The 288,358-nt window shown below is 38.2% G+C and overlaps 12 protein-coding genes and 1 pseudogene across 21 annotated transcripts; 4 read left to right on the top strand and 9 right to left on the bottom strand.

Moving 5' to 3' along the window:
* Nucleotides 1–5,425: 5,425 nt before the first annotated feature.
* LOC119793368 (UDP-glucuronosyltransferase 2C1-like) lies at nucleotides 5,426–14,902 on the bottom strand. Its single transcript, XM_038300526.1, has 7 exons — nucleotides 14,846–14,902; nucleotides 13,389–14,178; nucleotides 13,123–13,271; nucleotides 8,840–8,971; nucleotides 8,661–8,748; nucleotides 6,748–6,967; nucleotides 5,426–5,992 (listed from the first exon to the last, which is right to left on the bottom strand). The coding sequence occupies exons 1-7, from the start codon at nucleotides 14,900–14,902 to the stop codon at nucleotides 5,710–5,712; spliced, it is 1,719 nt and encodes a 572-aa protein (XP_038156454.1). The 3' UTR covers nucleotides 5,426–5,709.
* A 3,115-nt stretch (nucleotides 14,903–18,017) lies between these two features.
* Nucleotides 18,018–26,079, bottom strand: LOC119793012 (annotated as a pseudogene).
* Nucleotides 26,080–29,525: 3,446 nt separating this feature from the next.
* On the bottom strand, nucleotides 29,526–44,498 carry LOC119792911 (UDP-glucuronosyltransferase 2A2-like). Of its 4 annotated transcripts, none has more exons than XM_038299761.1 (7): nucleotides 44,312–44,498; nucleotides 43,394–44,086; nucleotides 43,123–43,271; nucleotides 42,766–42,897; nucleotides 42,057–42,144; nucleotides 41,361–41,580; nucleotides 36,191–36,701 (listed from the first exon to the last, which is right to left on the bottom strand). In XM_038299761.1, exons 1-7 carry the CDS (start codon nucleotides 44,442–44,444, stop codon nucleotides 36,419–36,421), a joined length of 1,698 nt encoding a protein of 565 aa, XP_038155689.1. In that variant the 5' UTR covers nucleotides 44,445–44,498; the 3' UTR covers nucleotides 36,191–36,418. The 4 variants fall into 4 exon arrangements, with proteins under 4 accessions (XP_038155710.1, XP_038155689.1, XP_038155696.1 ...); XM_038299768.1 differs by having other exon boundaries at nucleotides 43,394–44,126; nucleotides 44,312–44,454; XM_038299782.1 differs by lacking the exons at nucleotides 36,191–36,701; nucleotides 41,361–41,580; nucleotides 42,057–42,144; ... (2 more) ...; nucleotides 43,394–44,086; nucleotides 44,312–44,498 and adding exons at nucleotides 29,526–29,850; nucleotides 29,996–30,215; nucleotides 31,684–31,771; ... (1 more) ...; nucleotides 32,954–33,102; nucleotides 33,218–33,973.
* Nucleotides 44,499–53,494: 8,996 nt separating this feature from the next.
* LOC119793000 (UDP-glucuronosyltransferase 2A2-like) lies at nucleotides 53,495–56,536 on the bottom strand. Its single transcript, XM_038299907.1, has 6 exons — nucleotides 55,735–56,536; nucleotides 55,493–55,641; nucleotides 55,229–55,360; nucleotides 54,445–54,532; nucleotides 53,964–54,183; nucleotides 53,495–53,771 (listed from the first exon to the last, which is right to left on the bottom strand). Exons 1-6 carry the CDS (start codon nucleotides 56,444–56,446, stop codon nucleotides 53,495–53,497), a joined length of 1,578 nt encoding a protein of 525 aa, XP_038155835.1. The 5' UTR covers nucleotides 56,447–56,536.
* Nucleotides 56,537–65,299: 8,763 nt separating this feature from the next.
* tal2 (T-cell acute lymphocytic leukemia 2) lies at nucleotides 65,300–66,831 on the bottom strand. The gene is made up of 2 exons (XM_038300017.1): nucleotides 66,659–66,831; nucleotides 65,300–65,790 (listed from the first exon to the last, which is right to left on the bottom strand). The coding sequence occupies exon 2, from the start codon at nucleotides 65,784–65,786 to the stop codon at nucleotides 65,448–65,450; it is 339 nt and encodes a 112-aa protein (XP_038155945.1). The 5' UTR covers nucleotides 65,787–65,790; nucleotides 66,659–66,831; the 3' UTR covers nucleotides 65,300–65,447.
* Nucleotides 66,832–71,455: 4,624 nt separating this feature from the next.
* LOC119792825 (protein shortage in chiasmata 1 ortholog) lies at nucleotides 71,456–94,825 on the bottom strand. Its single transcript, XM_038299642.1, has 26 exons — nucleotides 94,700–94,825; nucleotides 91,377–91,467; nucleotides 91,148–91,305; nucleotides 90,895–91,057; nucleotides 90,311–90,422; nucleotides 89,085–89,226; nucleotides 88,898–89,002; nucleotides 88,681–88,810; nucleotides 88,288–88,382; nucleotides 87,056–87,319; nucleotides 86,503–86,910; nucleotides 84,858–85,073; nucleotides 84,440–84,634; nucleotides 84,250–84,342; nucleotides 83,774–83,952; nucleotides 82,805–82,877; nucleotides 82,622–82,691; nucleotides 78,740–78,915; nucleotides 78,542–78,647; nucleotides 76,047–76,158; nucleotides 75,042–75,163; nucleotides 74,249–74,336; nucleotides 73,951–74,082; nucleotides 73,468–73,617; nucleotides 72,295–73,018; nucleotides 71,456–72,215 (listed from the first exon to the last, which is right to left on the bottom strand). The coding sequence occupies exons 1-26, from the start codon at nucleotides 94,815–94,817 to the stop codon at nucleotides 72,130–72,132; spliced, it is 4,308 nt and encodes a 1,435-aa protein (XP_038155570.1). The 5' UTR covers nucleotides 94,818–94,825; the 3' UTR covers nucleotides 71,456–72,129.
* A 7,512-nt stretch (nucleotides 94,826–102,337) lies between these two features.
* krt1-c5 (keratin, type 1, gene c5) lies at nucleotides 102,338–118,460 on the top strand. Its single transcript, XM_038300062.1, has 9 exons — nucleotides 102,338–102,484; nucleotides 105,744–106,144; nucleotides 106,247–106,329; nucleotides 109,728–109,884; nucleotides 112,380–112,544; nucleotides 112,636–112,761; nucleotides 116,054–116,271; nucleotides 117,435–117,460; nucleotides 117,832–118,460. Exons 2-9 carry the CDS (start codon nucleotides 105,752–105,754, stop codon nucleotides 117,945–117,947), a joined length of 1,284 nt encoding a protein of 427 aa, XP_038155990.1. The 5' UTR covers nucleotides 102,338–102,484; nucleotides 105,744–105,751; the 3' UTR covers nucleotides 117,948–118,460.
* Nucleotides 118,461–129,916: 11,456 nt separating this feature from the next.
* Nucleotides 129,917–141,938, bottom strand: si:ch211-236k19.2 (LIM/homeobox protein Lhx6). Of its 3 annotated transcripts, none has more exons than XM_038300082.1 (9): nucleotides 141,642–141,938; nucleotides 140,953–141,085; nucleotides 139,671–139,802; nucleotides 139,356–139,477; nucleotides 137,739–137,956; nucleotides 136,575–136,675; nucleotides 136,107–136,206; nucleotides 134,463–134,634; nucleotides 129,917–130,475 (listed from the first exon to the last, which is right to left on the bottom strand). In XM_038300082.1, exons 2-9 carry the CDS (start codon nucleotides 140,953–140,955, stop codon nucleotides 130,223–130,225), a joined length of 1,101 nt encoding a protein of 366 aa, XP_038156010.1. In that variant the 5' UTR covers nucleotides 140,956–141,085; nucleotides 141,642–141,938; the 3' UTR covers nucleotides 129,917–130,222. The 3 variants fall into 3 exon arrangements, with proteins under 3 accessions (XP_038156010.1, XP_038156002.1, XP_038156016.1); XM_038300074.1 differs by having other exon boundaries at nucleotides 137,739–137,959; XM_038300088.1 differs by having other exon boundaries at nucleotides 130,258–130,475; nucleotides 136,111–136,206; nucleotides 137,739–137,959; nucleotides 141,642–141,936.
* Nucleotides 141,939–154,421: 12,483 nt separating this feature from the next.
* Nucleotides 154,422–174,772, top strand: ptgs1 (prostaglandin-endoperoxide synthase 1). 3 transcript variants are annotated; one of them, XM_038300113.1, is made up of 11 exons: nucleotides 154,422–154,648; nucleotides 158,694–158,771; nucleotides 164,112–164,228; nucleotides 164,330–164,470; nucleotides 167,053–167,196; nucleotides 167,267–167,445; nucleotides 167,558–167,641; nucleotides 169,546–169,792; nucleotides 170,623–170,909; nucleotides 173,102–173,249; nucleotides 174,264–174,772. In XM_038300113.1, the coding sequence occupies exons 2-11, from the start codon at nucleotides 158,723–158,725 to the stop codon at nucleotides 174,611–174,613; spliced, it is 1,746 nt and encodes a 581-aa protein (XP_038156041.1). In that variant the 5' UTR covers nucleotides 154,422–154,648; nucleotides 158,694–158,722; the 3' UTR covers nucleotides 174,614–174,772. The 3 variants fall into 3 exon arrangements, with proteins under 3 accessions (XP_038156041.1, XP_038156027.1, XP_038156031.1); XM_038300099.1 differs by lacking the exon at nucleotides 154,422–154,648 and adding an exon at nucleotides 155,759–156,130 and having other exon boundaries at nucleotides 158,688–158,771; XM_038300103.1 differs by lacking the exon at nucleotides 154,422–154,648 and adding an exon at nucleotides 157,912–158,568.
* A 2,298-nt stretch (nucleotides 174,773–177,070) lies between these two features.
* LOC119793375 lies at nucleotides 177,071–195,915 on the bottom strand. The gene is made up of 18 exons (XM_038300538.1): nucleotides 195,311–195,915; nucleotides 193,943–194,094; nucleotides 193,379–193,532; nucleotides 193,053–193,245; nucleotides 191,597–191,691; nucleotides 191,289–191,475; nucleotides 191,083–191,180; nucleotides 190,843–190,996; nucleotides 187,841–187,959; nucleotides 186,416–186,577; nucleotides 186,215–186,328; nucleotides 185,564–185,610; nucleotides 185,184–185,295; nucleotides 183,277–184,177; nucleotides 182,727–182,881; nucleotides 181,589–181,652; nucleotides 181,296–181,497; nucleotides 177,071–179,557 (listed from the first exon to the last, which is right to left on the bottom strand). Exons 1-18 carry the CDS (start codon nucleotides 195,453–195,455, stop codon nucleotides 179,057–179,059), a joined length of 3,555 nt encoding a protein of 1,184 aa, XP_038156466.1. The 5' UTR covers nucleotides 195,456–195,915; the 3' UTR covers nucleotides 177,071–179,056.
* Nucleotides 195,916–203,177: 7,262 nt separating this feature from the next.
* Nucleotides 203,178–205,732, top strand: LOC119793128 (tripartite motif-containing protein 16-like). Its single transcript, XM_038300128.1, has one exon. It carries the CDS (start codon nucleotides 203,248–203,250, stop codon nucleotides 204,910–204,912), a length of 1,665 nt encoding a protein of 554 aa, XP_038156056.1. The 5' UTR covers nucleotides 203,178–203,247; the 3' UTR covers nucleotides 204,913–205,732.
* Nucleotides 205,733–207,687: 1,955 nt separating this feature from the next.
* On the top strand, nucleotides 207,688–214,633 carry pmpca (peptidase, mitochondrial processing subunit alpha). Its single transcript, XM_038300165.1, has 13 exons — nucleotides 207,688–207,734; nucleotides 210,221–210,423; nucleotides 210,528–210,607; nucleotides 210,697–210,779; nucleotides 210,851–210,945; nucleotides 211,016–211,116; nucleotides 211,806–212,069; nucleotides 212,145–212,237; nucleotides 212,307–212,425; nucleotides 212,505–212,595; nucleotides 213,087–213,149; nucleotides 213,232–213,376; nucleotides 213,460–214,633. Exons 1-13 carry the CDS (start codon nucleotides 207,688–207,690, stop codon nucleotides 213,627–213,629), a joined length of 1,554 nt encoding a protein of 517 aa, XP_038156093.1. The 3' UTR covers nucleotides 213,630–214,633.
* A 609-nt stretch (nucleotides 214,634–215,242) lies between these two features.
* inpp5e (inositol polyphosphate-5-phosphatase E) lies at nucleotides 215,243–227,633 on the bottom strand. Of its 3 annotated transcripts, none has more exons than XM_038300147.1 (11): nucleotides 227,524–227,633; nucleotides 223,943–224,760; nucleotides 222,698–222,821; nucleotides 222,519–222,616; nucleotides 222,313–222,437; nucleotides 221,271–221,390; nucleotides 218,828–218,935; nucleotides 218,581–218,742; nucleotides 218,389–218,504; nucleotides 218,181–218,317; nucleotides 215,243–216,233 (listed from the first exon to the last, which is right to left on the bottom strand). In XM_038300147.1, the coding sequence occupies exons 2-11, from the start codon at nucleotides 224,692–224,694 to the stop codon at nucleotides 216,098–216,100; spliced, it is 1,878 nt and encodes a 625-aa protein (XP_038156075.1). In that variant the 5' UTR covers nucleotides 224,695–224,760; nucleotides 227,524–227,633; the 3' UTR covers nucleotides 215,243–216,097. The 3 variants fall into 3 exon arrangements, with proteins under 3 accessions (XP_038156075.1, XP_038156068.1, XP_038156081.1); XM_038300140.1 differs by having other exon boundaries at nucleotides 227,235–227,617; XM_038300153.1 differs by lacking the exon at nucleotides 227,524–227,633 and adding an exon at nucleotides 224,859–225,024.
* Nucleotides 227,634–288,358: the final 60,725 nt, after the last annotated feature.

The raw sequence follows: 288,358 nt of genomic DNA on the forward strand, positions 1-288,358 counted from the left end.
TAGCAAAGCTGACCTAGCACACTCGCTAACCGACCTCAAGACAGCCCTGTTGGACGAGATGAGAAAGGCATTTGATCAAGTGAATAACAAATTGGACGGGCTCCAACAAACTGTTAACAGCCATGGCGAACGTTTGGATTCCCTTGAACACGATGCGGAGTCGCTTAACCAACGTCTGTCCATGGTTGAGGATCTTTGCACATCTCTTCAGGATGATAACACCAAGCTAAGGGCTAAGCTAACAGATTTGGAAGGGAGAAATAAGAGGGGGAATGTCCGTTTAATCGGCATAGCAGAAAACAGTGAAGGTCCACAGCCATGCAAGTTCTTTTCGCAATTACTGCAGGATGTTTTTGGACGGGACATTTTCCCTTCTCCTCCAGAACTGGACCGCGCGCACCGCAGTCTGGCTCCCAAACCAGGCTCTGGTGGCAGGCCTCGGCCGGTCACCATTTGCTTCCATCGGTACCAAAACAAGGAGCTAGTGATCCGGGAGGCCAGGAAAAGGGGAACTTTAATGTACCAAAACAATCCTTTCAGAATCTACGAGGACTACAGCCCCGAGGTGGTCAGTCAAAGGAAGAAATACGCAGCGGTTATGTCAGTTCTGTACGGGTTGGGACTGAAACCTTCGCTACTGTATCCTGCCCGGCTTCGGATTGTCAACACAGACGGTACACGCGTCGCACTCGGCTCTGTGGCAGAGGCTGAGAAGTTTGCTCAAGACTTTAAGAAACCGTGAATGATACTTCTTAGCACTGCATATTAGTTCAGTAATTGCTTCAGTTTTACGGCGTGAGTAATGTCACAATTCATTGGTGGTTTGTTACTGGTGTTCATTTGAATTTGTACTTTATAGTTATGTGGGTCTTACAATCTAACTTACTATTAGGGTGGGCTTATTTTATAATCTACCTAAGCGGGATGGAGGAGCTTTTTTTTTACGTTCTAAGCTAGTTTAGTTACGGGAGTAATTCAGTTTGTTAGTGTAGGTGTGCTGCTCGTTCTAGCAGCTAGTGTCACCTGGGGGTTCGGGGGTAGGTCTTTTCTCCACTGTCGTTGTTTGACCAAAGTGCTGCATTTCACTGATTTTGTTATTTATTTTTGTTTTCTACCAGGATACTTTTGCGCTTTTTATGTTGTTAAACAGACAAGGAATGTGTAGTTTTCTGGTTAATAGCCTTATTTATCATTATAAATGGCTAACTCATTAAACATAATTACTTGGAATGTTAAAGGGCTGAATCATCCTGTTAAGAGGAAGAAGGTTCTCACACACCTCAAAAACTTGGGTGCTGGAATAGCATTCACCCAGGAAACACATCTGAAAAATTCTGACAATGCTCGACTTAAATGTGGATGGGTGGGGCAGCTGTTCCATTCAACTTTTCAGGCCAAGGCTAGAGGTGTTGCTATCCTGATTAATAAAAATATCACTTTTATTCCATCCACAACCATAGCTGACCCAAATGGGAGATATGTTATAGTGACTGGTAAGCTTTATAATATTAACGTTATTTTAGCCAATGTTTATGCTCCAAACTGTGATGACCCCCATTTTTTCTCCCGCGTAGTCAGTTTGCTTCCTTGCCTGAATTCGCACTTGCTTATCATGGGCGGTGATTTTAATTTCTGTCTGGACCCGGGGATGGATCGGTCATCTGTAAGGCTGGGTTATGTAACACCTAAATCTATCTCTTATATGCAGTCATTTCTTTCAACCTATGGCATCTCTGGTATTTGGCGTTTCCTCCATCCAACTGATAGGCAGTATTCTTTTTTCTCATATGCCCATCAAACATACAGTAGAATTGATTATTTCTTTACTGACAATAAGTTGATATCTGATGTTCAATCTTGTGAATACCAACCTATTGTAGTATCGGACCATGCCCCCCTCTTACTTAAACTGAATATACCAGATGCTAGGATGCACAGACGAATGTGGAGATTTAACCCTCTTCTGCTATCCGATGAGAGTTTCTCAAACTTTATTACTGAACAAATTTCTTTATTTCTAGACATTAATGTTACACCAGACATTTCTATATCAACTGTTTGGGAAGCCCTTAAGGCATATCTGAGAGGTCAGGTTATATCTTTTATGGCTAAAAAAAAGAGAGACTCAAAATTAAGACAAACGAAGCTGGAAGAACAGATAGCTGAAATAGATAGTAGAAATGCACAAACCCCTTCCTCGGCTTTCTACAAAGAGCGTTTGAAACTCGCCTCAGAATATGACTTACTAACCTCACACCATATTGAACGACTGTTGTTAAAGAACCGCAGCAATTTTTATGAACATGGAGATAAGACTGGTGAGATTCTGGCAAGACAATTGAAAGGAGCCAGAGCTAAACAAACGATTAATGGGGTGACTCTTCAGACAGGTCAGACGGTCACTGATCAGTGCGACATAAATAAAGCATTTCAGTGTTATTATCAGGATTTGTATTGTTCCAATAACCCCAGCAACTCTGCCCTATTGTCGGACTTTTTTGGAGGTTTACCATTCCCTACTTTGTCTCCAGAGCAGGTGGCGGCCCTGGACGCACCAATACAGCAGCAAGAGATCGTGGCAGCGATTAACTCACTGCAATCTCATAAATCTGATGGTCTGCCGAGTGAGTTTTACGCTGCCTTTTCTCAACATTTAACTCCAATTTTTGCAGCAGTCTGTGCAGATTCTTTGAGCAAGGGGTCTCTTCCTGCCACTCTAAATCAAGCTTGTATTACATTACTTCCGAAAAAAGATAAAAATCTTTTGGAATGTGTGTCTTATAGACCAATATCATTATTGAACAGTGATTACAAAATTCTAGCTAAAGTATTGGCCCTGCGTTTGGAAAAAGTTTTGCCTTTTGTAATATCTCCGGATCAGACAGGTTTTGTGAAAGATAGACATGCTCATTCCAATATTCGTCGTTTACTTAATATTGTATACACTTCAAACCAGATGGACTCCGAGTGCCTTCTCTCCATGGATGCAGAGAAGGCATTCGACAGAGTAGAATGGGACTATTTGTTTGAGACACTCCATAGATTTGGGTTTGGTGCTGCATTTATATCATGGGTTAAATTACTGTATGCTTGCCCTTCCGCGATGGTTCTGACGAATAACCACTACTCTGAAATGTTCAGGCTACATCGCGGTACTCGGCAGGGCTGTCCCCTTAGTCCTTTGCTTTTTGTCTTGGCTATTGAACCGCTAGCCATAGCTATAAGGAATAATCATTCAATTCAGGGCATTATAAGATGCGGCACTGAACATAAATTAGCTCTCTATGCTGACGATCTGTTGCTTTTTGTGTCTAGGGCCGAGACAACTATTCCCATTATTCTGGAGCTTCTCGAAGGGTTTGGGAAAATTTCGGGGTACAAATTAAACTTACATAAAAGCGAACTATTGCCGTTGAATTTGTGTACCTCGGCCCTGGATAATATTACTATACCTTTTAAGGTTGCTACAGATAGTCTTGTTTATCTTGGGGTTACCGTGACAAGAAAGTTTGGTGATCTTTTTAAAAATAACTTTGACAAATTACATGTAAAGGTCCAACAGGATATGTCTAAATGGTCACTTCTTCCTCTTTCTTTAATTGGTAGAGTAAATGTTGTTAAGATGTCGGTGTTACCCAAATATTTGTACTTATTCCAAAGCCTTCCAGTATTTCTCTCTAACTCTTTTTTCAAAAAACTCGACTCGGTTATCTCCTCATTTATTTGGAATAGCAAAAAACCACGCTTGCGTAAAGAACATCTACAGAAATCTAAACAGGATGGCGGCTTAGCTCTCCCCAATTTTCGATATTATTACTGGGCAGCCAATCTTCATAGTTTGTCTTTCTGGGTGTATAGGCATCCTGATAATAATGGTCCATCATGGGTGGAGGTGGAGAGACTTACATCCGGTTTACTGTCTCTACCAGCTATAGTTGGTGCATCAACTTCACATCTTAAAGAGTTATCTATTGATAATCCTGTTGTACGCGAGTCAGTTAAAATTTATTCCCAATTTCGAAAACATTTTGGCCTCCATGATTTGAGTTTGTTTAGCCCAGTAGCATCTAATAATTTTTTTCCTCCCTCAATGCTTGACGCCACGTTTAAAAAGTGGTCTGGAGTGGGGTTGAAGACTTTCAACGACCTTTTTATTGATAATAAATTTGCATCTTACCAACAGCTTTCCGTTAAATATAACTTCCATTCATCCAATTTTTTTAGATATTTGCAAGTAAGACACTTTATTTCAGGCTCAATCTCCCGGTTTCCAGATAAACCTCCCTTAAATCTAGTCGATGAACTAATGCTTTTTAATCCAACCAAAAAGAAAGCAATTTCCTCAATATTGCACCTTATATGCCACCTGGAGACTTTGTCATCGTTATCTATTAAAGGGGCTTGGGAGCAGGATCTCCAGGTGAATTTCAGTGAAGCAGAGTGGGCTGATGTTTTAAGGAAAATTCACACATCCTCAATGTGCGCAAGACACTCTCTCATTCAGTTTAAAATAGTACATCGTACACATCTCCATAAATATAAACTGGCTAAGATGTATCCTCACATTGACCCGACATGTGATCGATGTAAATCAGCAGAGGCCACTTTAATCCATATGATCTGGTTCTGTCCCAAGATACAGCAATATTGGGAAGGTATTAGGGAGGCACTTTCTAGTGTACTTGGAGTCAGTATAGCCATGAATCCACTTATGCTGCTTTTTGGGGTTACGACTGAAGGGTTTGGTTTGCCTGCTGGTGGTCGGGAACTCATCGCCTTCTCCACCTTGCTAGCACGCCGTTTGATCCTTCTCAAGTGGAAGGATGCTGCCCCACCCACAGTATCGCATTGGATCAAAGATGTGCTGTTCCACCTTAAGTTGGAGAAAATTCGCTTCGTTTTGAGGGGCTCTGAAAAGAAATTTTATCAAGTCTGGAGACCTTTCTTAACCTTTTTCAGCCAACCATCTACAGTATTACAAGATTGAATCTGTATGGTATTCTGGTTATTATTTTTCAATTATCTGTCTACTACCTCCTTTTTGACGGTCTATGCTGTGTGTTGTTATGTTTTTGTTGATTTTGTAAACGACAGTGGGGGGGGGGTGGGAGGGATTGTTTATATTTTTACTACCTGTTTTTTTTTTTATTCCTTTCTGTAATTCCTTTCATATTCTTATACTATGTGAATTGAATAAATATATTAAACACTAAAAAATGGTTTACAGTAAAGTTCTGAATAAACTGAGCTTCAGCAGCATGCCACTTTATCGGGTCACTACCATGCCTTGCTGCTGTCATTTAAAGTTAGATATTAATTTGTTGCAGCTATCACCCAGCTGCATTGATGCAAAAATATAATTTTTAATCAGGGTGACTGTGAAAACATTTACAGTTACCAGGAATATTCTGTTCAGTTTTTTTTAGCATGTGTAAAATCCATGTTTTGTGGTGTTTCCACAGAAAATACAGATATCTTCTTGGAGCTCTAACTCTGAACTCTTATCTACCAGCATCTGTTGTGCAGTACGTTTTGTGCGACTCAGCATTGAAAACAGTGGTGAAATATTTTCAAGTAAACCATAAAAACACAGTTACTTTCAGGGGTAATTTCTTCAGAGGCCAATTGCTCATTGACAGACAACTTTAAGGAGGCAATACATAGCGGCGCCAGGTTACATTTTGACAAACAAAATCTCACTTCATCTTTTTATTCAGCTTTTGTCTTTGTCGTTTTTCTGCCGGAGCATCTCTTAAAACAGAGGCTGCATATCTTGATGAGGATGACAATGAAGAGCAAGGCTACAGTTAGGAGGAAGCTTAGGACGTCCAGGCTGTGGTACTGGTACCAGGTGAGCTCGTGGGCCTGGACCCGCAGATGCTTGGCTCCTTTGTTTCTCATGGTGTATTCGATCCAGAAAACGGCTTCATCCCGAGGACTCATGGGTCTGTCATGATGAATCCTGGATAGGTGCATTGCATTTTCCTTGTAGCTGATATAGAATGGAAAGAAAACACCACTTTTTAGTACTTCACTTAAGCTAGGCACAGCACTGTGTGAACAATCACCTTTTTCTATGTGCTGCTTTTGATTATTGTGCATGTTTCTGGCCAAAAAGCAACATTTCTGTACTGAATATAGTTTAGTATAGTAGTTAGTTTTGGGTGCTCTGAAGAAACTCGGTGTGTTTTTGATACAAGTTGTTTTTATCTCATAAAATGCATGAGATTATGGAGAATCCTCTTCATCAGACACTTTTTGTAGTTTGGGCTTCTAATGATACATTATTATACCTCTACAGGAGATCATTTCTGGCTACAGACATCAGAATCTTCAACAGCTCATTGAAGAAACCCCCCAAAAAGAGTTAATAGATCAGGGTTAAGAAAAAAAAAGATTTTTTTTGGATTGGATTAATCGTCTGCAAAACTATGTTTCAGATTTTCATTATTTGGAATTTTTATCCAGCCATCACAGTTTCTCAAGGCGCTTCAAGATGTCCGAATAAGAAGAAACAAGGCTTCTCAAGACATTTGTGCACATCAAGACGTCTTAGGACATTTTGAGACAAAAATATGAAGACATGCATTATTAGTAATCCTCAAAACCAAAAGGAAATTGGGGGCTACTTTTTCTTTTGGCGTTCAGAAATTGTTCATTTTTACTTTTTTCACCATAAAAAAAACTTTCCAAACTATATTGTCACTAAAACTTTAAACTAAGTTGGTACTCTGTAAAATAACTTACGATTTGTCATTGATGACGGTGTTGATAGCATCTCTGAGGGCCTCAGTTGTCATGAAGTTGAAGTCCACATTAACTGCAGCTCCTTTAGCCGCCATGTGCACCATGTTGTCTGGCTGATCAGCAAACGTTGGGATGCCCACCATGGGAATACCATGGTAGATGGCCTCAAAAACTCCATTTGCACCACCGTGAGTGATGAAAGCTCTTGTTTTTGGATGACCTGATAGGAACAATCAGGTGTGTTGTTTACTTTATCAAAACATGGAGCGAGGTCCAGGGTTTTGTTGTCACAGGTGTATTATAAATACTACACAGCAACTTCTACGGTTATTGAAACTCCAGATAAAATGTTTTAAGGTGATGCGGTGACACCACATAAATCATATATTGTTGAAGTTTTCTGAAAGTTTAAATTCAAGTATAAGGGATTTTTCCAACTGTTCCTGACACAAGAAAGTACTTTTGGCAAGAAGTTGATTTCTGTTCTCTTTGGCCTATTTCCCATTTTGAAGAGTAAATAAGAGCAACGTCAAACCCTATTTATGCCCCAGTAAATCAATTAAACATGGATAGCTATTTAAATATCTATAAAACTCTGTCCACTGTCAATAAAGTCTTATATATACTTAAAACATGCTTTACGTACACTTGTTCCATAGGAATTGTGTTAAACGAATTTCACCTTCTATTTATTTATCCCTTGATATAAGAACATTTTCCAAACTCTTTAAAACTAGACTAAAAGTTGGGTTATATTTGTTCAGTGATTAAGCTACTTCAATAAAAGATAACTTAAACTAAATGCTTTCTCGCAAATATTTAATAGGGGTTACAATAATTGTGCGGTGTACTATAAATAAAATAAAATAAATAAAGTAGTCTTTTAAATGGAGAGAATGCACAGTACTTACATGATGAATGAAAAATTAGTGAAGTAGCTGCAAAGGGTTGTGGTCAGAAAAGTCAATATCCTATTAATTCCCTTTTACAAATTGATGTATGAGTGCTGATTTACTTGCTTATAAAAGCATTATTTCAGGCCTCAGAGCTGCAAGGCTACAAGGTGTCTAAAAGGCACTTTGGAGTAGTTTATCCAATTGGAGAGAGTTGGGGATAAAAATAATCCTCCTCATAACAAGCTAAACTTTTTTTCAGGGTTTCTTTATTACATTACATTTTACTTGTAATTGTTTTGTATTAATTGTGTTCTCACAACTTCCACAGGGTTTAAATTAGTGAGATGGACTTTTGTCTAACCATAACAGGGCAGGACATTGAGCTAATAGGGCTGCTATGATTGTCTTGTTCTATCTTTGCAAAGAAAGATAATAACATGCAGAGTGATATAATAACAATCTATCTCCTTCTGGAATGCAGATGAATATTTTTACCACAACAGGGTCCAGATTAAAGAAATAATTTGTTGAAAAGGCACATTTTTGAAAAAAATTTGCACATGCTTTTGGGTAACCAAGTTACTTTTATTCTATACAGGAAAAAAAATTTGTTTGGGCCAAAGTGCAGGAAAAGCTACAGCTACAGTAAGCAACACGTAAAAATGTATCTGTTATGGTATGATCATTGAGAACACCAACATGGCAATACAAAGAAGTAATTTGATGCTATATTTGTAGAGAGAGCAACATTTCAGGCACCATCCATCCAAATCTTGCTGGATAGAATTATAACTTTGACAGGTTAGAATCAAGTGTCAGTGTTTGTTAACCCGACCCCTGTTACTAGCTCCTAATGTTAGTGAGAGAAATCTTTAAAAATCCTATTTCATTTCTTCAAGAGCCAAGTTTTTATGGAGGGAAAATGTAACAAGATCTGATATCACTCTAATAATGGAGTTGCTTTTTTTTAACCTTTGCTTCAAGCCATTGTGAAATTTGGTGTTGTACTTTGCTTACCAAGCAGGTCGTTTTGGGGTATCCAATCATAAAGTTTAGTGTTAGAGCCCAGAGTGTCAGGTTTTTTTCCACTATATCTCCAAAGCACCTGCAGACAGAGTAAGTAAGCAAAACTAAACATGTTATTGCGTAAACTGTATGGGAGCTGTGATCTGCTGACATTTGGAGATCTTTCCTACCTTTTGTGGAATTTGTGAGAGAGCTGAGGCTATCGTGTTGGCTTTCTCTGTGGTGAGGTTCCTGACCATAGATCCCAAAGAAAAGACCACGATCCCAGCATCTCCAGAGCTTTGGACAAATCTTTTAATTTTCTGTAAAACAGTAGTATTTTCATTTTAATTTGACCCTTTAACTTTCATTAAGGGACTATGCTAATTGAGTCAGACTATTAGATTAGGGTTCATGTGATTCATGGTTTCAATTCTAGAATTGCACTGCTTAAGGTCGCTGCACATTGGAGTAGTTCTGCTAACTTGACTCTGATATACTTTTTCAAGAGAACTTGAATCCTTCAATTTTTGGATAAGAGTTTCTTTTTCTGATTATTTGCGCCTCTGTTGATCAATGCTGTGAAACTGGAAGGATTTTATTTATATGTTTGTCCTTTTTGGACACTTTATATAATACATATAAATACAACCTAGAAAGTAGATTTATTTTTATTTTTTTTGGAGGCAGCTTTTTAACATCTCTAAAGCTGAAATAATACTTCAACTACTTATGCAAGTACCAGCCGAACTGAAAAGGGTCACCAGGGCTGCAGGAGCAAGGAGACGAGTGAGGAAGAATACATTTAAACCTTTCACCAATCATCATGGGCAATGTGAGGTCTTTAGGTAACAATTTAAAAGAACTCCAAGCCCTAGCAAGGAGCCAGACAGAATACCGGCAATGCAGCATTATGTGTTTTACTGAAATGTGGCTGCAGGATCACATCTCTGATTTAAGCCTCTCTCTGCCAGGTATTCTGACCATACGAGCAGTTAAAAAGAACTGTTAGAAGATGGTGACAGGAAGCTTTAGTAGCCCTGCAAGGTTATTTTGAGCCTACAGATTGTGATGCACTGTGTCAGCCACATGGAGAGGACATCAATGCAATGACTGTGTGACTGACTACATAAACTTCTGTGCAGATAACCCCAACCCTACCAGAACAGTGAAATACTTCTCAAATAATAAACCACGAATCACAAGTGACTGAAACAAACTCAACAAGATGGTGCTGTTCCCACCACCTTTCACCTGTCTATTTCTAGAAGTCAAATAAAGAGGCAACTAGAGAGACTGAATCATAATAAGTCACCAAGTCCTGATGGTGTCAGCCCCAGAGTCCTGAAAGCCTGTTCAGAGCAGCTCTGTGGGATTCTACAGCCCATTTTCACCCTTAGTTTGACCCAGGAGACATTTCCAGGGATGTGGAACACCTCCTGCCTTGTCCCAGTACCAAAGAAGTCTCAGCCAACAGTCCTCTGTGACTATAGACCCGTCGCCCTGAAATCCCCCATCATGAAGGTCCTAGAGAGACTTCTGTTAGTTCACCTCAGCAAGCGAACAACCAGCTATCAGGACCCCCTGCAGTTTGCTTATCACCTCTGTGTTGGAGTTGATGATGCCATCATACACCTGCTTCAACAAACCCACTGTTATTTAGACAAGGCAGATTACACTGTGAGGTATGTCTCATTGTATACTACATTTGTAATATACATTTACATACTACATTTGTTCTACATCATGTAAACCACAAATGCAGAAAATTTCAGACCTCTAGCTGGAAAACTTCCAGAGCTGTGGGGCTTTGAACCTTTGGTGTCACCAGTGTCTCCAAACCTCTCCAAATGTGCCAGATTCTGCCAAATGCTTTTACTCAACTATTTGACCCATGTTATAATACTGAAGCATTTTTATGGTCACAAAACATTTATAAAAACAAGTTTTTTCTACTTTTTTTCAGTGCATATAACAAAATGTAACATCTATATGAACCTAAAAAATAAAAAATATCTATAAAAAAATATTGAAACTACTGCTTTTCAAGCTAAAATAAGCCCTAGTGCCTTTTTGAGTTTTTTTTGTTTTTTCTTTTGGCCTTGTAATAAAACAAAATCACTGTCCAAACTTCAAAAATATCGGAGCGTTGTTAGTAACCAGCTTCGAACTGTGCACACTGATCCAGTCACAGCAATGTATTTCACTCTTACGCAAGCCGGTAACACGTCTCTGCTTTATGCAACCCAGCCATGTCTACGCTGGTTTGAAATAGTGTTGCACCAATACCGATACCAGTATCGGGCGGGGCCCTGATCCAGCACTAAAATGGTGGTATAGGTATCGGGACGGACCAACAAAAAGGACACCGATACCATTTTGAGAGCCAAAAGTTATATTTGGGTAACAATTGTCACCCATTCCAGGGAGCCAATAAAAAGCTCTGGATTCACTTTGTATTAGTATTTTTTCTGCTTCACAAAGGTAGGCAGCAGCCTGACAAAGCCATGATGGCAATTATTTTACATCCAAGTAGTATGCAGTTCTTCATGTACACACACACACACACACATCAATTTCAAACAGATGGAATCAGTATCAGCAAATACTGCACAGTCAGGTATCGGGTATCAGTATCGGGGCCAAAAAATGGCATTGGCGCAACACTAGTCTGAAACCTTATTTCATTGGCCACAAAGTCAAACAGCCCACATTGTCTTAACCAATAACAGCAGGACTCTATGATGGGTTATATCGCTCTACTCTGGGCGTCATTGGCTGACAGGCAAGGAGAGCTTGAGAGACTTCATTGGCTATCCCTGACTTAAATTGAGTCATATAAAGATGCAGACAGTTTTGTCTTGTAGGTAAGAGGACGATGTAAAGAAACATGCCAAACATTACAGACAAATGTTTGAGGAAGGAAGTCTTGCTAGAAATATGCTAAGCATTAGTTATGACCGGCTAACTTTTCTGATGTCAAAAAACAGACATTATGTGGCAATTTTCTCATAATGAAATATTTTATTATGAATATTCTGGATTACTTTTATTCTTTAGACCCTTATGGACAAATTGAGTACAAACAATTGAAGACTGGGTTTAGAAAACACCTTCTGGGCGCATTTAAAGGTATGTTGTTGTGGCATCTTTGTAATGCTTACATTTTGACATGCTGCTGTACCTGTGTTTATTGTGGTTTGGTGCTCGCTGTTAACCTGACAACAGCCAGATGCATGTCTAGCTCCACCTAGCTCCACTCACATACATCTGGGACACCGCCATAGGAATTGCCTTTACTGAAGGCTGGGCCTTATCAAAACTCCTTGCATATGATTGGATAAGCCACTTGTCTGTCATCTTTATCGACGTGCTATTTCAACCACTCACACCGAAGCTAACCCGTGACGCTGTGAGAAGAGCCTTCAAAGCCGTTCTCTGATGTTCTTTTAATGAAACAATATTATAATATATAAACAAGATTGGACAACACAGAAGAAATAGCAGCATCAATGCTAACGCTTGCTTCCTCGATGCGAGCCGCCATTGTTGTTGGATTCTCACGCTCGCTTCTCCACTACGTCACATCCAGGAAACACCCGCCCTGCGTCCTGATTGGCCAGAGCATAAATTTGGTTGGGGAAATCACTTTCAATGAGCGGTGTCCCAGATGTAAGTGAGTGGAGCTAGGCGGAGCTAGACATGCATCTGGCTGTTGTCAGGTTAGCTCGCTGTGTCCATAAAATGAACTTGGCGGTTAAATTGTGGAGAATCTAAGTTTTCCAATGATGTCTAACATATCTAGATTGGTAAAAATGTACCATTGTAATTTTCATGCATTCTGAGTTATTAGTTGTAAACGCTATAAAAACGGTCGCCGGTGCCGGGTGGGTTTTGAGAGGATAAATACTGTAGCTTAGTACTCACTTGGACAACTAACTAAACTTGATACATAAATGTGTAGTCATCTACAAGAAGGGAGAGAGGAGATTGTACTTCCTAAGGAAGCTTAGGTCCTTTGGTGTTTGCAACAAGATGTTACATATCTTCTATTAGTCTGTTGTAGAGAGTGTGATCTCTTCTTCCATGCTTTGCTGGGGTAAAAGTATTAAAGCTAATGACTTGTTTTAAAAAGGCCAGCTCTCTTCTAGAAACTCCTCTAGAACCTCTAGAGATTATATCACAAAGAAGAATTCTTCAAAAACTGAAGCAAATTATGGACAACAGTGAGCATCCTCTTCAGAAGATATTTAAAGAACAACAGTGTCTTCAGTAAGAGGCTTCTCCAGATCCGGTGCAACACAGACCACTACAGAAGATCCTTCCTGTCTACAGCTATAAACATCTACAACACCTGTTTAAGAAATAATGTGTGAGTTATTGAAACATGTAATGTCCGTTTGGGATTAGTAAAGTATTTTTGAAGTTAATTTAATTGAATTATTAGGGGTGAAAGTGTAAATTATAATACTACCTCTGGTAAAGGTTTAGCCGGTCTGCAGTGGATCCCTCCAACAAATTTGAAGTTGGGAAGGAATGGGCGAGGAAAATCAAAATCCCAGTAGGTTCTTAGCAACCAAATATCTGCATTACCCATCATCTTACAGGCGCTGGTGGGTGTTCCTGTTGATTGAAGCAGCACAGGAGTACAAAACAAACATTATAAAACATATTTTCATGTATGTTTTAATCTGCATGTCTTTCTAGTCTCTGTTTTCTTTTTTTTTGTAGCTTTCTCACCTCTGATATCAGAGTAATATTTGTCAACCTCTTTCCACATAACTTGTTCCAGCACAAAGTCATTGAAAGCATAGAAAAGGGCGTTCCACAGTCTCTCTGAGAAGTCCATCTTGTCTGTGAGTTTGCTCATAGCACCAGGGACAAAGGAAGGTGGAGCAGGTAGCTGACCACACATCCTTTCCCAGTTATTGACCATTGAGAATCGCAATGAGTAGACGATGGGGATGCCCAACATGTCTGCTGTCAGGTCACTGCCGGCATAGATTGGATCAGCAAACAGCAGGTTGTACTTTGCTTCCCTCAGCTTCTTCATGATGCGTTCTGATTTCACTACCCCATCCAAAAACTTCAAAGTTGTCTGCATGTTTTGCTTCATTAAATCTATAAATTTCATGTAAATCTGAACAGGGTTTATGAAGTCCATTTCATACATGTTGAAATGTAGGAACTCCTCAACAAACCTTTCTAAAAAATCCTGTGTGACTGAAACATTAAAAGGCTCATACTGGAAGCGAGAGGGTTCACTGCTGTTCATGAATAATGATGTGCTCGGGATCAAAACGGTCACCTGGTGTCCTCTGTCGACCAGGGTCTCCAGTACAGGCTTCATGTTTAGCCAGTGGCTGGCCTCTGTGTACCACACCAAAATCTTTCCTCCATTTGAGCTCCTTGTTCCACAAAGTAGTAGCAGAATGCAGACAGAGAGACGCAGCTCCATGGTGGCTGTGGATCTGCAGGAAAACAAGCTGTGGTCTTTTAAACAGGTGCTCTGCACACAGATACTTATTAACTAAATGAACTCTGACATGTTCCTCTTTGTACTGAATGACACGATAACAGGCTTACCCCAGGAAAACTGTGAGAGAGGTAAAGGGTTATGGCTGAAAAAGTGCAAAAAGATAAGTGATTTAAAAATCAGAATTGCAACTGGTGGAGGCAAGGGCATGATTACCTTGGTAATTGGAAACAGCTGTTACGTATGTTTCAGTTTTTACAGTAATCTTTTAGCCACCTTTCTTTCTTTTTTTTTACATCAAGACTTTGAAGGTTAACAATCACTCCTCAGCTTTCTACTGTTAAAATAAACACATTTTACAATTGTTCATTTTTATGATTATTTTCAATTATATTTTACTAATTTGCTCTTGATTTATTTGGTAAAAAAGTATGAATGTTTTTTTTTTTTTTTTTTACATATCCATTAAATCAAATCAAATTCAACCAAATTAAATCAAAATCAAATTATCTGGGGTTTTTCCATGCTATTTCCTTAGATAATCACAATTGTTTCGCTGTACAAAGAATAATTATAAGTATCCCATGGATAAAATGGACTCTCTGAGGACAGTAGACATGTCTGATGATTTCAGATCATAGGTTTCAGATAATAGCTGGGTCAGAGGGGTCTGGTTTGTGAATTTGCAGAGAAAAGACATGCATGAGCAGACATTACTTACAGGAACTTCAAAGAAGACTTTTAAAGGCCATGGTGCAGCCCACAGGAAGTTGGCCATTTTGAATCAAAGCCACCATTTTGTCCTGTTTACTCGTGTCCTATCTGAGGAAACTCCTCCGACAGCTTGTGAATTACAGACTTTTAAATAATTCAGCATATACTTAAGGAATTGGGGATCAAAGTTTTTGAAAGGATTTTTCCTTCATCAAAGCATGTAGGTGTGATCAAGGGTCAAAATTCGCTTCCTGTCATAGAAATCATTGTGTTATAACTAGAGGTGTAAATCACACCCATCATGGCGATTCGATTCAGTATCGATTTCCTGACCCAATGATTCAATTAATTGATACTTTTTTTTTTTTTTTTTTACCTTACAGGCTACACAAAGTTTCAAATTTGAAATAAATCAATGGAAGCTGTAATCTGGTCTGTCAGGTCTAAAAGAACCAATCAGCAAACATTCCTCTTTGAATTGAAGTTATATTGTGTTTAATAAATAAAATAAAAAAATCTGAAATGGTTATATATGTTTTAGAATCCCAAACTCTAAAACCCCTCAACAAAATTCAGTGCCGCTAGTTACCTTTGGAAGTGACAGAATTGATATATTGTCAGTGGGTGTATATCTTTGTGTAAACCCAGCTGCTCTGTGAATACCACCTAAAAAGGTGGGGGGTTTCAGTGGTGACATACCAGACAAAGAGCAGAAAAGTCTTAGGGATAACTACAAAAACAAGGCCAGTGACATTGGATGGTACAGGGGAGCCAGGTGTCATGACCTGGTCTGTTTGCTCCTCCTTAATTGATAATCTTTCACCTGCCGTTTTCCCTCCCTGCCTCAATTATAATGTATTCCTCTCACCTTTTTCCTCTGAGTTATATTCAGTTAAGCCTGAGCATTCAGTGCCAGATCATTACTTGTCTTTCTGTTAGTCTGTCTGTTCAGTTTTTTTTTTACCTTGGTTCATGTCCTGGATCCTGGCAGCCAGTTTGTGTTTATCTTGTCTCCTGATCGTCCACTGTTCCTCCCCGCGGAGTCCTCTAGGTTCGGCTTCCAGCATGACCTCTGGGACTGCAGCACTTGGGGACATTCTTGGACTGAGACTGTTAAACCAGGTAAGTGGCCAACTCAGATAATCATCTTCTGTCAGATGATCGTGGTCACTTACCTGTGTTTCTCCTGCAGAATGGCTGAGATTGGGCGGTGCCCGCCCCCCTCCTGCAGTGTCCGCGAGCCATATTGTAGCTCCACTTTAGTTTTTGTTTTGTTAATAAATATTTTGAACTTACCTACTGACTGTCTTTCATTGAATACTGGGTCCATCTGTCCGTGATTCATGACAGAATGATCTGGCCAAAAAAGGACCCATCAGGGGACAGTCAGTAGGATAAGGTGTTTTTTTCTTTATGAGTTTAATTTTCGGCCCGGTTCTGACATGCGGGAGGTTCTACTTGTTCGTCTGTGTTTTGGGTCTGTGCCTCCCAATGTCAGAAGCCCGTGTTCTGTTTGAGTTTTTTTCTTTTTGATCTGTGTCCGGTGTTGAGCCCCCCACCCTCCCTGCTTGGTTTACTTTTTTCGTAGTGTTTGGTTCTGGTTTGGGCGTCTGGAATCCACCCTTGAAGGGGGGGGCTCTGTCATGATCTGGCCTGTTTGCTCCTCCTTAATTGATAATCTTTCACCTGCCGTTTTCCCTCCCTGCCTCAATTATAATTTATTCATCTCACCTGTTTCCTCTGGGTTATATTAAGTTCAGCCTGAGCATTCAGTGCCAGATCATTACTTGTCTTTCTGTTAGTCTGTCTGTTCAGTTTTTTTTTACCTTGGTTCATGTCCTGGATCCTGGCAGCCAGTGGAAAGAGGGTTTTTGTGTCTGTCTCGTCTCCTGATCGTCCACTGTTCCTCCCCCATGGATTCCTCTGGGTTTTTGGCTCTATATGTGGGGAGGTTCAGCTTTTATCTCAGTAAGCCTGGCTCCAGGGAGGAGACCAGTTTAAAGTCCTTGCATCAAGTTCTGGTTCCACGCCCTGTCTCAGCAACCCTCTTCCACTGAGCCTGCTCATCTGCACCTGATCCTGTCTGCTCCTGTGCGTGACCACCTGGTCACGCTTTCGGACCCTGTCAGACTCTGAACCCTCCTGGAAGCCTGTGGATGCCTGGAAGTCTGGATCCTGCCACCTGTTTCTGTTCGTGCCTGATCTGGATCCCTGACCAGGATCGGCTTCCAGCATGACCTCTGGGACTGCAGCACTTGGGGACATTCTTGGACTGAGACTGTTAAACCAGGTAAGTGGCCAACTCAGATAATCATCTTCTGTCAGATGATTGTGGTCACTTAAGAGTTTGAGGTGAAGATTCTCATCCAGATCATAGTCATTCCAAAAAAGGAAAAACATGTTAAAAAAGAAACCACTGGACTTTGTTTTCCAAGTGTAAAGACGTTTTGCTTTCTATCCAGGAAGCTTTCTCTCCTCTTCTCAAAATGTCTAGATTACCACTGAGTTGCAGGCTTTTATAGATTAGCCTAAGAAAGCCTTGTTATGGCTTATAAAACAAATTGAACTGAAAATACAGGTCCAACCCCTAGTAATGGGGAGTTATTGAGGTTATTGTTGGCCTGAAATACCCAATACTGGCCGATGTCTCTGAAAAAGATGTTGTTAGGGTCATTGTTGGCCTGGCTGACCAGTTGAGATGTTTTGGTAACCAAAACAATAAGCCATAACAAGGCTTTGTTCACCACTCTATAAAACTCACGCTAATCCAGACATTTTCCATTGAGAAAGTTTCCTTAATGGAAAGCGAAACGTCTTCAAACTTGGAAAACAAAGTTCAGTGGTTTAATTTTTAAGTTTTTTAACTTTCTGGGAATTCAAAGTTTGAGATACTGTAAAGTTGACCAAAGTTTCTTTACTACTCTGTGGTTAATCATGAACAACCAAGAAAAAGTATACATGTGGTATCATCCATCCATCCAGTTTATGTCACGCTTATCCCAAGCGGGGTCGCTAGGGGTGCTGGCGGGGTACACCCTGGACAACTATCCAGTTCATCACAGGGCAACACAGAGACAAACAACACTCACACCTAAGGAGAATTTAGAGAAGCCAATTAACCTAACAGTCATGTTTTTAGACTGTGGGAGGAAGCCGGAGTACCCGGAGAGAAACCACACATGCACAGGGGAACATGCAAACTCCATGCAGAAAGACCCCAGGCCTTGAATCGAACTGGAACCTTCTTGCTTCAAGTCAGCAATGCTACCCACTGCCGCACATAGCAGCCCACATGTGGTACCATGAAATAAATTATAACTGAGATCTGCTGACATTTGGAGATCTGTCTGACCTTTTGTGGAATGAGGGGATCACGTTCATAGGTGGATTAATGACCGGGCCTACCGGGCCCAGGCCCAGGGGGCCAGAGGCCCCAAGGGGCCAGGCCAACTTGGCCCCGCGGCCGCGACCCAAGCAAAACTACTTTTGCAAAAATAATAATCTTAGGCCCCAAGGGGCCAGGCCAACTTGGCCCCGCGGCCACGATCCATAGAGGGTAAGAGGCCCCAAGGGGCCATGATCCATAGAGGGTAAGAGGCCCCAAGGGGCCAGGTCAACTCGGCCCCGCGGCCACGACCCACAGAGGGCCTGAGGTCCTAAGGGGTCAGGCCAACTTGGCCCCGCGGCCATGATCCATAGAGGGTAAGAGGCCCCAAGGGGTCAGGCCAACATGGCCCCGCGGCCATGATCCATAGACGGTCAGAGGCCCCAAGGGGCCAGGTCAACTTGGCCCCGCGGCCACGACCCACAGAGGGCCTGAGGTCCTAAGGGTTCAGGCCAACTTGGCCCCGCAGCCATGATCCATAGAGGGTAAGAGGCCCCAAGGGGTCAGGCCAACATGGCCCCGCGGCCATGATCCATAGACGGTCAGAGGCCCCAAGGGGCCAGGCCAACTTGGCCCCGCGGCCACGATCCATAGACGGTCAGAGGCCCCAAGGGGCCAAGCCAACTTGGCCCCACGGCCACGATCCATAGAGGGTCAGAGGCCCCAGGGGGCCAGGTCAACTTGGCCCCGCGGCCACGACCCACAGAAGGCCAGAGGCCCCAAAGGGCCAGGCCAACTTGGCCCCGCGGCCGCAAGCCACAGAAGGCCAGAGGCCCCAATGGGCCAGGTCAACTTGGCCCCGCGGCCACGACCCACAGAGGGCCTGAGGTCCTAAGGGGTCAGGCCAACTTGGCCCCGTGGCCATGATCCATAGAGTGTAAGAGGCCCCAAGGGGTCAGGCCAACATGGCCCCGCGGCCATGATCCATAGACGGTCAGAGGCCCCAAGGGGCCAGGCCAACTTGGCCCCGCGGCCACGATCCATAGAGGGTCAGAGGCCCAAGGGGGCCAGGTCAACTTGGCCCCGCGGCCACGACCCACAGAAGGCCAGAGGCCCCAAAGGGCCAGGCCAACTTGGCCCCGCGGCCACGATCCATAGAGGGTAAGAGGCCCCAAGGGGCAAAGTCAACTTGGCCCCGCGGCCGTGACCCACAGAGGCCCCAAGGGGCCAGGCAAAATTGGCCCCGCGGCCATGATCCACAGAGGGCCAGAGGCTCTCAATCATTATTATCAAAGCTAATTCTCAAATTGGATGGATCACACAACCTCACTCACATATTCTTTATCAATTATTAAAGGTTGTTTCTGAATTTTGATCACAGAACTTAATGCAAATATTCTTGATTGATTGACAAAGCTCATTCTCAAATTTTGATTACACAACCTTACTCTGACAAATTATCATTATCAAAAAGCTCTATCTCGAATTTGGATCACAGAATCTCACTCAAGTATTCTTAGCTGTGCCCCTCCCCCATCGAGTCTTTCATAAACCGGTCTGTTCTTTTAGAATCTCCTCATTTGGTATTTTGAACTCGTGAGACTGCTCAAAATTTGGTTTCCTTTCCCTCAGTTCAGACTCAGAGATAATTTGAAATCATTCAACAAGAAGTTTAACGCGCGCACACACACACACACATGCACTTGAGTTGAGCATTACTTGGAAATTCTTATATTTTCCATTTTGCTGTTACTATCAGAATCTTCCCATTTTGTCCTTTTCTTTCGAAAAAGTTTACAGTCTGACATTTGTCACTGCTGTCAGTTAATAACTTTTTGGTCTTTGACCCATTTTGTAATTTTCTCGATTCGATCGTCACTGACCACTCTCTCCTGTCTGGCAGACATCGTTGCTGCCATCATAGCTAGCAAGCTGCCTGCAGATAGCAACATTTTGGTGCACAAAGTTGTACAATTATTATCTTTTCAAAATATTTGTTTCACTGTCAGTGTGATTGACCGACTTTGCCGCTAGATTTCGTGTCTTTTGGCCATACCTGGCTAGCGACTAAAAACATCATTTAGCGACTTTTTGGTTGTGAAGATAAGTGGTAAAAGCAGATCTGCCTGTTGGTCTTCCCACATTTTGCCATTTGGTACTTTGCACTCTTGTTGGTCACTCCAAGGCATTTGTCCCTGCCTTCAGCTAGTCACTTGGCTCTTTTGGAATATATTTCACTGTAATTGGCTCTCTCTCTCTTTCTCGTCAGTACAAATCAGTCTGTTCCCTTGCCATTTAGACATTTTCTTGATTCGATCATCACTGACCACTCTGCTCTCCTGCTGTCTATCAGACGAATCAGTTGATTCTCTGCTCTCAATTGTCTATGCTAGTAAGCTGTTATTCTCTGCTTTGGAGTGTTGATGCTGGGTTGCTAGTTTTCTAAATCACCTCACACACTTGAAGGAAGCAGCACCGATCATAAACACACAAACAAACTCACACACACACACACACACACACACACACACATAGTTGGTTTATCTGTTGTGATAGGCAAAGAGCCAATGTGCAAAGAAAGAAGGGAAATATGGATCATAAACGTTTAAGTGGAGGAGCTAGAAAAAAAATTCAGCAAGAAAAGAAAAAAAAGGAATCAGTTTTACTTGAGAGTGTTCCAAATATCTCCAGCTTCTTCAGTACAAAGACATCTGCTGAAAGCAATTCTATAAATGCTACTGCAAATTCAGCTAAGGTTAGCAATGCACCTGAGCTAGCATGTAGCTCCCAAGATCCTGAGACCACTACAAGTGTAGACACTGAACCAAATGCTTCTGATGCTTATGATTCAACCAATTCAGCAGTAGCCAGTTGCTCGGATGAATGTGAGGTCACTGCACCTCTGGACAGCATAGAAAATGAGCTGAATCTTTCTTCAACACCATCTACAGTGACAACTCTACCTAGTGATCCCGCTAAATGGGCTGAGACCCTCACTGAGTCAATGAAGGAAGTTCTTATTCAAAGAGGTGCAAAATCATTTCACAACCGTCACAGCCATTATCCAGCTTCTGTGAGGAACAGTGGGCTAGGAGGCAAAACCCGATGCCAAAACAATGAACATTTTACTTCACACTTGCCCAATGGACAACGAGTACAAAGAGAGTGGCTGATGTACTCTCCCTCTACTGGTAATGTTTACTGCTTTGCGTGCAAACTGTTTTCCCCAAAAACGCATTCTTTTGTGACAGGCTATTGTGATTGGAAACACTCAGAAAGATTTGGTGAACATGAGCGAAGTGCTGAGCACATAACCTGCATGCAAGCAGTCTTGAACCGCGCCAAAGGTGCCACAGTTGATGCAGACCTGTTCAAACAGTTTCAGGCAGAGAGCAGCTATTGGAGGCAGGTGTTACAAAGAGTTGTTGCAGTCATTAAATTCCTTGCAGAAAGGGGCCTTGCATTTAGGGGTAAAAATGAATCGTTAGGGTCTCCTCTCAATGGGAACTACCTTGGTATTCTGGAGGTCCTGGCTGAATTTGATCCCTTTCTAAAGGATCACATCAGAAAGTTTGGGCAGATGGGTCGAGGTAATACCTCATATCTGTCCTCCACCATTTGTGAGGAATTAATTGAATTGATGGGTGCAAAAACCAAACAGGCTATAGCAGATGAACTGCAAGCATGCAAATACTACTCTATCATTGTGGATTCAACCCCAGATTTATCTCATGTGGACCAATTGACATTCATATTCCGTTTTGTTAGCAAAGAGGGCAGTGTTGTTGAACGCTTTGTGGGTTTTGAGCCCATTACTAGCCATACAGGTGAAAGTTTGGCTAACTGTGTCATGTCTGTGTTGGAAAATCTAGGGTTAGAGCTGTCAAATTGCAGGGGGCAGGCTTATGATAATGCCAGCAACATGTCAGGGAGGTATAATGGGTTGCAGGCTCACTTAAAGAAAAGCAACCCATTAATACACTATATTCCATGTGCAGCTCACTCTTTGAATTTGGTGGGAGTCAACAGCATTGACAGATGTGGAAATGAAGTCTCTAAGTATTTTGACTTGATTCAGTCTATTTACAACTTCACAACTGCATCCACACACCGATGGGACAGGGTATTTGGCAATTCCAACATAGATCTCACACTTAAAGCTTTATCCAACACGCGTTGGACTTGCCGTGCAGAATCTACCAAAGCACTGTGGCAGAACTACAGTAAAATAAAAGCAGCACTACAGGTTATTTCCACTGATGACACAGAGAAACGAGACACACGAACTGAAGCTGACAGTCTAGTGCGGAAGCTGGATTCACTTGAGATGGCCTTCATGGCAGGCTTTTGGGACACTGTTCTGTCCAGATTTCAGGCCACAAGTCTGCAACTTCAAAAAGCAGACATGGACCTTGGTACAGCAGTTAGATTGCTGGAATCTCTGCGCACCTTTGTTCTCTCCCAAAGAGATCTATTTGATCATTTTGAGCAGAAAGCCTTAAACATGTTGGGTGGCACCCCATCTTACAGGGCTGAACGGACGAGGAAACGTAAAAAGTTTGCTGATGAATCAGCATCCCCAGATGTTGTGCTTGAGGGAAGGCAACTGTTTCAAATAGAGACATTTGTTGCCTCTATTGATCAACTGAGTTCAAGCCTTAATCACCGTCTGGAGGCCTACAAACATCTGAACAATTTGTTCAGTGTCCTTTTCTCTTTGGATACAGAGTCCAATGCTTCAGTCCTTCACAAGGCCAAGATTGTCACTGAATCATACCCATCTGACCTCAATGAAAGTCTTGGACAGGAGCTTATACAGTTCAAATCTTTTATACAGCTCAACAACACTGATGAGGAGAGGACCCCTTCAGGACTGCTCAAAACAATAATACATTTTGGACTACAGCCTACGTTTCCTAATACATACATTGCGCTACAGATTTTTCTCACTCTACCGGTCAGTAACTGTGAGGGAGAACGCTCATTCTCTCTTTTGTCAAGAGTAAAAAATGAGCTGCGCACAAGAATGACTCAGAAAAGATTAAATGCGTTATCTCTAATGGCAATTGAGAGTGAGCTGACAAGAGAGTTGGACTTCAATGATGTGGTGGATGATTTTGCAAAATTGAAAGCACGAAAGAAACCCCTTGCTTAAAGGTGCACTGTGTAAGATTTTTAGGTTATTTCCAGAATTCACCCATTCACTAATGTTAGGCTACCTGTTTTCATGAATACTTACCACCACCATAAAATTCTAAGTATCCATTATGACTTGGAGAATTGCACTTTCGCCATTTCTGGGAAGTGTCACCTGGATTGTGAAGATAGGATTGACTTTAGGCAGAAGCTTGGTGCTTTCTCTGGCAAACTTAACCTCAAGCTTCATTCTCTGCAGCTTTGCATTCTTGTGCAGACTTTCATCCACAAGGAACTTTTCAACTTCCCCACTATCGTGAAGGGGCCATCAAAAGATTTCAGTGTGCCCAGCATGTCTAGTCTCTTACTCTCCTTTCTTTGAGCCATCTCTTGTTTCTCATCTGCCCTACTCTTGAATTTTGCCTTCATGAATTTACTCCAGTTGAGTTCAACCTCCCTTTTTGCTTGTGCTGCTGCCTTGAAACCTCTGAAGCTCCAGGCACTTCTGTAAAATTATTGACCTATTGACTGCGTTCAGTGTGCCAACCTTCTTCAGTTTGTAGTCCACCTTGCCACATTGTCTCTCCATCCCAATGTTGTGCACAGGGGTGCCATCAATGTTACTAGCCTGTTCACTGACAGGGTCCATTGGGAAGGTCTCCTCATCCATCCTCTGCCTGGCCAGGACAGTCTTCAGATGGGGCAGCATGAGATCTGTCAGCTGCTTCACTTCATCCAAGTATTCGGCAGCCACGTCTGACACTGAGTTCAGGACATGTCCAGTGCCTGTCCAGCCACTATAGCATTCTTGGAAATGGGCTATTATGACCTGCATGCAGCCCTTGTACCATGAACTGGCCTACACCTTTCTTTGTGGTGCTCTCCGATGCATGTTATCATTTTACCTTTCTCCTTCTCCTCAAGCTTAACCACAAATAGATACAGACTTTGAGCCTCAATTTGCTGCACAGCTGCCGTTATGCCAAAGTGTTTTCCTAAGATATTATTTTATTTTTAATTATAGAAGGGAGGAAAAGGGGGCAAAAATCATGTCCGATTTAGTTTTTTGGGTGGGGTGGGGGGTTTATTTCATGATAGCTACCAACTTCCAATACCTAATATCTCTCAAATGACCCAATGCACCATCACTGAAGTGGGCATAATCATTTTCCAAAATGTTTATTTTTAGGACATTTATCCCCTCCCCCTGTGTCTGTGTGAACCCTGTGCTTGTCAGTGTCTGTGTGGTATACCTAATAGTGTGTGTGCAGTATGTGCACTCTTCTGTACAGGACAGTGTGCATGTCTGTTCACAGTATACAGTATTTCTTGCATAGTGCGTGCTTGTGTGTGCGCCCGCACGCGCGGGGGGTTGAGGGGCCAAGACCATGTCAGGCCCAGGGGGCCAAAATTTCTTAATCCGCCCCTGATCACGTTAGCTTTTTCTGTGGTGAGGTTCCTGAGTACAGATCCCAAAGAGAAGACCATGATCCCAGCATTTCCAGAAATTTGGACAAATCTTTCAATTTTCTGTAAAATAACAATATTTTCACTTTCATTAGACAACTGTTAGTGAAACTGTGTTGGTAGAATCCATTGTTTAAATAAGAGTATATGTGGTTTGGTAGGAATGTTTAAAGATGTGAATTATAAACCCTACCTCTGGTAAAGGTGTAGCCGGTCTGCAGTGGATCTATCCAACAAATTTAAACTTGGGAAGGAATGGGCAAGAAAAATTAAAATCCCAGTAGGTTCTTAGCAACCAAATATTCGCATTACCCATCATCTTACAGGCACTGGTGGGTGTTCCTGTTAGATTTGAGCAGCACAGGGGTACAAAACAAACAATATAAAACATATTTTCATGTATATTATCATCTGCATGTCTTTGTGGTCTCTGATATCAGAGGTGAGAAACGTACAAAAAAAATCAGATTAATATTTGTCAACCTCTTTCCACATAACTTCTTCCAGCACAAAGTCATTCAAAGAAGAGGATGTTCCACAGTCTCTCTGAGAAGTCCATCTTGTCTGTGCGTTTGCTCATAGAACCAGGGACAAAGGAAGGTGGAGCAGGTAGCTGACCACACATCCTTTCCCTGTTATTGAGAATAACAATGAATAGACGATGGGGATACCCAACATGTCTGCAGTCAGGTCACTGCCGGCATAGATTGGATCAGCAAACAGCACGTCATACTTTGCTTCCATTAGCTCTTTCATGATGCGTTCAGGTTTTTACCACCCTATCCGAAAACTTTAAAGATATCTGCATGTCAGACGTCATTAGATTAATTAATATAATGTAAATCTGAACAGTATTCATGGAATCCATTTCATACATATTAAAATATAGGATCTTCACAACGAACTTTTCATAAGCATCTTTTAAGAGGGACACGTTAAAAGGTTCATAATGGAAGCGAGAGGGTTCGCTGCTGTTCAGGAATAATGATGTGCTCGGGATCAAAATGGTCATCTGGTGTCCTCTGTCGACCAGGGTCTCCAGTACAGGCTTCATGTTTAGCCAGTGGCTGGCCTCTGTGTACCACACCAAAATCTTTCCTCTGTTTGAGCTCCTTCTTCCACCAAGTAGTAGCAGAATGCATACAGAGAGACTCAGCTCCATGTTGGCTGTGGGTCTACAGAAAAACAAGCTGTGGTCTTTTAAACAGGTGCTCTGCACAGATACTTATTAACTAAATGAACTCTGACATGTTCCTCTTTGTACTGAATGACACGATAACAGGCTTACCCCAGGAATACTGTGAAAGGTAAAGGGTTATGGCTGCAAAGGCTGATTTTCATTTCTGATAAAATTGCTGATTCATAATTTGTTGCTTAGGAATGAACAATAAAAAACATGTCTTAAAAACATGTAATATTTTGAAGACCGAAGTAAATTTTTATTTATCTCATTCTGTTATCTCTTGATAAAAGCCAGTGCTGCTAGTTGCCTTTAGAAGACACATAATTGTTTTTCCTAGAAGAAACCCAGATATTCTGTGAAGGCCTCAGAGGTCTCAATGGAATAACATTTCTAACATACGTAGACAATGATGACTGTATCATTCTATAAATATCCCTCTTTAATGAGGGAGTTTGGACAGTATTGAAGGGAAGATGAAGCCTATTACTTATAGGAAAATGTTAAGAGAAAAACATACGAAAGGCTGGTCAATACCTCACCCCAAAGGTTAGCTTTCCAACAGGAAGAAAACCCTTAATGCACTGTTAATATGAAGTTGTTTAGATCACATCTATGAGTAATAACTGTCATGATCTGACCTGTTAACTGGCCTTAATTGTCATTTACTTGCTTTATTCTGCCCAGCTCCTAATTGTCACTCATTTCATCCACCTGCTGGTTCTGCTTTATATTTGTCCAGCTACCGGGGCCAGATCATTGTTTGAATTCTGTTTGCGTCCTGTCCGTTTGTCAGTTTCGTTCGTTAGATTTATTTCCAAGGTTCATATCCCTGCTCCAGTAAGGAGATTATTCTCAAGCCTTTGTCTCCAGGCGAGTTTATTCCCTACCTGGGGGTGAGAGCTTTTCAGCGTTTCCTAGTGTTTCTGATTTCCTGATTCTGTTCCCTCTTAACCACTGGTTCTGTCTGCCCTCGTCCGATCTGTTTGCCTGAAACTCCTTTGGACTGCTGGATTCTGTCTTCATCTGTGCATTTCTGTCTGAGCTGGTTGCTCAACGCACGGGACTCTAAACCTCCTCCTGGAACCTGGTCTGTCCGCTCCTTTGCGGGTCAGAACCACTGACCGGGCTGAGGACTCGTGGATTCCAGAACTGTTCCTGTCTAATCTGAATCCCTGACCTTGATTGGATCCCTGCCTGCTGACTGGGGTTGCTGTATCGGGGACACTTTGGACGGCTCAGAGCCGCATCCCGTTGGCAATGCATCCATTGCTGATCCTGATCCTGCCTATGATTGAGAGGATGGACTGAACTGTTAAACCAGGTAAGTGACTCACTTGGATAATCATATTCGGTCAGATACATTAATTGTGGTCATGTACCTCTGTTTCTCCCTCCAGAGTATCAGTGATTCGGCGGTGCCCCGCCCCCTTTCTGCAGCCATTGCGGTCCGCAGTCCCACAGCTCTGGGCTTCTGTTCTGTTTGAGTCTGTTTTGTTTTAATAAATATTTGAACGTTCCTATTGACTGTCTCACATTGAATGCTGGTTCCATCTGTCCCGTTTTATGACAATAATGGCCTGATCAGAGCAAAGAGCTGTCATGATGGGTTTAAAGTGCCTAACCCACATGCAGAGATCACTCAAAAGGCAGAGAAAAAGTTCAAAGATTTATTTACAATGAAGCACAATATATAATGAACTGGGCCTTGGTAGGTTGACTGGTCACGCAGGGGTTTACCACTGTTCTGAAGTTGAGCGGAGCGGCAGAGGGGGGTGACCTTGAGGGTCCAGAGGCTAGTCGGTAGGCAGAGGGCTGAGGGCGGAGGCTTACTGAGTGCAGGCAGACGGATTCCAGACTGAGTTCCAGGCAGATACAACCCTCCAGGGTTTCACTGAGAGCAGACAGGCGGACTCCAAAAAGAGTCTTCTCTTCAGGATTTCAGATTGTCAGGCAGGAATATCTGTGAGACAGAAAAAGACTGGATCAGACTGGTTCTCAAAATCTTGGGTACAGATAAGCTGGCTGGCTCAGGCTTGCTAACCATTACTGGCAAACACTCCATCTCCGCCTCCTTAAGAAGGAGCCTCCTGATGAGGAGATTGAAAACAGGTGTTGCAGTCACCTCATGCCCCCAGGAGATCTCGTGCACCCTCTGGTGGAGAAAGTGGACAAAACCTCCAGATCCCAACAAGAGCTTAATTTACCTGTCATTCAGTGACACGTCCTAAAAAAAAGTATGAGCACAGATGCTCTTTTTCAGACTTTAGATGTTGAAATATCTCTCCAAACTCCACACTTGAGGCTGAATTTTCAACATAGTGCTTTAAATGGGGCTTAAACATAGTTATCACTAGTGGGGGCTTGAATACAATTTTGCTCTTCTTCTAGGTGTTGCCACATGTTGTGCTGGTACGCAACATATAAAAGCTAAATCAATAGATAATTTATGGCTTCTTATAGAAAAAGATTTAGTAGTTTTTCAAGGAAAAGCAAATTTTTCAAGCAGCAGAAATAAATATTTTCACACAATGTATATTTCAGGTTATGGATTTTAATGCCCTCTACTCTTTAACAGATTAGCAGGGAAGAAAAAGCCACAAACACAACTGATTCAGTATAATTTTTTTACATTTTCAGTTCTTTTTAAAGTACAAATCACATCCATTTTTTTTAAATAATACAGACTGTATATAATGATTGCAAATCTAAATGTTGAGGACTGTTGTTACAGAGGTATACATAACTCATACATAACTTTGAGATTAAAATATATCCTTATGTTTAAAATTTTAAATAAAAAAGTTAGCAATGTAGTTAAAATGACCTTTAGAAATAATGCAAACTTCTTCATGCATAAGGTATCAAAAAAAAAATTCTGTTAGTCTTTAGTGTTTTTTTCATTTATTTTTCACATTTAAGAATAATTTTATGAATTTAGTACAAAATCGTTGACATAGATTTTAAACATTAATTTTGGAGCAGGAAGCAAGCAACACATTGTTTTCAGGTTTCTGTAATATTCATTTTGTGCCACACATGCAGTTTAGTCAGTTTAATTTATATATTTTTTTTATATTTAGTCTTTAAGATGTACCTGATGCTTGATGAGGGACCTAAAGCTGTCAGTAAACCAACATAAAGAACCCACTTGTCTGCCAATTCTTCGTGGGAGGGGTAATTTGCTAATACTTCATATTTGCGTGCAATGTAAATAAATGCAGCACAGATCACTTTCATTTTAGCACTTTTTATTGCTCATTTGGAACTGTTAATGCATTACAGTACAAAAGTGAAGAGTATAAACACACACAGAAATGAAATAACACCAACTGGACACTTAACACAGTGAACACATTACTCACACAGAAGCATGATGGTAGTGGTATCATGCTGATGTGAAATTCCTGAACTGAATTTAAAGAATGTCTGAGTCAGTGAAAACGTCTTATGAAGCTAAATATAAGAAAAATCTCCTGGTAACACATTAACCCTTTTTAAATCCTGTTTCTTCTTTTCTAAAAAAAATCAAGAATTTTATATTCAGTGCCACAAACACCACTGATGTGTTTTTATAAAATAAAATAACAATGAAATAAATGTAAAAAATCCCACTTGCATTTTTTAATCAGCTTTTGTTTTTATCTTTTTGCCACATGTCTTTTGACAAACGAAGCTGCAGATCTTAAAAAATACGAAAGTGACGAGCAGAGCTATAACTGTGACCAAAGCTAGGACGTCCAGACTGTGGTACTGGTACCAGCTGAGTTGATGGGCCTGAACCCGCAAGTGCTTTGCTCCCTTGTTTCTCATGGTGAATTCGATCCAGAAAACTGCCTCATCCCGGGCACTCATGTGTCTGTTATGTTGGATTCTTGACAGCCGCATTGCATTTTCCTTGTAGCTATGAAATTATGTAAAAAGAGTAGAAATCAGGATATCTGAAAATACTTTTAAACATTATGCTTTAGATCATTCTGAAGTCAGTTTCTATTTTTACAGGAACACTGAAAATAGTATGTAACAAATAAAATTATTTAAAAACTTACACTTTTTCATTAATTACAGTGTTGACCGCATCTCTAAGGCTCTCAGTTGTTAAAGAGTTAAAGTTAACAGCAACTGCTGCTCCTTTGGCCTCCATGTGCACCATGTTGTCTGCCTGGTCACCAAACATGGGGATTCCCACCATGGGAACACCGTGATAGATGGCCTCATAGATTCCGTTTGTCCCGCCATGAGTGATGAAAGCTCTTGCTTTAGGATGACCTGATAGAAATGAAAGTTATTTAACACATGCAGTATGGCTCACAGTAAATATGTCGACCAGTTCAATATTAAAATTTTAAAGCATGCAAATTATAATAAATAATAATCATAAATAAATGTTACAATTTCAGTGCAGTATTTTTCCTCATTTCAAATTCAGTGGGTAAAATAACTAAATCAATAACTATCAACATCGACTGATGTGAAAGGTCTATGTTGTAAAACATTTTTCCACCAAATTGCACAGTCCTGCACATACAACAATCAGAAGTGCTTCTAAAATAGAGGACATTTTAAGGGGCCTTTTTGACTTTAAAAGAGAGTTGTAATCAAGTTTGTTAAATTGAAATTAATAAAGGACTCAGCTCAGTAAAACCTTTACTGAATTCTGACCTCATTAGATTGCGTTAAGCACAACATTTCAAATAACATTTCAATTAAAAAGGTCAACTTTTCTAGTGTCCATGCAATGTTCCCAACACGTGACTCACTTAGCACATTTAAAAAGTAAGGTGTAATAATCTAATTATCTAAATTATCGAGGAACCAAGTGACTTTTCTGTTATTCAAACTTTAAAACAACTGTGATTTCAATAATACATATAAAAGGTTTAATATGAATCCATCGATTATCAAAATGTAGTAGATAAAGTTATAAAGTTATTTTAGTATACGTGTGTGGTGGGGCAAGTTAGCTGAGACACTTTTTCAAATGCCATTTATTTATCTACATATGATTATTATACATTGAATATTAATGATAAAAAAAACTAAAAAAAAAAAAGATGTCCATAGATTGTAAAATCTATGGACATTGTTGGAACAGATGCTACACTGAAAAATAGTGCTGTGCAAGTAATATATAAAATTGGAATCTGTCTTTTATTCCAGTTAGATTGGATTCACACCCTTTCAGACTACACTGTTGTTGACTACTTCCTGGAAACAATAACAGTATGCAATGCAAGTGATTTCAATCCAGCTCCCTTCCCATGACTACAAGCCTGTTGCTGTCCTGTCTACCCGTATCTCAGCACTCCAAATGTTCATTGTATAAAAAATAAAATGCAGATATTTTCTGCAGAAGGGAGTGTCTTCTTAAAAAGTAACTTTAATCAATTAACTTTAGAAAAGCATAACTTTATACCGTAATTACCATAATGGCTTTCTAAAAGTAAAAAAAAAAAAAAAGCATTTAACTTACTGAAATATAAAGCTGTCAATCTCTCATTCCCAACTTTGCAAATATATAATATAATAGATTGCTCTTTTTTTTTAATTAGCAGAAATCAAATCTGACATTAATTGCGGATCTGTGAAAACCAAGGTCGACTACTGCAATGTATTACAGTTTATAGAGCCCATAACCCCTGTTCTGGAAAATGCTTTAGTGTATTTTTTTTTAAACTCTTTAACATTAGCACCATCGTACTAATACCAACGTATGCCTTTAATTATAGGTACCCACCCAGCAGCTCATTTTGTGGAATCCAGTCATACAACTTTGTATTAGAACCCAGGGTTTGGGGCCTTTCACCACTGTATCTCCACAGCACCTACAAATATTAAAAAACGTAAAATAAACACAACAGTGTTTCAGATCAAACAGATTGTGTACAGTTGAGCTGCCAGACTAAACTCTACACATTGTATGATTTTGCAATCGTACTCAGCTACAGCTCAAACTGTGCAACGAAATCGCAGGAGGAAAAAGTTCACAGCTCATTATGTATTTTCTTACACCGTACGGCCCGACTCTGATGCGATTTAACTGCTCACACTGTACGTCCAGAAAACACACGTCGCACTCAGCGCCAAGAGATGGCACTGGTCAGACTCTTCAATCTGGAGGAAGAAGAACTCCCTTTTTTGCACACAAATTTCTGGTAAATCGGCTCGTAGCTCTACTTCAACAGCAAGATTTACCAACAAATACCTGACGAGGGCCAACTGAATTTAAAACATTTTCTCCCGACCTTAAGATTCCTAGTTGGGATGTGGATAATCGGCCCTTGTTACCCCCTGTACACTACACGACGCAGGACACAAGATCAGGCTGAAACTCGTCCCGATCGAAAATAATTCTCGCACGACTGGAGAATCGGCCCAAAAAGGGTAAAAAAAATCGTACAGTGTATACACCCCATGGTGTTAGGACTGAATTAATACACAGTTTTTCTTGTTGTAATGATGATTCGAAGAGCCTTATAGTAAAATCATGTTCATCCATATGAACTCACATTGGCTCCTTCCTGTAAAAATCTAAATCATTTTGGTAATAATATATTGAGTATGAGGGGGGAAAATTGTGTTATTCTTTACCATCTTATAAATTCTTTGACTCCAACTCTTTGGTTAGAGAAAAGGATGGTAAAATTGACTAAGATTTTCTACTATTCTCTGGCTTATTATGGCGAGAAAAGCAACAAAAGCAATACATGTGGTAGTGAGACATTTAATATTGCTGACATTTGGAGATCCTTCTGACCTTTTGTGGAATCTGAGCGAGGGCTGAGGCTATCATGTTTGCTTTTTCTATGCTCACATTCTTGACCATAGATCCCAAAGAAAAGACCACGATCCCGGCATCTCCAGAGCTTTGGACAAATGTTTCCATTTCCTGCAAAATAGTAATACTTGAGCCATTTGATAAAACTTGATTACAGCCCTTTACTAAGAATGTTAAAGGAATATTGTGGCAATTTAATTTACTTCAAAAGCATGGATTATTACCCTACCTCTGGTAAAGGTTTGGCTGGTCCACAGTGGATCCCGCCCACAAATTTAAAATTTGGAAGGAAAGGACGAGGAAATTCAAAATCCCAGTAAGTTCGCATCAACCAGATATCAGCATTGCCCATCAGCTCACAGGCACTGGTGGGTTTTCCTAATGCAGCGGAAACATAAAACGTAAAAGGTTATCTTAAACTACACTGAAGATTTTAAAACATTGTGTTCCATAAAGTTCATTTGTCTTCTCTAATTCTCTCAAATTAGCTTACCTCTGATTTCAGAGTAGTATATGTCAAGTTCATTCCACAGAAACTGTTCCATTACTTTGTCCTGCAGAGCATAGAAGAGGACGTTCCACAGTCTCTCCGAGAAGTCCATCTTGTCTGTGAGTTTGCTCATAGCACCAGGGACAAAGGAAGGTGGAGCAGGTAGCTGACCACACATCCTTTCCCAGTTATGGGCTAAGGAAAAACGCAGCGAGTAAACGAGGGGGATGCCCAACATGTCTGCAGTCAGGTCACTCCCAGGGTAGACGGGATCAGCAAGAAGCAAGTCATGTTTTCCATCTTTTAATTTTTTCATGATGGTTTCTGATTTTACAACTCCGTTCAGCATACTTAGAAAAGCCCTCATGTTTTCCTTTAATAATCCTATGAATTTAACATATATGTCAAAGTAACTCATGAACTGCATCTCGTATACGGAGAAGTGAAGAAAGTCCTGAAATAACCTTTCCATTTCATTCACAGAGAGAGTGATGTTAAAAGGTTCGTACTGGAAGCGAGAAGGTTCGCTGCTGTTCATGAACATCGATGCGCTTGGAATCAGGACGGTCACCTGATGTCCTCTGTCCACCAGGGTCTCCAGTAGAGGCTTCATGTTGATCCAATGGCTGGCCTCAGTGTACCACACCAAAATCTTTCCTCCATTTGAGAATTTTGAAGCACCAAGTAGCAACAGGACTAAAACAGTAAGGCGCAGCTTCATGATGACTGTGTGTCTGCAGTCAAAAAGAACTTTGGCGTATTTAACAGCTGCATCATAAAGATACTGATTAACTAAATGACCTCTGACTTGCTGCTCTTTGCACTGAATAATACAAGATAACAAAGTCACTACTCGAAAGTGTTAAGCAACAGAAAAAGAAATGACTGTAAACGTTGGTTAGTTACTTGGTTAATCACTTCTGTTTAAATGTTGTACAGTTATGCATTCAAAAGTTAATTAAATTACCTGAACAGTTTTCATGTACGTATGTATAAATCATACAATATTTACAACATATTAATAATATTATTAGTCCACAGTTTGTCAATTAGTTTGTCAACTGGTATGCTAGTCATGTAATATTTAGTCAAATTAATTCAAGACTGTTATGTGTTGTTCTGTGAACATGCTCACAGCTGGCGGTGCATTAGGACAATAGACATACGTGTGATTTGAGCTTAAATCATGGTGAAACTGTGAACTCTTTGTAACACTTACGATGAGTTTACAGTTGATAAAACATATAATAAGACCAGTGCTAGGTTCAGCTATGAAAGTATAGAAATGTGTAAGTTTATTAATGACCACAGACCAGAAAATATGATTTAACTGCCGGCTTATTGTTTGAAAAGAGCAATATTACAAACAATAGACATACAATGACACAAAATTCAATTCAAAATAGTTTCCCTATTTGTTTCAGAATAATCGGTTTGACCCCTGTTTAACATTAACACCTAATTTTGGATATTAAAGGATACTATTTATTTAAACCTAGGTTATAGTTCTATTTATAAGGGGCTTTAATTTCCTGTTTCAACTATTTCTTGTTTCTATTATAACCCAACAGACAATTTACATTCCACACACTTACAATGAATACTGAAAATGGTTCAGGAAGAAAATCAATAAAACACAGCAGAAACAATTCAGCAAAAGATTGGTTAACTTATGCTTCAATCAATGTCCTTTCTCTCTGTTGATCCTGAAGGGTTAACTCTGAATCCACTGCTTTTTTTAGCAGGAAAAAAATTGGCAAATCATACCAGTTTGGATTATTTGAAATGTCCGGCAGTGGGCGTATCTCATGCTAGACGGCAGTTACAGGGCTTCTGGGTTACGGCTCGCCATCCTGTTTCTCTCTAGTGGAATCCAACTCAGCAATCGACTTCCCCAGTCCAATCTCAGGCAGAAACTTAAAGGCCTGGTTTAATAACCAACAAAGCATAGCAAAAGTTCTTTTTAGCTTTGCTTTCTACTGAATTAAGTAATATATATGTCGATTTGGCTACTGAACACTGTGTGGGGGAAAAATGCTTCACCAACACCAGTCCATTTGTTATTTCCAAGGTTTTGTTTGTGTTTTTTTTTTTTTTACTATTTTGAGACCTATTTATTTCCTATTTATTTATTTCGTATTTTATAGCTATTTTTATAAAAAGGTTTATGTTTAGTGAGGGCTATGGTTACCTGGGTTACACCTGCTCACATATATGTACGGTACTAAATTCACAACTACCTCCATTCAACATACAGGAATGTATTAAAAGATAATTTAACTCCAGTATGTAGTACTGTAGTAGGCGGTTGCTGTAAAGTATGTGATTAAGGGAAGACGCTGCTTTATCCAATCTCTGGGGTTACCAGGTTCCAAGCTTCTCCTGTAAAACTAGGAATTAAAGGTCCAGATAGCCCATTGTTTGAAGCAGTTTTACTCAAGCTTTGAGTGTGAAGAATGTGTTACCAGCAGAGACGATCCCCACGTGGCCTACCCTACCTAATATGGACACATCTGGATCCAAGCACAAAGACGATGTTGGTGTGGGGGAACAGAAATGTATATTTAACTGATTTGCAGGGGGTCCAGGATGCCCTTCCTCTGGTAGCGGGCGGCAGACGCCTCAGTTTAGAGTACTGAAGAATCCTGGTCTGACAAATTAATCCATTTTGGATTCATTTTTTTGGTCCAAAGAGGGAAATGCAATTCCAACCCATTCTAAAATTCTAATAGGTGTGCATCAACTTGGCTTCATTTATGCAGCATTTATTAAGAACTCAATCTTGATGAAGCTTTGTTGTATAAATTAGTGACAAACAAAAAATCTTTAATAGCTGGAGCACCATTACAGAGAACCAAAAATGTAAAGAAGTAGATATGGTATTAAGAGCAAGTTGTAAAAACTCTCCTAATAAATCTGTTCTCTGTTGAAAGACTCTCTGGATTGGACACAATGATAGCACACTGAAGCACAAAGGAGGTAGTATCATACTTCATTGTTTTATTTATCCAGTTTATCAGAATTAAAATAATTATTAAAGCCTAACACAAAAAAGGTACCAAAAATAAACGGCAATGGTTATTATATTTGTGTCTGCTTTATTGTTTAATTACTGTAGTTAAAATGTGTGCAAACTTTTAAAACTGCAGTGTGCTTAATGCCAGAAAATAAAGAAAGTATGTTACCCAGCCTGCAGTCAATCTTTTATTCAGCTTTTCTTTTTGTAGTTTTTCTGCCACAACATCTCTTGAAACAGAAGCTGCAGGTTTTTAAGAGAATGATGAGGAGGAGCAAGTCTAAAATGATGAAAAAGGTTATGATGTCCAGGCTGTGGTACTGGTACCAGGTGAGGTCATGTGACTGAACCCTCAGATGCTTGGCTCCTTTGTTTCTCATGGTGAATTCGATCCAGAAAACCGCCTCATCCCGAGGACTCATGGGTCTGTCGTGATTTATTCTGGACAGTTGCATTACATTCTCTTTGTAGCTGTGGAAGGATAAGGTAAAAATCAAGAGTTTGCTATACTTATCTTAGTTTATTCAATGATCCAATGATCTATCCAGTTATGTATTTGACTGAGTAATGTTTACTTTTTAAGGCAAATACTTTGTGTTTTTCACTCAAATGTCTCAGGGAAAAAAATCAGGCCCTAAAACCACCCAAATAGTCCCAAATAAGTAATGTTAGGATGGTCAAATTAATTTCAAAAGTCACGAATGACCCATGGATGGGCATGAAATTGGCAAAAATATGCCCCTTTACTTATGAGATGATGGTTATATTCCTGGAACTATAGCTTTGGCTCTATCAATTATGTTATTGTTGTTATGATTGATGTTTTTTATCTTAATATTCAATCAATATATTAGAATTTTCTTGAAGATGAACATTCATGTATAATATGCACACAGTTAAAAATACATTTTTTATATTAATGTAATGTAAGGGTCAGTATTAGTTATATGGTTTATTAGATTTGCAGCTTGGTGTTAACTAAATGCATGAGACCATCAGTGGGATGAACTGGCTGTTTGTGTTTCTGTCATTTTCTATTCTAAATGGGAGTCATATCAGGTCAGACGCATTTTTCCATTATGTAGGTCTACTGTAGTTATAAAGGAGATAAAATTGGCCAATAACCTGAAAGCAGTTTAATGTGTATTCTGTAAAGTTCAAGAACTATTCTAAAGCCTTTTCTGAGTTGATCACCTATATTTTTGGTGCAACGGAGGTTTTGCTGGTAAACAACCTCTGTGGCAGGTAGATTATGAAGTCCACCTGCCACAGTGGCTGGTAGCCAAAAAAGTTTACTTCAGGCCCTGTGCACGGACCCCCATCTTAACACCAGGGTGCAGACCAGGAAGCAGAGTTGTAGTTTAACACACATCTCTGCAGCTTCTCTACTGTTACCCACTCTTTACTCCATCCAGACAGTGTCTTGCCCACGACCAAAATCTAATAAATTAGCAAATATTCCTAAAGGAGTAAATCATGATAATCTAATTAAAATAAAAATAACTCCAATTGGGGAAAAAGTTAAAACAATTAAATGCGGTCTGTTTAACATAAGATCTCTTTCCTCTAAAAGTCTGCTAGTTAATGACTTGATTTGTGATAATCACATTGACTTGTGTTGCCTTACAGAAACCTGGCTGCAGCAAGAGGATTATGTGAGCATAAATGAGGCAACTCCTTCAAGCTATTTAAATTTTCACATACCCAGAAGTTCTGGGCGAGGAGGAGGAGTAGCAGCAATCTTCCAGTCTGACTTACTGATTACTCCCAAAACAGTTAATACCTACAACTCTTTTGAACATTTAACCCTTAATTTCCCTGATCCAAATTTCAAGGCAAGAAAACCTCTTCTTTTTGTAACTTTGTATCGTCCACCAGGTCCTTACTCTGAATTTTTAGATGAGTTTTCAGAGTTCCTTTCTGATTTGGTATTAAAAACTGACAGGGTCATCATAGTGGGAGATTTTAACATCCATGCTGACATTGAAGGCGATAGCTTAAGAGCAGCCTTTAATGCTATCTTAGACACTATTGGCTTTGTTCAAAATGTGAATAGTCCCACACATTCTCATCTTCATACTTTGGATCTTGTGCTGACATACGGCATAGAATGTGAAGAAATAACAGTATTTCCTCACAACCCTGTCCTCTCTGACCACTTTCTAATAACCTTCAGGATTACTTTAACAGAGTTCTCCTCCCCCAAAAGAAGGTTACATTTTAGTAGATCTTTATCAGATAGTGCAGTTATAAATTTTAAAGAATCTGCTTCACTTTCTCTCTCCTCTTTGTCGCTGAGCAGTGCTGCAGAATGCAAAAGCATAGCTTATTCCCCTTCACAGGTTGATGATTTTGTTGATGGGGTTGCTAGTTCTCTGCGTGCTGCCTTAGACAATGCAGCTCCTTTGAAAATGAAAACCGTTAAAAATAGAAAGCTTGCTCCTTGGTTTAATGCAGAGCTGCGTACTTTGAAGCAAAATGCTAGGAAACTGGAGAGAAAATATCGCTCCACAGGCCTGCGGGAGTCCTTCCTAGTCTGGAAAAATGGTTTACTGCTGTATAAGAGGACCCTTTGTAAAGCAAGAGCAGCATACTTCTCCTCATTAATAGAGGAGAATAAGAATAATCCTAGATTTCTTTTTAATACAGTTGCCAAACTCACCCAGAGCCATAGCTCTGTTGAACCGTCCATTCCACCTGCTCTTAGCAGCAATGATTTTATGGGATTCTTTATAAATAAGATTGATCTTATTAAAAATAAGATCATAAGCACTCCTCTATCCGCGATTGTACCTGAGGTAGTCATGGAATCTGAACCGGGTTTAGACTGCTTTGATCCAGTTGAACTCTCTGAATTAGCAAAATTATTGTCTTCATCTAAGCCTTCAACTTGTATGTTAGATCCAGTTCCAACCAGGTTATTTAAGGAGGCATTCCCTTTGATCTCCTCCTCCATTTTAGATGTGATTAATTTATCTCTGTTTCAGGGATATGTACCTAAAGCTTTTAAGGTTGCTGTAATTAAACCTCTGCTTAAGAAACCGTCTCTTGACCCAGATGACTTGGTTAATTATAGACCTATATCCAATCTTCCTTTCTTATCCAAAATTCTTGAGAAAGTAGTTGCCAAGCAAGTTTGCGATCACTTACACCATAATGAACTTTTTGAAGAGTTTCAGTCTGGCTTTAGAGCTCATCATAGCACTGAAACAGCTCTGGTGAAAGTCACTAATGATATTCTCATGGCCTCAGATAATGGACTTGTATCTGTGCTCGTCCTGTTGGATCTTAGTGCTGCATTTGATACAGTTGACCATAATATTCTTTTAGAAAGACTTGAACATTTTGTTGGAATTAAAGGAAAAGCATTAGACTGGTTTAAATCTTATCTATCTGATCGATTTCAGTTTGTTCATGTTAATGATAGATCTTCAACATGCTCAAAGGTTACCTGTGGAGTACCACAGGGATCAGTGCTAGGACCAATTCTATTTACTTTATACATGCTCCCAATTGGTAGAATTATTAGACAGCATGGGATTAATTTTCACTGTTATGCTGATGATACCCAGCTATATCTGTCTATAAATCCAGATGAAGCTAACCCATTACATAGATTACAGGCATGTCTTGAAGACATAAAAACCTGGATGACTCTTAACTTTCTGCTTCTGAATGCAGACAAAACAGAAGTTATAGTCTTTGGACCAGAGTCTTTGAAAAATAAGCTGATTAGTCAGTCACTTCATTTGGATGGGATTAAACTGATTTCAGATAATAAAGTAAAAAATCTTGGTGTTGTTTTTGATCAGGACCTGTCATTTAAATCCCATATCAAAGAGGTTTCTAGAATTTCCTTCTTTCATCTGAGGAACATTGCAAAAATTAGAAATCTCCTGTCCAGGGGTGATGCTGAGAAACTAGTCCATGCATTTGTTACTTCAAGGCTGGACTATTGTAATTCTTTACTATCAGGAAGTCCACAAACTGTAGTTAAGAGTCTTCAGCTGATCCAAAATGCTGCAGCCAGAGTTCTGATGAAAATTAAAAAGAGAGATCACATCTCTCCTATCCTGGCTTCTCTTCATTGGCTTCCTGTTAAATCAAGAATAGAATTTAAAATCCTCCTTCTCACATATAAAGCCTTAAATGGCCAAGCTCCATCTTATATCAGAGATCTGATTGTTCCTTATGTTCCTAACAGAGCACTTCGCTCTCAATCTGCAGGTTTACTAGTGGTTCCTAGAATTTCTAAAAGTAGAATGGGAGGCAGATCTTTTAGTTATCAGGCTCCTCTCCTGTGGAACCAACTACCAGTTTTAGTCCGTGAGGCAGACACCCTGTCTACTTTTAAGGCTAGGCTTAAAACTTTCCTTTTTGATAAAGCTTATAGTTAGAGTGGCTCAGGTTATCCTGAGCTATCTCTATAGTTATGCTGCTATAGGCTTAGACTGCTGGAGGACATAGGGACCCCCATTTCATCATTCTGCTTCATTCTCTTTCTATTCTCCTATTCTGCAGAATCTGTTAGTTCAATCTCTAACCTTCTGCTCTATCTGCTTTTCCTCAGAGTAGCTTTGCCTTGTCTGTTCCTGTTTGGCTGTGACGTCATCCTGGAAAGAAACATCAGCTGTGCTGTGACTGGGTGGATGTGCTTTCTTCGTCCTCTGACATGGGAGCTGGCTCGGAGCTCGTCTGCCTGGCTGTGTGTTTCCTGGACGGGGCCGCCTATTACAGCTGCTTTTGTGTCTCTGCTTCCGTCTTCTTGAACCCAGTCGGCCTCGGCAGATGGCCGCTCACACTGAGCCTGGTTCTGCTGGAGGTTTCTTCCTGTTTAAAGGGAGTTTTTCCTCTCCACTGTCGCAACAAGCATGCTTAGTGTGAGGGATTGTATTGAGTCAATGAGTCGATGCAATCAACTGGTTTTCCTTAGATGGAGAACTTTGTATCAATTTGACTTTATGATCTGGTTGAACTGTGAAGTGCCTTGAGATGACATGTGTTGTGAATTTGGCGCTATATAAATAAACTGAATTGAATTGAATTGAACACCATGATTCCATGGCGGTTCTTGTACTCTTCAAAAATGAACAGGTGTTTTATTACTCCAAAAACTTGACAACTACTCACGATTTGTTATTAATGACTGTATTCACAGCATCCCTCAGTTCGTCAGCATTTAAAGAGTTGAGGTTCACAGTAACTGCTGCTCCTTTGGTCTCCACGTGCACCATGTTTTCCGGCTGGTCACCAAAAATGGGGATCCCCACCATGGGAACGCCGTGGTAGATGGCCTCATAGATCCCGTTTGTTCCACCATGAGTGACAAAAGCTCTAGTTTTAGGATGACCTGATAGAAGTCAAAGATATTCATTATTTGCATGGCAATGATGCTGGAAAAAAAAACAGGTATCATGTTGATCATTGTGATCAAGCACCAGCTGTATCATGTCAGGATGTGGCAGATTATCTGTTTCCATCCATACCTTTTTTTTTATCCATTAAATAGCTGTGAGTTATTAGAAGTTAATGGTTGTATTAGGGATTATACAATTAAAATTAATTGATATCATATCATATCAGACTTTGTGATATAATATTTATTAATATAAATGACACCTTATGCTGAAATGCAGAATTTTCTGTGTAAAAATGTAGTGGCCCCGACTCAAAACAGCAATTTTAAGTGTGACTATTTGAGAAACTTTATAGTTAAATATGTTAAAATGAGAATTGTTATATGCAGTTTGTATGCACCCTATTCAGCAAAATAGTTTTTTTCTTAAATCAGTTTTCCTAAAGTTTGATGGATACTCTTATACGCACCTAGCAGGTCATTTTGTGGGATCCAGTCATATAATCTGGTGTTAGGGCCAAGCGTTTGGGGTTTCTCTCCGCTGTATCGCCATAACACCTAAAAATAATCAAAAGTTTTAACAATGTGATCTGATTAATCTTCTTTTAAAAACAGAGCATGTGTCTGCAATAGTCTACACAGGTGAATAGTGGAATTATAAACTATACTTTAAACACTTCAAACATGCAGAACATCTTTTTAAACAATTAAAAATCCAGGCATTGATATTCATTGAGAGTAATCAAAAAAGAGACAATAACCATAAAATGTTATACTCTTATTAAGAATAGGGAGGGAGGTTTTTGATGTAAATGAAAAATCTTAAACGTGCAAACAAATCTAAAGCTGCTTCTGTGAATCTACTTTATTTAAGGTGTTAAGTTGCAAAAGGATTTAAATGTAGACTTAACACGAAGTTAATATATATCAAGAATTTGATGAGATATATGGTTTAGTGACTATTGCTATCACAGATTTTGGTTGTTTTTTTTTTCATCTGTAAATAAGTGAGGTGGCATTGAGAGCAGGAATATCTGTGCATATGTATTTGTGTATATCTATCACTGGGTATAGATGCCTACATGGTTAAATATGTTTGATACTTTTTAAGGGTTTTGCATATTTGAAATAAACAGCACCAAATCCAAAACAGTTGGATTCTTTTTCAGATTTTCTGACCTTTTGCGGAATCTGAGCTAAAGCTGAGGCGATCATGTTTGCTTTATCTGTGGTCAGGTTCTTGACCACAGTTCCTAAAGAGAAGACCACGATTCCAGCATCTCCAGAGCTTTGGACAAATTCTTCCATTTCCTGCAAAAAAGCAACATTTTCATGTATGAGTGAGTTATTTAGATTTCATTCTGATTTATGTTCATTTATGGCCAGGAAACAACTTTCAAAATAATGGATTAAAGCCCTACCATTTTTGGTAAGCCATCAAACAATTTTGTTGTTATTTTTTAGTCATGATTTTGAAATCTTGACTTTCTAATTGTTTACATCCACACTTTTAGCAGGGGAATAGTGTCGCTCTACCTTTGGCAAAGGTTTAGCTGGTTTGCAGTGGATCCCTCCAACGAATTTAATGTTTGGGAGTGAAGGACGAGGAAAATCAAAATCCCAGTAGGTTCGTAGCAACCAGAAATCAGCATTACCCATCATCTTACAGGCGCTGGTGGGTGTTCCTGTGACAGTGAACACATAATAATAACTAAACGTATTAAACTTTGCGGGTTTATTGAGAAACATATGATTAATCATAACTATTAATCAACTTGTTGCTATCCATCAGGATCAGGTGGCTTACCTCTAACTTCTGAGTAATATTTGTCAAACTCTTTCCACATGAACTGTTCCAACATGAAATCCTGCAGAGCGTAGAAGAGGACGTTCCCCAGTCTCTGAGAGAAGTCCATCTTGTCTGTGAGTGAGGACATAGCCGCAGGGACATAGGAAGGAGGGGCAGGCAGCTGAGCACAGTGTCTCTCAACATTATGAGCTATGGAGAAACGCAAAGAAAAGACCAGAGGGATGCCTAAAATATGTGCAGTCAGGTCACTGCCGGGGTAGATTGGATCAGCAAAAAGCAGGTCATAGTTTCCCTCCTTTAGCTTCTTCATCATGGTTTGTGATTTCACCACGCCGTCCAAGAGCTTGAAAGAAATATCCATGTTGTCTTTCATTAAAGCAAAAAATCTAAAGGGAATCATAACGGGATTTATGACATTTATCTCATGCATGGAGAAGTGAAGAACAGCTTCAAGGCTCTTTTCTAGGTCTTTCACTGTGATGGCCACGTCAAAAGGTTCGTACTGGAAGCGGGAAGGTTCGCTGCTGTTCATGAACATCGATGCGCTCGGAACCAGGACGGTCACCTGGTGTCCTCTGTCCACCAGGGTCTCCAGGACAGGCTTCATGTTGATCCAATGGCTGGCCTCAGTGTACCACACCAAAATCCTTCCTCCATTTGAGATTTTTGCAGCACAAAGTAGCAGCAGGACTAAAGCAGAAAGGCACAGCTTCATGATGACTCTTTTTGCCTGCGATTAAAAAAAGTGCTGGGCTTTTTAACAACTGCATTGTAAAGATACTGATTAACCAAATGAACTCTGACTCGCTGCTCTTTGCACTGAATAATACAAGATAACAGAATCATCCCATAAAACTCGTTGTTATAGGAGCAATTACAGCTGTAAAGGCAGCTCTATCAGAAACAAATACATACCTCTAATTTGTGTAAAGTAATCCTGATACAAGGGTTGATGTATGTACTGCAAAATAAATGTAAATGCTTTAATCCCTTTATAGGGCAAGTGGCCGTTTTTGGGAACTTGCGCAGCACTAACAAATTGAATCATTCTTTTCACGACACCGGTCGGATCGGGTAGTCACACCCGCCGCTCCTCTGTTAGTTCAAGAAACTCATGATTTATATCCAGCCAATCAACAAAGATCTTACTAGGTGGTCATTCTCATCATTTCGGCATTGGACCAATCAGATGAGACCTTGGATGGAGCAAACTTCCTCATTCTCGAGATGTGGAAAAAAGTTCCTTTTTGGCTTGGAAACCGTCCAAATTCACAGGGATAAATAAAAAGCTAACCATTGAAGTCACTTAAACTCACACATTTAACATTTGAATTGTTGTGTAAAGGGATGAAATGTATGTTACATACGGAGGAATTGAAGAAATTTGTGAAATTAGAGAATGAAAATTGCAGGTGCCATATTTGATCATACGCCCTCTAGTGGTAAACATTGGAGTTAATATGTTATGACTCTTTTTGGACAAATGCCCTATGCAAGTACTTAGTGCATCTTCATTAAAAATGAAGCAGTATTACTTAATATATTATAAGATTATGTTGCCAAGAGTGTCTATAATACATTAAATGATTCCGTTAGAAGTCCAGAATAGTAGGGATTTTTTGGGGGGTATTTATATTTTGTAATAGCTGTTGTTTTATCAGTTATTGTAAAGTTATGGATTTTGGTCAGTTTTATGATCTAATAACAGTTTTGAAAATATTTGTATGTGTTTTGCAGTGAAAAGTGGCATTTTTAAATCAGTTTAATCTCCTAAAAAAGACTACGTTAATGCAGTGAATATGGTTAACATTTGTCAGTTTTATGACCTAAAAACAGTTGTTTGACTTTCTTTGATAAACTCTTTTTTTTTTTTTGCCAGCTCTCTACTCAGCTGTTTTACAGCAAACCAGGAGCAACTGCCATTGTGCCAGCCCACCCTGCCATCGGTGATGATGGTGAGGAAGATGATGACGATGTGTCAGGCCCAGACTATGTCCAACCAACCCTTAACCTAGACATTCAAGGCCTAAATGAGATGGGCCCCTCTTCTAAGAGGCGATGGATGCAACCTGCAATGCCAACATGGGGGGCATTGCAGGTTGACATGTTGGTCCACCTTTACCATACCCCCATGAAGTCAGGAGGGGGTGCCTGCGATTGTTCGCATACACCATTGATCTTAGCCTCTCAAATGCCTGGATCGTCTACAAGCAGGACTGCAAGGCCCTTGGTGTGAATGCGATGTCTCTGAAAGACTTCAGAATCAACGTGTTCATGAGTGCCAGTGGCCTAAGGTCACCCATAACTAGATCCCAGAGAAGCTCATCATCTTCATCTGACCATCTAACCACCAATGACTATAGTCCCCCTCCAGTCCGAGGACACTGCAGCCACACCCCAAATAAGGATCTGTCCCTCTTCCATGTCCCTGTCCATGCCAAACACCAGACCTGCAAGTTTTGCAGCTAAAAGGCAATATTGTGAGGTCAAATTTGTCTGAGGGGTCTGCAAGGTCCACCTCTGTCTGAAAGCTGAGCGTAACTGCTTCAAAGACTACCATCAGTAATGTAATGTTCCCTGCTGTCGTGGGATGTTACCTGGTATGCATTAAGTTAAATTAAGTTAATAAGTTGTTAAGTTATTAAGTTAAAAAGGTAATAAGTTAAAAAGCTAGTACATTACAAAGTTAATAAGTTAAATAAAAACTCTAATAAGCAACTATAATAGGCCAAGTACAAATACTGAAAATACACAAATTTTAGTGCACATGTTAAAACTAATGTTCTGAGTTGTATATTGCTACAAAACATGTATTTATTTCACTCTGTAAGTGTTTTGCATAATTGTTCTGATAGAAACACAGTTTGGAATATCTTTTACCATACCTTTTACCAGGTCAAGTGATTGTTTTAGGTAATTTCATTAATCGCAATATTTGGCATGAAAATATTTTTTTTTTCAAATGCAACAGAAGTAATGATGTCTTGTTCTGTCCTCCTAGAACACAGTTGGCTTAATTTTTTTATTTATTTCAAAGTATTTCAATGAGAGCTCTATAAAGGTTTAAGCTCTGAAGTCTGAAAGCTTGGAAAGTTTTTAATCCACATTACTGTGTCACTGAAAGCTAAATGCCATATTTTACAACTCAACCTCTCCTAAACAAACAAAACAAAGGAATAAAAAAAGGGAAAGAAGGAAAACTATGGATCTGATCCATATCTAATGAACAAACGTCAGGTTTGGAAATCGCATGGATCTTTAAATCAAGAACCTTCCATTTGGCATCTGCAACAGATCACAACCATTTTTGCCTTAAATGATGACTTATTTATCTATCCATCTTCAGCTTCATGATACCATTAATTATGAACAATTTTTTGAGTAACTCCACCTCACTTGAGGCAGAGACTAGCCCCATAGATCAATTAACCCCACAAACACGGTCAGCAACAAGCAACAGCTCTGAGGGAACTGATCTGGAAACAACCACAATCTTTCTCGTATATCTGATATTTAATGACAATGTCAAGGCTCAGAACAGTGGATCTGCAATAACAGCAAGGACATCTTAGGCAAGAACCTTTGCAGGAGAGAAACACAGGTTAGTGACCATGTTAATCTGACGGAGGATGATTATAAACGTGTGAGTCAATAACCTGGTTTAATGGTCCAGTCCGTGCAGAGAACGAGGTAGGAGCCAGCTGGTGGGCTGCCAACAAGTTGCTCCGGGCACTGCCCAGAGAGTCCCAGAGGCTGCAGTCCCGGAGGACAGAGAACAAGCAGGAGAACAAATCCGGACAGACGAAGGAATGCAGGATAATCCAGAAGGCAAAGCCAAAGCCGGAGTTGAGGACGGGCTCAGGATTCAGAACCAGGAGAACAGAAGTTCAAAGAGGTTCCAAAAGGGAAATCCAGGACGGCAAACAGCTCCAAGTTCAGCAAACATGCAGAATCCAGCAAGAGTCCAAAACGTGGTCAGGCAATCAGATCAGATGGGAAAAAGGCAGGCTCAGTGGTTGAGAGGCAGAACAGGTCAGGATCAGGTAATCAGAAACACTAAGGTAACACTAGAACACTCTCACCACTGATGAATAGAAGCAAGCTGGTTAAATAGAAGCAGGAGCAGGTGGATCAGATGAACGTTAAAGAGAAACTGGGTGGAGTTGGGCAGGTGAATTAAATGAGTAGTCCAGCCAGTCATCAGCACGAAAATAATGATAGACTGTCAAGGAAATGTGAATGACTCAGTTCACCCTCACTACTAATTTGGCTTTACGCCATATTATGTTATGCCATCAGCACCAGACACAAGTCACCAATACATGGTGATCCTAGTGGTGGCCTTCAATATCCAACACATAAGACTGCAGGTTTGGTGATAGCATGAGTTAAATAGCAATATTTGGCTGAATGTCACATGATACTGACAATACTCAATGTTTACTCTCAGCCTAAACATGGTGTTCATTAGAGACAACCCGGTGCTAGCAGAGAAATCAAAAATAAAAGACAATTTTGATCAAACATTAGAAGGCTTTTCCTTCATAACACTCTTTTTTTTCTCCAAATAGGGGACTTAGAATAGTTTTTTTTTTATTGATGAGCATCTGGATTTAAGGACTGGCCACCAGACAAGCTTCAGAAATCCCAGCGGTTTGTCAGATGTTCAGTGAATACAATTGAATCCATAAAAATAACTTTCTTTGCACATTTGGTGGAGAAATAACAGCAGATATCAGATGACATCTGATACGATGATGTGGCTCAAAGGTGTCTGTGGTTTGTGAATATTCAGGAGGTGGGAGGTGCAAACACTTGTCTTTGGGAATCAATGTTAATGGGGAAATGTCACTTCAGATTGTTTCACAGTTAAAGCTTTTGAGAGCTTCTGCTGTGGACAGTTTGTCCCATTTATGCTAAATGCAGATTACTCTGCTGAATATAGCAAAGTCCAAAGAAACAATAAGACATTTGAATATTGGCTTAATCCCATTTGATGGAGTCTGTAGTGTTTCAGGGTACAATGAATGATGTTTTTATCCACTGACCCAAGTTCCAGCAAACACTGAGAGCTAAGGGAACACGGAAAGTTTAACCAGGAAAGAAAAGGGTTTCTGCAGAGGATTAACACAATGAACTAAACAAAACATGTATAAATTCAATTTTTTTTTTTTTTAAGATTAAATCTAGTTTGTTTTCATAGTATTCTCTATATTTAAAATGATAATGAACATAATCAGACAAGCGTTTTTTCATAAGATAAAATGTACAAACTAAAATAATTACATGCATCCATCTTTTCCCATTTAGTCCGTCAGAGTTGTGGTGGGGACGGTGCCTGCGGTCTATTGGTTAGAGGCAGGGTACACTCTGGACAGGTCACCAGTAAGTCACAGGGTAACACTGCAGGAAAACCACTAATGCACAGGGAGAAGATGCAAACTCTTTGCAGAAAGACTCTGACAATATTTATTTAATATCCATTAAAGAGATAGGTAAAAATATTGTTATTTGAAAGCAACATGTGTTTGTACCACAGAAATTAAAGTCATACATGTGTTGATGCATCTTGGTTTAATCAAAAATGAAACATATGGAGTCCATACATGGTTGTAGTGTAACAAAACATTTTTTTGAATGACTAAAAATGTTAACAAATGCAGCTCAGTTATGAATCCTAAAGACATAAGACATAAAAAAAATTATTTTGTGTTACGAACAATTGCTAGTAACTCCCAACACACAATAGATTATATAAAAAGGCTGGGTGACAAAACAAGGATCTTTTGAAAGATGTTATTCTATTGCAGCAAAGCAAAAGGAGAGGAAATGACAAAATCTGTTTTTTTTTTACATCACACTAATGATTGCTTTACGTGTATGAAAGTAATTGTGCGTAAGAGTACAAAAAATGTATTAACAAGTTGAATAACAGATTGGGCATTAACTCTAAGCGTGGTGGTGGCAGGATGCTCCTGTGGTGATGTTTTTGAACTGCAAAGTCTGGGAAGTTGATTAGAACTAAAGCAATGTTATTTAGATGCTAAATACAGACCATTTGCAGATGAACAGACATAGAAATGTTACAGGTGGTATAGTAGGCGCTTTTCAGGGGGTATAAAGGCGGAAGCTGTGAGCATTTCTGGGAAGGTGTCAGTTTCTGTGGGACGCCAGGACGCATCTTGGTTCCACACATGTTAGACATTTATCAAAAATGTGGGTGAGTGTTTTTAAAGAGGGCGGGTTATATGGACGTTTTATAAGGACAAATACACATTTTAATTATTTGTTTCTTTGTTAAGAGGCCCTGTGGGTTCTTTGGTCCAGGCTGTTTTAAGGTAATTAAAGCTAGACATTGATTGCATTTTTTATAATTTGGTGTTTTCTGTTAGTTTACAGAGATAGTTTTTCTTGCTCCTGCTGCCCTGAGGTTTATGTTTTTTTTTAGTTTTTTTTTTTAGTTAGTCCGACCCTGTTTCTGTTGGGATCTGGAGAAGTTCCACCTGTCTCCAGCAGAGTTCGCTGTGGATCCTCTTGAGCTGAGCCTTCGACACACCTGAGGCGCATCTCATCATCAGGAGGATCCTCCACCATATAAGCAGCCTTCAGACCTTGTCTCAACGCTGCAGTGTTTATCCAGTTTGGTTAGCACCTGAGCCTCACTACCTCTGTGAAATCTTTGTTGCTTTAAGTCTCCTAGTTGGATTCTAATTTCCTTTTGTCTCTGCTTACCAAGGGCGTAGGTTTGATTTGAACTTTGGTAGGGACACTATTGGTCGGGTGTCATTGGTGCTGCAATATGCATGCCCTTTTTTATGCTCGATGTGAGCATCCGTACTGATAAGACGAATTCATTGTTAAAAGAGAAAAGCATCATTTTGCTACATTAATAAAAATTTTATAAGCACTATACTCATTAGATGCTGTTTATCAATGTTTGAAGTATCACTGGCTCTGATGAATGTGGAATTAGGACTGTTTTCCACTTTGTAAATGGTTTCATTTGCATGACTAATAGAAAAGGTAAATACAGTATTTTCTTTTGAAGATATACAATTGTGCAGAGTTAAACCCCACTCTTATATTTTACCTACTATGCTCTCTCTGTATCCAGCAAAATAATACATTCAATAAAATATTAACTTCACTATAAAAGTTGAACATCTGGGCTGTAGTTACTCTGTATAGCCCATTTTATGTATTTTATCTAGGGCTGAAAAAATGAATCGTATTAATTGATTATTTCAATAATCGTCAACTAATTTAGTATGTGATTAATCATTAACTGGTAAATGGAGACTATAAAACATAATATAAATGTAAAATAAATGTCCCTTTCCCCTATAGAACAATCAACTTAGATCAGTAATTATACCAAAATTGTAAAAATACAATATATATATATATATATATATATATATATATATATATATATATATATATATATATATATATATATATATATATATATATATATATATATATATATATATATATATGTATATATATATATATAAGATTTTAAAAAAAATTTGTCTGTCAATATTCTCCATCCAGAACTCCTCATTTGGAGATATTTTAGTTTCACCTGGTTTATTTAGACATCACCTGAAGCACTGAAGGGCCAGCTGCTTCACCTACAAGCTGCCCTGCATCATTATTACTGGATATCTGTGTTTCCTATAATCATATAATGTATAAGTGCAATTTTAATAGTAAAGGATTAAATGTAACACAACCTTTTATCATTGTCCTATATTGCTTACTGTCTGACTGTTTAAATAGCTCCTTACTGTATGTCTATTTTCTTTTTTAGTGGAATCATCTACGAACACAACACTAAGAATGAGCCTAATTGTACCGTATTCAAATATAAAATAATTTTTAACAATTATAAAAGACAATATAACACTATCTTATCTGTAATTTAACATTATCCAAAATAAACAGCCAGATTCCAGCATTTTTACCAGACATTAATGTTTGTACTAATTTACTTATAGACTGTGTGGAAATCTATGTAAGATAAAATCAATGTTTATATTCTTCCTTTTTTTGTTCTTGTCTTTATCCTATTTCTAGAAGTATAAATAGTCAATAAAATAGAACTATTATTATGTGGAACCCTAATTATGCTTTTTAAATGAAAAACAGCAGATGTTTAGGCCCCATTTCTTGTTGTTGTACTCTATAAGAGAAATAACACCTGCTAATAATTATACCTGAACTTTCTCAAAGAGTCATAAAAAATGAAAACAGTAATAGCAACTAAATATTGGTAAAAAGGAAATCCTCACATTTTCTTTTTTAGTTGGCTGTGGATAAGAATCAGAAATGTTGATGGCTTACAGCCTTTATTTGCCCATTTTGTGTCTTCAGAACTCCTGGCTGACTCAGAATATTTCGCTTTATAAAAGAAAAAAAAAGGTTTTTGTTTTTTAGTGTACATGATATTCATTTTTTTTAATTGGGACTAGTTTTGTAGCCTAATATTTATTGTAGTAACCGCAGCATTCTAGTGTGAATAAATTTTCAATTTTGTGCTCCAAGCACGCCAGGACTAGAAAACAGCCAATCAGAGAGAGAGGAGGCGGAACCTAAGGCAGAACAACCAATGAGAGTGGAGTTAAACAGCGCAGCACAGTTCCATGCGCTGCTGCGTGAAAGGGACAGGAGAGACCAGGCAGAGGAGCAGCGAGAGGAAAAGAAGCCACTGCTGCAACAACTACTGCTGTAAATTATAAACATGTTGCTCACATCCAATTATTGGTAGGGACAATTAGGTCGGTTCAAAATTTTGGTAGGGACATGTCCCTATGGTCCCTATGCAAACCTACGCCCATGCTGCTTACAGGAAACCTGTTTTTGTCTTGTAAGCTCTGGATGAGCTTAACCTGCCGAGCCTGCCCTCTGAGCCAAACCTGAAGACCTTCCTCTGGATCCCCATGCTGCTCTGGATTAAGAGCTGGAAAACCAAGGTCTGTCCAAACGCTAGATGCAAGACGCTGAAGCTGACTTTGAACTCTGCTGAATCAAACAGTCTCCGGACCCAACAGTGCCTCTCTCAGAGCCAAACCCGGCTCCTCAAGGTAGATCTCTGAAGATTGCAATTCCACATTTATCAGCTACGTGGCTAACTGAACTGTCATCCCTACAGTCTCCTGTGAACCTGTCCTCCAGACGTGAACCAGTTTCCAGATCCATTTCCATGTGCTTATGTCAATAAACTCATTTAAACCTTTTCTCTGTTTCCCGTGGTGTTCTGCATATTGGGCCTCTCTGAACCAATCATGACAGTTTCGTGTCTTTGGTCCCATTGTTCACTTATGAGGGCAGAATAACTGTTAGATTTTTTTCTTCTTATCTTTTTTCCATTTTTTTTGCATGTTCTCCCTGAGCATGCGTGGGTTCTCTCTGGGTACTCCGGCTTCCTCCTACAGTCCAAAAACATGACTGTTAGGTTAATTGGCTTCTCTAAATTCTGCTTAGGTGTGAGTGTATACGTGAATGGTTGTTTGTCCTGTGTGTCTCGGTGTTGTCCTGTGATGGACTGGCAACCTGTCCAGGGTGTACCCCGCCTCTCACCCGTAGACAGCTGGAGATAGGCACCAGCACCCCTCACGATCCCACTTGGGAGTAAGGGTGATAGAAAATGGATGAATGGATGGATCTTTTTTCCATTTATTAGTTTGTTTTTTCCTTGGTCACTCTCCCAAGCATAATGTGAGCTGGTAGACTATATTATATCTGATCTGGTTGTTTGCAGTGTTCAATGGCGATTGTGTGCAGTGTTTGTTTTTCACCTGATTGCTGTGAAGCGTTATATAAGTGTGCAACTTTCTTGTTCTGGTTATGCGGGTTTGTTCGCCATCCACCAATGTCAGAGTGTAAATATAATTTTTTCTATCTTAGGTCATCAGCATTGTAGAAAGAGAAGAAAAGGATCTTTTGTTTAATAAAGAACATGTACTTTTTTCGACTGAGCTTGTCTCTTTACTCGGGTTGTTACAGAAGGAAATTTGTGTAATATTTCAAAAGACTGAAACGTTCTTTTTTAATCTGTAATGCACTAGAATGATTAATCTTTATTGAATTACTTTACTCAGCCTTTCTCTTTGTCTTTTTGCTGCACCCTTGAAAACACAAGCTGCAGGTCCTCATGAATATGAAGACGAGGAGCAAAACCACAGAGAGGAAGAAGGTTAGAACATCCAGGCTGTGATACTGGAACCAAGTGAGCTCATGGGCCTGGGCCCTCAGCTGCTTTGCTCCTTTGTTTCTCACTGTGTATTCGATCCAGAAAACCGCCTCGTCCAGAGGATTAATGGGTCTATCATGGTGGATTTTTGACAGTCGTCTCATGTTTTCTTTGAAGCTGTGGGCAGAATTGAAACAAATGAAGGAACACATTTGGTAGGGTAAGATTAGCTGTTATAGTTCTCACTATAAAGAGTTATTATAGAATAAGCTGGAATAGCTGGAAAAATCTATTGATGAAACAGAGCCATCTATTGGTGTTTAATCTTACTACTTACACTTTATATTAATACAGATCATGTAGACTTACGATACATCATTGATGACAGTACTGACAGCATCTCTCAGGCTCTCGGCTGTTATTTTGTTTAGTTTTACTGTAACTGCAGCTCCTTTAGCCTCCATGTGCACCATGTTGTCTGGCTGGTCACTAAACAATGGGATCCCCACCATGGGAACGGCGTGGTAGATGGCCTCATAGATCCCGATTGTTCCGCCATGAGTAATGAAAGCTTTTGTTTTAGGATGACCTGATAGGAACCAAAGTTAAGTAGCCAAGTCGTTATTAGAAATCACGACTATGTAGGTTTTCTAAACAGGTATCTCTGATGTTTTAATGTATGTACAAAGTGGCAATCCAGTGAACTATGAGGAAAAAAAACCCACAACAGCAGTACAGTAAATCAGTGTCTGCCTGAATTGAGAGCTTTTTGTTATATATTCTAGTTTGGTGTGATGTTTATTTCCCTTCATGCTTTCCTAAAAGGAGGCTGACACTTAATGTTCCTCACCTAGCAGGTCATTTTGTGGAATCCAGTCGTAAATTCTTGTGTTTGAACCCAGAGTTTTCGGTTTCTCTCCACTGTATCGCCACACCACCTACAACCATAAAACAGGAAAACTTTTTTACTAATGTGAGTTAGTACACTACACAAACTGGTTAAACAACCAATATAATGAACATTTATGTATATTGCACTATGAAATGACATGACTACAAAAAGCTGCCTGGGATGAGATCATAAAATAGGAATTAAAGGACACAAGTCATCAAGAGGGCAAATAAAATCAATAAAAAGGAATATGCATCAATAATTATATTAGCCAATGCCTGGCAATATAGATCTTTAAATGTTTCTACCTTTAAGGAAACAAACTAAATTACTTGATCTAATCTAATCTAATCTAATCAAATTGTGTATTTAGGAGCAGTAAGTAAGAAATAATATGTTATAAGATAATATGTCATAAGATTAGACAGATGCACTAATTCATGATCATTCACTGCTTTGAATATAGGCAAAGAACCTAATAAAGAATAACTATGTCATTAAATGGGAATCACAGAAGTCTAAATCCAAATGCAAGCATATTTTTTGTTTTTTCTTTTTGTTTTGTTTTTTTATAGCCAACCATGTGAGTTTAATTATAACTCTTAACTAAAAGAAGGATTTTACAAGGGAACCCAGAGTTAGATGGGGTGGATATGACATGTTGTTTCTGGAGATCATTGATAATCTAAAGGGAATATTTTAACTAAAGTTAATCTGAGATGATTCTTGGAGATTTTCTGACCTTTTGGGGAATGTGAGCGAGGGCCGACGCTATCATGGTCGTCGTCTCTGTGGTCAGGTTCTTGACCTTAGATCCTAGTGAAAAGACCACGATCCCAGCATCTCCAGAGCTTTGGACGAATCTTTCCATATCCTCCAAAACAGGATTTTTTTTTCATAGTCAGTGATTCATCAAACAGTTTTCTTTTTTTACCTCAGACTTGTGAAATCTTCATTTTCTGTTTATTTACATCAGGACTTATATCAGGGGAATCGTTTTTCCTACCTTTGGCAAAGGTTTAGCTGGTCTGCAGTGCATCCCTCCGACAAATTTAAAGTTGGGGAGAAATGGACGAGGAAAATCAAAATCCCAGTAGGTTCTCAGAAGCCAGATGTCTGTCTTACCCATAATCTTACAGGCACTGACAGGTGTACCTGATCCAAACATGCTCATAGATTATTTCTACAAACTTATTTAAAACTGATTATAGTGTGATAATTGTTATCTTGGATTCTGAACAAACTCACCTTTGATGCTGGAATAGTATTTATCCAGTTCTTTTAACATAAAGTTCTGTACAATGATATCCTGCAGAGTGTAGAAGAGAACGTTCCACAATCTCTCTGAAAAGTCCATCTTGTCTGTGAGTTTGCTCAGAGCTCCAGGGACAAAAGAAGGTGGAGCAGGTAGCTGACCACACATCCTTTCCCAGTTATGAGCTAAGGAAAACCGCAAAGAAAAAACAAGAGGGATCCCCAAAATATAAGCAATGAGGTCACTGCCAGGGTAGATTGGATCAGCAAAAAGGAGGTCGTACTTTCCCTTCCTCAGCTTCTCCATCATGTGCTCTGATTTTACCACTCCATCCAAGAATTTCAGGAAAAAACTCATGTTAGTCCTCATAAAACTGACAAATCTGTTGTAAATCTGATAGTAGCTCATGTGATCCACATCGTACATGGAGAACTGAAGGAACTCCTCATTAAGCTTCCGTTTCCATTCCATTGAGACAGAGATGTTAAAGTGTTCGTACTGGAATCCAGAGGGTTCGGTGCTCTTCATGATCGTAGATGCGTTTGGTGCTAAAACTGTCACCTGATGTCCTCTAGCGACCAGTGTCTCCAAAATCGGCTTCATATTAATCCAGTTACTTCCATCGGTATACCACACCAAAATATTCCCTCCATTTGTTCTGTTTGCTGCATAAAGAAGCAGCAGGACAAACAGATGCAGCTCCATTGTAGTATAAATGTTGATGTAAAAGAAGAAGTAGAATTTCAGCTGTAAGAGACCAACCTGAAGCCTTTGTCGTGGGTAAAATACTTTTAGCTGCAGGGATCACGGACAGCATCCCTGGGAAAGGATGACCTCAGATCTGTGGGTTTGTACATTAATGTGTCATAGAAGGAAGTTGGCTGTATATGTGTAACCATTCTGTTTAATGATTTCCATGGTGATTAGTTTTGAGTCATTCAACCAAGTAGTGGATTCGTTTTTTACCAGATTCCAGTTTTAATACAACTTCCTGTTCATCAGTTTAGTTATTCCTGTAAATATCACCTTTTGTCAATAATTCAACCAATTATATTTATGGATTCAGACCTCAACAACCACCAAGTGATCAGTGCATTGTGGCGAGAATATCTAAAAGAAATAGAATCAAACTCACAAAAAGAATAAAATAAAAGTGAAAGCATAACATTAAAAAGTATTAGGACATCAGAGTACTACTACTGTATGTAAGATAGTAACTTCTGAGTTCATACTCAGAATGAATGTGGTCTAAAACAGAAAATAAATACGTAACTTTGCCTTCCATGTTTGTGAGCAAGTTTCTCTGCTTCAGTTGACTGAATTTCTATAACTTCTATATTATCCTCAAAGTATTTAGGTAATATGTTTACAATTTCATCAGGCCCTAGCTTTACGTAATCCACTCCTAAATGTATATCACACTTGTTGTTGTCTCCTGCTTCATCTGGGACCATGTTGTGGGGGCATCAGTGCAAACTCCCAGACTTCCCTCTTTGCAGACACCTCCTCCTGCTGAGGGAAGCCTGAGGCGTTTCAAAGCCAGCAAAGAGACATAGTCTTTCCAGTGTGTCCTGGGTCGTCCCCTGGGCCTCCTTCTGGTAGGACGTTCCTGGTGGGATCACCCTCGAGGAGGCGACCTGGGCAAGGGCGTAGGTTTGATCTCAACTGTGTTAGGGACACTATTGGTCTTAAGTTTGTGGAGATAACAACATCCAAAACATGAAAAGTAACTTGAACCTAACTTGATTTCCACACGTTAAAGCTGGACTGTAAATGTCATGATCGCAGCGGTAGCTTATCTAATTACTCAGTTCATTCACCTGTGGTTGCCTCCCCGCTCTCTAATTATCATTGATCTTATTCACCTGCTTCCTCTGCTATATATATGGTTGAGCCAAGCTATCAGGGCCAGATTAATTATTCGTCTATTCTTTGTTTATTCGTGTTATGTTTTCGTGTCAGTTATTTATATTTGTTTCATGAGAGTTAAGTTCCTGGTTCATATTCTGAGTCTTGGAGGCCAGTGGATTGATAGGTTTTGTGTTTGTCTCCTGTCTCCTGGTCATATCACGGCTCTTGTCTGCTGAGTCCTCAGGGTTTTGGCTCGGCGTGCGGGGGGAGAACAGGTTCTGGTCCTTCTCCACGAATCCCTCAGGGTTTTGGCTCGGAATACGGGAAAGGTCAGTTTTAATCCCCGTAAGCCTGACTCCAAGGTGGAGCCCGGTTTAAAGTTCGGCATTTATCCTGTTACCAAGTCTTGTCTATGTTCCTCTCTAACACTGAGCCTGCCTGTCTCCATCTGAGCATGTCTGTCTGAGCTCGCTGCTGGACTCATAGAACTCTGAACCTGCTTGAACGCTCTAAGGATTCCTGGATTCCATCTGTTCCTGTTTGGATTGGAACCCCTGTTTGGGCTCCTGGATCGCGGAACTGTCCGGTTCTGAACTGTTTGTTTGACCTGGATCAGTCTCCTGCCTGCTCACTGGCGTTGCTGCATTGGGGACACTCTGGGCGGCTCTTGACTGTATCTCGTTTGGCTATCCATCGATTGGATCCTGCCTTCCTCGGAGAGGATGGACTGAACTGTTAAACTATTTCATGGTCACTTACCTGTGTTTCTCCCTCTAGAGTGTCAGTGATTGGGCGGTGCCCCGTCCCCCTTCTGCAGCCTCTCCGTTACGCTTATTCTAAGCAGCCCGAGTTCCGTTCTGTTTTATTATTTTTCTGTTGTTAAATGAGTTAAATGAGTTGAAACTTCCCCTTGTCCAACTTGCCTTAAATACTGGGTACATCTTTCCTGGTTTATGACAGTAAATACACTATTCACTGTATTCTATTTCATCTAAACATTGTTTTTATACTCTATAAAAGAAATGAAACCTGCTTTTATAGCTGAACTGCCTCAAAGGGTCATCAAAAAAAGAAAACTGTAATAGCAACGAAGTATTGATAAAAGGGACACCCTGGCACTTTCTTTTTTAGTTGGCTGTGTCTTAGATTTTTGATAGTTTACAGTCTTGCTTGTCCATTTTTATACAATCCTGCCTGCTCAGAATATTCAGTTTTATAAAAGAAGATGTTTTTCTTGATAAAATGTATTATACTTCAGAATTAAATATTACTTTAAGATGCTAACAATGGTTACTTACATTTCTCAAGTTAAATAAATTAAAAACTTTCTTCAATTTAAAGCTTTTGTCTGTTTTAGCATAGATAATATTTAGTTTTTAATTGCGACTAGTTTCGTAGCCCAATATTAATTGTAGTAACCGCGTTTTTGTAGACTTAGTGATAAAACAAGAGCGTTGCGTTTTCACTCATCTCTCTTCACCACAACAGACCTGTGAATCCTCTGCGTTATAGCAGCAGCCACACTGATCCTCGATCAATACTTAAACTCCTCCACTTGAGGCAGGAATTCTCCTTATCAATGTAAATGTATGTTTAAGTCTCAAATCTTCAGCAGCTTCTGATGGGTTATGTTTCAGGATTGACTCATACTTGGCTCTATCCATCTCCAATCAGCCAGTCAAAATGATCACCCTCAACCCTACAGTGTTGATTGGGTTGTAGCTCCAAGGAGTTAACAAAGCCCTTTCTGTCTGTATGCCAACTCATTGTTAATGTTGAGGATGCCTGGGTCTAAGGTGTTAAAGGCTGAGCTGAAGTCTACAAACAGGATCCTGGCATATATCAGATGGTTTTAGAGGAAGAGGGTGAGGTGTAATCCTAATTTGACTGCATAGTCCAGCAGGTGGCAAGTGATGTGCTTCAAATCCACTCACTCGTCACTGTTACAGGTCAGATAGCTCCACTATCAGCCATCTAACGGTGGCTGATAGTGGAGCATTTGAAGATGGAGGAAAGCTATCAGAGCTCCAGGGACTGGCTGATGATCTGAGTGAAGATGAGGGGCACTGGTCTGCACCTATAAATATAATAAACTTTTGTGTTTGAAACTGCAGCCACTTAGAAACTGTTGTTGTAGTCTCAACCTTTTTCCCCTCCAAAGCTACAGATATGTACCAGTAGGTATGAGAAGCTGATTTATAGAAATGTCTGAGGTGCGGAAGGGTCCATCTCTTAGATTATAAAGGTGGTTTGATTTTCGTAGAATCCATTTTCTTTGGAAAATGTCCCTCTCGGTTGTTTGAGCATTAGCCCAAAGTGCCCAGCATATGAAGCTTGGAACTTTGTCCCTCCTCATTAACATTTTAGATTTCCTTTTAACCCCGGATTCTGGAGCAGCTGGAAAAACTATCGGTATTTGAATACAGAATATACCGGTAATCAAAATTCAATTAAGTGAGTGAATCCGTTCAAATTATTTTTTACTCTGGACCCTTCTCCTGGTAGAAAGGAGGAGTAGAAATGTAAATGGAAAAATATCTGTAGTAAAATCTACATTTTTGTTTCCTTGTCATTCAATTTTATAGGAATTTACCATGCATTTACTTCCAACATTCCCTCTGCTTCCTATGCCTCCTTGGACTGTCTTCCACCACTTGCTGAGGGTTACAGAGTGTTGCCTTTTGAAGTAGACATTTGCATAATCAGATTAGGATACGGGATTGTCTATGTGCACCCCCTCCTTCTATCAGAGGGTGCTCCAGAAGAGAGAGGGTGCTGTCCAGCCCAACAATGGAGGACTCCCCTCCCCTCAGCAGCCATCCAGCTCTGCACCTGCATCTGCTTCCACATCGCAGGTCGATTACACCAGCAGTTTAGGCCTGGACCTCTGCAGCCGCTGAGGGGTGAAGGAGCACGAGGAGGAGAAGGAGGAGGCAGGGGGGCTCGAGTGCTGTGATGGGAGAGGAAGGGCAGGGGTTGAGCTGAGATATTTAAACATGCAAAGGGTGAATTGGCTTTAAGGGGATAAAGAGCTCAGGGCCTATCGGCTGGCACCCAACTCCAGAAATTCTCTTTTTATGGAGCGCCTCAGCCGGGAGAGAGAGGGGCTGCCTGCACTGATCTGCTCCATTGTGATAACGGATTCAGACAGCGTGCTAGACGCTGATAAGGAAATGTGCTCTCAATAGACGATTACCCACATGCTTGGGACGGAATAGTCAATCAGGAAAATGCACTCGGAGGAGGGAGTGAGAGGCATGCAGATTTGTTATTATTTTCTGTTTTTCTAACTGTGCAGAAAAAAAAGTGACATTCAGACATGATTTGTTGGCTTCGTTTAACGAAGAACATTTTCTACCATGACAGCATTTCTCTCTAGTTCAGATTTAATATTGGCTCCCAATGGATTCCACTTCTCAGGATTCCTCTTGGCTTACACAGAGGTGCAGTTGCTAACATTGTGAACAAAATTATAAGGAAAAGGACATATCAACTAGTTCTTCCAATATTTCTTTTTATTTTTATTTACTTAAAATGTATCAATGTGCAGTGAAATTACACAAAAAGCAAATACTCCTTAAACCCATTCTGTGGGCTGATCTGACAGCTCCTGTGCCGTATCCTCTGTATCCTCTACATTATTTTATTTTGAGCATCATTACAAAGAGTCACCTGTCATTTCCCACAGGCTTCCAGCTGCACTCGGCTTCGTTTACATCCCTTTAGTCAGAGTTTAACGCCCTCGTTTAAAGCTCCCTGAGTCAGATCACTGTTTACTCTTCAGCTCAGTGAGGAACAATCTTTAGCCCAAAGATGGGACACAGGGTCAATACAGACATTTAAGCATTTAAATGTCCGACAACGGCTTCAATAAACCTGAAAGAAGACAACTGTGAACACGTCTGATGTTAGCCGTAAAGTCTGCAAACAATGTTTCAGAAAGAGAGATTAGGTTCTCCCAATTACAAATGTTAGTTTTAGCAGTCCTTTGTTTGTTTTATTGCAAACATGTCTTGGCAATTCTGTAAAAGGCTCATGGAAAAGTCTAGGGCTTAATGAATGTGAAATATATAATTGGAATAAAAGCTTTTCACTTTTACTCATTATTTATGGATCATTTTAAGACATTCAAACTGAAGGGAATTAATCTTTGTCAAAGAGGATGGTGTTGATCATCCCATGAATTCCTTCATTCTGGGTCAGTATATATAATGTCAGCCCTGCCAAACCTTCCCTCTAACAATGTTGTCTTTACACTGATCAGCTGGACAGCGTTTGACTTCAGAGCAACCTCTGACCTCAGGGGTTGCAAGTTAAGCGGGCACATTGAGCCGCTCCTCTCCCAGGCCTCTGGTCAGCGGACAAAGAGCAGAGGTCAGCTTTGTGTCCACATGGTCATCTCCGCGGCTGCAAAGAAACATACCTCTCTTAGCTTTGTTGGTACAAAGAAGCAGCAGCTCTGCTTCTCTAATCACTCATCAATAGTGTGAAGTTAAAGTTTTTTCTTGTGGCTTGGGTCATTTTTATGAAATAAGATCCATTTTTTCCTTTTTGAATGTATCCCAAGCTCCCAAAAAACTCTAAAATAAACCCAATCCATTTTTAACACTTTGAGTGGCAATTAGAGATATGTATCAATGAATCTGACTGTTCTTTGGTGCTCTGACACCGGCAGAAGACATGGAATTTGCGAATGGGATGAGTTTAGATGATCATTATGAGATTAAGATTAGATATGTCTTCCCCCAGAATCCAGACACTGGTGATGGAGAAGAAGCCAGAAGGAGCTAGAGAGCATGATGGAGGAGATGGGTTGAAGCTCAGCTGAAGACCAGGGCAGTCTGTGAATGGACAGCTTTAAGCAGACCCTTACCGGACGGCTGGCTGAAGAGGAATGAGAGCTTGACAGTGATTGGCCGGAGCAGAGGCGCATGGTGAGCTGACTAAATGCAGGTGATGCTGGGACGAGTCTTCCAGTTTTAATTTGCATCTAAACTTTATAAAAATTCATGATCATCTGATTATGCCCATTTTCATTTTGTTCTTGATAAGAAATAAAGGCTGAATTATACTTTGAAACTAGGTCATCTGTGTAGGTGTGGCGGTGAACACAGAGACGTCCCCGTCCCCTCCGCAGATGCTCTGCTGTACCAAAATTGTAGGTGACTGCAGACAGCGCTGCAGACAGGAGGCCTCTGATTGGTCAAATCTACATCCACTCTACTCATGCATATTTCATGTTTGGTACCTTACCAGCTTGTGAAAACGACTTGTGAAGATGGACCAGCTAGAAGAACGAAGTGCGTGAGAATGCTGCGACCCGTTTTCCACCTGGATCCCCGCTCTTTTTCGCCCTCATGTCCTTCCGTTGTCGGACAAACTTGCCCCCACTTCCTCACCGCCTCAACCGTATCTAGACCCACAGCTAATTTGTGATTGTTCCTCTGCGTTGTGGCGTGGAATAACAGCGCACACCACACTTCAAAATTGAGCATAAATCATAAATGTCTGCGTCATACCTGCGACAAACTCACTGCAACACACTGCTGCGGGCGGTATAACCAGCCCATACGTAAAAAATAAATTCATTGTACATCTCCTGTTTAAAAAGAAGATTTTACTATTACAGGGTTCCTTTGCTGTTTTAAGGTTTTAGAATTGCTTTTACGATTTGTTTTACGACTGCCTCAATACGGGAAATAATTGAATAGGAAAATAAATTAGACTTTTTTAAATAAAATGGCACAGAAATATCTACAGAAACGATACAATGCAAGTAAATATCTACTGTCAACACATGCTCATCCAGGAGGGGCGCATCCAGCAAAGTTAATGACTCAGCAGTGTAATCAGCTGGTTTTCCTTAGATAGAACATTTTACCAGTATGACTATGATATGATTATCTGTGTAAAACACATTGGGATTATCACATGTTGTAAGTTCATACAAGGAAACGAAAATGAATAGTTAGTTTCTTCAGTTTTTGTTATTTTGACTTAGTGACAGTATAGACGCACAAAGCCATTTAGAGTTAGACAGATTTATTTTGTCATTTTGTGTACACGAATGTAAACAAAAAGACATTTCGGTAAGAACAGCTCTCCAGACAATTTAATTTTTTTAAAGTGCAGCCTTGAAAACATTAAAAAATACATAAAAACAGTAATATAAACATATCACTTTATATTTACAGTTCTAACATTTTAACTAAATTTTAACTAAGTTTCTACTGAATTTCTACTGAACTGTACAAATACTTGAAGTTAAACTTCATCTGCGATTCATAATGTGGTTAAATAACCAAAACCCGACTGACATTTTTGTCAAGCCTTACTAACGATTTCTAAGCAGAGGGGTGGAGAATCCGTTTTCACTTTAGTAGAGTCTTTTCCAGAACTGGTTGCAGAGGAATGACCTTAAACTATACTTTAAAGATCTGAATCCATTTTTTCACTACATTAAAATGGAATTGAGAAAGTCAATTTGGCAGCTCAGAAAAAAAATCTGAAAATGATCTGGAAAAGTGTTGAATTTTGTTAAGAAAACTACCAACATTATCTTAGATTGTTTCTGTGGTGGAAAAATTACATTTTCTTTTAATTCCCCTTACATATAGTGATTTATTAGTGCTGATTTTGCTTTTACTTACTTTATAAACATGTTCACTCAAGTCTTTACACCTGCAAGGGCACAATGTATGATTCAGAGCAGTCGTTTACTATTTGTTTGGGACAGAAAATAATTATTCCCATAACAAGTCAGACTCCTTAATTCAACATTTACTATTCTCCTCAATTGTCTATAACTTGTTTCGATTAACAGTTTGTTTTTCAGGCTTTAAGTCAGTGAGAGAAACCTTTTCTAGATCGGAAAAGGGCAGAATATCGAGCTGTGTGCTACGATTGTCTTGTTCTCATCTTTGCAATGATAAATAAAGTTCTGACTGGGTGAATGTCAGCAGGATCTATAGACTGATTTTCCTGGAAGCAGTTATGACAGAAGTGTCTGATGAACCTGGGATTAATCCTGTCCTCATCCCGAATGGAGCTCAAAGGGATTGACCTAATGTTTCCAGGGGTCAGCAGGATATTCCGAACTGAATTTATTTCTTTTTCTAGATGGTGAGAAGTCTTCAGTCGACATGCCTCAAATATTCAATTCAATATTCAATTCAACATTAATGTAGAGGTAACAATTTCTACTGGGGACAAAGGTAGATTTGGGTTTACAATTTGTGAACAAAAAGACCCTCTACAGGGAAGTAAGGGGGCTCCCATAAATACACAAAAAATTTAATTATTTACAAATTTTTTATTGAATAAATAGTAAAATAAATAAGACATTCACAAGAAGAACAAAATAAATTAGTAAAGAGGCATAAGATAGATAATTAACACACTTATCACAGCTGACAATCTGATCAGTATCTTTGGCCATATCACATGCATGTTTTACAGAAAACCAACAAAACAAAATGTATCTGCAAGGAATCACTGAAATTAGATTGTCAGTTTGACCCAAACATTAGAAATAAGCTTCTGAATTATGAAGAAAAAAAGAAAAATGGTTTCTCTGAAGCCAACCTTAATAAATGAGTCAAAAGATCAGGTTTAGTTGTTTTGAAAATCCATAATCCTCCATTCCTTCATTATCCTCATCAGGAAAAGATGGAATGCCGCTTCCTTCGTTTTTAAATCGGTTCCAAAAAAACAAGGAATGATATCATGGAGACATGAAGGGAATATGGTTTACTTTGATGCATAAAACAAACTCTTTTTCACCCTTCTCATCAGCCATGTTGGGGTCCACAACACAATCTGCTCTATCTTCTTGTTCTCCTGTCCAGATGTGGCTCTACCAGGGCTCAGAGCTTTCACAGCTGGAGCCCGGCGATGGAGCCTCGGTGTCACTCGTCGTGGTCCAGGGATGGGGAGGCGAGTGCAGCCGCTCCATGTTCCCTTTCAGGAAGGTGAGCAGGGCGGTGGAGGAGTGGCTGGCCGGCTGGCCACTCTGGCTCTCCAGCAGCTGCACTAGGAAGTTGATGTAGCGCATCGCCAGGCGCAGGATCTCGTTCTTGCTCAGTTTCTTCTCAGGAGGATGGGTGGGGATGAGCTTGCGGAGCTCTGCAAAGGCAGTGTTGACATTGTGTTGGCGCCAGCGCTCCCTCGTGTTGGTGAACACCTTCCTGGTCATAATGCTGAGAACAATAAAAGACAGGTAAATATAAGTGAGTTTATCAGCTGAAAAATTACAGGCCTCTAAAGTCTGTAAACTTTATGCAAACATTTTCTTCAAATTTAGAGGGTTTATTTTAAATTTATTTTTTTAAATTTTGCACTTCATTTAAAAAAAAAGACCTTTGACCCCATGACATTATAAACAGAATTAGACTTTTCTTTTGTTGTAGTGTTTATTTGTTCTTATGATTACATCAGCATAAATTACCTTATAAATTACCTTCTATCACAGAGAATGAATTATGTCCGTGTTTCATGTAAAGTGCATTTAGATCAAATTTATTTCAAAAATATCTGAATATATTCAATTGAATTAAAAATTCACTCATATAGTTTACAACAAATATCATCCTAAGAATAATGACACATTCAATTTGAACTATAACCCATTACATCTGATCTTAGTTATAAATAAACAGAATTAATCAAAGTCTGTATTAAATTTTATTTTTACGTTTTAAACAACACTTTCTTGTCTCGTTCAGCACCAGACAACTGTGTAAAGCTTTATAGGCATTATGTAATCCTGATTGTTTTGGTAATATGAGGCACACATGTTATACAAGAGTAATAAGGCTACAATATTCATTATGTATTCGTTATTTTTAATTCAGAATAATAAAGAAATAATTTTTTTGTTTTTTTTGCAAAGAAATGAATGAAAAAATAAAATTTATCTTAAGTGATTTTTTTCCCCCTTTCTATAAATGACTCCTATATAGAGGAGGAACATGCTTCTTCTATATTTTCTCCCCACTTGTTAATAAATTCCTCATTGACTTAACTGGCAGCATGAGGACTTCTTTAATAAAATAATAAATATCTGACCTGTTTGTGTAGAAATGTGCAGAAATCTCAGAAGCCAGAGTGCTCCTCCACAGGTCATGGGTGTCCGGGTCTCCTTTAGTTAAATCTCCTTATCCGCACCAGGATCCGGTGGAGTGAGAGGGAAGAAGACACGGACAGGGAGGGATGCAGGGAGCAGGGGTGAGCCTGCTGTCTGCTCGCATCCTGCATTTTATAGCAAGGCGAGCTCCAGTGTGTGACGTCGTGGAGCCCCTGTCTTCATTGTGATTGTTGCAGAGTAACCCCCCCCCCCTTCACTTTCTATTATTTTAAATAAATAGATGTGACTTATTGATGTTGCTCATCAGAGGTCACGACTCTTGAAGGGTTTTAATGTTCTCATGCTTTTGTGCTTCATTTTTAAAATTATTAAAATAAGGCCTTTTTATTATGTATTTATTATCTTTCCTTTTTTTGCAGCTTTCTGACCTAAAAAAACTTTTAGAAGATTGTTTGTGCTGCTTGTATGATTCACTGGTAAATTAATCCCTAAATGATCCCTCTGAAGTTAAGAAATGTCCTATTGATGTGAAACTGAGACGTTCTGACTGTTCCTTTACTGTTATGGACACTTATTCCTTTCTGTTCCTCTGACATTAGACATGGACAGCCCACCGTCCCCTGGACCAAGAGGAAAGACCTGCAGCTCTGCTTTTAAATTCACACTGATTGGGCCACAAAAGGTAAAAATACCACATGCAGATTGACAGTCGAACAATATGTGTTTTGTTATGACTATGGTAATCTTGTTGAGCGATTCCAAGGGGCCGCACATAAATTACAGAGGAAACATGGGGGCCACAGACTCCTATCTCAGCAGACACTTCTCACTCGCCCCCCCATACACACACACCCCTGGCTGCCACTTTCAACCTCCAATGACATAAAATAACAAGTCCAGTTTAACCAATTGTCACTGTCTTCTTTTTTTTTTTTACACCCTTCAAGTGTTGTTTCAGAGACGCAGCCTTCCAGAAAACTGTGTGTGTGGAGTAGGAATTTACATAATCCGATTAGGCTCCGGGATTAGCCCTGGGCCTGGAGAATGGACCCCAATGGGGGCCGTTTCTCTAAATCGGCCATTCATGGGCCCTGCTGCATGTCCAAGAGGCTGCACCTGCAAGTCGGGCCTCGCTGCTCTCTGCTGCTGTCCGCCTCCACTCTGGGTCTGGAGACGCACTCGGAGTTGGGTGGTTTAGAAAGAGCGGTGATGCTGTCCATGACCAAAATTGTTTTAAGGGAAGCCATTTTTATTTAAGCATTTTATCCATTACTATAATTAAAGTCCAGTTTAGCAGTTTATGAGATAGACTGGTGGATCAGTTTGAAGTGAAAGAAAAAAAAATTCCAAATTAAAATTAAAATCCCCAAAGTGGGCCAGCATTTGTATTCAGGTGAGTCAACACTTTGTAGATGCACCTTTAGCTGACATCACCACTGTATGCCTCCTCTCTACTAGCCTTGCATGTCCAGACTGAAGTTTTCATCCCTTTTATTGTGGATCTAGGTATGAACTCTGAGTCGACCATTCCAAGGCTTCTAGTAGCGTTGGCTTTAATTCCGTAGGAATTCAAGTATTAAGATGTTTGGAACCTCAAGGAGATTTTATACAGTTCTGCACCGTGGGATGGGGAAGGCCTCCTCAGAAAAACTTATTAATTTAGTCCATCACAACACCTTGAAAGTCTAACTTTGATCCTATCCAACCAGCGGACGTTCTTCCCACATTTCTTTTCTCTAAACCCTGTGAGGGACATTAAAGGGAGTTATAATGAATGTCAATCAATGGATTTCTTCTTGCCTCTCTCTCATAAATGCATTTTTGTTTTTGGCTGCAACATTACTAGCTGCCCTGTCCAGATCTCTACAGGTCCTTTCGTTACCATGGGAGTTTGGGCTTCATCACAGATTTACTTTCTCTTTGCCCGGCCAGCAGCTTAGTTGTGCAGCCGTGACTTTTGTCATTTTTATGAGTTACAGACTTAAGCTGGGGTAACCTCTCCGCTCATGAAAGCCTCTACTTGGATCTACAGAAGGAAAACTTTCTTACTTTGACTTCTTACCAGTTCTTTTATTTATTTGGCATTTAGTCAGCCGTACGTCAGTGTTAAGAGGCAAAATATTTCAACACTGTTCATATGAACAAAACACAGAGGAGAACATGGTTATTGTTGTTAAAGTGTCCATAACCAGTCACTTTCAGGCAAGCAAGAAACAATTCTCTGAGATAACATCTGACTTTGCAATGCCGAGGTCATTGAAATGCTGCAGCTTTTAAGTCTAGTCACAATTCCTGATTCCCAAGTCTTGAGTCAAGTTCAAGGGTTTACATTTGGAGTCATTAACCAGTCATAATGAGCCAACCCTAAAACCAAAACACTGAATCCGAGTTTTTGTCCGATCTGAGAGAAAAGGGTGTCAAACGAGGACATGGCATTTAGTGCTCATTGAAAGGCAATGGGGATGATCACATTCAACACGATTTTAAGCAAGCTGGCTTGCGTAGCTCCGCCTGAGATACCCCAAGTGTATTTTAAGTGGATCTGACAAGAAGAAAGACGAGGTTACAAAGTAAAACGCAGCTGCTTTGGGGGAAAATACACAATAAAATCTGTTAATTGCATGGGGAGTCACTTTTTGGAGTCACACAGAGCATACACAGCATGCGGGACAGACTTGTGCAAAAACTATCATTGAAACTTTTGAGTGTATAATACTTAACCCATAATAGGAGTTCAGGAGGGAAAAAAACGGATAAAGTAGTGATCCACTTTGAGCCGCACAAAAACAACGAGGAACAGAAACCACAATTTATCACTCTCCCCGAAAAGAAAAAATTCAAGAGAAGTATCTGTCCAAGTCAATTGTGAAAAATAGTTTTAATTTTTGTGTAGCACAGAGACAGAAGTGAAAAAAACCTGCACAGATCTGCCCAGCCTGTCTAGTCTTAGCCTCTCAATACGCAATCAGTGTGACATGGAAAAATATGGCATTAAAAAGAAGTACGCATCCTTTTTTTCTGTAAGTAGAACACGAAAGTTCTACTTACATTGCAGTGTCCATAAAATCTGTAATGCTCTGCATGAATTATAATAAAGCAATTTATATGCTTAAATCAAGCGGAACACTATGGTGATAGCCGTACTGTTCCACTTGTGAAAGTAAAATCTGTTGAGCTCTTTTTGGCATCAAGACAATTATTCTCATTGCCACATCGCCAGAGTGGACACTGTTAAAAAAAAAATATTTTATCATATTGACATGAATTGCACAAAGGCAGACTCTTTTTAGTAATGAATGATTTCATGAAGCAGTAACTTAAGACTGGGATTTGTTTATTTTTGGGATCTGAGAGTAAAGGGTAGATAAAAGATCTAAATGGCAGCTGTACAATGGGTTCAACCATGTATCACTTTTCTGCCAACTCTGGCTTAATTCCCTCACTGGTCATTTAATTCAGGTCTGCTGGAGAAGGGATCCATCTACAAAGACAGGCTATCTGGAGGACTTTCAAATCATTTACTTCAGCATCGTCACAAGAGGAAATAATATGTTCAGATTGAAGTTAGTCCCTCAGAAGAAATCTGAATATTCTAACATTAATTGAAGAAAACGACTTGTTACAGTACCACCAGAATAATGTATTTTAAAGACTAAGTTGACTTTATCCAGTAGCAACTTGGTGGATAAATAATTATCCAATCACTTCTTGATAAATTCCAGTTTGAAAAATAAAAATATTCTTTATATAAAAATCTATATTTGTATTGTCCAACATAATGCCATTTGTAATATTAATTAAATATCCATCTAAAATTATTTTCACCCTAAATGTCAGGGATTCATTTAAAGATGGTTGCTTTGGATGGTGTTTCAGCATTAAATGGGATTTTTATTTGTAGGTTTCTGCACAAGAACTGTTTATTTGTCCGATTTTTCTCTGATCTGTAAACCGAATTGGTGAGTCTTGATTCTGGAGAGTGAAAAACACACAGGTGATGGTTTAAATGCAGTCTGTGATGAGAGATAACAACAGTGTGACCTTTACAGCTGAAGCTGGAGTAGAGCTCAGTCTAAAAGATGCTTTGGTTTAAACAGCCTGTTAGTTCTCACATTATCTCTGCCGGCCCATTCAGTCCAGTGCTCAAATATGTTCAGGAACCATTACTGCACCATTAGGCGGCTGTTTACCTCGCCCTCAAATAGAGCCTCCGTTGACCACCCTACCAGCTCCTTTTGTTCCTGAGAAAAGTAATAAAAACAACCCATTCCTCTCTCTTTGTCTGACCGCTGCCGCTCAGGCCGGAGCGAGGCAGAAAAAAGACACCGTCGGGTTATTGATGTCGGCTCTTCGGCGGCTGGCCGGAATCAGGGAGGCTTGGAGTCCGTGTCCCCAGGGTTGTCTTTGTCTGGGGATCATTCCTGGGGGAACTGGCTTCAGTCTGCTGGCTCGTGAAGATAAGCACTCTCTTCACATGCTGAGAGAGCACGATAAGGGGATTGCTTCACTAAATTATATATAAAAAAGAAGCCCCACCAATGGAGCTGCTAAAACCAGAGACTTTATCAGCAGAGATGGGAAATGCCCTCAATCGCAGTCCTCCGCCCATAAATCACTTCTTTTCTACAACTGAGCAAGCAAAAAAAAAATAACTTGTAGCCATCTAAATATATTTTTGAAACTGATCAAAAAATTCGTATTATTTGGTTTTTAATATAACCTATGCATTATATGGCAATGCTCCGTTTCACAGTAGGATATTAAGTCCATTCATAATTTATCCCAGATTAAAAAAAGGATTTACAAGATAACTGAAGCAATTAAATAGACTGTCTCAGTTTATTAAATCCTTTAAAGAGAGCACAGTTCTGTAAAAGCCTTAACCTCACAATAACATATCAATCAGCTGCTTTATATCACAGCCAGATTAGTTCACTCAGTTTTAGACATTTTTTTTAAAGAAGGAAAACAGGAATAGATAAACTTTAATACATGGAACAGGATAAAGTAGGTTAAAATGTTAAAATTCTCTTGTTAAAAATTAGTGTCAACTGGTGGTGGATGTGGTTGTGGACCCAAACGCAGAGTAGAAGGAGGCAGAGATGAGTTTTTGCTGATTAATGAAGATCCAAGGCAACAGAAGCAAAGTCCAAAAACAAAATATAGAAAACCAAAAACCAGGAGACGTCAGTAAAACACACACGAGGAGCAAAGAAACGCTGAGAAACTGCACAGCAGGAGTATAAATTGGAGACAGAACAATGACTGGGCTAATCAGCAGACGAGGAGCAGGTGTGGATGGAAGCAACTAGAAGATAGGGGAAAGGAGACTGGCACAAGGGGGCAACAGAGAGCAACACAAAAACACAACACTGCCACAAAACATCTATGAAGACAAAAAAATTACAGTGAAACTTAAGAAAATACCTAGACAAAGAGCAGAACACTGAAATTAAAACAGTTTCAACCTCGTCTGTCCATCTTTTCTCCCAGGTACCCTCTCATAGCTCAGCCTTCCCTTCTTCAGTGGAGACAGCACTGCAAAGCAAAAATACGGTGTAAAAATCCCTATTTAAGTAACGAAAAACGAAAGAAATGCGATGTGAGCTTCCCTCACCTGGTCCAACCAGACCAGCTGCATCTCCACTCCTTTTCCTTTCCTCGCGTTTCCAGAACCTGTGCCCAAAGGAGGAATACGCTGCTGTCCCTCCATTCCCAGAGATAAGATCGTAGCTCTGATCCCACATGATGCTTGCAGGTGGGCTCTGACTGTAGTTGAAGGGCTGGCTCTGAGGATGCTGGAGGTTGGTGTAGATCAAGGGACGGGGGAGTGCCTGACCGCTGGCTGGCTGCAGCAGGAAGGGGCTGTAACCTAACGAAGGGCCCGGGATCACTTGGCTTTCAGCTGTGTCTATGTTATTTGGGGAGTCTCTTGACGTCCACATTTCATTCAATCTTTTGACCACTCTGCCTGCTGCTCCAGCTCTACTTCTCCACATAGGGAACTCATTTTCCTCCTTGCATGGATCTCTGCTGGTCCAGCTTTTCTGGAGGTCAAAACCTGGGCTCCCAAAGGAACCACTCAGGTCAAAATGAAAGTCCGAAGAGTCTGGCTTAAAGATGGGAAACAGGTCGTCTGTCTTCATTGGTTCACATAGGAAGCTGCTGTTTTGGTCGCAGCTGAACTGCTCTGGATGCAGACAGCTCATGAACTCAAACCCAGCATCAACCATTTCAAGACTTTGAACAGACGCGCTGCGTTGTTCTGACTTGTTAATGGTTGGCTGAGGGGCTGTAGGCTCTGCATTCCTTGAGTATAAGGAGGTGATGTCACTGAACAACTATAAACAAAAGAAACAGCCTCCAGTGATCTGAACCACTTATGAAGCACATTGTAGCATTCTTTATCTGAAGGCAGTATGCAGTTTTTTATCCCCGCGTAAATTAAGGAATTACAAGATTAATCGATTAATATATTAGCTAATTTGTAAATTTTACTTAATGACTTCATAAAGCATTTAAATTAGGCTATCTATGTAAAATCCAACAGCAGATTACAGTGTAACTACATTGTGCTATAGAAAATAATAGGTTTGCAACATTATGGGTAAATATTGTAATAAATCCACACTTTTAATAATACAGTATCTCAGAACTCGTCTGTCAGACAGGAGTTAATTTGGTGATTTCTATTTCAGACTGAAAAATATTATTTTACCACCACTACCTGGAATCTGTATTTATTCCAGTCTGAAAACCTGAGTTAACAAAAACATAATGCATAAATCACCTTAAGGACTTTATGAGGAATCTCAGGAAGTAACTTCTTCAGCTGATGCAGATCTGCCTCCAGGAGCCACTGGAGGGATGGAGCTCGGTTTAACATGAGCTGACTGACCAGGGGGTTTATGCACGGAAACTGAGACAGACACTCCTCCTCCTAAATGAAAGAGAAATATTTTATAGGAACATAAATCATGTTAAATCATACAATTTTGGTTTTGATGGTTTCTGTTTGTAATTTTTCCCTCACATTTGAACCCAAAGATGCACATATCAGTCACAGCTGCAAAGATACTTAATATTCAAAAACATTGCATGTGTGAAAAATATTACTGAATAATAACCACTGTGGGAATATGTACTGCTTCTACTACAATGATATATGTCTCTAATGAGGGAGAAACTGAGACTAAAGATAAACCTTTATAAAAACAAGTTTTTCCAGAGAAGGTGGAACAACAAACTACAGCAGATCGACGTTTAATGTCACCTGAGATGGGCTCACAGTCAGCCAGTTTCTGTCCAGGTATATCAGAGGATCCCCGTCTTTAGACATCAGCGTCTTGAAGCAGATCTGCTTAATAAATTGGGCCATTTCCAAAACTTCTGTTACAATCAGAACCTGAAAAGCAGAACAGACAACTAACAGGTAAGCGCTGTGTTATTACTGTGTAGGACGCGAGATTACAAACACAAACTGCTCCAGTTGGAGTACAAATAAGATATATTGTAGTGTCCCTTTCAATTTGTTTGTTTTACTAAAAAAACAGGAAACATTTGTGTTCTACCTTTACTTCCAGTTCCTCTGACTTCATGCCGAACAGAACCAGAGACGAATAAACCAACACCAAGTTGTTAAAGGCATTGCTTGAAAATCTGCAGTTCCACAAACACACCAACACACACACTTTAGGTGCAACATGTGTAAAAGAATGTATTGCTGTGCAACAATTTTACTCCACTTCTAATTTCTTTAGTTTTTATCTACAAATCCATATTTTCTTTGAGCTTTTCAGCTTTATTTCAGACCATAGTGGCACATTAAAAAATGTCTGCTTGGATCATAGAGAAGAGTACATGTGGAAATTCCTGGGCTGACCTACAGACCAGACACAGAGCCTGGGGTTCAAGATCTTTATGTAAGATTTAATTCTACTCTCTATGGGAACCACTTGTTTTTATTGAAAAAACTTATGTGTCAAACAGTTTTATATTCTGTGTTTTTGTCATAAATCAATTTAAACTGATGAAAAAAATGTATCTTTATGACCAGCTGCTAGTATCATGATCTAAAGCTTCTGTTTAAATGAATTATTTTATTAAGCAGTCTTAATAATGGTTAAACCTTTGGGTGAATGATTCATAGCTCAGTTAATGACTTAAGGGACATAAATAATTATCTGAAAATATGCAGTAATTGAAGCAACGAAAAGACGAAACACCTCCAGAGAGCCAGGAGAGTTAGTGACCAAAGCCACTTTACTACTGTAAACACCAAAAGATCTGTGTCAAGGAAAATATAAAAAACACCACCTTTGCGGTTTTGTTTATCAGCCTAATAAAGTCTGTGTTTTCTCTGACCCTCCACTCTGACTGTCAGGGCAGTGCAGGATTAGCCAACAGCAGCTGTATTGCAGAGAGAGAGCACTCAGCCTTATCACCAGTCCCTCACTGGCTCCATCATCACCCAGTTCATCCTGATCCTGCAGACACACAAAAACCCACTGAACTGCAGGCCACTGCATAGAACAGGTAGTAAATATAATATTTAGGCTGTGAGGACAGATTTGAACTAACTGGCCAGTCAATTCATTTAAATCTGTTATTTTTTTTTTTTTATTGGAACTTTATCCTCATAGCAGCAACTAGGAGAATACAATAGGGAGATTGCTTTATTGGTTAAAATCATAATTCACAACAGAGTTCTTCACCATTTTCACTAAACTCAGAAGGTTTAATAATGGTCTGTGGGTGAGAGTGTGACTATATAAATCCTGTGATATTGAATCATAGATCTCCAAAGTTCAGCTGTTTCAAAGTTCAGCTTTGAGTAAATACGGTCATATTTGTGGTACTTCCAAAAAAGAAAATTAAAAACAACCCACTGGACTTTGTGTCCAAGTCTGGCTTCTTTTGTGAGCCTGTGACTTCCCAAACCCATCTAAGTGTCTGAGAGGGGGCGTTGCTGTGCTACTGAATTATATCAGGCTAAATGTACCAGAGCAGGGGTGCCCAACCTTCTACTTTTGAAGTTGATGGCATGCCGAGATCTACCAAGCCAAACACAAGGGATGGGCAGTATTTGTTTTTTATTTGCACAGGTGGAGAATAAACAGTATGCATAAAAAAAGGTTCCCTGCATACTTTTTATTTTTCATTTTATTATTATGAAAATACACTTTGGCCTCTCGTGATCAATTATTCGATTAGTGTTTTTTAAAACTTTTTTTTTTTTTGTCATAGCCATAAATAAGTCTACATTGTAAAACTTCTTGCGACCGACTGAAACTCCGCCTGCGATCGACTGGTAGATCGTGATCGACCGGTTGGGCACCCCTGTATCAGAGGCTTGATGAGTCCTGATACCTGTATGATGATGGCGGTGCTTTCATCCACTGTGATCACAGCATAACTGTGGATCCCTCCGAGTTTTTGCAGTGTGGGACAGAGACTCCTTTCCAACACAGTTACACCAAAGCTGTAACGCAGATGGACACTTTATGAACACCACAGTATGCTCATCAGTGACACACCCTCTATGTTAAAGCCTTGGTTGTACTCTATAATCTATAAAAATTAAATTAACAATAAGACTGAAGCAAAACAATTTTAGCATAATCGTGAATATCACTTTCAGGCCTGCTCTTATTCCTGAATAAAATTTTATATTATTTTTTTTGCAGTTACATGATCCTAAGGATATTCCTTACACATTTATGTGCTTTCTCTTTGGATTTACTCATTTATATAATATTTCTATTTTTATGTGCTTCTGGCATAAATTTCTGGATCTTTTTCTTTTGCAGATATTTTTTAATCCAATGCATTTTTTACTATTTTTTTAACTCTGCAAACAATGCACTTTAAATTCTCTAAACACATTTATGATTCAAATTTAAGCCTACAAAGTCTTTGTATTTTGATTGAAATCCATCCATCAATCATTGATACCTACTGTCAGGGGGTTGGTACCTACAGTATATCCAGAAATTAGTGGGTGAGAGGTGGTGTACTCTCAACAGGTAACCAGTCCATCAAAGAACAAAGTAGGACATATAGGTATGCAGACAGACAGTCATAGCTAAGGTGAATTTAGAGGCCAAATACCATAGCATGTTTCCCTGGGTGCACAGGTAGAGCATGCAAACTGCATGCAGGAAGAGCCCTGGCCAGGTTTCCAAGATGGGACCTGAAAACAAGCAGCACTAACCAAAGCCATTTTTTTTTCAGTATTACATTTTTTTAATGGCTAAAAAGTGACAAATATAAAAGCCTGATAACATCAAGCTGCACAGAACTCTGCTTACATGATCATTGGTTAGAAAGCTTAGAAACCCAGCCCCCTTCGACTCTGCAATCCCAGCTGCATGATCCAAGAGCTCTCATGGCTCCAGCGGCTGACTTACATGGTTTTGCATGGATTTTATAGCTTTGATTTCCAAGACAGAAGGTTCTGAGAATAACTGTGCTGTTTCTACAGATTTCATTAAATTTTTTTCTAATTTTTTCTACATTAATTTAATTATTTATTTATTTATTTTTTTTTTTACAGATTTTGTTGTTTGCATGTTCTCCATGAGCATGTGTTGGTTCTCTCCAGGTACTCCGGCTTCCTCCCACAGTCCAAAATCATGAATGTTAGGTTAATTAGCTTCTCTAAATTCTCCTTAGGTGTGTGTGCATGAATGGCTGTTTGTTCTGTTTGTCTCTGTGTTGCCCTGCGATGGATTGGCAACCTGTCCAGGGTGTACCCTGCCTGTGGACAGCTGGAGATAGGCACCAGCACCCCTTGCAACCCCAGCAGGGATAAAGCGTGACAAAAAAATGGATGGAAATTTAAATTTTTCAGATTGAGTTTTACAAATATATTTTTTTCACATTGCTTTTTACAGATGCCATGCTTTTCACTTCAAGCCCAAATGTTTCATGATGACAACTCATGGACCATAATATAATGGAGGAAGTCTTTGCCCCTCACTAGAAGGGAAATCCCAACTCCCCCCCCCTGTAACATGCAATTTCCATCCATCCATTTTCTGACATGCATATCCCTGCAGGGGTCATGAGGGGTGCTGGTGCCTATCTCCAGCTGTCTACAGGCAAGATCCACGCTGGACAGGTCGCCAGTCCATCGCAGGGCAACACAGAGACACACAGGACAAACAACCGTTCTCACACACACACACACACACACACACACACACACTTAAGGAGAATTTATAGAAGCCAACTAACCTACAGAACCCACACATGCTCAAGGTACAGTATGTCATGCAAATTCCATGCAGAAAGACCCAGGTCAGGAATCAAACCCGGAATCTTCTTGCTGCAAGGCAGCTGTGCTACCCAATGCGCCACTGAGCAATCCTTAACATGCAATTTGAAGAGTACAATTCGTAAAACTCAATCTGAACAAAATATTGAAAGTATAAAATAGAAATGTAAAAACTAATTTTGAAAAATTTTAAAAAGATTTTTCAAAGTTTCATTTCTGGATTGCCTTTCTTTAAATTTTCAATTTACATAATGTGTTATTTGCTTGGAACAACAATGGAACAAAATTCACTCCATATGGTTTTTATCTGAAATTATGTGCACTATTAAAGGCATTTATTTTCACAATGAATCATGCAATATGATTGCATTCCCACTTCTGCATTTACTGTCAAAATGCTTATTGGATTACTCAGAACAACCTGAGACTCAGTGTCCTTCCAAAGAAATCTTTACTTGGCCATGACTTCCATATAAATTATTACAACATTTACAGCACTGTCATCAGCCAGGAAGGGTGTCGTTTAGAAATAGGAATTCAGCGATAAGCAGATGGTTTTTTTTTAGTATCTCTAAATGAAGCTCACCCTGACTCAAGTGTTTGCAGCAGCAGAGGAGATTTCAGAAGCCCCTCAGTCACTAACAACACAAACGGGACTTTTTCCTCCAGAGACCAAAATACTTTGTCAGAATCTATAAAGACAGAGACAGAAATTTAGAGGGGAAAGGAAAAATAGAATATCCATATGTGATGGTGAATAGGTTTTGTTGCAATGGCAGCAGACCGGCATTGGAGCAGCTAGTGATGAAGGAAAGGTGTCTGATGCTCCTCTCACTGCAGACGGTGAACCAGGGGGACTGGCCTGGATGGTCATATTCCACCAAGAGAGAGAAACAGCTCCAGGGGAAGTCAGGGCCGATATGTTGCTCAAACACCAGTACACAATCACTGTCACACACGCTGATTAAACAGGACACAAAGAGAAGCAAACAAAAACCATGCTTCAGCACACCGTATTTTAGTTCAAGTTTTCATAGTAAAAAAAGCTTCAACCGAGAGGAGCAGAATTAGCCTGTTTGAGGTTAGATTCAAGATCATCAAAGAACGTAAATACAAGGAACAGTGTACAGTTTTCTTAAGAACGTAAGAAAAAAGAAGTTTCAAAAATAATCCTTGTGTTGAACAGCAGGAGAAAGACCTTCTAGTATGTTTTTCAGATTAATGCGGCCTTGAAAGGTGGAATTACTGCCAGTTTTGTTTTCGTCAACGATGATGTTGGGATAATTATCATTGATGATGTGTGAGTTTATTACACCTTAATATTAGCTGATTGTTGTTTTCCCCAGTAGTTTGTCTAATTAGGCCAGTTCCTCGCTCCAGATATATACAGTTATAATCTTCATTCTATATGTGGCAAAGATTTGGGAATGGAATGAGAGTGGAGTCCTTCAGCTAAGAACAAAGTGTAATTTTTATTAAGGCTGCAGCCATGGATGTCTCCTCATCTGTAAACATGTAGGATGTAAAATGTTATGATGTGGCAGACTAGAGTTGTCGACAATGCTTCTTGGTTAATCATGGCCACAATGGTTAATCATGGCCCCTTCCTGAGAAGTACATGTAAGCCCAGTTTGTAAGTAGATGCCTTCTGTATCCCAAAGTAACCTCTCCCGATCTGAATAAGACACAAATTCTATCAAAATCTGTTGTCATGTCTCATGTTTATTTAATACAAGTTATGAAGTGTTATTCAAAAAGTTTGTCCCGAGTGATCTCTTTTCAGGAAAAAAAAACTGGAGAGAGAAAGCTTCAAGGTGTAGACACAGAGCTTTCCTTTAACAATGACAATAACAAAAACTGATTAGCTAAACATGGATCTTTGATGACTAAAACATGACTGGTCATAGGTGTGACTTTTCGTCAGTGAGACGAGAAAAAAAAAAAATTTGTGAGTGATTGGTCAGACATTTAAAATGCATCATTGTGCTGTAATCTGCCAAGCAGTATCAGCCGTGCTGCTGTGTCCTGTTTGGTTATGCTGCCCACCTGCCATGAAGCGCTGGACATTCTGCATGACCACAGATGGATCATGGCAGCAGCAGCAGGAGAGAAAATAACGGTCCAGTACTGCATGCTAAACTCTAAAAAGCGATGTGCTTCCAGATGTGCTTGTGCAGAAATGCGCTTTTGCACAAGCGTAGCTCAGAGTCTGTGCTTCACGCTCCACACTGACGGGTCGCTCTCAGCAGTATGTCTCTTCGTGCTCTTGCTACTTACCGTATTTTCGCGACTATAAGGCGCATATAAACGTGTTTTTTTTCCTCAAAATGTGCGGCGCCCCTTATAGTGCGGTGCGCCCTATGTGTGTTGTTACTGCGGACGTTTGTGGGGCGTGGATTGTGTATAAAAGAACAGGTATGTGCTTTATGCAGAACTCCTCATCTCCTCAATGAGGAGATGAGGAGTGGCTGAGGGAGGTGTATGTAAGGAGACCAGGTGGTTTTTTCCACTCATCACCATCGCTGTTAATCTGTGACTTCATGCGTGCCCATCTCACGGCCGATGTGAAAAACATGGTGAAACAAATGAACGCTGTGCTTGCTGATATTCCCGGTGGTCTTACTAAGGAACTTCAACCGCTCGACATCGGTGTGAACCGGCCGTTCAAAGTAATGCTGCTTTCACACCGGACACAGCAGGCGTGGCAGAAGCAGCGAGTTTACATACAAAGTCAATGGTTGAGGCGCATCAAGGCGCAGCAAAAGGTCCCGCAGTGCGTTTTGAGCAGCAGGCACAGCGCGTCTGAGCAGCTGAAGCAGCCGCATCAACCAATCAGAGAAGCTGATCTGGGAGCTGACAGCGAGACAGGCACATCGCTAATGACACAGAGCGCTGTGATCGCTCCTCTGAAACAGGTTATTAACGCCTAAATTAACTTAAAATGCTGAAACCTGCCGACAGAATATGTTCGCTTTTAGTATCCTGGTGCCTGCAGTTTAGATTATTTAGATAAAAAACACCTACCAGCTGCTGCGGTGAACCGCGAGGAGGCGACCCGGCCAGAGGCTGCTGTTGAATTAGGTTTTCAGGTGGATTTTCCCACTTAAAAACATATTAAAACTACGTTATTCCCACTGATCACAGCAAATATAGATGCAAGGCAAAGAAAGGATAGGATAGCGCCGCCCAACACGCGTCAGACACACTTTTGCACCGCGCAGCTGGAGCTGCAAAGCTGCTTCAGCCACGCGTCAGGACTAACTGGTACAATCTAAACTGCAGGCACCAGGATAATAAAAGCGAACATATTCTGCCGGCAGATTTCTGCATTTTAAGTTAATTTATGCGTCAATAAACAGTTTCAGAGGAGTGATCACAGCACTCTGTGTCATCAGCGATGTGTCTGTCTCACGGCCAGCTCCCAGGTTTGATTAATACTTTGTAATAAATACACGAATAAAGCACAATCATACTCAGTTTTTCTCCCGCTCTATTTTTAAATACGCAGTAGAGGTATTTAAACGTAGTAGAGGATATGTACCGGTATATACTGTATAACCCGTGCCCTATAGTCCGGTGCGCCTTATGTGTGTGTTAAATACAGAAATGGCACACATAACTGAGACTGCGCCTTTTAGTACGGTGCGCCTTATGGTCGTGAAAATACGGTAATAAACTATGGTGCTAATCACCCTCTGCTAAGAGTAAAAAATCCCTTTGTCTAACTATTAAGATTTTATTTCTTCCAGCTCACAAGAGGTGATGCTGAACCTTCTTTAATTTCTACCAAATGGAATCCCTAAATCATATCCAAAGTGCATATGCATACACACATACATTTTGAATATTTTTCTCTCATTGTTCTCATTTCTGTTTAAATATGCTGTAAATGTTTCTTTGTATAGTCAATAAAACATTTTCTGTTTCCTTTAATATATGTCAACATTTTAGCAAGCAGATTCATTAAATTTAGGTAAGGCAATTATGTAGGTTCTCTTTCCATTGTTTTTAATATCAAAATCCTGCAAATTTAAATCTAATTTGACCCCCGAGCAGCAATAATTCCTGGTGCAATTTCTAAGAAAAAAAGCCAAAATTGCCAAAGTAGCAAGAAGAAAGTTTTAGTTTTTTTTTTTTACTAATGAAGAGTTTATTGATCTGTGTGTAATGGATAATTAATAGTAGATCAGTAAGTATTTGCTTTTGAATGGAAACTTTGTATGTCTTAACCATTCCTTTATTCTACCTTTTGATAGCTTGTCTGTCTGCTATATTAGCCAATATGATGTGTTGAACTAGATCTGCTATTTTCACAGCTTTTGAGACATTTTTTTTTTTTTTTTATAAAGTAGGGCTTTAATTCATAAACCAGTTTATTTATATTCTATAAATCAAAGTTTTCTGCCCAACAGCAATGATTCCATCATTCCAAAACCTGTTATTGTAGTATCTAGGCAAGAGCTGTCAGTCTGGTAAAGAATCTGGTTGTTATTCAAAATTATGAAGGGTAACTTTTTTTTTGCAACATAAAACTGACTAAAACTAGACTAAAACCTTTTTTTAAGTTTTAGCCGACTAAAACTGACCAAAACTATGCAATATAGTAATGACTAAAATGCGAGATGGCTATCAAAAACAACAGCGATTGCTGCGAACAGATGCTTACAGGCTGACCACACTGGCACCGTTCAGTTTCTTCTGTGCCTCATCGGGACAAACCGATCTCACAGCAGCTCCTGCAGCAAAGAAAACACACTCAACTCAGAACTTTATCAGAACCGTTTGGTTTTAAGGCTGATTGCTGCAGAGAGCCTGTTAGTTATAGAAATAAAGGAAAAAAAGTTCTCACCACAAACTTTACTCAAGTTGCTGATTATCACAGATTTGGTTTCATGAGACTCCACAGAGAGAATGATGAGCATCTGAGAAACATGAAAACAGTTTATATCTGAGGATTCATTCATTATTACACCGTCTTGGAAAAGTAATTTAGCTCCTTAAAGGTTTTCACATTTTGTCACATAATTTTATTCAGATTTGATATGATAGAAAATCTGTTTAGTTTACATTTTAGAAGTCAAAATCAAAACTAAACCATTTTTGTTGAACATTACATTTGTAGTCAGGTAACTTCTTAGTGGCACCTTTCTCTACAGCTTCAGACCTATTCAATTAACTTTATAGCAGCTATGTTTAACTAGAGAGAGACATTTTTGCTCATTTTTCTTTGTGAAATAGCTCAATCAGACTGGATAAAGAGCATTCATGGTTAATTTTCATGTAGATAAAAGTCAGGACATAAACCTAACACAATATTCTCTTTAAGCTTATCTATTCTATCACAGCTCTGGTTGTATCTTTATGCCTATTGTCTTGCTGGAAGGTGAAATCCATCCATCTCTCAGGACTTTTGCAGCTCCTAACTTCACTTCCCAGACTTTCCTGTATTTCATTCTATGCTTCTTAACATTAGCTCTGAGCAGCTTTCCAATCCCTTCTAAAGAAAATCATCCCCACAGCATACTGCTTTTACCACTCTGTTTCCCTGTAAGGAGGTCCAATGATAGTTTTACCTCTACACATAATGCCCATAGGTCAGAAATGTTCCACGTGTTTGTGGTGCCCCCTAGATGACATTTGACAAACTGCAAACACCCTACTCTAATGCCATCCTGCTGCAAAGTCTAGACTTGTAGTGTTTTTTCTATTCTTATAGGATATGATCATGTTTGAGGCTCTAATGTGACCAAATGTAGCAAATTCCAAGAGTTAAAAGCGCTATTGTTAGAAAACTATGTGTGCAGTTGAGAAAACTGACTTTCTCTGCATTGTTGTTTCCTTTTCTGCCTCCAAGCCATTCAGCCAAAAGCTGCTGAAGTTCCAGCAGTTTGAAGTTGGATTCTTCCTTCTGGCTGAGGAAGAGGATGATCTGCAGCCTCCTCAGCAGCTTCATCAGGCTTTGATCCACGCACGCCTCAGCTGCTTTCGTCAGGTACTCTTGATCAGGAGAAGCATCATAGAAAACATCAGATGACATATACTGACTTTCACTTCATCATATGAGTAATTTGGAATTACAAAACCAGGAAAAGCTACAAAAAGAAAAATCTGTCATTTTCTTTGTAGTTTCTTTCTATCTTTATCCCTGTATCTGACTGTGGCTTAAATGTGTGGACGCTAGTAAAAGATCTCAGCAGGCTTTCAACATTTTTACATCTAATTAACTCAAACCAAAAACTACTGGAATAAAGTTGCTTTAAAGGGAAACAGCAGGAGACATCAGTTCCTACTTACCCACAGCTATGCTCAGGTCACACTTCAGCAGCAGCTCTTTGAATGTCACTAACACATGGATGAGGGCAACCAGGTTACAAAGCTGCTCCTGGTCTGGAGAAATAAGAACAGGAGTGTGAATTTGAAATAAACAGATCAGGAAACAGACCCCATAGAATTCAAATGAAAACTGTGACAGGTCACACAGTACCCCGGATGAGCTCTGTGCTCTCTGCTGGGGTCCTGCAGAGGGCCCTCTCCTGCTGCTTCAGCAGGAAATGAGTTTGGTCCGGGGCCAAGCAGCTGAAGTCTCCCCACGAGGGGAAGTTGAGCCCCAGCTGTCTGGCAGAACTCAAGCACGGCTGGGCAAAGGCCAGCAGCTCATTGTAGGCCTGCTGCTGACTTTCTGCAGGGAAGCATCAGCATTAAGGAAAAGGTTTCCTTTGTTTAGTTTGATCTTACGATCAATCAGCAAAAGAGAAAGTCATCTTTAAAGGATGATGTCTATGATATCAATGATTAGCAGGATGGAGTGCTGCAATAACTTTTTTAAAACAAAGACATTCCTTGGGATTAAATTACATCTAATGAAAGATTTTAGAAAAAGTTGAAGAATAATAAATATGCACCTGTAGGCTGAACCTGAATGACTCGGCTGTGATGTTTCTCCTCAGGGTTTGAGTCACAGACAGAGCGACCCTCGAGCTGAGCAGCAGGGTTCTGCTCTCTAAAAGCATCTCCTACCACAGCGATGCTCATGTATGCAGGCCTCCTGTCTGTGCTCCTTATCTGTTCTGGAGGTGGCTGCTGCTCCTTCTCTGGTGATGGATGATTCATCTCTGCTGCTGTCACAAAAAGCAGGGGGGAAATTTTACCTAAAGGTTTAGATTTACCAGAAAAGCTTGAAAAAAACTCAGTCTAGGTAACTGGACGTGAAGTTTTCTAGAAGATGTTTCCCCTTTCATCTTAGAGGCTTCTTCAGTTCTAACTAGTGGTGGGAAGCACCAAGATTAAGAGAGGCGAAAAGTCTTCTAGAAAAATTTACATCCAGTTGCCTAGACTGAACTTTTTCAAGCTTGACCATGACCCAGAGGACTGAGAATCTTCACAAATATTTGGCAGAAAACTGAGCATATTTACTGTTTTTAGTTTTTCCAATCTAAACAAGTCAGAACTGTACATAAAGGCCCAGAAATAAACAAACCCCACACTAACATGGAATCAGAGGTGCCATTTTAAAATGCACTTCCTTCATAGAGATTTACTGTATAAAATTGGTATTGTGTTAAAACTGGTTCCCTTTTTCAGACTTAGCTTTGAAATATGTTTTTAAAAGGGTTGAAGATGTTCAAAAAAAGTTCTGAGTTGTGATTTGGGTCATTCTCCCATTGGAAGGCCCATTGGCTAAGAGTCATGTGCCAAAATGATTACAGGCTATGAGGAGCTTAAAAAGTGACTAATAAATTAATTTGTAAGAATTTCTGGTAATACAGTCAATCATTATTTGTCACTACTTCCTGTTTCTACATTTAACCAGCTCTGTGATTGGATGCCCTCTGGAATCAGTGCAGGAGGTGGGGAACAAAATGATCCTAACTAAATTAACATCTCTGTTGGATAATGTCTCCTACTCCACACATGAAGCAGTTGCTTGACTGTACAGCTCGGTCAATGACAGACTGCTAAAGATTAAATGCACCAGGCAGCGTTATCTCAGATCCTTCCTCCCAGCAGCTGGAAGACTTTAAAACCATATTTTTTCCCAACAACCTCATAAGTTGTTACATTCCTGCTGATTTTAGCAGTTTCTGTTTTACTCAGTTAAATAACGTCATTTTTTTTTTTTTGCATAACTCTGGTGTCACTGCTATTTTCTACATACCATTACTGTAAAAATGTCCACAGCTGTTTATTGATTAGTCATTCTCAAGATATTATATTGTAAAAACACTGTACAGTACATTATTTATCATCTGTTATTCTTATACACATTTCTAAGGTTCACATGGTGTGACTACTTCTGCTATAACCTTTTGCTGCTGTAAACACAATTACCCCATTGTGGGACAATAAAGGGATTTTCTGTTCCATCTATTCTAGTTTGTCGCCAATGGATACAAAATAGTTTAGAAGTTTCCTTCTTATTCCCAATATGGGGAGATAATAAGAAGTTTCCTTCTTATTATGATCTTATTTCTTATCTATAGAAACTGAAAACCCGTGCATCTTTAATCATTATCTTAAGAAGAAAAAGAAGCAGAAAAATGTCTGTACCTGCAGAGATGCTTGAACTTGAAGACGTTGCACCAACTAAAAGTACCTGCTGAGACCTCAGCATCATAAAGGCAGACAGCGGGTCGAGGTTATTAAGCATCAAATTCCTCTGATTATCTCTGATAATTGATCCAGTGGACAAAGTCAGCTCAGAGCTGTTAGAGCTCTGCTGGGTCTTAAACTGCGTGTCGATGCTGCTGCTGTTTTTAAAAGCAGATGAACCAACAGCAGATTCTGAAGGTCTCTTATCTGAGTCCCTGTCTTCGACTCTGCTGGTGAAAATGGCAGAACTTTGTTCATGACTGCTTGTAGCAGCAATGTTTGCTGAGAACGAGCTCTGAGATGAATCAACATATGCTTCTTTTTGAAGATTGGTTTTGTTTGGAGAATCCACACTAGAAAAGTCAACTGAGAACACAAGAAATATATCAAATATAAACCTCCGCCTTGTACATTTCTGGATATTGGCTGAAAACATTATAAAAAATTGTGTTTATGACCAAAATACGTGTTTTATTTAACTGCAATTCTGAAGGAAAATGTCTAAAAATACCTCTAATCAGATTCTCTCCCTGCTCATCTTCAGGGAACATTCTTCTGAAGTCTTCCTTTTCCACCTGTTTGTTGGAAGGAACCTCAGACATAATCCTCTCGACGAATTCTAGATGTTTACCCAGAACTATCTCTGGTGTTCCTGGCTCCATATGTAAATCCAGTAGGTCATTGTCACAGCTGAAGCTTTGTTTTTGTAATTTAATAAATCCCAGCGCTTCAGGCACAGGCTGAAAACCAACAGATGGTTCATATACAGACAGCTCTGGGAAAGAAGTATAGGAGAGTTTGGGAAATCGTTAGTAGATTAAAGAAGATTCTGTCCAAAAGGTGACAGAAGGACAGGCAGTACTAAATGTTAGGATCTATTTGATAGAAATTATGTGGATGAATTAATCAGGTGATATAATCCATTAAAAGAAATCTGAGGGATGAAACATTTCCAAAGAACAATCGAATTTAGCTCAAGAAAATTTTTAGATTTTTTAATATATGTCGGCAGTAAAATCTATTTAGAATCAAGGCCTCAACTGAAAGAGAAAGTACAGAGTACTGTTTTGGTTTTTTTGTTACGATACCACCATTTTAAAGTCAATATCAATATCCAGGGAGAAAAAACAAACACTAAGATTAGCTAAATTTTAACTTGGAAAAAAATCCTTTTTCAATTTCGCAAACAAACATCCTTTCTAAAGGATTACAGATGCTAGTTAAATAAAAGTGCAAAATAAATAAACCAGAAACTTAAAATTAACAAAAGCCAAAACATGCAGACCACACTTGTCTTCAGTATCGACACCATTAGCATTGTATCAGGATACAATGTTTGTGTATCGATACTTTTGATAACCCTTCAAGAAATAAATGTTCCAGAAAGTTCCCCAGATTTCTGAATTCACTAAAACAAATCTGACACCTGCACTCATCTCATTTGATGCTAAACATACCACAAAGCAGCTACAAAATACATTGAAACACACTTTCAGTTCTCACTAACTAGAGCAGATAAAACCCAAACAGCTTTGGATGAATACAGTGAAGATATTTAGTAAAGCTGAGCAACTCATGCCCTCTGCTATTACAGGACTGTGGTTTAGCATAGATGTAAAGTCAACCATGAATCCTCTGTATGCTTCCTTACTTTGCATTTCATTTTTTTTCTCTAAGTGATGCTTTTCATTTCTGTGTCTATTCTGAAGCAGTATTTTAATGAATGATGCCGATGTTTATTACCTGACAACAGGAAACGCATAACAGAGGTCAGATGCTTCTCCGAGTTCCAAACAGTTTTATTCATTTTAGTCTGAGTTTCTGTCGGCAGCAAAGATCTACAAGAAAATCACAGATTTTTACTTTTTTTTTTTAAAAAACACAAACTCAGAAATACACCAAAACAAGGAGAGAAAAAAAAAACACACTACATGGTGTACTTTGTTTTCTGTTTGTTTACACCTGCCTGTATTCTTACAGAGGGCAACACTTCCTCATACAGCTTCTGCAGGAGGTGTTTTACCTCCTGCAGCAGCTGTATGATGAAGTGTTGCCTTATCTGGACAGCATTTACATTTACTGAGGGGTTTTTGTTTATCGTTTGGTGTTTAAACAAAAGCTGAAAAGTTTTCTCACATAGGACTAAACGGAGGCAACTCTTCTCTCTGGAGATGAGATGTGGACATATTGATGTAGGCTTGCTTCTGCTTAGGAATTGGACTGAGAATGAGGTCCAGTTCTGTTCCAGCTGGAGACACAATATCCTCTTAAAAACAATTAAAGAAAGAAATTTAGCCCCATCGCTGTTACATTCCAGACTGCAGGTTTTTTTGTGCGTATTTAGAACCTCTACCTGGGCTTTGTAACTCAGCAAGTTTTCCTCTTAACCTGTTTTCTTTTCTTTGTTCTTGTTTTGAATCAAACTGAGAAATATCCACTGAAACCTTGGAAAAAGACACTATAAAAAAGGAGAGAAACATTTCTTAATTTTTGTTTTCAATTTTTATATGATGAAAAAAAAATGTAAATCTCCTACATACTTCTGCGAAGCAGATCCAGGACAGAACACTGCATGTCCAGCGGTTCTGGAGAACTGTTAACAAAACCGCTGACACTGCAAAAAGCCATGTAGCTTTGAGGGTTAAGCTGGAAACGGTCGACTACAGGTGATAACAGCAGAGACTGCAGGGAAGAGATTTGGAGAAAAGACAGAACCAAACGATCTGAAACTTATAATCTTAATCACAGTCTATGCTTACTGGATGTTATGTTTTACTACAGTATAACAAAGACTGTATAGTCTAGAAGTGGACCGAAAAATGATGCAACAGGCAACTGTATTAAGCCCCTTTTACTTTACACTTGGAAAGTAAAAACTATCACATTACTGACTGCCTTGATAAGTCACCTAATAAGAGTCAAGGCCACATGTGTTGCTTTAGAGAACATTAAGGAAAAAAGGGAAAAACAATAAAACAAGAAACAGAGCAGACAGGTCAAGAATAAAGTTGAGGATCATTTAAGGCAGGAATTTGTAGTAAAAGAATGAAAATCCCCCAGAACACTTTAATGATTCTGCCCTTTCTGGTTCTGTTTAAGTTTTCATTTTGGGTTCTCAGTTATGCTTTATTTTATGTTATTCTGTGTTTGTCAAGATTTATATTTTTCCTTAATTCATAGTTTTTCTCTCCCTTGTTATTTCTTTCAGTTACCTCTTTTAGCATATTTGGTATTATTTATTTATGGGTCTAGTCTTAGTTGTAAGCTTTTTTTGTTGCTCCATTGTGTCTTTCTTTTTCTTTCCCCTTAGCGCATTTTTCGTTGCTCTTATCCACACCTGCTCCTTATCAGCTGATTAGTCCATTTATTGTTTCTTTCTCCCATATATATATACCCCTCTTCTGCAGTTCCTCTTTGCTGGATTATCTTCATTTTTAATGTATGTTTCTCCCAAGTGTCTCATACTATATATTTCTAAGTTCCCTGTCAGTTTAGTCTAGATTTATGCATCTGTTGACACCAACCTCATCATAAAACCTACAAGAACCTACTTCTGTCTCTGTGTTCGGGTCTTCTACAAATACCCACCAAACCTGATGAACACAGTTTAATCTATCATCCAGAAATGGAAAGTATATGGAATAACTATTAATCCTAAGTGGCTTATAATTTAACTTAGCCATGGATTAAGCCCTATAAACTTAACAATTTCTTATGTTTATATTAGAAAGTATAAGGATATGAATATTTATATTAAGTAATGTACCTCTGTCTCTAAGAGTGGTTGTTGAACAAACTCCTCCTGAACATCTCCATACGTGTTTTTGTTGATGTTGTCACCTGGAGGTTTCTGATAGGATGCGCATCGTCCGAAGCAGCTGTGATCAAACAGAATTCTGGTATCATTGATATTTAGAGACAGAAATCTGTATTCTAGAGCCGCTTTCAAGAAGTAGTTAATGGTATAGAGAAGGATATTCATGAATTTTTGAAAAGATCCACCCTCTCCACCTTAAAAAAATGCACATGCACATCCCTGTTACTGCTTCTGAGGGGGGGACGCCTAATAAACGTCTGTGAGAGCATGCATCAGCCCATTTCTCCTCTTCCACGCTGTTTAAAAGATGCTGTTCTTATTGCTCATACAAGCTTACTTTCCAAAAGAAGATTTGCAATTTTTCCACTCAGACTCACCACAGGTAAGTGAAAATGGGGACAAGCATATAGGACAGACTTACAGAAACATATCACCAGAATGATTGACAATTTGGAGGACCACTTATTTTGACGAACCACACGGAAAAAAGAATGTCCTCCACTATACCTTTAGGACTTTGATCAGAAATAAACCTGAACATAGAGTCCTCAGAGATGGCGATTCCTGCTGAGTTCAGCAGAGGGTCGGCGACGGGAAGCGTTTTAAGTCTGGACAGTGTGGCTTCCAGAGAGGGTACATGTCTTTTTAACTGCGACAGCAAATCTGGAGCTATGATCTCCTCAGAAAGAAAGAGATCTATGGATGTAAACAGGTTTGGAAGAGTAAAACAGATGAATATATGTTGCAAAAAGATAGAGAAGAGAAAAATGAAAAATGATTATTTACCTTTACTTTCTGGACCCTGTTGGTCAGTTGTACACTTAGAAAATATTTCCTGACATGTATCTTCAATCGGGTGTTTGAGAAGGAAAACATACTGATCCTGGTCCAGGGAGTCAGGATTAGAGCTGGAGACTGTCTCCATATCCTTTTCTACAGTAAATCTGGAAAAAAAAAATGTTTAATATCTTCAAAAATCACTGTGATGAAAATGTACCATTTAAATGGTTTAAACCTTTCCAGTGAGTTCCCTATTTCATTATTTCCACCAAGGTCATCTAGAACCGAACAACTGATAAAGAGTTGGCAGGAAGAAAACACCTCTCCTGTAAACACAAATGACAGAACAACACATTAGATTAGGAATGAAATAAACACAGTAATTCTTGCAATTTTTTTCTAAACCCTTGCAAGCATTTTACTAAAAATAAGCAAAGATGGAGATTTTTTGGCAGTAAAAGTAAAGAACAAATTTACTTTTGTTTCTTAGATGTTACTCTGATTTTAAACATCAAACTGTTTTTCCTCTCCACTGTCGCTACAAGCATGCTTAGTGTGAGGGATTGTATTTGAGTCAATGCAATCAACTGGTTTTCCTTAGATAGAAAACTTTGTATCAATTTGACTGTATGATCTGGTTGAACTGTAAAGTGCCTTGAGATGACATGTGTTGTGAATTTGGCACTATAGAAATAAACTGAATTGAATTGTTATTCTTTATTAATCTGTCCACTTGATTGGAAGACATTTTACTACTATGGATGTCTTCAGTATATATTAGTACCACTACCCTTAAAGCTACAGTGTGTAACTTTTAGCGACATCTAACGTCCAGACTGCAGACTGCAGCAACATGAACATCCCCCCCCCCCCCCCCCCCCCCCCCCCACCGCTTCTCCCCCCCAACAGTACGGCGAGCGTTACGGGACAAAATGTCTTCCACGACGTCCGCATCACCTACCTTCTCAAGTGATGAGGTTTGTTTACATAGATAATTTTACAGACAGTATTTCATTAGTCTGTGTAGGGTATAGATTTCATGTAGACTTAAGATAAGAAATATACCCGTTATTTTTTCTACATCGTTGTGACGTTTTGGCGATCTCGCAATCGCTAGTTTGTTGGCCGTAGCGCAAAGATGTCTGCCTCCATGGCTGCGAGACCCGCTCCTATGTAATTATAAATAACGAATTCTAAGGCAACGCAAATATTAAGGTTAAGAGGCTGAGCTCCTAGATGATGATAAAGAACATAGTTATGTATAATATATTACATTTCTGACTGTATATCCCTGTAATTATTACACACTGTAGCTTTAATACACTCCTTATCAATCTAGTATTCTTCTTTTACTCAAACAGCAATAAATCCCTCACGCTAAGCAAGCTTGTAGCGATAGTGGAGAGGAAAAACTCCCTTTTAACAGAAAGAAACCTCCAGCAGAACCAGGCTCAGTGTGAGCGGCCATCTGCTGAGGCCGACTGGGGTTTAGGGAGACAGAAGCAGAGATACAAAAAGAAGCAGAGATAAATAAGGCAACTGTAAAAGGCGGCCCCGTCCAAAAAACACACAGCCAGGCAGACGAGCTCCAAGCCAACTCCCATGTCAGAGAATGAAGAGAGCACATCCAGCCAGTCCCAGTTAGAGAAACAGGACTACACTGGAAAACAGGCAGATCTCCAACAGCTTTAAAAAAAGGCATACTTTCTAAACATTTGGAACAAAAGCAGCTTTGTGTTTCACCAGCGACCTATCCAGGCTGTATGCCGTCTTTCACCCATGTGACCCAGATGAACTGAATTATACTTATTTACTTATTTACATACAGTAAGTAAGTTTATATATAAAAATTCCTAAAAAACTGTAGAAGAAACTGGGAAGATATTCTAAACCCTTAGTATACTTGAATCTGAGAAATATAAGCTATGTAAAATAATTTTAAGTATTAATTCATATTTTACCTAAAACTCAGAGTTTACTGCACTTCAATCAGTAGGGAGTTCAGGTCTATACTGGGAATTCTCCTCTTTTGTCAAAAAGGTAAGATGTTCCATTCAAAATGCTTCCAGATTTATTTTTAACAAAATACCTGCAGTTGCAGCGGCAGACTGTTGTGGTTTTTCTCTTCTTCTCTGTGAGCATAACACTGGTGTAAATTTATGATAACAGTTTTATTATTTTCCCCCAAATTGCTAAAATAATACCACACACTTATAACATTTATAATTTAGAAATTATTTATTTATATAAATAAAAAGTTTCCACCACAGATACTAGATGCCCCATTGTTAACTGGGCTAAAGTTCCTCTCAAGAAGATAAAAAAAGATAAATATCAGACAAAAGTTCAATCACTACCTCAACTTTTAAAAATATTAAACATTTTGTGATGCATAAATATCTTTTGATTACAAATCCAGAACAGTGCAGTTTTAAAGATACATTATTTAAATAATATGCAAGACCAGTGAGCACTATTAACGACTTGTGAAACACAGTTAAGGCAGAAATTCATCGATAGAGAAATGGTATAGAAGTGTGCTATGAACCAAAAGAAAAAGCAAATTCTTATTTATTATAATAATATCAGAATTAATCAGTGCTAACATATAACTGGGATGTTCAAAGTTTTCCAGACCAAGGACCCCCAAACTGATGGCGAAATGGAGCGGGGACCGCTAATTATATATTGTGTTATATCAAACTGGTCCTATAGTCACTCTATTACACATGGAGTAATGTAACAGAAGTAATTTCTCTCTGGGATCATTAAAGTATTTCTGATTCTGATGGGACAGGTGTTGTGAATGAAACGTTGCCCAGCTTGAACAAGCTCCTGTGTGTCGCTAAATGTGTGCATTAATGACTGAAAGACATCTTCTGCCTCCATTCGTCTGTTTTCTACAGTCTGTTGAATTCATGTTAATGTCTATTTAAAGACATTTCAATTAGTGCAAGGGGGGGATATAAAAACAAAAAGTCTATCAACCAAGACTTTCGCAACCCCCATTCAGTACCTCCGTGGACCCCCTAGGGGTCGCGGACCCCTGTTGAAGACCTTTGACATATAACATTGTTAATTTGCTGATTAAAGTTAGTCTAACTTGGTTGCTTTACATAAGTTTAATTAGTCCTGTGTGTACAAAATCATATAAGTTTTCTTGTACGTGTTGCTGTTCATGTGTTTACTGTTCATTTGTTGATTTAAGACAATTTGTGAATAAATAATCAAGTTATTGTATTCATATGTTTTCTTTGTACCTGATAATATTTAAATGCATTTTAACTTACATTAACACCATATGAATTACAATAACTTGTATATTTATTCACAAATTGTCTTAAATCAACTAATGAACAGTAAACACATGAACAGCAACACATACACTGTGAGTTACAAAACGAGATCCAAAGTTTCCTAAATTCACAACATATACTAAGCAGTTCTTTCCCAATATTTTTATTGTACAAACAAATATTTAGAGGACAATACACTTCCAGTATGTTTTGCAGGCACACATATATCCATTCATAATTATCTAAATGTGTGTATCTTTACCTCGGATCCATGGTTTCCTGTAGGTGACATCAGGAAGCCTCCCACTGTGGGGATACAGATCACTGGTAACAGTTAGATAAGGTGGAGGCAGCTCCAGCACGTCCATGAAAGCCTTCATATTGGTGCTTGTCTAAAAAGGGGTTTACAAATATGAAACCTTAAATCTCACCTCCAAGGCAGAAAGTTCACTTTAAAAAGACAAGACTCACCTCGAACACATAGTCAAACGCTTTAAATCGGATAGCAGAGAAGAGTTTAGTTGGAAAACAGTTGCTCTTTTCACACCTTTAAAATGTAAAAACAAAGTTTTTTGATTAGAAAAATTAGTTCTTCATATCTAAAACAAAATATTTAACTGTATTTTTTACTTGAACTAATTTATACATTCTATCTATTCTATCTATCAGTACTTAATCTGGAGTAAAATATGCTAACAGGTTAGCAACCTTGTAGCTAGCATAGAAAAGTTAGTTTTACAAGTTTATCATACACTTTAAATATAAGAAATTCATTAGAAGTAAAATAAATGTATTTTCCTAATCATACTTCGATACAAAATATTAATCTTACATCTCTGAATATGGATTTTCTTAGTATCTGCATAGGAAGCGGAGACCGGTTCAGACCAGTTCAGCGACAAAGATTGTCTATTGGGTTTATCGAAAGATGCGCACTTTAACCATCTTTCTGTCAAGGGTTTCTTTTTTTTTTTTTTCTTTTTTTTTTTACATTTTTGTATTCATTTTCAGACTAGATGTATTACACTAGTTAACTACAAGAATTAATAATAAATACAAAATTATTTATTATCATAGTAAATGTAAAAATGTCTATAAGGAAATGTAGATTAAGCCTGAAATGAGGTGCCAAAGCAGCTAAAGGTGATGATGGTCTGTTTGATTAATGATAAGTCTGTGTGTGAAGGTAATGAAAGGCATTCGATATAAGTCTGTATGAATGGAGGGGGGGGTGTATATTCACAGCTTTGAAATATAAACTGTCTTTTATTTTTTATTTTTTTTTGTTTTGCATTGAACTCTTTAATTCATTAATTACTCTAACTTTGTGTTTCTTATTTTCATATGGTATACAATAGGGCGGGATAATTTTTTTATTTTACATGTCCATTATGATTAGAATATGTTTTGAAATTTTTAGAAATAAAAAACTTTATGCAGGCATCCCCAAACTCGGTCCTCAAGGCCCCCTGTCCTGCAGGTTTTAGAGGTTTCTCTGCTTCAGCACAGCTGGTTATAATGATTGCAGTAGACCAAAAGCCTGTTGATCAGCTTTCAATTAAAATCAGCTGTGCTGGAGCAAGGAAACCTCTAAAACCTGCAGGACAGGGGGCCTTGAGGACCGAGTTTGGGGATGCCTGCTATAATGTAAGTATATTTTCCAATATTTGAACACACATTTTGACCCTTAATTCAATAATATGTAATATTACATGCAGCTCATCTCATTGAGAGGTGGGGAGGACTTTCCATTTGTGTCATATTATTTTCTGTCAATGTAGGCATGGACATGCATTTAAAGTCAGAAGCACAATCAATAAGATATTTGAGAGACTATTTGAGATCTTTGCCAAGGAATGACCAGTATACACTTTGATTTCTTTCATTTTCTCTAAAGTCGGGGTAGCTGAACATTTGAGTTTTTCCTTATGTATATCTACCTTGATAATAGAGACCGGCTACACTTCATGGACATTGGGAATCAACATGAGTTGAAGACCGGCCACCACATCCTGCCCATTTTTCTAAGGTGTTCCCCTCAAGAGCAAAGACAAAGGACAGTAGCATCTCTTTACCTGTTTGGAACAGCCCATTGTGACATAGCAACACATTATTGACATGGTCTAATTTTTACAGCCTGTAGTAGAACCATAAGTCATATCAAAAGGGTCCCGGTTTGAGCAACATTATTTGATTGACCAGAAACAATAATTGAGACATGTCATTAACTCCATAATTTGTTTTGCATGTTTTGAAACTGGTTTTAGTAGATTCACTTTCTTTCCCTACCTGTTCCTAAAAGCAAATAGAGTGGGTAATTTTTTGATTTTGAGGATAAATTGAGTGGTTAGGGCATAGGGCTTGGAATCCTAAGGTTTTCAGTTCGAAACCCACTCTCACCAGACTGCCACTCTGTATCTCTGAGCAAGACCCTTAATTGCAGATTGCTCCCTGGGCGCTACACAGTGGCAGCCCTAAGAGGATTGGTGAAATGCAGACAGGTAATTTCTCCATTGTGTTAATCAATAAAGCTCAAGTTAAAAATTTTCAGTTTTACATCTATTGGTACTAGAGCGATGCCTGTTGGATAATAATGCATAACGTGTGTTTTATGCTGCAAACGTTCCTCCTTATAAATAAAGATTCTGCTTTTAAATTATTATTATGCCATGAATTTTCAAGCATCCAAAGAGATGTCTTATTCTCTATGAATAAAATACAATCAAAGAAACACAGTTCATAATAAAGGTGAAGGACACTGTGTTTTAATGATTTTCCTGATTTTTACACATTGCATTGCTCTCTGTAAGCAATACATTGTTTGGTGGGCTTTTTTCCCCCTGGTTGTAGTGGGGACTCTGGCAGCATCATTCTGCTCCTCTGCAAATTTTATTTTTTATGGAATAGCTATTGCAGATCAAGCTATGTAAAAGTGTAGCAATAATGTTCTTTCAAGCATGTATTCACACATGTGCAACTAAAATATAATGACACGGAATGCCTGTTCATTTAAAATAGTTGAAAATTTTTTTAGCTCATAGAATATTTATTAATAATTTATCAAAATGTATTATTATTATTATTGAGTGATAATTTAACTTTATTGATCTCACATTGGAGAAATTTACCTCTGCATTTAACCCATCCCCTTGGGGAGCAGTGGGCTGCCATCATGGTGCACGTGGGGACCCAGAGTGGCAGTCTGTGGGAGTGGGGCTCCAACTCAGAACCTCAAGGTTCCAAGCTCTATGCCCTAACCTCTAGGCCCCTACTCCCCAAAATTTTTATTTATTTATTTATTTATTTCATGCATTTTTTAAATTCAAATGTTACAATCCCTCCATACTAACGATCCTAACAAAATCACGGGATACAAGGATGCTTAAAAGTTGATTTATAACGTGGAGTAAGACAAATTAAACATCTTACATGTAGGGTTCCAACATCTTGCTGACATCTGCTGTCAATTATGAGGAACTGCAAGTTGATCAACTAGTTATTGTATCTTGTTTCATAGTACAAGTCAATCCATCCATCCGTTTTCTGTCATGCTTATCCCAAGTGGGGTCATGAGGGGTGCTGGTGCACCCACTATGGGCAAGAGGCAGGGTACACCCTGGGCAGGTCGCCAGTCCATCACAGAAACACAGGACAAACAACCATTCACCCACACACTCACACCTAAGGAGAATTTAGAAAAGCCAATTAACCTAAGAGTCATGTTTTTGTACTGTGGGAGGAAGCCAGAGTATCCGGAGAGAACCCAAGCATGCTCAGGGAGAACATGCAAAACCTGTGCAGAAAGACCCCTGGCTGGGAATTGAACCCAGAACCTTCTTGCTGCAAGGCAGCAGTGCTACATACTTTACCACTGAGCAGCCCATAGTACAAGTCAAAAGCATATAAAAAAAAAAAAATAAGAACATAAAGTATAACGGGATAGCAGATTTTTTCGCTGTCTAAAATAACACATACATCAAGTTAAACGTCATATATGTCATAGCAAACTTTAATGTTAAACTGAGTGGGATTTAGGCAAAAGCAGCATCGTGCAGAACCAATCATTTGAACCATGTCAACCAAACAAAGGAGATGACTGCAGATCTTAGAACGAAATAGGAAGAAGTGGATGTGGTTGAGAAGTATGAATACCCAAATGTTAAATACATCCAATTTATCAAATGAGAATACTTTATTAGTATTAAAGAGAACTTTAAAGATTATTGAAGATTATGAAAGAAGTTGCAAAAGATCTAAGAGTCTGATTCCTCATATTATAATCTCACTAATTGTTAAGTTGCATCTTAATTACTTTAAACCTAATTTGAAAGCTTAACATGTTTATTTGAAATAGAAATAATTTAATAAGAGATCAAAATTTATAAGAGGACATAAGAAAATATTTTATTTTGAAAGTTTTATGATGGGTTAGGGTAACTAACATGGTGTATTAGTAATGCCTTAATAAAATTAACAGGACACTTAACATTAATTAGCACTATTATTGTATATTCATATACATACATTTTGTTAAATATATGTAAAATGTGTGTATTTTGACAGCGCTGAAGAAATTAGATCTAATTATTAAATAATATGATTAAGAACAATTAACCAATTTTTATTTGAATAAAAATTAGTCACTGCAGAAATGCTTACTGCACAGAAATGTGAAAAATTTGACAAAATATAAAGCCTGTCAGGAGACAACTGAGAAAGATTTAAAGTTATTAAGAAAAATAATATAATAAATAAAGTATAAGGGTTAAGAAGCACTTAAAATGCAAGATATTCTTAATAGCGTTATGTCAAAAGATGAAATGTCAGTTGAACATATTTTCAGCACCACTCCTTACTCATAGCCCAAAATTTGGCCCATCTGAACTTTTCCCAGAGACATTTATTTTTATCATATCACTAGATGTCACTATTTACCACAAAATCAAACACACCTGGTATGTAAATTTGAAAGAAAAAAAAGTAGATGCCGAAATTATATTCATTTTGGTAACTTATTGCTTTATTTTTCTAGTTAATTTCAACTCTTCTCTGGGTGTAAAGAGCTTTTCTCTCTTTCCCCAAATATTCAAGGCCATGGCTCTAAAGTTGTAAAACCTTGTCTTCTCTAAGTTTGTTTTTTTCATGTCTTTCATCAAGGTGACAAAAACAGGCTGGGGGTTTCACACTGAGATGATGACCAGAAGATGAATTCACAGAAACTTCTGACTTCTCTCTTCTTCCGTCATCATCCCTTTTCATGACCAGAAGGTCCAGAAAATGATTAAATGTGTCCAGAATCTCACTGCAGACATTTAAAACTCCTCTAAAAACCTATATTAAGTAAAATGTATCTAAAAAAAACAAAAAAGCAGAGCACATCCAACAAAACGTTTTATTTATCAATTTTAGATCGATATATAAGATTGATTTAGAAAAAAAAGATATATTTATCTAAAAAAGCACAAAAAGAAAGTTTCTGACTTGTTCTGATACAGTATGAATAAAATCCCCAAGCTTTTTGTTTCCTATGTTCTCTATATTTACACGTTTTTGTCAGTCATATTAAATTATAGGGGTACATTAATAGAGTTGTTCCTTTATCGTTTTCCTTTTTTTATTGCATTTTTAATTTGACAGATTTTTTTTATCATAAATTTTCAAACAACATTTTAATTTCTTCTAAATTGAGACCATAGCTTATTTCTCCACAACAAAATGACAATTATATGATCAAATATTTACATTAGAAACAATGAAAATGCTCCTTTTCAAACCTTTAAGAGGCTTTGCAACATTTAAGTGTTTCTTTTTGCTTTGATCTCAAAATCTTATTAAAGTAGAAAAATATTAGAAAAGCAAATGTATTTTTTTATTGAAATAAAAATAAATAAATAAAATAAAATAAAAAAGAAAAGCAAATGTAGATATTTGATGAGTCTAAATTTTGATGATGCACCTTTTGTTTATTATAACACAAAATTATGTTTTACTTTACATACATTTTTAAAACATAATTTCTATACCACAATTTAGGGGCAAGTAATTTAAAATACTGTACACGAGAGGAAAAATATGAAGAAAAGTACCCTGCGTTGGCATGGAAGCAACACAAATAGATAAAGAGAATAAAAGTGATACAGTAGAAAAAGAGGAGTAGATAAAAAAAACAGATATAATAATCAGAAAAAAAATGTGAAAAGAAGAAAAACAGAAGTGTTGAAGTCTATTATCAGAGATATGGGGAGCCAGAATAACTGGAGTGATGTGCTTTACTTTCTTAGTTATTATGAGGATACAGGCAGCAGAATGTTGGATCAACTGCAACTGTCTGATAGCCTTATTAGGCAGAACTGTAATTCATTTACTAAGGTTAATACATGTTGTGTTTCAAGGTCCTGCTGAGAAATCAGTAAATTAATCCTGAAGATTTTGGTAGATTCCCCAAAATCAAAAGATGAAAACATATGATATATCATGAAGTTTTTTTTTTTTTTTTTTACATAATGAAGAAAAATGGCCAGACCTTTAACTTTGTGTACTCACCATGAATTTCTAGATGCTGTTACAAACAAACAAACAAAGGACAAATGACACCAAAGCTGGGGTAACTGATCCTTATTCTGTGCCTTCCAAATCCATGGTGTCAAATACTGAAACAATCAAAGCCCCGCCCCCTGAGAAAAGAAAATCACCTTTTTTCCTTGGAAAGGTCCCTCATTCCTGCCCTTATTATCTTGAACCAGAGCCAAAATGTCTCAATTTACTGCTTTAGAGCAGTAGTTATCAAACATGGTCATTGGGACCTTCTGTCCTGCATGTTTTAGAAGCATATCTGCTCTAGCAAAACTGCATCAAACCCCTGCTTTAGAGTTTTGGTAGAGCCGTAGAGGCAAAGCGAAATGTAGCGTTAATCGTAACCCTATGTTTGGACTTAGTTTTTACATAGAGTGGATCTGCACCAAAATGTTGCAGCTTAAATTACTTATTTTTTCATATGTTTTAAAAAAAAACATTTTTTATACACTTGCTCTATTGAACATGTGTTATTGGTAATTTGCTAAGTTTTGTTTTCTTTTACATTTTAAACCTGTGTAACACATTTGGCTTGTGTTGTGTTTTATAAACCAAGGACATCCTATCAGATCCAGGGCAAAAAAAACTGAAACTGGGTGGAGCTACACATAACAGGTAAAGCACTGGTCTAAACCAGGTCATTATCATGAAGTGATCTGATATTTCCTGGAGAATAATGCTCTTGGCATTCATGAATCATACATGTTTGAAATCCAGCAAGGAAAAATGAGATTACATATTGTTAAGGTTTGGAGATAACTGACCCGTATAACATTTGTGAAGTTTCTAATTTAACTAGTATACCTCCGCCCTACATTTCTCTGTGCTTTTCTCAGGGGTTTTCACTTTCTTTTCACTCCATCCTTGCATTGTTCTCCCATCCAATCCTCTGGGTTACACTTAGGTGAAGTCAGCTTCTCAGATCACAGTAAAGGCATTGTATCCACTGTCAGTACACTGCAGACACCAGGGTCTTCTGCATGCAAAGCACACTGGGCTTTCAGGAAGAACTTATCATTCATTGAAGATATGAGACCAAATATTGTACAGATAGGTAGATGTGTTTCCAAAGAAAGCACGAATGGGGTTGTTCTATTGAATATACCTCATATTTGTGATGAAATATCAGTTTTATAAAGCTGCATTTACCTGTTAACTATAATTTTCAGACCCCTGAACTGATACTTTCTCACCTTTTAAATAAGCTTAAAAGGTTATGTTGTTTTGATCTCGTGACTCCCCTCAGTTATTCAGCTGGGTGTCACGTTGCATAGCCCTTATTGTTTGCTGAGGGGGCTGGATTCCTGGATGGCTCCTCCCCATTAAATAGTGTTACAGCCCTGCAGGACTCACCTGTGGAAGCTTGAGCAGCAGCAGCAGTCACTTCCACCACCAAGAAGCAGACGTCAGCTGAGCAGAGCAAAGAAAGACCGACTGAAGATTTATAGCACATTTAAGTACCGCTTTAAATTTGGTAAGTTCTCTACCTAAAAGGTTTGATTTAACGGCATAATTTCAACTTTATCTTAAGAGAAAACCAACCTCCAACCCAGAAATTATGCATTTATATACAGCATTAACTGCATGTTTAATATTTTTTTTGCATGTTAACTATTTGTGTTTGAAATGTTAAAAATAATACAACATAAACATCATAAAAAACATTTTACTTAACATAAACTCAGGCCTAACACAATTATATCCATAAACATTCTAGTTATAAAGTTACCAAATCCAAATTACTAGAATAGAAAAGAATTCAACTTTATTGTCATTACTCTGTCACAACTACAGAGCAAGCAATTGTAGTATCTGTAACTTACAGTAAAGTGATAAAATGGACTGTTAATAAGAATTTTATGCAGTTGATTAAACATTATTTAAAATAGTCTAAAGGAGCGACCCTGAGATTTGACTTAGTTTTCAGAGATTATTACTTTACATTAAAGGTTCAGTTTCAATTCAAGCTTAAGCAACAGAGGCAGACATTTATTCATACATCCTTAGCAGAGATGCCAGGTTAAACTGAATGATGAATTTAAACTTTTTAATAGCATATTAAAAAAAATGTTTAAATTAGTTTTTCTTAAAGCAAAACTTAAAAAAATAAACATGGAAGCCTAAATACTGATGCAAACTTTTTCTGTAGTTATGCAGAAACAAACTATTTTGTTTCCGGTATAATTCTGGGTGGATATTTGATCACTGTTGTTGGTTCATACTTCAGGGTGGTTTCCTGCCTCAGATCCAACTATTCAAATAAGTAGTGTGAGGATGGGATGAAGCCATTTCAGAAGTTTTCTATCAGCTTACATTACCCATTCCAAATACCTGTTAGGTGTTTGATTGTACTGCCCAGCAGCCAGCCACACAGCTGTTGATTTTGGTTAACATTTAAGAATTTGGTGGTAGTTCTCTGTTTACATCCATTTTGTGCAATGCACCAGTAAAAGCAGCCCTCATCCTAATACTTCACCCAACATTCTAAAAAAAATCAGAATTGCTTTCCTAGGTCACCTTGACTCATAATAAAAACAAAAAACTTAAATTATTCAAACATTAATTTTTTTAATTCTAGAAAATGTTCTCAAAATTTGTCCACCTAGTCACAAAACTTTTATTTTTTTCCAGCTTTTATTGTCACTACACTGTCAAAAGTTCAGAGCAATGAAATTAACTCTCTGCATTTAACCAATCCCCTTGGGGAGCAGTGGGCTGCCATTGTGCTGCGCACAGGGAGCAGTGTGGGGTTAAAGGTCTTGCCCAGAGACCCAAAGTGGCAGTCTGTGGGAGTGGGGCTCAAACTTAGAACCTCAGGATTCCAAGCTCTATGCCTTAACCACTAGGCCGCCACTCCCAGCCACTCAATCTCCAGAGGGATTCCTCTTTTTTTGGATGGCTGCAAGCCTCAACCTAAGGGTTTCAGTATTAAAACATTGGCTCCTCCCTCAGTTGCTTCTCGCTTAAATTGAGTTAAATGGCTTCTTTGTTGCGTGCTCCAGAATGCTATTAAAAGTTCATGGACTTAAAACTATGTCAGTGAAAGCCCAAAAAATATTATTGATTTCTACCACTTTTTGCCAAGAAAATGAGTCAAAAATCCTACTAGAATTATGATAGTCATTTGTATATAGTCATGGCTTTCATTCTAATTTGCTTGAGTGCTTTCAGATTGAAGATGACAGTTCAGAATTTATTATTTAAACCCTTTGTGGAGAAACGAAGACTTTACAGCAAAATGAAACTTGTGCTTCCAAATATTGGTTATCTTGAAATTGTATATGGTATTATCATTTCACTCTTAAAAAAGACCAGTTCAAATGCCTAACATCAACATCAACACCAATTACTTCAAATTCATATTAATTACTCTACAGAGGGCACAAAAAAAAAAAATAAATAAATAAAAAAAATCAGCTAAAATATTGAAAGCCAAATTCCTCATTAGAAGCCAGTTTTCATAATTCTACAATAAGGAAGAGTCTGGACAAAATTGCATCTGTGGAAGAGTTCCAAGATAAAATCCCTCGGTGACTGAAAATAACAAAAAGGCAGTATAATCTGTGAAATTATGTGATAAAAATGTGAGATCCTTTCAAATGTACAGTATCCACTTTGTAATATTATAGTATAATATAGAAATTAAGAAAAATAAACAGTCAAATGTGTTGAATGTATAGTGATAATCTGGGGATTTTCTTTTGCTGTTTTTGGTACTTAATGGACCACAACTGCTGGAAAAAAGCCAAGTGTATCATAAAGATTATAAAGAATTACCTCATGTATCAAAACTGATGCAAATAAAGGATCTATTTTTAACTTATATGGATTTTTTTTTTATTTGTCAGAAAGTTCAAGACAACTCTAATTTTAAAAATTCAACCTTTCTGTCAATTATTTTAAGGTCCAGGCTTTAAAGGGGTAAGTTCATCCTTCTAACAGAACAAAGAGGAATGTTTAGCTTTCATTTTCAAGCTTTCAGCTCCAAGAAACTTGGGTTATGAAATGGGAAAATTAGCCAAGCAAATAGGTCAATGGCCTAGTTAAAGACTGAAGTTAAATCTAAAAGAACTGTGTAGCATAATCTCAAACACTTTGTTTATGGTTTAAAACCCGTTCAAACCCTTGATTTCAAACTACTCTTCAAAGAAGAGTGAGTAACAATGTCTGCACAGTCATTGCTAGTAATAATAAACATTGATGGTAGGTGTTGTTGCTAAGTGTGGTAGAAACAGTTATTAGGTTTAGGCAATTACTTAAAAAAAAAGGGATCGATTGGTTCCTTTGGTATGCAGTATGAAATTATCATTCGTGAATTATTTCGTTAACTCAGATGTAATTTGTTTCATAATTTGAAACATTTCAGTGTCACAAAAAACAGGAGATCAATCAGGGGAATCTACGGGGATTTCTACTCTAAACTGTGCTGATTTGAAACACTCTGCTTCAAAACAGCACACTTTAGTGCTGCTGCTTCAGAATGAGAGGGAAACAGTCTAAAGCTAACATATATAGATCAATCAGAGAAAAAAATGTGCAGTGATTGTATAATGTTTAAAGGGCAGGTCAGCTTTGGTGTAGACTATTCTTAGAGATGGCCTCTGAAGGGCAGCACCAGAAAGAAGGGGTTCAAAACCCACTGAAAGTTTGCAGAATTCACATTTAAACATATTTTCTTGACAACTTCTTTTTAGATTAACAGAGATAAGCTAACTGATTTAAAACTTCTGCAGAGACCACAATGGCCTCCACTCTGTCAGTGCGCAGCGTTTCAGTGCGTCAGCCCTCCTTCTCCAGCGTCACAGTGAGGGACAGTGGGCGCAGTCTCCGCTCCAAGGCCTCCGTCTTCCCTCTGTCCAGCGTCAACATGCTGTCATTGTCCCGCTCGGTCTCTATGGGAAACGGCCTCAACATGCTGGGTTCCAGCCTATCAATCAATGGCCTTGGGACAAGCGAGAAAGAGACCATGCAGGGCCTGAATGACAGGCTAGCCAACTACCTGGATAAGGTAAGGTCACTGGAGAGGTCTAACACCGAACTGGAGGTGAAAATCAAGCAACTGATGTTGGAGAAAACTCCAAAAGGGCATGACATTGAGGGGATGATGGCACAAGCACATGCCATCGGGCAAGAGGTCAGTGATATGTTTCAAGATTTCTTACAGTTAAACTCCATGGGACGAATCCCCCCACCATGAGCAATCTGACCTGAATTTAAACCATGTTTTCTCATACAGGTGAGAAAGAGGACACTGGAGAATGCTCGGATCATGCTGGAGATTGACAATGCCAAACTAGCAGCTGATGATTTCAGGGTCAAGTGAGTTTCATACAGAGGCTTTTTTCTCCCTTACTACCATCCTGTCAATGTTCACATGGGAGTGCCAGACAACAAAGCATGGGAATAAATGACCTTTCTGTCAGGCTGTGAAATAAGAGCCCCCTTCTCACGGTGCTCAGGCACTGAAGAACCAAGAAACAGCAGTTAGAGTTGGTTCGTACAAATTATTGCGGTCAGAAAAAATGTCATTCGCTTCCAAAGAGCAGAGAGGGTAGAGTCAAAAAAACGCCCACTTGGTTTTCACATTGTGTCGATGGTATGTAGTGTGGTGTAATATGACTGGCAGTGATAAACTCTCATTAAAGTTTCTGTTTACATGCAGATTTGGTGTTTTACATATGTTTGTGAGATATTTTTCATGATATTTAACTTTCTTGCATCAAGTTTTCTAACTGACAACAAAACTAAATAAATATAAATACTGTATGTGAGAACTTGCTCATCATTTGATCAATTTTAAACTTATGCTATTTAGTTCTGGACCTTGGTGCTTCTGGCCTACTGAGATAAAACAATATTGATAGAAGCAACTAATTCATGAAAACATCTATCTAAGAGTAATGGTTTTATTGATGCTTTTGTTCATTTATTTTATACCTACACTATATTGCCAAAAGTATTTGCTCACCCATCCAAATTATTGGAATCAGGTGTTCCAATCACTTCCATGGCCACAGGTGTATAAATTCAAGCACCTAGGCATGCAGACTGTTTTTACAAACATTTGTGAAAGAATGGGTCGCTCTCAGGAGCTCAGTGAATTCCAGCGTGGAACTGTGATAGGATGCCACCTGTGCAACAAATCCAGTCGTGAAATTTCCTCGCTCCTAAATATTCCACAGTCAACTGTCAGCTGTATTATAAGAAAATGGAAGTGTTTGGGAACGACAGCAACTCAGCCACGAAGTGGTAGGCCACGTAAACTGACGGAGCGGGGTCAGCGGATGCTGAAGCGCATAGTGCGAAGAGGTCGCCAACTTTCTGCAGAGTCAATCACTACAGACCTCCAAACTTCATGTGGCCTTCAGATTAGCTCAAGAACAGTGCGCAGAGAGCTTCATGGAATGGGTTTCCATGGTCGAGCAGCTGCATCCAAGCCATACATCACCAAGTGCAATGCAAAGCGTCGGATGCGGTGGTGTAAAGCACGCCGCCACTGGACTCTAGAGCAGTGGAGACGCGTTCTCTGGAGTGACGAATCGCGCTTCTCCATCTGGCAATCTGATGGACGGGTCTGGGTTTGGCGGTTGCCAGGAGAACGGTACTTGTCTGACTGCATTGTGCCAAGTGTAAAGTTTGGTGAAGGGGGGATTATGGTGTGGGGTTGTTTTTCAGGAGCTGGGCTTGGCCCCTTAGTTCCAAGGAAAGGAACTCTGAATGCTTCAGCATACCAAGACATTTTGGACAATTCCATGCTCCCAACTTTGTGGGAACAGTTTGGAGCTGGCCCCTTCCTCTTCCAACATGACTGTGCACCAGTGCACAAAGCAAGGTCCATAAAGACATGGATGACAGAGTCTGGTGTGGATGAACTTGACTGGCCTGCACAGAGTCCTGACCTCAACCCGATAGAACACCTTTGGGATGAATTAGAGCGGAGACTGAGAGCCAGGCCTTCTCGTCCAACATCAGTGTGCGACCTCACAAATGCGCTTCTGGAAGAATGGTCAAAAATTCCCATAAACACACTCCTAAACCTTGTGGACAGCCTTCCCAGAAGAGTTGAAGCTGTTCTAGCTGCAAAGGGTGGACCGACGTCATATTGAACCCTATGGATTAGGAACGGGATGTCACTTAAGCTCATATGTGAGTCAAGGCAGGTGAGCAAATACTTTTGGCAATATAGTGTATGTCTGTTCATTGAGGTATGCAGCTATTTATTTCTGCACAATTCTAGTGGAACCTTAACTTGCAGCTCATTTATTCTTTACTTTATCCACCTTCTGTGTGTAGATTTGCCATATAGAGGATTATTTTCTTCCTAATCATATATTTTCCAGATTAAAATGTGATGCAATTGGTTGGATTCTTTGTGGCGAGGTGTCTAGTTTCTGTAACTTCCAAACAATTTGAAATCATCACCCTTTCTCAACAGTGCTTGACAGATGTCAGGACATATACATATATTTGTAGATTAATTTTTTTGTGTTTTTCCTGAGCATGATATGTTGTTCAGTATGGTCAACATTCTCTTCTTTGGTTTCATTGAGTTAAACTACATTATTCAAAATTTCTTAAAAGAGGGACTTAGGAGCAAATTCCGCCTGAAATAACATGTGTGAAGTAAAGCAAGTACAGCTCCCAAACTATAAATTGGAAGTATAATTGTTTGTATTTGTATGACAGAATGGCATTAAGGAATATTTTTTTCAGGTGGAACCACTATTCTAAATGTCACCATGTCTGATTTATAGGTAATTAAACAAAGAAAAAATGAAAAATATTTAGCCTCGCCAAATTTTCGCCAAAATAATTGCAAAACACTATGAAACCCCATTTGAAACTCCGGATGAACAATCAGACTTTATAAATCCACATCTTGACTGCAAGTTAAGCAAATTTGGACTGAATAAATTCAAGAATGTTTGTTCCACAAAGGTTTTAGTTGGCAGTGTGATTTTGACACAAATCTGATTTTGACACAATGGCAAAAGTGCAAACATGCATTTTTTCACTCATAAAAGGGAATGTAGCCAGACAAATATGCTGATTTACACTACTGGAGACCTCCTGCATAAGACAAAGCCTTTGCTCCAATGATTTAGCCGTTGTTTCATTGAAATCTACCAATAATATCACCCAACTGAGTAGAGAATAAGAATAACAGAGCAAGCTTATATAACGTTACATCCCACAACTACCTCCGACCCCTCCTTGGAAAGGTCTGAGCCTCTAGGTTCCAATGATGCTGGCCTTTAGGGGGTGTGGCTAAAAATTAATACCTGCTGTTGCATTACTCCTGCAGAGTCACACATGTCATGTGGAATTTTAAATCTTATTTTTTTTACACAGCTATAAAACAAAAAGTACTTGTGAAAAAATTATTTTGAAACATGTTTTAGAAATCTTAAAGCCCCCTTTGAAAGGCATTTGGACGAAACACCATGTGACTGTGTTTTGGCCATTTCTATTAATAGATAAACACGTGCAGGTGACAGCTGGGCCCTGTACCGGGCCTGCTGGGCTCAAGGGGTGGAAACCCTGGCCAATTGGGATCTTCCTAACACCCAGCAGTAGTTGCATCTCTCCAGTTAATGCTGATGTCTTTCATACAGCATATTTAATCAGAGGGACCTTTTAAAGCAGCAAGACACAGCTTTTGTTCTTCCCATGCCTTTTGAACTTTCTTTTCTACCTCTCTCTTTTTTCCCCTGCAGATGGGAAGCAGAGGCCTCCCTGTACCAGTCGGTAGAGAGAGACTGCCAGGCTCTAAGGAGAGCAAAGTCAGACCATGACCAAATCATTGCCACGCTGAGAGGAGACTTAGATAGCCTCAAGGAGGAGGTGTACTACCTCAAGAAGAATCATGACGAGGTGAGAAGACCTCAGAGGTCTCAGCAGAGGCACCTCATCCATTAAAGAGTATTTTTCTCCCATAGGAAGCACCCAGTAAAGGTGTCCAGAAGCCAAGGGCGATTTAGACAGTAATATTTTGCAGCTGAGAAACATTTACTGTCTGGAAGTATCATTTTTTTAAATAAAAGTTTCCTGTATAGGATTTAGATTAAGTACATTTGGTTTACTGAGCTGAGGAAAAGGTTCCTGTGTCTCTGTCTAATTGCAACAAGCAGATATGACAGTGGGCCAGCCATTGTTTACTATTCCAGTCTTGGCACATGGTCAACAGTGTCTGAAATATGACATAAGTGCAGAGTGAACACAGACACACCCTTTGTCATCAGACAGGACTCAATCCAGCTGCAGACACCTGGAGTGTTTAGACAGTCAGGCGTGGTGTCCAGGATATCACATCTGACTAAATTAAGTTTAACATTACAGTATTACAACAGTGTTCTACAATTATCATGTGGAAAATTATATAATTTATTAGCTAAATCCGTGTTGATTGAAAGAATTCTGCCTTAATTCCTTAGTTGGTTTCCTTTTATGGAGTAAACTTAGGATTTTAAGTAATTTAGATTTTCTGTCAAAGAAGTCTAACCCATGCCTTATATTATTATTTTTTTTTTTTTTTTTTTGTTATGGGTTAAGACATATATCACCCCATAAAATTAAATAATAATAGCCAGAAATGTTTAATTTAATTTATTTTGTTATATGACAAAGTGCAAAGTTGTTTATGTGTTTTCCATCACTCATCATTATAAGGCAGCAGTCCAATTAGACATCAAAACATGCTGCACTGTAGTTCTCATAGCATTTTGTGTTGCTTTTACTTACAATCAGACATTTCATTTTCAACCATAAAAAAGGTCAATTTTGATGACAGTTTGTTTGGTGGGGATTTAGGACTAAGAGATTGTATAAATACAGTATACGGAGATCATTTTGGAAGCTTGAACCTAAAAGTTTTTCCTTTTAAAGTTGCAAAGAAGCTTTTGTTTGGTTGGAGATTTATAGATTAAAGAAGAAAGCCATTTTCTATTATAAAATAATAATATTTCAACTAAGCCGCTGATTTTGAGTTTCTAATAGACCAAAGCATCATTATACATTCATTTTGAAGCTGATATTAATTTCGTAGACATGGTGAAGTCTTATATTGGACCCTGTTCAATAAATTCCTCCTATGCACCATATCTTCTACAATTATTTTTCTAAATTCCATAAATGGTAAAAGAAGTAAATTTATAGAGGGCTTTTCTAGTCATACTGACCACTTGAGTGGTTGAGTGTTGGCTTAGTGGTTAGAGCAGTGTACTTGTGCTCTGAGAAGGTTACAAGTACCCAGTTCGATCCAAAATGCGTGCACTCTGGGTTCCTGAGAAAAACCCTTAACCCTTATCCCCTTGGGGAGCAATGGCAGCCCACTGCTCCCCAAAGGAATGGGTTAAAATGCAGAGAGAGGATTTCCCCATTGTGGGACAATAAAGGGATTTACATTTACACTCAGAGAACTTTACACTATATTTAAGCTCTCAAACACACATATAATCAAGCACAATTCACAGATCAGTAGGAAATTTGGCATTAAGTGCCTTGCCCAGCGCACATCAAAATGTGAGACAAGGATGATATAATGAACCTACACTGGACGGCAAGACAACAGTGAGCCATAGTGGCCCCCAAAGATACTTTATTGAGGATTTGATAGTTTTTTTAATATGCTTATTTGAACAGTTTTGCAAATTTAAAAATGTATTAAACTATTGTAATAAAGTCTTATTCTATTAATAGCTGTCCAAGTTTGATAAACATTAAAAAATATAAAAATTAATGTTGCAATCCCCTAAAGGTGTCTACTGTTAAGACTAAAATGTTGGATTGAAATTCAATGTCATCTTTTAATTTGAGCTTCAGATTGGGTGCAATATTAACCTTTTATCTCCGTCCTGCCAGACTGTTGGTTTAAATCAAATCTACTTACATTTCTAAAAAAAAAAAAAAGAATAAAATAAAAAAAAAAAATAAAATAGAGCCAATGAGTGTAACAGATAGTGATCTTCCAAAGTAGATATCATCCCTTAATATTTCTCCACAAAACACACTTCCTTTACCTGTTGAACAAACACAGCAAGAAAACTGAAACGTATGAAGTGTTGAATGTTATATTTTCCTTTTCTGTTTTTTTTTGTAAATCACGCTGAAAACATCTAGAGAAAAGCTTGTGAGCATATTTCAGTGACAAACTGTCTGCAGCTGGGGGAGTTTGCAGCTTCACTTGAGTGGGTCAAAGCTGAGCGGTCTGTTATTTTCTGTCTCTGTGTGAAATCAAGGATCAGTTGTTTAGATGATAGCCATGTGCTGCATGTTCTTTCATAAATGCATCACTGTTATCACTGCTCAGTGTACACGTTCAGCTGGAGAATGATACTTAAGAATTAATCCCAGCTCTGTAATCATTGCAGGAGATGGGTGCCCTGAAGGCCCGTCTGGCCAATGAGCAGGTCAGTGTGGAGATAGAAGCGGCTCAAGGGCCAGACCTGGGGGCCATTATAGCTGAGCTGAGGGTCCAGTATGAGGGCATCGCTCGCAAGAACAAGGAGGATGCTGAAGCCTGGTACCTGAAGAAGGTTGGTTTGAATCGCTCTTATTTCTGATGTGATTGTTTTGGAATGCAGAACCTGATAAGAGGACCCCTGTTTAACTGAAATCTGTCCACAGCTGGAGGCCGTTCAGTCTGAGGTCAAAGAAAGCAACGAGGCGCTCCGCTGCGCCCAGGGAGAACTCAGCGAGAGGAGACGCTTCCTGCAGGCCCTGGAGGTGGAATTGGACAGCCTACGAAAACAGGTAACCTGCTTTTTACACATGTGAAGAATAAACAGCACCTTGAGCTTACTCACACTTTCCTAAATTACAATATTTCTTTCATTGGGATTTTATGTGATAAACCAACACTTCGGATGGTTTAAACATTTACAAACAACATGTTTGGGGTTATTTGTTTTCAGGTCTGAAAGGTTACTGTTTAAAACCACATTTTTTTAAGTGGTCCTGACAACAGCTACCAGTTATTTAGGATTCAATGCAGTTTTTCTCCTGTTCTGTGTCCCATCTATTTAACAGAGATTGGTGTTAGAAAATCAGAGAGGTGAACAGAGGAGGAATCCAAAAAAAAAAAAAAAAAATGTGTAGCTGATAAACTATGTCTGAAAATCTTACCTTTCATTGGATTTTCAGCAAAGTTCTAACAAAACATAACATCATAAATTAATGCTCATTCTCAGATAATGTTATCTTTTAAAAGCTTCCCAGATCTAACAAAATACTGTAAAAATGATCTGTCTTTGCTAAATGGCCCTCCATGTGATGAGGGAGATGTCTTCTTTTTATCAAAGATTCATCATAAAGTAACCATCATGCAAAGAAAAACCTCAACAAACCCTAAGAAACAGACTTTATACCAGTCCAGCTCATTGCAAATAAATATAGAAGGTATAAAGCTACGTATATAAGTCACGTGAGCTTTCTTGTCAAGAAGTTCTCATCAAGGTTGGTGTTTTCCAATAAAAAAAATAATAAAAAAAAGGTGCCTGTCATTAGAATCTGGCGGCTCATCCTTTTTAATGGAACTCATTCCCATCCTCACCTTGTCTCTTCTGAGGTGAAGAAATGTCAGGGTGCTTAGTGGAAAACAGCTGCTTACCCTTTGTATATAAAGAGCTATTTATGTATAGATACACAGAGTGTGGAGCGGGTTTACTAAACTACTGTATTCAATCACTATGTCAAGACGTTGATAGATACCGTTTGCTGCAGAAGCACAAAAAGCTTTTAAATGTTTGCTCAGTGTGATACCAAACCTACTGCATTGAATGGGTTGATGTTATTATGTCGACATAATATGTCAGTTTAAGTTGGAAGGGTGGCCGATGAGCTCAAACAGGCCAGTTTGCAAAGCAACACCAGGAATAGTGAGCCCATTGTTGGATCACTGTGACCCAGAAGCTTGATTTAACCTTTTATCATCATAGGGCCGGATTTATCAAGATCCAATTTTGCGTGCAGTAATTTGCGCTCGCAAACTGGAATTTTGCGCGAGGGGCTGAACCATGGTTTGCGGGTGATTTAACAAGAGCGATTGCGTAACTGGTGGAAGGTGCAAAACTGTTGGAGACGCCCTATTTAAATGATGGTTTTGCGCGTTTTGTGGTTTGCGGCAAAGTAGTTTGTAGTCTGTACAAACTAGTGCATTAAGAAATTTAAATCTTACATTGACCCCCAACAAAAAAAATAAATAAGTAAATATATATATATATATATATATATATATATATATATATATATATATATATATATATATATATATATATATATATATATATATATATATATATATATATATATATATATATATATATATATTTATAAATTGGCAACCTTTATTCCCTAAGGTGGTATGTGCTGCAGTAAAAAAAAAACACAAAAAAAAAACAGGTGTTTTGTATTGGCCTGTGACTGTGGATGAGATCCCCGCAGCATTTGGCACGTTGCTCCACAGGCGCAGGGGGAGAACCCCGACCCCGTCGGACAGAACTTCTGAAAAAACGAGATTGGGAGATCCCAGCTCACGCTGCAACCGCACGCTGGAATGACCCAGATGCAAAAAAGTGCAATGTTGCAAGGAGTTTTGTGATATCTGGTATTGCGTGGGTCCTTCTTGTGGCTGGCTCCAAATCCATTCGGAGTTCCCCCAACAGCTCCAAAATGGCAATGCTGGATAAACGATATGTTTTGATGATCGTTTCCTCGTTCATTGCAAAAATATTCACACGGAGTGAAACAATGCGTTCTCTGCGTCTCCTTGCTTCATTTCAATGTCTCCTTCTTGCGACAATAACCGCTGCCATGTGTGCGCAATTACGCATACAGACCATTTGCACCTTCTTTTGAAACGTGTTAAATATAGAGTCAGATACCGTTAGCAAAATTGCGTTCAGGTTTGATAGATCACTTTGCGAGTGCTAAATTAATATATTTACATGTTCTCCTCCCACAAGACGCACTTTAGCGTGTAAATGCCCCATATTGCATATTCATTGCAGAAAAAGTACTGAATGGATCAGAGGCGCTATTTAGCACGTTTTAAAGACCAAATGTTTTTAGCACGCTGTTGATAGATCAGTTTGTACATTTTTTAGCGTGCGCCGTGAAATAGCTCACGTTTTAATACACGCAAACCTTTGATAGATCCGGCCCTAAGTGTTTCCACTTTTGCTTCGCTATTCCTACTGCTATATAAGCAGCACACTATTCAAGGAGCTTTCTTCTCTAACGATTGAAGAGGCTCAGTTTATATTACAGACAATCCAAACATTTTAGCTTTTCTTTGACCTGAAATGTAATAAATCTTATAACTCATCAGCCTTTTTTTTAATGAGTAGTAGTATAGCAGATGTCCCATCTTGAAGCCATAAGCTCAGACACAATTAGCTGCAGCTTTTATGCACCTTTGAATAGTGAAATTACACAGCCAAGCTGTTCATGTTCAACACCAAAAACTACAAAATTAAAGAAAATAAATTAAAATAAGGTATATCTACACTCTGCTTGTTGGAGACTGTGTTGCAGGGCTAGCAGGTCCAAAATGTAAAAGGTATAAATATTGGGAAGTCACTTGATAAACTGATACATTGCAAATACCTTGGTATTATCTGAACTGACTTTAATTATTGTCCCTATATTTAACACTTAGGATCTGGGGTTAATAAAACAAAAATAGTTTTTCAGCTCAAAAATAGGATTATTGTTATTTTTTTTAGAGTGCAGACAAAATATCCAGAAATAACTCTGCTGGAGTCCCAGGCAAGTTGGCTATGTGGTCATCCAGTGGCCACTCAATGGAGGATACCAGGGTGACATCACTAATCACTTACCGCTCTCAATGTCATTGAGTTCCCACAAAACCGACTTTGTTACAGAAAAGAGAACTGCCTCCCTTAGTACCACATACAAAGAAGCAGCCAAAAACTTCTTCAGGGCAAATATGAGAGATGATATTTAGAATAAAGGGCAGAGAGCCAAAAACATGTGTTGTAGTGAAATATTGACATCTTATTGTCACCTTATTTAATTTTATCAGGTCAGCGTGTTGGAGGGAAACCTGGGAGAGACTGGACATAAATACAGCATTGAGATGGACCGCCTTCAGGCCACCCTGACGCAGCTGGAGGACGAGCTGTCTCAGCTGCGTCTGGACATGCAGCGCAACAAAACTGACTATGAGCAGCTTCTGCGCATCAAGCAGAACCTGGAGATGGAGATCGCTACCTACAGGCGGCTGCTGGAAGGCGAGGAAATGTAAATATGGAAGAGGGTTTGGGAAACATCAAAACGAAACAAAATATTCTGGGATGTCAGGATATTTCTGAGCAGCGTCCCAGGAAGACACAGACAGGACTCTACAGCAGCCAACACAGCACTTTTTACTATGAAGTATTCTGTAAAGGGGGAACAATACCAACATTGTAGAACGAAACACATTACATTACATTTTGTACACACAACGTAAACCTAGTCTAGATTTTAATTACCTTTTTTTATTCTGTTAGACAAAATGTCCTCACTTCTTGCTGAGCATATCTAAGGATTGAAGCTGATGGAAAAATTGCAGACAATCTACCAATAACAGATGTATTGGGAATTGCATTAAATCTGGGATTTTAATACAGATCTCTAAAATTCCATCATCAGGATGGCCAAGCTTTATTTTTTTAGAAAAGGTTTTGCAATCATGAAAGTGTTAATTTTCCATACTTAATTAATAACCTTTTGATCCTGTAGGCTGTTCTCAGCCTTGCCTTTAAATTTTCCTATAGAGCAGATTTTCCTACAGAGTTGTATTGAGCTAAAATAAACCCAAATATATTATGGCCTCTTATTACTCTAGTAAATAGAATGAGGATGAAGGTCTTTTTTTGTTGTTGTTTGTTTTTGCTTAACTTTGCAAAACAAGTTAGATAGGATACTACTATTTTGTCCGCCATTGAGAAAAACACCCACATTTGCACAAAATCTGAAAAAAATCAGTCTCTACATTTAAACATCTGACTAGGATATTTACATATTAAAACATATGTGCTGAATGAAAACAATATTTGCTTGTGGGGAGTAGCGGCCTAGTGGTTAGGGCATAGAGCTTGGAATCCTGAGGTTCTGAGTTTGAACCTCCCACAGACTGCCACTCTGGCTCTCTGAGCAAGACCCTTAATCCCTCACTACTCCCTGGGCACTGCACAATGGCAGCCTACTGCTCCCCAAGGGAATGGGTTAAATGCAGAGAGTTCATTTAGTTGCTCTGTACTTGCGACACTGAATGACAATAAATAGTTGGGGGGAAAATTATAGATTATTTTTTGGTATCCCTAATAATAGGTGACTTAATTTTTCTTTAAAATCTGTTTTAAAATATTTTTGTTTGTAGTTATAGTTTGTACTAATGCTTATTTAACTTTATTTTCCAGGGTGAAAGAAACACCCCCTCCTAAGAGTAAGTTCATATTATTACATTTCAAAAACAGCATCTTTCTGTAATAAATCTGTATCATCTAACATTATCAAAGGAAATTCCAGCAGGATGTAAGAATCTTTTTTTATTTGATAATGCAAAGGACCTGATCCCTTCTGAAGTCTTTCATGTGTTCACCTGATCCACACAAAAAAGGAACAATGTTTCTCTTTGTAATCCTTGTTTCAGTCACGGTGGCCCAGATCATCCAATCATTAGATTTCAGTCCAGCTTCATAACATCAATACCACACAGTAGACTGTATTTTCTTACACAGTGAACCACCTGCTTCAGTGTTGTTCCAACTGGCACTAGGGAAGCGTGACTCACCCTGTTTGGTTACTGTGTTGCAGAAGACCCCGAGGTCCGTACCAGGAAGATCGTAAAAGTTGTCACACAGACGGTGATCAACGGCAAAGTGGTTAACGAGTCCAGCGAGGTGGAGCAGATTGAAGACAGCAAGAAATGAGGCACAATGAAGCATGCACTGTTTTATTATCCCAACTTCCTGCTGACTGTGCAAAACATTCTGTTATTATCCGATGCTTTTTTCAACACTGGAAATAGAAGTGAAGATTAAAAGCTCAGGCTAAAAGTTTTTAATCATAGTTTACTTTATTTCAGTTGTTAGCATGTCTTTAATCTGCTCAAGTTTCGCATTCTTTGTTCAACTTTTACATTATTAGTCCTTCAGCTATTGGATGTATCTCTGGTCTTAGACTTTTGAACAAGTATTATTTTTTCTACAACTAAACAGTTTACAGATTCAGCTGGAAACATGTTTGATCTCAAGAGCTAAGATCTAAAGACAGGAGTGCAATCCATTTATTTGACCAGAATGAGAGCTTCTGCAGATACTACTGCAATACAGACACTTTTTTTATCCAAGCATAAACGGTTTGAACTTTTTTTTTTTCAATCACTATATCTCACCTCGATTTATTTGTTTATAAATCAAATAAATGCTTAAGCTTTCACTCACTGTACAGAGTCTAAATCTCCATTAATAATTTCAGACGCTACCCAAGGATTGTGATTAAGGATAAGAATGGATATAACATTCATAGACATTAACAAAATAAATATTTGTGTTTTACTCTAATAACTCTATTATGCATAAAGGCTTAAATAGATAAACCCTTTAATAAATCATACTTCTTATGGCAATCAATAATCTTTCGCCATGCCGGCTTGATATTTCAAAGCTGTTCTCTGCAGATTTCATCAATATTAAGCAAAAGATGTGGTTCTAAAGCATTGTCCACATTTTTCCATAAGGAGTGAGGCTAGGATTTCTTGAAAGATGTTCCAAAAGTTTAAGGCTGTTTTTTTATGCATTTTCAAACCTGTTCTGATTTATATTTGCATTGTCAATTGACCCAAACTGACCTTTTCTGTTCAAAGAATATGGCTCAGAAAAATCTGGATACATCAAGGGATGTCAAAACTGGAAACTGCTGGATGACATCACTAAGGCACATTCACCATTCACAGCTGCCAATACAGACGGGTCAGACGACACATAGACTGAGCCAAAACGACAGGATTGTTTGGAAAACCCAAACAAAGTTTGTCTTCCCGATAGAAGAACACTAAACCGCCTATACGGCATGCTTGGTGTAGCATCATGGTATTTTTGTTTTACACAAACTGATGAATTAATGACTCCGACTACCATTCAGACTCTTCTATTACAGGTTAAATTAGCAGCTATGATGGAAACTTGGACACAAATTGTTGTTCAGCCACGATAATGACACCAAGCATTTGAATTGATGTCATATTGCAAAGGCTCTACACCAAATGGGAATGAATGGGTTAAAGCTTATATGAATAAGCACTTTAGATGAGATCTGCCATATCTAGTAAGAGGATAGGCTAAATATACAGCAGGAACTTTGTCTGAAGCATGTGTGTGTGATAAGAAAGGGTCTATAAAAAAAGAAACAAAATGAAATGTAACCAAATATTAATTTAGGTATAAATAGGTGAATGGGTTTATAATTTTACCTCAAGGCAAACCAGATGAAAACTTGCATAAATATCGTGCTGCCAAAAGTGATCAAAGTTATATATTATAATCATTACTCCCCAAAAGAAATACTTGACATAAATAGCAAAAAACCCGACAAATGAACCTGACATGCATGAAGATGATAAGTGGATGTACATTTTTAACTGGAACTCTAAAAGAGACATTTAATTATCTTTTTTTGACTGGTAACAAATGAATCATTGAACAACCGTACAATAACATAAAAGTTCAAAATGTATCTCCTCAAGGATTTAAGCTCAAACTAAAACTCTGACTGATACTCAGCGAACAAAAGAAGAGGGTTTTTGAACCAGAGAAACACGATTTAGTCCCAGAAGGACACAAACAGCAGCAGTTTCACATTACAACCTGGGGTCCGTTTCACAAAGAACATTTACTCTTAAGTTTCCTAAACCGGAAATTAGGGAAACTCTTTTGTGTCAGAAAGAGAGTTTACTCCACATCTGTTTCAGTCACCGTAGTAACTTTCTCCTCAGAGCTAACCTGGTCGGGAGCAGGTTTTCTCTGCATGTTCACAACTTGAACTTCTTCTTTTTGAAGTCAGATTTATACAAAAAAACATTCAGACCTGAAGACAGAGCTGTGATGGCATAATGGTGGTGGGACACATGAGAGAAAAAAAAACACATCCAGAAGTTCTTGTTTTCTACCTGAAACTTGTCCCATGAAACCCGATCGAATTCCAGTAACAAATTACTCTGAAAGCAGTCACGCTGTCATTTGGGGATTTCTCCCACTTTGTGTTTTTAAGTTTAGTCACTGGAGCTTTTTGTTCAGTATAAGCTTCCCAGAAGTGTTTGTTTATAACGGAAAGAAACTCAGTATTCTTTCACAAACATCCCTGCATTGTGCTGCTGAACTTTAACCAATTAAGCGTTTGCTTTTCATGCATCAGTTCACAATCTGAAGCACATCGAGACATGTTGTTATCCAAAGCTGAAAACTGAAATCTATGTGTTCAAAGTGTTGATAAAAGATAGGCTTTGGCATTTGTGGTCAAATTTTTAAATCAAAGAATTTTTTTTTCTAGTAGATTCGACCATATATTTTTTTTAAATCTTCTGGTATGTTGTCATGCGCTCTAGCAGCCTCTGGAAGGGAACCAGGCCCACAGCATCACAGTGTCAAACTATTTTTACAGGTGCTGGTCATAAAATTAGAATATCATGAAAAAGTAGATTGATTTCAGTAATTCCATTTAAAAAGTGAAACTTGTATATTATATTCATACATTACATACAAACTCATATATTTCAGATGTTTATTTTGTTTAATTTTGATGATTACAAATGACAACAAATGAAAATCTCAAATTCATCATATCGGAAAATTAGAATATTGTGAAAAGGTTCAAAATTGATGGCCCCTGGTGCCACACTCTAATCAGCTAATTAACTCAAACCACCTGCAAAAGCCTTTAAATGGTCTTTCAGTCTAGTTCTATAGGCTACACAATCATGGGGAAGACTGCTGACTTGACAGTTGTCCAAAAGACGACCATCGACACCTTGCACAAGGAGGGCAAGACACAAAAGGTCATCGCTAAAGAGGCTGGCTGTTCACAGAGCTCAGTGTCCAAGCACATTAATAGAGAGGCGAAGGGAAGGAAAAGATGTGGTCGAAAAAAGTGTACAAGCAAGAGAGATAACCGCACCCTGGAGAGGATTGTGAAACAAAACCCATTCAAAAATGTGGGGGAGATTCACAAAGAGTGGACTGCAGCTGGAGTGAGTGCTTCAAGAACCACCACACACAGACGTATGAAAGACATGGGTTTCTGCTGTCGCATTCCTTGTGTCAAGCCACTCTTGAACCACAGACAGCGTCAGAAGCGTCTTGCCTGGGCTAAAGAGAAACAGGACCAAAGTCATGTTCTCTGATGAAAGTAAATTTTGCATTTCCTTTGGAAATCAAGGTCCCAGAGTCTGGAGGAAAAGAAGAGAGGCACTTCATCCACGTTGCTTGAAGTCCAGTGTAAAGTTTCCACAGTCAGTGATGGTTTGGGGTGCCATGTCATCTGCTGGTGTTGGTCCATTGTGTTTTCTGAGGTCCAGGGTCAACGCAGCCACATACCAGGAAGTTTTAGAGCACTTCATGCTTCCTGCAGCTGACCAACTTTTTGGAGATGCAGATTTCATTTTCCAACAGGACTTGGCACCTGCACACAGTGCCAAAGCTACCAGTACCTGGTTGAAGGACCATGGTATCCCTGTTCTTAATTGGCCAGCAAACTCTCCTGACCTTAACCCCATAGAAAATCTATGGGGTATTGTGAAGAAGAAGATGCAATACACCAGACCCAACAATTCAGAAGAGCTAAAAGCCACTATTAGAGCAACCTGGGCTATCATAACACCTGAGCAGTGCCACAGACTGATCGACTCCATGCCACGCCGCATTGCTGCAGTAATACAGGCCAAAGGAGGCCCAACTAAATACTGAGTGCTGTACATGCTCATACTTTTCATGTTCATACTTTTCAGTTGGCCAACATTTCTATAAATCCTTTGTTTTTATTGGTCTTCAGTAATATTCTAATTTTCTGATATGATGAATTTGAGATTTTCATTTGTTGTCATTTGTAATCATCAAAATTAAACAAAATAAACATCTGAAATATATGAGTTTGTATGTAATGTATGAATATAATATACAAGTTTCACTTTTTAAATGGAATTACTGAAATCAATCTATTTTTTCATGATATTCTAATTTTATGACCAGCACCTGTACTATCTTTGTTAACATGTATGAGGACTGAATGGCTTCATCTAGCTTTGTTATACAGTATAAGGTTAAATTTATGTTAAAGGTGTGCAGCTATTTTCTCACTTCCATAACCCAAAGTATTCAGATTAAAAAATATTTTTTAGACCAATTTTGACATCCATGAATCCATCCACCTTAAACAGTCTTATAACTGCAGGATTGGGGAACAGATCTGGTGTCCTTTATTGTTTGAATGATTCAATGGGCTAACCTACCGTGCTAATTACTGCAACACTAAATTAAACATCAATAGGCAGACTGATCAACAGAAGCATTTTTTTTTCATTTAATTTGTAGGAGTAGAAGTTTCTGATCACTAAAATATTTGACTTGAAATAAAACATGAAATATTAATGAAGTAAAGAGTTGGATGTTTCAGAAATGTTCTTATTAAAAATGCAATCCATTTTTAGGCAGGAGTGTCAATTTAAGTGTAGTGATCTAGAGAGAGATTCAGCATCGAATCTGTTGCTGATTTCTGATTGGAAGTGGAAGCAAAATAGTTGCTTCCTGGTGGCCAATATGGGATGGAAACATCGCCCCCATGTGGATGTAGGACGTAACGACAACACTTGAAAGTGTCACAAATCAATAAAAAATACATTTGTCCGTTTTTTGAATAAAAACTGGTTCACTATTTTTCAATATAATGAACTTTTATTGTGCATCAGTTCTTTTTTTCTATCATCGAAACCATTTTAGTTTAATGGGAGCAGCATTGTTTGCATTTTACAAATAAACTGTTGAAACTTAAAAAAAGGCTGAGTTAACTTTTTTAAATCGTTAAGAAAAAAAAGAAATGTGTTTAGAATAAAAAGTAAATCTAAATTGGTTTTAGTTTCTACGCAAAATCAGTCAGTTCCGTTTTGTAAATACATTTTATATTCAGATGTTCTTTTGCTTCTGATTGAGTTTTTTTTGTTTTCACATCCAAAATTTATTATTTCTAATGTTTTAAATTTGGTGCTAATTCATATATATATATTTTTTCTTGTTCGACAAGTATTGCATAACCTTAGATAAAAAAATAATCCTTATTTTCTTTTGAAAATCAGTTTTGCATTTCATAGAACCAATTCTAGTAGCTCAGGGTTCAGGTTTCTCTCAGTGAACTTCATTTCTTGTCAATTGTTTTTCCTCAAATCATTAAGTAATTTCCCTCTGGGATTATTAATGTATTTCTGATTCTGATTCTGATTGAAACATTGTCTTTGAAACATTCAGAGATTGAAGTGGATACAAAAAAAAAAAAACTTAACTACTTTAGACTTCTATTCATTGTATATGCTGGATTTATAGATGCGCCAATGTTCTAACCTGATTATAAAATATATTCTGAGAAATATATGAATGTGAACCCGGAAGTTTCCGCTCAAGTGCAGCAGCCTGGTGGTGATTTGTATTCAATAAGAGAGCCTTAAATGAACCCCAAAAGTTACCTTACACTGTGAGCTCAGAAATTATGTTCAGCAATTTCTGATTTAAATTTCAAAATAATGTTCATTCAAGTAATGTACTAACAAAAATACAAATCAAAGAAATTAACACATATGCGGCCAAATAGAATCACTCATTAAACAAAGCAGATAGTCAATAAAACTCAAATATGCTCTCTATTAGCTCACAAAATTATCTGTTTTCACTTTGATATCAAAAATGGAATATCGATCAATAAATGAAAACAACTTTTCTATTAAAGGTTAATGCATAGTTATTATGATAGGGCATACTTGGCTTTAAGCTTGGATAAATTCAAGCATATGTTTCAGTTTTGTATCTCCTTTTTGTCAACTCTTATTTTGAGTTTTACTGCAAGAAAAATGATTTAAGCATGAAAAGTTATTGATCTTCAAATCAGTATTTGTTATCTTGAAAAACTTATGGGATTTTGTGTAATTTATATCAAAAAAACAAATGTGGAGCTAAAAAGTGGACCTATTTCTAATCCTTCTATAAAACTTATAAATGTGCTTTCTCATCTAATCCTTGTATAAATATTACAAGTCTAAGTGTTGCTGTATTTTAAAGAACACACCCTATTGCCAAATAGGTTGTGGTATATTGTTGTACTTCTTATAACGAAACTCTTATGCGCTAAAGTCAGTCAAACTCTCCAATTTTCCTCACAGCTAAATGTTTTATTTAAACGCTCTGGTTGTTTTCTATTGGTTTATTGAGGCATTGGTGTTTCAGAAAGCATCTTTATTTACAAATTGAAGCCAAAAACCTTTTCTTTTCCCACCTATCTAAGTTTTCAGGCTTCAGTATCTCCACCATCTCCAGCCTACAAGCAGAACTTTGCCTCTATCATGTCTAAGGAGAGGGATTTGGACATTGTCCCAGCTTCTTTTAAACCAAGCAGAAGTGCTGGGATATTTCAATTCCACTTGTGTCCCTTTAAAAAAAAACATCCTGGGAAACCACTGTAGAGCTGTTTATGTTCACATAGTGCGCAGTTGGCTGTCAGCCTGGCCGAACTCAATCATAAGTCTCAGCTTTTGCTTTGCTTTTTGTCAACTCTTATTTTCTGTGCTACTGTAAGAGTTTAGGCATGAAAAAAATCCTTCATGTTTATTTCTCTAAATTTCCAAAGCACACCATTTAGTGGTGCATATTTCAGGAGTAAATGCATGTACTTAAGTTCGTCTTTGCTTTGCTTGGAAACCTGATACTAAATCTGGTTGTGCAAAAGCTTTTAAACAAAGTAAAATGCTGGCTCTGGACGATATCTATTTTTAAAAAAAGCACACATTTAGCCCAAGAGTAGACTAAATTGGTCTAGTTCACCAAAATAAAAAAAAATAAAAAAATAAAAAAAAGAAGCTGTGAATGTGCACTAAAATGAAATTTACCTTTATGCTTTAATGTTTTGCACTATTGTGTGGTTTGATAGCCTAAACAACTCCATGTTTTCAATTCCACCATCATCATTTTATGACTAAAGGGCAAAACAGAACAAAATGAAAATATTTCACTCCATAAATTTCTTTACTTTAACAGGGTATGTGAATTCTCTGTCATAAGACTCCATAATTGTCTTTCTCTCTCACTAAATGCATTATGAAGCTACAGCAGAAGATTGTCCATTAAACATAAAAACAACAAATGCTCCCACAGTGATTTAAAGGCTTGAAAATGGCCAAGATATTAACAAATTCATTGATATATTGTTGTAGAGACATTGTACAGTATTTCAGTTAAAAGTTCTGCTAAACATAATGTGAGTTATTTTAATCCAGTCTTTGAGAGAATGGACTGTTTTAATGCTATGAATCAATGTAAGAAACTCAAAGTGTGTGAAAATGTTGGGCCTGGCACATTCATGTGTTGCATCACATAGGTAGCTGGTGAAATACAGTCTAATTTCTGAGGTTAGGTAAAATTCTCTCCATCCTGAGGTAAGGAGTTTTTAGTCTTCTCTCATCATTTTAAAAAAAGGCGATATAAAGTCACCTCTATTGCTTTACTAAGGCAGACTAAAATGCAGTCAGAGACATGCTGAGCAAATCAGTGGTAAATTCTTGAATTATAAAGTTTTTCTGCTTGCACTTTGTTTCCAGTCTTTTCTAACATCACAGTCAGGCTTTAGAAAAATCAACAATCTATCCTAAAGTACTTAGGAATCATTTTTGGTAATTCTTTCACATTTAATGAACAGAGTGTGTTTACAAGAAAGCACAGCAATGGCTCTCCCTGCTGCGCCAGCTAAGGGGTTTTAAAGTCTGTGACCACACCCTGTATAGGGTTTATCAGTGTTTAATTGAGACTGTACTGACGTTTAACATTATTTCTTGGTTTGGACATTTAACTGCCAAAAGGAAAGCCAAACTTGGCAGAGTTGTTAAAATGGACAGTTAGATTACAAGCCAACAACAAATCAAATATTCTCAGCATTATATTAAAGAAGTGCATCTGCCATCAAGGAGCTGAACATGCTGTAACCTGAATGTCTGTTCTTCTTCCTTTCCTTTGATGAAGTGATTCTGTTGCTGCTGCTTTGTCTTAAATTAGCTCTTTTATAATGATGACCATCTAGAGGAATGGAAGGACACCTTAAGAACCTTAAGAGCAATTTGTTTGACTTGGATCCAGTTAAACAAAATTTGTTTAACCTCTAACAACGAATAAAAAAAACAAACTTTTTTTCCATTTAAATACTTGCCACACTGAAAAAAAAAATTCTATTTCTCTTAAAAATAAATAGAAATGTAGGTATTTGTAACAATATTAATAACGGTCAATGACAACCATTAGGAACCAGTTATAATGGAAGCAAGAGCTTGTCAAAGGTTGCCAGGTCTAAACGGAACGTGTAATAAACTGGGTGAATGCCCAAAACAAAAGTTTGTTTGCATATTTACAACAGTGGGCATCAAGGGGTTAAAGATACGCAACCTTTAAACACAGATGAGCTTTTTTATTTTTTTTTTTTTTTTACTCTTTTTATGTCCATTGTTGGATATTTGTCATTAATTTAAAAACCATTTTATTCTAATTTTGGGCTTATGAAAGAAAGAAAAATATCAACCAAGATTTATATAAAAGCAAATTGAGGTTTTACATTTTAAATGAATTGATATCAAAACAATCACACAGTTTGCAACCTAAAGACAAAAACATATACGTTAAAATATAGATATATTTATTTCCATTTTGAAACACTGGTTTATATTGTTTGCTATTCTTAATCAAAATAATTACAGTCCCAGTTGAGGGTTTAAAGAGCCACTCGGGCTCAGACCCCTGCTCTATTAGAATAAATTATCTGTGATAATAAAAAGAAGAAGATTTAATTCTCTGCTGCTATTTAGTCTTGCTAAAAGTTCAGGTGTATTTTATAATTGTCACAGATGGATATCAGATTCAACAGCAGCTTTTTAAATGCCTCTTTTGAGTTTTCCATTAAGGCCACGATGCTGTTCTTTGTTTTGATGCTGGATTTTATCTTCAGGAAACTACACACAAGTAAAAAAAAATGTATGCAGTTTTAAAAAATAGGTCTTTATAAATTCCACACTGTCCCTGAGCAGCCTTTTTTGTCCTGTTGTTCTAAAAAGCTTTCAGCCTTCATTGAGCTGAATTCCAACATTTATCTCCCCGCTTCTATTATTTAATCGTTTAAATCGAGTCCTAATCATCCTCAACATCCTTTCAGACACTTTGCTCCCCATCTTCAGTTCAGTTCAATGATAAATTCAAGACAAGAAAGCTGTAAAAATTAGAATATTCCTCCTGCACCCACAAGAGCATATGAAATGAACTAAGATGAGGAGGAGGAGGAGGCTGATGAAGATGGCTCATGCTGCAGTCTTTCACAACGGTTTTGTTGACTGTTGTGCGGGGAAGAGCTCATCAGTTTGAAGGAGAAAAAATTTTAATATGTGGAGAAGAGGGGCACTGTAGCGTATCTGCTCATTAGACAGCCGACGCTGTAATCCTGCAATCAGAGGCCTATTCATTAACATGGCGAGGGGGTGTGGGGGCATGTTTCATCTGCAACCACTTGAAGCTGCCAGTCACAGAGGGGGCGGATGCATGTTAGGATGACAAAGCGCGACGGCTTAAATGCTCAGGGATGTACATGCATGGAACGAGACGTGCATGAATGCTCCCTTAGGCTCTCATATTTGAGCGGGGAAGAAATTTTTACATTGTAGTGCTGGCAGGTGGCCCAAAGTGTGTCAGTCTGATAATCATTCCTGCTCAGCAGGAAGACGGCTTTTGTTTCAGGATTTCACAAGGAGCGGAGTCATTTTCCAGCACAGGTTTCTTCCTGGATTGAATTGATTGAAAGAGAGCGATTTTAAGACAGTTTATTCAAAGCTGAACGTCAAGGAAGAATTGGATCTTGTTTCTTTTCTTAATAGCATTCGGAAAACGAAACACACCTGGTCAGAAGACAATTAGATAATTTTACCCAAGCCTTAAGCATGAAGGAAACGAAAAAAAAAATAAAGCTCTGACTTTCATATATCTCAACGACTTGACAACGCTTGACTTTGGGATTTATTCCCCAAAAAAAGTTAACCGAAACACAAAAAAATTAAAGGAAGAAACAGATGTCTAAGTTTTGCTCACAGTCCTATTTTAATCTGCAGCTCATTGTTTTATGAGAAGTACCAATCCCTTTTCACCTTGAATCTGACTGGAAAACCTCTAAGCAATCATTAGAAAAAGACCCGATGCTAATTGGTGTTAGGCCCAAAGAGAGGAGGACTAGAGCTCCAATAAGATACCTTTCTACTTTAAATACTTTTGCATTGTTTGTCTAATAAAGCTGTTAGCATTTATAAATTGAAAATAAATTAAGATAGAAAATGACAAGTGAAGAATATTATGAACCTTAAAAAAAAGCAATAATATCAGGAAAATACTCCAGCGAGTGGGAAAGCTGAGGATTGTTTATTTGATGTTTATTTAATTTCTAAGTAGTTTGGTTTCCTTTCTTCAGTTCAGGTACCTGTATTAAGGAAAGAAACAAACAAACAAGCAAAAATAACCCAGCAAACAAATACAGCATAGAGCAGCTAGCCCCTTTTGTTGTTGTGTTTGAACTTATACATTTAGAAAATCTTTAGATTTGTCCATCTTGATCATTTCCAACAGTATTTTAAAACTCAATTTGTTTTGCAAAATTACTACTGATGTAGAAATAACATAAATACATTTCAGAACCTCACTCATTGTTGCAGGTATGGTTCATACCTTTTTATTTGGGGAGTCCAAAGCAGCTGTTATGTTCACTTATACCTTGGGCAGGCTTTTCTTCTTTACCTTTTATTTCCCTAGTAAAGTATAAGTAAACAATATTAAAATGAATAAATGTTCCCTTTTATGAGCTACCTGGTATTCAATAAAGAGCTGTTTTTTTTAAACATTGCTTCAGTCTCTGCCATTTTTTAACGTCTAAATAGGAAGAGAGCCATGTTGATCCATCTTGTGAAATCCTTAAACTTCTTCACATCCCAGCCTCTTAAGTGCTCGCAATCAATGCAGCAGTGGTAGATAATACATCTAAAAGGAGGTCATAAAGGCCTGAAGAAAAACCAAATTGATGGCCACACTTTAAGTGAATTCGTATCTAATCGTTTTCATAGCAGGATTGATCATATTTTCCTGCGACAGGTTGTTATACTGGATGGCCCAAATATTGCTCTGAATAACACGTTCCAGCAGGAATTTGACCTCTGAAAGGTGACCTTTAGATTTATGGCAGCAGGGGATAGAAAGGGTTTCCCAGTAAAATCTGACTATATTTTCTTTTTTCTGTTAACATCACCTGCAACACCTGCTAAGATGAAAACGCTCATTACCCTGGAAAATCTTTTTATCTAAATAAGTAATTTTTTCTTAAATGAGTGCATTTTTTTTTCAATTGAATTGGGGAGGTAGTTAAGACATTTTAACAATTGGAACAAAACAATTTACATTTAAAATAAGAAAAAAATGATTGCATTGTCTTTTTTCAAGTACATATTATCTTATTTTAAGAGTAAAAATCCTCATTCCATTGGTAGATCATCTTATTTTCCTATGCAAATTAAGGTTAATACGTTCAATTTAAAAATGTTTTACTTATTTCTAGATTGTTTCTACAATGTAAATAAACCTGATGACAGATTTGATGCAATTTATTTACAATGTACAAATACAGAATTTTTCCATGTAATGACACATTTAAAAGTGCTTTGAAAACAAGTTTTTATCTGAATAAATAAGATATTTTTTTCTCCTGACAACAGTACAACAACAAACAACATTAAAGCTGCAAATGGGCTCATAATGAAAAAGGAAAGCCTCTTGGGCATACTGCTACCAGGCTCTGCCATTTGAAGCCACAAGCACTAACTGGAAGAATGAGAGAGCTTCTGTCCTCTGAGAGGGGAAATAAAATAAAATAAAAGTATTCTGTGCTTCATTTAGAATAAAGAAAAAAAAATGTCCTCTGTTTGCTTGAAAGCGTCACCACAGTCCAGCTCAAAAGGAATAATCGAACAGAAAATGAACGTCCCTGCTCTGCCTAAGGGCTGCAGACAGGAATAGCTTTCCATGTCATCAGTGGTGAAAACACAGAGGAGGATTCTGCAGGTCAGCGGCTGATTGGAAGCTGCGGCAAAGAAATGGACGGATGAGTCAAGTGTCCAGGGCCAGCAAGGACGGAAAAGGGGTGAGCTGCAAAAGAAAACACAACACTGTATTCAGTTCCACTTCCTTATGAAGGCTGAAGAGCTCCTCTAGCAGCTAAACGCACCTTACAGATTTAGAGCCCATTTGGAACAAAAGGTTTGTAACCCACACAAAACTAATCGCATATTTTCAACAGTCTGTTCAACAGGAAACAGTAACACTCTTTTTGTTACCATAATATGACAACAATAAAATCATACTACTCCAGAGCGTCTGTAATGTCAGATAAAAACAAAATCATCTCCAACATGTGCCATAGAAAGGAGAAATCACAATAGAAACTTCCAATCTAAGAAATTAATGTAGTTAGTTTTTAGTCTGCCAAAAACAAATTCTCCTAAACATAATATACAACAATACTAAATTAAGGATTGTTTGATTAACCTCATGCTGCTAAAGGTTTCTATCTACTGAGGAATTAATTAATTAATTTGCTGGCATTTTTTTAAAAGCTACACCTTGGATCTGCATTCATCACTTGTACAACTTTTTTTATGGCTGGGTTTCATCTTTTTTCCTCCTTTCTAAAATCATACTGCCTTCATTTATAGGCACTCCTGGTAAAAAACAATTAAAATACATTTTTAGTTTTTTATTTTAATGCCACTATTTCCCAGACCTCTTTCTTTTAAAACCACCTACAACTCTCTGTAGTGGAATAAAAAAAAATAGTTTAGAAAAAAAAATGTATAGATATTTAGCAATTTCCTATAGTTAAAGTACAACTACAGATATATTTTGTGATATACATTAACGTGGCCGTACTAATAGGGTATCACTTCTGTGATATGTTATATTTTTACAGTTTGCTGTTTAATAATTCATTAAATGTGAGCAAAGCAATAAATACCACTTCTATACCTGCCATGGAAGTTAAAGAGATATCTTCCACACTCATACCTGTAGATCTATGTAATCATGTGTTAAGGCAAAATGATGAATAAATAGTCATCAGTTTCGCTTCATATTCTCTAAACTGAATCTCAGCTTTCTTGCAAATAGTTCAGAGCCGTTAACTGCAAACTAAAAACACTAATAAACTCATGTGTGATGTCCTTCATCAAACCTTTACCACGTGTATTTGGTAAAATACATGTCATCAGTGCAGTAGTGTGCACTGCGTTGTGATGACAATAATATTCTAATATTTCTCTCCTATTTATTACTTGCCAAACAACATTTTTTAGACCAAGACAAAATGTTCAAATTAGAAAGTTAATTATATCATATACATATGATCAAGTACACAGAAGCCAATTTCTCTAAGCCACTGTTCCAAATCAAACAGGCTAAAATGTAAAATGTGAGATCCTAACATTTGGAATGGATAGAAGCAATTATCACACTCCAAACAACCCTTTGAGATAGAAGTATTGCGAAGCCTGATAATGCCATGACAATATACACTCACCGGCCACTTTATTAGGTACACCTGTCCGACTGCTCGTTAACACTTAATTTCTAAGCAGCCAATCACATGGCGGCAACTCAGTGCATTTAGGCATGTAGACATGGTCAAGACAATCTCCTGCAGTTCAAAGCGAGCATCAGTATGGGGAAGAAAGGTGATTTGAGTGACTTTGAACGTGTCATGATTGTTGGTGCCAGAAGGGCTGGTCTGAGTATTTCAGAAACTGCTGATCTACTGGGATTTTCACGCACAACCATCTCTAGGGTTTACAGAGAATGGTCCGAAAAAGAAAAAACATCCAGTGAGCGGCAGTTCTGTGGGCGGAAATGCCTTGTTGATGGCAGGGGTCAGAGGAGAATGGCCAGACTGGTTCGAGCTGATAGAAGGGCAACAGTGACTCAAATAACCACCTGTTACAACCAAGGTGGGCGGAAGAGCATCTCTGAACGCACAGTACGTCGAACTTTGAGGCAGATGGGCTACAGCAGCAGACCACACCGGGTGCCACTCCTTTCAGCTAAGAACAGGAAACTGAGGCTACAATTTGCACAAGCTCATCGAAATTGGACAATAGAAGATTGGAAAAACGTTGCCTGGTCTGATGAGTCTCGATTTCTGCTGCGACATTCGGATGGTAGGGTCAGAATTTGGCATCTACAACATGAAAGCATGGATCCATCCTGCCTTGTATCAACGGTTCAGGCAGGTGGTGGTGGTGTCATGGTGTGGGGAATATTTTCTTGGCACTCTTTGGGCCCCTTGGTACCAATTGAGCATCGTTGCAACGCCACAGCCTACCTGAGTATTGTTGCTGACCATGTCCATCCCTTTATGACCACAATGTACCCAACTTCTGATGGCTACTTTCAGCAGGATAATGCGCCATGTCATAAAGCTGGAATCATCTCAGACTGGTTTCTTGAACATGACAATGAGTTCACTGTACTCAAATGGCCTCCACAGTCACCAGATCTCAATCCAATAGAGCATCTTTGGGATGTGGTGGAACGGGAGATTCGCATCATGGATGTGCAGCCGACAAATCTGCGGCAACTGTGTGATGCCATCATGTCAATATGGACCAAACTCCCTGAGGAATGCTTCCAGCACCTTGTTGAATCTATGCCACCAAGAATTGAGGCAGTACTGAAGGCAAATGGGGGTCCAACCCGTTACTAGCATGGGGTACCTAATAAAGTGGCCGGTGAGTGTATATTCACTTCATATAATGTAACCATGTTTAAAAATCTTTACAGACCACTGTTAGGATTGCATTCAATAACAGCTTTTAAAGATTGCTTAATCTCCTAAAAAGTAATTTATTCTATTCAGATCTTTACCAGGGGAGCCCATGATTTTGTGCAGGGTTCTTTACATTTTATCCCTCAAAGGAAATGAGAGATCAAATTGAATGCAAAAGCTTAAAATGACTTCACTCAAACATTCACCCTGTTAAAGCTTATCTGTCATCCATTATCTTGTTAAAAATAACACTTTTGAGACTAATCAAACAAACTGCAGACCAATTGCAAAGTTTGATATGATTTTTAGGTATCTATATACCCTAAAAACAGATCAGTCGTTTCAACCAAAAAATTGGTAAAATTTTACTGATCTTGTCGGTAGTTACATGTCCAACAAACCTTTTGGCTAAAATAACCAATCTAAGTGGGAAGCGCTCTACATTGGTAAAAGGGCAAACAAATACAAATTGGTTAATTTGATCAAAATATTGGATAATTAGCGTAACAACTTTGAAAGCCAGAGATTGAACCAATAACCGTTTGATTGCAGAGGAAACTCCTGCCATAACTAATACTTCTTGGAATCCACTAATAGTTAATACAAATGTCATAACCAAGGCTAAAACAAAAATGTGCATTTTGTACAGGTCCACATCTTTGTAATTACTCTCTAGGTCCATAACTATTACACATTATACTTGACTACAGCCAAACAGTCAGAGTGGTAAGTTACCACATCAGCTACCATTTCTACTGTATTGGTTGTTGGTTAATCTATTAAATTTCTTGATCTGAAACCAAAGGCTTCAACACTTTCTGATTATTAAATTGGTTCATCTAACCAAATTGGTTTAACCAACTAGAGTGGATTTAATAGTAGTTTTTTTGGCTTAAAAATACCACTTCAAGAGTAATAGATTTTAGTCCTTTGTTTTATATCATAATGGGCAAAAGTAGTAAATATGCTATTAACTTCTAAACCGGGTCTAGTTCTTGTGTTCCTTGATACCTGAATAAGATTCCACCATTTCTTTTAAAGGTTTGTTGCAAAAGCTGCATAATCACACTGTACTCAAGTGTCTGTGATGTAAAATATTCACAAAATTCATCTGTAAATATAGTTGCAGCTTACAGAAAAAACAGGGAAGTGAGGTGAATAAATAAACCACTTAGAAATTCTTCAAAATCTGCTGCGCTTAAAAAGCGTATGAGTTTCAGGTCAAACACTGAAAACATTTCAACTTAAAGATGTCATCTGGTTATTATAAAAATCATTTTCATTAAAAACAGCTAACCCAATAAAAGCCTGACACTCACCATCCAGGTATCCGTGCAGAGCCAGGAGGTGAGGTCGGTCCGGGCTGCTGAAGGAGGAATAGTGGAGATCTTCTGGAAGCGACGGCGGCATCCTGGCCAGTGGAGCGTTCTGAGGGAAGCTGCTCTGAGGGGGCTGCTTTTTGTGTCGGGCGCGGCAGTTCTGAAACCAAACCTGGAGAAGAATGCAGACAAGGTTAACAAACATGTGGGAGTCGGACAACAATCACTGTTAACCTTGACATTGTTATCTAGCTTTTGATGTGCAATTAATAAATAAACCAAAACTATAATATATCTATAAAATAAATAGATATATATCTATATCTATAAAATAGAGCAAAACAGCAGGAATCATTGTTCTTATAAAGAAAGTCACTTAATTTAAGAATATCTACAACATTAACCACTATGGACGCAACTATTTTGATCTAATATGAAAATACAAAAGCTTTAATTTAAGAGCCTTTATCCAACTATTGGGGAAGGCAAAGAAACTTTCACAAGCTAGTAGGAGACCTACTAAATACATAAAGCATGTGGTTGAAAAGTAAAGGTAAAGGAATGTCCACAATTTTCTTTTAATGGATAGGACCCAAAGGCTTAAAAAGTTGAACAAAAATAAAAAGAACTTGGGGCAACTTATGGAAAAGACAACAACAACAAAAAACAGCACATAGTGACTGAAAAGGTGTGAAGAAAATCCCTTTATCATCACTGTGCCATAATGCAACCGAAGGTTTATCACATTTCATCATTTCCCCCTGTAAGTGAAAAAGAAGAAGCAACTTTATGCACTGCTGATAAAAAAATAAATAAAAACTTATTATAATGTGCTTCTTCAAATTTGACCTCTTCATTCTTTTCTCAGCACATAACCACCAGCCACTCTGCACTAGTTTGGTGTTGGCTGCTTTAAATAGCTGTTTAATATCCATTGAGTACTAGTCCTGCACTACTAACATTAAGCTATATTGTTAAAACACTTTGCAGTACAGTAATTTATTGTTTATCTTTTAACTCTTCACTGTTATGTTATTCTTATACATTTTTCTAGGGTCCATATTTCTGTGACAATTTTTTTCTATAATCTTTTTGCTGATGTAAACACCCGAATTTCCCAGTTATGGGAAAATAAAGGGATTTTCTATTCTATTTCTATTATATTCTACTCAATAAATATGGTCTTACAAATAGAAGACTAGTGGCATAGACAGATAAACTGATCCTTTTTTCAGATTGTATACAACGCTTTTGTTCTCAGTTTTTTAATAGATCTTCTTAACAATCCTTTTAAAAATTCTGATATTCCAGTTGCCTATTCTGCTGCGCATCATCATTTCATTTCACCTACTTCTTATAAGACAAACTTCTATGGCTTACCCTGTTTATGGAAATAATCTGCTCAACATCCTCTCTTAAGAGACCATTACATCACAGTTCTTTACTATAAGCAGCTTTTTTTCATCAGTTTTAAGCCATCTATTGAACAGAAACAAGAATTTGTGTAATGAATCTATCTTTTCTGATGATATTCTCCTTACTGACATGCAGCTGTATTTTTTTTTTACAGTAGCAGGAAAAGTTTTCACTTGTTTTGTTGTCTTTTGTTTGCAAACAAGATTCTCAGAGAAATGATTTCAACACCTGCCTGAATGACTCTTCTGCTAAGTCCCGTCATTTCTGCCAGTTTCTGCAGCGTCTGAGCATCAGGGTTGTTGTCTTGGGCAAACTGAGTCTGCATGACCTGCAGGAGAGAGATACAGCACTGATATAAAAAAAAACAACTCTTGCTGTTTAACAAGCAGCTGCAACTCAGTTCAATTCAGTTTATTTATATAGTTTATATTTATAACATGCCATTTCAAGGCCCTTCCCAAAGACAGTTTAATCAAATATTGCAGACAGATTTGTTAAAGGTTATCAAGCTTATTGCATTGAGGCATTGACTTTGCAGGATCCACTCCTCCTGGATTAGTTCGTAGTGACAGAAGACACTTGCTGCATTATGTTATTGACTAGCAGCAATCCCTCACATTGAGCATGAATGCAGTGAAAGTGAAGGGGAAAAGCTCCCTCTGCAACACTGTAACATCCCTGAAGACAGGGACATACCTGCAGCTGCTCGGCCGTGAACGAGGTCCGTGCCCTCTTTGCTGGTTTTGGTTGGCAGTCCTGATCTGAAGGCAGCGCTCCTTCCAGAGTCAGACCGGTGCCTGAAATTAAACAAAACGTATTCTAGTCATTGACTGTAAGAACAATAGACCAAAAGGTGAGATTGCAAAAGCAGATATTAAACTGAAATACTTTTAGTTTGGCTAAATGGAGCTTAAGTTTGATTTCAATCTGGAAGACTCATCAGTTTCACCTGAACCACCTGCGATATCCCCTGTTCAGCTCGAAGCCAATCAGCTCGGAGCTGCATCTTCTCTGAAGCCAATCACCTTTCAAGATCCTCCTCATTTAGCTTCTGGCCCAGCTTCTTTCAAATGTTGATTCACAGTATCAAAATCTTTCGCCGGGGCCCGAGCTCAAAATAACTTATTTCTTTTATATCATTATCTGCTTCCATCTCGTTGAATCCTAGTTGCTCTCGACAAGATGCCCACTAACACTAAGCCTGGTTCTGCTGGAGGTTTCTTCCTGTTAAAAGGAGGTTTTCCTCTCCACTGCGGGATTGAAGAGAGTCAATGAGTCAATGCAATCAGCTGGTTTTCCTTAGATAGGAATATTTTTAAGAATATGATTGTGTTACCTGTATTAGTAAATTGCATAATACTTTTCTAATTACAGCTTTCTCTGTGTGATTCTCTCCAGGTTGAAATTTTGTTATTTTATCATTTTGATTTAAACAAAGGGAGTTTAATCACTAAACAAATGAACCAAAAATGACTCAGCGGTCATCAAAAACTGTGAGCTCATTTCCTATTATTTTACTCTGTCAAATCTCTCCGAATGTGTTATAGTGTAAGCGACACATTCATGACTCACAAATTGCTTTGCTGGTTTCACCATTAAACAGACTGTAAATTAAGGATTTTATTTTAAACTTTAGGTCTGCTAAAATTTAGGTATTTCACTTTAAGTAAACAAAATGTAAAAAATAATATAGCTCATCACAAAATTTAAGAAGAGTTGCATTGTACATAATTTATCCTCCATAATCAATATAATGATTGCATATCTCATATGCACGTCTAAGTCTACATTCTTTCATGTGGATTTGAATAAATAACTGTAATCCAGCTCATCTGAATTCATGTTTAGTGGTTTTGCTACCGTTTTCTGCAGCCCTGCGGAGATTTTCCAGCATGATGTCGTAGTGGCTTCGGCAGAGCACTCTGCCCTCCACCAGGCCAAACTCCTCCCCGGTGGACAGCTGCCTCTTGCAGGAGAAGCAGGCGAAGCAGGCCAGGTGATACACACTGCCCCGGGCCCGCCGCACCCAGTCACTGGCATATACCTGCCTGCCACACTGGGCACATTTTGTTCCGAACCTACTGTGAGAGAGGAGGACAAGAACATGGTGAGGATATCCTGTTTCCAACCTTGATTGGTTGTATCTAATTAAAAAAAAAGCAATTGCTTTACATTAAATCTGTGTATTTGATTTATTTTTTATTTAAAAACTAAATCAAGAGCTTGAGAATGTTAAGAAGAAATTTGCATGTGGAAATAAAGGGTTCAGACCATGAGGCTTTTAGGGGTCGGTTTGCTATAACAATCTTGAAAAAAATGAAAGTAAATCCAATGATAATAAGGGACTGCCTCTGAAAAATATAAGTGGATACATTCATTTATATCATAGGGTTAAAAGAGCAAAAATTTATGAATAAAGAGTTGAGCTCAGTAAGTTTGATAAATGTGTCAGACCCTAAAGATTGCACAAACCTAGCTAATGATTTGATGAATACTTTGCTTTCTTATACAGGTCAGACTCTAAATGAGCCAGTCTTTAATTTGTGGCAGAAAAATATAAATCATTTAGCATGAAACGTAAAAAAAAAAATAACCAGTAATTTGTCTCTTAAATACAAAAAGTTTTTTTTTTTTTTTTTTTTTTTTGTTTTTTTTTTTTTTTTTTTTAAGTACAACAAATCCGGGGAAATATAGATGGATTATTATTATTATTATTATTCGTGGCATTTTTCTTTTTTTGTTATTTTGTTATTTTATTTATTTATTTTTTATTTTTTACAAAAAGTTGCATTCATCTGTTTAATTTAAAATACAACCAATAACATGGAGCTTATGGATGTGCTAATTTGAAATACCTACAGAATATTAGACCACTTCTTTTTTATTTATTTATTTATTATTATTATTTTTTGAATTTCACAACTTTCAAAAGGAAAAAGAAAATGTCTCCTTCTGTGTTTTTTTTTAGGATCAAACAAATATATATAGATTGCTTTTTATAAGTCTACATAAAATATTTTAAAACAGACAAGTTCATTACAAATAATGTAATGGTTGAAGATGATATGACAATTTATTTACATATTTCTAAATTAAATACATATCCAAATATCCTCTGATGCGTCTTATTTTCAATCAGAAACAAATTTCTTGGTTGAATGTAAACATTTGTTTGCTTGTTTTTCCTTTTCTGTCAGGGTATTGTGCTTTACCTCATCCATTATTATATCGCAAATCTACATTATCATATCAATCTAAATTACGCCGAATCAAGCAGAAACCGTTCAGTGGCCCTAAAATATTTGAAATGCATGCACTTATGTAATAATTAAAATAAAAGCGACATATGTTCTTTTTAAATCAAAGATTCCAACTAGGAAGAAAGTGCATTTATAAGCTATGTTGGTTTTAACATTTAATCCAAGGAGCAATATAGGTCTAAATATTAGATTAAATGGGGATTAGCACCGCTCCTACCTGAAATAATCCAGTTTGCAGAAGATTTCTTTGTTTTTAACGTAGCAGCTGTTTTGTTGCCGCAGAGACGCCCTACAGACGGAGCACTCCAGGCAGCCTAAATGCCAGTTCAAGTTGTTCACCTGACATTAAAAAAAAAGGACAGGACGCATGAGCTAATTAAGGCTCTGTGAGCGCAGCAGATCATTTATGTAAATACCACTTTTTCTGTTTTATGTGTGAAGCTTTCACAGAAATAAACACAAATCAACACCATTAAGCTTTTTAAAACTAAAATCTGCTGAGGGTTGGAGGTTATCAGAGTGATTTGATGACCTTCAGCAGGTAGCGGTCCTGGATCTCCATCCCACAGCTGGCGCACTGGTTCTTGGCCGCCGGAGGAGAGCAGAGGCAGGCGGCCTCCAGTGGGCTGGACTCACCGGACTCCTTCTTCACATCCGGCTTAGACTGTTTCACAAAACACTGCTTTTTAAAAACAACAGATCAAGCACGGCGGTAATAGTAAAAAAAAAAAAAAAAAAGTACCAGAATATTAGATCATTTTAAATCCTGTTTTGTTTCGTAAAAACTTGGATAGCCTATAATCAGCAATCAGCCTTTAATAAGGATTATCTTTCCATTTGCAATACTTAGGCTAAATATCAGTTCCTGAAATTGACACATTTTCTGATTGCGATTAAATCTAATGCCAATATCTAAAGAACTACATAATTTAACATTTAAAACCCTGAGGAGGCCTACTTTCCAATTACACTCCAAATAAAATACTTTTTCTTTAAACTCCCCTTTATATGATAATTAGCAAAATAATTGAATTATGTCGGATAAATACTTAAATAATGTCAGAACACACTGTTGGTAACTATCCGGATTTTACTGCTGTTCAACGATATTTTCTAAGCCTAAACCTGGTTCAACTATTATTAAGAAAATGTTTTCATTCATAAGAAAAAAAAACAGTCATATTTTGAGTGACCTACTTTTTATTAAAAAGAAACAACGTTTTTTTATTATTTGTTGGACAGTCCTGTTATGCAGCCGATTTAGCCAGTTTTAAAATATATATAAAAAGAAATGAACAAGCAATTAAAACACTTGATTATCATAAGAAAAATATCTATTTTTATGTATTTTTTTCCTCTGTGAGACAATAATTCTGGAAATAAAAATAAAAAAAAATCTATTTTAAGATTTCGTTTCCATCATATTCAACACCATAACTACAGAAAAAAAAAAAAAGAACAACAAAAAAAAAAAAAAAGGACCCAATTCATTTGCCAGGAAAAAACAAAAATGGATTATTCCCGCACATAGGATAAATGCGCAAACTGTAAATTGTTTTGGATTAGTATAGTTGAGTTTTAACAATTTTACAGAAGCGCAAAACAAAAAAATGGAAGCAAGGATTAATCCAACATACAATAAAACAAATGAAGTTATCATAATTTTAGCCCTGACTGAGGATTTCTGTTAAGGTTTGGACATTTTCCTGCACCTCTGGTTAAATGCGCTCTGAGCAGCCGACCTCCTATGAATAAAGTTGAACTAAAAGATGCAGTCATAGAACAGATCTCTCTCTCTCCTGTTCGCCACTCACCATTTCCAGGTCCTGAGTTCTGCCTAATCGTAGTGGAGACCCAGTTTGCTCTGCGCATTGCGCATCTTTGCTCCAAACGCGCGCTACAGCCGCTCCTAACTCAACGTCTTACAGCTTCTCCCGCATTTAAACCCTGACAACAAAAGGAATTTGGTGCAATTAGATATAAAAAAAGAGGAAAAACACTACGGATCGATCCTTCCCATTGCGTTCAACGGAAGGTTGCGTGTTGCAATCACATGCAGAGAAAAGAAAGGGTGGCACTATGTCTGCAATTAGCGGCGGATTGAAACGCTGCGCTTGATAAGAGGCAACCCGAGTGTCAATTTCATCTGTCAATCAGGAGGAGGGAGCAGGGCCACCAAGCTGAGGAAGGGGGGGGAACGCTGCGCTCCCTAATTTCAATAGCTGTATAATCGAAAATCGAAAAATCTCCAAAGTGAAGAGCCTCAATTGGAGATCGCTCTATTCATAACAGACAATGTGCAGAAACTGCTGCTGATCTTGAGACATAAAGGAGCCTGATTGTCTCCTTTCTCGTGATGGACCCATTTAGACACTCCAGGCTCCCCTCAGTGATTACAGCTGCATTCAGAAAGTGCCAGAAATCTGCGTTTGGGGGGCAATCTGGACTCCGTGTTGTCCTTCACTTCTCGAAATTAACAGGAATGCAAGATCATGTTAATTACCGACTTGGATGTAAACACTGGAGGGAGTGAAACAAGAGGAGATGGTCTGTAAAAACTTCTGGGACAGAAAACCTCCGTAATGCGGCGAAAACATCATTCGGGGATAAATGGTTTATCCAGAAAAAGCGTCTAAATAAATCCCAAAAGGTTTTTTATGGGCAGTCCTTTATGCTTTTAAGAAAAAGCTGATCCAAGATGAACCTTGAGGGAATCCATCATGGTTTCCAAACACTCTGATCTGAAATAGACTCAGAATCTAGTCCCAGTGAGCAGAGGCAGGATATGATGCTGAGCCCTCCTCTACAGTAACTCAGACTAACTCAGAACCATCGGCGTCGCCAGACCCCATTTACTGGGGCACGTGCCCCAGTATAAATGAGCTGTGCCCCAGTATAAATCTCATGAATATTTGCAACAGTATTACATTTTTTAATGCATCAATTTAGATAATTCCAACGCGCAGCAAGTGTGTTGTTAACTCCAAATTGAGGATGAATTAGCGCCCCCACGTCAGCGCATGTCACTGCATGAACTGCAGGTAAACTAACACACTGTTCTCAACTGTTTTGGATGGGACACTGAGCGGCCGCGACGCATTTTTAGTTCTGGTAACGTTTCTTACCTGTCAATTTTATTATTTTCCCAGTGAAACCACATGATTTATAGGCTACTAACTGAAAATGACTGCATTGGTTTGTAGATGGATATCAGGAAATTCCTCACACGAAGCAGAGACAGGGAAGCAGTAAAACAAGATGAGAGAGGGAGGTAAGGTCCCGTGATGAATTAGTGATTTAAGCTAAGCAGTTACATTAGGGACGTTATAAGCAATATGATAGATATTTACATAATTATAGATTTACGTTTTTTAATGTTTGCTGTAGAGGATGAGAATGAAGGTGCTGGAGTAGGAAAGGGAGGATGAGGCGAGACTGACAGGCAAGAGACAGGTGAGAGACAGGAGATACAGGACCATGAAGGTGATGAGGGAGCAACAACCAGCCTCCACAAACAAGAAGGGGACATTAGTGACTTAGGGGGAAAGCATGATGGTCCTAAACAAGTGAAGTTATCCCACTATCCCCAGCACAAATTTGGAGTAAAAAAAACGTTTGTTTAATTCAAAATGGTTTGAAAGCTTTTTATGATTGAAAAAGAAAGCCTTGTCATCAAGGATATGCAGTGTGTTTTCAACTTGCTTGATAACATCATATTCCCAAGACTAACACAGGTCATCCAGATCTCCCTCACAATCCCAGTCAAAAGCTGTAGTTATGAAAGGTCATTCAGTGTGTTGAGAAGGTTCCACACTTGGCTGAGGTGCACAATGGGACAAGACAGGCTCCATCATCTTGCTATTTTATCAGTTGAAAAGGAAGAACTTTCTAAGCTGAGTCACAGTCAAGTGATTGACTGCTTTGCAAAAATGATAAATAGGAGGTACACTTTAATGCTCAAAAAATTAACTCATCCTGAACTTAGTTCAGGATGAGTTAACATTTCCCCCGAACTAAAACTCTGAAACCTAGAAATTAATGATTACTTCAGAATGTGTATAAGGAAACGTTTTATTTTTAAAGTTGGTAATGTCTTATTTTTTATAGCTGCAATGTTGAAAATGTTCATGTTTGTTAAAACAAATATGCTCTTACAGTTATTAATATCTCAACTGGTAATTTTGGTTGGAATGTATCAGGGTTGGGCAGTGTGCTTGTCTATATTTGTGTATGGCAGGAGGGGCATATGCGGTAGGGGGCCAGTGCCCCAGTAAAGCTTTGTGCCTAGCAACACCCCTGCTCAGAACACAGTTTATAAAAAGAAAAAACACACACACATAGCAACCTGTGTTTTTTCTTTACATCTGAATCTCATTTAGTGTTTTGAGCTCAGTTCCTTTTAAATGTTTGCACTTTCAACCTGATGCAATAAAATGGCAATAAAAAACTATTAACATATTTTGTTTTCATGTAAGAAATTGGGGCAAACGGCAACTATTGCCAGAGGCATTAAATAGTTCCGAACGTTTGAACTTTGGAGATTCATTTTTATTTTTTTTTATTTGGATTTTATCCTGCTCAAAGACTGACATTGTCAAGTTGAACAAAAAGCAAACACTTGGTTCTAGCCTTCATCAGGTCAGGACATTATAATCATTTCAATGTATTCCAAAAAGGTGAAAGATCTCTTATTGTCATCAGTTTCTAAACAAATATGATTTCAAAAATGGAAAAGTTATGAATTAAAAGTTATTCAGTCTCATGACGGTATTAATTTGTTTGACCTTATCAGACAGGGTTGATTTATCTCATTGACACGTGCATTTGAACTTTACCTGGGGAATTGCAACCCCTTGATTCTTATGTTTTTCAGTCATTTTGTTGCAGATGTGCTGCTGGGATTTAAATCTTTTTCCCGTAGATGATCCTGCTTTGTCCAAACAGGAGCTGCTTTAAGTTTCGCTCAAGAATGCTATGATATCAAGAGCAGCTCAAGGTCACTACAAATTATTATTTATCTGTGTTTTAGGTGAATGCTTGGCTTACAATTTTCTCTGGGGTCGCCCGATTCTAAAGAGATACAGCAAGTTTTTTTAATGATCAAGCCTACCGCACAATGCGGGACAAAATGGGACGTTTAACGCTACTGCAGGCGTGCCCAAAGTTGGTCCTCTATTGCAGCTGTCCTGCAGGTTTTGGAGGTTTCCATGCTACAGCACGGTTGATTTTCATCGATAGCTGATTAACAGTGGCAGTGGCCCTCGAGGACCAACTTTGGGCATGCCTGCCCTTCTGGGTCTGGGGGGTGGGACTTAAGAGTTTAGAAAGAAACAGTCTACACATTAAAAAATTTTCTGTTCAGGATGGAGCCAGACCTAATCACCGTCAGATTGCATTATGTTTGCCTCCTATTCCACACTACTTCTGTCTATTTTTGTGTAAACCTGTTCAAGATTACAGCTTCTCTCTCTCTAAAAGCCCAAGGCCAGAAGAAACCAACAATAGTTCATAGTCTCTTCGAGTTTTGCATTTTTTTTTTGACCAGTTTCAGAACGAAGGAGAGATTAAAATTAAAGCACAACCTCTTTCATTTGACTCGTAATAGACTGATAGACCTTTTGTAAAACTTTAATATCTTTGAGTATGTAAGAGATAATATTTTGCATATTCATTCGTTTTTATTTGCAAGTTCTTGTATTTTGGGTGGAAATTAAAGCCTCAGCTTTGTCCGTCTCAGTCATTGTGTCCTTCACTCTCCTTGTTGTCTGACGCCCTGTTGGTGCCACCGATTGTGGCTCCACAGGAACACAGGAGACCGCCGATTGCGGCTCCGAATCAGGAAGTGAAGAGGCCGCCCATTGCGGCTTCGCATCAGGAGCAGAGGAAACCACCGACTGTGGCTCCACAGGCACACAGGAGACCGCCGATTCAGGAGTCACTGGATGACGCAGAGCAGGCTCAGGGGTTCCCCAACGGCCCCAGATCTCCCGACATCTGCGATTCCACTCCTCATCACGTCGACGCCGCTTCATCTCCCACTCCTCTTCTTGTCGACGCCGCTCCATCGCCAACTTTCGTTTCAACTCCTCATGACGCCGGAGCAACTCCTCCCACCGGGATAATGGCGGAAGACTCAGAGCAGGCTTAGGGGTCTCAAGACGTTCCAGAATCTTCTGCCATCGACGGAAAGAAACCGTCCAGAGTGGTTCAGTGGAGTTTGTCGGTTCCTCCTCATACATCCTCAGGAATGCCTCTGTTGGGTCTGCTGGGCTAGTCTGTTGGCCGGATCGTTCTGTCATGATGTGGTTGGTTTGCTAGCCCAAGATGCAGAACTCACAGAACAGAGGCAGGATTAAAGTCCAATAATTTATTGGAGAACTCAGGTTTTCCCTCTGGGAGGCAGAGAGGACAGAAACAGGTTATGCTCAAATACAGGTTTACAGGTTTCCAAACTCACAGGTTGCAGATTCAGACAGGCAGGGTTAAACAGGCAGGGAGGCTCTGGTTTGCTTCCATGGCAAGGACAGGACAATGACAACGGCAAGGCATGGCATGGCAGAGCATGGCATGGCAACAATGACTATGACCACGATCCGGCTCAGAGAGAAGCTATGACTCAGCTTATATAGGGAGAGGTTAATCAGCAGAGCTGATGGGAATCAGCTGAGCGCAGAGAACCAGCTCCCAGGAGAGGATCCACGGCGCCCTCTGGTGGGCAAACCTCTGGATCCCAACAGAAACAGAAGCCCACAGGAAGGGATCCACACAGCCCTCTGGAGGGCATGTGTGGATCCCTCCGGATGTTTTTTTTGTACCTTTTTTGGAATGACTATGACCCGGATGACTCAGAATCTTCACTAGCATAATATGAGTAGCTTTTCTTCATTTGAACTTATCAATTGTTTTGTGTGTTTCTTCGATTATTCAGATCATTCCACAGTGGATCTTAGTTTAAACCAAAACTTTATATAACTTCATAAGTTGAATTTTTCTCATTTTCATTGTTTATTTGTATAAACTAGAAAGGCCCCCAGATCTTTAAAGACCAATACACTTGCCTTTCAGACTAGAATATAAAGGTATAGTGGAGAATGTTTTTTTTGCCGGGTGGATCATCATAATAAGTGGTCCTCTTAATTGTCAATCATTCTGGTGATATGTTTACATAAGGCCGTCCTATGTGCTCGTCCCCATTTTCACTTACCGGTGGTGAGTCTGACATAGTGGAAAAATTGCAAATCTTCATTTGGAAAGTAAGCTCGTAGGAGCGATGCAAACAGCAACATTTAAGGATCTGACACCCGTTTAGGTGTTCCCTCTTGAGAGCGGGTACAGGGTGGTGCATGTGAATTTTTTTTTAAGTGGAGATCTTTTCAAAAAATCATGAAAATCCTCCACAATACCTTCAATAATTAGATGCTAGATGTTTGCTCTTTAGTTCAGGAACAAGATGCCTGAAAACATGAGATGTGCAGAAACTTTTAGTATCCTTAAATTTGACTTAGTCAGTAATGTTTGTCTGTCCCTTTCATCAAGTCTTTGCTATGTTTTAATGTTTATTTTTAAAGAGGCTTGTTCATCTTTACTGAATTTTCTCAATCCTAATATTGCTAGATGTAAGTCTTTTTATTAGATAATAATATGAAAAACAAACGTTTGCAGATTTATCTAAAATCCTTTTCACTCTTCAACGATGTTCTTGGTGATCAATTGATAATTTTTCTAAAAACACTTCCTAGAAGTAGAGGGGTCTATAAAATGGTTTAGCTGTTATTGATCCCCTAAAAAGCATCTGTAACAGCAGCATCACATCTTCTCACTCTCCTTGTATTGTTCCTTTGATGCACTTCAGCAGTTTGGCTGTAATTATCTGACAAGGGAAGTGAACTGGTCCTGATGAAGGAGGACTCAGAGAGTGGAACACAGTCATTTCCCCTCCATTACTGCAGCACTTTAGTAACATATCAGACACACCAGTTTGCACCGTAGTTTACTGGTTTTTGACCTGTTCTGACAGTTGGAAAGTGCAATGTAATATTTGTGAAACTTTCTGAGAAGATAACAACAGAAGTATGTATATTTCCTATTTCCATAATGAGGGAGCTTTTCTGTTATTTTTTGCTGTGGATTCTCTTTGTTTCTTTTCTCCCACAGCATATTTTTCTCCCTGAAAAACCCAATATACAGACCAGCTATCATGGCAATTGTTAACATTTGCAGATGGGTCACCTGTAGCATCCCGTTGCTGCTCTGTCATTATCTCAGTGCTGCAACACAGCAAACATCTGCTAGTTAGGATCACCTGCCTGCATATTAGGGGGATTTTAAAAGTAGATTTATTTGATTTATCAAACGCTTGTCCTTCCATCTATCATCTTCTGCTATCTGTTTCAAGAAAGAACCACATTCTTGCTCAATTCTTGATGAAGAAGACAGAAGAAATTTTAATCAGAAGTTATCAGAGCCAGAAGGAGGAGCCGCATCTTTACTCTGAACTCCCTCCACATGATGGATATCCTTACCTATTCCTTGAGCGTTAGCCTGGTCAGGGATTTAGGAGATCTGTTCTAGGATCTCTGTAGACAGAAACAAGGAGCTCCTGAATCTGCTTCTTTTCAGGACCTTGTTCTGTTCAATGTAACTCACCTCCCAGGATATTTGGGTCAGAACATAGATGTCTCCTCTGCTATTTTTTCTGAATTGCCAGCAAGACACACAAACACGCTCCTTTGCAATTGGCTGCTAGACATTCTCAAAAAAATACTTCAGTCAGGTTGGACAGAACACCTCTGATGTCTTCCAGGTTCACCACCAATCACATTGTGATGTTTGCAGACGATACTACAGTGGTGGGCCTCATCAAAGACGACAACGACCAGGACTACAGAGAGAAGATGGAGCAACTGATGGACTGCTCATTAAAAGCTCAGCTGTAGAGGTGGTGAGCAGCAGCAAAGTCCTGGGGGTGCACCTCACAGACAACCTCACCTGGAATGTAAACACCACCTCACAGGTCAAAAGGGCACACTTGTACTCCCTGTGGAGGATGAGGAGAGCCCACCTGCCCCCACTTATCCTCACCACCTTCTACAGAAGCAACATAGTGAGCATTCTGACCAGCTGTCTCACTGTGTGGAGGCTTCTGCGTCTCAGACTGGAAGAACATGAGAAGAGTGGTAAGAACAGCAGAGAGGATCATCGGGGCTCTCCTCCCTCCATAAAAAACATTTTACACCAGCGCATAACATCATCAGTTACCCCTCACACCCCCAGCATGGACAGTCCTCCCTGCTGCCCTCTGGGAAGAGGCTTTGCAGCTTCCAATGCAGGACTAGAAGATTCTGAAACAGCTTCTTCGACACTGCCATCAGAGAGCTGAACTGATGAAAAAACTCTAAATAATTTTACAGACTCTGCATCAAACTGACAACACCAAACTAAAACCCTGCCTAATTGCATTATATATATATTTAATGCTCTGAACTTCCATATAAATGTGTTTTTTTCACCATGTTTTTTCTCCCATGCTGCTTACTTTTGATCAGTGCTGCACTTTATGGAATGGAAATGTCATGAATGCTGTATAAAATGAAAATTTGTTTTGTATACACTTTTTGTGTATACAAAATTACAACAAAAGTTGTCTAACTCTATGTCTAGAAGAGTCCAGCCTCTCTCATGGAGCTGGGTTACAGAGCTTAGGTTATGTGTGGAAGTGAGCCTGACTGTGTCCAACTTGTATCTCTCCATCACCCGCATAAGTTCACACTCACAAAGCTAGCTAGTTAGTTCCTTGGTTGCCGAGGCCTCCCCCTCTGACTGCTGTCCAATCCTCTCTGCACCAAACTCAAACGCTTGTTGGGATCCGGAGGTTTGCCCACCAGAGGGCGCCAATGATCCCTTCCTGAGGTCTTGCGCTCACCTGCCACCACCTGTTGCTCATTTGCTCATCAGGAGACCAGTATATAAGGAGGCAGAGGACATCACTCCAGCGCAAGAGTGTTTGCCAGTTATGGCAAACCTGAGCAAGCCTGAGCCAGCCTGCCTGTCTGAATCTCTGACTCCCTGAAAACCTGAACCTGATCTGTTTTGTCTTCTCTGCTTCCCAGTTTGAACCTGCCTGAAACCAGAAACCCTGAAGAGTTTCCCTGTTGGAAATCTGTCTGTCTGATCTCTGAATAACTCTGGGGAATCAAACCTGTCAAAGACCTGCCTGCTCGCTCTCTGAAGAATCTGGAAGGGAAACTCAAATCTGTGATCTGCAAGCACTCAAACCAAGCTCTGCCTCCACCAAGCCCTCAGCCTGCCGACAGCCTCTGGACCCTCCTGGTTCCCCGCCTCTGCCGTTCAGCTCAAACTCCTGAACAGGTACAGACCTGCATACCTTCATCTTGCAAATTACCTGGACATCCACTAATACCTCTGTCCCCCTCTTCAGTGAACCCACTCGTGACCAGTCCTGGATCTGATAACCCTGGATCTGTTTATTGATTGTGTTTTACTTAAATAAACATTTGAACTTTTTCCCTGTCTGATGAGTGTTCTGCATGTGGGTTAGACACATGAAACCAAACATGACAACGCTACTCCAGAGATTTTTAATTGAGAAAGCTTTCTGGATGGGAAGTGAAATGTCCTCAAACATGGAAAACAAAGTCCAGTGTGTTTTTTTTTTACTTTTTTTTACTGAGTAGCCATCATCCCAAGTACTTATTGACTGTTACTTGAGTCATTTCCCGGATGATAACTTTCTACTTTTACTTGATAAAAAAAATTGTGCTACAGTTTTTGGTACTCTACCCACCTTTGGATCTAAATCACCACTGACTGTGGAGACGTCATACTTCCCCTCTTGGATTTTCAATTTCTAGTTAAATGGAAAGTAAAATCGCTACTGAAAAATATACTGGGGCTATCTTTAGTGAACAACTGAACAACGGTCTACTCAGCTCTGTTTCCTAAGATAATGTCGACCATAAATATAAAATGGTAACATTAAATTTCTGAATGAATGCCCTGTTTTATGAGTCTTATGTAATATTCTGAGACTGTTGGGTTTTCATAAGCTGTAAGGATTAATTTAGAAAACAATAAGTTCTTATAATATATCAAACTGTGTACATCAAATCTGCATAATGTCAGAGTTGCATTTATTTAAATATAATAGCTGAAATAAAACAAGGAATTATTGAAAAACATGGAGATGCACTTGTGCATTTAGAAATCAGGACATGCTTCAAATCAATGCTGCTCCAAAAGTTCAACACACCAGAACAACCCAAGTTGTGTGTAAAAAAAAAATCTATTCATTGAAGTATTCATCATTATTTATTTACTTCATTTAAAATTCATGTGAGTAAGCATAATATTCTTGTGTGAGAAAGCAGGCTTGTTTATTGGTTGTATTTTAATGTTAATAGACCTTTATTGTTTGTTGAGTGTGTGCCTGCTCAGCTGCTGTTACGTGGTAATTGAATTTCTCCTGTTTCTAAGGGAAGTCTCTCTGTTTTTCTGTTTTCTACCCTGCACTTTGATTCATCATCCTTCAGCTCTTCTCAGTCATCTCTATCCTTTCCTCCGCCATCTTCCTACTTTGTATCTGTATTTTTTACCATCACATGGTAAGGATTGTACATTATTGATCTCCTTCTGCCTGGATTTACAGACCTTTTACAGTGCCATTCTTCTCTCCTCTTCTGTCCCTCTTCCTCAGCTATGAGCTGCTGAATGAGGGTCAGGGGTTAAGCATCGGTGTGTCTGCAGAGTCTGGTCATGGTGGGCAGTGGCTCATATCAGGTAGCTCATCAACGAAGGATCTGTTTCTGATGTCATTCTGGTCCCTGTGGGCATCTCATACGACTGTGTGACTAGGACCCTTCACAGCGTTCAATGAAGGACCAGCAGGTTCTGGAGCAGCTTTTTTCCCACTGCCATTAGACTGTTGAACTGTTGAAAACTCTAATATGAAACATCATATATGCACTTCATGGTGAATCTTCAAAATAGAACTCGACTCAAAGTTTCAAGTTTCTACTGCATTTTGCACCATATCTATTTATTTAATTTTGCCCTGGACTAATCTTTCCACATCAATGCACTTTTGCACCATGTCTCTTCTAAACTGGTGACATTTTGATCACTGCTGCACTTTATAAATGGAAAACGTTCATTTTCACTGCTAAGCTGCGGCTCATTGACCGCCGAAAAGCTGTACAGTATAAACACAATTTCATTTTGTATACATTTTTTATACACATAGTGTATACAAAATGACTATAAAGTGTCTCAGTCTAAGTCCATTTCAGGCAGAAATCTTAGGGAATTGCTAGATTCTCCTGTTTGGCTTTGTATGAGGTTTTATTGTTTGTTATTTCTGAAATAACTGATGATGCATAGATTCCATATCATATCATAGCGCAATAAACTCAACAGAAATTATTTTTTATTGGTATTTTGCGGACTTCACTGCAAGCAGCTTTAGTTATATTCTCTTTGCTTAGAGAATCTGATAAACATTTGTAGAAGCGGAATGGGTCAGTTCTACTTGGCATGGTGGTTAGAGGGGTATGTTTGGAAGAAGGTGGAGGAACAGTCTTGTTTCCTCTGCTACTTTAGCCCTATTCATGTTGTTAGATGTTAAAGTCAAAAAGCTTCATCTTAATTAATCTTGCAAATCAAACAAAAATCAGCTGTTTTACTGTGCAACTCAGAGACCGATTTTCAAAAATGTTCCAGCCCTAAATTCAATTTAAATCAAGTTCCATTAATGTCTTTATATGCTTTGCTGCATTTAAAACGTTGGTTTAAATCTAATGGTTATAGATAGAAGGAAATTCAAGGTTTTTCAGGATTAACCACAGACGAAACAAGTATGTGCACAAAAAAAGAGCAAAAGAGCCTGAGAATGTTTGCCTGTGGGAGCTTGTTGGAGATGAATTTGACATCTCAACACTCAACATCCAGCAGCGTCCAACATTCAACAGGCTGCATCTACAGAGATCAAACCCGTCTAGATTACAGTCCTGCTGCCAAGCTTTCAACAAACAAAGGAAATGGCCCATTGCCCCATCGCACTCACAGAAAAGTTTTGCTAGAGAAAAAAATAAAGACCTCTCTTAAGGTATTCAACAAATGCAAGTTTATTCGAAGTATAGAGAAGGAAAAATGAAAGTCTTTTTTTTCTGGACTTGCACTCCATATGACAGCAATTTGGGACTATTGTATGTCTTGGCTTAGGCGTGTGGTCTATGATAGATGACAAGGGAGAAAATCACAAGCCATTGGCTCAGACACAGACATGCAAATTGCTTTCAGCTGATTGCTGAATTCTGCTTGATATTTATCAAGTGGATTACAGCATGAGTCTTTATTTGCCGACAGGAAGCAGCTGATTGATCCCACCGCAGGAGGGCAAACTGGAAGCTGAAGGTTTTCCTCCACCAGGTGAAAGTGCAAACCCTTTTAGTTTGTGGAGAACATTCAGAGATCTGATGTTTCCTTAAGCTAATTTTTACTTTAACACAACAAAATAGATGCAATCCAGAGATCCAGGATTGTGGGGATCACACAGAAATACCCATTAAATCTAGTTTTAATAATGTGCTTTAACTTTTTGAAAATGCTTTAATCAGATCTGGTTACAGCAAATATGGGGAAAGGTTTATGTTCTTTGTCTGCATCCACCTGGGGAATGTAGCATGACTTTGTTATTTGCAAGCTACAGGAAATGATCAGCCTCTTCAGTGGCTAAATGCCACAACAGCTTATTAACATCAGGCTGGGGAAATAAATTACAGGACATTAAATTCTGCAGTGAAGAAACTTTCTTCCCAGATCAAAGATAGAAAACACATAACAAAGAAATGTGTTTTGGCATCAGTTCATATAGGCGGGATGGTTCGTCTTCAACATGGCTCACATGTGGCTGCTCTTCTGTTAGATGGCCAAATCAAATCACAGTGTTAAATCAAGTGGAGTGAGCTGAATAATTGCCTCGATGTCATGGGTAAGTTCTGAGAAGCAAATTAAAAATAAATACCTGAAAAAAGTGTCTAAACATACTTATTTGCAGATGAAAGAAACTAAAGCTGCTGTATAGAACAGTGCATGTGTGGACAAGCTGCTTGGAGAGTTCCATGTCTGCTGTGATAACTAGTGTTTTGTAAATTACTAATCCAAAGAAATAATCTGAAACTACTACATCTAAGGCGTAATTAAACATCAGACAGGAAGTTCTTTATGATTAGTTTCATTTAAAATAAACCTAAAGAAAAAATTAATGGTAGCTCCAATCTATCAATAATGGTCATAATTAACAATGAGTGTTTCTGTTTCAAGGTCTACTTGAAACAGAAACATTTGACCCCCACATGGTGACAGTGAGCGTTTTTTGGTTGTACATCAAATTACTCTGATTATAGGTTTTTATTTTCTTATTTAATCTTTTTGTTACTCTATGATTCAGTGAATTACATAACAGATTTGTTGTCCGTGTATCAACCCCCCAGACAAGTACAGTGGGCTTTTGCCCACTCTGTACACCCAGAACTAGAACCAAACATGGAGAAACAGCTTTCAGTTCCTATGCTCCACTTATCTGGAACAAACTCCCAGAAGACTGGAGTTCTTTTAACTCATAGTTTAAAAACCATTTGTTTAGAACTGCCCTTGGCTTTTAAACTCTTGACTGAGGTATTATTAGTTTAAGTTTGTGGTCCAACTGTTTTATTTGCCTCACTACCTGCTTTTATCATGCTTTCATCTTTACTGGCTTTTATAAAAAAAATAAACTTCACTTGCCTATTTAAGAAATATACTTGAAATGAATTGTTTTGAAATAAAATAGAATAAAACCTTTCGAAAAGATGGGAATATTTATTGACATGAGCTGTAAAAACAATATGTTTTGAATAAAATGACGAAGTTTGTTTCTTGGAATTTGGAAAATACTGTTGTTTTAGTAAATATTGAGCATGATCACTTGATCCAGTCTTTGAAAATGACCCAGCTCATTTCTTCAGCCCTAGATCTGTTTTGGTTGTCCGGTCAGAGATCAGCTTCCTACTTAATCTGGTAACAAGGTCCAGAGGGAAAATGACTTCCTTCCAACTCACCTGCAAAGACCCGCAGCAATCAGGACTAAACTTGTTCCTAATCTAAAAAAAACAAAAAGAAATCCAGTCGGTCAGCAGACGTACAGCCCACCACCACTCACCCAGCCTCCACCAACACCTCCTCCCTCATCAGCCTGGCTCTGAGTGGAAGTGTTTCAGCTGTCACTTTAAATAGGCTCAGCAGTGGGACTATTGAAGCGGGACTCGTGTGTTTAGTTTGATGCCATCTGCAATATCCTGAGGCTCTGTTGATCCCCATGACTCTGAGTTTAGAGCAGCTGTTGGTTAGTGTCGTGGAAAGGTAAATGTTGCTGAGAATCAACCTGGAGATGGTTGGAAGTCAAATGGGAGCAATGAAAATCCTCCAAGATTATTTGTGGACTGTGCAAAAACAAATGTGAGTACAGTGCTGAAAGCAGAAAAATAAGCCCCAAGTGTATAGAGTTTGCTTTGTAGTTTATTCTTTCAACTGTCATCATTTAGGATGTAAACAATTAAATCCTGATGGCATCTACTCTAGAATCAGGTTGCTTAAATTAATTTTTTTCTCTGTAAAATTCTTCTTAGCGCACGGAAGGATATCTAAGTCTGCATCTACAGGTTGTTAGCACCAACTTCTACAGTAGGACCATCTCTGCTCTTCATGCTGCAGTTTTCACAGCATAAATAGTCTTTTTGCTGTGGCTACTTAGAAATAGCAGAACTAGATTAAAAACAAGAGATATACAAATACTTTCTGCTGTCACAGCAGTGTGCATAAAACCTGAGCCCTTTATAAAAGGAGTTGGGGATCACAGAGTGTGTAAGGGACAAAGAATCCATGTATAGTAGATCTGTCTTATGTCACTCTAAAATAACTAGGGCTGGGCAATCAATTGCAATTGCAATATAATGGCAATATGTGCAATTATATGGTTAAAGTGGGTTTGCAACCACACAAAAGGGAACAAAGGGATGCAACTAGCATGCAAATTCATGCATGCAAGTAGAATTTTGAACTTTTTCACACCGAAGTTGCAGTCAAGCCTTGCAATGACTGGCTCTGGACAGGCATGCTTTCACAGTCATGAAAATACCTAAAACCTGCAGAGAAACATTTACATGACTGTGGCTAATGTTAAGGCAAATGAAATTGCAACTGCAATAATGGTTCAAAATGACCACAAGTTAATTTTTTTGGAAAAATCGTTCAGTTCTGATGCCTGCCATACCTATATGTCTCTAAATTGTTGAACTACTTACAGTACTTACAAGTATCTCGGCACAAAAACCTCCTGTCTAAGTCTGAGCTTGAAGTTGGGTTGCAAACGTTCTTGCTGAAGTAATTTGATCTGACTTAGAATAGTAACATTATTCATATAGCTTTAAGTACATTTTAAGTGTTTGGATTAGACCACCAGCTGACTCCAGAAGAGGTCTGTCCTCTCTCACCATCATCTGCAATGTCCACCAGGTTTAAACAATAATGTTGTAAGGACTCTCCAGTGTGTGGCTCTGTCAGAAACTCCATCTGAGATAACACACGATGCCTGTGCGCCTGTCCCTGCCCTATCAGTCTGATTGGATGGCTTTACAACTGAACAGGAAGTCTGCTAATCTGTAACCCGAACCAGGGAAAGGAAGGAAAAAGGAACCAGCCTCCAGTGCTTTCACCCATCATATTAATCACCCGAGTCGGACTGAGCCTCATTTACAAAGGGGAGCATGGCTTAACTAAACATCTTCTCCATAAAATAAATGCTTCCAGGTTACTCCCCGCTGCAGGTTTCATTCAAAGGAGCATCTGATTCCAATTACAAGGAATGCTATAGGAAGCAGCGGGCCTCGTCAAAAAAAAAAACCATGGCAACGGTAGAGGAGCTCAGTACCGAAATGAGCATCGCATCACAGGTACTCGTAAGGCGGGAAACGTTTATTTGATAAATTAGATCCTGATGCGTTTCGTATCAGTTATATGTACTGTAACTGAGAGAAATGTTGGTCAGTATTCTGATGCCCAGATAGGAAAGGTGTACGGAAACTGCTTTTAACACAAAAAAACAGATTTTTTTATTTTTTTAATTAATCAAGAAAGTCAAACAAGGCTTACTGTATCTTCGGAAGAACATGGTTTACTTTGGAAACACCATGCATTTCTTTTGACCACCATGTTGCAGGGATGTTCATTCTTCATTGACCAGCTGTCTTCCAATTACTGACCACCAAAGAACAACATGGTGAATGACGATCAGGAGACATTAGGAAAACAGTAGTGTTGCTTCTGCCTGATCAGGTTCTCTTTCATAGATAGTTTGTCAAACTGATTATTTCCTTAAAAAAAAAAAAAAAAAAAAAAAAACAATACAAACCTACAGTACTAAGAAGCCTGTGTTTTAAAATGTATTTATCTGTTAAAAGTGCCTCAATTTGAATAATCAGTAAATTTAATTTTTTGTGGTTTTTTAACTTCCCATGAAAACACAGGAACAAATTGCACCTGTAACAACAATAATTTAGGACTTTATTTTCACATTAAAATAACTAAATGCTCAGACCCCATTCAACAAGCAGATCTGGATGTTGTTGTTGCTTTTCAGGATAACTCCCTTCTTTTTTTCATGGATTTGGTTTTACAGCAGCTTCGTGTTTTTCATATGATGTTATTGGCACAATGATAAAAACTTTTAATTGTTGTTGCAACATTGTGCTCAATAAAAAAAAAAAAAAAACAGGACTACTTTTAAGCTGTAATAAAAACAAGGTGGGGTAAAAAGTGTATACTGAGATTAATATGAAGAGGCTAAAAATATGTTCAATCCAACAAAATCAGATTGTTACGTTATTGTGGAGCGTTTCTAAATAAGTGTTACCGGTAAGTCTATATCAGGTTTGTTTCGAAGGATCAGCATTTAAGAAACCTGAAATCTTATTTTGATGAAAATACTTGAGATGTGCACATTATTTAATCTCATTAGTGGGATTGCAAGCTTGTGTATCATTCCAAAGTACTTTTTGGAATTATCATCGGCAGTAAGCCCCTTACAAATACTAAATATGAACGTTTCATAGTGTTTTTTTCTTGTTTAGAAACATCTTTAAATACATCTATTTAAAGACTGTATCGTTTTGTAACAAATAAGGTACAGTATTTTCTCCTTATTAAAAACTTTTTTGTAATTTGAATCATTCTGAAAACAAAAATAACTGTATATCACCGAAAAATAAAAATTCATAGCAAACCATAATATTTTTGGAATCATGCTTTGGTAATTACTGACTTTACTGAGTAAAAACAAGTCATTAAATCTTTAGTAACCACTCACTTCAACAACGGGTGCTATTTAAATGACCAGTAGGGGGAGACAAAGCTTTTTATGCCTATTCCTAACCGATCATATATATAACTATATAAATGATGTTTGTTCCAGATATCCGATAGGGGGCGCTGTTGAGAGCCATTTATTTTGGCAGTTAAACAAAGATGGGACAGGCTATTATTTTCTCTCAAGGACGTTCCCTTCTGAAGCATTAAAACCAAACATTAAATCAGAAATAATAAAATATATATTGAATAAACTCATCAAGCTAAAATGATTCAAAACCTTTAAATTATTATGAAATCATAAAATGCTTTTCAGGCTCAGGTACTTGGAAAAAGCTCATGCCAGTTGCAACAGCTGACTCGGTTAACTTCTTTCAAATTGAATTTTTTTGTAACAATAGTCTTCATAATCCAGAACATCTCAGAGTAGCAAAGTCAAATGCAGAGTCAAAAGGTGTTGCAACCATCCCCAGCCTGATTCAATGTGTGCATGATTGTTTGTCCTGCATTGCCTGTGAAGGTCACCTAAACCCGAACCCTCATCGCCAGGTACTTGGAACTGTTCAAAGTCTCCAGTACAAGTCTCCCCCTCAAGTTTGTGATACTAACTTTTTTTTTTTTTCTGATATTCAGTATTTGTTAGAAAACTACACAGAGTAACTTATAACAGGTCCATCTTGCAGCAGTGTCATACAAACTGCTTGTTTTTAGAAAACTTTGCTCCCATTTGATCTCATTAATCTGTATTGATTAGTTTACCTTCTCAACAGGGAGAAAAAAAATTACCTTTTAACACACGTTTAAAAATCTGAATTCAAAGAACCTGCTTTAGGTTGTCTCTTTAGCTTTCTAAATAGAGGAAGTGGAAGGCGTTTTGTGACCTCCCACTCTCGGTTTGATAAAGCCAGTGAGAATAACAGACAGATGGAGGAAAGCAGTCTTCCTCTATTTCTCAGAATAACACTGCCTGTGAACCAATATCTTCAGAACACACAATTTCATTCAAGCCATGAGAGGTGAGTCCTGAGAATACAACCGTACTTTATTTGGGTCCAGGAAATATTTTTATAAGATGCTTTTTTTATGTAATGTGAGATATGAGAGGGTAAAATGTATAATTTAATTTGTATTGCTTTCACAGGGTTTAGTCTCTTTTCCATCTTGGTGGTTATGATGCTGCCCAGGAGCTCGTCCTCAGGTGCCGCTGACATAAGAGCTGGTGAGCAGGTTTAATATGACTAATATCACAAAATTTGATCTAATTTCTTGGCGGAAAAAAAGTAAATCCAAACTTGACTGGCCAAATATATATCTCCTAAAAGTAAGATCATCTGTGTATGTCAACCTTAGCTGCATCAAGGTAAAGCAGTGACCCTACAGTAAGTCTTTAAAATTGGTTTGAAGGACTTCAGTTCACTCTTCTCTTTTGTTTACTGTTTATATTTAGCCACACTGGAAGATTTCCTGAACATGTTTGAGGTTATCTCAATTCATTAAATTTTTCAATTCAGTTTATTTACATAGTGCCAATTCACAACACATGTCCTCTCAAGGCACTTTACAGTTCATCAGATCATACAGTCACATTGATTCAAAGTTTGCTATCTAAGGAAAACCAGTTGATTGCATTGACTCATTGACTCAAATGCAATCTCTCACACTAAGCATGCTTGTAGTGGGTGTGCACACACCCCCACCCCCACCAAATTGGATAATTAACATGGCTCCAAACTTAAGTAATGAGTTTTGCCTTGATGCAAAAGTTGCTTTTCATTTGTGTTTGTGACATCAATGAGCATCTAGGAGGCTTCACCATCATTCCTTGATTCCTCCTCTGATGTCTCATGGCTGTAACTTAGCTTAACTGGGTCCAAAAGGCTTATAAATGTAAGAATTGAGAAGCAATAAGAATGTTGTAAGATTTTGTTCTTTAATTCATTTAGGAAGGTTTATTATGTTGTTTTTGAGATTATTCACCCTACTTCGTGTTGTCTGACAAGTTTTAAATAGTTGATTTCTTGATTCGAGTCCTGTTGAACTAATCAAGTCTTGATAAGTTTGGTCAAATTAGTCCTTAAGATGTGATTTACTACAATTCATGGATCTAACAAGGAACCAATTGCATTTTGACATCAGGAAAGGTTAGTTTGAAGGTTAGTATACATTTTTGATATTGTTCTCTGTTATCAACATTAGTTTTAGACAATAGAGAAAAATCAGAAGTAATATTTAAGAATGCAATTTGTAAGATGATTACATAAAAGATTGAATCAGAGCTGCAGTTTCCTTTTATCAACATCTTGAAGATAGTTTGTCGGTTGGTTTAAAATTACACAATTAATGTTGCTAAAGTCATTAGTCTAGCAGTCTGTTCAACTACTTCTTGTCTCATTCGACCATATTGGTTTGGTCTTATTACACAATATACCACAGCAAGTAAAAATTTAAATAATGAGCTGCAAACCGTAAATGTTTTTCAAAATAAAAGTGGATCTCACCGTAGAGACCAACAATAACGGGACTGCAGCTGTGCACATGCATGCATAAAGAAACAAGACACACGTTCTGCAAAGAAATACCATTACAGAGTTTGTGTCACAGTGCAAAGGCAGGTTTAGACTAAGAATACAATAACAAGAAATAAATACTGCACATGCATAAATTAATTCAATGACACAATAACTTTTAACTTAAAAAAGTTATGTATTTCTTTCTCTTTCATTAAAAACATGCACATTCTTGTTTAAGGGGCCTGAGTGTTATCTAAGCAGCTTGTAAGGAAAAAAAGATAGCAATGTAAAGGCTAATTATCACACTTAACGCCTGTAAGTGGGCAGGACAGGAAACCCCAATATAGAAATTGTTAAAGATATGTGGAAGTGGTTAGACTGTGTGATTTAGACTTAACTAGCTCAGCCACTTCCCACCAAAATAAATGTGTTCTGCAGAGAGCCATCAGCTTAACGACAAACTGTGTAACGTATCGCTTGTCCTGGGTTGTTTTAAGTGAGTTCATGGGGCAGGTTTAATGTGCTGTGGGTATTTTTATTTCTTGCCAATCCCACATCTGTTAACAAGCAAAAGCCACAGTGAAGGTTGAGCATCACCTTGCTGTTGTTTTAACAGAAAACCACAAGAGTTTATCTGATTTCTGAGTGCGTTTAAGAGCATCTCTAGCTGTCTGTTGCACTGGTGTCAGAACTTGGTTTCAACATTTCAACAACTCATTACTCTGTCAGGCTGTCACGTGAGCTTAACCTGAAACTTCTGAAGGCAGGCTGGAAATGAGGAACACTGGGGTGAAGAAGTGTGAAGAGAAGGACTAGCATTAGACATGTTCGAACTGCTTTGACTTCTCATCAAAAACAGATAATAAATAAATACATAGAGCAACTTTCTGTGACTCCAGATGTGAGACCCCAATATGTGACATTTTGGCAAATATTTTTAGGTCTTAAGTACGACTTTTCATACATCCCCATTTCTGGTTCATATAGTTTTGAAAACTATGCATACTAAGGGATGCGAGGAGACACATAGGTTGGAATCCCACTTTTGGGTCTTTCTGCATGAAATTAGCATGTTCTACTTGAGCATGCATGGGTTCTCTTTAAGCCCTTAGGCCTGAATGCATGCAAGGATGCAACTACCTACTTTCTACAAGGTATGTAGACACAAAAAACTCCCAACAGTTTTTTTTTAATGTTAACATGTATATATCTTGTTCTTTTATAAAATCATTTAATTAAAATGCTGTTATCAAAGACCTTCTGTAGACATTCTCTGTTCCTCTTCCCTTATCTGAAGCTCTCTGCTTCACATTCTCCTCCATGTGATGAAATTGCAGTCGTCCTACAATAGCTTTACCAACATAACTCAGTGAATAGGTGGTCAGCAGAAATTCAAAGCATTTGGGGAATCTAGGTTTTTGTCACTTCATTAGTTTCCTTCTTGCAGTTCTTTACATAAATGATACTCAAAAATGAATATTGATATTAAGGCTGTTCCCATACTTTCACCTAACATTAGACCAACTGTTCTTCACCACGTCTCTCCTGATTCTTTCTTTCTCTTGCTCTCTTCCTTCTCACAATGACGTCAGTTTTGTGTTAAGAATTTTTTTTTAATACAGCAAATAAACAATATATAATAAGAAATAAATTTGACTTGGGACATCAGTTATTTATTGGATTCTGCATGTTTGAGCAGAGTTATCAGATAGATCACAAAGCTGAGATGTTATATATAAACGAACGTATTTAAATCAAGTGTATAACTTACAAGTTCTATATCTGTTCTAAATGTTTCTATTTAGTTATAGTTGAGGATATGATATTCATACTGCTTTATGCATTACTGGATGTCCCGGACTTATTGGAAAAAATAATTGGGTTTAGAATACAAGCTTTTTTTGGGGCTTTTTTAAATAATTCTGTCACTATCTGTGGATTTAGCTTAAACTTATATAGTTTAAACGGGTGATATGTTTAATTTTAGCTAGTATGGGTAGCTTGTACCAAGCTCACCTCGTTTAATAGCACATGAGGTTTTATCATGGCTGATAGAAAGGGGAACAGCTGCACAAGCTTTTGCAAATGTCCCCATTAACATGACACAGAACACATGTTAGTATTTCAAATGTTTATTCATTAGATTTTGCCTGAATATGATGCGGTTTAACGGGTTACAGCAGAGAAAGCAGGTTTATGTGTGTGCATGCATGCATGCATGTGTCAGTGCCCATACCTTTTTAACAAATCAGTTTTATATGCTGAGGAAGACACAGTAAATGGTATCATTATACAAAATATACTAAAATAAAAAAATAAAAAAAGATTAGGTAATTATATTGTTAAATGCAATTATATAGCTGGATAACAGGGTGTTATTGGCAGTTTTATAGTTAAATATACAACATTTTCCATAGTTGTGGTTTTTCAACAGGGCTTTTTTTTAATGTAAATTTTACATAATAAATACAAGTACTGAAAACTGACAAATTAAAATGAGTGATTTCATTTTCCTAAGCCAGTGAAAGTTTGTTTGAATCTTTGTCACGTGCATGTAAACTCTATTCCTCCAGTCAAAAATATCACTGGCATTTGATTAAAAAACATTCCACATAACACAATGAATAGAATAGAATTCAACTTTGTCATATCACTGTGACAAGTACAAAGCAAAGCAGCAGCAAAATGTAGTTAATGTATTATTGTTATTGTATATGTAGTTGTCTATTCAGAAATGCTGTACAGGATATACATATTTATTTACATGTGTACAGAGACTGTGTATGTATTGACTATAAATGGTATATATAAAAAGAGAGTAATTTTAAGAGGCTATAAAAAAATGAAACTATATACAGATTATACAGGAAAGTTAGGATCTATGTATTATCTATGTATTAGTGGGATTATAATACAGGATAAATAATGACAGATAATAGCAGATGAAAGATTGCAGATTTTATACAGCTATAGTTGAGAAATACGTGTAAATGGTGTTGGACCTATTGATGTGTGTGTGAGGACAGTCCATATGTTTTAGACAGTCCTTATAGTCGGTGTCAGCAGGCGTTCAGGAGCCAGCTTAAAGCTAAATTTTTCAGCAATTTCCAAAAATTCTTTGAGATAAAGCCAAGGATGAGGGAGGTCTTGTTGGTCTCTGTCTCCATCTGCCGATATGCTCATACCTGTGTCCGACCTTTCAGACATTTCAATATATTTTTCTAAATCCAACATTATAGCATGGCATAGACAATTAATGCTTGCAGTTTGAAGAACACCTGCTTGCTGCTGATGATTTCCTTTAGCTAACCAATAAGTTAGCTAACCAGTAAAGCACATTCAAATGAAATGACTTTTAATTAAAACCACTTATCATTCATTGAACAGTATGTAATAATTTCATATTTAAAGTACTTTCAGACATTTGAACTCTGAATGTGACCTGACTTGTCCTTTAACAGTCAAATGTAATTTCATTGTAAAAAAAAATGTCTGAATAATCCAGACCATCTCGATGTAACAGAGTCAAATGCGAAGTCAAAAGGTGTTGCAAACAATCCCCAGTCTGAATCAGTGCGTGCAAGATTGTTTGTCCTGCAATGCCTTGTGAAGGTCACCCAAACCCAACCTCTCATCAAATGATGGACGGAAGGACAGATGGACGGATGGATGTTACATGACACTAGCGCTACATATAAGCCTTTCTATATGTTGGCTCTTACAGATGCTAGATGGACAGGATTTAGATGTGATCATTTAGTTCCATGAGGTGTAAAAGTTAACGATCCAAATATCCGCCCATTACCTATGATAGCACTTTAGGTCAGAGGTCACAACAGCCCTCATCTCTTCAGAGCTTGACTGCTGCTAGTGTGGAAGGGTAGCCATTTGATTCAGGTCTGCAGGCCAAGTGATACATCTAAAAGCTGTAGAAAATCATCCCTTGAGAACTGTTTTAAGCAATCCTTTTAGTTAACGTTGACAGGACATAGCGTTTTTTTTTTATTACCTCTTATTTGTGCAAACTGTGTGTTGATTTTATTTTTTAGTGAATCCCTGTTGCTACTACCCTTGTCAGAACAGAGGTGTGTGCGTGCGATTCGGCACTGACAGCTACGACTGTGACTGCACCAACACAGGCTTCTATGGAGAAAACTGCACCACTCGTAAGAGCTAACTTCAAATTAAACGATTCCCTGTCTGTACAGCGTATTGAAGCCTTCTCCAAGGGTGCTTTCCCAAGTAAAGGGTTTCCTTTTCTTTATAGCTGAGTTCTGGACCCAAATCCGTATGATGCTGAAGCCCAGCCCTGCAGCGGTTCATTTTCTTCTGACACATTTCCAGTGGTTCTGGAGCATTGTCAACCACTCTTTCCTGCGTGACACCTTCATGAGAATAGTGCTGACTGGTAAGCTAATCCATCAAATGAGTTCTCAGCACATCAAGACTGAGACATTTAAGTTACATTAACTTTCACCAAGATGTGTTTTTTTTTTTTTTCTCATTGTGATTTAAAAACACGTTTTTATTTTTGAGGCAGAGGAAAAACCTGATTCCAAAAAAGAATTACTTAAAACACAGGTTGCTTACATTCAGCCTTTTATTTTGAAAGATCATAAAATACACAGATTTTCAGATGTTGTTCATTCATTAACTCAACTGATCTCAAACTTACTCATACATATTTAGCCCTAAAGTAGGTTGCAAAACTTCTGAGAGTGAAAAGCAAAAACACTCTGAGGTCTGATTGGTTGTATTTTCTTAGGTTGTTTTATGCAAACATCTTCAGTCGTTGTTTTTTCAAATAATTTAACCGTCTTGAAGTCAGATATTGGTCTTGGTGTAGCTAATTTGAGTGCATTTTGAGTTGTGTTCAGTTTTTTTATTTTTTTATTTGGAGGGTTTAGTACTTCCTTTTCTGTTTTCTCTTTATTTCTTGTTTTTCTTATGGTTTCCGAACCTTACTGTATGTTGAGTTGGATTCAGTTTATAGCACCATTTACTAATTTGTGGTCTCGGTGTTCAGTTGCTGTTCTGCGATTCATTCACTGTTCAGCCGGTTCCACTGTGCTGAATAGCCTCTTACAAAATATTTGTTGCTTCACTGATCAGTTCTTCTTTGTTGTATGTTGGTTTTGCAGTATATTCTGATTCAGCTTATCAATGATGCTCTGTAATCTAGTTTAGACTTAAGATTTTAGACTTTATATATTTATTTTTTCGATTAAATATCCTTATTTTTGCAGACAAGCCATCTTTTTTTTTCCAACTACAGTCAAGTGAAAATGAACCACCATATGAAGAACCTTCATTAAACACAGGGTGAAACTTTCACATGGGGTTAGCCGCGTACAAACCAGTTGAAGTATTCATCAGAAATTTGATTGTTCAGTGAACCTTCACACTGATAAGGCTGGTAATTTATGATGTCACTTATGTCAAACGTCTGTTGGGTATGTTTTTTCTCTTTTTTTCAGTGTTGAAGCTTGAATACAGGATAAAACATACTCACATGGATTCAGTTGGGTTGGCTCTCAATAACAGACCCCCATGGTTCCAAAAGCACATGTGTAAGGAAAAGCAACTACTTGGGAGTAAATTACCATTAGCAGTGTGCGTATGCATTGTTTGCTTGTGTATATAGGGTTGGGAATTGATAAGATTTTCAGGATTCCGATTCCCTTATCGATTCTCTTATAGATTCTGTGAAACAATGATCTTAGTAAGTGCACGGTGACATTGGTCTACCTTTGCCTGGGACATTCTATTTTTGCCTGCCTCGGAGAAAACAGAAGGCAGTGAACAGGAGCTGCTAGCCTCTGAGCCAGCCAGGCTACCCGTCTCGTCATCTAAATCTAATGGAGAAGGCAACCGTTTAATGAAAAAGCATTACTGTACAATTTCAGGAAATAAACTCATCTCCCCCTGATTTAAATAAACAAGAGTCACCTTTCTCTCACTCCCTTAACTTCGGAGCAACTTCGTGGCATGTTTAATAACCCCAAAGAGTGGCAGGAAATTGGTTTATTTTCAGAAATGGCATATTATCTACTAGGAACCACATTAAGCACAGCCAGTGATATAAAACTTATAACTAACTCGTAGCTTTAGCTTCTGTCCAGAAGCATCAAAAACACGGCATTCGTTAAAATGTATGCCATGTTGTGTGCAGGTGTTTCTGCATGTTGGATGTATTTCCTCCCTTGGATGTAATTACCACTTTGCAATGATTGCAAAGCACATTGTTGAGAATGTTCTCTTCCTTAAAATGAAGCCAACCTTTTGATCGCTTTACTCGATAGGACGCCCCTTGTTTTGTTTGCTTTTCTAGACTTACACCTGGTCACGTCGTACTTGCTTACTGAATGCTGTGTGCGTAACTTGCGTAAAAAACGTGACGTAAGTCATTCTGCCCAGCGCTAGGCTCTGGTGCTGCCTGGAACCGTCAAGAGAATCGTTAAGCGAGCTGCCAAACAGTGCCATGGAATTGGAACACATGGAACCGGTTTTCGATTCCCATCCCTATGTGTATAAGTCTGTTTCTCTTGCTGATCCATGATAACAAGCATCGCAAACCAATAGACGCAAAACAAGTTAGTTGTTAAAAACACTATTTACCTACATAAAACCCAACCCCATAGTGAGTACCTCATGGCTTTAAAAGCAACAATGGGGGGATTTAGTCATTCTAACCCTTAAATTAGATGTTCTAAAACACACAATCGTTTGGTCTAAAGATTTGAAGAACATTTTCTTTCTCTCTAGCATTAGATTAATGATCAACCCTGTAAGTAATTTCAGTCTGTTTTCAAAAATCAACCTTTGGTTTCTTTTGGCCCTGTTGTCTTCCTTTCTGTTATGTTGTTAAGCACCTAAAGCATCAGCTCAGCTTATTTTCACACCTGTGTTTTCAGAATTGGTGTAACAAAAAAAAAAAAGAAAAGGTGTGAGATCCAATTTAAAAAACAAACTAATGCCTTTTTGTTACAGTACGAAACGAACTTATTCCCAGCCCTCCAACCTACAACACCAAGTACGGTTACATCAGTTGGGAATCCTACTATAACCTCTCTTACTACACCCGCCTCCTACCTCCTGTCCCTGAAGACTGCCCGTTGCCAATGGGAACCAAAGGTGAGGCCGTAACATCTTAAGAAAGCTAATTTAGTCCCATGGACATCCTTAACCAAGTATTCTTTCACAGGTAAACCTGTTCTTCCTGATACTAAGGAGGTTAGTGAGAGATTTTTAAAAAGAAGGGAATTCCGACCGGATCCTCAGGGAACCAATCTGATGTTTGCCTTCATGGCTCAACACTTCACCCACCAGTTCTTCAAGGGTCACAAAGTCGAGGCAGGCTTCACCAAGGCTTTGGGACATGGGGTGAGATTCATGAGCTATCTGCTGGTGCAACCAGAAGTTATGTTAAAAGATAAGAGGAGTACGCAGCATAAATATGGGTATGGTGAAACTATGTCCAATTTGTGCCTGATAGGTAGATGCAAGCAACATATATGGAGAAGAACTTGAGAGACAGCATCAGCTTCGACTTCATAAGGATGGAAAGCTAAGATATCAGGTAACACCAGATATGGTTGGGCATGCTATGATCAGGCTTTTGCTTTAGTCAATGAAGCAGCAACTCATGCTTAAAAAAAAAAAAATGTTTTTCCCACTGCTTATTTCCAGAGCTGGCTCGGAGCTCATCTGCCTGGCTCTCTGTTTACTGGATGGGGCCGCCTTTTACAGCTGCTTTTTGTATCTCTGCTTCTGTCTCCTTAAACCCCAGTCAGCCTTGGCAGATAGCCACTCACACTGAGCCTGGTTTTGCTGGAGGTTTCTTCCTGTTAAAAGGGAGTTTTTCCTCTCGACTGTCGCTACAAGCATGCTCCTTAGATAGAAAACTTTGAATCAATTTGACTGTATGATCTGGTTGAACTGTGAAGTGCCTTGATATGACATGTGTTTTGAATTGGAGCTATATAAATAAACTGAATTGAATTGAATTAAAGTGGAACCTTCTTTTTGGGGAGGAGAACTCTGTTAAAGTAATCCTGAAGGTTATTAAAAAGTGGTCAGAGAGGACAGGGTTGTGAGGTAATACTGTTATTTATTCACATTCTATGCCATATATCAGCACAAGATCCAAAGTATGAAGATGAGCATTTGTGGGACTTTTCACATTTTGAACAAAGCCAATTGTGTCTAAGATAGCATTAAAGGCTGCTCTTCGGCTATCCCCTTCAATGTCAGCATGGATGTTAAAATCTCCCAATCCCCAATCTCCCACAATCTCCCTCCTCGCCCAGAACTTCTGGGTATGTGAAAATTTAAATAGCTTGAAGGAATTGCTTCATTTATGCTCACTTAATCCTCTTGCTGCAGTCAGGTTTCTGTAAGGCAACATAAATCAATGTGATTATCACAAATCAAGTCATCAACTAACGGACTTTCAGAGGAAAGAGATCTTATGTTAAACAGACCACATTTAATCGTTTTAACTTTTTCACCAATTGGAGTTATTTTAATTTTAGTAAGATTATCATGATTTGCTCCTTTGGGAATCTTTGCTAATTTATTCGATTTTGGTCGTGGGCAAGACACTGTCTGGATGGAGTAAAGAGTGGGTAACAGTAGAGAAGCTGTAGAGATGTGTGTTAAACTACAACTCTGCTTCCTGGTCTGCACCCTGGGTGGTCAGTGTTTTGGAGGACTAATAAATTTGGCCAGGTTACTAGAAAGAAGAGCTGCACCATCCAAAGTGGGATGGATGCCGTCTCTCCGAATCAGACCAGGCTTTCCCCAAAAGAATTGCCAATTATTAATGTATATATATATATATATATATATATATATATATATATATATATATATATATATATATATATATATAATATATATATATATATATATATATATATATATATATATATATATATATATATATATATATATATATATATATATATATATATATATATATATATATATATATATATATATATACTTTTTTCTGTGCTGCCCGGTACCGGTCCGCGGCCCGGTGGTTGGGGACCGCTGTGCTAGAAGACACTGCATTGTAGCGTACTTGGCAAAAAGAACTGCTTTTGGTTGACATAATTTTAAACATTCTGTTCATCGATCTGTTGCTGGGATATTCCTTAAAATTTTGTTAAAGGATGTTGAACACAAGAAACCCACATCCTGTTACTTGATAAATTTTGATAATGATGTGGTAAAGTGAAGAGATAAGGGTAATAGCGGCTGAAGAAAGAAACTGCTGGGAGCTAAAATACATGATCTTAACTCTGGTTTTAGGCGGACCTTTTTATCTAAATACCACTATCGCTGAAGATGCTTAACTAGTGAAATGCAACTTTGAGATTTATTGTGACAGGAAAGCTAAGCTAATACAAGAATTGTCACTAAGTTTTGCCAGACTGCCTGAAATAACAGAAATGGCTTATGATCGACTTTCCACAGATGATAAATGGGGAGATGTACCCTCCAAGCGTATCAGAGGTCCCAGTGCACATGGTGTACCCTGAAGGTTTCCCTCCTGAACAACGTCTCGCCATCGGTCAGGAGGTGTTCGGTCTCATACCAGGCCTGACCTTGTATGCCACTATCTGGCTCAGGGAACACAACAGAGTGTGTGAAATCTTGAAGGGTGAACATCCAACCTGGGATGATGAGCAGCTTTTCCAGACCACCAGACTTATTATTATTGGTGAGTATGATGCATACATTTTAAAAACATTAAAATAATTTTTGATTCTTGTTTATCAGTTTCTATTATTGTTTTAATTGTTTTAGATTAAAAGGAAGCCTATTTTAAAAATATGCTTAAAAATATACTTTTTTTTTCATCTTAGTAGTATTAAAAGTTTCCTAAAGAATGTGTTTATTGATTCAATCTGGATGTTTTATGTGTTTGTAGTATGTAGGAGTATATATCTCATGGCCTTGAATGGTTTTCAGATGATGAAAGCACTCCCCCTGCTGGTCAAATTTCCCAAGAGGATTCTTACTAAGAAGGACTGGCTAATATAGATTTAACAAGTTTTCATCATAATTAAGAATAATTCATTCCTTTGAAAACGTCAGAGAGACTAATCTATAGCAGATAATCAGCACAAAATGCAGATTTTAAGCTCACTTTAAATAGTATTAATCCAACCTAATAGGATGTTACGTAGACATGTTCATAATAGTGACCTTAATACCCCCAAAAATGGGGGAAAATAACATGTCTTTGTAGCAAATTAGATTAAATGTTAAAATAAACTGTTTAGTCTGGCTTTGAAAACTAACACACTTTCATTGTTGTTGGTTATATTGTAACTTCATGGCAGCAGAGGCCTTCAGGAAGATCTAATTTTGTCCCAGTATTATGGGATGCAGCCATTCCCCATATTACAGGTCTTAAAAAGTTTTATATAGTCTAAATAATAAATTTCTTCTTTTTTTCAAAAACATTGTTTATCATTAACATCAAGAATATTTATTTGCCCTTTAGTCTGTTCGATCACATAGGCTAACAATGCTTTTAATTCCCAGGTGAGATCATCAATATTATAATAGAGGAGTATGTGCAGCACCTGAGCGGCTACTACCTCAAGCTGAAGTATGACCCCTCCCTGCTCTTTCGTGAGCGCTTCCAGTACACTAATCGCATTGCCCTGGAGTTCTCTCTTCTCTACCACTGGCACCCACTAATGCCGGACAGCTTTCTCATCGATGGGGATGAAATCCCATACTCCCAGTTTTTGTACAACACCTCTATCATGATGCATTATGGCGTGGAAAAGCTGGTCGATGCTTTCTCTCGACAGCCTGCAGGACAGGTAGTGATACAGCAGCTTATCCTAAAAAGTTTTTTTGTTTGTTTTTTTCTGTATACACATTTACATAAAAGTTAAACTAGCAAAAATACTTTAAAATAAAATAATTTTAGAAACACGCAATCTGACCATAGACAGAAGTCATTGTAAAACCAAGCTTCTGCTTTTTGTTCTTAAAAAACAGATCATCAACGTTGAGTTTCTACTGAAAAACATCTTTTGAAATATTTTCTGATGGTATCCCTACTTTCAAAGAACCTCTATCTTTAGATATTATGATCAGGGTCCACATTCAGCCTTCAGTCATTAAACAAGGAAACTAAGTTTCCATTTTTACTTTTAACTAGAAAAACTCTTCGTGTGAAGTAGCTGTGGGCATGATAATTTGCATAATGCATGCACCACACAGTGATCAGAAAACTTAGATAAACAGTAGACAATGTGACAGGAAATCCTATGAATTTGAGAATGTTTGAAAACAGCTAAATAACTTGAAGATGCAGAAATGATGAAGGGAACAAAAGTAGAAGAATATAATAAAGAAATCAACTTAATTTGTAAAAAGCAAGACCAAAAAAATGTGGATTATATTATGACAAAAAATAAGAATTCTCATGAAAAAGCTTCTGAACTTTTTCTGTCTTTTGCTTTATGAATGAGCATCTTCTCTGTAAACCTGGTAGTCTCCATGAGGACACTATAACGGACTGACCAATCAGCCCTCACTGTCCTGTCCTGCACTCTCTTAAACAGTGACCTATAGTTTCACAACCATAAGACCTATTGATGTCATTTGTTGACCGTTCTTTTCAGAACAAATTAGATTTCAAAAGTTCAATCTGAAACACACACAAAGAGAAAAGACAATTAGGAAAAGTTTATTGATACAATTACTTTTGGCGCTCAGACCTCGGCAGGAAACATAGCACCTAATTTTGATAGATATGCATCAACAGGAGCAAAGAGGCCCCCCAGGCCTGAAACTGGTGGTGGAATGGAGATAGATAAAGTTGGTCAGTCTGTAGACTGCTGGTTAGTGAGATGGTCTGCTGAGCTTTATGGGGAGATCCAGTGGACTTTGTGAGCTGATACTAGAGCTTCACTCAGGGACCTGCAAGATTGAAGTCCAGTTGGATAACTCAGATTGAGTGAACCTTTTCATGATGAGCAAGCTTGAAGCGACAGTGGAGAGGAAAAACTCCCACTTGGGAAGAAACCCATGGCAGAACCAGGCTCAACATGGCGGTCTTCTGCAGGACAGGTTAAGATGAGACAGGGAATGCAGTAAAGGCCGGGAGTAATAACACCATAATGAAGCTTTAGTTACGATGGTGGAGGAGGAGCTGGATGCCAGTTGGCTTTCGTGGAAGTGTGATTCAAAGCTGATTGGCTGTGTCGCAGGTGGATGTAGGAGAGCAATTCGTTTCTTCAGTTGAATTTCTGCCTATGCTCTATTTTAAATCCGAAGATAACTCGTTGAATGTCGTCTTTTAGTGGCTTTTGGCTGATTTGCCATATTTCTGTGACTTCCGTATCAATGAGAATCATATTTTCTAAATACAGAGAAAGTAGAGTAAGTAGGACATGTTTGGAAAAGTTTCCTAAAGCTGTGATGGACAATTCCTACATTGAATTACATAGTTGAAATTACAAGTTGAAAACTGGCAAAACTATGCATAAAACCAATTGGAATTTTAAAAGAGACATAAAAGCATGACTTCTAAAGTTATAAACTGAAGAGTGCATGCTCATTTTTAAAAGTTGAATGGTGTTTTTAGCCTAAAATAATGTGGAAAACTTTTTGCAGAATTTGGAAGAATTTTCTATTCCTTTCAATGGGCTAAAAAATCAACATAAAAGCAGAAAATGACAAAAATTTATATATATATATATATATATATATATATATATATATATATATATATATATATATATATATATATATATATATATATATATATATATATATATATATATTTATACATTCATTTGTGTATTTTTTATCAATACCACAACATGTAGCACCATACTCCTAAAGTAATTAGAATTAGAAACTAAGATGAAGTGTGTAGAAGTAGTAAAATGCAGGAAAAACGCCTGACAAGTGAGACAATAACTGCCAGGAAAACAATAAAAGTTATTACGTTCTCACTGATGAAAAATCATATGTAGTTATTTATGGTCTTTTCTTTCAGATAGGCGGGGGCCGCAACATTCACCAAGTGGTGCTCAGAGTGGCAGAAAAGGTCATCACAGACTCAAGAACTGCACGCCTGCAGCCTTTCAATCAGTACAGAAAAAGGTTTAACCTGAAGCCCTACTCATCCTTTTATGAATTGACAGGTAAGCTGGAAAAAAGCAAGCACACACTTGATCATTTCTTTATTCTATTTCTTCACATAGATTAACCCGTAACTGTGACATATGTGGTGCTTCAGGAGTGGCAGCCTCATACTGCCACACTAAGGCGACTGTCCGCCATTACAACTGTGTTATATGGGAGGCTTTTTGTGATTTTGGTTTGGCCAGTTAAAAGGTTGAAAGCAAGTTGCTGATTGCAGGTATTTCTATTGTATGAATTAGCTTAAATTTAACCTACATTATTAAAGGCTTATAGAGCTACTATAGGCTTATAGGATTACAGACATATTATAAAAACAGTATTTTATGGGGACTTAGTGAATCATATTCAAAAGCGGATATTAACTAACTGCTCTTCCCTTTGGAAGCTGGCAAGATAACATTTGAATCTTCCAACTGCCTTGTTCCCTTTGCTTTAAATGTTTCAGTTATTGCTGGTTTAAGCAAGTAGTTATGTTATCTTCCTCCATAATACTAGTCCCACTTAATTGGATGGCATTTTCTCTTGGGGTTCATAATATTTATACACATCAAAATCAATCAAAATACATTAAACTTTAATAGAATATGCATCATAAAAATTGTACTTTCGAATATTTTATGTGCATTCATAGAAATTCCTTTAATTTTAGAGATTTGAATATATCTATGACTATAAATTCTAACAATAACTTATTACAACTATTTTTATTCCCTTTCACAACGGTTTTATCCAGCTCTGTCTTCAATGTTCAAAGTATGAAGTAGCTAACATTTTTTATCTTTACCTGAGAATTGGAGTTCATCAGAAAATAACCATAACTGTAGGAGAGCTGAAATGGCTTGCTTTTATTTATTGGAGGTGCAGTAGAAGGTGCATCTGGTCTGATAATTGCATTTTTAATCTGCTGCCATTACTGAATCAGGATAAGCTGTGACTGGTGTAGAATCTGAAAGCCATATAAAATAAGGTGCACCATATGTTCTTGTATATTTATTTGCATTTCTTGCAAATAGGTGATGAAGAAATCGCTAAAGGGTTAGAGGAACTATATGGAGACATAGATGCCCTGGAATTTTATCCTGCCCTCCTGCTGGAGAAAACACGACCTAACTCCATATTTGGAGAGAGCATGGTGGAGATGGGCGCCCCGTTCTCCCTGAAAGGCTTACTTGGAAACCCCATCAACTCCCCTGAGTACTGGAAGCCTAGTACCTTCGGAGGCCAGACAGGCTTCAACATCATCAAAACGTCCACTCTAAAGAAACTGGTTTGTCTGAACACCAAGTGGTGTCCATACGTGGATTTCCATATCCCACGAAATGAGGAAGAAGCAAAATCGAGGAAGCCATCCACTGAACTTTGAAGACTAACCATCTGCTGAAAAATACTAGTTTTAAGCTAAAGATTCAAAGGCATAGAAATCTGACTAAGACAGATGGGTAGCACTGCACAGAGCCACATGCACTGTGTGATAACATTGGAAAGATAATAAATGCATACAATAATAAAAGTGATATCAAAACCATTTATTGTGATGTTTTATTGGAAAATGTAAGTTCAAGAGCATTGTGTTATTAATAGAAAATAAATAAAGAAGACTCACAACCTTAAAGAAGAACACCTGCTTTTCCATCTTTTGTTGGGATCTGGGACTTCTCCCCTCTGTTTCTGGTTTCTGCTTCCTTCATTCTCCCCAGGTGGCGTCGGAGAGCACCTCTGATCAATTCCAGCTTACCTCAGCTCAATCATAGATGCTACCTGGTTCCCACAAATTACTTCCAAGCAGTACTCCATCGAAGGCCGGTTCTGATCCTCCTATCTCATTCAATCCTTCTGGGAATGGTGCTTGGCCTCCTGACAAGCATGTGACAGGTGGCCTAGTAGTTAGGGCATTTAGCTTGGATCACAGAGGTTCTGAGTTCAAGCCCCACTCCCATGGACTGCCCCTATGGGTCCCTGAGCAAGACCCTTAATCCCCGCACTGCTCTCCGATAAAAGATAAAACGGCAATATTTAATTTGTTAGGTTAGACAGTTACTATCTGACTAATAATTAAAAGTAAAAATAAAATATTTTTTTTTTAAATGATTCTGCTGAGGGTTGGTTGAACAGCAATGTCTGCTTTTCTTTTGTTCATTTTCATATAATTTGTATTATGTCATTTAAACTTTTCTGAAATGGATAAAAGTAATATTATTCCTAGAAAAAAATTTGGTAATGCCCAATGACAATTTTACTTATGAAGATTTAAATTAAATCAACACACCCTTAGACAGATATTGTATTACCCGTGCAGGGATGTGTTGAAGATGTTTTAGTGCAAAAACTGCTTCTCAGCATCAGAACAAGAGCAAACAACTTTGAAGATTTCAGGTAAAGGTATTAATAGAGCGTTAACATCCTGGGTGATCTTTCCACCGTACTGACATGGGCTGAAAGGTCCCTGGAAGAAGCAAACGTTGAGTTGTTCATCATTTCTTTTGCTTTGCGTAATGTCTCTGTGTCATTGCATTGCATCTACACTGATTTCTGTTTAGGTTTATTTCTGTACTATGGATTTAGGTTATTTCTTATTGTTTAGTCTCTGTAAGTTGAGTCTCAAATTGTTTGACTGGTAGGCACCCACACAACAGCTTGTTAACTCTCCGGTGCCTCCTAGTATTCGCTCATCCATTGTTTCCTTGGTGTGAACCTTCATTATTTCATAAGGCGCCTGACACAAAAAACATTCAGTCAACGCTTTGGGTGAAATGATAGTGTTTATTGACAATGACACCTTTGGTTCTCAAAAATATATTTTAACAGTCAAGTACCTTGTTATAAAGAATAGGATAAAAATAATTAAATACTTTTCTTGGCTTTTTGAAAAACACTTCAAAGATTTTATTTGTACTATCAACAGATATGCCATATAGATCAACATAAAGCTAGATTGCACCTAAACTGGTTTAAGACTTGCTCATTTTCATCTCTTTTCCCAGTGAACAAAAATATCTATAGAAAATAACTAAATATTTATGACTTATTTACATACTAAAACAATTTACTAATTCGGTTACTGTCTCCATTAAATCACAGCCTTAACATGCTAGCTCCTGGAGTGGTCTTCCATGGAAAATCAGCTTTATGAAAGGGGTCAAAAGCTTAAATAAACACAACAAAAGGAGAAACTCGCCAGGATAAGAGAGAGAATGGGAAACACTCTTAAGACCAGGCCTTGAAGGAGGGCAGACATTTTTCAGAAAAACTCAGTGTAAAATGATTGATTATAACTTTTTCATGATTTGTTTCTTAACTATTTATTTTTTTCCACATTTAAATGTTTTATATTATAATTTTTTTAGATTAGGTAAATATAACCTGAAAATTGTTCCTTGGATGACTAAAGAAGAGTCATCCATTGCAATTTTTTTTATGAACATTTCAGTCAATTCCAGTGTTTTAATATGGCACCATTTCACAAAACGTCATCTAATCACACTTTAGAAAAATATCTTACTCATATGCAGAGATGAAATTAAATCCAGTCATAGACAGAGATTTAGATTAATCTCCAATTAAATCCTTGATAAAGTAATAAAAACAAAAAGTTTGGTATTTTTTGAATGATTTTGTTTTCTATCTAATGAAACTCGGCTCATTGGATTCACTATTCAACGTTTAAAAAAAATCTTTCTCCCTGAATGAACATGAGGTTACAGCTATGAAGGCCCAACGTGTCTCCAGCATGTTTGATGCTCGTTATGATGTTCTTTATTGAAATGCTGGGTTTGTTCGATTAGACAGGACTGTCTCAAAAGGTTAAAAAAAAAAATTTCTATTCCACAAAATAATTTTTCCAATGGGGCAATGTGAGCTGTTATGCTTTAAGTTTTCTTTGATCAGCAGAGGTGTATTGCCTTTAAACTCACATATGGATTCCATGTTCTCCCAGTTTCTTTTGTCTAAATCATTAATCATTATCGCTTGATAGTGCAAGCTGGGCTGTACTAGCTGTACTGGCTGTAAGACCTTCTTTCACAAGTTTAATTGAACTAGTCCTTAACTAAACTGTAAGTTTTTACAAGCCACGACTGAACAAGGAGGGAGGTGTTTTTAACAGGTTTGTTTGTAAACCTTTAAACCTAAAAACATATAAATTCTAAGCAGCATTTTGTATTCACTCTGGGTATCCTTTTACAGGTAATATATAATAATAATAATGATAATAATATTAATAATAATAACAATAGTTTTTGCAACTTTACACATTAGAACAAAGTTTGACATTTATCCTATCTCCTTGAGAAACATTCTGATGGATTGCTCAGGGACCACATGTGGCTCTGTGATTCAAACTTGCAACCCTTTGCTTCAACCACTAGGCCATCACTCCCCTAATAATGTAAAAAAAATTATAAGCATATCTGTTTAATGAGCTTAAACTCCAACAATGTCCTCTTTCAAGGTCAGCGGCTCAACCGGAAAGTGTGGCATGTTCCCTTTAGGTTGCAGGAGAGTTCCAGCCTCAAGTGGATGATTTAAGTATCGTGGGGTCCTGTTCAGGAGGGAGGGAAGAATGGAGCGGGAGATCGATGACGTTTTGTCATGGTGGAGAGATAGCTGAGTGAAAAGGTGAAGCTTTACAGATCTGTCTATGTTCCTACCCTCATCTATGGTCAGGACATCTGGATCATAACTGAAAGAACAAGGTCCTGGGTACGAGCAGCTGATATGAGCATTCTCTGCATGTTGTCTGGGCTCTCTCTTAGAGATAGGGTAGAGGAACTTGGTCATTCGGGAGAGGCACGGGTAGAGTTGCTTCTTCTCTGCATTGAGAGCAATCAGCTGAGATGGCTCAGACATCTTTTTCAAATGTCCCTGGAAGCCTCCCTCAGGAGGTTTTCCAGGTACGTCCCACCGGTAGGAGGCCGAGGGGACGACCCAGGACATGTTGGATGGACTATGTCTCTCGGTTGGCCTGGGAGCGCCTCAGGCTTCTCCCAGCAGGAGGAGCTGTCTGGGGACAGCGCAGTCTGGGAGTCTCTGCTGACTCTGCTGCCCCTGCGACGACAGCGATTTTAAACTAAAAAATATGACTATAAAAAATAAAAGCTGAAGAAATTTGTCAGGGGCCACAAATTGTTTTTTAAACAATTGCATGCAACATCTTGCACATCTGAAAACATATTGCATCATGCCAGTTTGTAATCAATTATATTGAAATTCATTACTATAACTATACGGCTCACAATCCTTTAAAAACTCCTAGACTTGATAAAGGTGAAAGACAAAAGAAGCTTTGTCAAGCCCAAAAACTATTTACAGCTTGTGAACATTGTTTCTAAGTAATACCTTTAAGAGAATAAAACATCTTTACACATGATCAGAGAGGCAACCTTCTCTAGGTTATTTTCATGGGTGTCAGTTTTCATCTAATAGTTCTAAAGATCATGTCGGTGCTTCAGAAATTACATTTCAAATGTACCAGAATTTGTTTTTTTAGATTCATATAATGCTTTTTAGGTGAAAACAGGAGATAAAAGCAGACAAACTGTAAAACAAAATCTTAGAACTTGTAAAACTTTTTGAAATGCAGAACAAATCTTATTCAACTCTTATTAAGCACAAACTAAACTGAGGGGTGACGCAACTTTTTTGAACAATATTTAACATTTTAACCTACAGGCATAAAATCAAATGTCAACATGTTTTCAATATGAATACATTATATTGATTATTTACATTTTTTTAATGACGAAATACATTTGCTCACATGTCATCCTCTGCAGGATGTACATTGTCCTTGGCAGTTTGGCCTCTACAGCTACTTACTTTTATGCAACTTTACAGTTGATCGATCATCATTCTCTTGGCTGTTGAATAGTGAGGGACTGAACAATGGTGCAGTCACTGAAGTGGAGTTCGAAAAGGGGTTGATGTGTGTGCTGCTACTGACTGCAGTGACAGCAGAGGCTGCTGGATAGACCTGGACATCAACAGCAACAGATGTGAGCCCCAAAGAGATGTGGTGGGAGACTTGTAAAGGCGGGCTGCCGTGTGAGATACTGAGGCTGTGGTGGAAGGGGGCGGCACGTGGCTCTGTGCTCCGCAGTGTTAAAGAGGAATGTAGAGCTTCTTCTCGTCTGGGAATTGGAGATGGGGAAGGTGGCAAGGATAGGGAGGGTAAAGAGGATGGAGGAGGAAAGGCATCCTGGCATGAGCCCTGGTTTTCCCCTGCGACGCTCGTCCAGTCCTCGGTGCAACGCAGCCGGATGCTGGGATGAGATAAACTGCTTCTATTATCCTCCTCCAGGGTAGAGTCAATCTAAAAAGAGAGTAAACTAAATATTCGTAATATATCTAACACTGATCAAAAGGTTAAAAGATAATTCAAAGCTCAAAAAAATTAAAGGAACACTTTGAAAACACATCAGATCTCAATGGGAAAAAATCATGCTGTTTATTTATACTGATATGGACTGGGTGATGTGTTAGCAACAAAAGGTTGACACATCATTTGATGTAAATGAAAATTATCAACCTACAGAGGGCTGAATTCAAAGACACCCCAAAAATTACAGTGAAAAAATGATGCGGCAGGCTAGTCCATTTTGCTGAAATTTCATTGCAGCAACTTAAAATGGTATTCAGTCATTTGTATGGCCCCCACATGCGTGTATGCATGCCTGACAACATCGGGGCATGCTCCTAATGAGACGACGGATGGCGTCCTGGGGTATCTCCTCCCAGATCTGGACCAGGGCATCACTGGGGTCCTGGACAGTCTGAGGTGCAACCTGGCGGCGTCAGATGGATTGAAACATAATGTCCCAGAGGTGTTCTATTGGATTTAGGTCAGGCGAGCGTGGGGGGCAATCAATGGTTTTAATTCCTTCATTCTCCAGGAACTGCCTGCATACTCTCGCCACATGAGGCCGGGCATTGTCATGCACCAGGAGGAACCCAGGACCCACTGCACCAGCATAGAGTCTGACAATGGGTGCAAGGATTTCATCCCGATACCTGATGGCAGTCAGGGTGCCGTTGTCTAGCCTGTATAGGTCTGTGCTTCCCTCCATGGATATGCATCCCCAGACCATCACTGTCCCACCACCAAACCGGTCATGCTGAACGATGTTACAGGCAGCATAATGTTCTCCACGGCTTCTCCAGACCCTTTCACATCTGTCACATGTGCTCAGGGTGAACCTGCATTCATCTGCAAAAAGCACAGGGCACCAGTGGCGGACTTCCCAATTCCGGTGATTTGTGGCAAATGCCAATCGAGCTCTATGGTGCCGGGCAGTGAGCACAGGGCCCACTAGAGGACATTGGGCCCTCAGGCCACCCTCCTGAAGTCTGTTTCTGATTGTTTGGTCATTCACACCCGTGGACTGCTGGAGGTCATTTCTTAGGGCTCTGGCAGTGCTCCTCCTTCTCCTCCTTGCACAAAGGAGCAGATACCGGTCTTACTGATGGGTTATAGACCTTCTACAGCCCTGTCCAGCTCTCCTGGAGTAACTGCTTGAAATCTACCCAAAAGCTTTTGAGATTGTGCTGGGAGACACAACAAACCTTCTGGCCATGGCACATATTGATGTGCCATCCTGGAGGAGTTGGTCTGCCTGTACAACCTCTGTAAGGTCCAGGTAGCACCTCATGCTAACAGTAGTGACAGTGACCCTAGCCAAATGCAAAACTGGTGAAAAAAAGAGTCAGAAAAGGTGAGGGGGGGGGAAATGTCAGTGGCCTTCACCTGTAAAACCATTCCCGTTTTGATGGTCATCTCCTTGTTGCCCCTCTACTGCACCTGTTGTTAATTTCCTTAACACCAAAGCAGCTGAAACTGATTAACAACCCCCTCTGCTACTTACCTGACTAAATCAATAGCCCAGAAGTTTAATTAACTTGATGCTGTACTCTGATTACAAGGGTTCCTTTAATTTTTTTGAGTAGTGTATATCCAAGATAATTACTGGTATTTTTTTATTTTATTTCCAAACCTGTCCTGAACCCAATGGAGATTAAATAGGTATCATTCATTCATGTGTGTGATTTCAGACCTTTGTGTCAACGACAGGCTCTGGATGAGTCTCTACAGTCACTGAGTAGTGGTCCACAGTAGGCGCGGAGACCTCTTCAACCTCCTCAAAAGCCGGCTCCATCTGAACAGTGACCAGGTCTGGTCCTGGAGGGCGTGCACGGGTATCTGACGTGTTGGGGCTCTGCTCTATCACTGTGACACACTCATCATCCTCAAAAGCTCTGTACAACAAAGAAGACAGCTGGTATGAACATAAAGAAAGATCTTCATTAGTTCTTTTAGCATATTTCTGTTTTGAAGCGTGGTATGCACCTGTTTTCATGTCCTGCAGCCTGACGATCAGCGTGTTTTTTTGGGACACCAAGGTTCCTTTGAACTGTGAAGGATGTGTTATTTAGCTTTAATACAAAAGGTCAACATTAGGTGAAGATTATATTTTTGATAATTTTATTTATATCTTTCTTAAAGGTAATGTATTAAAATAGGAGCCAGTTAAATTAACCAGTTAAATGTTAATTAAATTAACATTTACCGGTAGCTGAACAAGAGTAGTTGCCATTGTAACTCTGCTTAATGCAAATAAGACTTAATTTAGCCTCCTGATACAATATGTTAGGTAGTTAGTTTTAATCCCTTCAACTTTTTTTCTATTCTTTAAAGTTCCTTTTTGAAAACTATTTTATTTTGCACTGGATGGAAAAAAGACGTGTAAGTTCTAGTTAATGATGGTTTATATTAGTAGGTTTAAAAAAGTTAACTAACCTAGTTTAACTTTGTAACAGGAATATACAGCATATTTAAAGCAGTAGTTTCAGGATATATGAAGTGTACCAGTTAGTAGATATCTCATTAGGCGCATCAGTGGTAGCTATTTCTCTAAATATAACATAAAACTATGTAGACCTAGGTACATTAGCTATAGCACATCTTGGTTTAAAGTCATAGATAAATTACTGAATTTCTATCAAATTCTGTATAAAACAAGATATTTTTGATTAGGACATAGATCTGTGTATTTTAGGTCACTGACAGGTATATTTGTTTTGCTGGCTTAAAGTACACAATTAAAAGAGAGAATGATTTTTAAAAAGACAAAGTAATTTTTTACAAACAGCTTTCTGAATCTTATCTTATCTGATAATAAAGGCAGATTTATTTAAAGAAAATATCAGATCATACAAATGTTAGGATAATTATCATAAGCAATGACTGGATCCTGAAACTGATAATAATAAAAACTTTCTTCATGCGTTTATTGCATATCACTAACACTGAATTTTAAATGTCTCCTACAACTTCTAGTCTCTTGTTCCAGTTTCATACAGCTGTCTTGGCTTTAAACTTGAATGATTTAGATATTTCATAAAAGGGGAAAAAAGCTTGTCTAGTCAATAGTTTGGGAGAAAAATCTTAATTTTTCACTTGGTTAGAATTCTAAAAAGTTCCTAACCTGCTCGGCCTGGAGGAACAGGTTCGTTCTTGCGGACCACTGAATAGAAGGTAACAGTTATGAAGATAAAAGCCAGGGATACGCCCACACCAACTACAATGGGAATGTCATGTTTCTCCAGCACAGGCAGCCATGATGGCGACTGTTGTGTCCCCCTGTGAGATAAAAAATTCAGCACCATAATTTTCTACATTCCATATAATCTGGGATTTCTTAATCTGATACTTGCTGGAGGTCAACCCTTCTTATAATATATGACAAAAAAAGCTTCTATTGTCTTTAATGGTTTCTTTTCAACTTTCATAATTTTTACTTAAATACTTTACATTTGAATTTTGTCCATTCCTTGTTCCTACCCAAGGCATTTTATTTTTAAGGGTGTTGCTGAAAGATTTAAGAACCCAAAGGGAATGTATGCCCAGTAACGGATATAAAAACAATAAAAAAAAAAACCCTTTATGAAGAACTAAAACATTTTAAAATTATGGGGGGTTTTTTGGCGGTAAAACATAAAGAAAGGACAAATATCCTTACAGTTGATTTCACTTACAAGGGATCATTGATCATGGTCATTGGGGACTGGGAGGTGTTCCTCTTTCTCCTGTCTGCTACCACTGTGATGTTGGGTGGGTGTTCCTTTTGTGTAGCATTTAACTGATTCGACCAGTTGGTATTACTGGAGTTTTCAGGATCTAAAGCTGGGCTTTGGTGTTGAGATGATCCTGGGATTGAAGTTCTGTCTGGGGGTTGATCATCAAGCTGGAACGGTTGAGACTCGGTGGTTAAAGATGTCGAACATTCCATGTGGGGGATCTCAAGATGAAACTTTGGGAGAAAGGTTCGTTGGGTGACAGGTTGTTCAGGAACAGCATGAGATGTTTGTTGGAGAGATGGTGAATACTGCAAATACATTTGTTTGGTTGGAGAAATTTGTTGAGACACTTCTGTTTTAGAGAGGATATGTCTTGGGTTAAAAGAAAACCTTTTTAAAATGTCTGTTTTAGCTTCTGAAGAAACTGTCACTGAATCAGACACTCTCATTTTATTCTGGGAAATGTAATTCTGTGTTGGCACTGGTGTATCTGAACCAATCACATCACTGAAAATATGGGTTATTTGATCCACTGGAGTCTGATATGATGATGTCCCAGTCTGTCTCTGAGTGGGCTGATGATGAAGCATCGGACCAAAACCTTTCCTGGTAGCTGCTGCTGTTGAACTATGGCTTACAGGTGAATCTGTGGTCTGTAGAAGTTGGGGGTTGAGGTTTCCTGACAAGAAGTTGGGATGTGGAGGAGGTGGTAAAATGGGGGGCTGCATCTGTGGGATCAAGAGTTGGGTGGGATGGATCATTTCCTCTGAAATCTGACCAGGCCTTGATGCTGGTTTCAGCTCCATTATGGATAATCTGGAAAAAGCTGAAGGTGCGGTAGTGCTGTTGCACCTTGAGCCTGAAAAGTTCCAGAAAAAGATGTTAATGTTTCTCTTTTATTATTAGATCAGATATATTTTTTCATGAGCAATAAGAAATCTTCTATAATAGACTAATCAATAATTGAGTCATTGTTGGTCTTAATCGTGCTAACAAGTTAAAACTTTTAACTAATGCAAAAACAATCTGCCTTTTACTAGTTAATTATTTCAATGCTCCAAGTTATTTTCCAACCCTCCCAAGTATGTCTTTTAATCAGTTTTCATAAAAGTACAAATTTTTCTAAAGGTTTAAAGAAATCCAGAGTGTGTTTAGCTGGGAATTACTTTGTTGCAGAGATTTTATACCTTCAAAAATCATTTTGACCCTCTTATGTGTCAACAGAAGTACCGGTAGTGCCCTGTGAACAGTTTACCCCAGAGCCAACAAACACACAGACAAATGAGGTGAACAGCTACAAATATTAATCTCTTTCTGTTGAATTTAGAACTCCAAATTCATAAGTATTTTTAATTAATCCCAAAGTCAAAATGATTAATTATAATAGATTAACCCCAAATTCATTTTCATTAACTACTGGAAGAAAAAGTTAATAGTAATAAATAAAAATCCCCCCTGAGAAAAAAATATATATATATCATTTCTGTTTACAATTGTTTTTGTCATTTTTAACCACAGCAGCTGTTAAGAGAATGTTTAAAAAAATCTATACTGAATAATCCACAGAAAACATTTGAGTCAGAGCAGATGAGGTTCAAAAAGAGCCTGCCATGCTTTCCATCAGCTTTGGTTTTAGATTATTTTAATTAGGAAGAGAAAAAATTATCTATCTAAGCTGAAGCATCTTATGTCAGGAAAATATGAGGGTTCATCCCTTTATTGAATCTGTCACCAAGCAAATAGATTTCAAACTCAGGATCCAATGTGAAAAAATCATTAGAAATATTTTGTCACCTTCAAAACTCGTAGGCAGAGTTGTAAATGTTAAAATTTACAACTCTGTTTGTTTTTTTGACAGTACGTACATGTTGCCATGTTGTGCTGTGCTGAAACATTCACATGATGAACTTTGAGGTTCTGCTCAGCTGAAGATCTCCTCAGATGGGAAACCAGATGATCTCTGCTAAGGTTGGTGCTCTAAAGAATATAAAAAAAAAGAATTTCATTAAAGCAGATCTAATGCTGAAACATCATTTAACCAAAAGTGCATTATGAGACAGGAACACAAAAATATATAAATGTTGCTCTTTATGATGATAAAAGATGGAATGTAACCACTGATAAAGCTAATCTATGCAATAACCACACAGCACCTGGACTGAGAAAATGCATCAACAAAATAAGCCGACTGTACAATGATTTTCACACAAAGCTGAGGACATGTTTTTACAGATTTATTACTCACAGCAGACAGAACCAACCCAGTCTGCTTCCGTCTGTCAGCTGGATAATCTTCAGTTTAACAGAGAGGAAACCAGAACAGATGAGAATCAGCAAACAGAAACTGAGATAAAGATTGAGATAAAATAACCTGGCAGGTCGGATTGATAATGTCTACCACTCAGGTTTAGTTAGACTTATTATTTATCTCCTATGTTATTAAATGCACAAATTCTGCAAGAATTTAACTTGCTGGCGAGGTTAAAGTTAAAAGCTACATTTTGTAAAAACAACTTATGATTTGGGTAATTTTGCTTCCCTGAGGATGATTTACTGAAATGTTAGAATTAATCTAAATGGAATAATTCTGTCGTAAAACCAAGGAGTGGTGCAAGTGTGTCTCCTATTCTCTCTTTATCTAATCAAACTTGTTTACCAGAGGATTTATGTACTAAGTTAGAATTTAAAGGAAGGTCAGTTTTACACCTGTGTACACCCTTTGATAGTATAGCTTCAAAGTTGGAGACATCAATACCCTCTAGACACCTTTCATCTAACTGAGGGTCATTTTTTTATTTTTAAGCTCTTAATTTGGGATTTTTATTCAGTGCAAGTTTATATTGAGCACAGATAACATTAAACATTTGATGAGATGAGGAATCTTATGTAAACAGACCTGTGACGATGAGGGTTGTGTATCTCTGATGCCGTCCAGCTCTGTTCTCTGCAGTACAGGTATACTTTCCTGCATCCAAGTACTGGATTCTGGAAATATGCAGTGCTCCGTCTTCTATAAGAGTTATGCAACAAACAGAGTGGAAATGTAATTAGATCAAGGCTGAATGGGAAAAATGTCCTGTGCATCTTCAAATCTCACCATCAACATGAATGGTTTCAGAGTGGCCTACAGGAGACTGGGATTCTGTTCTGGTCCAGCTGTAAGTGATGGGTAGTATCCCCACTGCTCTGCAGGGAAGGAACACTGATTCCCCAATGTTGATGCTCATTCTGCTTATATGGGTCACAATAATGGGACTCACTGGGAAAAGACATTTGAAACCAATCACATTACAAAAAAAAAACAAGAAGATGCTGTACAAACAAGGTAAGTGTTATTTTGTATTGATACTTAAAAGGAATACACCTTTTCTTTAGAATCGCTATTCTCTTAAATGAAGGGTTCCTCCGGGCTCAGTTTTAGATCCCTTCCTTTCCTCTTTTTGTAATTATTCCTTTGCTATACTTTCAGGAAGCATGCAGTTTCTTCCCACAGCTAATCAGATGACTTCATAATTTAACTCCCTTTTAAACAAGGGGTTCCTGAGTAGAGCCAGGATTCTTCAAATATATTGATGAAATGATGGTTTGTAGGCTTCTAATTCTTCTACATTTCAAAAAGTAAAAAGAGAAGCGAATCATTTTTTGTTTGCAATTTCTAAGACCTCCACTGCAGATTTGGCTTCTTTATCATCATCTTTGCTAATCTGGGAAGTAAAACAATACTGATATACTTAAAGCCAGATTAGAGCTGCTGTAAGATTAAGCTTTTATCATTTAGGCAATTACCTATAATAAAATCCTATTCTGTCAAGGTAGCCCTTTGAAACAGTTATACAGGCATTTGTTAAATCTAGGTAAATTTAATGTTTATTTTTATGCTGATGCATCCATTTAGTGTCTTGTAGATTGAGAAAAGTCCTGCGGACCATTTTTAACTAGCACAAGAGAAAATCCCCCCTATCAACTACATCGTCTTGTAGATGTCAGGACCTATAAAATACAGAATTTTTTCTTCTTTTTTTCAGGTGCCTTATCTGGGGTTAATTTTGTGTCTGGTGATGCATTTATTTGATTAGATGTTTTACAGTAGATCACTACAGTATCCTAATATCCCAGATTACATGTAAAGATTGCCTAATGATTATTATGGAAAGTTTGTGAACCCTAGAAACATATCCTCCTCACTCTTAAAGTGTTACACTGGTGATTTAAAATAATTGTTCTAGAATTAAAATCTGACTTTATTACATTTTTCTGTATGAAAATATTCTGCTTCAATAAAAGATCAGTTTACTTGAAATAGTTTTTGAACATTTTGGGGATTCATTGATTTAGTGTGGTGTCGTCACACTATCGCTTAAAATGGTCAGAAAAACAACATTTGACCTTGTTATGACTGACATACGTTCCCTTAGTTTAATTTATCCCTTCATTAGCAAGTTCTTGCCTTTTCTTGAATCCAAAAACCTATTTTTTTTTAGAAATGCACATTAAAAAGACAGAAGGTAAGAAAAGGTGTTACCAGCAACTCTCAGCATGGCTGTGCTTTGGCTTTTTCCCAGTATGTTGGACGCCTCGCATACGTAGACCGCCTCATCATAGACTCTGGCTGATTGGATGTAGAGAGTAGCATTTCTCTGTCTGAATAAGAGGGATATTAGTTTATTACAACAAGAACAAAAAAAAGGAGCAAACAAATCAGACATAATTATTTTTTAACAAACTAGATGTTCTTGTCACATTTTAGAGATCTTTATCAGTGGTTCCCTAATCTTTTTTAAAGTCTGCTTTAAGGTTTTCCTTCTTTGACTTTGGCTGTTTTTTAACCTGCTTTCTGTCCAGTCATTACATCTGACCATTCCAGCATGTGTTTCTTAAATACATAAGGGGAAAAAAGAGAAAACATCAAGCATAATAGGAAATAAGGAAAATAATTCACCTTAGACCTGAATCATGACCTAAGGCATAAAATGTATCAAATAGTGTATATAATCACCTATTCGAGCTAAATAAAACTTTTTTCTGCCTGTCAAACTGCGTAATAAACTGTATCTTTTAGAGTTTCTTATAAACTTTTTTACCTCATGGCTGGATTATTGCACTCCACTCGGTGTCCATACATTTTAGAATTCATTTGAAAATTATTTTATTTGCTTTTAAATCCCTGAATGGGCTTGCCCCACCGTACCTCTCTGAGCTTCTACATCCTTATAGACCTACTTGCTTTCTCAGGTCAGATGGTCATAGGGGAACACGCCGTCGCTGTTGCAGCTTCAAAGCTCTGTCACGAACTTACTCAGCACATCAGACAGGCCTCTTCTCTGACTGTTTTTAAAACTCATGTCAAAAAAACACCTTTTCGCTTTGGCTTTTAACACCTAGTAAGACAGTGGGCTTTATCTTATTATTTATTTATGCATCTTCTTTTATCTTTTATTCCGTTTATAGATAGAAAATCAATTTGACTGTATGATCTTGTGAACTGTAAAGTCCCTTGAGATCACATGTGTTGTGAATTGGAGCAATAGAAATAAACTCAATTTAATTTAATAGAATTATCTTTTACCCAATTTTATTGACTTGATTGTGTAAATTTTATTTTTGCCTTTGTTTTAGCTGTTTAGTTTTTTAATCTGTACTGTTATGTTTTATTTATTTTATTTTATTTTATTTTATTTTATTTTATTGTGCAGCACTTTGGTAAGTTGTAGTTGTGTTTAAGTGCTTAACAAATTAGTTGAATTGGACTGGATAAACCCACAAATTCAAGGAAAGGCTCTCACTCAATGTACTGCTCCCAGTCAAGGATTTATTGATGTAACATTCATGACCTTCATCGACAGATATCTCTGCCCTACATGCATATACATCCCCTCTGGGTAAAACTGAGCAATCCAGGTACTAGAGAGCTCAAACTTTATTGAGTTTCACCTGACAGAGGTCAGTAATATTCACAGGAAGATCACGGAGTTCTATTCATGGTATGAAAATTGTTTTTTCGAAAAACAAAACAGGTTTATCTCTAATATGATAGCAATTTAAACTTTATAAATAGGAACAAGTATACCAATATTTTTAAAAATCTTTTTTAGATTTTTTCAGGTCTTCAAGCAACAGTAAACCTCAATAAATATTCAACATCTTTTTAGGAAGAAGCAAAGCAGTATTTTGCTTTTGTCCAGAAGCCTCTTTATAGCGCAGCAGAAACAGAAGGATAGGCTACAAGCATAAGAATTCAAAGTTATTTAAAAATGTTTTTTTTTGTTTTATGTTATGTCTGGAATGTTTGATGAAGGTCATACCGACTGAAATGAAACATCAATTAATCCTTTTTTTAGACACGTTTTGGGTTAAGCCCTCTGCCTATACATCTGTGCCTTCAGGTGTGTGAAGATTTTGCATTAACAGCTTTTTTTTTTTTTTTTTACTATTAGGGGCCTTTTTTTCTTTTTACTCCAGTAGCCTTTTCCACAATCAGGTAAGATGTCTGGGATTTATTTACTCACTGCATAATTCAGGAATAAATTTATCCAAAAAAGGGAGATAGCAGTTTGATTTTCCTTTGAAACGTTGCATAAGGTTTTATGATAGGTGTGCATTTATTAGTTTTTCTTTAGTTACCTATTTAGTTTACTTATTCTGAGATGATTATGATTTCACATAATTTGAGAAAGTTCAGATAATGATGTTTTGTCTTTATAAGTTCATGGTAGGTTGATCCATTATTGGGGTAAATGAAAAACTCAAGAAATTCTCCAAGATGTCAAGAAGTAAAGAGTGGACTTCCACAGGTCTGGCTCATCCTTAGGTACAATGAAGGTGAAGGTGTTAAAACAGCACGGGAGAGTCCATGCAACCTATCATTCTAGGTAGAAAGAGGTTGTGTGTCCTAGGGAAGATTGTTTTGGTTATAGAAATGCATAAGAATGTTAGAAAAAATGTTAAAGAGGTCATCAAGGAATGGACCGAAGCTGGTGAGATGGTTTCGTTACCCACAGTAAAACGAGCCTATGCTCACTTGGACTAAAATGCCACTCTTCAGAAGAACAGCTGTTTCGAAAACAGCTCTCATGACGTCCTGATGGTAGTCAGTGGGAGAGCTTAAAATGGATGGAATGCAAAGCGGACACTAAGCCGTGTTATGAGAAATGTGACAAAATACTAGAAAATTATGTAATTTTTTATTGTTTAGGAGCTGCTTTTCCCAAATACTTGGAAAATTTATTTCCTTATACTTTCAATTGCAATAAAAAAAACAACACAATTGAACTGTTAACTGCTGTAACACCACAATATCCCCATTGTTGGAAAAATAAAGGGATTTTCTATCCTATTCTATTCTATTTAAAGGTGAATACATTTTTACTTTTGTGAAGCATATTGGTCCGGTTAGTTTTAAAATGCTACTTCTATAAAGTTGGATAGGATTTGATCTTTTTAAGTATTAAATACAAAATTAAGGCATTCCTTATGAATTGTAGGATTTTCTTACACTGTTTTATTATATGCACCAACATAACTTACCCCAGTGCTATCTTGCCTCCAGTTTGTTTGGAGTGGCCTCTTTTCATCCAGCTGATGGAGGGCAAAGGATGACCGGACACCTCACACACCAGCATTGCCGGGGCTCCCACAGGAACGGTCAACACTGTGGGCCACAGTTTCACTAAAGGTGGGGCTGTGGGAAGACAGAGAAAGAGAGAGAGACACACATTTTCATCAGGCAATCTTCACACTGGTATGGGGATTGCATTAATACCACACCTAGAACAGTTAGAGTTGCTTTTTTAGAGGTGAGAAATATTTGGAGGTGTCGGTTCGAAGCCCTGCAGAAGTAGCTGCCGCCATCCTGCTCCTGGATGCTGAAGGAAAATAAATACAACTGACTTGGACTAAATAAATACATATAAGAAATAAACAAAAAAAATCATCTTTAATTCATGCATATGTTTTTGTTTTAAAAGAGAGACCTGTTAAAGAAGAGATCCCCACTGGGCTGCACTGTCATGTTCTTTGTTGGAATGAGAAGCTGGTTGTTTTTGAACCAGGACACGTCAGCTTCTGGATGGCTGTGTGGTGGTCTGCAGGTGAGCGTGACATTTTCTCCTGATCTTACTGTCAAGCTAGTGGGTTGCTGCACAAAACTCCAATGCATGTCTGAAAACACACTGAATGCTCAAAATTCTGACAGTGTTTGTACTTTGATCATTCAGAACATTTCCTGGTAAATTAATGTTTTTTAAAGACACGGGTTAGTACTGTAGATGGTTCAAAGTACCGAATAGAAGCAGGAAAGCTGACTGAGATTGAACAGTCTCCTCCTGGTTTGATGCCACACAGTGATATGAGCCCTCATCCTTCTCTGTCACATTTCTGAGTGAAATAGAAAGGAAACAGAAAGTAAAATCGCAAATGATTTACCGATACTTTTATAAAAGGAAGTGTAAATTGTTGTGACAAAACAAAACAAAAAATGCAATAAAACAAGAATAAAAGAACTGTATGAAATGCTGCAATTTGCACCAAAAATAAAACAGTAAAGCTGTAATAAAATCCGTCACTACACAAATAAAAATGCTGAGCTTAGAACTGAGTTTAGAAACTGGGGTATTTTAAATACAACTTAACTTTTCATCAAGCTACAGGAAAGCTGCTTTTCTAACCTTCAAACAAACAGGCCTCAAGCATTAACATCCCAACAAATATTTTTCTGTATTTTTTACAAATAAATATTACAATGTTTTAAAAGTACAGTGTTGATGAATGTTGAAAGTTTTCTCTGTAGGAAAGTGATTTAAATGATTGGCGTGTCTCTTAAAGATGCATCAATGATGTTGATATTAGAGATGCACTGATTTGATACCTATTGACTAATTAGCTGGATCAGATATCAGAGATCCAATCCAGTGCCCTTTACATGGAAATGCTATCTCTTTCTTTTTCCTGCCTACTTGTTAATAAATAATAGTAAAAAGTAAAAAGACATATGGTTCATTTATTCCACAGTCTAATCGGATCGGTATCGGATATTGCCAGATATGTTCAGGTATACTGATCAGATCGGAATACAAATGGATCGGTGCATGTCTGTTTGAAATCATTTTATCTTTTATTGCAATAATATCAGCTCTTACAAAGAAAATTAGGAGAAAAAATTTAATTTATAAACCTTTACCTTGTAGAGAAGGAAAATCCCACACTAAGAAAAAATATTTTTCAACAGAATCACCATTGACACCATGCTGACGGATAATATAAAACAAATGAAATGGGAGCTTTTTCATTTTTTATCATTTATATACTATAATTTCTATTCGTTTAGTATTTTGTGAACTTTTAATGTGTAATCATGAGGCTAGTGAAAGGTTTTAAAAAAACTTCTCCAGAACTTGCATCCAGGGAGAAAATAACAAACTGGGTAACCAAGTGATTTCAGTACCTGTTAGATACAATATAAAGGATTGGAGGACATTTAGAGGAATGCAAGAATGAGTTTTTTTCTCCCCCAGAAAAGGCTTAAAGGGCTTGGTTAGAAATTAAGTTAATTTATTTTTATTGAGATAAATGAAATGTGTCAGTTGTTGCAAAATGAGTCATCTGTGTCCATAAGTGGTATCCATACATGCTTTTTGAGTGCCTAAAGGATCTGTAGCATAACATATCTTCTGCTCCATTAAAGCTGTAGCCTGTCAGAACAAATGAAGATGAATATGCTGTTCTTTGGAGGGTCTGACCTCAGTATGAGCAGCTGTCCATTGTTCATGAGGCTGAATGAGGCCAAGCAGCTCTGCAGGAGACAGCCGTCTTTGAACCAGTGCACCATGGGAACAGGGAAGCCGCGGACTGTGCATTGCATGGACACTTCAGTTCCCGTAGTAACCGTGATGTTGTCAGGGCCCTGGATGATCTTCAGGCTCTGAGGAACCCCTAGTGGAAAGAATTACTTTGTTATGTTGCACCTCATTCCTAACAGCAAAGGGTTATGTTGCTCATTAATGATTAATTGTTGCAGAACTGTCAGTTTTAAGTTTAGATCATTTATTGAAGAAGTTGTTCTCACCTTCCACAGTTAGTTTTGCTGGTTTACTCCTCTTGCTGATGTTCAGGAAAGAGTTGTGTGTGACACAAATATATATCCCATCATCCTCCAGTGTTACGTTAATAAGGTGCAAAGTTCCTGACATTTTCTTCTGTTTACCTCCTCCATATTCCCCCTTGACAGGAAAGCAGATGATCGTAATAAAATTAGTCTAGCTTCATTTTATCAAGTGCTGCATTTCTTTTCTTTTTTTTCCAATCTACCAAAAGCTCAAGATTTAGGGCAAATTCCCTAAAACTGATAGGATTATGGGGATAAATGAGCTGTTTTGGGAAAGCATGAACAGGAGAAAATAGATCAACAATTAAAGAACCAAACAAGGAATAAATATCAAGTAACAAAAAGATAAATATTTTCTCTTCTTTGTATGTTTTTATGGAGCCATTAACAGAAACATCATGAAAATTAATATTTTCAAGCTTAAAATAGGAAATATTGGTGACTGAGTGCAAGATATATTTTATCATTTCTTTTCATTTGATGTTAGGATTTCAAAACAAATTTTCTTTTTGTTTTTTACCCCACCTGATATAGTCTTCCTCTTGTAACAATCTGTCCATCTTTAAGCCATGTGATGTTTGCTGGAGGGGAACTTTCTCCAGATACACACTGCAAGAAGACCGACTCTCCTCCTTTGACTGTCTGGTCCTGGGGACTAAAGAAAACATCTTCCAAACCTGGAAATCATTAGAAAAACATTTTAAAGATGTGTTTGATGCATCGTTGAATCAGCAACCATGCAAAATTCTGAATATTTTTTTTTTTTTTTTTTAAGTTGTTGATGACATCTTTCTGTTTGGTTTCACGATTATGTAGAAATTATCAGAATGGATATCAGGGCACTTAGTAGGAAGTTGAGATTTGGGAAAAGAAAAGAAAAATACATTACATTTCTGAAGAATTATGGGTTTTAAACTCAGAAATAGAAGAATTTGCAGGCAGAACACAGATGACCTGAAAAAATCAATACCAATTTCCATAATTGAACATTTCTGGCAAAGCAAAAGATCAAAAGGCTGATGGAGTCTATATATACAGCAAGGGGCAAAACTATTGCATGAATCAATGCATAAAAGGCAAACCATTATTAAAACCAAGTTAAATGTAAATCCTTTTATTGTCCCACAACAGGGAAATTCAGTCTGCATTGAACCCACCCCCTTGGGGAGCAGTGGGCTGCAATTGTGTGTAGCCCAGGGAACAGTGTGGGGTTAAGGGTTTTGCTCAGGAAACCAGAGTGGAGTCTGTGGGGATCAAACCAGGTTTTTGCAACCTTTCCAGAGCACAAGCACACAGCTCTAACCACTAGGCCAATCCTCCCCTTAAAGCCTGACACTCCTCTGCAATCAGATGCAATAGGAAAGATCTTGCAGAAGATGAGCCAATAGTAACAATATAGTAAAACACAAATTCATGTACAGTGACTTTGTAGGAATGGTTTCTGTTTAAAAAGGCAAACCAAAGAAATGACTCCTACTGATTAATAATGCATTCTTTAGAGTAGTTTTTTGCTTTGGGCATTTTAGGGTTTAATTACTAATACTTTCTGCTTATTTCTTCACAGCTTAAAATAATATGTGGTGCAACATCTGCAAGACACTTGAATAAACTTTCATTCTTATGCATCGTTTTAATATCATTAATAATAATATTTCTGCCCTGCATGTAAAAAATTCACAAAATGCTGCAAAACAAAATCATTCAAAAGTCTTGATGTAATTTATTAAATTATATTCAAGAATTCATGAATCTTTCACATAGAACCTGTATTCCCGTTCCCTCAAATACAGATAGATTAGAATATCAATGTAAAAAAGGAAAAGATTATTTGCATGAAAATTATTATGTAAGCCATTACAGATATAAAGTGAAAGATAAACCAGCAAGACTCACCAAAAGAAGATGCGACTGCAGAGCCAAACAGAATGAACAAGCAGACCAGAGGAGTCATCTGCTGGACGAAATAGATAGACAAACAAACCTGCATCCTACTGCATAGCTCCATCATAAGAGGGAAACAAGCAACACACAGCTTCATCCATGATGCCAGTCTATAGTGTGCACATAAAAGTGCATCTATTTAAATGATTTTTACAAAAAGGTCAAGCATATTAAGTGCTGCATACTGTTTTGCATTATTCTGATATCTTACTCTCCTACACAAAAAAAAGCTCAAAGCAAAAACTACTCAGCATCTGTCACTTTCTCTCTACACTAGTGAGATGGTTTCGAACATATATCTAGTTTTTGATCAGTTTGTGGCAAATATATTCAGCAGATGGATTTAACATAATTCACTCCCCGCCCCTTGTTCTCTTGAGCCCTCCCTTGGCGCTTTGCTTCATTCCTATTTTGGTTGTGAGTCTGTGTTGCACCACGGCGAGCCCAGCTTTGTCCTCTTTAGACCCTTGAATGGACACAGCCACTTTATAGAGCTCACATGGTGGCCCTCCACTCAATGAAAGTGACATGAAAAGAGGCTGCGCAGCTTTGTACTGTGAAGATCAGTTATTGGCCCCTGCAAGGACAGCTACCCGTCTGATCGCACAGGCTTTCATGATCCTTAGTTTGGTCATCGAAAGGTGCCTGATGAATGTGAAACAAAATTTGGGTTTTGTACAGATAAAGTTACATAGTATTCAACCTAGAGTGCTCACAGAGAAAAGCTGCAATTAGAAATATATTAAATTAAATTATGCAGGTGACACAATCATATTCTTCAACATATATCTATCTAAGGAAAACCAGCTGATTTACTCTCTACAATCCCTTGCACTGAGCATGCATGTAGTGACAGAGGAGAGGAAAAACTCCCTTTTAACCGTAAGAAGCCCCCATCAGGACAAGGCACCGTGTGAGCGGCCATCTGTCGAGGCCGATAAAAGCAGAAAAAAATATTCATGACATAAATTATTTGTCGCTCGGCAGAAGACTTCCTTGCTGTGGATCAACATACACTTGGATGAGTAACTTAGAAAAGGATTACAGCAGTCATCCCCCCTGGGACCTGCACACTGGTGGTGGAATAAGGCAGAGGGTGAGTGAGACTGAGAATGGTTTGGGAAAGAGAGAGACGATGAAGTGGGTGAAAGCTTGCTTTGCTTGCAAGAGAGAGAAGCTAGGCCAGGAGCTAAATGAAGCGGATATTGAGAGATGATTGGCTTCAGAGAAGATGCAGCCCCGAGTTGATTTGCTGGAGCTAAAGAAGGACAATGCAGGTGTTTCAAGTGAAGCAGATGAGTCTTCCAAATTTAATTTTCGCTTAAGCTTCATGCAGCTGTTGATCAGATAAATTATAGATACATTTAAAATTAATAATAAAATATGATGCCAAACAAATATTTAAAATCCTTAAACTTTTTCACATTCTTCTGCACATTATTCTGCACTAGATAGAGTTGATAGACTAACACAGTGGTTCCCTAAATGTAATTGCAGGAGTGGTATGCTGGAAATGAATTAAATAAATAGCCAATTTTTAGAGGCATTTATTTAAAATGTATTGATAGCAATGCTGATTTCAGTTACACAGTAAAATACATGTTTAAAATTAAAATAATTATCATTAAAAGTGACAGTTTTGTAATTTAAAGGAGATTCTAGTTTATTATCAATCTGTAATTTACTGCGATTGAATTTTGTTTGTTCTGTACTGTAAAATACGAAAATACTTTCTGAAAACCACAGGGTGGCTAAACAGGAAAGTTTTGGGAACCACTGAACTAAAACAAAGTCATAGATAAAAGAGAAGTTGGAAAAATAAGACATCACTATCTAATAAAAGTCATACAGGTTGTGGTTTACCTTTGGGACTGGTCAGTTGATTGAGTCATTGCAGCAGCAAGTCATTCCACCTTCCTCACAGATTTGGCTAAGTTTCTACACTGGATGCCTTACTGACACAATCAGGATTTAAACCCATGTGTCAAAGACATGGAATTAGGCCTCTGCAGCAAAAAAAAAAAAACATTTTCTCAGTTAGCACCTTTAAGAAATACTTTTCACTAAAATCATGGCTGAAAGTTCATTTTGTGTGTTTGCCTACAAACTTTGTACATTTCCAGGCTAAAATTTGCCAATTTATTTTAACTTATTAGCTCAGGTTAAAAGAAACAGCAGTATCTGAATCTCTGAAAATGTTTTATAGAATGTTGATGTTTGTTTCGTTCCTCTGTGGAAATGATGCCTAAACCATAACGCAGCCATCACTGTGTTTCACAGTGGATGTTGGTGGAGGTGATGTGCAATTACATTCCTGCTGATGGTTGATGTAAGGGTTTTAGGGTACATGGACACACAAAATCTTCAATATTTAAAAATGTAAACAGTTTTGAAAACCACAGGTCATTAATCTTCCTTTTCCATGTCTTACAGTTGTAATTGCATTGTTTCAAAATCCAATTTCTCTTTTTCTACTTTGTTTTTTATTAAACCATTGAACTCACAGCTTAAATAAAGTAAATTATTGAACATTACAGTATATATTATTGCAGAAAAGCTAAGTGAGATGAAAACCTCATGTACAGTACTGTTTCATCCATTGAGGTTTTGCTAAAAAAACCAAGTGAAGACAATAAAACATGTACAGACAGTCTGCAAATCCATACTGTAGTGGAGGCATCATTAGTTAGCTTTCTGTAAAGCAAACTGGCCTAAACACACCAGACTATTAGGATCCTGAAACTTGATCTTATCTAATGAAATAAACATATCAAAACAACTGTTTCTTTTTTGAATTGTGGGCTGTGTTTTTTTTTTTTTTTTTTTTTTTTTTTAGTATTGCTTTCTTATGCTGCTTTTAATATAAGAAATGTTGAAATGTCCTCAGTGCACTTCAAATAGCATCAGTATGATAAACTATTCAGTTCCAGTTTAAAAAAAACAAAAACATTTACACCATAAACTGAAATATCCTCATATATTAAGATGTAAAACCTGTTGGGATACACTTGACCTTACTAAAGAAATCATTATAATTGCAGAATTAACATTGTTCCTTATTGCGCAGCTAAATGCGTTAATGAATTGCTCGGTGGGTTTCCTGTAGAGCTAGTGGCTGCTTGTGCTAACACAATGCTAAGAGCCTGTGGGTGTTTTTATTTGTTTGACTACCAAGGCACCCAGTGGATCATTTACACTGTTTAGCATGTCATTAAAGGGTTTTTTACCTCTGCACCATCTTTGCATCTTCTTTTCTCAACCATTCTTTTCACCTTGCAAAGGTATTCACATCCATCCACTCATCCATCTCTAAACACATTTTTGCTTACAGGTTTGTTGGGGGCTGTTGTTTATTTTCAAAAGTCATTAAGCTAGAAGCAACCAGTCCTGGACCAGTCCTGGGTTGTCCAAAATAATCTTGCAAATTCCAATGTATTATATCTAATTACAGACAAACACAAAATACTTAATAAATAAAATATATTGGGTGCTAGTCTCATTAACTTCAATGTTACTAAATAAAATCCATCCTAAGCAGATGTCTTCATAAATAATTTAAATAGTCCACAGGTTTAGCATGCATAGTTTAATCACAGTTTTCAAACATCACAGCTGACAATTAGAAAACAATAACCAAAATGTTGCATGCTAAGAGAGGAAAAATGTATGATCTGAGATTAGAGGAAAAGTGTGGTACAACTTCAAACCTAAACAGATATAGGCCTCAACCTAATTCCTTGATCAACGGGAACACTTACTCAACATGCAAAATATTCTTTGATGCAAAAAAAAAAAACCTTAATAGATCACTTTGAACATATCCTCATAAACATCCATGGTGGTGGAAACATGTGTTGTACAGTAGGGATACTTTTCTCCAGTTGGGACAGGAAAGCTGGACATGTGGGATGGAGCCAAATAAATGTCTAAATGTCATGGAGTAATATTAAAGAAATTTCACATGCTTTTTTTATATATTCTAAACACAAGATCCTTACACAAAAGCCTTTTGGGTTACCAGAAACGTTTTATTTATTTAAATTTAAAAAAAGTAAAAAAAATATAACACCCAGCACATTATTGAATAAATGAACATAATGACACTAATTAATTGATTTTTAACAAGAAGAGTATAGTGATCTTAATTAATCGGTCAATAACCATTCCCAGGACTGTGTCCACATAAATGTAGGTTAATGGGCAGCATTAGCACCCAGTCCATCCATAAAGGGAATGTGGAACAATGTCCAAAATATCTTTTTACATTTTTTTTATATAAACTACAAACAGCTTTAGAGGAGACAATCAGTTGAATAAGTGTGCTTATATTGAAAGTCCACTTTGCTTTTCAAGATTTAACAATATAATTTTGTGTAATTCTGCTAGAGTTTCTGTGGCACTATTACTTTCTAGTGGTGCAATAAAATTGTCTTCCCAGAATTGCCTACATCTGATGTGGTGTGAATTGGCAGGCTTACAGAATAAGCTTGACTAATAAAAAAGTACAAATTCCATTGTAAGTTATGTAACATGTTATAATGCAAAATTAGATTTGGTAAATACAAGCAGAGCTGTCTAGTTGCTGTTTACTCACTCACATGGGCAAGGCAGCAGCGAGCATACTACAGCCAGATGAAGTCCTTGCAAATGTAAATTGGCGGTCTGTTCAGCATAATCAAATGGAAATGAAAGAACAATTGTGCCGATTTTTAATCTATGCAGGGAGCTCTATTTTAATAATGAAGAACAGACATGGCTGGTGAAATGTTACATCCACATGATAAACCCACATGCTGAAGATTTACAGCTTATCGCAAAAATGTAAAAGAAATAAAGGAAACTGGACAAATGGGGTATCAGGTGTACTAATCTCTATAAGTGGTGTCATTTACTATTCTTAACTTCTAAGAAAATTCATTTTATTATCACACTTTTTTACACTTTAAATGTAATTAATCCATGTTACTCAGGAGTTTTATTATTGAAAAATGTATGTGAAAAAAAAAATGTTATTGGGTTTAAACAAAAGACAATCATCTGATGTTTGTGTTTCTCGTTGTTTTTTGTAAAGATGACCTTCAGCAATCCTCCCACCAGCTTTAATCTGTCATGATCTTGGCACTGATGACTGGTCAGATTACTCATTCCATTCACCTGCCTAGCTCCATCCAGTTTCTTGTTATTGCTCATCTGATTTACCTGCTCCAGTCTTTATTTAACCTGCCTTCTACCATTCATCGGTGCCAGATTATTCTAACCCGTGGTGAGAGTTTTTGAGCATATCTAGTCGCTTCTGATTGCATGATCCTGACCCATTCTGCCTCTGGACCTCTGAGCGGGCCCTTTCCTGTCCTGATCTGTTAGCCTGACCTGTCTTCGGACACCTGCTTGATTCTCCCTCTTTACCGACACTAGAACTGATTCCTGAGACCGTCCTGGATTTCCCTTCGGTACCTCTTCAGATCTCTTACCTCCTGGCCCGGACTCCTAACATGTCTTCGACAAAGGCTTTGGCTTTACCCGCTGGATTATCCTGCCTTCCTTTGACTGCTCGGTTCTTATCTCCTGCCTATTCTCCGGCCTTCTGGACTTTAATGTCTGGTACTCCTAGGCAGCTTCCGCCGTGTCTTGTCGGCAACCAACCGGCTGGAACCAACCACTGGGCACGGACTGAACTTTAAGACCAGGTTAGTCAGTCACACATTCATAATCTTCCTCCGCCAGATAGACGTGGACACTAACCTGTGTTCTCTCCCTGCAGAGGTTCCTGCCTTAGACGCCCTTGCTGTTTTCTGCAAATCGGTTTACTTAATAAATGTTGTTGAGAAATCCAACTGTCTGTCTGCTTCAAAAAATGGGTCATACTTTCTGAGCCTTGACATTAATCATTAAAATCTCACTCAAATTGAAAGACTTTCTTATTTTTGTCATATAAACATGATCCTGCAGAGGATCATTATATTTCATCATATTTAGAAGGTATATACACATTTACAGATGTAGTGATAATTTTTAAAGATTTCAATAAAATCTTATTTCTTGTACGATTATGAAAATTATGAACTTATTTTTTATCAGGTACATTGAATGAACTAAGAATTATCAGACATTTCTACATGATGGTGGATGACCTGGAACTGAATGTTTGTTACTTAAAACCAAAATTGTGCAAGAACACAGAAAACAGATGTGAAGAGGAGGAGGCCTGGAGAGATGAAGATGGGATGCGCAGTGTCATGGAGTTCAGTTATACACAGAGCTCGCTCCAACATTTGATGAGTCTCAGCACTAATCCCTGGAAGATACAATATTTTAATAGCAGACTTATATTTGGTTTGAATAACATCAGTTTCAGAGCGACTCATTGTTAAATCTTACCATGTTGGGACCACTCCCTCCAGGCGTGAACATATTCAGGATCATATTCCCCCCGAGGAGCTGTTTCAGAGGGACACAACACACTACGCTAAGCAGCATTCTTTGTCATTTTTGTCAAAGTGGTTTCGCTCTGTTATAACTCCATTCCTACCTTTCGAGTGCTCTGTCAGAAGGTGCTTCAGCTCTCTGAGGGCTCGGGTGAGGTTTTCCAAGCGGTGCTGCAGGTGGAGGTTTTCTTCTTTGAGAGTATGGATAGTATCCTGCAGCTCGTATGCTGAGCTGCACCTTGAAATCAAATAGATCCACCACACCATAAGGGTGAGTTGTAGGATGGACAGCATCTTCAGATCAATTGATAACTAAATGTTGTTGGTATGTCAGCCACAGCTTGAATCCTTCTGGTTCTGTCTGCAGCTCCTTAGTGTTTTAAAGTGCTGACTGTGTTCTGTTTCTGTGTCGGAATTGATTCCCTGAGGGCTAAATAAATGATCAAACACACTTTAAACAGTCAATTGTTCTGTTTTGATTCTCAGAGCCAAAATTAGTGAGCATTAGTGGTTACACGGATCTGTAGTGTCACATGACCTTAAAATATAGTGATGTTATAAAAGATCCAGATCTCTGAAACGTATAAATAAATAAATAAAATGAAATTAAATGAAAATACTAGAATCTATTTCTAAGTGCTAAAAAACTCAAACAGCGATGGATTGATATTAAAGCAACTGCTGCTTTCACTCATACTGATGTCTAAATATCAGCCAAGGTCAGGCCTGAAAACCAAGGAAGAAATTTTCAATACCTGGCAAAGTCTAGCTCTCTATGTATGAGCAGAACTGCGAGACTTGTGAGTGTATTTAGCACTTCGAATAAAAGAAAAAAGTGATATACTTTAGAAAACTATACCATTTATCACTTCAAAATGAAAACAATGCAGCAGAAAGAGTTAAAGAGTTAATGTAGCAATGAATGAGGAGTTTCCATATTTATACATTTAATACTACTGGAACAATTATAAGAAGCCTAAGGTTAGCCAAGCTGACTACTAATAACAGATAAAAGGAAGACTGTCTTTCTGGATGGAAAGGCAACAAGTCATGATACGGCCTATAGCATGATGTCTCAAACACTATAGGTGGGAGATACCATTAAAAATTAAATTAAATTAAATCCACAAATAGAGAAAAACTCTAGAATTTAGATCAAATTTAGAAACTGCGAAGCGTAATTTAAAGTGTAAACATATACAGTACTATCAGGGAATGTTGTTTTTTAAAGCGTTCAACAAAGTGTCTGTCATGGTGCCCTGACAACACCCACTTCTTCCTGCTGCTCTGAAACAGCAGTTAATCTCTCAACAGATCCCCCCTCCCTCCCCACTCAGATAAAGAGTTTATTGGCCTTTCCATTGCTGACACGCCTCCTTCACTGCTCAAACCAATGACGTGGAGCAGAGTTCAGGGTGAGTTTCATTTGTCCAAAAGTGAAACTAAAACCGTGTATGAGGAGAAATGGCGCAGAAAGGAGCTGAGCTGGATCAAGTGAGTTTTTCCTGCTCTATCTGTCTGGATCTACCGAAGGATCCGGTAACCATTCCCTGTGGACACAGCTACTGCATGAAGTGTATTGAAAACTTCTGGGATGAAGAAGATAAGAAAGGAGTCCACAGCTGTCCTCAGTGCAGACTGACCTTCAAACCGAGACCTACCCTGGTGAAAAACATCATGTTAGCAGCTTTAACTGAGCAGCTGAAGATGACTGGATTAGGAGCTTCTCCTTCTACTCACAGTTATGCTGGACCTGAAGATGTAGGCTGTGATATCTGCACTGCGAGGAAATTAAAAGCAACAAAGTCCTGTTTGATATGTCTATTTTCTTACTGTGAGAAACACCTCCAGCCTCATTATGACGTGGCTCGGTTAAAGAAGCATCAGCTGGTGGAGCCCTCCAAGCATCTCCATGAGAACATCTGCTCACGTCACGACGAGGTGATGAAGATGTTCTGTCGCACTGATCAGCAGAGCATCTGTTACGTCTGCACTGTGGATGAACATAAAGGTCATGACATCGTCTCCGGTGCAGCAGAGAGGATGGAGAAGCAGAAGGAGCTGGAGGTGAGAAAAGAAGACATCCAGCAGAAGATCAAAGATGGAGAGAAAAATGTAAAGTTACTTCAACAGGAGGTGGAGGCAATTAATGTCTCTGCTGATAAAGCAGTGCAGGACAATGAGGAGATCTTTTTAGAACTTATCTCTTTTATACAGAAAAGGAGTTCTGAACTGAAGCAGCAGATCAGATCCCAACAGGAATCTGAGGTGAGCAGGGTCAAAGATGTCCAGGAGAAGCTGGAGCAGGAGATCTGTGAGCTGAGGAAGGAAGTTGCTGAGCTGGAGTATCTCTCACAGGCAGAGGATCATAACCAGTTTCTCAAGAGCTTTTCCTCACTGTCAGATCTCACTGAGTCTAACTGCTCCTCTAGCATCAATGTTCGTCCTCTGAGGTACTTTGAAGATGTAACAGCAGCTGTGTCAGAGCTCAGCGATCTGCTTCAGGACGTCCTGAATGAGAAATGGACAAACATCTCACTGAGAGTCACTAAATTGGACATTTTACTGTCAGAACCAGAACCAAAAACCAGAGAAGACCATTTAAAATATTCACAGGAAATCACCCTGGATCCAAACACAGCTCACATGAACCTGCTTCTTTCTGAGGATAACAGGAAGGTGACCCTAATGCGTAAAAATCTAAATTATCATAATCACCCAGAAAGATACTCAGTCAAGTTTCAGATCCTTAGTAAGGAGACTCTGTCCGAACGCTGTTACTGGGAGGTACAGTGGGGAGGAAATGGAGGCTATATATCAGTTGCTTACAAGAACAGCTCTAAAACCGGCAACGGATTTGGACAGGATGAAAAATCCTGGGCTTTATTGTGTAACCAACACAGCAATCACTTTTGGCACAACAACTTATCAACTCCCATCCCTGGTTCAGTTTTCTCCAGAGTTGGGGTGTACCTGGATCAGAGAGCAGGTACCCTGTCTTTTTACAACATCTCTGAGACCATGACTCTGCTCCACAGAGTGCAGACCACCTTCACTCAGCCGCTCTATGGTGGAATACGAATGTACCACCATTTCGGAGATACAGCTGAGATCTGCAAACTAACTTAACATTATGTTTTCGCTGAAAAACATCTTTTTATTTGACCTTTGTCAACAAAAACACAGTTTTATAATAGTACTGGCACCTCAGTAGTTCAGCTGCGATGCATCCATCAGCCTATATTTCTTATTTTAATTCAGGTCGGAGGTTCCCACACCGTTCTACGGATGTGACATCAAGTGCCTCCATGTTGAATGGGTCAGAGCAATCGTTATATTCAAGATGGATATTGGGCATACTCGAGCTCCACTCAGACACCAATGGCAACCCCACATGAGATGGAAAAAAGAAAAGGAAAACCTTGTTAAGTGTGCGCCAGAGCTACGAGTACAAGCAGAAGAATGCTGCAGTTTTGTATTTTGGCCACAGGTGACAGTATCATTATATAACTCTATAATGCCTCTTTTATTCAAGTTGCCTAAAAAATATATATATTGAAGTTATATTGTTTTTTTGGGGGGGGGGTTCTCCCTTAGATCCAACTTTTTTAATAACTGCTCTTAAAGGTTTGAGTTTCCTCTACAAATTATATACCTTTAAAAATGTAAACCATAATTTATCAAAACCCAATCTATGAAATAAGTAGGTGGATAAGAAAAAAAAAAATAAAGATGTTCCAATTGCTTTAATTGTAGCACCGTGTCCTGGCTATTTGCTAACTTGTTATCGGATGTCAATCATTGATTAGATGTTAATAACATATTTTATGTAAATACAATTGTTTTTCAATGTTTGCAAGGAGGAGTGAATTTTGCAAGTCTGTTGCCTAATGTAATCTGTTATCTGTTTTATATATATATATATATATATATATATATATATATATATATATATATATATATATATATATATATATATATATATATATATATATATATGTGTGTGTGTGGGGGGGGGGGGGGTTGTGTGTGTGTGTGTGTGAAATATAGACAGATGTTGTGATTAACACTATATAAAATAAACCATTTGAAACTGAATCTTTGTTTCAATATACTGTAAATCTGGATGAAGTGCTGTGTATTTTTTTAGGTTGTGTTCAATTCCCTTTAGAAACTTAAAGCCAGAGGCTTTTATGTCATAGACTTTAGGGAAAGACCATACTATATATGGATCAAGTTATACATTAGTAATAGTGGCTTGTTTATTACCCATGACGGCACATTAAATTGCTGCCTATCTTCTCAGTCAGCAGGTCTGATAAACAATAACTTGAACTTTTGTTTGCTAATCAACCAGCAGGTTGTAAATAAAGACAGTTGTCGCCAAAGAAGTCCTGGACAAATCTCCAGTCTGTAACAGGGGAACACAGAGACACAGGATAGACAACCATGCAAACACACACACAATCAAATGTAGTTTAGGTAAATTGACTTAACATCTCTGAGAGGAGGCCAAAGTACCAAGACAGAATTTATGCATCAATGGGGAGAATGTGAAAGCTCCATATAGAAAAACTCCATGCAGGGAATTTAATCCTGGATGTTCTTGCCAGAGATTAATCATTGTACAGTTAGATAAAACATAGGAAATCCAGCCTACTTAAAATTCTTTAAAAAAAAAGACATTGAACTCCCTCTCCAAACAGAGCTGTCACTAGAATCGCAAGTTAAAATCAAATCAACTTGTTGTAGTTTGCAATTGGTTAGAAGTGTATATTTTAGATTTCTTGAGCACATCTCCTAAAATATAATGGATACTGAAGTATGACCGGGATAGTCGTACAGCGGATATTGTTAAATTTCCCTTACTTTCAATTTGAAAAACTTGACAGGTATGCTTTCTTCTTCTTATTGGATTTATTGGCAGTTGGCAACAAACTTTTAGTAGCATTAGTGCCACTTACTGGAATGGAGTGTGATTCGTGATGTGTATCTACTAATATGCTGATGAAGATTCTCAGTCATCCAGGTCATAGTCATTCCGTAAAAATTCAAAAAATATCCACTGGACCTGGTTTCCAAGATTTGAAGATGTTTCGCCACCTCTCCAGGAAGCATTCTCAATTCAAATGTCTGGATCCGCAGTGAGTTTGAGTCTTATAGACAAAGCCTTGTGTCGCTTGGAAACATGCAAATGATAACCGATGAATGGGTCGTTTGGTTCCATCGTTAGCCTGTAATATCTGAAACCTGTCTATTATTCTGAGGGTCGGTCGTTAAGGCAACCCCCCCATACTTTGAATTTTTACTGAATGTATCTACTAATAAACATATATATAAATTAAATCAATCAATAAAAAAAAAAAAAAAAAATATATATATATATATATATATATATATATATATATATATATATATATATATATATATATATATATATATATATATATATATATATATATATATATATATATAGCCTATATATATATATATATATATATATATATATATATATATATATATATATATATATATATATATATAGCCTACATATATATATATATATATATATATATATATATATATATATATATATATATATATATATATATATATATATATATATATATATATATATATATATATATATATATATATATATATATATATATATATATATGCACACACACACACAGACACACAAATATATACATACTTCTTATACATAACTTTGTATTCTATCCATCTATATCAAAGACAGGTAAGCCTTACCCTAACTGTCAAGTTAAGAACATTACCAAATGGTAAGAACTAAATAAACTGCAGACGTGTATATCTGCCCCGGAAGTGACGCAGAAAGCTTCTATTTTGTTCCGGGTTGGTTTCCGGTCAAAGACGAACAGGATGGCGACTCACATGTCGAGGTGCAGGAGCTGGAGTCGGCTTCAGAGGTAACGGCTCTTTATATTCACGTTGTTAACACTTTATGGATGAGCCATTTACACAAAGACTTGTGAAAACCAGAGCGCGTCACTGTCACGCGCTGCTTTTAAACAGCTGACCGTGCTGGTCTCTAAACATTAGCTGTCAGTTAGCATTCAGCGTTAGCCGTTGGTGTGTTCTAATGGTTTGCCTGCGTCTGTAAGCAGCAGGATCAATACTTCATACTTATTCTACAGCTCAGTCAGAGCCTCTGTTGGTTTTCTGAAATATTACAGCTTTGTTGACATTTTATTCTTCAAGGCTGTTGCCAGTTGACAGTCAAGCAGTAATAGATGACAAGTGCATGTCCTAGATATCCTTACCAAGGCTTTATAGAGGCAGGAAGGGATTTTAGCTAAAAAAGGAGTGATGATTAACATTTATTAAGCCTGTTTTATGTACCATGTGCTGTCTCCAGTATCAGACCACTGTGACTGACCCAAAGATTGTGCTAGAAAACATAACTTCCACTCCTAATAAAGGCCAATCCAGCATTTATTGCAATGCAATACATGCTGCAATGATACTAAATTATCTCCACATTGAACACATTCTTGTGGGTTATTTGTGTGTATCGCTCATTATTTTGACAAGCACAAACTAAAGTGCTCTCAGAAGACGGCGCAAACTTCTGACCATTCCACCTTTTGATCCAAGCTTTTTTATTGTTTGTTACATATTGCTCACTTTTGACTTTCTTCAAAATCTTATGAAAAAGCACTTCCAGACTGCAAATTTTTTTTTTTGCTACAGATAAGCTCCTTTTATATTAATCATCACTCAAAAATATGTGTATACAGAGTTCTGGTAGAAATAAGTAATTGACCCTTGTTTGTTAAACTTAAAAGATCAAACCAATTTTTTAAGATGTGGTTTTGCAGGTCCTTAATCCTGAATTATGTGAAATTAAATAATATTTAATGTAACAGAATGAAGAATGAATCTTTGTCAATCCTTTCCTATTAGCTTAAAGAGGCATCATGGTGTGATACTGCCACCTGTGGCCAAAACACACAACTGCAGCCTTCTTCTGCTCGTTCTTGGCTCTTATAGTAAACAAGGTTAATGTTTTCACTTTTTTCACCTTACCCAGAGTTGCCAGTGTTCTGTGAGTTGAGCTGAATGCAGGTCGCTTCTGAATATCCACAAATTGCAGCTTGAAATAAAAGGGTTTTGATTATTTACTAATTTGGAAACCTTTAACATGGATGTTCTTGACATCACATCTGCAGAACATAGTGGGAACTTTCAACCCAAAGTAAATAAAGAACAAAAAGGTTACAGGCTTATAGATGCATCAGTGCTAAACTACTGAGGTGTCAGTCTGCTCGTCAAACATTGTTTTAGTCATAAAGGTTTCAATAAAAAGGCTAGTTTAAACCAAATTTTCAGTAAAAACCTACATAATGTATCTTTACAGGTAAAAGATAGCAAATTAATTACAAAAATTGTAGAAAATAAAATCTCTGATAATTTGTTTGCAAGAAATTATCAGCTGATTCTTTTCCAGTGTCTGATTAATAATATTTATCAGTTCCATATTAGTAAAAACACATATTTTCTGGAATCATTTAAAAGTACACAAAAAAAGTACAAAATTATTGTGGAGAATTTTCTCGAATGAAAAAAAAAAATGCGCTTGCGAGAGCATGCATGAGCCCATGTATACTGTTCTAAGAGCTCATACAAGCTTATTGTGCCTGAACGTCCGCCCTAACCCCTAAATCCCTCAATCACTATATAGAGCGGGAACTTTGTAGTGAACTCAGTCAACTTACCGTTCAGACAGATGATCACTTCCTCGCTGGTGGACCGCACACTGCCTGCGCCATCTTTGTTATTAGTCGCCGCTGTTGGGTAGTGACAGCCAATGACAACAGCGGGCAGCTTTGACAGCAAATCCCATAATGCTTTGCGAGGAGCACAGCATTAAGGGATAGATCTTCCTCTTCTGAGGCCTTTCTTTTCTTCCCCTACACTTCGTAGACACTTTTTCTCTAACGACCCTCTGCCATTTTCTAAGAACAGCGGTGAGAAAGGTGAGCTTCAATGACTGTCTGAAACCGTAGCTCACCACAGATTTACACCTGGAAGTGTGAATGCGCAGAAAAATATGGCTAACGGGACGAGCAAGTAGGACCGCCTTATGTAAACATTTCATCAAAATGATTGACTATTAGGAGGACAACTTATTTAGATGATACACCCGGAAATAAAAGATTGTCCTTTCTAGCTTTAATCACGATATGTGGAACAGGTGTAAAGCAGCGGGTCAAATCTGGGAAGTTTAGATGAATAGAAATTACTCTAGATTGCTTTTGAAAGAAATATTTTAAATGAAAATTACCTGGACCTGCTTCAGCTCTCTATTTCTAATATTTTCTATTTGTAGAAACCTAAAGTGTTTGCAGATTTTTGCAAGCTCACCACTAACTGACTTTGTTTGTTGTGAAAGGTTTGGGATTGCAGCTTACAGAAAGTACAGCAGTGGTGGAGGATATCCAAATGTGTCCCTATCTACACCGCTACCTGGAATCCCAAAACCACTGTTTGCATCCGTGGACGGCCAGGAAAAATACGAGACAAAGATCACAACTCTAGAAAACGGCCTCAAAGTTGCTTCTCAAAACAAGTTTGGCGAATTCTGCACTGTTGGAAGTGAGTTTAAAAAAATTCTAGGTTTAGATTCAGATATAGATGCTGATCTTTTTTGAACTGTGGGAAATTGTTTAAATGTTCTTTTTTTATGTTCTGGTGTTTAGTTTTGATAAATTCTGGATCTAGACATGAAGCAAAATATCCAAGTGGAATAGCACACTTTTTAGAAAAACTCGCTTTTTCTGTAAGTCAACAAAAGAAACAAAGAAAAAAAAGCATATTCCACCTGTTAAAGCGTTTTTAAGCATGTTAAGGAATGTCCTTTTCTTTCAGTCCACAGCTCAGTATGGGAGCAAAGATGAAATCCTTCTCACACTGGAAAAACATGGGGGCATATGTGACTGCCAAACATCAAGGTATTAAAGCTGAATTTTGTGTGTGGCGACCTCTAAATGCGGCACTTTAAATATATGTGTTTTCCTTGCAGAGACACGACCATGTATGCAGTATCTGCTGAGGTCAAAGGTCTGGACACTGTAGTCAGTCTTCTGTCTGATGCTGTCCTGCAGCCTCGCCTGCTGGGTAAGTCCATTTTACTGCAGAGGAAACACAGAGGAGAACTGAGACCTAAACTGATTCTGTTTACATGCAGACGAAGAGGTTGAGATGACCCGGATGGCCGTGCGCTTTGAGTTAGAGGATTTAAACATGAGGCCGGACCCCGAGCCTTTACTCACTGAGATGATCCATGCTGTGAGTGGGAACTCTGGGAGCTTCATTGATCTGTTTCAGCTGTAGATTGTGTTTTAGCAGAAATTTTTTGTTGAACCAAGAAGTACAAACAGTTTGGAGGCTTTAGAGGAAGGGATCATATGGTTTCTTGAAGCAAACGTGGGTTTTCTACGTTTAATTACCAGTTTAATCTACCATACATTCATTGGTGTTAAAACAGACCAGCAGGTCACTCATATTTGATGACCAAGTGGATGAACATTAGTAGACGGATAGGTTGCCTGTTGGGTTTTTTTAGACAAGCTATAGCAGTGCCTCTAGGATTGATTGATTGATTGATTGATTTTAGGTGATTTATATAAATTTGTAGCACCAACTGACTTGTACCTTGCAAATAATTTATGTAAAACGAGATGCTGGAGCTAATCCTCAAAATCTCTGGTATTAATCAGTAAAAGTCTGATAACAAGTAGCTTCTCTGTATTTTTTTCAGTTGTTGTAAATGGTTCTATTTCCAGTTATTCTGTGTTCAAATTTAAAGATTGATTTGCAGGACGGGAACATAGTTCCTTTTACTGTTGAACTTCTTCGCCTTACAGGGTGGCCTGATTTCAGTTAATATTAAAATAAAGCGTATTTGCTTTACTTGACGTTTTTAGCCTGTTTTTATAATGGAGGTGTTTGGTTTTAAGGATCCTCTCTGTTTCCAGGCTGCGTATCGGGGGAACACAGTCGGACTTCCTCGCTTCTGTCCTGCAGAGAACGTGGAAAAGATAGACAAGAAAGTACTTCACAGCTATCTGCATAACTACTACTGCCCTGAGCGCATGGTGCTGGCAGGCGTGGGCGTCGAGCATGAGCAGCTGGTCGAATGTGCCCGGAAGTATCTGCTGGACGTGAGGCCGGTTTGGGGGACGAGTTCGGCCGCTGATGTGGACCTCTCTGTAGCGCAGTACACCGGTGGCTTCGTTAAGGTGTTTATAAACGTCTAAATGTGTGACTAAACCTTGTGTTTGAGATGGTCGCTAACGTTCCCTTTGATTTGTTAGATGGAGAAAGACATGTCTGACGTGAGCCTGGGCCCCACACCCATCCCAGAACTCACCCACATCATGATAGGCTTGGAGAGCTGCTCCTTCCTGGTTGGTGTTTGCAGCACATTCCCAAATCAGCCTTCTGACACACGGAGACTAAAATGATTCCCTCCACAGGAGGAGGACTTCATCCCCTTTGCTGTGCTGAACATGATGATGGGTGGAGGGGGTTCCTTCTCTGCAGGAGGACCGGGGAAAGGCATGTTCACTCGCTTGTACCTGAACGTCCTCAACAGGTGAGAGCTTCATTTTGACTAATCCAGGCTAAAATCTTTAGCTTTGTCGTTTATATGTGGTCCTACTTATCTGTTGTAGACATCACTGGATGTACAACGCCACCTCCTACCATCACAGCTACGAGGACAGTGGGCTGCTGTGCATCCACGCGAGCGCAGACCCCAGACAGGTCAGCAAGACGGCTTAAAAAATCTGTTGAACTTTAGGATTTTATTTCTGGGGTTTAATGACTGTATAATACACAAATTGCAGGAGTTTAAACTTAACTATAAATGTGACTATATTAAGACACGTATATTTATAATCACAAAATCTGAAAAATGTATCAGTATTGAATATTGCGATGATGAAAACATAAGTAGATAGCGTGAACGACCCTATGCAAGCTTCAGCAGCAGAGCGTGCTTGAAGTGACCGATTTACAGACAATGTGAATTGATGATCAGTTTAATATTTCTTGATATAGTGCTGCCTCATTTTACACAATAAACTTGTTTGTCATTTAAATCTTAGCTATTTATAGGATCAGCCCTCCAAATTGGGTTTTCAGCAGTTTACAAGGTTGACAGCAGGGGCACAAAATATTCCCTGTCAAAGTTATAAGCAGAGCTTATAATATCGATTGAAAACAGACACTTATGCTCCTGTGTTGAACTCCAGGTGCGAGAGATGGTGGAAATTATAACCAGAGAGTTCATTCAGATGGGCGGGAGTGCAGGAGAGGTAAGGATCCCAACAACTTTGGCTTCATTTGACGCTGAAAAAAGAAAAGCAAAGCCTTTAGATTTTCCCATCCTTTGTACAGATGGAGCTGGAGAGAGCCAAAACTCAGCTAAAGTCCATGTTGATGATGAATCTAGAGTCTCGTCCTGTTATATTTGAAGACGTTGGACGCCAAGTTCTGTCCACGGGAAAGAGAAAGCTCCCCCATGAGCTCTGTGACCTCATCAGTAAGTTGTTTTTTTTTTAAAACAAGTTAACATAAATGTGCTGCTCCAATGAATGCATTAATGACTACTAAAATGATTTACAGGCAGCGTGACGGCCAGCGACATTAAGAGAGTGACCACCAAGATGCTGAGAAGTAAACCTGCAGTGGCTGCTCTCGGGGAGCTGACAGAGCTGCCCACGTACGAACACATCCAGGCGGCGTTGTCAAGCAAGGACGGACGCCTGCCTCGCGTCTACCGCCTCTTCAGATAGATCCTCCCGGCATGGCTCAGGACCTGCTGTAAATAAGCCCCCCACTGGAAGATTACACTAGCATTTCCTCCCAAACTCAGAAATCTACACGGCTAGGTCTGGGAGAGGACTGATACCTGGTCTCTGACATGCGCCTCTGACAGAAAAGAGGAGTTTTGTTTTTTAAGAAGTTCTTTCTACAGCACAGCAACCTCAGCTGGATGATCTATTTATTGGGCAGAAAGCCATAAATCTCCACCTGTTTGGTTTTAAATGGACGGTTTTCCCCAAAACAAAAAACACTTAGCTGTTTGTTGATAAGTAAATGTTACGCTGTGACTCCTCATTTAGTCGGTTATGGTTAGATATTAATGTTGGACTTTTTATCGTACCTTCATCTATTCTCCTTCAAAGTGAGCAAACTAAAACCTTCTGAGGCTGAAGTATCTAAACCCATTTTAGAATACATTTAAAAACAAACCAGTCCAGATGAAGAGTGTTTGTATAAATAAAGTTACTGGAACTTTCTTTTATGGTGGTTATTTAATTTAGTTTGAACTACATAGACTGAAGGCAAAAAATAGAAATATATTAAATTATTGGCTGGAGGATTAATTCAATTAGACTGACTCAGTGTTTGTGATTTGCTAATGGGCTCCCAGTCTAAAACTTTCAGTGAAATCTGTGACAAACAGCCAGTTTTATCGGTTATATCACATTTGAATGGTTTTTAATTGGTTTTAGGGAAGATGCTTTGGTTCAAACAGTTTAATATCTATCTATATATATGTATATATTAGATGATGGAACATTTTCCGCTTTCTAGTTAATTAAAGGAACAGACTAGACTACAGCTTTATTCTTGACCCGTCTGCTCCGTTTTATGCTCATGATATAGATGCTGTTTTTTATGTTCTCAAATAAACCTCTGAGGATGTTGTAGGACAGTAGGGTTCTGATAGACAGGCTTTTAAAGGCAGTTGGCTGTACATGATTTAATTTTAGGTTATACAAGTAGACTTCTTTTTATTAAATAAAAGAACAGCTAGCACCACAGCTGTTGTGCTAAGGAAACTTTTTTTCTTGTTCATGTCCCATGCGTCTCATTTAGTCGTTGAGCTTCTATAAAAGTTGTCCATGAACAATAACTATGCAAATCCTATTTTTCCTTGCAAAAAGACAGTATTACCATTCTAATGTGTTAATTCCATTTTAACTAAGCAGTGCTTGTGAATGCAACCTAAATCATCTGATCACTGTAAAATAAAAAAAAAACGAGGAAGATAAGACACAGCTAATTATTCTGATCCGGGGTGTATGTTTTGTTTGAGGCATGGTGCCTTTGCATTCATTTCTGTTTTACATTTAAAAAGATCCTAAATGAAACTAAGACATTTCCAACATGCACACAACTTTTTGATTGGCTGCTGTTATTGATGGGCTTTGCGTATTTCTGGACAAAATGTTGCTTTAATTTGGATCCAGCTACAGCTAGCAGTTCAATGTGCGAAAAACCAAGAATAAAAAGGTAAACCACTATTGTATACAGTTTCCTAGTGGTTACATTAAACCATGTTCTTCCAATAAGCTAATATGATTCATTAATAAATGTAGACATAAATAAAACTGTTTTATAAAGGTTCAAATTTACCAATTTATTACAGGATGTTACACATTAGATTACACAATAACTTACAAATTATTGACAAACGGGTCATGTTAAGTTAGCAAGACCCATAGGCACTTGTTTAAATAAGCAGAAAGCTTTTAAAGCTCCAGCCCATAGCTGTGCTACATACAGTACATTGAAAGTTTACGGTCTGTAAGGAATTAAACGAGATGCAAGGCATAAAGTCAGAGCTATGATGAAAACTGCATGGAATATAAGACAGCGACAGTAACAAGCTTCCCATGACAAAAACATTTCAACATTCTCTCTATGGTGAGTTCCCTGAAAAAGCAGATCAATACAATTCTTCAAATAAATATAAACGTCAAGTTTCCCTGAAATGGAACCAACTCGTACCCTCATTTCTCTTTGTAACACTCTGAGAATTGTACTAACCTCAGCAGAAATGCTCTGACCAGTAAAAAAAATGCAATTTAAGCCAAACACCTACATGTTTCTTTTGTTTTAATAAAAGTTTGGGTCAGTGCATTATAAATCACAAGGCTTTTGATCGTTTGACCATCAGAATGGTTACGGATTCTGTTAAGACAATGAGTGCAGACTTTCAGGTTAGTTGCATGTGACTGAGGATTAAGCACTAAAGGCACCCAATCCACTCACTCTTTGTTTCCCAGTCATATTTAAGTAAAGAAGGCTAAATAAAGGCCAGACTGCTGATGTCTGCAGACCTTAAAGGCCCTTGGTGCTCAGCTGCAGCCATTATCCCAACAGCATGTTAAGACAACGCTGGTTATCATTTTGGTCCATTCCCACGTGTGGCACAGGTTCAGTCCTGACTGTAGAGAGCTTCTTAAAGCGTTCAGGAGATGGTGCAGATGGTGCTGCTGTTTTGGCTGGATATGGCCTCCCTCCTCTTCAGCTCTCTGGCAGTCATCCTCCTTTTGATGCCCTCCAGGTACAAACTCCGGTCGAACATTCCTCCACACAGAGGAATACTGAGCAACACAATAAAATATTGGAAAGGGAAAATGAACAACATCTTGAATCTGTAATTATTAAACAGGTAGATTTAAACATTTTTTTACATGAAATTGCTAAATAACAGCACAAAAAAAACATTTTTTTAAATAGTTAATATAAAAAATTAAAAGATGCAATATCATTCCCCAGTTGGAGGCTAAATTATAACATAGGTGATAGAACTGTTGCTTGGCAACATCTATCAATGAACCAATGGGTATTTCTCACCTGACTTCTGCTTTAAAGTTTGATTTATTCCATAAAGGAATCATTTCACAATATCACAATATGTATAGTATTTTTATTTTATTATCTTGCCTGAAAAAGGTAAGATATATATATATATATATATATATATATATATATATATATATATATATATATATATATATATATATATATATATATATATATATATATATATATATATATATATATATATATATATATATATATATATATATATATATAAAAAAGCGTAACTAAACCCAACCCAATGTAGAAGTATAAACCCACCAAAAGACACATTTTGAAATATGCCACCAGTATAGGTAGTGCAGTAAAGTGTAGGATAATAGGATGAGGTTAATTGGAGGTTTGGACAGAAGAAAGGAAGTGAGGGTGAATTTTGTTTGACTAAATTACAAGTATCTAAAATAAAACAATGACAAATGGTTAATAAAATGCTCACCTAAAAAATCCTGTCAATGCTTTTATCATTTTTATTGTTGTAAAATAGGCTATAACCTGTCATATATGAACAATACATAGTGCACTCAAGACTCCCCAGTTCCAACTGCTGAGGTAAATCCAATGTATCACTATTCCCAACAACAGGGCTGTGAAGTAGGCAGGTACCAATTCATATATTCAATGAAAGCTGGATATTGTTAGAAACCTAACAATTAATTGGATCCTTTTGACCATGATTAAGCATTTTTTAGCAGTTATATTAATATTGAGAACAAAAGAAAACAAACGCTGAAATAAACTGCTTCTGAACCTCAAGTGTTCCCCTTTCCTTTAAAAAAAAAGGAAGGGAAAAATCACAATAAGTCTTTGTTTTGTTTTTATAATACCTGAAAAAAAGCCCTAGCACAGTAATACTAATGATGTACTGAAGGCTGGACTGGAGAGAAAAAGTGACCCTGGACTTTCTGACTGGCCCACTTTAAACTGCTGGGTTGACAAAATAATAATCAGCAACAGCAAACAGTCTACGGTCTATAAGGTAAACTACAAGAGCAAAAAAGTATGGAGGACCAAAGCAGACATCATTCTGAACTTAAAAACTTGAATCTGTCAAATAAAGAGGGGGTAAACCTACTTAGTTTACTCTGAGTAAACAATGTTGGTATAATCATTTCATCTCCATATCATTTCATTCTCCAGCATCTATATTGTATCTTATTTACATCTAATGTGGGCAATTGATTATTGATCTAAAATGATCACAAAATTATTCAGATTGCGTCTAAAATTATCTTAATTTTACCACCATGTTTCTTTGCACTATAAGTAATATAAACGATTGGCAGTGACCCAGCAGTTTCCTGATGAATCAAATAGAGAATCTGTCTAAGGATCGATAGATTATGGTGATGGTAAGGAGACGTTCCCACATAAAAAGACTCGGAGCTCCTATCGACTGATAAATGGATAAAAATAAAAGTGGAAACGTGTTAAAAGCTGGTCAGACCTAACTATGTGAGACTGCTTTGATCCCAGTTAAATTTGGGAGATAATTTAGACATCCCATTTTAAAATAAAAAGTAAAAACAGGAAATAACTTCTAGGTAATTCAAAATAAATGTAAATTTAAATCTATTGTAAATAATTTGGGGTTTGCACATCAAAGTAGATGAAGACATACAGAACCTAACAAATGCAATTAAACGCTATGATGTATTAAATGGACTCACTTGTCTCTTCCCGGCCTGAGTTTAACCTGACAGACGGCGATGACGGGTCTGTGGTCTGAAGTCTTTATGCTGGAACAGCTGTCATACTTCAGCACTCTTATGTCATTAGCCTGCCTGCTCCTGAACAGAACCCTGTCCTGAGAACAAAAAGCCTTTAACCACACATAGATTGTGAGCAATTAGAACATGCTGCTAAATGCCTCCTTACTGTGTATGAAGGCGTTCTCTGCTTAGAGGTGGTGTCATAGTTATCACAGCCAATGTCAAATTTGTAGGTTGGAAAGAAGTGGACTGGTGCCTCCTGGAAACCTTTGAAGATGGACCCTGTAAGGAGGGAGTTATTCATTCAGAGATCATCAACCAAACAGCTGTGGTTCTCCGAGGCTTTCATCCTACATACCGTCCTTCATTTGCTTAGTGAGCTGGTCATGCTCCAGCAGAGGGCTCATATCCCCACCCATTGTTCGCTTCATTATCGTCTCAATGTCAGCCCGCTCTTTGCTGAGTCGGAAGTTAAAATCACCAAACCAGAAAACCTGATCAAACCTGGTGGTGACGTCAGCTGTGATTAAAAGTAAAAGACACAAGATCGTAATGAGAAATGTCGGTTTCCAATGACTCTAGCTGTCATTTTTCTCCAGTCTTACAAGATGAGGAGCGATACGGGTTGGTGTCTGGAATGCTTTTGGGAAGAGCTAAGGCCTCAATGATCTTATTGTAATCCAGAATTCTCTCGTAAACTTTGGCATCTCCAGCTGAAAGACAAACCAAGTAACAAAAATGTACAGAGATAAAGAGCAATAATGAACTACAGGTTACACTTTGTAATATAAATATTTTTTAAAATGATTGTGACCACTGGTTTATCCCACAAAATAAAAGGCAACATGGATCGCTTTGAAGAAAGAAGGAAGACTGGCAAATTTTACAGGAATCAAGAGATCAGTTTAACTTGGAGAAACATGAAACCCTAAATATTCAGCAGCATGAAGACATTAGAAGATCTCCAATGAGAAGAACTAAATAATCAAAATATATAAAGGACAGATATTTTACATTCACAGTCATTGATCACACATTCAATGTACATATGAAAGAAAAGGAGGGCAAAATAATTAAATGAGGATATATCAGTGAGGAAAATAGCAAACAACTCGCTCACAAAACGGGAAAATTTTTGTTGAAAAATTACCCCTAAAAATAAATGTATTATCTAGACTGCCCCATGCTGCAGAAGTTGTTAAAATAAAAAAATAAAAACATAAGACAGCCAGCCTGTCTTTAAAGCCTCTTTGGAAGCACATAGTTGAACTGAGGATAACCCTGTGATATAATTTGCTTTAAACCAGTTTAGACCCACATTAGACCAGTCACCCTGACCTCCCATGTATGAAGACCATGGTGCGCCTCCTCTTCGCACCGTAGTGAACCCTGGACCCGCTGCAGTTTACTTACCGGCCCATCATCAGAGTAGACAACGCCATCATCTACCTGCTGCAGCGGGCGCTCACACACCTGGAGTGCTGTGAGAGTTATGCCCTTTGACTTCTCCAGTGCTTTCAACACCATCAGACCAGAGCTGCTGAGGGGGAAGCTGGAGGAGGCAAATATCTGGCTGAATGGACCATCAACTACCTCACTGACTGCCCTCAGCACGTGCGGATACCCAGCTGTCAGTCAGAGGTATCCAGAGACTGCCTGCAGTTCCGGGCCCCCCAGGGCACTGTTCTGTTTCCGTTTCTTTTCCCCCTCTATACCTCAGACTTCACCTTTAACACGGACAGCTGCCACCTGTGGAAGTTCTCCGATGACTCTGACATTGTGTAGGCTATGTTTCTGAGGGGAACGAGCTGGAGTACCGGTCAGTCATCAAGGACTATCTGGACTGGTGTGAGAAGAACCACCTGTATCTAAACACTAGTAAGACCAAAGAGACAGGGATCGACTTTAGAGGAAGACTCCAACCTCACTCCTCTGTGAACATCCAGGGGCAGGACAAAGAAACTATGGAGAGTTTCAAATACCTGGGTGTTCACGTCAATAATAAACTGGACTGGACTCATAACACAGAAGGGCCAGAGCCGCCTCCACCCCCTGAGCAGGCTGAGGTTCTCTAGAGTGAGAAAGCCCCTGCATAAAACCTTCTATGACTTTGTGGTGGCATAGGCCCTCCTCTAAGCTGTTGTCTGCTAGGCCTCTGGCAGCGCAGAGCGGGACGGAAAGAGACTGAACAAACTGGTGAGAAAGGCAGTTTCTGTCCTAGGGCTGTGCTCGGGACTCTGTGGAAGAAACTGCTGAGAGGAGGGTGCTGTCCAAGCTTACATCCATCATGGATAACACCTTCCACCCTCTGCACCAGACTGTAGAGGAGCTGAGCAGCTCCTTTAGTAACAGAGTTATACATCCCGTGTGTAAAAAGGAGTTCTTCCGCAGGTAGAAAAATATCCCTGCAGCCATCAGACATTACAATGCCTATGCAATATAACCTGCTGTAATAACACTGCAATAACTTCTGTTATTTATTTAATAAAAACCAGAAACCACACTTTACCTGCCACCACTTTACTGTACATATAATACTGTATATATAAGTCACCCTAAATCTATTGTTTATTTTTTTTACAATCCACTGTATATGTGCACTGTATAAACTTTATTAACCTTTTTCTCCTTTGTGCACCTTGTTGTTTATAACAGCCAATGTCACAAGTGAATGTCTCCATTGTGAAAAAAATAAAGTTCTATTCTAAAATGTCCCCATTTCACATGCTGATTTTTGTTTTTATGTAGGAATGTATCTATAAGGATACATCAATAAGAACTGACTCAGGTCCCACTAAAAAATGATGGAAAATTAAAAGAAGAAGAAAATACCAAACAGAGGATGGATGTAACCCCCGTTTGTTAGTCATTTCATTCTTTTGTGTTTCTTTTTTTTCCTTCTAAATTCTAGCAAATATAACTAGATATCATGGTATTCGATAAGTCCAAGTTTAATTTAGCTGATTACCAATAACACAAGTACACCTCCATGTACTATCTTCATGATGGTAAGATGTTTCTGATGCTGCTTGTTGTTTTTCTACTTACATGTAAAGTGGGATGTTATGAAGAGGAAGGACGTTCCAAAGAAGGTAAAGGTGACCCCCAGAGCCCCTTTAGTCTTAATCTGAGAGATGATTCTGGTTGTGACCGTGGCATGTTCCACTTCTGTTTGGGGAGAAACCGAAATAAAAAAAGACAATACAAAACTTTGCAATTGAAAAGAAACATTGGCAAAGAACGTGTAGATTTACATGCTGAGATCTTTCACAGGCTTCAATGTAGCAATCATTAAGATAAACGTAAAAAATTCTACATTTATCATGTTTTAAATTCAAGCTTTATATTGATAATGAAACATAAGTTGAGCTAAAAGGCAAATACATTAAACACTTTGAGCAAGATAGCAAAGCTGTTTTATCTTTCGGGAGTCTGTGTTTGTCAGCGCTGGAAAAGTCCCCTTTGTGCTTTTAGATCCACAGCCCTAACGTCTTCAGACAATAAGCTTAATAAAGGCTGCAAAGAAAATATTTTAATCAAGAATCCCTAAAATCTCTCCATTAGCAAATAAGTAAATAGTTGGCCTAAGGCAACGAGAACATTCTAGATTTCAACTCTCAAAATAAAAAAAAGAATCCAGTTTGACCTGATCTCCTGATAAGAACTAAAATACACTGAGCATCTTAACGCAGGCAGCTGCTTTCCTCTAAAATGAAAAGGCTGCAACAGCAGAATCCTTTGATCAACTGTAGAAATTCAGGACGTCTCTAACTCTAATCTAAGGACTAGTACTGGTAATCTGGATCTATTTGGGATCTTCTAAGGGCTAAAATTAAGATTTTAAAACATTTATTCTATAAAAAAAAAACTGCAGCTTTCTCTCATTTATATTTCAGTACAATATATTAACAAACTTAAATTTATCATTTTGATGCATATATTAAAAATGTGTTCTATAATACAAAAGTTCAATATTTATATATATAATTGTAGAACTTCAGGTTCCAGCAAAATCCCACATTTCACGTGTGGAAATGAATTCACTTGGTCCATATAAACAAAGGTAACCAAGCAATATTAGAGCACAGACCTGAACAGAACCACATGAGGTCTCTCCTGATAAACACGGTCAGGTACAGGACCCCATGTGATGCGGTGTAGAGCATAACATAATGAGGTCCCAGAGTTTCCTGGAGGCAGGTCTCCCACTCCCTCCTGCAAGCAAACACATGTAAACAAACTGATTGCACTAAATTGAAAGTGTAATCCTCCTGATAAAACCCTAACTGGACATACCTGTCAGGGCAGCCCTCCTGAACCCCGATGACGTAAATATCTTGTGCAAATTCAGAGTCCATCGGAAGGAGGAGATCATTTAAGTTTGCTGGAAGAAACTGAGGATGACAGATGTTTGGTAATAATTTATTCAGCTGCTTGCATTCACAGTGAGTGAGACGCTGAAGTCTCATTGCTACCTTCTCTCCCTGCATGTTCCATGTCACCACATAGACGCCCACTCTTCGGTCTGGAAAGTGTCGGTCCAGCTCCTCAGCCCCGAGCAAGGCCCCGCTTCCCAGCATACTGCCCTCCAGGAAACTCCTAGAAGAAAGCAAAAATCTAATTTTGTTAAAGGCTTGTCCTCAAGAAAGAAGAAAAATTTAAAACGAGGCTGCTGTCTCATGGAAACTTAGGTGTTTCTTAAGTAGTTGCTGGCAAGAGACAAATTATGCATTAGGAGACTAGTTTATGCCCCCTTTTTGCCTTTTACTCCCGTAGAAAGAAGGCTGAGCAAGCATCTTCTCTGATCCATGCTAATCCCTTTCACACTGCAATAACACTCCTCTTCCTACAGATGTTAGCACAAAGTATAGATACAGAGCACAAAGTTATAGTCAAACAGCAGCAGAAAATGTTCTCATCTAAAGCTGCTATATGAATAACAATATATTTCTAGAAACAAAGCTAAACTTTCTTCACTATAAGGGAAAAAAATCTAGCTTTTAAAGTTTGAAGCCTTGCCAGGTTCACTCTTTTCTATTAAAATGGAGCCCAGTCATTTGATTGTGTTGTAATAAAAGTTGTGATCAACCATAATCTATGGCCTAAAGTTTCCCTTAAAACAAACAAACAAACAAACAAAAAACCCATCAAAGTCCTGACTATAATTCCTAATTCAATTAACTTTATTTACATATTTAGCCACAATTTGCAAAGTATAAACATTTTATTTTTAAGTCATATATAGCAAAATCAGATGATCATATAAAACTAATTTGTAAAATGCTATCTAAGGAACCTGGCCTGGATCCCAGAACCATGGACTCTGCAGTCGCCCCTCATCCCGAGCAAACATGATGTGAGAGAAACACTCCCTCATGATTCACAAAGCTATTACATTCCATTCTCCATACCCCTGAGCAACCTCTTACAATATGTACCTAAAGAACCCCAGATGTGTTGAAGCTTTATCTGGAAAGGAGAACGGGAGCTGAAGACAGATTTAGGGTTTATAAAACATATAGTAACTAATGTTTACTCACTAAAATAAAGTGATAAAATATATTCTGGGATGATTAACTAAGAAAGATCATGAAAGCTATAAGTATCTAACAGCACTTTTAAACTGGGAAGAGTAAGGATGAAAAAAGCTGCTAATTACCCAACATAATGATAATTAAAGGTAATCAAAGCAATTACATCAAGTCCTAAGTCTACTTTACCTGTTTCTTACATCCTGGGGTCTGATGGGGCTTAGAACGCTGTAGACAGACTTCATGGAGCTTACAGAGACACTGTCCGATCCCATGTTCTCCAGGAGCCGGCTGTCGCTCAGGTTCCTGTGGAGTCTCTTACCACCCTTCTCTTTGACCAGCATGCCATAATCCAAACAATCCCTGTCAATCCTATTAACAGCCTTTAAAGCGGCTGACGCAAAGGTCTTGTCCAGAGCAGGCAGTGGCCCTGTGGGCCGCAGTGGAGACAGCCGTATCTTGGCTGATCGCCCCCGGTGGTCCTCCCAGACACTCTGCTGACTCTGTGACCTTTTTTCGTGCTTGGCCGGTCTGCTCTTCCTGTCCTGGAGAACCGGAGATCCAATTGTGAAGTTGGTAAGTTTGGTGTTGGAGTCCTGCTCGTTTCTTGGAGATAATCGATCTTCTCTGAGAGAGTCTGTGGAGGAACCTGTCTCTGCTCTGTCACTCAGACTCTCCTGGCTGTTTCTGAGCCTCCTGGTCCTCACCGTCTCCTCCGCTGAAACACTTTTACCAAACTTAGAAAGCCTGGGTAGTGAGGGGGGTTGAGGCAGGTACACAGGGATCTCCCTGTCTGCTTGTCCAGCATCATTTTTCTTTCTGTTAGATTTTATATCGACTAGTGGGGTTTTGGGGCTCCTGCTTTCAATGTCATCGTAGGCTCCTTTATCACGAGTTTCAGAGGGGCAGTTGAGAGTGCAGTCCTCTCCATTCTCCGCCATCCTTTCTTCATGTCCAAAACAAGCTGTTGTGAGCAGGATAAATCTTTTTCATTATCGTCATAACACCTGCAACAAAACAACAGAAAGAGTGTTAGTAAAAGCTACAGCGGTTCACAGCTCAGAGGGGAGAATCTCTTGACAGGACAATTAATAGATTTGCTTTCTGGTCAAAAATGTTGTCTTTTAGGAAGAAAGAAAAAATAAAGGCTTTGTAAGAAAACTTGAGGGAAAAAGCTATTCTGGTCGATTAAAGTCTAACTTTTTAGTCCCCATGCAAAATACTCAGCATGGCTCCAAACTATCTTCGCACATCATCATTCCCCACTATGAAGCATAGTGGTAGCCAGTGTTGTGCCTGAACGCGTTCATTGAACGAAAGTTCATGAACTCGTTCATATTTTGGGCGAACGTGAACTGAACGTACTGCATTATTGCCTGGTGAACGTTATTGTGAACTCGTTCATTCTGGCGTCTGTGAACGGAGCTCTCTCAGTTCAAGTCCGTTTAACAGGTTGCCAGATTTCTATAAAGCCCTCCAGGCGAAACCCCGGCTAAATCACACCGTAAACAGGCCTTAATATGTAGCGGGAAAAACACCCAATCTGGCAACACCAGCTACCAGCGTCGTAGCCTACAGCCGCGTGCGTCATCAAAACAAAATGCAGCGTGGAAGCAACAGCAGCATGTAGGCGACTTAAAACAGGTTTATGACCAGGATGATGGCAACAAGTTTGCCCGCCGGCTTTCAGTAAAAAAATCCGCACTTCAGTAACCTTAAATTCCTACCTCAGCCTGGTCCCTCAGTTTGTGTTAGTAAAATGTTCTTGATCGGTCTTCAACGGGGGATCCGCGACCCCTAGGGGGTCTACGGAGGTACTGCATGAGCGTCTGCATGGTTAGTTGATATTTTTATATTCCCCCCCTGCATTTCTTTCCCCCACTAATTGAAATGTCTTTAAATACTCATTAACATGAAATCAACACACTGTAGTAAACAGATAAATGGAGGCAGAAGATGTCTTTCAGTCATCAATGCTCACATTCAGCGACACACAGGAGCTCTTTCAAGCTGGGCACCGTTTCCTTCACAACACCTGTCCCATCAACCAGGAATCAGAATCAGAAAAACTTTTATAATCCCAGGGAGAAATTAATTTCTTTACATTACTCCATCTGTAATAGAGTGACTATAGGACACAATTTCATACAATATATATAAATAGGGGGTCCCCGCTCCATCTCGCCATCAGTTTGGGGGTCCTTGGTCTGGAAAAGAAGACCCCTGTTCTTGAGGGTTTTACTATCCATGTAACTTGTTTGTTAAACCTGCCTGGTATAATTTTCCAGGATTCCTTTTTAGTATGTATTGAAATGGAATTTCAAATGGAAAAAATTATAAAAAAAAAACAAAAAACATTTGCACCTTAAAGACTACTTTCCTATTTTTCTTTTAATAATTCCTCATAAAAAAGACCATTCAAGCAGCACATTTTTCCTGATGTTTTTGAGAATATACTGTAGGGTTGAAAGCTGCAGCTGCTACTAGTGTGAAGTGATGGACAGCAACAAAGCATTAAAGCAACAATGGGGAAATGCTGTCCCCTCAATGCTAATGTAAACCCTGGTTGGATAAGGATTCAAAACTGGATATGAAGATGAAATCTGACGCACAGTTTCAGAGTTACAACTGATAAAATAATTGCTGTCTGTGGTTCTACAGTAGGCTATGGTGTAATTGAGCAATATATGAAAAAAAAAAAAAAAAAAAAAGAACTATGAACTAGTTCGTTTTTTGGAATTGTGAACTATGAACTGAACTAGTTCATTTTAAAATGTGTGAACTGAACTTTGAACTAGTTCACGTAGAAAGAGAACTTTCCCAACACTGGTGGTAGCATCAAGGAACAGAGATGCTGCTGTTTTTCAGCCGGCATAAGGAGGAGGCTAAACAGAGGCAGAGATTTCCCCTTTCAACAAACAAACCTAAACATACATTCAATACTATGTTCAACAAGTCTAGATCAGGGGTTTCTAATTCAACTGGCAATACATTGCACTATCTACATACATAAATGATCGTACACACTTCAATTACTTAATTACTAACTCAGCATGAAGATCATTGTGCTGAGCATCATCAAACCACCTTGCCTTAGAGGCCGGTGGGCTGGTGATGCAAGGGGAAATGTACTTTATACAACATGCAGCATGTGGATTGGCTGTCGTTTAAGTTTCCATTTAATGTTGGGGTGAATAAAGTGTTTTTGTTCCATTTTTACATGTCAAATATAATGTAAGTCAGATCTGATTTTTTTTCCTTTGGGATTTCACCAGATAAATAGGAAATGATCATGCATTTCTTATAAAGGACTACTGTATTTCGCAATTTAAACCCACATCTTACTCATAGGTTAGAATCGTATCTGTTATCCTTCCAGGGAAAATCTCAGATGCCGGACTAAGCTATCTAAAATTCAAATGTTAGAGTGCTTAATTCGTTAGCAGTGCAACAGGCCAGCAAATACTTTGGGCGAACTCACCTCACGAAAAACGAGGATGGTATTGTTAGCACATTTGACCATTTCACACCCTACTTGCTTACTAAAAAAACTTCAGACTCAAACACTTCATTTATCTTCACTAGGTAGGAAATCTCCTGTAGCTTGGGAAGCTAACTGCTAACTGAATAGCAACAATATATGCTAGCTGAGCTAAATAGCGTTTCAAACAAATGCGTCTTAACCCTTTTTCTCTCTTGTAAAACTACAGGAACCGTTTGGTTATTTTGGTTTATACAACTTTATCGAAAACCTGCCAGTACACCGTTACCTTGAACCGTCAATATCAGAGTGGCGGCTTTAAAATTAGCTCCTTCATTTCCCTAGCAACGGTTAACAACACTGATTTTGTTGCCAAGTAGACGAAGACAGCAGAGTTGTGATGCGTCACAGCGCCCCCTTCAGTCAGATAAATGGATTACAAGCACTACAGTTATTTACAGGGGAAGATCAAAATAGACTGATCAGAGGAAGTTATGTTTTTAGCTTTTTCTGCAGATTTGGGATTTTAAAACTATTTCCAAGGGTTGATTAAGACAGACTTTGAATTCATATTTATCCCTCAAACTTCAGTGAACTTCAGTTATTTAATTGGGTCACATCATATTTTTTGTATAAAACTTTAAAATATTAGTAATTTTTGTTTCTTTTTTTGTTTGTTAAGATTAAATTACCTTTTAATGGATTAAACAAAAATACCTCCCACAAACTAAAGAACAAAAAATATGCATTATGTGAAGAACAACAAACAGGCAAAAACTGTTGTTCCTGATAAAACTGCATAGATAAATAAACAATTTTCAGATTACCATAGACATCCTTTTTGTCACCCAATCCCCCAATATAACAAATGCAAAACCCATAAATTTCTTAATTAGGAACCCCTGAATGGATTTCTGAGGTGACTGGTCCCCCTATACTGTCAACTATCCTGCCATATTCTGTTTTTTCTTTGCATTGCTGCTGTTTTATAAAGTTTGGTCAAAAAACAGTAAAGTAAAAAAAAAAAAAAAAAGATAAGAAGAAGGCATTAAGGGGAAATAGGGGAAGTTTTGTGATATAGTGATAACAACAGCAGATCTAATAACAGCAAAATCCAACTAACAACCAAAATAATTTCTACTATGACATTGTGAAATAGTGAGCCTTAAACACTCTCCCTGAGCTTAAACCACCATAAAAAGGATCTTATAGGATGAGGACAAAACAGAAACCTATAAAGCTTAAGCTTATAAAGTGCCTTGCAAATATATTGGCTTATAAACCTTAAACTGCTTCATGCTTAAATACGTCGCAGTCAAAAAATTTATTTGGTTTGGATTTATGTCACACACCAAACTAAAGTAAAAATTTAAATGTGAATTGGGAAAGAAATGGTACATAATTCCAAATGCTTTTTGAACCAAATTTTAACTTTGCTTCACCTTGGATTTTTCAATTTTTTCAAAGCCAGAGAGCTCTGTTAGTGGAAATACTACTGCCTTTTAGGAGCAAAAAGGAGTATTATCTTTAGAGATATTTTCTCCCAGCAGCTAATAGCCTTAATACCTGGGGAAAAAAGTGTTCAACTATGCAATCTAGTTGGATAAAGGAGACCGATGGTAATTCACCCAGTAGGCACTTTATTTATCTTTGCAAAGATGAAAACAAGACAAGCGTAACACACAGCCCAATGATCTGCCCTGCTCTGAGTAAGACCAGGTTTCTTTTTAACTTAAAACCTGTGAAGATTTCCACATAATTTAATCAAACAAGTTACAAACAGTCAAAGAAACAAGTTTAGTTTCAGAGAAACAGGGACAACGTACAATAAACATTAACTTCAAGGGGTACTTGTTCAAGTACTACTTGTTAGGATAATGTTGTTTATAAAGACTAAACAGTATTTTTAGCTCTTGTAACATGCTGCCAAAATACCAAAGTCAAGGGACAAAAAAGGACTATTCCATTCTATTCTGTTCTGTTCCATTCTGTTTTAATCTGTTCTGTTCTATTCTATTCCTTTCTATTATATTCTGTTCTGTTCTGTTCTGTACTATTCTATCCTATTCTATTCTGTTCAATTCCATTTTATTTTATTCTGTTCTGTACTATTCTATTCTATTCTATTATGTTCTATTCTATTCCTTTCTATTATATTCTGTTCTGTTCTGTACTATTCTATTCTATTCTGTTTAATTCCATTCTATTTTATTTTATTCTGTTCTGTACTATTATATTCTATTTTATTCTATTCTGTTCTATTTTATTTTATTTTATGATATTATTTTCTGTACTATTCTATTCTGTTCTGTTCTATTCTATTGTGTTCTGTTCTATTGTGTTCTGTTCTGATCTATTTTATTCTATTCTATTCTGTTCTGTACTATTCTATTCTATTCTATTATGTTCTACTCTGTTCTTTTCTGTTCTCACCTGTTTTGTTCTGTACTATTCAGGTGTGTTCTGCTCAGTTCTGCTCTGTCCTATTCTATTTTATTCTATTCTACTCTAAAACCATGTATTACTGAATCAGTAAACTTAGTCCAGTTGAGTGATTTCAGCATAAATGCAACTGTGTCATGAGGACTCACTGGGTTCAGTTGGCATCACAAGAACACAGCAAAATAGTCAGAGAGAAAGTTTTTTTGGCTGGATGGAAGTTGCTGCCAACAAGGTTGGCACCACCAGTTTTAAAGTTTTAGGGGAAGTTTGGTTGGATAGCTTCCCTACACATTTTTAAGTTCTCCTTAACTTTATGTCCAGTTATTTTGCTTGGTGTTCAGAAATGTTAAATGTTGGACAGGAAAGTCAAATTAGAATGATATGTGTTGAAAAATATTTTATATAATTTAGATATACAATATATTTTATGAACCTATTTGAGAAGATGGTGTTAGGATACTGAGCAGGATAAGCACGGACACACTGTTTTGTCTTTAGGATGCAGTGTAGTGGAACATCAGTAATACGCCAAACTCACAACAAAAATTCAAAAGATGTTTAAGTTGTTAATGATTAAATCTACACAGCCAAAAAATATAAAAAATCGAAGTAAATAACTGGAAGAAGCACAGTTTGTTCCAGTTTAAACTACTGCATTTAATAAATCAATTAATCTATCAATCAGTTTAACTGATTGATTCAATAAATCCCTTTTAAAGAATAATCCACCATACACAGCTTTTAAACTTCTATTCCATTATATGACCACTAGGGGGTGATCCATCAAAAGAATTAAGGTTGGAGAGAAAAGTATGTGGAAAATTCCTATTTAATCATTTGATTTATTACCTCTTTGTCTTCATACCTCATCTCTGGGGTTGGTTTTATTACCCTTTCTTTGATTATTGTTTGACCTGTGATTTGTGGTCCTACATGGACTAAGAGTGACACAAGAGCACAGTTTCCTTTAAGGCAGGGAGGTTTGGTAATGCATACATCACCACCTTGATTTAAACGCTGTCTGCTTTAACAGCAATGCATTCCTGTTTTGTAGACAATGCCCAGCTGTAAAACAAAAACAGATTTAAAAACAGTTGAAATGCCATTTTATAATTTCCAACGATTATGCATTTATTTATCATTCCCCAAAGTGCATGCAGCTGTTCCAATGATGGCATGATCTGAAATGATATCCCTTTGGGGTACTTTTGACATTTTATGTGAAATTGCATATTGAAAGTCCTTACCTTTTCCTCACCAGGAATGGTTGTTTTTATCATAAGTATTCATTTATTTTTTATTGAATAAAAAAACATAATCCTAGCAGCTGAGTCATTTGTTGGTTTAAAGGGTCAGAAATTAGGGGGACGGGTGGCCTAGTGGTTAGGTCATTGTGCAAAGGTTCTCAGTTCAAGCCCTACTCCCACAGCCTGCACTCTCAGTCTCTGAGCAAGACCCTTAACCCCACACTGCTCCCTGAGCTCTGCACAATGGCAGCCCACTGCTCCCCAAGGGGATGGGTTAAACGCAGAGGTGAATTTCTCCAGTGTGAAATTCAGAATCAGAAATACTGCAATAATCCCAGAGGGAAATTACTTATTTTTTTTTTCCACTTTTTTAAATTACTCTTAGTTCAATTATTAGAGATGCAAATTGGTAAATAAATTAAAAAAAACTCAGTCAGTTCTGTTTATCTCCAGAACAGTGTTTAGTTTTCCAGCCAAGGAATGCTGCTGTTGCCTTCCTGTTTTAATAAAAGCCCAACACTGAGCTGGAAAAGGTTTAGTCTGAATCTGAGAGGAAATGAAACTGTTATGTCTGTAGAGTTTACATATACTTCCAGTTTACAGACTGAATAGAGTTATAGTTCAGATTATCCAGGTTCCTTGGGTAATTATTTAACTTTAGTGCCACTCAGTCTTTTGAGGTATAAATATTAATGTCAGACCACCTGAGTTTGTTTCTCTGTTTCCTCCAGCAGAGCTCCCACCGAAAAGAAACAGAAAAGTGCTGCGATCAATGAAAACATCCAAAAGAAGAATCCACAATGTTTCTTCAATAAAATCTTTTAATTGCATTACAAAATTAAGCATGAGGCACGAAAGCTTATAAACGTACCAACTTGTTACAGGAGACTTAGTGCTGTTCTGCTGTTTCCACACAGGAACAATGGGGGAATATTTACCCTAGAGTAACAAGTATTTTCCTTGTAAAAAAAAAGATGTTTTAGCACACCTTTGAGTTAAAAGGTGATATTTTTGGTATGGCTTTTCATCGAAGAGTGTCTACAGGAGTGGTGGAAATAATTGTACTAAAACTTTATAACAGACCAGCAGTTAATATTACCAACTAATTTATCCAATATGTATTTTTCCTAATCTTTAGGTATTAATAAGAAAATAAATAAAACTTATACAGGCTAGCAGAACTTTAAAACCAGCTCTGATTCTCTATATCTGCTTCAAGGAACCTAATATTCTGCCCATCTATGTGTTGTTCATCTATGGGGTTTTTCTATAATTATATATTTTTCTTTATATATTTACTGATTGTAGCTAACCCAAATAGTTTTAGTTTAAAGTGAGATTTTTTGCTTAATAAAGCACAGAGAGAAGTGCTTTAAATCGATCAAAGACTCAACGGTCAGAGGGAAGTACAGTGAGGAAAATAAGTATTTGAACACCCTGCTAATTTTCAAGTTCTCCCACTTAGAAATCTTTGAGGGGTCTGAAAGGTGTCATCGTAGGTGCATGTCCGCTGTGAGAGACCTAATCAGAAAATAAATCCAGAAATCCCATTGTATTATTTTTTTTTAACTATTTGTATAGTACAGATGCACAATATTTGAACACCTGAGAAAAGCAATGGTAATATTTAATACAGTAGCCTTGTTTTGCATTAAAGAGGTGAAAGGTTTCCAGTAGTGTTTTACCAGGTTTGCAGACACTGCAGCAGGGATTTTGGCCCATTCCTCCACATAGATCTTAACTAGATCAGTCAGGCTCATGGGCTGTCACTGAGAAACACAGAGTTTGAGCTCCCTCCAAAGATTCTCTATTGGGCTTTGGTCTGGAGACTGGCTAGGCCACACCAGAACCTTGGTATGCTCCTCCCAGAGCCACTCCTTGGTTATCCTGGCTGTGTGCTTTGGGTCATGCCATGTTGGAAGACCCAGCCTCCACCCATAATGCTCTAACTCAGAGAAGGAGGTTGTTCCCCAAAATCTCTCAACACATGCCCCACGGTCATTGACCAGCTCCTCCTGTGTAGTTCTGGCCTGACTTCTCAGCGTTCTTAGGATCCCTCAGACCCCACGAGGTGAGATTTTCAATGAAGCCCCAGTCCAAGTCATGTTTAGCTTCTTCCATTTTCTATTGATTGCTCCAACAGTGGACGTTTTTTCACCAAGCTGCTTGGTAATTTGCCCATAGCTGTTAGTAGTTGGGTTCTTTCTGTTTGTATGGGGTGCACAGGTGTCTTTATGCAGCTAATGACCTCAAACAGGTGCATCTAATTTAGAATAATAAATGGAGTGGAAATGGACATTTTAAAGGCAGAGTAACAGGTCTTTGAGGGTCAGAAATCTTGCTGATATCTAGCTGATTGCAGCTTTATCATACAAATAAATTGTGAAAAAAATCATACATTGTGATTTCTGGAATTTTTTTTTTCTAGATTATGTCTCTCACAGCGGACATGCACCTACAATGACAATTTCAGAGACCTGCATGATGTGTAAGTGGGAGAACTTGCAAAATAGTAGGATGTTCAAATATGTATTTTCCTCACTGTATCTTATGAAACATGGATATTTCATATAATGGTCTAATGTTGTAGGCTACTGAAAAAATACTTTGAACAGCTATTTAGGAAGATGTCAGTTAGTTAACTTATAGGGATCATAATAATTTCTATCCAATGGATAGAAATAAGGCAGAGAGGAAAAATGATGCAATATGTTCAGACATTATTTCATATTGCATATAAGTTGAGAGAATAACCTGTCTGCATCTTTGCAAGGATAGATCTTGGCTCAAACCACCTTAAGTCGTTGTTCAAAGACCCATTACAGCTTCGTTTTCTAAAATGGAAAATCCTGAAAAAAAGATCCAAGCATAAATCCTTTCATATCTCATATTGTTTTCATGCCTCAAAGGGGGATTTCATAAGCGTAACTTTCTAACGTTTCTTCTCAATCTTTTTCTTCTTTGCTCTTCCTCCAGAGAGCAGCCAATCCAGCGGTCGAGCGGGGAATCGATGCCCTGATACAAGATTCAGCCTAATGAGGATCAGAAACATCTTAATAAAGACCCATAATCCACCACTTAATCCCTCATTACAGAATCATCTGCATTTTCTGGGCCTGCTCCATACCGCCGCAGTGACGGCGCATTCAGGCCTATTGTTCTGGCTCGCCTCATCTCATCTCTCACCCAGGGCTACGACTCCCTTTGTCTCCCCGTGGTGTCAGTTATATTTGATCCGTTCTCATTAGACTTTCAGACGAGATGAGCAGAAGGGCCTGAAAATAGTGCTTTTGTGTGCACTTCTATGCTATCTCTTGTCTGAAATGGAAAACGGGACATATGTTTAATGAGGAGGTAATGGACTGGGACCTGCTGTCCGACAGCTAGATAGGGAGCGTATTGTGGAGAAGGTGCTGTGACCGATTACTGTTAAAGGACACGCTTCCCAAGCAATGTCTGCACTGGTAATTATGACTTATGAGAAATGATTCCTGTACAGATAGAATACTGTTTAAAACTGGGCTGGAGAAAGATTCACACAAACTGTGTTTGGTTAACAGAGAATTACGACAAAAGTTTCATTCAAGTTGATAAAAGTTGTGACATATTATCCGTAAGTTGGCGATTGATCCCAAGCCAAACCAAAACACAATTTCTAACATTTAGATTGAGCTAAAATGCTAATGTTGCTTGACATTGGCTGTCTGATGTCGAAATACAGGATTACCAAATCAACCATATAACTCATAGGGAGCATAAACCCAGCATTTTCTTTTTTATTTAATTTATTTCAGTCAATGAAAGATGAAAAGAATGACCCATTTGAATATAAAGAGAAATGCAAAAATGAATGAAAAGGTGTAAATTCAGCCATTTTATTAAGGTATGGAAACAGAGGCATGTCTAAATGGATGCTAGACCTCGAAAACTAAAAAAACTTATTTATGGAGGTTACTTTAGGTTACTGAAGAGGTGACTTTATTTCTTTATTTATTTATTTTTTATATATTTATTTTTTATTTGGTAAAGGCATAAAACAGTTCTATACAAAATTTCATAAATTGTTTACATTTTCCTTTCCTTAAGGTGTTGATTTATAAATACAAACAAAACAAATTACAGAAGCCAAGTCAAGTACAAATACCAAGTTAAGAAAAACAAAATACAAAAGTTTAGAGAGAACACTAACATGTCAATCCATACATGTTTTGTATTCCTATCCATTCCAAAGATGAAAATTTGTAAATCTAGGTTAAATCTTTCTTTGCAAATAGTTTCAATCTTTTTCCTTACATCATTCCAATATTCTTTAATTTTGGGACAATCCCAGAATATATGTTTGTAGTCTCCTTTCTGGCCACAGCCCCTCCAACACTTGTCTGACATTTTACTGTATTTCGATAAGATACTTGGGACAATAAAGAAATGCATTTTTGATTTCCATTCAAACTCTTGCCATGAAACACTACTCAATATTGTATGTCCTACTATAAAGGATTCCTCCCACCTTCCTTTTGTATTATTATATTTCCTTCTTTATCCTCATTATCATCTACTTCTATCTGCAGGGCTTTATACAACTTTGAAATTACCTTTTTAGTAGTGTTGAAGTTTGTCATTAGGATCTCTTCTAAACAATGTGGCTTCTTCAGGATATAGTCTCAATCTTTATGTTTGGTCAAGTAATCTCTAATTTGTAGAAATTTATAAAAATCTTTTGTAGTTAAATGAAATTAATTTTTTAGTTGCTGAAAAGATTTCATATGCTCATTTTCAAAAAGTTGTCCGATATAAACCAAGCCCTTCTCTAACCACTTTTCAAATCCCCCTTCCATTGAGGGTATAAAGTCTGGATTTTATGCTATTTTAGTAGCTCTACAAATTAAACATGACATATTCAACTTTCTTTTAACAATTGCCCATATTTTTAATGTTTTAATGTTGTGAAGAAGTGACTTTAAAAACAGGAGAAACAGATGGGTTTAACACATTTTTGGCACTTATGGAACCCAGTAGTCTAAACCATCCCCAAACTGTAGCTGTAGTTTAGTCCTGTTGTCCAGCTGGAAGGTGAGCCTCCTCCACACCCCCATGTCTTTCCCTCAGGACAGCCAGATTTTTGGCTCCATCAACTCTAATCAACCTCTGCACACTACTGAAGAAAAGCATCCCCCACAGAATGACAGTGCCACCCCCATGTTTCATAATTGGGACCTGTCCTCTCGATTCTGGGTTTTCACAAGGTTGTCTGTAGACTCTTCAACATGTTTTCTGTGTCACCCACATGATTAATGTCTAGTGGTGCCTACAAACACAGCCGTCTGGTGAGGGCCTCACAGGTTTCACTTGTTTCATAGCAAAATCATAGTTTTGCATAAATATGTCAGAGATTATTATTTCATTTATATACTCGTTCTGACTGGGAATATGAAGGAAAACAATTATTTAAATGCTCATAAAGATCTGTCAGCAAGATGGCATGCTGATATTAGTTTTGAGGAAGATGTAACAAGTAAAATGCCAAAGAAAATCAGTCAAATTATTACAGTAAATCCTCTTGTAAACAAACAGATGCTCACAATGAGGGTTAAAACAGAATAATGTAACGGTGGTGGGGGTGTCTCATTTCCCTGAAGGTGAAGCTAAAATACGATCTATGATCTAGAGGGTTGGATTAATTAGCCCCATGAAGGTATGCAGACGGCTGACTTTTATCCTGTACTACCCCTGCTTCATGGTGTACTAAGGTGAGTGGGAGGTGGAGAGGGATGAAACAAAACAAATAAAACTCATTAAAGGTGCTCGAGTGGATACAAATCCCCCTCTGCAGTATGCTTAGGCACTGCAGAGGCATCATTAGCTGTGGTGAAAGGAGCCATCGTTATTCTGCCTGGATATGAACACAGATCAAAGCCTGCTATAGTTCACTGTCTTTTAACCTGAGGGGGGATTCTTATAATCAGAGTCCTCTGTTTGCCAGTTTTCCTTTTTCCTGACTGGTTATGGCCTGTGGAGTTCAAGAAAATCTACACAGAGTGAGCAAATGATAACAAACAAACCAAAAACAATAATTCACCAGTGGTGACTTTCAGGTAACTTTTAAAATGATCAATTAGAGAAGGAGTCCATCCTAAAGGATAAGTTAGTTATAGCATGCCTCCTGATTTACCCTTTATTGGCACAAAGAATCCATCCTCTTTACAGGCTACATTTATAAACACCGACAGTGATTTTCAAACACTACAGAATAATTCAAAGCTCCACTCCTCACATTTGGAACAATCAGGATGTGTAAAAATAAAAAGAAAGCTCGAGGTGGATAGGGCATGATTTACTGGGATATTGATCTTGAACAGAAAAATGGTTCATGAGATGCAAAATCAAGCATCTTTTGTGGCCATTGCAGAAACAAATCTGTAAAAAATTAGCAGGCTGAGCTAAGAAGAAGAGAGCTTACCTCTCTCTGCATCCCCGAGGCTGAGAGAAGTGATGGAGCACCACGGGCCTGATCTTCAAAAGGTTTGCAGTTATTAAAACACATGCCAACTTCTTTGCACAAAGTGATTTACATCAACAGGCAGAGTGTGCAAACCTTTTTTTTTTTTTTGCAAGCATGCCTTGATCAATATGTTGATCATATCATAATAAACAAACCGCATAAATGTATGGGTGGAGGATTTGCAAATGTAAATATTTACCACCTCCAAAGCAGTTGTTAAACTCTTAAACTTAACTGTGGCTTTCTTTTCCCTTTTTTGGAGGGTGAGGTGGTTGGGGCCAGTCGACAGACAGACCCTTATTCCCTTTTATATTTAAACTGAACTTTACTATTTTCATCATTTTATTTGTTTGGTTGTTTTTTTTTACTTCTGTTGAGGCACTCAGAGATGTGCTACCTGCGGCCTATAAATAGTTATAACTATTTTTATTATTGTTGTTTTTTGCAATAATTACTCTCATGATTACCTCTAACTAAATGACGTAGAACCTATTTTATTTATCCCACCCTCAAATTGCCAATCTGTTCATTTCAATGTCAGAATTGCAAATGCATATTTTTTGCAACGTCTACTAAAATCTGCTTCACGTCTGTTGTAATGCACATAGCGCTTTCGAAGAGCTGGCCCTACGTGTTGTCCTGTGTAAGTGATTGTTAATGTTTTTAGACCTTTGGTCATACATGCGATTTTTCCCCCCCTCTTGAATGCAAATCCTCTAATTTTAATGCTTTAACCATGGGCTGTTAAAGGCAGGGGTCAATAAAGTAGATTTGATCCTGGTCCTTTTAAAGGCCCCTTTTCTGAATGTATAGTATAAAATCATGTTCCTTTGATGATAAAAGCTGGAACAGAAACTGTAACATTTTTTTTAACCAAATTTTTTACCTTAATTATTTTACTTAAAAATCACGTAGAAAGGTATTTTGCTTTTACCTTTAACCTTACTGAAATAAGATTGTATTGTGTTAGATCAATGGTCTGCCGCCTACAGCTCCAGAGTGTCAAGTGGAGTTTTGGCTCATAAAAAAAATAAATGATGAACTATTGTCTTGTTTCTTTTTCTTTTAATTTTTTTTTTTTATAGACTAAATTTTGTCTAGAACCATCACTTTTTTTCTTAAGTGCATTAAGATCTGCATTATTTCCCACTCATTTGCATGAGTAAGTCGCTGTTTCTCCTTTCACTTCCCAGCTAACCTGATATGTCAGATAAGAATAATAACTGTTTTCTTTAGGCAAAATGGCTCCAGCTCTCCTTGACAGCTTGATCTCATTTATGCCAGTCACTCCGGCTCAGCGAGGCTGTTTACACTGTATCAGAGGCAGTTGCAGCCGTTTTCCCCCCAGGGCAGCTCACTGCTGTAACTGTTGCTAAACAGGGAGACTGAGGGGGGAAAGACATGCTCTCGGCTAATTGCACATGATAGCATCTTCACCTAACAGACAGGAGACACAGCTTGGAGGCCTCAGGAACCTTACCTGTGCCATTGTCTGAAAAAAGAGCCACATTCCCTAAAAAATATTCCAACTATCATAGATGGTGAACCCTGATGTTTGCAAACACTACATTAAGACATGCATCTAACCATATGATAGGTAATTAGAATAAATTTGGCTTGTTTTTGATGGATTAGATATACTCAGACGATTTTGACTTTAGGAAAGTAAACATACATTAATATTTGATAGGATTACCTGTTAACTGTTTGATTCTTGTCAGATGTTTTGTTAACTTGACTTTTAGCCTGTTCCAGAACTGATTTAACTGAGATATACAGGCTGCCTCACAGCCCATAAGCCCATGATTATTAGCTAAAGTGGTAAATGGAAATTGCACTTTGGTATAAGTGTTAGGTTACCAGGTTGTTTTTCCTCTGTGTGTTTTAGCTAGTGACCAATGTAGAAAGCACCCTTCAGAGCCAGCGAGGAAAAGCAAGCATAGTGCGTGGATGATTGGGTTGTTTTATAAATCAATAAATAGAATATTTTATGATCTGATCTAAAGCAGAAAGCAGATTGTTTTAGTGTCAGAGAATGAGAAACAAATAATCTGTTGTTTTATGCAGTATAATTAATATCTGCATCATTTCAACTTTTCATTTCTGTCTGATTGAAAGGAAATGGACTTTGAAATTTATACTAAAATATTCTAGCTGTAAGAAAAAATACTCAAACATTTCCTTCCTCAAATGAAACTTAACAAAAACTGTACTTCAAAATCAAATAATTATAGTTATCATATAGATTCGACATTCACTTATCAGAATCACAGGATCTGACTTCTGAGAAACAAAGTGATGTTTTCAGACAAAATCCTCAATCTGAATTATTGTAACCAAGATGTCTGGGCAAAGGTTTACATGAAATAATGCGATGAAAGACAGAATGCAACATGTAAGACTATCTTTTCAAGGGGTCCGTGTAAACAAGCAGCTGTGCACAAACATGGAAATTATTAGACGTCTCCTCACTGATGTTTATGAGGTTACATCCAAATTTTCTTTAATAAAAGTTTGAATAGATGTATTCATGGTTTATGAGAATAAAGTAAAAATACACATGCTTTGTTTTATTAAAATTGCCCTAAATAGGATTAATTTATTTTGTATGTAAAACATTTAATCACTTACTGGTTTTTGCATTAAATAACCAATTTTTATTGTTCTTTTCTCTTTTCTTCATTAATTAGATTTTTTTTATTTGACTAAAATAATTTTTTTTAGAAAAAGAAGTGTTTTTTTTTAAATGCAGCCTTTGCACCATTTATTTTAAATTACCAGGTTCATTTGCAAAAAGAGATAAGGTTGTATGCATGAAATTTACTCTGCAGAAAACAGGAACTAGATGTTAAAGTACAACATTTTGGCTAAAGCTTGTTTTGTAGGAGTATAAAAACATAAGCTCAGTCTAAATTATATGCAATGTAAGATTATGAAAATCAAGCATATCTTTTGATACTATTTAATTTTGACAGTGCTTGTCCGAAGTTTCTGTTTCATGGCCCCCTAAACTCTGATTTGCTTACGGTGTCTTACAGCTTTACTTCCTCCGCTGCTCTCAGCCATCGCTGAGAAATGTAAGCATAGTATTTCCCCTCGGGTCGTGGGTGTGTGTGTGTGTGTTCGCTGTCCACATGTTTGTTTCAGCCAAGAAGAAATAAACACTGTAAGGGGGTCTGGTCATTACTCCAGATGCCCAGGAATTGGTGAATGGAGAATGCATTTTGCAGCGATGGGACAAAACTGATAGTATTGTGTCGTATACCATAGTCCCTTCCCCAACACATGCTTATTAGAGGTTGGTGGGCTTTAGTGGTGACCTCTGATGTGACCTCTTAGAGTCAAAAATAAATAAATAAAACCGAAAAGTATTGAATCTGAGTTGACCTCTTCTTATTTTTCACTTTAATACATTTAAATAGATTATTAAATTCTAACTTGTAAAAGATGCTGTATCTACAAAAAGATTATTTTAAAAGCTCATCTTTTCACTTTATCTTATTTCATCAGAATTTATTGAAAGATTTACACTATATCTTCTATTTTTAAACTTGTTTTAAGGAAGGAAGGAAAGAAAAGGAAACATCCCTTTATAGTTCCACTGTGTGGGAATTCATCCTCTTCATTTAACCCACCCCATGGGGATCAGTGCGCAGCCACACTGAGCAAGGCTGGTAAGCGTTCTGGGTTAAGGGTCTCGCTGAGGAAACCAATGATCTAGCAGCTTCTCCAGGAGACAAACACCCCCCTCTGTAATGGGCACACTTCAAAGATTTATCTTAAACAGGTGAAACAAACTAGGTTATTTCTGATGGGGGTTTCATATTTGGTTTCTGGACCCTGTTGTTTAACCTTAAACCTGACGGATACTTTTCCAGAAATGTAGCTTATCCCTGTATACGTGGGACTGACTTTCCTGATTCTTTCCTAATATTTTTGTTAGCTTTACATTTTCTTTGAACTTGCAGACTATCATTCTTTAGGTCAATGTAGTTTTGCCCTCAGCCTGTTTTTCTAATGGTTTAACTCAAGTGAATATCTAAATTACTTAAGGGAATACTTTATGTCCTGGGAGTCTGCCTCAGTGAACTGACCCCTAACCTTTGACACATCAGCCACTGTTAGGTAAGACCAAACGCTTTAAAGGCCACCATGTTTGTCAGCTTCTTTAACAATCTTTAACCATTAACAGGATCTTTCATTTTCCTAATAATCTATTTAAAATACACTTTTTACACCTCAAAGTAGCTTACAATGTTAGATAGGTATGCTGTGTGATAAATCAGCATTTAAGTTGACAGCAGACCTTTTGACTTTAAACAGCTTGTTTAATTTATTTGTGGAAAGTTGCACCCAAACTGTGAAAACCACAGCAAAGCACTTTAGCTGAAAACCTCAGGCAGTTATGGTGTTACGACATTAACCGGCCTCTCCTGACCCTCGGTGACCTCTGACCTGGGTCCAGAGCCTTAGCAGTCCTTTAATATGACCAACAGATATAAACCATATGGGGATTTATAAAGAGAAGCCACTTAGAGGGCTTTTATCACCGCTTGACTCGTGACAGAGTGAGTAGAGAAAACAAAAGCTTATAAGCATCTTGGCAATAAAACAGGTCAGCGTGAAAATGTTATTAGTGTTAATATTAACTGTACATTTTTAGAGTTTCTGTGTGATATAAACTGATCTGAAATCCGGTCTCTTCCCACAGTATTGTATAAGAACATTATCAGCCTCTAGTTTGGGTCTAGTTGTTGACACAGCTGTCTTGTGGGTGTAAACTAACATACCCAGAGTGAACCTTCCTGCTGCACAACCCACCCAAAAAATAACAGAGGAGCTGGAAGATAACTCATAACTATCTTTGACTTGTGAAAGAAAATATCACGCGTTTTAGGGTGAAACGTGCATGTTCTAAGAAGAATAACACATTTTTATCAAGCCGTAGGTGTGCATTTACATTGATTTCAGCCAATTCCTCTTGCTGACCAAATGAACTAGAATGGAATTTAATTTAGACATAAAAAAGTAATATTACTAAAAAAAGGTATTCCTAGAAAGAAATGGGAAAATAGAACATCCTAATTTATAATAAAGAAACTTTCGCATTAGGAATTATTATCTAGTCTAGTCTTTTCTATTAGATAACATGTAATCATCCTTTTAGTGCAGTGGTACTGCTCAAAATGTTGGTTCAAACATTGTTGACTTTACCTGATAAATATTTAAAGAAAAAACATTTTATCCTTTGAACTGATGCAATACATAATTAATATGTAATTAATTATTATAACTATTAGAAAAAAATTTCTTAGGGTAATGCTTTTTGGAAGCTTTATAAAAAGAAGCCCAAAGGAACTCAAACATACCCTGCATTTCTCTAGTTATTTTCTATCATAACCTGCATTTATCATATTCTTCCAACCAAACAATGTATGGGCCCTGCTTTAGAAAAAACGAAAGTCATCATTTCTTACAATGAGTTTTGCATTTTAATAACAAATGTATAAAAATCTGTTTAGCCATATAATCTAATATAGTCCACTGCTGTTCATTTAGAGGCATGATGATGGATGTTATCTGCTGTTTTCTATGTCCCCTTGCTTTTCATGCACTACGTTAGACATGTGGAATGTTATTAAAAGGGTATCTGCATTTCTTTTTTTTTTCTTCTTTTTTTTTTTTTCCCAGTCAGTGGGTAATTGATAGACAGACACTAGTGGCTTGATTGATGTGGGGGGTCTTTTCTTTCATGTTCTAGAGAAAACATGGGAGAAGCTGCCCCACATGTTTTCTTTTCTTTGTCAAAAAGAGATGCGTCATGAATCTCCTTCAGAAGATAAGTGTTGATTTTAATGGAAAAGGAGGATTAAGGAAGATTTTTAGAAATGCTTAATGAAATTTATAAAGTACAATAAACCATCAAGGTATAAGAAAGATCCCCTCTATTTGCCTTCCTGATCATAACCCTGTCCAATGCTCAAGCATTTGGTCCCAAACTGATGGCGAGACGTTCTGATCCAGGATTTCCTGCCAGAGAGACAAACAAATGGTTCTGTTAAGGACAGCTAGTTAGTCCTGAAATTGCAACACTATTACACTTCCTCCTTTGTGTTTTATTTTCTATATAATGTTTTTTTTTTTTTTTTTAAGTTGTGTCTGTTTTATGGGTGAGCTAAAAATAGAGATTTTTTTTTTTACATTTGTCTCTTAATGCCACAGAATATGTCCCTAAACATTTTGATGGGACTATAAATGATTTTAGAAAAGATGAGACCGGTTTTTTGTGTTCTTTTTGGTAAGTAGAGGGATTTTCCTGAACCATTTCATGAATGCCATTTTTGTCAAGCTTCTTTCTCATTGAGGAATAGTTACTGAAGCAAGGGAAGACTGTCATGCTTTAGATTATAATCTAGGTTATTTTGTGCTCTCCTGGATGAGTCGTTTTAGCTTTTAATGGAATAATCTGGAATATCAGCCATTCCTGAGAAAGTTCAGCACTTTTTTTCTACCCTATGTGTAGAGAATAGCTCTAACTGTGATTCACAATAGTCCAAAAGCTTAAGAAATGGCTGTTTAGTTGTTGTTTTTTCAGATTGAAGTATGTGAATTACTTTGTCTCTCCTACAGTTGAGCATCTTTTGCTCAAGACCTGATATGATGCTTTGAAAATATTTAGCCTACTTGATATAGTCTGATTAGGAGAATTTGATTATTTTGTGATTCTAATTGACACATTAAATCATGACAGTTTGGATTGTTTTCATCCTGTGATAAGTATTTATAGAACTAAATGTTGCATTTTTTCATGGCCTGAAACTCTCTAGTGTAACAAAAAGGAAGGAAACATAGATACAGTCCTACAGTTCATAACCATTATAACCATGGGTCATGTTTACTGATACGCTGATATGCTGATACACTGTTTTCCTAAAAAAAAGCAGTTATTCCACTCTGTAATATTCTCATGTTTTGTTATTTTGATGAAAATCAGGAAAACTACTGCAGCCAAACCTTCCAGATATACCTAACACAGTCAGAGGGAGGCAGTAGAGTCTCTCTTCTCATTTTATCTCCAGCTCTGAACCTTAGACACTAACCCCAGTGACTAAACCCAGCCCCCTCATCCTTCATTGACAACTGCTCTGAGATGCACACAGGATTTTTCTGTTTCTCTAGTGTCGCAGTTTCAGGAGCGACGTTGAAGCTCTGCTGCTCTGCAGGCAGGCAAGCAAAGGGGAAGGCACCCTGGTGGGGGGGAGAACCACCCTCTGTTTGACCCATTCACCTCCTGTTCAGGCTGCAGTCATATATTCAGCCTAGTGTGACTTTACCCAGAGACAATGGTATCAGATAGTCACTCCACAGAGACAAGTACTTTGAGGTCTATATTTAACGCAGTGTTTGTGCTCCGCAGGAGTATAGAGCTGTTTATATTGTCATGTGGGGGTCAGAGGCTGGAGGATGAGAGAACATCCTCCCTGCAAAGTGAAACAGGTGCTGCACGAATGGTGTTTCCCTACAGGGGCCCAAAGGGAAGAGTTGCCCCACAGTTCACACGATTGTAAAATATCCTTCTGATACACTATTTTTACTTATGTAACAATAAGTTTGATACATGTTTAGTTCTGAATTACAAATGTACAGCTGCACATGCATCATTGAAAGAAGTATTTTAGTTTTTTGAAAAACTGACTCGTTACCAGTGATCAGATGAACCAGCCAGATTAAGGCACTTTTATCACAAGTTTGTATATAAGTTGACATCTAAAGAAGAAAAAACAAATCTTCTTGTTCCAGGTCCAAGAATCTTTTATCTTCAGCTGAAGGATTTACTTATGTGATCTATTTATTTAACCTTTATTTTACCAGGAAGTCCCTTGAGATAAAATCTCTTTTTCAAGGGAGACCTGGCCAAGAGGCAGCAGTACAGTAAGACATGTAAAAACACAGAACAACATAATAAAATCAATCATAAACTAGACTCTAGAGTATTTTCAGACGGTACGCAGGAGCTTCAGATATACGCAGCCAGCCACACGCTGCGTGCGGAGGCTATCTGCTCGGAGTCGGGCCAGAAGAAAGAGGGTAAGACTTTATTTGGTGACTATTTTTCAGGTGCATTAATAGATGTGTTGTGTCCATACGCAGTGCGCTGATTCATTGTTTTTTTTTTCAGCTGCTGAAAGCGAGGCAGAGTGTGCTAGCAGATGAGGAAGTGGAACTCTGGAAGTCCGCCTTCCTCGGCGGTGTCTCTGGATGGATTGTACGGTCGCCGCCATTTCGTAGGCCGGATCTCACTGAACTCTGTGTTAAGCTGCAGTCCCGGTTAGAAGCGATGCCGAAGTACAGGGCCACGCACACTAGGCGTCTGCACATCGGACCTGCCTCGGAGGGAATGCTGCCAGTTACCTCCAACCCCGAGGAAGCAAACGGACCGTTCACGGAGTTTTAATTTTTAGAAACGCATGTGTTTGGATACGCGTTGTATATAGTTGTGTTTCAATAAAGCTCTTTCTTTGCATAAACAGCTTCCTGGCAAATCTTCATTTCCTGTATAAATTCATTCATGTCCTTGATGGTAGCATAATAATTGTGTAGTAGTGTAGGATAACATAAATACACACCATATGAATGAATAAATATATGAATGAATAAATATATATATGAATAAATATATATATGTAAATTTATATGTAAATATATATATATGCCAACCAATCACGAGCGACTTTACTTGTTTAAAAAGAAGTGGTTCCGTCCAATACTCAGTAAGAAAATTAAAGCCTGGCGTGGCCACGTGTGGTTTTGCTGCCAATCACGAGCGATTTTACTTGTTTGAGAATAGTGGTTTCAGCCAATACTGAGAAGGTTATTCAAGCCAGACTTGGCCAGCCGCGCGGGTTTGCTGTATTCATATGCTAATTAGGGCCATTAGTACAGCTGATCGCTCTCCACATACGTCACGGTACGTTTCCGACAATTTGTGGCACGACAAACGCGGACAAGCACGGGTTGCAAATAAGGCTCGGGCACATGACGTCACACGTTGCGCGGCAACCATATTGATAGCTGGTCAGCCCACTGTTTACACTTTGACTTCGCGCCTGTAAAGACGAGCTTTCTTCTGCTAGTAGTTTGCTTAGTTTTTTGCCGTTTCATTTTACCTCTGCTGTCGTTATGGTCGCCCGTTGCTGTGTCGTAGGGTGTAGTAGCTCAAGCTGTGACTGGACGGGGAAAAAAATCCCAAATGGATTGTCTTTTTACCGTTTTCCAACCTGGAGGCGTCTCAATGGAAAACAAATGTCCTCCATAACAAAGAGTCGCCGGCTAGCATGGGTCGCTGCTGTAAGACGGCCAAATATAACTTTCAACTCAATCCCTGCGTCCATGAGAGTGTGTTCCCGGCATTTTCATTCTGGTAAGTTACAGAACATACTGTTTTTATTCATGTATCATTTCAAGTTAACCGTTGTTGGCTGATCTGTAGCATGTAGCATGAGCTGAAGTAGGGTTGTGTTCCAGAGGGTTAGCCAGGTCCACTGAAACACAAAACAGTTGTCCTACTCTGTTTATTTTGTCATTAATAGTTTATAATAGGGTTAATAGTTTTGGTTGTTTCACCAGGAAAGCCAGTAGATACATTTTTGATGTTTTACGTTAGTGCCAGCACCTAGTCTTATCACCACAACAAACACCACACCATGTTGAGACGGTAGCTTACCTTGGCTCTGATGACTGTGTTCTCATTCGGCTTGATAACTTCCATGTCATGAACTTTTCCATCTGTCAGCTGTTTGTAAGCCTCTAGCGACTTGTAGCGGCGAAACTCTTCATGTGTGTAGGCACTGACGCCACACACTAGATACGAAAATACGTCCTCCCTTGCAAACGGCGGTAGAAATTCTTCCCCAACGCACCACTCCTTGCTTTCTACTTCGTAGAGATCAAGTCCGTTTATGAAGCCCATCTTTTGCAGATAACGGTCCCTGGCTTCCCTCTGCAGTGTGTCTCGGTATATTCCGCATACTTTCTTCGCTTTTAACATCGCTGTTTACTCGTCTTTCTGCTCTGTCTCTATGCTGTTTTAGGTCTTTGTTTACCGTAGCAACTAGCTACCAATATGGCGGCGTACCCAGAATGCAACGCGCTGTGCCCGAGCCTTATTGTCGGAAACTGACCAAAATCAGGCAGATCTGCGGGAGTTTACGGGGGTTTACGGGGACGAAAATCTCACTTTTCATGCAGTGTAACAGTTACAATTCTCTGTGCAAGCGGTTTTCAATAGTGATTTAAAATGCTGTAGCGGAATAAGAGTCCGTAATTGCAGGGAGTTTTGAATATTGTGCCACGACCATGGTGCTGCATAGGAAAATTATGTTTTGCCAAGATCTGTGTTGATCCTGGGAATAGTGTAAAGAACACGACTTGAAGAGAGTGAGTTGTAACCACTGTTAGTTACAGACATGAGGTGACACAGGTATGGAGGGAGTTTACCCAGGATGGCCTTGTAAATAAAAGTAAGCCAATGATGTTGTCTTCTGAGGCTTAGAGAGGGCCATGAAACCAGAGCATACAGTTCACAATGATGAGTCCTGAACGCAGAGTTGGTGATGAAATGTAAAGCACTGTGATAAACTATGTCCAGGGAGTGGAGAGCTGAGGAGGCAGCATTCATATATATGATGTCTCCGTAGTCCAGAACAGGAAGGAAGGTGGTCTGAACAAGTCTTTTCCTCACTGAGGGAATCAAAGAGGATTTTTGTCTAGTAAAAGCCGAGAAGGGCTTTCAGGTTTTTTAACATATTATCTAAATGTGTTGTGAAATACAATTTGTCGTCGATCCAGACACCCAGGTACTTATAACAGGACACAATCTCAATCGCTTCTCCACTTAAGGTCTTAATGCCGTGATGCTGTGAGTTTTGGGAGCGAGCTTTAGAGAATGTCATGAGTTTTGTCTTTTTTACATTTAGGACCAACTTCAGCTGATTTAGGGAGACCGGAAGTCTTTCATAGATATCAAAGGAGGCTAGTTTTAAGTCAAGTCAATGCTTTCTGTATTATTTGTGCTTTATGTCGTAGAAAAATAGTCATAACTTATTTTAAGGGTCTATAAGAGACCACTGGATTTATTTTAATCTGATCCAAAAGTTCCACAAGCTTTTGTTGAAGAAATAGTCCCACAGCATGATACTCCCTTTACAATGCTCCTCTGTTCTATTTTCTGTTATCCTGATTTTCTTTTGTTTGTTTGTTTGATTGGGTCTGAAATGAAGTACCTTCCTTTATGTCATGGCAACCCTTTGAAAATCCTCCATCACTGCTTAATCTATTTACTATAGTCTTTTTGTTTTTCCTCCCTAGTAGCCCCACATTCAATTTTTAATATCACCACAAAAACTATCAATGTAATTTTTTTGTAAACTTTCTTAAAGTATTTACTCTTAATTTGAGAAGGTAACTAAGATTATCTGCCAATGAAATGAATATTCTCTTAAAAAAGGATTATTAGATAGAATGCACTTGAAATAAGGGGCGGTAACAGTGTTTTTTTCTTAATTTGAATATAAATTGTTTTATTCCATTGGCAAAATGTCTCACTCACCTGCTCAATTAAAGAAAGAATCCACTTTTTTAAGAAAAAATGATTTACTTAGATTTCTTTTTTTAGCAGTGTATCTCCTTTGCTTATACATACATACATAGCTTGAAATTCCTATTTTTAATCTTGTTCTTGTTAATTGCTGATGGAAAAATTCAAATGAAAACATTAGTGGATGCCAATGAAAAACTGTATTAATAAGAAGTTAGCTCTTTTTAACTGGAGGGTTAGTGTTAAATAGACCGTCAACTACCTCCAAAATGTCAAAAATAATTATATCTTACATCTTGAAAATTAAGAAAGAAAAATCAAACTTATTTCTCTGAAGAACAACAGCACGTCTGCTCTGAAATGGTCAGTTTTACAGTAACAGTACTTCAGAGGATCTGAGATCATTTCCTGTTTGCTGTTCCTGATGCAATCATGCTAAAGGGCTCTACAGTCCTTTTCCAAAGATCCAGGAAACTATTTCCTAATTTGTTATGCCTCTGTCACCTCTTTTTTCTTCTAATTCCCAGTGACAACATGGCACAAAAGAGGGCCCGTTCTTATCAGTGTGAGACTTTAAACATGGTTATTTACAGATAATCAGAGGCCTCAAAGGAAGACGCCCGCTGATGTTCAAACCCTGAGATGTAGTCCCTTGGCGAAGCGTCAGAGGCCTCGCTCCTGCTGCCATGTTTGATGGGTGTCGACAGCCACTTAACAAGACTTCAAAGAGAAATGTTGCAGATGTGTGACTGCTCACAGGCTCCTAATCTGTTCAGAGGAGAGGGCATCCAGTCCGGATCTGTTTCATCCAGCCGCACAGAGGCAGGGCTTTTTTCCAAGAGTCCTGTTGTAATGCGGTGCATTAATGAGATAAAGGCCTCTCCTCACAGCTGTCTCATGCTGACAGACTCTTGGAAAAACTGATCCCTTCCCTCTCTGCCGCCGTATCTCCTCTACAGGTCTGCCTTTGCAGCCTGGAACTTCGCTGAGCTGGGTCTTCCCTTTTACCCTGAAAAGTCTTTAATCATCTGACTCCTTGAGGTTTTGGGTTCATAACACAGTTCACCTCACTGCAAAGCCTCTGCAAATTTTCAAGAGTTTCTCAGACTTGAGAATTATCAAAGATGTGAGACCTCTTTATCTGTTTTGCACCCAAGGACTTTTATTTAGACCTAAAATAAAAAGAAATAACTTTTTTCTTTTAGATTTTTCTTAGCCGTAACAGTGCAGCTTTACAGAATAGTAGAACTGCCATCCTAACGAACCCAGTAGCCCCTATCATTCTACACTGTGAAATGTTTATTTTTCCTATATTCTTACATAATATAATATCTCATAAATGAAATATTGTTCCATGATGTAACATGCTTTAGTAGGTATATGGTCAATTTAATAGAGTGGAACATTCCTTTATTTGTCCTTCAGTGTGGAGATTTCTAATACGGCAGTATTAGCGAAAATGATCTGGTGAACTGTAAAGTGCCTTGAGATATGTTTTGTGAATTGGCGCTATATAAATAAACTGAATTGAATTGAATTATCCTAAAAATTATCATAGATAAATTTCTGAAATAATAGTGAAATATCAAGCTTTGCATTATATTCAAGTAGTAATGACTTGTTCTTGCTTTGCAGCCACTGAGCCTCTGTAATTTCTAGTGACTGAAATAACTATTTAGTCAACTCCGTACCAAAGTGTGCTAGTGACAAATGCGAGGATATCAGTCAGACAGCTAAAGATGTATTCAAAAGGGATCTTTAAAAAAATATGATAAAATTATTTAAAGAAAAAATTGCTAAAAGCCCTCCAATAAAATGGGGAGAGATACAAAAGAAACTCTCCATGTTATTGTTTCCGAAGGTGTTCCCAAAAGCTAATGAAATCTACTGTTTTTCCTCAATTGAGGTTTTATAAAAATAATGTAATAAAGACATGATGGTTAAAATTGTAGTAATTAAGTCATAGAGACATTTAGTACATAGATAAACAAATTAAACACCTCCTATTTGCAGACTGTAGTGTGTTATGGAACTTTTAGTGGAAAATGATTTGTCAATAGTTTCAGAAGATACACTATATTGCCAAAAGTATTTGCTCACCCATCCAAATTATTGGAATCAGGTGTTCCAATCACTTCCATGGCCACAGGTGTATAAATTCAAGCACCTAGGCATGCAGACTGTTTTTACAAACATTTGTGAAAGAATGGGTCGCTCTCAGGAGCTCAGTGAATTCCAGCGTGGAACTGTGATAGGATGCCACCTGTGCAACAAATCCAGTCGTGAAATTTCCTCGCTCCTAAATATTCCACAGTCAACTGTCAGCTGTATTATAAGAAAATGGAAGTGTTTGGGAACGACAGCAACTCAGCCACGAAGTGGTAGGCCACGTAAACTGACGGAGCGGGGTCAGCGGATGCTGACGCGCATAGTGCGAAGAGGTCGCCAACTTTCTGCAGAGTCAATCACTACAGACCTCCAAACTTCATGTGGCCTTCAGATTAGCTCAAGAACAGTGCGCAGAGAGCTTCATGGAATGGGTTTCCATGGTCGAGCAGCTGCATCCAAGCCATACATCACCAAGTGCAATGCAAAGCGTCGGATGCGGTGGTGTAAAGCACGCCGCCACTGGACTCTAGAGCAGTGGAGACGCGTTCTCTGGAGTGACGAATCGCGCTTCTCCATCTGGCAATCTGATGGACGGGTCTGGGTTTGGCGGTTGCCAGGAGAACGGTACTTGTCTGACTGCATTGTGCCAAGTGTAAAGTTTGTTGGAGGGGGGATTATGGTGTGGGGTTGTTTTTCAGGAGCTGGGCTTGGCCCCTTAGTTCCAGTGAAAGGAACTCTGAATGCTTCAGCATACCAAGGCATTTTGGACAATTCCATGCTCCCAACTTTGTGGGAACAGTTTGGAGCTGGCCCCTTCCTCTTCCAACATGACTGTGCACCAGTGCACAAAGCAAGGTCCATAAAGACATGGATGACAGAGTCTGGTGTGGATGAACTTGACTGGCCTGCACAGAGTCCTGACCTCAACCCGATAGAACACCTTTGGGATGAATTAGAGCGGAGACTGAGAGCCAGGCCTTCTCGTCCAACATCAGTGTGCGACCTCACAAATGCGCTTCTGGAAGAATGGTCAAAAATTCCCATAAACACACTCCTAAACCTTGTGGACAGCCTTCCCAGAAGAGTTGAAGCTGTTCTAGCTGCAAAGGGTGGACCGACGTCATATTGAACCCTATGGATTAGGAACGGGATGTCACTTAAGCTCATATGTGAGTCAAGGCAGGTGAGCAAATACTTTTGGCAATATAGTGTATAATGTCTAATACAACCAGTCAGGTGGCCTTAAGAAACATTCATGGTTGATGGGATGTGTGTGTGTTATTCACTTTGATGGTCCTTTAAAGCAAGGCTTCACATTTTAAAAGATACTTTTTGTTTCTGTTCTTATCTGTTTTGAAGCAAACAGTGACAGGTCACTTTATCTATGCTGAAACCTTTGGCTCTGATAGAAATTAGCTCATTTCCTATTTTACTCCACTAATGGTTCAGGAATTTAAAAAAACAGATCAATGTTACACATTTACATTCAATAAATAATTACTTTAATTTATCAAGGATAAACCTAAACATTTCCATTTGACAGATAAAATTTACTTTAATATGAAAAATAAATTCCCTTGAACTTGAACATTATTGTAAATCATCCCTTCTGTTTTGATATAAATATAGCTGATATCTGAAAATAAAATGGACTCCATTTTCTAAAATAGTTTGTTGATCAGAGTTTATTTTTTCTGATGTTTATTGGTTCTGATGTTGAATGCTTTGAAGCTAGAATGATTTTGAATGTTATTTTTTTACTTTTCGGATACTTGTTATGATGTAAAATCACAACAACCATAGTAAGTTGATGTTTTTACAATCAGGAGCAGTTTATAACATCTCTAAACCTGAAATAATATATCAACCACTTCTGCCAGCTGAATTGTAAAAGAGGCGACAGGGATGCAGAGCTGGTGCAAGGAGAAGAGTGAGGAACAAGAAATTTAAGCCATTTGTTCCATCAATCATCATGTGAGAACTCCAAGCTTAGCAGGGACCCATCCAGAATATGGGCAATGTGGCATTATGTGTTTTACTGCAGGATTATATCTCGGACTCAAACGTCTCTCTGGCAGGCTTTCTGACCATATGAGCTGACAGAGATGTAGGGCCCAGATTTAGCCAGCGTGTGCCTGATGTCCGAGAATCTTCTAAAGCGCTGGCATGCTCAAAATTTCTTGACATACTTGCTGTGATGGCAACGTGTGGATTTCAAAGTATGGCCACATGCAGAAACAACTCAGAGGCAGGGTGAAAATTAAACAGTTTATTGTCTGGTGTTGAACTCAGAGAGACAAAAAACTGTGGAACTCAGAGGGAAAAAACAAAGAGGATTCTCAGTATGGGTAATATCCAGCGGTCAGGTGAACCGGAACCAGAAACTCTAGAGGGAAGTCAGAGTGGTGAGAAATGGACTCACAGTAATAGTTTGTGGAAACTCCTTGGCTCCTATTTGTGGGGGAGGTTGTCCAGATATGGAGATAACTTGCTGGAGGGCGGACAGGCAGACTTATTGTGGTCCAGAGGAGCAGCGAAGTGGACTGTCACAAGCTTACATAAAGAGGTCTGTGAACTGGTCAGGTAAATGTTTTCCTTTTTCTCAGGGAGACGAATTGATTCCTTCCAAGGCTTGAAGGACCAGGCTTATCCAGAGGATCAGGTGATAATCCAAATACTGCCAAACAATCTGGCGAGGAGGTGGTGACAGTCCACTGCTGATATACTCCTCTGATGGTAATGACCAAACAAGCTGCAGGTGTGGGTGGTTGACACCAGGAAGAGGCCCTCCAGGCCAACAGAGAAACGAGGGCACCATCTGGTGGATGGAAGGAGACACTAAAAAAGAACACAAAACAAACCCCACAAACTGGAACCCTAACAATTTGAGCATGTTCATAACTCACCAATGTACAACGCACCAACGTATGCCAGACTTTTGCCAGATTTTTCGCATGTCAGACATAGGCTAAATCATGAAGGAGTGACAGGGCCATTAAATAAGACTCGGAAATTCAAAGGAGGTGGGTTGGCAGTGTTTGATGATGAAGATGAAGAAGATCACAGGCTTTAAGCAGAAAGATGATCAGACAGGTTCAATTCAGGATCAAGTTCAGCATCCCTCCTTCTTGCCCACAGTCACGTGGACAGCCTGCCTTTTTATGCCAATGACTCTCTGGCTTCTATGAGTTTGTTGTCAGCCAGCCTCTCTTCACCCTTAGTTTGACCCAAGAGACAGTTCCAGTGATGTGGAAGACCTCCAGCCTTGTCCCAGCACCAAAGAAGACTCAGCCAACAGTACTCTGTGACTATAAACCTGTTGCCCTGAAATCCCACATCAAGTAGGTCCAAGAGAGACTTCTGTTGCTTCACCTCAGCAAGCAAACAAATAGCTATCAGGACCTCCTGTAGTTTGCTTATTGCAGTGTAGTTGATGATGTCATCATACAACTGATTCAACAAAACCAATGTCCTTTAGACAAAGCAGGCAGCACTGTGAGGATCACGTTCTTTGATTGCTCGAGTATATTTAATTCAATTCAGCCTGTCTTACTTTGTGACAACTGCAGTAGACCTCATCATCTGGATCAAAGACTACCTGAGAAACAGATCACAGTTTGTTAGACTGAAGTGTCAGCTGTCTATTCAAGTAGTCAGCAGCATAGGAACACGACAAGGGGCAGTACTCTTTCCATTCCTTTTTACTCTGCACACTTCTGACTTCCAGTACCAGACAGAGTACTGTCATCTGCAGAAATACTCGTATGACTCACCAGTAATTGGGTGCATCAAAGATGGACAAGAAGCTCAGTACAGGGAGCTAGTGAACCACTTTGTGGCATGATGTGGAAACAATAATCTGATCATGAATATCAACAAATCAAGAGGGATGATTTTAGATTTTAGAAAAAACAGGAATAAATTGAATCCTGTTAACATCATCGGACACCTAGACAACAAACTAGATTGGAGACACAACTGTGAAGCAATCTACAAGAGAGGACAGAGTTGACTGAACTTTCTAACAAAGCTTAGGTCCTTTTGTGTTTGCAGCAAGATGATACATAACTTCTATAAATCTGTTGTAGAGAGTGTGATCTCTTCTTCACTCATCTGCTGGTGTAACAGTATCAGAACAAATTACTTGAAAAAGTTAAATAAAACTGATAAAGAATGTCGGCTCTGTTCCAGGAACTCCTCAAGAACCTCTGGAGATAAACTGAAGATTGAAGGTTATGGACAGCATTGAGCATCCTCCTCAAAAGTTTTAAACAACGATAGAGTGTTGTCAGTTAGAGAAGATCCTTCCTACCATTAGCTATCAACACCTGCTGTACAATAACTGGATAAAATTTTTTTATAAATAAAGGAACGTATGGCTTATTGAAACATTTAATCTCTCTTTGCCATTGACAAAGTATTTCTGATTGAATTTGAATTAAAGATTAACATTTCTTATTCAACTCATAGAAAAGATTAAAAGAAAGTAAATGTCACATTTTAAAGCACATTGGAGCACAGTTTTCAAAAAGTTTTACATAAGACACAAATAACATGGTCAATTACAAAGAAAAGACAGAAAAAATAATATATAATAATTAAAATCATGTAAAATTAAAGTCAAGTAAACAGTTATGTTTGGCTGGTAAGTGTCACTGCTGGGGACTAATCTCTGAGTGTCTTCTACAGCAAAGTGATGAGTTAGAGACAGTCTTGTCCTAAGCGGACGAAGAGGGACACAGAGCAGCGACATCCAGGCCAGAGAGGAAGGGAGGCAGAGATGAAGGGAAAGAGGTTGGGCCCCAGACTTCACATCTGCCACCACCACTCCCAAGGGGCCTACAGGGCATGGGAACCATGCTCATCCCCACCCCCAATGCTCTTACTGGTCCTTGCAAAGGCTTGGGACCCAACCACTCCCACTTTTTTCCCTGACTGTGACACATTTCTGTCTTAACATCTTGTATTCCTGCTGTAGGCAAGTAATATTTTCCATGCATAAGCCCCTTCCTCATATCAGCAGCTTCTTATCGAATGTTTGTTAAGTCAGGGCTTTCTATTCAATAGCAAGCATGTATTTCCTTTTGTAACTGACCTCTGTAAGCTTAAGTGCAACTTTAATCTAAACTCTTATTAGCTCTATGAAACTATCTGGAAGAAAAAAACAAAGGGTTAAAAGGACTGAGCAGGAGATAAGACACGGAAAACAAAGATATTATTCACTGGGCTTTAAAAAAAAAAAAGCTTAGCAAAGTTTCCCATAATTTCCCAGTAGTGCTGTTTGTGTCATGGAAAATGGAAATAAATTTTCTTCTTGGAAAACAGTCTATTTTGACAAAACAGCAGTATTTGACTCCATGGGAATAAAAACATTTAGTTTGTTTGTGGTTTCTTTCCAAGAAAGAGCTACAGACAAACATCAATGGGAGACTCAAAAATCTAAAGTTTTCCTTTTTTTAAAGCAAATTAAAACAGACGCACACAAAATTAAAATTTTCTTTCAATGTAAAGTGATTAAGAAGGTAGAAAATGCTTGTGTTTTATTAACCCTTTTTGGCTTAATTTTAAGTTACAGCAAAAGTCAAGATTTGGGAGAAACCATTTATTAAATTTGGTTCAAACTGAAAGAGTTTTCAAAGAATGTGGGACTCTTATTGCTACTCAGAATGAACTCAGATTGACTATTATTACCAGAATAAAAAAAATAAATGAAATGAATGAACCCCAAGATATTTGGGAAAACTATATGATTTCCTTATGAAAACTAAAATGCAATAATAAATGATTGCCACGGTGTTAATTCTGTTAAAATGTTGCTTGCTTAGTTTCTTACTGAGGAAGTAAGAAAAAATATGATTTTGTTTTTGCATTTTTGAGAAAAAAACTATGTTTTTACGTTCGCTTTCTGACCAGTAATACAATAGTTGTCCAGTTTTGCAAAGATAACGCATCAAAAACAGGCCAGGTCAGTTTCATTTGACTAAAATATCCTGATACGTTTAAAGCAGAACCAAGCAAAGCCACTTTCTTAACACTTTAGTCTTTATTGCTGTTCTCTGTGATAAGATTTGTAGATTTCTTTTTTCCATTTAAACCCCTGTGCAGGGTAGCCAGATAAACATGGTTCCTTTTCCAGCTTTGTCAGGCACAGATACTGCTATTTCAAACTGCCATACCTTTGCTCTATCTGTAGATGTGAAAACATTTAAATGAGCAGCCATTGTTGTTGTCCTTTTTTGAAAATACATTTATCCTTATTTCAAAGGCTGGTTTATTGTTTTTTTTCTAATTTTAAAAGCATTAAATATAAAAGGCCTCTGTGTCAAATCATATTTTAGAGTTAATGTTTTCCCTAGAAAATGTCCCAAGAGTTCTTACAAAAAGGAAAATGTACTTCATTGAGATATATAATTTGTGATCTATTTGCTTAATAAACAAAGTGGAAAAAAATATATCACTAGAAATTGTTTTTGGCCTATATTTGTATAGTGCTTGATGAAACCCAAGGACCCCGAAGCGCATTAGTCCATCACCCATTTATTATTTACATAGAAAGAAGTTAAAGTAACAAAAACTAAAACATCCTCCAAGATATATTTTTATATTGTATACAACAAGAAAAAATATGTAAAGTATTTTCCAACAAAAGATGAGATAATACCAGTTTGTTCAGTGGAAACATTTATCAAAAATCAGTGTTTGCTTTTGCAGTAAATCTTATGTGTTTTTTTTTGTTTTTGTTTTCGTAAGAACAAATATTTACTCACACATGACTTGACGCTTAGAATGACTCGTTCAGGGAAACTCCAATTCGAGCAGCTTAGTACAGTATAGGACAGAAGCACCATACCAAGGGCAAAAAGAGAATGAGAAAAAAATGCAAAATTACAAAATTCATTAAGAAACAAATATAAACTGTAACCTAACCTAATTTTTTTTCTGAAATTTAAAAACGAAAATAGCATAAAGTAAAAAACTCCTAATAAAATGTCGGAATAAAAGTGACCAGCGACATTAAATTAGATCAGATTGCCATTGCATTCTGGTTGCAGACTGAAATATTGCACATACATGAACATTTCTAATTTTGTTGTTCTCTATACATTGCACCATTCATGCTTGTCACAAGTATACTCCTTCTCAGTTACAATGGGATTAAAATGTTACTCATTATTTATACTTATCTGCTACAAACAAAATGGACATTAGCTGCATTGTTTAAATTTTTTCACAGTTTTGACAGCCAAGGTTTCCGTGGCACAATATCTCTTCTGCTGAAGTAATGCAACACTTAGATTGCTGCCAGCTGCTAACAATGGCGCACTGTGTGTGTAAAAACATCTGTTACAGTTGTAAGCTTGAACACATGCATGTACTGCAGCTGTCGGCTGCATGCATGGCCTCCAGTCAGTGGCCACAAAACAGCAGCCTACTGCGTGCAGGGATAATGGCAGTGAAGCTACCTTGATATGTTCACAGCTAACTGCTGCAGAAATCTGTAGAGATATTATTAGAAGAATTTCTGTGTGAATAAAGTAGCCTGTGTATGCTTAGTGCAAGACAACAATTTCCTTATTTGTTATCAGAGTGCTCATCATGAAAAGTCAAAATAAGAGGAAGGAAAAGCACCAAGATAACATCAGGCAGAGAGGAGGAAAAATAAGATGGAGGTGTTTCCACGTTGCTTGGGAGAACAGGATGCAATGATGGTTGCACAATTCCATTCCTTGATGATCCTTCTAGAGGATTGGCAAATGCTTTATTCTCTTTTTCAATATCTTTTTTGGGAAGGGGTAAAATGCAAATTGACCAATCTCCTGGTGACATTTGTATGAACTGGATGAAATCTGTGAATACAGAGTGGCATGCGGTAAAAAAGATCAATCAAAATGTCCTAATAAGACATTATAAAGTTGTTATACAAACCAAAAACTGGCAACAGAAATACAATAATTAACTATTTAAAACAATATACTGCAATTGTAAAGGGCTAATACAGATTTCATGCTCTTTCAAGGCAAGGCAAGTTTATTTGTATATCACAATTCAGTACAAACACAATTCAAAGTGCTTTACATGAATTGAACAATAAAATTGAAGGAAAATAAAAGCTGAATTAAAGCAAGTAGAGATACAAACACAAGTAAAACAAATAAAACAGTTGGACCACAAACTTAAAAGAATTATACCTCAGTCAACAGTTTAACTTCAACAATCAAAGGCTCTTCGAAAACAATCATTTTTTAACTTTGACTTAAAAGAACCCAGGCTTTCAGCACTTTTATTTATGTTTAAGGGTGGAAAGTTGCTTCTGCAATCATCTGGGACTCTTCTGTGGAATTCGAGTAAAGAACAACCTCTCAACCCGATTAATGTATATACTAGAGCATAAAGGACCATAAATTAATTTAAACGGAACCAATGTGTATATATGTTCATAGCTTTATTAGCAATAAGAGCCTCATGAAAATAATTTCAGTGATTTATTTTCTAGATTTAAGATATTGTGCACAATCATTTTCCATGTGGTTCATTGCAACCAGTATAGATTGACCCTCATCAAGTTTCACTAGATCCCTCATCAAGCTTCAGCCACCCCTTAGTGCACATTGGTCCCTCTCCAGCAGCCCCATCAACATTTTCTGGAGCCACCACCACTGTGTTAAACAATATCAAAATGGGAAATAATATTTTAATGAACAAAACATTAAAAGTACAAAGAGATAGCAAAGGATTGTGATGAAAATACAGAAAGTATGGGCTTTCCATACAGAAAGTCCATATTCTTATCTTCAGCTACTACAGTATGCATGTCAGATTAAATAATACTACTTATCTTTCAGCGATAGTATCAAGGTGTTACTTTATTGTATCTCATATAGGTTGGTTATACTGTTCTTCTTACATCTCTTTACAGGTGATGAAGCAGACTGAATATGTTTTATCGTTATCCCCTCTTTCATTCATATTTTCTCCTTTTCTTTTCCTTTCCTGTTCTACTTACATTGCAGTGTCCACATAATCTGTAATACTCCCTGTATGAATTATAATAAAGCTATTTATATACAATAATCAAGCGGAACACTATGGTGATAGCCGTACTGCTCCACTTGTGAAAGTAAAATCTGTTGGGCTCTTTTTGGCATTAAGAAAATTATTCTTATGACCGCATCGCCAGATAGTACACTGTTAAAAAAGAAAGAAAAAAAAGAAAATGGGGTGAAGAGAAAACAAAAACACAACATTTCCCTTACAATTTCCATAAACTTTGTCTGAATCACATAGGCACATGACAGAAAATTGAAATTAAACCCTTAACCACAGCTGCCCCTCAAAGTAGCCAGATGGTCTGCTACTCGGTTGTTAAATATTTTTATTTGTGTCTCACATAAAAAAAAGCAAAAAACATCCACATGGGAGTTTAATCACCTGGACCTGAGCCTAAACCTTTTGAAAATGTTCAATTAGCATGACTGCTTTGGTAGTCACTGTATTTCTTAGTTTACGCCTAGTCAACAGACACATTGTTCAAATGAAAGCCATGTGTCAGCTCTATCAAAGAAGAAATCTGCTGTTAAATGCTCTTGAACACCACCCTAAAGGCTTTGCCATGTCTATATGTGTATTAGTTTTGACATCAGATAAAAATCACTTGCCAGAGGAATTAGTAACATATTAAAGTCTGATTATATTTTCAAAACATGTTGCAGGGAACTCTGTCAGACTCTGGAAGTTCTATCCGTGACACAACTCATTTAATGTGGAGAAATTCCTGCCTATCCCCAAGACAGGATAAAAGACCTGCTTAAAGCATGAAACCGGAGCACCTGTCTTATGGATTTGATCTTAATATGTTATCCGTCCAACAGGAAACTGGATACCTTTATGAAACATCAGCTGGTTCTTCCTGTGCAGTGGAGGATGTTGGGGATTGCTACTTTATGATAAGGGAATCCTTGTTCACACTGTAAATGAGAATTTTAACCGCTTGTTTACTCACTTTTAGGAATTAGCTTCTGTGTATTATGAAGGCTTAATTCAGTAACCAGGCACAGAAATGAAGTCAAGCACAGGGATTCTGGCTGAAAGACAGGAGGCTTTATTTAGGAGGCAGACTTACATGATAGCTAATCTGGCAAAGCTTGCTAGCCAGCAGGCAATATATTACGCCATGGTTGCAGGTAGAATAAATGAGACGTGATTTGGAAGCAGGCATGAGAGGCACAGATGGAAACAAAGATTTATTTACCTGCAGCATGGAGAGGAGCAAGGGCAGACAGACAGAACAAAATTACAACAATATACCCCTTTCCTAATCTGAGGTCAAAGAGCTCATCTTTGACAGTCCTCAAAGATGAGCTCCATCGGATGACAAGATGTGATATAGGGCTTGACTCGAGAAACATGAAATGTGGGGTGCATTCTCATGAAATGGGAAAACTGAAGACAGATGATCACAGGTTCAACACCTTAGAAACAGGTGGATAAATTGATGTGCCAATTTATTAGACCCCACTTACAGGGAAAGGTCTTTAGTGGAAAGACAATTTCTGGCCAGTCTGGTGGGCTGGAGTAGGAATGAGGCAACGTCTGACAGCACAAGACACTTCCTATTCTTTTTCCAGACTCTTGCTTATCCCAAAGTAGCAGAATGAGCAGATAGGACCTCTCTCCTGGAAACTGAACACCAGTGGCTAAAACCAATGAACAATGTAGAATGGAGAGAGATCAGCGGTACTAGACATAAGGGATTTTATAGCATGTTCTACTCCAGTTAATAGTGTGACTATCAAATGGGATCAGAAACTCGGTCTCAACCCCTTGGTTTGCCTTCACAAATTTTCTATCAGATGGCGATTTGGGGGCGACAGTGGTGTCTGATGTAGGAGTTTGCCCTGAAATCGAAGGATTGACGGTTCAAGCCCTGGCTCCGACTTTCATTGTCGTTGTGTCCTTGGGCAAGACACTTCACCTGCTTTGTCTACTGATGGTGGTCAGAGGTTCCGGTGGCGCCAGTGTACTGCAGCCCCGCTTCTGTCAGTGAGCCCCAGGGCAGCTGTGGCTATAATGTAGCTTATGTGAGTGTGCGTGAATGGGTGAATGACTGAATGTAGTGTAAAGTGCTTTGGTCAAGTCTCCTGACTTAAAAATGTGCTATATTAATATAGGCCATTTACCATTACAACAAGACACTAAACAGACAGTAATTCCCACCATGTAACAGAATTCTTTTAGAACCCTAAAACAAACTGTGGTCCTCTGTCAGAGACGATGGACAAGTTGTGGAGACTGAAAACCTCCAAGGCCAGGGTCTCCTTCATCTGCTTTGCCAAGGGGAGCATCTTGAGTAATTAGATTAACCTGTTTGGAACATGTGTTGGCAATTGTATGACAGAATGGCAATTAGAGGAGGGTAAACCTGGGATGAATTCCATTGTTAAGTGCCAGGGATATAATGGGACAGGGAGGGGCCAAAACAACCCAGCATGGGTGTTGTGACAAATATTGGCCTTTGGTCAGAGTATGCTACCAGAATTGGAACTGAACAACCTGAAGAATTTTACTGCATATAATTGGTATAATTAATAATAAGGTGGGCAGAAATCTGTCTTCCTATGGATAAGTAAAGTAAAGGGTGACTGATTTAATTTTTGTAAACAAGAGGAAAAAAAATAAACCTCTCAAAAACAGCCCATCTGGGTTACCTGGGTTTGTCTTTTTTTAAAGGTAAAATGTTCAAGATTTTTGTAATCTGTCCAAACAATGGATGGTTCATTGGCAATCTCCAGCAAGACTCTCCACAACTTCAAGGCAAGCTTGACAGCCAGAAGCTCACAATCTTTCACTTCATAATTACATTTTATTAGGGATGGAACGGTTTATGAAAGCCGTCCGAACCGTTCGGTTCGACTGTCTTGGTTCGGTTCGCTTGTGTTGCGTTCGGTTCATGCGCTGCTCCTTTTTCTCATAGGCGAAGCGTGTACACTCCAGAGCAGAAGGTGGCGGTTCTGCGACCAAAGCCAACCACCAGTAGTAAACAAGAAGAAGAAGCGAAGCAGCGTAGCCGGGTGTAGCAGAAAAAAATCAGTTGTTGTGGAGAATTGTGTGGGTATGGCGAGTGGGAAAGAACAGGAGTTGGAAGACGCGCCAGCAGCACTTTATAGGTCTGCTGTATAGGAGCGCTTTGCATTTAGAGTGACCTACGATGACGGCGGAAAGAAAGTTGGGGATAAAAGTGCAACAGTGTGCAAGCATTGTGCAACACGTTTTGCTTATGCTAACAGCAACACGACCAACATGTCATGCTAACCCCGAAATCCCTCATACTCTGACAGCGCTCCGCTGCGCCCCGCTGCGCTCCAGACCGCCTGCGCAAAGCAAAGCCTGCAGCCTCCGCTGTGGCTCCCGTCCGCTCCGCTCTGAGTTCCTTGGAGATCGTAGACGGCATGCGCGAGATGATTAAATTCAAAGCAGCAAAACATGCAGAAATTATCCTGGGTTTCCGCGGATCATTAAAAATAATACAATTCATAAATTTTTATTTTTTTTTCATTAATTTCATTAATTTTTATGGGATTTCGGTGTAACAATCAACATATACCGAACCGAAAACCATGACCATGAAACCGTGAACCGAACTGAACTGTGGATTTTGTGAACCGTTCCACCCCTACATTTTATAGATGACAAGGTTCAAGAGAAAAGCCACATGGGTGAAAACTACCATAAAAGTGCAGGATATTTCAACTTGGCCTGTTTAAGCCTGCTCAGCCTAATCATTCTCATTAAGGGGGTCTGTGAATAAATAAAGTCATAAAAAAGGTAGAGTAAACTTCCTGATCAGTTGATCTAAATATTCTTTGAATGGTTGATGAAAGAGCATCTATTGTTATTTGGAATCAAAAATTTTTAAATTACTTTGGAGATGAGCTTTTTTTTCTATACTTTTTTCTGTTCCTCCGCTTTAGTTATCATCACTAACAGTTTTCTCCCTTCATCCCATTTTCTCACTAATGCTGGGCTAGTTATTGCTCAACTCCAACATTTTCTTGGTTCTGGCTGATAGTGTCTTAAATTTCATATCGACTGATAAAGACTTTAAGCTTTAATTTCACTAATCGGAGATTGTTTAAAAACATCATCAACGACATGAATTAAAAGTGACTTTTCTTTGTTTCTTTACAGCAAAACAGATTAACTACCGTATATAAACGTTTTACCTTTTTATGGGGCACTCTGAACACACCTCAAATGGCTGCTTTCTGAGTAATTGTTTTGTTGTTCGCAGTTCTGCAATGAAATCAGCTTTTATTCAATCTTGAAAAGCACCAGGCTGCAACAGGGGAACAAATTTAACACTGACCGGAGATTTTTTTTTTTTATTCCTAAACACTATCAAGCTTTAAGCTTACCTTATCTTTACAGGAACAATGACCTAATGCAGGCCTAACACACAGGGAGCAGTACCAATGCCAACAAGCTGATATACACACAAAAGTTCACCCATAACTCTTTAGGCCTTTTGTTTGACAATCTCAATGTGAAACATACTAGTGCATGCAGGGTTTCCAATCCCGCTCAGGTAATTTTTCTCACCTGGTTCAAATCTCATTAATCTTCTGCCATACTGTATGTACTCTTTGAGTTTGTCCTGTTTTCTCTCCAGTTCACACTTGTGTGTTTGACTTTTCCTTAATTTTCTCCTCAATCTACTGCTGGTGTCGTTGTTTCTGTAGTTTTGGATTTCAATGACGCTACTATTTACCATACTATACTTTTATCCATCCACAGAAGTAAACGCTGTCACATGCAGCTCTACTAATTAGTTTCTTTCTTTCCCTTTTGTCATTTTGAGTCTGGCTCAGTTGCTTTTCTCTTCCTGTTTTATTTTGGTTCGCTTATTTCTGTTATCATTTCAGACTACTTCACTTCCTTGAATTCCCTTTTAATCAGCCTTCCGCACACTGCTCACCTGTGTCTTGTTGCGAGTTGCCTCTCACTGGAGCCTCTTCCTGCAGCCTTCTTTGCCAGTTCGTCTTTGGCTACGTTCACACTGCAGGCCTTGATGCTCAATTTAAATTTTTTTGTGAAATCTGATTTTTTTTTTGTTGCCGTTCACATTTCTAAATATATGTGACTTGTATGTGATCTCCTGTGTGAACTGCAGTCATACAGCTTAAGTCTCCCGCATGCGCAGTAGAGGACGCGATGACATCACAAGCCAGCGTGCTTCGTGTTTATGGAAGTAAACATTGACATAGTGCTGAAGCGCATCTAGCGATCCAAACCTTAAAACCTAAATCTTTTCAAGATGGTTATAAAAAATACTGCTCTCAGCATCATCGTCCGCCATGGTTTTTGTTTTCCTTGCCACTTCTGCGTGGCAAGAAGCAGAATAGTGACCTATGTCAGCTACTAATTGCGTTCAGCTTGAATGAATGCAACCTGGCCATTCAGACACAGGTCGCATTTGAAAAGATCAGATTCATATTGGATTCAGTACCACATAGCCAAGTGGCCTGGGTCACATTGGAAATCGGATAGGTGTTGTTCAGACAGCCATGAAAAGATCAGATCCAGGTCGCAGTGGCCAAAAAAAAAAAATCAGATTTGGGTCACTTCATGCTCTGGCCTTAGTCACTTGTGTCAAGTGCCCCAGCCTTTGTTTTACCTTACCTAGTAGCTAAGCTAGTTGCTTTACTTTTTTTTTTGGCCAGCTTTTGTTTTTTTTGGTGATTTTTGCCAGGTGCTCCAACTCATTGTGCAGTGTTGCATTACATGATTTTTTGACTTCGTTTCCCTGAGTTGAGTCCTGTATTCTCTTTGGTTGCCTCTGAAAATCACCAGGTACCACTAGAAATGAACATACACTATATTGCCAAAAGTATTTGCTCACCCATCCAAATTATTGGAATCAGGTGTTCCAATCACTTCCATGGCCACAGGTGTATAAATTCAAGCACCTAGGCATGCAGACTGTTTTTACAAACATTTGTGAAAGAATGGGTCGCTCTCAGGAGCTCAGTGAATTCCAGCGTGGAACTGTGATAGGATGCCACCTGTGCAACAAATCCAGTCGTGAAATTTCCTCGCTCCTAAATATTCCACAGTCAACTGTCAGCTGTATTATAAGAAAATGGAAGTGTTTGGGAACGACAGCAACTCAGCCACGAAGTGGTAGGCCACGTAAACTGACGGAGCGGGGTCAGCGGATGCTGACGCGCATAGTGCGAAGAGGTCGCCAACTTTCTGCAGAGTCAATCACTACAGACCTCCAAACTTCATGTGGCCTTCAGATTAGCTCAAGAACAGTGCGCAGAGAGCTTCATGGAATGGGTTTCCATGGTCGAGCAGCTGCATCCAAGCCATACATCACCAAGTGCAATGCAAAGCGTCGGATGCGGTGGTGTAAAGCACGCCGCCACTGGACTCTAGAGCAGTGGAGACGCGTTCTCTGGAGTGACGAATCGCGCTTCTCCATCTGGCAATCTGATGGACGGGTCTGGGTTTGGCGGTTGCCAGGAGAACGGTACTTGTCTGACTGCATTGTGCCAAGTGTAAAGTTTGGTGGAGGGGGGATTATGGTGTGAGGTTGTTTTTCAGGAGCTGGGCTTGGCCCCTTAGTTCCAGTGAAAGGAACTCTGAATGCTTCAGCATACCAAGACATTTTGGACAATTCCATGCTCCCAACTTTGTGGGAACAGTTTGGAGCTGGCCCCTTCCTCTTCCAACATGACTGTGCACCAGTGCACAAAGCAAGGTCCATAAAGACATGGATGACAGAGTCTGGTGTGGATGAACTTGACTGGCCTGCACAGAGTCCTGACCTCAACCCGATAGAACACCTTTGGGATGAATTAGAGCGGAGACTGAGAGCCAGGCCTTCTCGTCCAACATCAGTGTGCGACCTCACAAATGCGCTTCTGGAAGAATGGTCAAAAATTCCCATAAACACACTCCTAAACCTTGTGGACAGCCTTCCCAGAAGAGTTGAAGCTGTTCTAGCTGCAAAGGGTGGACCGACGTCATATTGAACCCTATGGATTAGGAACGGGATGTCACTTAAGCTCATATGTGAGTCAAGGCAGGTGAGCAAATACTTTTGGCAATATAGTGTATCTTTGTCATAAAGCAAATGCGTACTTTGTTTACAAAGTTTGATTTTTTTTTTTTTGCATTTAGCTGACTTTTGTGGATCTATTTCTGCAGTAAAACAAAAATTATAATTTAAATAAATTTTAAGATGTAGACCAACTAGCTTGCTGTAAAGGAATCTTAAACCAAAACATTATCTTTAAATCTTTAATTTCTATTTCCCTATAAATAAATAAAAAGAAATATAATAATTATAAATCATTACATTAAATGCTAGAGACCAATAACCAGTACATTCTAACTGGCCAAGCACAACTTCAGTTCAATCAGTTTTTCAAAAAGTCGACGCTAATCTTTGTGAAAGATTGGCTCCTTTTTCTGACTTTACAAATAGAAAAAATAAAGAAGTAATGCATGTCAAGTTCTAATAAAGCACAGATTTCCATCATTGGGGTTGCTAAAAATAAAATAAAGATATTCTTAATAATGAAACAATTACAATGTGACAAATGATAAATAAACAGATATTTAAGTTTAATGCAACCCGTTCAAAAGTGTTGAACTTAACATGGTCAACCTTGCAGCCGGAAGCTAGGAATGTATAAAACATAATAATGCCTCATTATAACATTTTCTGCATTCTTGAATAAAAAAGAAAAGGTACTGTATGACAGTTAGACAGAACATGAATGCACTGGAATTACATGAATCACTAAAAATTATTGACGTCTATGCTGATATTTTACATCCTGATATTGCATTGCAGATGCAAGTAATCTTGTTGAACCTTACATTAGATGGTGATTACATCTGAAAACTGTCCCCACCTCACTCCTGCCAGCTCTCTGCAATTAGAGAATGGCACTAACATTACTTTGATGAAAGGCCGGGAGTCTGTGTGGCCCTTGCCGCGGGTTCGACTATATTATAGTCAGGCGCCTCGTTGTTTTCAATTGAGGCTGCCAGTGCACAGTGAGAGCCTTTATACTAAGAGGGGAACAGAGGAAGAGTTCAGCCACATCAGTAGGTCATCCATTCTGCAGAGTTACTGACAGTTTTTCAGGACTGACTTGGGTTAGAGGGGAGTGGAGTGGACATAAGGTTGTGTCCTCATCACTGAGAAATGCAGAAACACATTCAGAAACTCTTTTAAAAAAGTGGGAAAACCAATTTAGTCTGTAGATGATAAGAACACAGTATCATTGTTAGTTAAAAACTAACCTATTCGCATTTGTAAAGGGCTTCTAGAAAGAATAGGGCACTTTAGATCTTGTTTAAGGTGGAAAAGCTGAGTTAAACAGAGATCTTGGGTCCATTTCATGAAGCAGGTTTAACAAACTCCGATTCAAATCTTCAACTCTAAATTGATCTAGCCAAAGGTCAGGAACTCTGAGTTTTCGGTTTCACAACGTCTGCTATGAATTAGTTTAATCAGCTCTAAGTAGGTTCACTCAGAGTTGAGCATGTGCGTAACAAGTTTGGAAAGCCATTATCAGTGGGGCCCCGATTCAACAAGTCACAATGACAACAGGCAACAGGAAGGGCCTATTTCATCCCACTGGAACTAGAGATATTAATAAAGAAATGTCAAACAAAATGGAGAATGTGTTTAAAAGAAAAAGAAACTCAGCTACAAAGGAGAGGAAGGTGGCGAAGGAGAAGATTGTTGCTCTAGTTCTGTTTGAAGACACTTCAGATGTTATCATCTCATTAAATGGTTGCTATTAGCAGTTATCTGCCCCGTAGAATGGACTCAGATTGTGCCAGTAGGCACAGTATCCCGCCTCTCACCCATAGACTGCCACATATAGGCACTGGCCCCTGACAATGACTGAGCGGGAGAAGATGGATGGATGGATGGATGGATGGATGGATGGATGGATGGATGGATGGATGGATGGATGGATGGATGGATGGATGGATGGATGGATGGATGGATGGATGGATGGATGGATGGATTTCACAATGATGTTGTACTTTATTTTGGTCTGTGACGTAAAGTATTAATTTGATACATTGAAGATGATGTCAACATGGCCATTTTAGAAAAAGGTCCAAGAGATGTGATTCGAGATACAAGCTACTGTAACGTTAACAATTTTATATGTGCATCCAAACATGTTCAAGTGCATTTGCTCCTATGCTCACACCTACAGAATTTATCACAGTTAACCTAACCATCTAATCTCACCTGCATGTGTTTTGGACTGTGGGAGAAGGATGATTGACATAGAATTATAAACTGTCAGTTTTAAATCCAGAAGAAATGCAGGAAGGTCAGTTAAATCGTTATGAGCTTTCTTCCATCAGCTGAGTGGCAATGGGTGATAAAAACACAACCGTTTGTGAGTTTTTACCCTGCTGTTACTTTCCTAAATATTTTTGTTCTGCTGCTAAACCAACACATAGGAACCAAAACATCTACAGAAGAGCTTAATAAAATTCAGTTATGCAAATATTTTCAGTGTTGATTCAGTTGAGAGTGTGATCTTGTTCATGAAAATGATCCCATCTGCAAGATAAGATCATCAACTGTCTTATGTTGCAACCAAGTGTGCATCATGTAGACACTCTGATGGGATTTTTACTGTTTGTCTCGCCCTCAAGGCTGGAAAAAAACATTCTCACAAAACAAGTATACAGTTATGAGGTTTGGCTGGTAAGCAGTGCCCAAAACCCTCAGGCATTTTTTCCGTTATGCTGCAGGAATTAAACAAGGGAAGCATGCTGGGAAGAAACAGGATGGCAGGTGTCACCTTTGAGACTACCTGGGCGGGAAAAAAGATACGTTAACCCCTGGCCTGATGCAGGCGGTGAGAAAAAAAGACTATCACTCCGCGTCAGCATTTAAAAAAAACCAAACCAAAAACAGAGCAGGAATGTTGAACTCAGCAGACACAGTGTGGGAAAGTGATGTCAAGCTTGATAAGAGCTTCCAAAGCTGCTACAGGTAGAAATCTTGTGTCTGCTGAATTTGAATGGGGAAGACATTTCACTATTACATCAAAACCAGTGATTTTTCAAAAATTAGGAATATATATAAATATATCAAATTAGGAATATATATATATATATATATATATATATATATATATATATATATATATATATATATATATATATATATATATATATATATATATATATATATATATATATATAGTATATATATATATACAGGTGCTGGTCATAAAATTAGAATATCATGAAAAAGTAGATTGATTTCAGTAATTCCATTTAAAAAGTGAAACTTATATATTATGTTCATACATTACATACAAACTCATATATTTCAGATGTTTATTTTGTTTAATTTTGATGATTACAAATGACAACAAATGAAAATCTCAAATTCATCATATCAGAAAATTAGAATATTGTGAAAAGGTTCAAAATTGATGGCCCCTGGTGCCACACTCTAATCAGCTAATTAACTCAAACCACCTGCAAAAGCCTTTAAATGGTCTTTCAGTCTAGTTCTATAGGCTACACAATCATGGGGAAGACTGCTGACTTGACAGTTGTCCAAAAGACGACCATCGACACCTTGCACAAGGAGGGCAAGACACAAAAGGTCATCGCTAAAGAGGCTGGCTGTTCACAGAGCTCAGTGTCCAAGCACATTAATAGAGAGGCGAAGGGAAGGAAAAGATGTGGTCGAAAAAAGTGTACAAGCAAGAGAGATAACCGCACCCTGGAGAGGATTGTGAAACAAAACCCATTCAAAAATGTGGGGGAGATTCACAAAGATTGGACTGCAGCTGGAGTGAGTGCTTCAAGAACCACCACACACAGACGTATGAAAGACATGGGTTTCTGCTGTCGCATTCCTTGTGTCAAGCCACTCTTGAACCACAGACAGCGTCAGAAGCGTCTTGCCTGGGCTAAAGAGAAACAGGACTGGACTGCTGGTGAGTGGTCCAAAGTCATGTTCTCTGATGAAAGTAAATTTTGCATTTCCTTTGGAAATCAAGGTCCCAGAGTCTGGAGGAAAAGAAGAGAGGCACTTCATCCACGTTTCTTGAAGTCCAGTGTAAAGTTTCCACAGTCAGTGATGGTTTGGGGTGCCATGTCATCTGCTGGTGTTGGTCCATTGTGTTTTCTGAGGTCCAGGGTCAACGCAGCCACATACCAGGAAGTTTTAGAGCACTTCATGCTTCCTGCAGCTGACCAACTTTTTGGAGATGCAGATTTCATTTTCCAACAGGACTTGGCACCTGCACACAGTGCCAAAGCTACCAGTACCTGGTTGAAGGACCATGGTATCCCTGTTCTTAATTGGCCAGCAAACTCTCCTGACCTTAACCCCATAGAAAATCTATGGGGTATTGTGAAGAAGAAGATGCAATACACCAGACCCAACAATTCAGAAGAGCTAAAAGCCACTATTAGAGCAACCTGGGCTATCATAACACCTGAGCAGTGCCACAGACTGATCGACTCCATGCCACGCCGCATTGCTGCAGTAATACAGGCCAAAGGAGGCCCAACTAAATACTGAGTGCTGTACATGCTCATACTTTTCATGTTCATACTTTTCAGTTGGCCAACATTTCTATAAATCCTTTGTTTTTATTGGTCTTCAGTAATATTCTAATTTTCTGATATGATGAATTTGAGATTTTCATTTGTTGTCATTTGTAATCATCAAAATTAAACAAAATAAACATCTGAAATATATGAGTTTGTATGTAATGTATGAATATAATATACAAGTTTCACTTTTTAAATGGAATTACTGAAATCAATCTACTTTTTCATGATATTCTAATTTTATGACCAGCACCTGTATATACACGTTCAAAAGTTGGGGTCACATTGAAATGTCCTTATTTTTGAAGGAAAAGCACTGTGCTTTTCAATGAAGATAACTTTAAACTAGTCTTAACTTTAAAGAAATACTCTCTATACATTGCTAATATTGTAAATGACTATTCTAGCTGCAAATGTCTGGTTTTTGGAGCAATATCTACATAGGTGTATAGAGGCCCATTTCCAGCAACTATCACTCCAGTGTTCTAAAGGTACAATGTGTTTGTTCATTGGCTCAGAAGGCTAATCGAGGATTAGAAAACCCTTGTGCAATCATGTTCACACATCTGAAAACAGTTTATCTCGTTACAGAAGCTACAAAACTGACCTTTTGAGCAGATTGACTTTCTGGAGCATCACATTTGTGGGGTCAATTAAATGCTCAAAATGGCCAAAAAAAGGGAACTTTCATCTGAAACTCCACAGTCTATTCTTGTTCTTAGAAATGAAGGCTATTCCATGTGAGAAATTGCTAAGAAATTGAAGACTTCCTACAACCGTGTGTACTACTCCCTTCAGAGGACAGCACAAACAGGTTCTAACCAGAGTAGAAAAAGAAGTGGGAGGCCGCGTTGCACAACTGAGCAAGAAGATAAGTACATTAGAGTCTCTAGTTTGAGAAACAGATTCCTCACAGGTCCCCAACTGGTATCTTCATTAAATAGTTCCCCGCAAAACACCAGTGTCAACATCTACAGTGAAGAGGCGGCTGCGGGATTCTGGGCTTCAGGGCAGAGTGGCAAAGAAAAAGCCATATCTGAGACTGGCCAATAAAAGAAAAAGATTAAGATGGGCAAAAGAACACAGACATTGAAGTGACAATGTCAATTGTCTGCCACAGACAAGTTATTTTCTCCGCTGTGAGATCAATAAAGCTCATCTAATTGGACAGAGGAAGAAGTGCCCATCCAACCAATCCAACTTGTGGGAGCTGTTTCTGGAAGCGTGGTATGCAATTTCTCCAGATTACCTTAACAAATTAACAGCTAGAATGTCAAAGGTCTGCAATGCTGTAATTGCTGCAAATGGAGGATTCCATGTAAAAAAAAAATCTTATTTCAAATACAAATCATTATTTCTAACCTTGTCAATGTCTTGACTCTATTTTCTATTCATTTCGCAACGTATGGATGGTAAATAAGTGTGACTTTTGTTTGGGGTCACCTAACTTAGTTAAAAAAAAAAAAAACATTTACAGTAGGAGTATGCCTACTAACAGAGCAGAATTTTAGTTTTGGCCTTTGGACAGAGAGCTGTGATTTCATTCTTACAGAGTACCTTCATAAAGAAAATAGTTAAGTAGTGGATTTGCCCACTGCCCAGTGATGTCTTGGTAATAGTTTAATTGAAGGTAATAAAACACATGCTCTAATATCTTTAGATCATCTAAAGAAAATCTCAATAAAATACAATGGTGATTGGTTATAAAAACTATGATGATTTCATCCATCACAGATTAAGCCTTTTTTGGCACACAAAAAAAAAGTACATTCTTTCAACGTTCAGTATCTACCCAGGCCATTAGTGTTTATGAATCTGTTCCTTTATGCTGATGAGCAATGTTTGATTTTAACCCTGCCAACAAAATGAGAGAGCTTCCATGCCTATCTATATATAACATTGTACAAGTAATAAAAAAAAAAAACCACCACACTTCCTGGATCTTCGTCACTCATTGCTCTTAGGCTAATTTTCATTTCTTATTTTCTCAAGGATTACGATCTGTTCAACATAATATCCCACTGTTTGCTTACATAGCTTCTTTCATATCTGTTGATTAGAGCATCTAAATGTCATTAGATATGCTGAAATTATCTTCTTTGTCTAGTGATTGTTTATTCTGATGTGAAAGTGAGCCACATATGTCACTGGGTCACTGCTGGTTTATGCACTTTAATCACTGTGTGAACATGCTGACTAGCAGCTGGTGCTAAGAGGGCAGTGAGCTTCAGCTTCAGTGAGCTTCAGACTGAATAATAAGCTTTATACTGAGATAGATTATGGTGATATTTTTTTTTGTGTGATGTGAGATAGATGGATGGACAGTGGACAGACGGACGGACAGATGGATGTACAAATCTGCGCTTCTTGGATATAAAAATCCCCCTTTTCTGCACAAAGTGTAAATTAATAATTTAGTTTCAGCTGTAATGCAGGCATTTCTACTGTAAAGCGGATTGCCAAAGCAACACTGTTACTTTTAGACACTAGAGGTGTTAGACCTATAACTTCCAGGCTTAGCACCTCAGAAGTACATGGAAATGCTGGACTGTCGCAATATTGAATAGTCTCCCTCCATGTTTTGGAACCTGACATCAAACTCCTTTGGACCACCAGATTGGAAAGTCATGAAATTACTTTTAAAGAGAAGGGCACATTCACCCCTCTAGATTAAATCCTACATAACAAAACTGATATTATGTCTGCTCAGGTCAGAATTATATTTGTTTTAGACACTAAAAACAACAATTAGTTCAGTTAGCTCTCACTTTTAACAGGAGCTCAGACACATCACTCATCCAGTGATAGATCTGACTCTCTCAGTTATACGGGCAAGTTTTTGAGATAGGCAGCCCACATGGACCATCACTTTTAATATATGTCAAAAAAAAATGTTTTGACAACAATGACAAAGTGTGAATCAGTGTAAAAGCATTTCTTAAGAATATTAGGTGTGGTGGAGAATTGGTGATGCTGGGGGGGAATTTCTCTTCCAAAGGCCCTGGTAATCTTCTTAAAGAGCGTGGCATCAGATATGTAAGAATCCTGGATTCTTTCTTTCTTTATTTATTTATTTTATTTATTTATTTTTTGCTTTAATCAAAACTGATTAGCTCTATCAGCAAATAAATGTACTACTGTAGGTATTTTCTCTTCTAGTGTCATAATGATTTTAAACATATGGTGAAATGTCTCGAGATCTAATGAGGTTGAGGATGATCTATAAAAAATGTGACTTTAGTAGACTGAGCAAAAGGATTATTGTTAAAAATCAAAAGTGGTGGTGCTAATTAATGTGGAGTCTGCCTTACATTTTAGGGAGAGAAGGGTGATATGACAAAAAAAAGGATTTAAATGAGACATTGCAGGAGATAAAGAATGGGAACTCTCACACCCAGATGATGTTCAGAAAAATACTTTCTAATTCCACTTCACAATGATGCTTTTCAGTTAATAGTAACTATTTGAAAAGCAATCACCATTTAAAAGCATCCATCAGGTGAAATAAAACTCTTTTCTTTTGTTCTTTTATTTTTCCAGAGAAGCATATTAAGGATTAACGTCACCTACTTAGGTCTCCGACTGGGATAATAAATTTCCCACCATTGTGAGGTGGTCCAGTTCACGAGAGTCCTTTTTTGTTATTGCTAATGTGTTCATAGATTATTGTTTTTTTTTTTACCTTTGTTTTCACTTTCATCATAACCAAGTCACATGTGAGCTACATGGAAGCCTCAAATAGCTGTTTTCTTTTTGAGAGAAGGATTATGTTCCCCATTAAAAGCTACCTGGTCTGTAATTTACAAAAAAAAACCTGTCAAAACTCTGGGAGGTGAAAGGGGAAATTCTGAACTAAAGTCAGCCATATCTTTGATCCTGTGGACCTATTTGGGAGAACGCAAAAACAAGATCCCAGGGACCTTAATTGCAGAAAGCAAACATTGACTTCCTGAGGAGTGTGTACATGCTGCCGGGAAAAAGGAGCGCAGTGGGGGATTCTTTGGTCTACATAAGGACGAGCAGGCACTCCCTGCTTCAACATGTTGGTGGTGCTTATCGTCAAATTATAAGATTTGCAAGATGATTAATATGGGAGGAATTTTCAAGCTAATTTCAAAAGTTTATAATATAACCTGCTTTAGATCTGACAAGAATAGGTTGAAACGCCTTTGAGGGATCATTGTTATAAATGGAGGAAGTGGCTCTGATCTTTAAATTACCTTCTTGCCTGAGTCAGAGTCTGTTTAATACAGAGGTAATATTATTAGAACAATATACACTTCCTTAAAGCTACAGTGTGTAATAATTACAGGCATATAAAGTCAGAAATTTAACATATTATACATAACTATGTTATTTATCATCACCTATGAGCTCAGCCTTTCAACCATAATATTTGCGTTGCCTTAGAATTCGTTATTTATAATTACATAGGAGCGGGTCTCGCAGCCATGGAGGCTGACATCTTTGCGCTACGGCAGCGCAGAGGCAACAAACTAGCGATTGCGAGATCTCTCATGACGCTCGAAAATAACTACGGCAAGTTGAGAGAGATGAACTGAGACGGTACTGAACAGTAGATGGCAGTATTATGCCTGAGAAGCGTTTAGTCTGCCTGAAACCAAAGAAGAAGAAGAAGCAGGTATACTGCGCCTCAGTAACAAGAAAGGTGAACAAGGCGGCAGGCGTGAGTGACTTTGCAAACTGTTTGGCACTGTGTGGCCAAACATCAGACGAATGGAGGATCATGCCTACTCTGTATCACAACGAAAAGCGGCGGACACCGAACCCCCGTCATCTAAGAAGCGGAAACACGACGAGAATAAACGCACGCGTGACAAGAAACGACAAAAAACACGGATCAACATTGGCACGGCATTTACACGATGGAAGTCACTGATGGAGAAAAAAGGTTTTCAAAGTGACGCTCAAGTTGCCAGTTTTCTCTTGGACAGGTAATTAATCCTACACACACAATTGTCTAATATCACTGCAGTTTTTGGAGTACAGGATGCTCAGACCTGTCTAAAACAATAACATGCTGCGTGATGATGCTGTTACTCTCCAGTATACTTATTCAGCAACGTCCCTGACATTTCACAGGTAATGATTCAGTAATTTTCTGTAAAATAAATTTCTGGATATATACCTCGGTTACTTCTCTCCGGCTCCTTTGGAGATCTTCAAGCCTTTCCTCCTCTGCTCTCACCCCGCTGGCACCCCTCCCTCGCCTGGCCCTAGCTGCACGGCCTCCCTGCCCTCGCCCTCGCCCTCTCCCTCTTCCTCGCCTTGTAACCCCCGTGCCACCAAAATGACTTGGACTCTGTAAACGGGGAATATATATCCTTCCAGCAAACACAATCTCGCTGTTAAACTAATGACTACAATTACTTCGTTTGTTTATATCACCATGCAAAGCAGCTCACCAAAACGTCACAACGATGTAGAAAAAATAACGGGTATATTTATTATCTTAAGTCTACATGAAATCTATACCCTACACAGACTAATGAAATACTATCTGTAAAATTATCTATGTAAACAAACCTCATCACTTGAGAAGGTAGGTGATGTGGACGTCGTGTAAGACATTTTGTCCCGTATCGCTCGCCGTATTGTTGGGGGGGAGAAGCGGTGGGGGGGAGATGTTCATGTTGCTGCGGTCTGCAGTCTGACCGCTAGATGTCGCTGAAAATTACACACTGGAGCTTTAAAAGAAGAAACGTTTACACATTTTAGAAAGACTGTGACTGTAATTTTCTTTACAACTGCCAAAGCTACAAGCCTCATCCTAAAACTGAAGATAAGGTTTAAATCAACATGCATTACCTTCTGTGACAACATAAACTGATGGGTATGATCCAAAGGTTGTGTTTATGCTACCGGTAATTTTAAGTAAACATGAAAAGAGAGATAGCAGCCTCCTACATAGTTCTCCATTTTAAGCCATCAAATCACTTAGCTGAATATCAAGGTAACCTTTGCATATGGGCCCTTACAGATTTTGCACAGGCTTGATGCCATGAGATCACCCTGGACTCATAATGCATTTCTTGTAAAGAACCAACATTAGTTCATTAAAGGCTTACTGTGGACTCTGTGACATAAAGAGTTGATGTATATGAGTCTTGAAATATGTATGTATGTTGGGAGATGACGCAATGTCATTGGTCAGGTCATGTGACCTGGAAGAACGTATCGATCTATGGCCGCAGACTCTTATATCGTCATGGAGCTAAGGCATCACAGATCTCTGCCGATCAGCCTCTGGTCTGCCCCGCAGCCTCTCAGAGATTCAAGCCGCCAAGCCAGTGCTCAGTCAAGCCCAGCTGACTGTCCCTTGCCACCACCCCACAGACTGATCAGCCAAGCCCTGCATAACCCTCTACCGAACAGCCTTTTGTGATTAAAAACTAGTTGAATGACACTGCTGTTATGACACAAGGGGGTCCATACGTGTGTTTAATGTGATAAGATTTTACCACGCAATGAGCTGTTCCTCATGGGAAATGCTGTCTTCCCTCAGGCAGAAAACGACAGATTTTGTCCCACTGGGGTGAGCGAACATCGAAAACTGAAAGTTCTTTAGAACTGGTTTATATTGGCCTACATATTGTACTTTTCACAGCTGTGGACAGGTTTGTTTTCTAAGATAAACTCTGGCATTTTCTTGATAACATAATTTGTTAGTAAAGATTTTGCTTGAAACACTTGAAAAAATACTTGTTCATAAAGCTAGTATAGTTTTATTTTTGTTATGGAGTTTGTATCATTAATTTATCTGCATGGTGTTTTACTGTTTGTAATGTGTGTTCAGCTCGTTGCTGTAGGTTTGCAACATTTGGACACTGTTATGTGTCACATTATAGGGATAAATGCACCAGATACCATACAGAGCATAGTTATACATGGGACGTTCCATTTTAAACTGTACAATTATTTAACAAGATGCCTAATAGAGGCATTCTGCACCTGTTTTACGCCCGTACATAAGTTATGCTTTGCCTAGTTTAGGTTAAGGTTCTGATTTCGACGGGTTTACACTCCTGTTTGGCAAGGAAGAAACAGGAGAACAATATCTGGTGTCAGAGGTCCTTTCGCAACACCTCATCAACCTTGGCAGAAGGCAAGCCAAAGTGCCCCTTCTACTTTGTGCACTTCGCTACAAAATAATATACAAAACCTAAAGTTGTTCATTACTGTGTACTCAATCAGAAGTTTTTTATAGTTGTGACAAAAATCTAAAAAATATTAAATCTATGCTTAGATGGTCCTGATTAAATTACTTACCCATGCAACAAGAGTTCTTTTCTGCCCAGAAACAAGTTGTTGAACTTGTTGATTGCCTTGAAGTGTACTTTATAGTGTTTAGTGTAAATTTGTGTTGTCATAAATATGCGCGTAAGCTCACTGCTTACCTCACACGTTGTAATTGCGTCTGTTGTCATGGGCTGATTTCGTTTTATCAAGGAAACAAGACTTCTACCTCTACCTTTGTGGACTGTAATTATGTTAAATGCATATTCCATTGTTGGCTTTGCTAAGCTGTTTATCTTAGAGTAATGTCTGGAAAAGATTTGTTCGTGACATTTATGTTTAAATGCTTAGTAAATTGTTCCAAATACCTCTCCCTCTTTCTAATGCAAAGGAGTGGCCTCAGGATGTCCAAAACCAATGGTGCAGAAAAACCAGCACTGCCAACAATGTCAGAGCAACCTCTTGTAGAACACACTGCTGTTTGGCCAGAAAACCATTATAATTATGCCCTCCCGCTTATTAAGCTGTAATAAGCAGAGTTTATAATTTGGCTTATTTGTTGATTCTTAAGTTTTATTTTTCTGATTTACAGAGCACTTCATGCTTGGATTTTAGTTCATGTTTGCATACTTCACACATAAGCTTTAATTAGTCATAATTTTCCATAGTAAAATCCTGATAAAAGACAGGATTTTACAATCAGCAATCTTCTCTTTAAAGGCAATCTCTACCTCAAATAAGAGTCAAAGGATTCATAATTCAGAAAGTTTTTGATAGATTATCAGATTTATATTTTATTTGTCCTTTTAATACCATTACCGTAACCTGTTAGTACATGTTGTCCGATTAAATTTGATTTGGCTGTTTGTCAATTCAACTTCTTATAATGTTCAGGTTGTTGAAATTGCACATATGCATAAACATTAATTTATCAACAAATCTGTAAATCAAGTCAAAGATTTTCAGGATTGTGAAAGTGCTTCTGAGTGTTCACAATACTGCACTGTAGTAACAAACACATGATAGTCCAGGGACAAAAGCTGAAACCTTTTATTCCACCAAGAAGAGAAATATCATTGTCTTCTGTTTTAGAGAGATGTCTTTTTTTGAACCCTCAGGTGGTTTTTATTCCAGTTTCTCTTGGTTCCCCTTGTCTTTGTGTTTCACCAAGTCATGAGCTCCCACACTGTTCACAGCAGCACACAAAGGTGCACTAATCCTCACTCTTCCTTCTCGCTCATGAGCTGCAATTATGTGATTAGTGTTGCAAACAAACAACACACACACACAAAGATTATTGGGGCTTGCAGTTATATTGTCCTAACCCTGAGAAGACATTCAATCTTAGGATAATAAACTCTCGGAGCATCAAAGTCTCATGTAACCAGTTATTTTCCAGCAAATGTTTGCCTTAAAAAAACGTACAGTGGGAAAGGGACTATGAACGAATGTGTCTGCGTTTTCCTGAGAAATTGTTCCTTATGAGAGAAAGACAGAAAGTCCCCCTCAGCCTGAGCATTGACCTTGAACTGGTTAAATCTATATAAGCTTATGAACTCTATAGAGTCTGTTTCATTCCCATGACTTGACCAAAGATATTTACCCACAATCCCACAGGGTCACAAAATGAGTTTGTTCCAGCTGCAGGGTGATACGTAACATACTCATCATGACTGTTCCTTTCATGTAAATCAGCAAATATTATCTGTATTGCTACCCACCTTCATAAACACATACAGTAACAAGAGAGACTATTCTTAACCCCCTGGGTTTAATTTAACAATGGTACAAATTTGGAGCACTAGCTGTTCTTGGAAGATTTGAGTTTTGCATTTCTTCAGAAAGCTGAGGTCAGACACTAATGCTGGATGTGAGTCTCTCCTCTCTTTCAAACTGGCTACCTCTACCTGATATAGACTGTGTACTATCTAGGATCTATTTGTGGCCAATCTTTTTCAAGTTGCCATAAAACCTCCAACAGTTCACTGTAAAATAATTCTTTGCAGAGAAATTTGGCGATTGGATTCTCACAGTCCCTAGAATCTGCTGGATTTCCCTGAGCTTTGGCAAGTGACCCATTCTTCCCAACTTTATATCATGGAGGAGATTAGAACAACTGAATTAAATTTTTTGGAGGGGTGATCTGATAGTTTAGTCATTGTAGTGCTTCTTTCAAAGTGGAAAAGTAAAAAAAAAATGTTATGCTTTTGAAACTGAAAAAAACTAAAGGATTTACAGCATATTATATATATATATATATATATATATATATATATATATATATATATATATATATATATATATATATATATATATACATATAAACAGATGAATCATAAGTTAATTTAATGACAAAATAGTTACAAAACATGATAAGATTGTCAGGCATCACCACTCCCCATGAAAGTTGCAAAATTTAAACACAGTCTTTCTTTCACATATCTTTCATCAGCCTACATACAGGCACCCCTTAGCCCCATGGTCATTCTGACAGTGTCAGAGTCACCATAGGGTCTTGGTTGCCTCAAAGACTAAGTTTCCTCTCCCCCATCGCTCAGTTTAGACGGCCGGTCAGTTCTTGAAGAGGTCCTGCTTGTCTCCAATAGTCTGAGTTACAAATTAAGGAAACCAGACAGATGCTGCTCAGTGGAACAGTGGGTAGTACTGCTGTTTTGCAGGAAGAAGGTTCGGGTTTGGTTCCAAGTCTGGGGTCTTTCTGGATGGAGTTTGCATGTTCCCCCTAAGCACTGTGTTCTCCCTGTGTACTCCGGTTTTCCCCCGTTTGGGGGAAGCGTGACGGAAAATGGATAGAAACCAGACATTGCTCTGGTATAAACTGTTAACTTTTAGAATATAGACAATAAACTCTTAATATTATTTCTAAGCCTATAGTGGCCTTTATTTGATCCTTTTTTAAAGTAGGAAATGGGATTAGAAAGAGGGGAAAGACATGCAGCCAATTTCACCAGGTCGGGAGTCAACCAAACAACGGCCACATCGAAGACCAAAGCCTGTACATTCTAAAATCCTAAATACTGTACATTCAGAAATTTATTTTGTTTGTGTCATAAATTAGTAATATTTTATAAATTTGGCAAAATCTCAAAATCACTGTGGTACCAGATAGTTGGTTAAGGTAGGATTCAAGCATAGAGAAAGAAGAAGCAAGTACAGACAAAGGAAAAGCAATCTAGCAGGGGGTCTTACAGAAATATTCTAATTAATAAAAAATTAAGATTCGACTAAGAAATTAATTTAAACAGGATTAACTAAAAAGAAAAAGAGGATACCAGAGATACTAAAGAAACCCCAAATGCCTGAGGGTAATAGAATTGTACTAAAAGAATGTGAAGCTACACATTCGAGCAAAACTCACAGTAAATTCAAGCACTCACTTTAGTCTTTAGAGCCATTGCTTTAAGTGCATCTCACTGGGCTGTGCATTAAAAACATAAAAATTATCGTATAAAACCTTTACATTTTGCAGGTGGAGTTATCTCATGGATATTTTGATTATCTGCAGTTGTTAGCTAATTCAACTCTTTAATTTAAAGATATCTTAGCAAACTATCATATTGTGGCATTTAATCTATAGTATAACTAAAGCTTTCTGTCTCCTGTAAACCCCTAATATCTGATCAATTCTTCTCCTAATGGTATAGAGGAGGATCTTTTATTTCTGGTTGGATCATCTAAATAAGTGCTCCTCCTAATTGTCAATCATTCTGGTGATATATTTACATAAGGCTGTTCTACATGTTAGCAATCTCTTCTGCGCATGCACACTTTCTGCCCCATATGTGTGGTGATCTACGGTTTCAGACAGTCATTGAAGCTCACGCTCACCTTTCTCAATGCAGTTCTGAGGGTCATAAGAGGGTCATAAGAGAAAAAGTGTCTATGAAGTATATGAGAAAGAAAGGCCTAAGAAGAGGCAGATATATCCCAGAATGCTCCGCGAGAGCTCTCCTCAAAGTATTATGGGATTTGCTGTCACAGCAGCCTGCTGTCGCCATAGGCTGTCGCTACCTGACAGCGGCGACTGATAACAAAGATGGCGCAGGCACTGCACAGTGAAGGAGGAGTTAAATGACCAGCGGGGCAAAAAGCAGTGATCATCTGTCCGAATTGTCAGTTAACTGAGTTTGCTTTAAAATCCACTATATAGTCCCCACTGTATGCGTACACAGTAAGCTTGTATGAGCCATGAGAACAGCTCATTTTAAACAGGGCGTGCATGAGAAGAAATGGACTTGTGTATGCTCTTGCACGTGCATTTTTTTTAAGTGGAGAGGGCGAGTCTTTAAAAAATCCTCCAAAATACCTTTAACTTAGTTGAAAGATCCAAACCAAGAAAGCAGGATTCTCACGTTGTTCTTTGAGGCATGTTTGCTCCATTTCCTGTGTCTGCTTAATGTCTGAAATGTGCATCCAGAACTAGGGCTGGGCTCCTGCAAAGGCATTAAAAGAAAAGTGGGAAATGCCAGAACTGGAGTGAAATGGGCTGTGACTGGAGGGAAAGTGACACACCTAACAATAAAAGTTAGGTGTTGGTTCTTATTCTGCAGGAAGTGAATCAGTGTTGGAGAGTATGATGCCGTTTGGTGACTTCACTGTGTAGATGTTGGCATCACTGGATGTGCTTTTCAACTGTCAGATGTAACTCATTTGAGGCTTCACATTTACTGCAATAAGTGAACCAATTCAGGTAAGATGAGGCCAAGAGTAATCAAGACTATGTTTTTTGCAAATGCATTAAGAATAGGCTAATTTTTGGCAAATGTTTGACCAGACAAATGATTGCATGTGATTTGTACCCTTTGCACATCTGCAGTGTCTTTCTTTTTTTTCAACAAGAAGATCTGTGATTAATAAGGAAAGAAAAGGGTTTCAAACTTGGGGAAAAAGGCCTTTGGATCTCTGACACATGGCTTGAAAAGCTAGTTATGCAGGAGTAACACAGTCATGGAAAGAGAGGAGAAGGAATAAAGATGAGGAAAGTAAAATACATCATTATGGCAGAAAGAAAAGTTGAAATAGAAGATTGGAGAGACTGAGTGAAAGATGGAGGAAGCAAAGTGGGATTATGCTCCCCTGGGAAAACCCTCACAAGGGAAAGGCCACAAACTTCCCAAACTCCTTCACACACTACAGTTCCTTTCCTGTCTACACTAATGTTGAGAAGCCAACATTTTAAGTAACACTTAACCCCCTTGGGAAGCATTTTCATCCTAAAAATACAGCTTCTGGTATTACTTTTTTCCGTTAATCTGTGCTATCCTCCCAAAACAAGAGTTTTACATAACAGCTTAGACTTCACACAATGCAGTGGGAGGTTTTCACAGCAGACAGAGCATAGAAAGTGAACAGAGGGCAGTATGCAGGGGTAGCAAAACCTCTGCTATCATTATCCAATATTTAGGGAAAAATTGAATGTTGTTCCCTGCCTGGGAATTGTAGATTGCACAATTTTCAAAAGATGAATGCATTATTTGAAGAATTTTAATTTGCTGCGATGCTCTGAAATGAGAGGGCCATTGGAAATAAATAAACTGATCTTCCTGGAGAATTTTTCCCTCACCGATAAAAAGTTATTTTTCCACTAAATTATCAGATAAGTCTACAAAACATAACAATCCAAAATATTCCTTATTCTAGATGGACAGTTTTGACCAAAAAAAATTACATTTTATGCTATGTTTTTATTTAGACATGTATAATTACTTTGATAATAGACACTATAGTATAGGCATGTTGTAAAGTGGAAGAAGCATGATATAGTTGTAAAATGTTTTACAAATACTAATATTAAATTGCCATATGCATTCATATACAACCCGTTTATTTTCAGACCCTACATAGAATCTAATCAACTTCTTTTTTGTTTTTCTATTGAAGTCATAATTAATAAATACACTCTATATGAGTGTTATCTAATTTCAGTAAAGATGCAGCCCTTTTGGGAAGAAAATTGTAGCAGTGTAAACAGTGTCATAAGGACAACATGGACAACAACATGCCATTTTTGGACTGTGCTGTTCAGAGGACAACAGGAGTGACGTTTACCAAAAAAATAACCTACACATACTCACATCACCCACTGGAACATAAACTTTCTGTTCTCAGAACTCCGAGGTACCAGGCTAACAATATTCCTTCAGTTGCAGAGAGGAAACAAACAAGTGGTTATCCAAACTGACCATTTTTGAAGTGGGCCAAGGAAACTAACAGGGAGAACAACACTGCACAGAGGAGGAAACAGAGAGACACAAAAACATTGTAATTCCTTATTTCAATAACATACCAGTGAATTTTATAATTAAAAATACATTCAAACCAAAACTGGTTCATACTGTGGCCCAGTGCAGCGAAGACTGTTTGGGCTCCTATATTGGAGAAATCAAACAACAACTTACAACAACTTTTTGGACAGTAACTCTGGGAAAGATTCAGTTGTATATTTGCACCTCAAGAAAAAAAGGAAACACAATTGAAAGAAAATGTTCAAAATGTTTGGACACAGAGGACAGATGGTTTCAAAGAGGGGCGGGGGAATCCATATTTGCGAGAAGAGGAAAAACTTCACTGAACAGTGGGAGAGGATTCTGGTTTCAGCTTCCATCATTTACAAATCAATCATGGAACTCAATCCAAATAAATTACGTAAGCGCTCCTCTAATGATTGAAATGTCCACTTAGATAGCCCATACAAAACAAAACACCCCAACAACTCAGATGGACCACGGTCATTGATTTGTATCTAACTTGTAATGTGCTGAGGAGGATAGACCTCCATGCTGCATAAAACATCATCACTCCATCAGCAGATCGCCCTGGTGCGAGCCGACGGAATCGACAAAAACGTCCTCAGAAAAAATCAGCAAAAGTCCGCATTCCTCCAGGTTAAGACTGTTATATGGTTGCTATGGTCAGAAGGACTGAGAATTTACACAGGGATGTTATAGATTAGTAAACATCTGATGGAGATCTGGTAAACCCATGTTTGAAAGAGGTTTGAATGAGGTGAAATAACAGCTAAGGAGAAAATAATATTAATAGTTAATAGAGTTAAATCAATCAAAAAGCTGCCGAAAGGCCTGTAGTAACTCTGGAGGCCTTTTTCAGTGAAACATGTTCAAAAGGAAAAAAATGTTTTGGAGAGCCATTTATTTAAACTAAAACACAGCAGAAATTAACCAGTTTTATATTGAACTATTATTATCAAATAAAAGATGATGCTTCTTATGGGATCTTTCAGATTTTGGTGGATTTTTCTTTCTCTGCATTAAAACACGACTTTCCCAGTAAAACTGCTGAGAGCAGGATTTTAGGCCCCTCACTTCTTTTGCCCACACTTTTTATTATCATGACATTTATGTCATTATTTCATAAAAAGAAAAGTCTAAAACTTTTTAGAAAACTAATTTGATTTGATCTGAGATGCAACAGAGTTGTTGGCTTTTTCTTGGTTTCCGGCATCTTTTAACTGTTTTTCAAATAAATGCTGACTATGCTGCTATAATCTTGACAAAAGGTTGATTCCAGGCCATGGACTAAGCCCCAGTTGCTCAGAAAAATGTTAGAACTGAGATGGTACTGTTCTGATTCCAATTCCTATATTGAAGGGGGAAAAAAGCAGAGTTACTGTCAAAGATTAATGTTTGAGTTTAGGGAACAACAAGTTTCAACAAAAGGGGCTAAAGTGGAATTAGGGCTACAAATCACTGGCAAAATCTAACTCGACCCCCCCATTCCCTGTAAACAAAGGGAGGAAGTGGCGCTGTGTGACTGGTTTGCAGTGACTTCCTGTTTGTGATTATGTGTCCAAAAACAGAACCAGGGTCTCTGGACCTCCCACGACACTCCACTCGAGGCCAGACTGCCACTGACCCACTGCGTCTGGTTGTCGTCGCATTGTGCTCGGTAACCGGGGCGCCACAATACTGGGAAGCAGCTGCAGCAAACTAAAAAGTTGCTGTGTGGCATTTAAAGAAAAAACACTTTACTAGTTTAATGCTAATAAACAAAAGAGGCTCATAGAACAGGCAGAGTCAGTCAGTGTGGCTTTTTATTGTGTTCATGTTGGATCAATTATACAAAAAATATAGAGAAAATCCCTCATGAGTACAAGAACAGCACTGACTTAATCCATCCTACTACTAACCTTTTGTTTTCCTAATTAATATAATTCTAAAAATTAAATAAACACATCATCAAACAATATAAAGAGGTAGTACAATGCTAAGAGATAAACTTTAATGCATAGATAACATTGAGGAAGTAAAAAAAAAAAAGCCCCTCAAAATGAATGTAAGTAAACAGATTTGAAATAAAAAGACTTCTCAAAAACTATATTGAATTATAAGAGAAAAACAAAAATTAAGCATTAATACCATTCCATCTTGGAGGAACAAAAAGATTTTTGCAGAAGTGCAATAGAAACTCAAGGTCGAAGACACACAGAGGTTGAAATAAACAGAGGAATTCTTAGAGAAAGGGAAAAGGTGTTGAAATAGATACATTTTGTCAGACATTAGACGTGTCCTGCGTGTTCTCTGCCTCTCGACCAATGATTATTAGAGATAACAGGGTATGTAGGCTGAAAGGCAGGTATAGAGAATAACTGATGCATAATTTCAGTTCTATATGCAAACTGTGTGAAAAGCAACATTAAAACATTCGTTAATCATTTTAAGGCTGTTTTCTCAGCTAGACAATTGAGGTTCAGGGCTTACCTGGAGAAATCAAGCTGCATAATTTGATTTTTTTCCCCAAACTTTCCCAACAAAACCCATTTACTCTCAGACGATCTGCTTCCCATAGCCTTGTGACTGCAGGAAAACAGGAGCCAGGGACCCTCGCCTGTGTTTCCTCACATTGGGAAACTTAATCTACAATTCTGCTTTAAAGTCATTATCAGTCGCTAATAAGAACAATACAGCAACACCAGGATACATTAATCCCCGTTTGAAACACTAAGGAAATAATACAACTGCAATACAATGGCCAATTTTCCTCCCTGGGTTTTGTTTTGGGCACCGTGCATGGAAGAACTGTCCGTGCTGGATGTGAAGTGAGTTTTGTCAAAGGTGTGACCCTGAACATGGCACCTTGGTCTAGTGGGAAAGAGGAAACAAAAAAAAAATAAGCTTGTCCACATTCCCCCAAGGTATTGTCTTCCAAACCCATTCCTGATATTGAAGTCCTTATTGGATGACTGCATTTACCAGTTACCAGCTACCCCACGGTTTCACACACACTCATTAAAAGAATTACCAAGTAAGCTTTGCTGGATCTACATAAACGATGGGTAAAATATTCTACGGTTGAAACATTAATATCAACT

This window comes from Cyprinodon tularosa, unplaced genomic scaffold (genome assembly GCF_016077235.1).
Source record: "Cyprinodon tularosa strain WSP-4 unplaced genomic scaffold, ASM1607723v1 ctg112, whole genome shotgun sequence".
In the NCBI taxonomy this organism is placed as follows: Eukaryota; Metazoa; Chordata; class Actinopteri; order Cyprinodontiformes; family Cyprinodontidae; genus Cyprinodon; species Cyprinodon tularosa.

Bases quoted from the DNA above. Each gene is read 5' to 3' on its own strand.
- tal2 (XM_038300017.1), bottom strand. From the start codon at position 65,786: ATGACCAGGAAGGTGTTCACCAACACGAGGGAGCGCTGGCGCCAACAC.
- krt1-c5 (XM_038300062.1), top strand. From the start codon at position 105,752: ATGGCCTCCACTCTGTCAGTGCGCAGCGTTTCAGTGCGTCAGCCCTCC. The intron at 112,545-112,635 runs GTTGGTTTGAAT...ATCTGTCCACAG, and splicing joins AAGCCTGGTACCTGAAGAAG to CTGGAGGCCGTTCAGTCTGA. The intron at 112,762-116,053 runs GTAACCTGCTTT...TAATTTTATCAG, and splicing joins TGGACAGCCTACGAAAACAG to GTCAGCGTGTTGGAGGGAAA.
- LOC119793000 (XM_038299907.1), bottom strand. From the start codon at position 56,446: ATGGAGCTGCATCTGTTTGTCCTGCTGCTTCTTTATGCAGCAAACAGA. The intron at 55,361-55,492 runs GTAGGAAAAACG...CCTGTTTTGGAG, and splicing joins CAGCTAAACCTTTGCCAAAG to GATATGGAAAGATTCGTCCA. The intron at 54,533-55,228 runs GTCAGAAAATCT...TTATGGTTGTAG, and splicing joins TCGCTCACATTCCCCAAAAG to GTGGTGTGGCGATACAGTGG.
- si:ch211-236k19.2 (XM_038300074.1), bottom strand. The intron at 134,635-136,106 runs GTGTTGAAATCA...ATTCTTCTCCAG, and splicing joins CAGAAGAGTCATTCAGGCAG to GTTTGGTTTCAGAACTGCCG. The intron at 130,476-134,462 runs GTGAGTGTCAGG...TTTCTTTTGCAG, and splicing joins TCTGCACGGATACCTGGATG to CTCACCCCTTTTCCGTCCTT.
- pmpca (XM_038300165.1), top strand. From the start codon at position 207,688: ATGGCGACTCACATGTCGAGGTGCAGGAGCTGGAGTCGGCTTCAGAG. The intron at 210,946-211,015 runs GTAAGTCCATTT...GTTTACATGCAG, and splicing joins CCTGCAGCCTCGCCTGCTGG to ACGAAGAGGTTGAGATGACC. The intron at 212,238-212,306 runs GTTGGTGTTTGC...TTCCCTCCACAG, and splicing joins TGGAGAGCTGCTCCTTCCTG to GAGGAGGACTTCATCCCCTT.
- LOC119793368 (XM_038300526.1), bottom strand. From the start codon at position 14,902: ATGGCCAACTTCCTGTGGGCTGCACCATGGCCTTTAAAAGTCTTCTTT. The intron at 14,179-14,845 runs GTAAGTAATGTC...GAGTTCATTTAG, and splicing joins AAGTCTTCTTTGAAGTTCCT to TTAATAAGTATCTGTGTGCA. The intron at 5,993-6,747 runs GTAAGTTATTTT...ATTCTATATCAG, and splicing joins ACCGTCATCAATGACAAATC to CTACAAGGAAAATGCAATGC.
- LOC119792825 (XM_038299642.1), bottom strand. From the start codon at position 94,817: ATGAAGGCTTTCATGGACGTGCTGGAGCTGCCTCCACCTTATCTAACT. The intron at 88,811-88,897 runs GTAGAGGTTCTA...ATTGTTTTTAAG, and splicing joins TGCTGAGTTACAAAGCCCAG to AGGATATTGTGTCTCCAGCT. The intron at 83,953-84,249 runs GTAAGTAGGAAC...CTCCTGATCAAG, and splicing joins TGACCTGAGCATAGCTGTGG to AGTACCTGACGAAAGCAGCT.
- inpp5e (XM_038300147.1), bottom strand. From the start codon at position 224,694: ATGGCGGAGAATGGAGAGGACTGCACTCTCAACTGCCCCTCTGAAACT. The intron at 218,743-218,827 runs GTAAGACTGGAG...TTTTAATCACAG, and splicing joins CCCGTATCGCTCCTCATCTT to CTGACGTCACCACCAGGTTT. The intron at 218,318-218,388 runs GTAAGGAGGCAT...TTTTGTTCTCAG, and splicing joins AGAGAACGCCTTCATACACA to GACAGGGTTCTGTTCAGGAG.
- ptgs1 (XM_038300099.1), top strand. From the start codon at position 155,989: ATGCTTCCAGGTTACTCCCCGCTGCAGGTTTCATTCAAAGGAGCATCT. The intron at 167,446-167,557 runs GTGAGATTCATG...TGTGCCTGATAG, and splicing joins CCAAGGCTTTGGGACATGGG to GTAGATGCAAGCAACATATA. The intron at 167,642-169,545 runs GTAACACCAGAT...GACTTTCCACAG, and splicing joins ATGGAAAGCTAAGATATCAG to ATGATAAATGGGGAGATGTA.
- LOC119793128 (XM_038300128.1), top strand. From the start codon at position 203,248: ATGGCGCAGAAAGGAGCTGAGCTGGATCAAGTGAGTTTTTCCTGCTCT.
- LOC119792911 (XM_038299761.1), bottom strand. From the start codon at position 44,444: ATGATTCAATTTGTTAGTGCTGCGCAAGTTCCCAAAAACGGCCACTTG. The intron at 43,272-43,393 runs GTAAGCCACCTG...TCACTGTCACAG, and splicing joins ATATTACTCAGAAGTTAGAG to GAACACCCACCAGCGCCTGT. The intron at 42,145-42,765 runs GTCAGAAAATCT...GATTATTTTTAG, and splicing joins TAGCTCAGATTCCGCAAAAG to GTGTTATGGCGATACAGCGG.
- LOC119793375 (XM_038300538.1), bottom strand. From the start codon at position 195,455: ATGAAGCTGTGTGTTGCTTGTTTCCCTCTTATGATGGAGCTATGCAGT. The intron at 193,246-193,378 runs GTGAGAACAACT...TCTTTCCACTAG, and splicing joins AGCAAAACTAACTGTGGAAG to GGGTTCCTCAGAGCCTGAAG. The intron at 185,611-186,214 runs GTCTGTTTACAT...GTTAAACTGAAG, and splicing joins CACAACCCTCATCGTCACAG to ATTATCCAGCTGACAGACGG.